We start from the raw sequence: 272,073 nt of genomic DNA on the forward strand, positions 1-272,073 counted from the left end.
AGCCAAACCACTCGCGGTGATGAGCCACGGCACGGCTCCCCACTACAGTAATGAGCCAAGTTACCCCACTCCAAGTCTACACGTGGTGCCGCCATTTACATATGGAACGGCACTTGGAGGCGGTATTTCACCCGGGCTGATCGTACAGCAGGAGACCGCTACTACATTAGCTAGGTGGTATTGTGGCTGGGGGGAGGGGAGGGGGGTTAATTTCAACCTAACAGATCACCTTACAGTAATAATATGGAATAGAAACAATAATCAATAATAAACTCCGAAGAAAACTCTTCTACGACTTCAAATTCTTGATACTATTTGGATTTGATTAATTTGTGTTCACATCCAAAGCCAGCTTTTAGAAAATACCTTGACAGGCAAAAAGGGATAAATAAAATCCCCCCCCTCCAAATCATATTACCTAATAACTATTTTACAAACTTATTTTTTTTAATTGAAGTAAACATAGTATATTGTCCACTTAGTGGATAAAGAAATATTATTTTATGAAGTTGCGTGTCTTCTTGAAATACTATCAATAACTTATGCAGTTCTTTGTTGATTATTGCTAAACGATTATTAAAAAAAATAACAGGACGGTCTTTAGACACTTGTTCTTGTTTTGGTTACAAAAATAGAACACAACGTTTCGAGCATTGAAATCTATCCTCTTCTTCAAGTGATAAAGAAACCTTAAGGCATAAGATAAAGCGTACACAAAAACTGCAGTTACAGTATTTGAACTAAAACCATATAAATGCTATCATTAACTAATTATATAATTCCTAAATTATATAAAGCTACAATTTTTAACAAGCAGTATACATTATAAGATTTAAAATTATCGTGTACGGTTAATTTTATGCCTTGTTTTTTTATATCCGGAAGTAGACTCCAATCTTCAAAATTTAGTGTTATATTTCTGTAACATTACGATACAGTTAGAAAACGTGTTATTAAAATTTAAAAAACTAAAAAAGTTTTTGATGTTGTGTACCTCAGCGTGTTTTTGACACCAGAAGAGGAACGATTTTACTTCTCGAAACGATGTCTTCTATTTTAATAAAGAAAGCGATGGAAAATGTTCAAATAGCTATTCAGTTGATATGCTTCTTATTTTAACCAATACAAGTAGACTCTCCTGGCCAATTCTAACCCAGTTGTAACACAATCAACCATACTTTTATCGCTTTCAAACTATTATACATTGTATTATACATTGCATTTGCAAACGTCAATAAATAAAACTAAAAATCCTGCAGTTTGCTATTCTAAGATGCTTTCACTGCTCGCATACATACATTAAATTGGTACTAAGTTACGAAAAATTAGTGGTCTCAGCGGCGTAACATGAACTCATCTACAGAGTAAAACACTTCAGACACTAAAAGGTCTTTTAATCGAGTTTTAAACAGGGTTGGGGTGTTAACATTTTTTTATGCTCCCGGGGAGATGATTAGTTAATCTGACACCAGCTTGTGAAGGAAGTTGTTCAGATGGCAGTGTTCTATGTTGTTGCATCCTTTAGCTGTCCCTACCTCTAGTATCATACATATGGACGTCTCTGCCCCGCACTAACTCACATCGGAATCGGTAATAGAGAGCTACATCCAAGGGATAGAGGCAGGGTAAAGTCAGAAAAACATTCTCCCTGAAGGCATCGTGGCACGACTCTCTTGGATTCAATTTGCACATGATTCTAATAACATTTTTCTGAAGCCTGAAAACTCTGTTGAATCTGATCCTGGCACATCCACCCCAGAGGCGTATGCCGTAGGTCAAATGGGGATATAAAAGGCCAAAATAGGCCATCCTTAGAACGCCAAAAGAGCAAACCTGTGTCAAATTCCTCAGGGAAAAACGCTTGAAGCAACCCTTGCACATACATGCTCAACATGATCGGTCGAAGTTAATCCTCTATCGAGATATATTCCAAAAAGTCGAGTGGATTCCACTTCCTCTAAAAGGGTGTCCTCTACCATGGCAATGGGTCGAATTTCGTTAATTTGTTGACAGAAACAAAAACTTATAATTTGTTTTTGTATTATTTGTTTTAAGATTTAAGTCGGAGAAATACTGAATACAAGAATTCAGTTCAACAAAAATTTCTATTTCCAGAGCGGTATTTGATTTTGCTCTGACGCAGAGAGTCGTGTCATCCGCATATTGGACTATCTTTCCATTCTTAATTGATAGTTCAAGATCGGTCACATAAACTAAGAACAGTACAGATCCAAGGATAGATCCCTGGGGGACAACCTGATTTAAAGGAACTCTCTGTGACTGAACATTGGAAATTTCTACAAACTGATATCTGTCACTGAGACACGATTTCAACCACTTCAGTGGTAGACCACAATAATCTTGATTGATTCATTACCTTTGGCACTGTGTGTTTTATGGTACACGCATTCTTCCCGTACCAGGTTGACTGTTCGATATAGTTCTGTGTTGCATGGTAGCAACTTATCAGCAAATTCGATCGATTATCGTTTAAATATTTAATTTCATGTTGGCCAATGTCTGAGCGGTCTAAGACGTCAGACTTGGGATCTGAATTAGAGATTGCGCAGCTTTAAATTATCTCAATGATTGTAGCGCTTTTTATCAGTAGAGTACTGGATAAGGCTGAAAGTAAATCGACCTCTCCTTTTTTCTAAAAAAAGTGTCCTTTTTTGTGAGAAAATACGTAAATACTGTATACACCGTACCAGTGTGGATCTTAGTTGTCTTAAAGCCCAAATCCAATAATTATTGCAAATAGGTTTTCATGAAATCCTTACAGAAATATCGTCTAAGAAAGAAATTAATTGTCAGCCGTACTAGGTTCTGATAAAAATGAAAGGATATTAAAAAATTCAAAGAATTAACTTTAACTTATACCATTTTATAATATAAATTTTTATTGTTTTCTCAGTGAAAAACATTACTAAAACGTACATTTGACATGTTTACGTATTTTTTTCTGCAAAAATTAAACTTGTTATTAATAATAGGTCGAAATAATCTTGTACTTGGAAAGAAAAAGGTCATGGTGACAGGTAACCCATCAGTTTTAAACAATACACTTTATAAAGGTGTAGTATCTTGTAGCCGAACACGCAGAGTGGCCATAACAACACGCATCAGGTTACATAAGCCCTTACTCTAGAGGGGTGAAACATATTAAACCTGTACATGTAGTCCTTGTGTTAGACTGAAACATTTAAACTTCCAGATTTTTACTAGGTTTTAGACAGTATTATAATTAAATTATTATGATTTTTAGAATGGTATCTACCCACTAACTAAGTCTGTTTAATCAATTATTAAGGACCTGACAGTACAATTGCGTCTTTTTCTGTCCGTCTGTCTTCATAGAAATCTTGATACAAAAGTTATAGAGACTTGAAATTTGGCACATATGTTTCTATTGTATTAAGAAAGAACCATAGTAAGGTATATCGCAAGAAAGATTTTATCTTTAGACTTGAAGTTTTGCATAAAACTTCATTTCTATGTAGACAAGGATGGGTTATATGATGTTGCATGTCCAACGGTATAATTTCGCTCTGACACAATTTCTATTTGTTTCACTCAAACAGAAATAACTGTATCAGCCTACACAGTGATAGGCTTCAACTTAGACTTCATCACCCATTTATTCACACACTTTTTTTAAGGAAATAAACTATACCCTTAAAATTTGCGTTACACCTGAACAAAGCGTGTTACGCAACACGGTGGTGTGGCGTACTCTTACCTTATTAAAATTAATATAACAATAAATGTAAGTTTTAAATTAAGGAAACGTTAATTATTGGGCAAGGAAGGTAAAAATTTAGTAACTTTTGGATAAAACGATGCAAATACACAATTTCTTATATACAAGGCAGTTGTTATGATGATTGCTCAGCTCAAAATGTATTCAAAGATTTCTAGTTTTGTTACATAGTGTATTAGATTTAGACACACAAAATCTGAGACTACCAGTAACACATAATTACGATTAATAACAATTACAAAACTAAAAGCAAAGATTCCAATTAAGAATTTAAAACGAGTTTCGGGTTGAGAAGAGGTAGCGAGTTTAAGGATTGACTTTGTGAATATCCGCCCTGTAAGGGTTTCGTTAATAGCAATCCTTACTATTGCGCGCGAAAAGATTTCTTTTGATCTGATTACACAAAGTCCTGCTCCTTGACGCTCTGACTGTCCCTAGAATCCTTTGTCCTGACTCCCCACTACGACGGGTCACGTCCCGGTAAACCTCCCCCCTCTTGAGTCTAGAGCCCCCCGACAATCTCTATCATCTCGGCACTCCATCGGACAGCCCAGCCACCACAACTCTTGTCCCTGTCCACTTGCCACATGTTACTTTTGTGGCTCTAGAGATTAATGGGGGTTTAGGGGATGAAACTAGAGTAATGTGATATGAGTAATTTGCAGTAAACAGTTTTATAACAAGGTGTAGATCCACTCTTCCCATAAAAGTATAATCACGACTGCTTGTTTGCTGCGCATCAAAACTCAGAATCAAAGTCGTTTCAACAAGATTGAAAATAATTTGAAACGTGACCTGTCTTCCCGAATTGATCAATTCAACAAATTGTTGGAAATCTTCCTGTGGTAATGAAATAATGCATTCATACTACGCTTAAATCCTTTCGTTTCCCAGCATTGTAAGTAAATTTCTGCAAAACGTACGCATTTCATTTATACATTTGTATTCATACAATTATTGTTAAGGAAGTTCGGTATCTATTTTTCTGCAAATGCTGAAATTGACAATTTCAATGTTCCTTTTCTCGACAAATACAGCAAGATGAAGGTTTCATAAATTTTAATAAAAACAAGTGAATCGTATAAATATTGCAATAAAGCATTGGTGGCCATCAATCCTAAGTTATTAATGAAATTTAGTTACATTGCCAAGTGACTAAAAATGTAAGTCAATCCTAAAAATCCTAGTTAGTTACAAAACTTGATTCAGATTGTTTACTCTCCATGGCTTACACATGTAACTGAATTATTTTGTGTCTATTTTTAGTAGTTTTATGTATACTTTAATACAGATCAAAACAAGTTTTTTTCGTATTTTATTAAATTTTTTATTGAAGCTACAGTTATATATGAGGAAATTTGAGTTCAAAGATGGGATATGTCACTCCATGAGTTTTGTCTGAGAGTTATAGAAATATTGTTATATTGGTCTTATAGGTAACCATGATTGCACCATTGAGACGTCAGAATAAACGATTATAAGCAAACCCATTACACCTATAAGAAATTTAGATATATGACCTAAAACACATATAGCCTAACGATCCCAGCACATACATAGTTTTATAGTTGCTTTGTGCGTAGACTTTTATTATTTACACACTGATATGAAACCCAATTTAATAATAAAATCTGAATGTATCATGAGGCAAGATACGTTGAGAAGGATTTTATTTGTAGACTTTAAATTTTGCATGAAACTTCGTTTCTACAAGAATGAGTTCTATGATGCGAAATTTTCGTGTTACCTTCTTTTTTACGGTTATCTGTCTGTCTCTCCATCCATAGTCCCGACAGCCAGCTTCGGCATTAACATGAGAGCACACAGCAGAGTTCTCTGACCGTTATAAAGTGTTCATAATTTCTGCATCCATTAAGTTTCTGATTTATAGCATCTACTTACATATGTGTATGATACATGCTTCTTCCTTGCTTCTTCTTAGAAAGCTCGGTACCTTCAGTATATATGTATCCTGATTCTGATCAAACCTAAAGTGTCTTGGGTTATGCAGTGTTTCCAGATTTGTACAAGTGTACTATGAAAAAGTGTGTCTTAATTTTGTAATCAAATAGTTTTTCATCATTCATTTTTCACCCCTTTCTCTAACTCTCAGTCAATTACAAAATCAGTGACTTGAATATATTATATTAAATAATCGTGTACATTAATACCGGAATTTTAATTATTATAACTTATTTTTTTAATACTTAATTTACTGTTCAATCCTAAAACGTGTGATACTACCAGAATCAAACAGTTATGTTTTTTTGTAAATACGTACTAAGTAATACTGTCAAATAGAATATGATTAATATTAAAACACGCGTTTTCCTTCTAGCAAATACATCGAACAGAAATAAACAATTTCCGGCGAAAGATTACAGAAACGCCTTCTGAGAACGAGTAGACAATATGAGATCAGGATTTAAATTGCAGTTGATTATTGAAGGAGCAGTACTTCTTCCACAGAGGTGCATGGGTGTGGTGCAGAATATACCTAAACAAATGCTTATTATTAATTAAACATTTACATTACGATAATATTAGATAATTGCGCGCAATTTTATCTGCTAGTGTTATTCCGGGATTCTAGAGACAATTTAAGTTTTGTAAGAACTGTGCATATCCTTAGTAAAATAGATTAAGGAATGATTAATGATAAAAGTCGATTGTCAGATTAGTCTGGTTCTGAGATTTCTGATATTGATTTAACACCCAAGGATGTTATGTATTAAAAAATACATAAATATTTTATTCATAGAAAGTCAAACAAGTAGTGTATAATGCGAAAATTTATATTTTTGAGCGTTTTCATTTTTAATACTGACTAAACCTTACTACTTGTAACAAAGTAATGTACTACAGAATTGTGCCTTTCAAAAAGGCCTACAAAACAGTCCACCATAGCGTATATTAATCTGCAAAGAATAACCTACAATTACCATTTGCATCCCATTTGCATCCTTTAATGATTACATTTTTATTAACATTTAGTAAAATCTCTTATTAAATCAATATTTTCTGTAATCGCTGTTTATCATAGAGTAAGAAAGTGTGTCTGTAAGAATTTGTAATAAAAATACACTTTTAACTGTACATTTTCGAATTTTCTTTAGTTTCTGGTTAGTACTGTAATGTAAATATAAAAGATAAAGTTACTATCTAATTTTTTCTATAAACTTAAAGTTTGTTATAAAACACATCTTCGTTGTATTTTTAATGATAGAAGAAGGTTTTCCCGTCCTTTATATGTACATACAGTATATACATTTTCTTGATCTGAAAACAAAGCAAAATTAACCATGGAACAAAAATGCAAAGACCAGAGTGAATTACAATGCCCATAAATAAACACTTTTGACAGATTGTCTTGATCGTAGCAACAAGGTAAGCTCAAAATTGGCGTTGGAAATATAATTAACTCGAATCAGAAGTTCTCATTCAAGTGCCTACGAAATTGCGAGCGAAGACGCGGGTAACTGCTGGTTATTTGTATACGTGTGCGCTTAAAAATGGGCGTAATTTTGCGAAACGCAACACGTGGACCTTCTTCAACCCATAATCACAAAATATACGATTGTCATCTTTATTTGATTTTGACTGGGTTGAAACGGAAGTGTATAAAAGGGTTAAAAATTCCAAGTGGTAATTTTTCATATTTACACACTTTCCACCAACCGTTATAAACGTAAGTATTAATTCAATCAGCATCACATAAATAGTATTAAAATACTAATACTTTGATTTGTAAGCATTTCATTAAAATGTTAGAATAAACTCGTTTGAATATGTACAGTATTAATCATGTCCTTTAAATGAGATATATTTGGTAAGCCTGCGACTAGACATTAGAGCGCAAAAGGATTTGAGGTTAACATTTTTCTTACGAGGCTCAAATTAGGATAGAACTGCCTGTACACCCTGCTCTTAACGAAACCACTTACAGAAATCGATCCAGAACCGAAGTAAATTGAAGTCAAGAGTGCGTTCTCTTTAAACCCCCCTGTGTGTTTTACAATAAATTACTGACCTCTAATTATGATTAATTGGATAAAAAGATGTGTTTATAATTTGAGAAGATCCTTAATTTTTATTTAAGAAAAGCGACCAATATGTTTTGAAATTAAATTTACCTAACATTTTTCTTACGCCTACGCAATCAATATTATTTCCAGTTTACGTTCATTTATATAGGTACTCTGAGGTTTGAAAATCTTCAGTTTGTCTTTAGATGATTTTTAAGAAGAAAACATATATTCCAAGGCAATCCTGGAAGCAACCGAAGCAGTTATCTAGCATTAATCTAGCACCAAAAAGTTAAAACTTAATATATTATTTTTGCTGCTATTCCTACTTTTTATGTCCTTCCTTCAATAGGGCCGCCAGTTGAGTAGGCCTAAAAATAATAAATAAAAAATAGAGAATAAAAACGTACGATAATAAAATAAAAAGGCATATAAAGTGATTTATTTAATCAATTAATCACTAAATGAGTGGAACACAACAGCAAATGTCTAGAACAGTAATGGGACTACCAAAGGTAAGGTGAAATTACTAGACGATACCTGTATACTTTCAGAGATTTTGGATATTAGTGATTGCTGTCAAAATAATTGTTTAAAGGAGTGATATTTTAATCGATGTACAGCCTTGGAGTTCTTCACACGTGGAGGGTAATTTAATGTTTTTCTATCGCACTTCAAATTCGGCTATAGCACGTCTAATTGCACTGAGCAAGCTTTTATACATCGCGTTGTTTCGGCTGCAGTGTGTCTTTGTTTCCCTCTAGATCCACATGTTTATCCCCCCCACCCCCCGTATCATGCAATATTTAGCGGACAACTTCAATCCGACTGTGTCCCCCCTCACCCCTCATCCTCGCCCCCCTCGCCCTTCATCGGTTGTCACTGATCCTTTTAGCGAGGATGTAACAAATCCTTCTTGCCTCCTTTGTCTTCTCATATTTCTGGAATTATTATGCCTCCGTGGATGTTGCTGCTTGATAATAAGTATCTCGAGCCTTTTTTTATTATGCACGGGAAAAGAAATCGTAGTTTGGTTTCCGTTCCTTAGTATCTGTATTTATTGAAAACCGAAAATTACTACTTAAAACTGTGTTGTTGTCTAACTGTCTTGATATAAAGGTCCAAGAACTTGAAACTTTGGTATGTATGTTCCCCTTGGTCCAACGAAGAATTCTACTGATTTGGGGTAAAAAGGTCAAAGAGTACCAAATTTACAGGAAAAACGTTACAATCAGTTTGGTACAAAATATTAAACCACCTGAGGTGAAATTTTGACCAAACTGACATTTAAAGTGGGTATTAAGCATCACATCAAATCAAATCATCGAATTCAACACTACCGATTACGATATCGAATTTGATCATCGATTATTGTAGGTATAGATTTTTATAATTAGCAATTATCGTCTTGTGCCCTGCAAATACTTAAAGCTTTGATAAAATCAGCGTTGTTCAATAAGACTTTGTCGCAGTTCTAAATATACTTATGTAATGAAACAATAACAAATATATATATATATATATATATATATAATTTCAATAAACATTGAATCGCAAAAAGTACTTGCTCCGCCGGGGAGTCGAACCCGAATCTCTCACTTGCCGGGTGAATGTGCTACCATTACACCACAGAGCGCTCACTTTTTCCGATTCAATTATTTTGTATTTGGCCGTATCTGTCACATATGCGTTTAAATAAGCAAACTTAACATATGATCGGAAGACCAAATACCTGTCAAATGACTTTTATTTTCATTAAATTGTATAAATGGCAATAGCCTTATTTAATTTCAATAAACTTTGAATCGCAAAAAGTACTTGCTCCGCGGGAGTCGAACCCGAATCTCTCACTTGCCGGGTGAATGTGCTACCATTACACCACAGAGCGCTCACTTTTTCCGATTCAATTATTTCGTATTTGGCCGTATCTGTCACATAAGCGTTTAAATAAGCAAACTTAACATATGATCGGAAGACCAAATACCTGTCAAATGACTTTTATTTTCATTAAATTGTATAAATGGCAATAGCCTTACTTAATTTCAATAAACATTGAATCGCAAAAAGTACTTGCTCCGCCGGGAGTCGAACCCGAATCTCTCACTTGCCGGGTGAATGTGCTACCATTACACCACAGAGCGCTCACTTTTTCCGATTCAATTATTTTGTATTTGGCCGTATCTGTCACATATGCGTTTAAATAAGCAAACTTAACATATGATCGGAAGACCAAATACCTGTCAAATGACTTTTATTTTCATTAAATTGTATAAATGGCAATAGCCTTATTTAATTTCAATAAACATTGAATCGCAAAAAAGTACTTGCTCCGCCGGGAGTCGAACCCGAATCTCTCACTTGCCGGGTGAATGTGCTACCATTACACCACAGAGCGCTCACTTTTTCCGATTCAATTATTTTGTATTTGGCCGTATCTGTCACATATGCGTTTAAATAATTTAAAAATTTAAATTATATATATATATATATATAATAAACTTTATTGTTTGGTTTCTTTCTCTTTCCTTTTTCATGGCGTTGAAATTTCGTTTCAGTTTGAAACATTACTCTGATTTGATTGTGTCTGTGAGATTATCAAAATTATATGTTGGTAATATTGAAATTTTAGTTTGTGATTTTTTCATGGTTCCAAACTTATTCTTGTTGACGTAGAAATTAAGTTTTATACACCATTTAAAGCCTTTAAAAGTAATTTTTCTCAAAATGTCTACCAACCTGATAAATTCACACTTTTTTTCATTGACTTCGATTGTTATCAGTGTTTAAATAATGAAGGTTCCAATAAGATATAAAGGTTAATACACATCACAATGTGCTGAAATCAAATCTGGTTCCACTCTATTATTTTAATTTTTAATTTTAAATAACAGTCTACACCTAATGTCCAAAAAATAATGTTGTATATTTTGAGGTAGTTAGGCCACCCGTGTTATCATCATATAATTGTATTCAGCTTAAAAAAATGTTCTTTCTATTTCTTATTGCCATTATGGTTGCCCATAAGACCAATGTAAAAATATTTACTAACGCTCAGCCAAATCCCAAGGAGTAATATGTGCCATCGTCAAACTCACCATTACCTATAAAGAAACGAAAATTAATATAAAATTTGAAATTTAATTTTTATATTAGTTTATTCTCGGGGTATCATGCATATACGAAATTAAATTTTGCCAGCCCCACGAGTGATAAGCTTCGCTAACGTTCAGTCAATAAGAATATAAATAGATTTTTATCTGTTGGTAATAATATCACTATTAAAAATGGCTATTTGTTTCTTAAAATAAATTAGTTTTGAAAACTTGGCGAGTGCAGGCGCTACAACACTTCATACAGGTTATTAGTGATAGAATAGAATAATACTAATAAATACATGGGATATTTTTTCAAAAATTGGTTGTACTCATAAACGTGGAAACGTGCAGAGAAAGTTCGCACTACATTTATTAGCATTTAGTAGGATTCCCTTTTGAAAAATTACATTTGGCAGTATATACACACAGTAAGGTGATTAATTTTTTCGCTATGAAAAATACTTTATATATCCACAATACTTTTATTTTCGAGTGATACTTTTCAGTCTTGAGTATTTTAACAAATATTATGACTTGGATATGAGCAAAGTAAGATTTTAAGCATCTGAACAAACCAAACTATAAACATGTAATTTAATCAGCAGTTTTATCAATATACATCGCAGGTTTTCCGGAAATTCAAAATTAGTGGTTACATATTAACCTTATACTGGTTGGTACCTGTGCACACTACAAGCGATGTCCAGTGAGACAATAGACAGGACGGGTGCGGAACACCTGGCTGCGCAGCGGCGGTGGCGGCGTCGCGACGCTCTCGGCCTCAGTCCGCTACCGGCGCCGGTGTCTCGAGGTGGCAGCTCGCTCCGTGGCGTCGTATCGTGACGTCACGCCATCGCGACGCTCGCGTCTATCGCCCTCATTAATCCGTGAGCAGTGTCGAACACATTTTAATTGCTGTATGGAAAAAATTTATATTTACACCTTAAAATGTTCTTTAAAAATTATTAAACCAGTAATAATTCGAGTTTAGAATACATTTTTGAACTATTAAAATACCCATACAAAATACCAATTATTTATTATTTATACAATTTTAATCTAAAAAATATTACTGACATTTCTCAATAATTTCAAACGTGCTAAATTAGTAGATTTAATCAGTAGAAAGTACGTTTGCTAAAGCCGTTTCTTATTTGTAATAAAACAAAAATAAATTCCTAAATTTAGTTAATCAGATTAATTATTTACGTATAATAATTTGAATATTTGATAATAATAATAATTAGTATTATTAATTAATAGTATTTATTATTATCGTTAATAATTAATAATAATAAATCGGTCGTAGAATACAAAACATTCTTAACTCGCTAAAGAAATTTTCAAGTAACATGTCTTTAATTTAACGTAACGGTACGAAACTGTGAAATTCACGATAAGCTTTTTGCAACATTCATTCCGAAAGGAAATAAAGATCGAAGCATTACCAATTTTTAATCATACAACTACGCAACTGTAGCTTATGTTCAATGCAAATTGAATTTGTGAATAATTAATCGGAAATCGAATAAAAAAATAAAAGTAATTCTCAATTTACACAGGTTCGAAACAGCAAGCACATCGACCGTACTTAAAGTTTCAGCTTGGTGGTGAGTGAATGGGCTGTACTTGTACTTGATGGCGGGGGAGTGGACAGTGTGATCAGTGTTATCAGTGCGACAGACGGACAGACAGACGCGATGCCGGGGGGGTGAGGATGACCCACCCCCACCATAGTGCTATGGTCTTGGTGCCCCTCTTGGCTCTTCTAATCAGCGTGTCAGGTAGGTCTTGGTTTCACTCAATTTGATACCGTAAGATCACAGGCGAGCGTTGGCAAATTCAGAAGTTACGATTGTTGACATTTCAAATAACTTTTTTTGTAATAGTACAAACAAAAAAATCGTGGAACCAATTCTGAAATTTTTATGTATTTGTGATTTTTTCATACTAATTAAGGTTTCAACGCCAAACGATAAAGCAACTATACTTAAAAACATATCATAGAAAGAATGCAAAAAATCATGCATAAAAAATAAATGCAAATAACAATAATCAGTTCAAATTAGTAACTATAATAAATTAGTCGAATTCAGACTAATTAAGCAAAATAATTCAACTCCAACGATTTAATCCGATTTGGCCTGGAGGGAGTCCAACAGTATTCCTTTGATGTTAAGGCCGCCCTCATTGAATAAGTCAATTTCCCGCTTTTCACATAAAATAGCTATGGTGGGAAGGGTTGATTCAATTCGAATGTTGAGTTTTGCTTCATTTCAGTAATAAAATCATAGCTACGTTATGTGTAGAAACTTATTTGCACCACCGTGCTTAGAGATCGTGTCAGTCAACATCGTAGTGCGCTCAATTGTGTACCTGATGAGACAACGAGAATATCTCTTCAAATAGATTACACTATATTTTGTAGTCTAGGGTCTCTAATGTCAAAACGATGTAAAGAGTTTATATTGACCTTATTCGTCACCTACTTATAAGATAAACATAACTCCAGATTCCAGGACAGCGTCACATTCCAGACGCTGCACTAAGAGGAAGGTGAACTCAACATTCGCATTTCCACTTATGTTTATATAGTGAATTTCATTTGTCTGAAAATAGATTGTGTTTTCATTCATTAATTTAAGTTTTCTAAAACCTCACAAGAAAGATTTAACAGCTGGCTGTTGTGAAATGGCATTGATATTACTCAATAGGGACATCGCTCTCAACACATTTCCGCTCTTATTTTTTTCTTAATCATGGGGGATGTCTCATTTTAAAGATGAGATTAATTTGCAATAAAAGTCGGTTGTTAGCTTTATTTAAAAGTTTATACGTTATTTATATTGTAACAGGTGCAAAAGGTGATTTTTATCCTGAGTAGCCATACTTTACTTTACAATACCAAGATTAAAAAACTAGGATTCGTATTAAACATATATTTAAAATATATCGGCCATAATTATAGTACTAAAAGTAAAGTCGTAAATGTGATAGAGGTTTAATATTATTTTTATAGAGTTTAAACCAAGGCTACCAGTACATATATCTTACAGTAAATTAAAAAATAATCTGTTTTTTACAATAAGTTGTTAACTTCTTTATGGTGGGTGAATAAGTGACAACCATGTGTTTTGATTTTTAAAAATTTCATATTTTACTTAATAAAAAACTTTTCATTGGGAAAAAAGATTTTTGATAAAACGATATTGATCAAAATGCATATTTGTGTAGGCTAAGTACTTTAACATCTCAAAAGGAATGAAATTCGACATGTATTAACGTATTTATCACATTCCGTTAATTGATTGAGAAAGTTTCAATGTTACAACAGAAACGCACTCTGAGAGACTACTAAAATTCTTGAATCCTAAGTAAAAAAATTATAAAATTATCAGAAAAGGATATCCTTAATTTTACACTGAAGTGCAGACGTAAGACAATTCGCACAACCTTAGTTACTGGACATCTGACCTAAAATATTCCGACATCGACGACATGTTAGGTTCATGAATCATACCTATTGAATCAGACAAAATTTGTATGGTTTTGAATCATACAAATAATATTTATAATTTTCCTTTTTTCCACGGAATAAGATGGATTAAATATGAGTTTGACCATTTTTGTGATGAAATCTTTGTAATTTGTAACATAATCTTTGTAACTTATAACTTGTAACGTATAACTTCAGCCTTCTCTAGCTTCATTGCAAAAAGTAAGTGTTTTCACCTAAACTGCTTCCAGTCGAACTGAAAACGCAATGTAGATTGTTATAAAAAAAATATAAATAATCTGGAATTTGCAGCCTAATCATGTTGGAAAAATAAATCTTGAAGTTATCTATAATTAATTAATTGAAATTATCTTTTTCAATTAATTTATTAATTTACACAAAACGTAACTTTCACGGGAAGAATTAATTCAATGCGAATGGTGAGTTCAGCTCCAGTTCACCTTCCGCCTAGTGCAGCATCTGAAATCTGAGGCTGTCTCGGACTTCAGCTGTCACAGATTAGATCACAAAGAGATTGGTTGTCACAGTAGATTAAATGTCACTGACTGCTAACCTATTTAGCTTGGCTAAACATATTTTTCTCAGAATTTACATTTGCAACCAAAAAGGGCCCATGTAACAAAGAGAAAGGATAGTAAAAAATAAGACATTCTAAAACCTATAAATATTATTATAACACAAATATTTTTAAGATTACTTAAAAACTTGGAGACCATTTCCATCGGTCACCATCTCAATATTTATGGGATCCGCCATTAAGTTCGGTTACCCTGTCTCGTGAAAAACTCATTTATTAACTATACAAAATACCGTAAAAAATTCTAAACTATTTAACCCTAAATATGGCGTGTATCCATTCAGATACTTCAAACTGACTGTGCCTACGTTCATTTGACGGACTTACTGCAAAGTAAAGAATTAAATACACAAGATTGTGAGCCCTTTTTAGTGTGTTTAATGTATTTTACGTCTTTATTTTTGTTAATTATCTTGGACGTGTTCTGTTTTAAAATCTTCAATCGGCGTTTGAAAATCAAATTTGACATATATATGATAAATAAATATTAGTGTCTATTTTAATATAATACAGGTGAAGTTAGTAGGAATAGGTTTTGTAAATACATACAACATAGGCCACACAGTATAACAAAGCCTATTAGTGTTTATAGGAATAGTTACAAAATAAAATATAATTCTTAACTCATCCTTCGACGACGTTTTCATTTCTCTCTGTCCCGGGATTAAATACCTTTTTTGTTCAGTTTTGTCCCCACCCGGAATAAGAGATGAGGTTTTTGATATCGTAAAGCAATCTCTCTTAAATAAATTGCTTGCCTGAAATTCGTCGCAATAATATAGTATTTATATTTTTAGTCCGATAGTCTATATAAAAATGTTATGAGAATTCGTGTCAAACAATAATAATAATAAAAAACACAACTGTTGTGTATTTCCATGAAAATAATAGCGACAAAGTTTAAACATTTACATTACCATCAACAACAGTTATCACGAATATCCAGCAGAAACAGATCTGAACCTGTAATATAAACCTTTAATACGAAAATGGAACCTATTCCAGGATCAATATCGCAATGTAACGCCTGGAAATTATTTCCTGGGAACACATTCAATGGAGGGAAGGGTTCAGGCGAGAACGAAGGAAGACTTGATTCATTGCCTCGGTTCTACAAAGGGTAGCCAGCACAAAACGCTGCGTCCTGTGAACACCGGACTCTGACAACCCTTTAGATTTATATATCGTTGATCTGATTGATAAGTTCGAGTTGGAACCATTTTAATCGTTGAATGGTCCGTGGAATTCTGTTATTGTATTGATTAACGAACACTAATCGATATTTACACTGTTTTATAGTTATAAGGTAAAATCTCTTCATAAGATAACAATCATCGTGAAGCACTAAACATGGTATACCTCAGGGATTATTCTTGGTTCCGTTTTATTGATCTTTCTTGTATAGTAAATAATCTCTTGTTTTGAATTTCTTCTAAAAAATACGTAAAAGGCTACGTTAAATTTGCACTCAAAATTTCAAGTCTGTACCTACATGTTTTAATGTGTCACTTGTTAAAATCTCATGATTGCTTTCAGTTTGTGTACAAATTTGTGTATTCTGCAATTTCTCGTTGTTGTCATGGAACTTGCTAATTATATAGAAATGAAGGTTTATACAACATTTCAAGTATATAGGTTGACTTACAAAAATTTAATTTTACAGTCCCTCGAGTTATATGCTTCGCTGACGCTCAGCCAAATGAAAATATATTCTCTTTCGATTACCGATCCAAAGACCATTTAATTAAGTTCGCAGAGGACATATACGTATGAAAAATAAACTTCTTAATTTGGTCTTTTATTGACGTTTTACTCTTTGATAGACGTATATTAAGTATTATTGGTCTCAAAATGTATAAGAATACTAAAATCACAAAAGATTGCCGTAGAATATAAATGATGAAACTATGCATCTAGAATGTAAAAAAATGGGAATAGCTTGGTGAACATACAAGTTAGGCTTTAGTTGACAAAGTTATGGAAAATGTACATGTTTCTCCATACCTATTATATGATGTAATACTAAAAAATGTGAACTTATATCAAAATGTGATGTAAATTTTAAGAAACAAAAATTCTACAAATTGGTGGTCGTTTCAGTCAAGCAATGATTAAATTCCTTGTTCGGAGTTAGTTTTCGACGACGGTAGGATCGTGAAGGAAACAGGATTTTTCAGGACATTTGTCATTGTTCAGTGATAAAAAAAATCATCACTGATCCAAGTAACACTGATCCCTGGCCGTAGTGTCCGCTATCGTTTGTCGGCGAATGCAGACCTATTGTAACTTGTATTATGTAGTTTAGTTTTGATAATTAGTGTTGTGTTTTGTTTTATTAAGTGCATGTTTTAGAGTTAGTGATGTTGACACACAATATGGATGTTGTCATTCCTGGCTTATGCTTGTCACAATGTTCTGGTTTGATTTGTTTATTTTAACCTAGATTGTAGTTGTGTGTGTTAGGAGGAAGAGATAAGATTGCAGATCTCGAAACGTATTATTACTGTTGTTTACCAATGGACGATGGCAAATGTCCGGAAATATAGTCTCCTTCTCGATGGTTATAACCTATAATTTATATCAACATAACCTATAGCTGATCATGAAGTTTCCAGGCAGTCTGATTAGTTCAATCAGCATCTACAGTAAGCAGATTATATTGTATTAATAGATTCAGATAGGAGTTTGTTTTATTTTTCATAAATTTACGAAAATTACCAAACTGCAAATGTTAGGAAGTTTCTATAGGTACTTAATGAATTTTTACACCAGTATTCAAAATCTTGGAACTAATTGGAAATCGTTAGCAGATTTTTGCCTAATTTTAGATGCCACGTTGTAAAACTTGTGTTCGACCGTAGATGTTTTTGTTTATCTAACGTTATAACACTGTTATTTAAATCATATTTAAAGGAAGAAAGGTCAAAATCAGTAAGTAATTTACATTTTATTAAAACGCGATATGCAGATTAAATTAATAAGAGTAAGAATTCCCTGATTACACCACGAAAAGGTAATGAAGACGTATAAGTCAGTCCAGAACTACGATAGTCAAGCTGAAGTATACATAAACGGTCACAGGAACTGATGACATTATTTACTGACGTAATATGCAGGTAATTCCCGTTTCAGCCGTTCATAGAATATGCTATAAACAGTCTGGTATCTGAATGCATGCTGAAGCTGTCATGCATGTCGTGCCTGTCCGGCAACATGCCAGGTGTCATGCCGTTTCGGACGAAATTATTACGTGTCAAGTTAGACACCCCAGGGGCGTCAAACGTGCGTGTAATTTTTATACGGTAATGTTGTGAAAATATTTTGGAGTCTTTTAATCTGTGGATAATTTTGTGCATGTTTATCACCTCCAAAAGTTTTGTTTAGATCAAACTGTAGTGTAATGTTCTTAATCTGTTACAATGTGTGTTTACGACATATCTTTAGACCTTATGCTCTAGAAGAGCATGTACGATTTTTTAATGTAGTTGGGAGAGGATTTGTGAAAATTAATATGCTAATAGAGCTTACATTATCTATCACATCAGAGTAGATAAGGTAGCAGAAATACGCATCATTACATTATAAGGATGGCTGTAGTGGTGAATGTCACTTTTTTAAATGATCAATGATTTTAACAACTTTTTCAAAAATTTGATTCGCGTTTTCTAACTATCCTGAATTTTTAATATTAAAGTGGAAGTGAAATACACAATGCAAAATGCAGCAAGATTCGCTAAGGTTGGATGCTAAATTATAAGTCCATAGCTACATGTTTTGTTAATATGTAAAAATGCCATATGATTGCACTCAATTTGGTAACAAATTTATATATTCTCGTTGCTGTAATGTTTATTCACAAAGCCAATGTAAACATTTCCCTAACGCTCATCAAAATCCCATAAAGTGACATGCATCACCACCGAACTCGATGTTGTTTCCTATAGAAATGAAGCTTTATGCAATATTTCAAGTCTAAAGGTACAGTACGTCCTTCAGATAGCGTGAGGATTGGCAGGCGGATAGAAATTAGATTTTGTAGCCTCTGGAGTGATAGATAAAAAAATCTTATAGATTTGGACCTATCACTCCCACAAAACTTCCAATTGATCACGTGACTTGTGGAGTACGTATAGAAGCAAGTGATGATAAACAGTGAGGTGGATGCGATGCGCACGTGTTGAACAGTGAGTGAATCACGATCATCGCGTGTAACGTTTCTCTCACTTCCTCGAGCCCACGCCCGCTTTCACCACACGCTTCCGGGTCCGGTCCGTGGGACACGGGGATATCCGGTGAGGAGGGTCAACAGCTGGCCAGGTGACTCATCTATTGTCGATTTTGGACATTTGTAGGAAACCTCCATCCCGTGAGAGTCTGATTTCCTTTTCACCCCACAATAGACCCAAACACTCTCGCACGCACCACAGCCCTAATAGTGCGGGAGTCGAGAGTCAATGTGCACGGTATAAGCACTCAATCTGGTTTTCTTGAAATCAATAGAGGCATGTTTTTACTAAGAAAAAAAAATACATCGTCAAAAGCACAAATTTTGATGGAGGTTGAACTGGAAGGATATTAAAAAGATAAAGAATATGAAACGATAATTTTTCAGAGATCGCAATTTTTATAATTTTTAATTGTTTTTTTCCGTGTCGCATACAGAGTCACTATGTTTTATCCGTGTTGCATACAGAGTCACTATGTTTTATCCGTGTTGTACACAGGGTCACTATGTTTTATCCCTATCATATACAAAGTGACTATGTATTATCCGTATAGAGTGACGATGTATTATCCGTATAGAGTCACGATGTTTTATCCGCGTCACATACAGAGTCACTATGTTTTATCCCTATCATATACAAAGTGACGATGTATTATCCGTATAGAGTCATGATGTATTATCCGTATAGTCACGATGTTTTATCCGCGTCACATACAGAGTCACTATGTTTTATCCGTGTTGCATACAGAGTCACGATGTTTTATCCGTGTTGCATACAGAGTCACTATGTTTTATCCCTATCATATACAAAGTGACGATGTATTATCCGTATAGAGTCACGATGTTTTATCCGTGTTGCATACAGAGTCACTATGTTTTATCCCTATCATATACAAAGTGACGATGTATTATCCGTATAGAGTCACGATGTTTTATCCGTGTCACATACAGAGTTACTATGTTTTATGCGCGCAACTCTGTAGGCTCGTCTACATATGATCAATTCGATATTTGTCAGTCAAATGTTTAATCTTACACTTTCGGTAAAATGTAGAACCGCACTCGAAAAGGTTTTGCACTGGATGAATATTCTGGACAGAAAACTGTTGTAACTTTTTATGGCATGAATGAAGTTTAAAATTAGTGTGTTTTTCTATTCACGCTCATTAAATGATGGACCATTGACTAAAGAAATCAAAGACAGTTTACAATGATGAATAATTAAGAGTTATTAACCCAGTATTTACATATGACCTTTGTTCAACATATACCTACGATTGTCCAAAAGGTGGGTGCCAATAAATTTGTACTTCATAAGAATAAAACATGTTTTTTTTACGACCTGGATATTTCCCGTTCTAGTCTCTTTGTCTCGTTAATTCATGGCAGTGGGTGTAAGTGTGTCACGCTTCAAAAATATGACCTTTAAAGTAAATATCTTTAGACATTTTTAACCATTAGACTACTATTCACTATTCCAATCCCTACCAAAATCAACGTGGGTGACAATACATTTATCTTTGGAGGTCCAATTACTACTCCTATTCCAAAAAGGTTCTTTGAAAAAAGATGCCTGTGGGCATGTACAAAAATGAGACACACTTCTAGTAAGCCAGAGAGAGTACAGTCTGGTCAAAGTTCATAGTCCGGTTGCACACTTCGTGTACTATGGCACTAAACCTTCAGCGTTGCTTTCATAAAATTATGTAGTCTTTGCAAGAAGAAGAGAATAACGTTCATCTTAACCTTCACCCTAGTACAGAGGTAAGGATGCGGCTCCCTAAACGAGAGGTCATGGGTTCGATTCCCGGCAAGGTCAATAAGTATTTGCAAGTGGGTTTGGACCGTTTTCCCGTAAAAACATTTAGTATACTCAACTGAAATGTGATTGACGTAGAAAGACCTCCCTTAAAAATGTCATCCTTCTGTATATTGTTCATTTAATTAAATATTAGGGAATTTCCATCGGCTGTAATACATAAAACTGGCGATGGCAGCGGTCATTGAAATTCCGGCTATTAAAGAAATTTACGGTTGAATTTTTATTAAAAGCGACCCTTGAATTGTGAGGCGCCATTTCGCCGCTCGTTTTGAATGGCGCAATTCTGACCGCAGTTCATTGTTTAACTGGCTTTGATATTTATTGAAGGTCATTAATAGAATTCAGTCGCTCAGTAAGTTATTTTTGAACGGCTGTCGTTTCCGGTTCGGTTGTCCGTTTGAGGCCAGATTTCCGGTATTGTAATCTACTGATAAAGGCCTTTAATTTGATGTGCTTACCAACTAGTGATGGGAAAATCGAATACTTAAAAGAATCGAATACAGTGTATTCAAAAGCACCCTTGTATTCGAATACTTTTTCTAACAGACTAGTTTGGAATTGTCTTACTTCCCTCCCGCCGTAGTCCATTGTTTCTTTGTTATTTAGAATTGCACTGCCTAAAAGGCGAGATAATCCTTTGCCTTTTTGTGCCTCCTGCAAGCAAACATGCCATACCCATGATTTATGAACTTGCAACTTCAGCTCATCTGAAATATTCTTTTCTACTGCAGGGTTTGTTGTCAATGAGCTTAGAAATAGATTGAAACCAAAAACCTCAGCCATATATTGTTTTTACATAACAACATTAAATAAAAATTCATTTTAGTCTTTATTATGTAAAAATGTATTTATTAATTGAATATTTGTAAAATTATACATTTTGTCAAGTTTGAAAATGTTCCAAATTATAAATCTTTCTTTAATCCTCCAAAGAATACATGTATAATTATGAATAAGAATACAGCTCTTGAATATTTTATTTGAACACTATTGGTCCTAACGAATGAATACTGTAGTTTTGAATTCGATTCTTCCAGAGAAATCGTATTCATTCCAACAGTATTCTAATTCATTTTAAGGTATTCGAATATGTGAATACCTGTATTCGAATACTATTCGATTCTGAATTCGATTCTTCTATCACTAATACCAACCTATGCTTAAATTTAAAATTTAAAGTCTGTGGGCCATACCTTTAGGAAGTAGGAGGTCTCTGGATATGTGTTAAAGTATATTTTTGTCCAGTAAGTCTGTACCAAGTTTTGTAGCTCTATAAAAAAAAATATTAAACCGTCCCGGGACTTTTTAGACACCTTGTATATTAACAATGCTGTAATAACCTTTGATGTCCTGTTTATCAAATAAGGGGCAGTGGTAATAGTATTAAATTCAACACAAGCTGTGTGTAGGGCCTACACGTGCAGGCGATGTGTGACTGGAGGGCAGAAGGGCAGCTGAAGCCCTACTGTAGGTACACAGTCAATCAACTAACTCGATCATCTTCCCTCTCTAGAGTTGATAACCTCGAGCGGTCTATCCCTGTATATGTACTCCCAGGATCAGTCATCCATTTATGACGACAAGCTGTTAGGTCATCCTAATGTCAGTTTGTTTGATTGATAGAGTTGTGGATGAAATAAAGTATTTAGAATTTGATCCTTGGGTATCCATTCTAATAGCAAATTCAAGTAATGACGTGCCATATGACAGCACAATCTTTTTCTAATCCAATGAACAAAATATCCCTGGTCAATTTTGGCCATCTATATCGCAGCAATATAGTAATACATGGGTTTTCGGCCTCAAGACATAATCAGGCATAAAGTATAACCAGCTTTGCCGACAATCTCGCTTTAGCATCTTCGTCCTTGCCGTGCTCCTATTACTTTCAATGGCTGAGCGTTAGCGAAGCCTTATTTCTTATTGTTCTGGAAAAAATGTATGTTTTGTCTGACTATCGGTCTGTATCTCTACATGTTATCTTGAGAACGAACCGGCATATAAACTTAAAGACTTGTGCATAAAGATTTATTTTAATATGAGGAACACTGAATTCGATGATGGTGCGTGTCACTGCAGGATTTGGCTGAGCGTTAACGAATATTTTTATGTTGGTGACCATGATGTATCCGTGAAAATAGCAGAATAAATTTGTAAACTAACGAAGTAGACTCATAGCAGATTAAAATGTGTGACATATTAACAAATTTAGGCTAACTATCTTAACCCAAACATCTGGCTAAATCATCAAAAATTAAAAATTAAAAGTGCGTTGAGATACTTAATTAACTTACCGTCTAATTTGACAACAGAATCGTACGTCTAATACCAAGTAATTCCTGACTGGTGCAATAACAGCATAAAGAGTACTGCACAACACATGCCACACGCAACTAGCAAGGTGGAAGACTGACAATAGAAAAAGTTATAAATATGAAAGATCCTTTGGAATGTTCATTTCCTGTTGACACTGGACTAGCAGAGTTCTTTAAAATCATATTTGTTACAAAATGTCTAGCAGAAAACCTCTAAGATATAAAGCTTCTTCCACAAGTGTTCTCCAATAAACAACGGAAACTTCCAGACCATCCTCACTAATATTTCCCCTTGAATTGATTCCATCGGTATCTCTCCCTATTTCTGTTCCCAAGAAAGGAGCATAGTGCTGATTCTCCATTCAGTCTATTCCGCATCCATTCACACATCCTTTTGGGCTACTGGCCTGTGTGAAGACCTTGTCAAGCAGATTAAGGAGGAGATTCAGTACAGCACAAGATCGACGTTGCTGATAAAAAGAGCAGTAGTCATAGGATTTGAACCCTACTCACACCCAAAGTCCAACTCCTTAGATCGCTCTTCCCAAAGATTGATTCGCATATAGAATTAAACATTTAGCAGATACGATTTTGTACTAGATACTGTAACAAACTGTTGATCCATTAAATAAGACGCTAGTTCCTCCTTGCTTTCTAATCAAGGGATTTTCAAACATAGTTAGTTACAACAGTACAGTATAATTTTGTAAGTGTTATTCATTTAATTACCTCCTGAATAACCGAAATACAAATCTGTTACAAATACAAGCCTAATCTTCAAAGTTGTGCATATTTTAATCCAGCTACAAGCACAGAGGATTAGTACGAGATGCAAGTTGTAGGCAAACAATAAGTTGGCAACAACAGCCAAGTCAGGGTGTTGCTAAGCTGATTTGTGCAAATGTATTAATCCTTAAGGATTACATCGGGCCGAGGAATAATCCTATCTGGAGACTTTCTCTAATACCTCCGAGGTAGGCGGAGTGACCGCGATAAGGCCGAGTTTACCGGCTCACAGTGCCCACCCCCGCAATAACGGCTGTCGGCGAGGGGTGGCCGAGTTATAAATGGAATTCTTACCGGCGATGCCAGAAATGATGGCTAGTGTTATTAAACTGGTCAAGACAAGAACGGGGAGGAGGGTGGCGTGATTCATGTGGCTGTGGCCAGGGAGGTAATGATTCCAAGGTTGGAGGGAATGCCGGGGATGCAACTAAGTACTTGTTTCTTTATTGGTATTGGTCTTCTGCTTTAACCCAAAGTTAACTCGCCTACAAAGATCCTTTAAATTTTGTAAAGCTAAATGATTTAACACACCAAGGGTCGATAATTTTTAGAGATCTTAATTCCACAAAAGTACAAAAGAGTTTACATACATACATCAATAGGAATGTCTTCTCAAAAAAATTATTCGTCTGTGCGCTAAGAATGGCTCCATCACTCAGTCCATATCTCGTAAGAACAAACACTGGCGCTATAATGTTTAAATCTGTATTTATAGTGTATTCTTTGTTTAAATTTTGTTATTGACGATGGAAAGTTTGAAAGGATAGCAGGATTTCGGACATTTGCCATCGTTATAGGTTATAAAAGATACCTTTGAGAACGTTATACATTCACAACGTTTCGAGAACTGGAATCTATCCTCTTCGTCAGGTGGGGGAAGTATTAATACGTACAAAATTAACGAACAGAAAGAATAGCGTATTAGTATAAAATTATTCAAATCACAAAAATGAAATAAAAATCCTTCTTAATTGGTAAAAAGAATAAAAACTGAAAAGTAAAACAAATACAGAAAAGACTGACCTAAATTAGATAAAATTAGATTTTTAAACGTCGTGCAACAGAATGTCCGGAGCCACATACGTGTTGGGATATACCAAGAGTTCTCAAAAATATTCGAAACATATTTCTTTTTAAATTATAATCATAAGATATTTTACATAATATCTACTGTTTAGACTGCTGAGAGTAATAGTTAAAAGAGAGTATGCTTTAGTGGGGAAGTTATCGTTTATATTCGTTTATTTTTAAGTTATAACACCACGTTTATATTTTGTAAAAAACTATTAAATAAACAATTTTAATTTTTGATAGAGTAACTATAGGTTGCCACCACTGAGATCTCAGAAAGTATTAATGTTACAGCAACTTTTTATTGCTGATTTTACTTACTTTTTATGATTATTACAATTTAGTAATTTAGTACTAACAATATTATAAAATTTGGCTATCGTCATTTTTTACAAAAAATCACCGAAAATTGTAATCTAATATCTTCTTCAGTGTCAAAACCTTAAGACAAGGTCAAGTCTGGTCAGTCGATCTCCTACTTTTCAGTGTGTAGGATGTGTTTTTTAGTGCAGTGTAATGGTTAGTTAGGGGAACTACTCTGAACGCTCAGATACATGCTTGGATTATTATTAGATATATTTTTTCATATTTTTTATTTTAGCTACTCCACTACCATATCTTGATTATAAAAAAAGTATTTTAAATGAATGCTTTACCTTAAGTCTTAAAATTATTTTGCCACCTGTAACAGACGTGGTTTTATAAAATTCTGAACATCCACGAAGCGCCAGCAGGAAATAAATGTTCGAAAGAATTCTCCGCAATTGTACCGTGTTCGTTCGTCAGTCTCTCACCTTCCTTGGTGCGTGTGACACGTGTTGCGTAGTGCTTCTGCGCATTGACCTCGTATTGACCTCGCTGCGCTTGACCTGACTAAGTTGTTGCACCAGTCAGATGCTTGATTTCTGACATACTCTGTTTTAAAATTTACTTTGGTGTATAAATTGGTGAGTGACACACAAGTTCCTCGCCACTTATATTAGCTTTAAGGTTTCTATGCATGTTAACCTTTCGTGTTAGTGTAATTCACAACTAGGTGTTATACCTTTATAAAATTACGATAAAAATTGCCCGAATATGTGTTATCCCATAAAATTAACAATCTTCATAAACTTTAAATGTAGGCTAAAGTATTTAGCTGAATGTTCTATTAGTTAAGTTGTAAGAAAATTGAAAGTTTCCTTCTAATTGAAGATTCTTTTGGAAAGATAAAGATGTTTTTAACAAAATTAAATTTGAAATTATAAATTACAGTGAATATTCCATTGAAGTAGGAGCTTTTCTTGTTGGAATTCACTATTTTCTATTAATTGAAGAAAAGTAACAATTATCCAATAATGTTATTTTTGTACACGAATCTTTTCAACATCAAGGTTGCCATTCACACCTGCCGATGGACGAAAAGAATCTTCATATTTAAGGATAATAGCCTCTAAAATCATGACCATCCCTAATTGTCGAGACTTGTAATACTCCATGTATAATTTCTCACAGAGAGATATTTTACCAGTTGGTGTTTACCCAGTTTATCTTGTAGCTCCGAGGACTACGAGCGCAATACAAATTACAGCGATTAACTACAAGCCTAAGTTGCCTCATAACTCAATCATATTTTGGACCCCTTCCACACAACCGGCCTTCTTACTAATTTGCCGCCATTAATAACGTAGCGAAAGGGCGACAGTGTTGCCAAATTTCCCGCTCTGCCGATCCACATCGGTCTGATTAATCACTAGGACAAGGCATGTGTAGATTAGTGCTGTGCACCATGTTGCCAACATAGATCACTGCAATAAATATCTGCAGGGTTTCGAATATTGCGAGTGTCGACTAAACCCTACTAGTGCATTTGGGGTAATAATTAAACAGCTGGTTATTGATTCGGTTAATAATTGGCATTAGAGAATCGAGTGGTGGTGCAATCGATTTTTATGTGCCAATATTTTTTGGCTTCCAATAAATAGTCTTTTTACACGTTCAAGACGACGAGTATCCCATGAGGTACACGCGATCTTTCACATAATGCCGTCGAGTGCCTGATCTGGTACACACCGGGCTTTTGTAGTGCGTCGTGCGCCAGATGGGGTACACGTTGCTATGCATTTAATTATTGCATTTTTATCGTTTGCCTGTCTTGGCGGTTTGTTATATTTGATCCCGCGCTTAAATAAATATTTTGGAATATCATTTTTCCGTAGGGTGCACGATTGCTTAATTTTTGAGGTAAATCAATTTTTTGATTAGCCTACCCCTTGGAATACGCGAAAAAAATGAAAAAACATAATAAAATTATTGTTTTTGTGCAAAATTGCAAAAACTACATAAATATATACATACATACCTCTCTCGTTATACTTAAACTATTGATGTAAAAAACTCTATTACGGGTTTTTGCCATTGTTATTGAAAAATTCGAAGGCAATTAAAACGTCCTATGACGTCGTGAACGTAATAAAATAAAACACCCAAAGACAGCAAAGTAGAAACATTTTTTTATAACTCCAAGAGAAATGACACACATTTTAAGGAGGATATTTAGTCGATTTTGTAATTAGATCGAAATAAAAACGGCTCAAGATAAGAATGTGATACGTGTGAATGTGGTATTGCTTTCGGAAGTAATGTGCTTAACAATGTATGTTGTACCTTTAATCCGCCTTCGGTTGTTCTTGTTTTATCAACCCCGGACAGGCCCAGGCCCGTACCGGATTTTTAGGACCATTTACCAGGGTCAGAACCTCACCCCAGTGAGTACGGCCCTGACAACGGCGTAGGTTCAAACCCCATCAGATAACGTAGAATGTTGAGTTTAGCTCCAGTTCACCTTCCTCTTAGAGCAGCGTCTGGAATTCTAAATAAAAGTCTAAATAGGATTTCAGATGCTGCACTGAGAGGAAGGTGAACTGGAGCTAAACTCATTTACACCCATCGCAAGTCTTGTAGAACTAAGAAACCAAGATTTTCTTTAAGATTATAAAACTACTGGTCAACACACTCGTAGGCTATAACGAGAAAATTATTAAATATAATCAAATTTAAAATCAACAGTGGCTAAGAGTTAGGACACGAAGCTAGTGTAGCAGGTCAGCTGATACGTACCAGGCTGCCCAATATGCACATGAACAATCATGTGTTTTATTAATGTTTTATTTAAGGGTTTATCATTTCAAAATTAAATATAACTAAACAATGATTGAATGTTTTAATAATTTGTCTTGACGAAATTTTTCAATTAATGTAAAACACTCGATCCTCCAGTTAGTATAAATATTTCATATTCATGTATTCAACGGGTTTTCTTTGACCGGTTATAAAATGTCCCTAAAATCTAATTCAAATGCCCACCCATACCATTTCTGGTAGAATGGTCAAAAATGTTAAAATATTATTTGTATTCAGGATTTATATTTTTTTTTAATGTGACCACAATTCCTCTCAAAATTAAACAACTTATTTTTTCACCATATTGCAATAACTAACCATTAAAATAATGAAAAAACTTGTAGCCTTGTTAGAAATCTATACCAGGCTCTACAATCCAGAAACGACTCCTTCTAAAAGTACCCCAACTTTTCTACATCACAAAAATGTCTAAATCGTTTAAAAAATAATTAATTGTAATTTCAATCATGAAGTAAATATAATTTCTTTACACGAATTGCTTCTGAAATAAAAAATATTGTTGAAATATTTCCAGTTTTTAATTTAAACATTTTAATCTAGTAAAGATCATTGTTAATTTATTTACAGTAAATTGATACAAGGAACTGTCAAAAGACTTGAAAGAAAGTACCGAAAGAAAGCACAAACGGGCAGAAGTACTGCCATTTTTCCTTTTGAATCCAAATCAAGAAATCTTCCTTCGATCTAGAACCAAGAGGATTTACCAGGTTTCAAATGTCTAGGACCATGCTATCAAGATTAACGCACCGACGAACAGACGGATCCCAAAATAAATTCTTTTCTTGGGCTAAGAAGACCATACCGAGTTTCAAGTTGTAGGTACTTCCTGTCCTTACAGACAGTCGGACAGCAATAATTTTAGGACCTATAAGGACAGTCCCTTAATACGTACAATAACTACACCTGATATGAGAATGTTGAGTTTAGCTCGATTCCACTTTCAGCTTAGTGCAGTGTCTGAAATCCGATCCTGTCCCGAAAACTCAACACTCGCATTAAACCAACCCTTCCCACCTCAGCTACATTACGTGCACTCCAGATAAGCTTCATTAACATTAAATAATAAAGCGGGTTTTCTTTTGTAACACCAAAAGTGTTCTAGAATAACGACTACTGCTTACACGCCGAACTGCTGTAATAATTAATTACTCTTCCTATTATTCGTGTTTAACATTTCCCATTGTTCATTATATCATTAATAACGTCCCACTGCGCCCCACATCGACCACAGTTCCACGAACTACCCCGTCGATTCCGGCAAAAACTCCCCCCTCGTTTGTCGACCTGTGTTTGCTCGGTAACATTGTCGCGTAATGTCAACGTCTCCTTATTCGCTTTACCGGTGCAATATTTTTACGTTGTAATACATTTGGTCGTAATGTTGTGTCTTCTCTGTTGTGTTGTTCTGGATTTGAATTCAACATTCGCATGCCTAATACGTCGTAAATAATTAGATTCAACATGAAATACTCGCAACGAGAAATTGCATTTATTAGCAGCAACGACGCTACTGCAGATGTTATAATTGGATGTACAGTAATTGTGGTAGGGGTGGGGGGGGGGGGTAACTGCTCTACCCTTACAACTGCGGAATGGCTATTAAATTCAAACTGTTCCATGAAATTCGCCTTAATTCATTTTTGTATAATAAAGAAACCAAGGGTTGTGCCTTTGTCAATTACAAAGCACACAGCCTTCAATGTGTCTGGCAAAGCTAAATTAAATTTTAATTTATAAAACTGCAGTAGGACAGAGAATGATTATTTTTTAAATTGGTAATTCATTTGGTAGTTTGGTATAGAATACGTTACGTTTAGTATTTGGTTTAGTTACCAAATATTACATAAATTAACCATTTTTATCGTAATAATATGTAACATTGTAAATAATATCTGTAAGTACCACAGGTGGTGTAAAGATAAAGGTGTAATGATCATATGAAGAATACTTTTACTATAATTACTAATCATTCGCCAGATATAGTGCAGGCACTTTGCTAACGCTCAGCCGTAATCATACTTGCAGTGTTTATTGACTACGTGGACATGAAATTATATGCCAAATATCATGTTTATAATTGTAATGAGGGTGAGGGAGGGAGTGATTCGGTAGAGGCGGGGGAGGGAGAGAGAGAGATTTCAAGTGCTTTACTATTTTCAAAGTGCTCACATTTATAATATGTAAACATAGAGTAAGCTTGATAGTAACAACACTTCTATTTCGGCCTTTTCTGCTACCGTTGTGAGCACAGAGTAAGAAAATATCTAGATAAAAACATTGCAAGTCTTAGTACAAATATAATTCACGTTACTATCAAACTGTTATTAGATGTTAAAAAACTGGTCTAAAATCAATCTAGTTGTTTTTCGACAGAAGTAGGCTTCTCAGATCTGTTTATGTATATATGTTTTCTTGATCAGGTAAAGCAACTATGGAACAAAAAAATACTAAAACTAGACTAAATTACAAAGACAATAAATATACACTTTTACAGATTTTCTTGGTCGTAGCAACAAGAAAAACTCAACATTAGCGTCGGAAATAGCCAACGAAAGTATGTGCGATGCCGCGGGTAACTGCTAGTATTCTATACTTTGTAAACATTGAATAGTTTTCTATGCCAATATAAGGTTTCAGCAATAATCTAGGAAACTTACCCGCCCAACATCGCACCCTGACCACCAATTTTCCCGGGAACTCATCCAATCCAGATAATTTGATAACTGAGCCTCCCTACAACCCCACCTTGTAGAGAGCAGGAGGGTCTCTGAGCCCTTCACCCACCCCCCGCCTGTAGTGCACACTCACCGCCCTAGCAGGGCCAATATGCACCCTTAAACACATCTTTGATCAACTCAATCGCTCAGATTACGGGTGTAATTAAATAAATACCTTCTTGTACAACATGTTCCCCTGATAATAGAAGGTAGGAGTACGTCACAGCATGCCTGTAGCTCATTTCAGTAGGCTATTTAACACGTTTAAAACAGTCTTTAGGTCAGTACGCTCAAGATACCATGCGGACAGTCTGACAGACAGAAATTTTTCCATCCCCCGGAGTTAGGCTTCGCTAATGCTCAACCAAAAAAGTCACAATAAGCATGTTACACTAAACTTTCATTAAAAAATGCTGTCAGGTTTGATGAAATATCCAAAGGAAATGTACCTATCAATAAAATCCGCCACATTTTCAGTTTATTAATTTCAAAATTTTAAAACTACATATTATTAATTTCATAAAATCTGTTTTCATATGTAGTATGGAGTGTTTCAAAATATTTAAAGAGCTCTAACTGATATTATTTCATTTTTCATCATTTAATTTGGGGAATTAAAAGTGTACAGCAAAATTACACAACCATTAGTGATTTCTTATATCTTTTTAGCCACTTTAACCAGTATTTCTAAACTCCGTGTATCGTATAGGGTATGAAAACGTAGTGGTAAAAGAATAGGATACTAGTGAAATTTAGAGATCTTGCTATGGACTTGAAGAAGGCATATGCAGGTTTACTTCTTAAATAACATCCAAAATAGTTAATTGAATTTCTTCATTAAATTTGATTTTACCTCGTTTAGTATGACGATAAACTTCACAAAGTAAAATTGTAGTACAAGTTTTTCTTTTTTATTGCGGTAGGAATTTTCACCAGTTATTATACTATAATTTCTCAGCGTAAAGGAATAACACTTCCTCTTTCTTCAAAACATTATTAAAAGTTGTGTTATAGATAATACAAAACAAATGGGACATTATCAGGCGTTTCTGTAATCGACTCTGCTTAACTTTATTTTGCATTTACGACGATCATGGTCATCCGTCATTGGCTTAAAATATTTAACCGATATTTTAGGTAAAACGGACATGACACCACGAACGAATTAATGATTAAAATTAAATTATACATGCAAGTTTATTTTTTAAATAAAATAAAAAACCTATAGTTCATTAAATTTTTTAATGTAACCCCTATTTCCGTCTACATTGGCGATCTCAAGTTATGCCAATATCGGTGTTCCATACCTAGACGGCTGAAATAACAATTTACATTAAGATACTTACTTATTTTAAACTTGGAGATTAGCTGTAATTCGTTGGGCTGTCCAATGCCAGAAATTCATAACATGAATTTCCCAATTTTGGAAAATGGTAGGTTTATGATTGAGTTTGGATAAATGATTATGTTTATTTTTAAAATTTAGATGGTTTTTACCGTCTGTATAATCGGTAGACAATGATTAAAAATTCAATTTCAAACTTTAAATACAGAATATTAAGGAACTTTCTTAATGGCTAATTATGTGATTCTGCAAATCTGTTTTTGAATCTCCTACTATGATCGCAAGAACTGTTCAAATTTTCTAGTGAATGCAATTTGATGTAGTCTGAAACCTCAAAGGTATGAAGACTAAGACTTCCAAACTTAAAGAAAAGTTCTGTATAATAAGTCTGAATAGGAAGTCCAAAAATAGTTCTGACAATTTTTTCGACAGATGAATTTTTAGTTAAGATTTGTTTCTGTTGACTGTCTTCCTCAGCATGACGAAGTAAGAATAAAATAAGCAGTGGCACATCGACTTCTTCAGTGCCACATTTTTAAGTTTACTTAGGTTGCGCAGCAAAAAAAAATAGTATTAATAGATCAATGTTATTAAATCCGATAAAAAGTTCTCATGGCTAAACACGAGTTTTTTAACAAACAAATGTGCTATGTATACTGAAATAAAATATACGGTTAATTCGTTAACCTCCTTTTCTTATGGAAGCAGCTGTGGTGCACGCTTCCACAATCTTCACCAAAGGCATGCAAACCCTTGTCCACTTACGTGATAATTTACACAGGCTGCGTGTTACACAAGCTTATCAGCAGCGCTCATGTTTATGCTACCTGTGTTTTCTTCAGTTGCGGAAACATTAGTTGCCGTACAGCGGGTGCCCTACTTATTTGATTTGGTTCATATCAATTCTGATCGTTTGTGTTGGTCTAGGTTTTTGTTTGTAGATTTATGGATATAGAAACTATCGTGTACACAGTAATTATTACCACGGATGTTGTTGTTTAAAATTAAAAACCTATAAAAAAGCAACTTGTCGTTGTATAAGTCCAAAAACATTGACAGCTCAGATTTCTTAATGTTCGATTCCATATATTCTGAGTAAGCGGGGATTTTACGTCTAAATGAACAATTAAGGACAAACCCCAATTTTATTCTGGCAGCCTGGAAGTCTTCATCATGATGAGTATAAATAAAACACGTATCGCGTAACGAAAAATGGAAAATTTAAAATACATAGTTAATTTTAATCTCATAACTCGTATTATCGCATATACAGGTAAGCGGTCCCCTACTCTTTGCGCTGTATCTCAAAAAGGGTTGAACGTACATAAAATTACTTCAGACAAAAGTTGAAGAAAATTTTCCGTTCTACAATTTCTCTAACAACCTTCAAAGCCATTTAGCGTAAGGGAAACGAGATATTTGCAAAAAAACTGATTTTCGTGACCTTTGACCTTAAATATATTAAGTCGCGTACACGTGATTATATGAGACTTTTGAGGTAAGTTTTATACCATCAAAATAAAGACGTATGCCAATTTTTAGCTTATTATCTTTTATTCCGAGGTTGCATCCTTATTTTACCGGACTATCAAGATGTTTTGCGGACAGATGGGCATACGTAAATCATACAGAAAAAATGTGAACCTGTTCTTGACAGACAATGAGAAGTTTTTCTAGCTTCTTGAGTCATAAGCATCAATGACGCTCAACCAAATTCCATGGTTGGTCATAAACAACTATATAACTTATTTTGTCTATGTAGAAATGAAGTTTCATGCAAAATTTAAAGTTTTTAGGTAATATTTTTCTTGAGATAAGATTTCTAAATGATAAATTCATAATTTTGTTCATTACGTTACGTTTCGTAGCAGCGTTCAAATATAAAAGTTTCTGTGAGCTAGGGGAGATAAAATCACACGAGTGCGCTAAAATCAAAGTTTTTCTTTTAACTCTTTGAATAAAAATTTCACATGTAAAGGTATTATTTAGTTGTACTGACTTTGTTTACAAATTCTGCGATTTTCTCGTTGTCATCATAAAGACCTATGGAAAAATAGAGTGGCATGCTCTATTATCGAACTCAGTGTTGCCCATAGAGAAATGAAGCTTTATGCAAACTTTCAAGTCTGTAGGCTAATAGGTCAGTTCGTTTTCGAGATATGCTGACAGACAGCCAGACAGACATAAATAAAACGTTTCCAGCCGCCCGAATGATTAAATTTGGCAGCGTTGATCTTAACATGTATTCAAATATTTCTGTATTGTAAAGAGAAATGGAAGAATTTGATCTAACTGGTCTACCGTCAAGCATTGATTATCCTCTATAGTTCGGCTAAATAATTTCATTTGCATTCTAAATAACATGAAACACGTAGAGATACTTCAAGGAAAAGAACACATCTCATTTCTCATATTAAAAAATGTTATCGAAAAATTTAAAACATTGTAATGACACATTTTCGTGGTTTCCTCAAAATGTTATGTTCTTGATGAGAATACAATGAGAATAAATACATTTCCAAGCGCTATAGTATTTCATGTTCAATCTGTCCAAATATTCAAAATCATAGTTGATGACGTCACCAAGGAGTATGGCGATACGGAGAGCAGATCCCGGTCCACCCTTGCAATAAAGATCCAGACAGAACGCATAAAGTTTTATGAGTAAGAATTTGCATAAATCTGGTTTAATAATATTTCGAAATGATATTAGTGTTACATCTTTGTCTATTTGAGTAAATGAACACATTCAGATCAGGGTTTCGGATATTTGACATCGTAATATGTTTAAAAATAGAACCAACGTTTCGACAAGTGGAATCTATCCTCTTCCTCAGTTTTCTCACATTCTCTGGTGCGTGCGCACGTGTTGTTCAGTGCACCTGTAGGTTGCAGTGACATGAATGGTAATTGTTCTAATCATCAAGTATGGCCTTTGGTTGTTTACGTACAACATTCTGTTGTGACGTAGAAGTGTTCGTCACTACATATTGATTTGTTCTTACTTTTTGTCCGCTTCACCTTGACGTTAAAACTTTTTGACACCTAAAGAAGAAGATAGATTACAATGATCGAAACTTAGTGTACTATTTTGAACAATGTCCGAAAAGCTATTTTACTTTTGAATTATTTATTATTAATAATAAACTTGCAACATATTGACCTTTATTAAAGGTTGTAATAAACAAACTGCAACGTCTGTATTTGAAATAGAGTAACCTACAGGGTGTCCCAGAAGCCAGGTTACCAATTGTAACGAATACAAAGTAACACTTTGTACTTAATTTTTTAGATTTACATAGTTAATTCTAACTGTGCGAAATTTGCCAACTTATAAAACCTGTTCAAAATGCCTCCTTAATCCTTCAACACATTTTAATGTGTGTTTGGTGTAAGTAAATACAGGGTGTCATTTAAGTCTGTAACCTCTTTTTTAATTTTTAAACCACAATATAAAAAAAACACCAAAGTTCACACGTGCTTACTGGTGATAGTAACGCATCTATCTGCCCAATTACCGACCGGATAATCCCTTTGGGGGACGTAAAGTAGAATTAGTAAAAGAGAATTGAACGTTGGATAAAAGACTATTGTGTATTCTAGGGAGCCTTCACTTCACTATTTGAATATGTTCTTAAAAATTCTTCATCATCGAACTGCAATGTTTGGATTACCTAGAATTCCAAAAAAATCCGTATTTTAATACAAAGTAGCTCAGGTAAAAGAAATTCTGAGTACATTTAATCCCTCAGTAATAACCTAAAATGTAGAGTATTCAGCGACGCTGTAAACACTCAGTTTATATCGAGAATATTATGATTCTGGAGAACATGATGCAGCATTTTTAATGGACTCTTCTACAAAGCAATTTCAAAAAGAACCCTACTAATAAAATAAATTTAAATGACATTTTCATTGTGCACTTTTTAGAGTGGGTTTTTATTATTAATAATTTACATTTGCATTGCCTAGTGAATTATAATTCTTCCTTCCGGTGCGTTCAAACGCCGACAGCCAATTCCGGTCGCCAGACCATAAAAGAATGACTGACCCGACTCCCCTCTTGTTATTTACTCGAATTTGCGTAATCACTGCAGGACAATGCAGATACCCAATTTGTTCCGCACCCGTGAATATATTGCAGATTGTCATAAACAGAGCTGTGACTGGTTTGATTGTAAAAAGCGCTTTTTGCGTTTGTACGATTTTTTGCTACCCTCAGTAGGGTTTACTTTTGGCTGGTTATCTTTTCCTGTAGTACCTTCAATGGGTACAGGAAAATCCAATATTGTCTTCTGGACAACCCAAGGGATGTCCAGTAGAGGCACATCACTAACGGCAAATGTCTAGGTATTGGGATAAAAGGATAACCTGATCGCTAAGTATTGATTATTGTTGAGGATGATTGTTAAAGGTTAAAGGTTTTAACAAGCACAAAGGCGAGGGGTAACATTCCTTACACTCTTTGACTGATGTTGAGCGAATATTGAGTATAGTTCCAGTTCACCTTCCTCTTAGTGCAGCGTCTGGAATCTGATGCTGCCACAGACTTGACTCCTGGAGTCTGGAGTTATGTTCGTCTGAAGAGAGCAAAAAAGGTCGGTGACGATGAAACTCAAATGAATTCGTTACATCGTTTATTGAGACCTATAATCCAAAATATAGTGTAAAATATAGGCTTCAGATTCTTGGAGTAAAGTTTCTGACATCAGATTCTAGACGCTACGCTAAGAGGAAGGTGAAATAAGGATAAATTCAACATTCACATTGAATCAACCCTTCCCACCATAGCTACGTTAAGTGATTCCCTATCTTCCAAAGTAGGATGGAGTAGCAATTTTCCTCCTTATGGTGGCTTATGAGATGCGGCCTCCTGAATCTCCTATCCTGAATATACTACTAAATTGGAAGCCGCACATATGATCTTACATGTTTAAGTTCTGTAGTAGTTCCTTACCTTCTTTACTCCATCTCAAGTGCCCCTGACACTTGAAGAGAAAATTTCAATTTCAGGTAATGATTCTTAAAGGCCGACGAATAAACAAGTCTTATTCCCCTTTGAAGCCTAATTCTGCCCGTCCTCGTGAGGAACTTATCGAACAGGATAAGGAGGACAGTTAATACAGTAAAAAGTGTATGGTACTGGATAAAAGTGCTACGCTCAATGTCCTTATCTGACATCAAGGAAGTTTAGATCTTTCTTCACCCTCATGAGAGTATACTGTATAATGGCCTTTTTCACGTCTTAAGTTACAGGTCCTAAGAAAAGGCCGGATATTGAGGTTTTCAAAACTAATTCATTAAATACCTCAGGAATGCCAAAGAATGGCTCACCTACTAAGTTAAAGTGTCTGACTCTACATTCTTAATAGAGTTAACAAGATTCTGCCTTGGCGCCACAAATCAAATGGGCGTAAATAGGCCGTAATGGGCTTATTGCCCTTAACCAATACCATGAACGTCTTATATAGTGCAAAAAAGTTGTTTTGCAGAGATAATGACCATTAATAACTTCAAGAATTGCTAAAGATAGCACCCCATCCAGCTAAATGTGTACGAAAGAAACCACATCGTTCACACAAGTGACCTGAGTGTTGCCATGTTGGGGTTAGTAGAGTGAAAAGTGGAAATCAGAATTATTCACGGATGGGATTCCGAGGCATTACAGACTGGTAGATAAACTCAAGGTTTGTTGTTTAATGATAAGAGATCGATGATTTCCTTTACGTATAAGTAATATTTAGACTACCTAAGTCTTAAATAATTTGCTTTCCATCAAATTTCAAACGAAATTTGCGGTAAAAACATAGTAAGTTTGCTTGATAGCTACAAAATAATGTATTATTCGAATATGAAACGTTATCTTCAACAATAATATTCAGAAACACTCAGACCATACGCTTAAACAATGCAAAAGTAATACATTGTGTTTTAGAATTGGAGTGCCAATGGCCGAGTGGTCTAAGACGTTGGACTTTGAATCTGAGTTAGAGATAGCGCAGGTTCGTATCCTGTCTGTGACCGTTGCACTTTTTATCAGTACCATCGACCTTGTACTGTATCGACTCTCCCCCTTATTCTGTTTGATAAGATCCTCGCACAGGCCAGTGGCCCATGAGGACGGGCAGAATAAGGCATATAAGGAGATCGACTTCTCCTTAAACAAAAAAATCAAAGAACACAATAATCCAATTGGAATTAAATATACTATAACCGGAAACCATACTGAATATTGTTATAGTGCTGAAAAGTCATATCAACCTACTATTGATATTATGTCAAACAATTATCATATTAAAAAAAAAACTCTTATAAACCGCCAATTATTTCGAAAAATACCGCCAATAAGAAAGTATCTTGGCAATCAAAAAAGGAATTACCAATATTTTGCAGGTAATTGCACAGTTTTACTTTAATTACTGTATTTGAAATGTTTCAAAGTAGCACTGATTATAAATTGTATTCATTTATTTGTTGATTCCACAAATATGTAACTATATGATGTTTTTTAAACGAAAATATAATCACTGCAAACCCCTTAAGGGGTTTTTTTTATTACATAAAAGTATTGCTTCAAGTTTTAGCTTCCTTGCAAATTAAATTTATGAAGAAAGGATGTTTTATTATAAATTTGAATGTCTCATTGCTAGTTTTATTGAAATAAAAAAATTATCATTAAATATTAAATAATCTTATTTAAGACTGAAGAATGAAAAATTAAGTACTGTATTGTCTAACTTGTATAATTCAATAAAGTATGTATTTTCAAATCACTATTAGTTTATATACTTGTAATCCTTAACTCTAAAACAATCTCAACAGATTGACTTACCTTGATTACATATAATGGAATTATAATTTTTTTGAATAATACTGAAAAAATTTAAGAACCAATTATGGTTTCATTCACTTTATTTATTTCAAACAGAACTGCGTCATTATAGAAATTACTTATGGAGGTGTAAAGTACTTTAAATTTTTCGTGTTCTGAAATTGTGATTGAGGAAACTTATTTTACTAATTGTACACTAGCTACGTTCTGAAGTTAAAACAAACTAGGAGCCGGAATGTTGCTAAAAACGAGGCAATTAGTAGGCCAGGCGTTATGCTTGGCGGTCACGATATGCTGGCGCACTAGTGATGAGACTAATTAGTCATAATTGAGAGATAATTGGTTGATTTCATTATAAGTCTGACATGATGGACGTGTCACGCACGTATTGTGATGAATATACATTCTCTGGGGAATTTTTCTAAATTGGTAACGACAGTTTTTGTTTTAAAACGTTACGTTTTAACCTATCTTTCCATAACACTAAACTCAATGAAGTTATTTTTGAAAAATAAATGTTATTATCTTTCAGAGAAACAAACTATTGATGCTTCCAACAAAGTGCTAAAAGCGTTGCTAAAATTACCTCACACAGACTTCAACTCGTTGAGAAACTTGTAAGCTTGAGAAATTACTTGAAGTATGTTGATATTTTTGCTGGTGCCTCTGCTTGGCGATGGCTAAAAAGTGTATGGAGTTTAACTTACGGAGTTTAACTTTGACTGAATTGAGTTGCGAATTATTTAAATTCAAAATAATTACCATTACTCATGACGACAGTGTAAAGATGCGCGAGGATATGTGAGCTATATCAGAGCACAGTAATATGAACGTAATTAACAGAGTTCCCTGTGTCAGAGTTGGTAGCTTCCAATATTTTTATATACCAGTTCGGAACGTTGACCATTTACTACGTGTCAACCGGATTGACGTGTCGACAGTTTGATGTGTGTCGACCGATTGACGTGCCTACAGTTTGATGTGTATCGACCGGTTGACGTGCCGACCGTTTGATATTTGTCAACCGTTTGATATGTGTCAACCGTTTGCTATGTGTCAACCGTTTGATATGTGTCGACCGTTTGCTGTGTGTCTGCCGGTTGACGTGTCTACCGTTTGCTGTGTGTCGACCGGTTGACATGTCTACCGTTTGCTGTGTGTCGACCGGTTGACGTGTCTACCGTTTGCTGTGTGTCGACCGGTTGACGTGTCTACCGTTTGCTGTGTGTCGACCGGTTGACGTGTCTACCGTTTGCTGTGTGTCGACCGGTTGACGTGTCTACCGTTTGCTGTGTGTCGACCGGTTGACGTGTCTACCGTTTGCTGTGTGTCGACCGGTTGACGTTTCTACCGTTTGCTGTGTGTCGACCGGTTGACGTGTCTACCGTTTGCTGTGTGTCGACCGGTTGACGTGTGTACCGTTTGCTGTGTGTCGACCGGTTGACGTTTCTACCGTTTGCTGTGTGTCGACCGGTTGACGTGTCTACCGTTTGCTGTGTGTCGACCGGTTGACGTGTCTACCGTTTGCTGTGTGTCGACCGGTTGACGTTTCTACCGTTTGCTGTGTGTCGACCGGTTGACGTTTCTACCGTTTGCTGTGTGTCGACCGGTTGACGTGTGTACCGTTTGCTGTGTGTCGACCGGTTGACGTGTCTACCGTTTGCTGTGTGTCGACCGGTTGATATGTGTCAACAGTTTGTTATGTGTCAACGGTTTGATATCAAGTAACAGTTAAAATGTTGTAATGAACAAGTAAGTAAACAGTAAACTATAAGCGCTCAGTTCTTGGTTATGAGGACTGAAGTATGCGTGCAAGCCGTCAGAAAATATTGCTGCTAACTTACCATAAGAAAACATATACAGGTTATATATCGTCTATAAATAAATATCGTATATAAATGTCTATAGGACATTTCAGATCACCCAAAAATTGAGTTTTAAGTGGTCTGTTCCCTGTAAGTTGTTTGACTTTGGTAAAAAGTGTGGTGGCCCAATATGGTGTGCAAAAGAAGCGACAACATGCGTCTTAACTCTTGCTCTTGCTTTGCTTTGACTTGCTCTTGTTAATTGTTTTGCACGAATATAACGAAGCTTATGGTATAATAAATGGCCAAGCGTAGTACACCGGAATGTTCTACACATTAATGGCGGAAAAGACTTGTTTTTTCAATTACTGAAATGCAAATTACCTGTTCAAAGTACTGACGTAGCAACTACCGTATGAAAATAAACGTAATCTTAAAAACTGAACAGAAAAAATAGTAAAATAGGTCTGCAGTCTGCCCTCACTTCAATTTATTCCGAAGTCATGCAACCCTATAAATGCATTTACCCGGTAATTTACGCCTTGGCGTGCAAGGTTTCTTATCGGTAGTACTTTTCTGCATTTTCACTCGACCTTATGTAGTTTGTTTATTACACCCGTGCACTATTTCTTTTCGCAAGTAATTGAATACGATTGTCGCTATGATCAAATTGAAATGTCGTATATTCCAGAGCCGAGAGTTGACAATTTAATGAAACGTGATTACCATAAGGTGAAATTGTTTTGTTAAATGGCATAAAAAAACATTACAACAGTTTTTTTTTAACTGAGACCTCTATAATTTATAAATAATTACTCTCTACAACCGAATAGTGTTTCTGTACACGTTAAATTACAGACAACCGAAAAGTGTATCTACATGCGTTAAACTAGATACAATCGAATGGAGTATCTACATACGTTAAAATAGAAACAATCGAATAGGGTATCTACATGCGTTAAACTAGATACAATCGAATGGAGTATCTACATACGTTAAAGTACAGACAATCGAATAGGGTATCTACATACGTTAAAGTAGAGACAACCGAATAGGGTATCTACATACGTTAAAGTAGAGACAACCGAATAGGGTATCTAAGTACGATAAAGTAGAGACAACCGAATAGGGTATCTACATACGTTAACGTACAAACAATCGAATAGGGTATCTACATACGTGAAATTACGGACAATCGAACAGTGTTTCTACATACGTTAAAGTACAAACAACCGAATAGGGTATCTGTACACATCTATTTGTAAACTGCGTTACGTTTAGACCTAGTATGTTTGGTACATGATACAACACATCTGCTGAAGATTTGAGAGAATAAATTAGTATAATTATTATTATAAAGCAAAAGTATTTATTTTATGAGATAATTCTATGTTTTCAGTATCACCGGATCAATCAGGATTATGATAACTTCTCGATACTTTATCCCTATTGCCTTTATGAAATCCTTCGTCTTGTTTTACTTCATCTTGTAAAGAGCAAGAGATAAAAGTGCAGAACAAATAATATAGATTAAACCCTGTTTTTGATTAACTCTGAACTAAAAACTCCGTTACAATTCTGGTGCCAAAAACGTTTTTCAAGGAATGAAACCTTTCAAATTCTTGGTGGTCTGCAGGCGAGGAGCTGGTCGCCCCATGGATCTCGGAGCACCCCACAGACTGCCTGGTGCCTCGCCACGAGCCGGCGACCCTCAACTGTAAAGCGGAAGGGACTCCGCCCCCCACAATCTCCTGGTACAAGGATGGCGAACCGTTGAGCGCCTCTGGGGCCAGCCACAGAGTGTTGCTGCCCGCCGGGTCGCTGTTCTTCCTGCGGGTCATCCATGGACGCAAGGAGTCGGACCAGGGAGTCTACTGGTGCGAGGCTCACAACCTAGCAGGGTCGGCTCGCAGCAGGAACGCCACCCTGGATGTCGCAGGTACGTCCTTACACTTATCTTGGAACAACAATAGTTAGTCATGTTAAACGAGAGGTTTATGTTATTCTGGAGAAACAAACAGAGGATAAGAAATCTTACTTACTTTACTAGCAAAATTTGGACTAAGAAGTCCTCTCTAAAGTTAACCCGTGGACCCATGGACATCCGAACCAATGGCTGGGCAGAAGAGCTGCTTGCAAGAACAGGATCGCTCAGCGATCACCCATCCAAGCAGCAGCCACGCTCGACGTTGCTTGATTCGCTTATCACACAACAACTTCCAAACCCACTAGACTGCGTCGTTGACTCTTATTTGACTTATTTCTCAACTACTTCAAGAGAGTAGGTGGATGGATTATCTGAACTTTCAAGTACAGCTTTTCATTGTTGTTCAATACACTAGAACTAAAATTGACGATTCGGAGAATACCAGTTACGATTTTCCGGAAAACCAGGAATTTGTGGTTACATTTTAACAAGACTTCCACTCGGAGACGATCAGACTCCGGATGATAAATACGAGAAGACAATATTTTGGGCCCTAAAGTTAATGTTTTAGGCCATTATCGTTTCCACAACCCGTGTTAACAAGCCAGATATACATGCCATATAAGTTTACAAATAACGCAGAACAGTTGAAAATGGTACAAAAACTGACCATATCTTGCCTAAGATCATTGGCCAGTTTGATATATATATATATATATATATATATATATATATATATATATATATATATATATATATATATATAACGATATATATATATATATATATATCGTTTCACTAAGGTGGTCTTTCAGATTCGAAAAAATCAAAACTCATGTATTTATAAGACTAGAGAAAAGTGGTGTTTTGTAATACATATATAATTTTATTAAAAAATTTTAATGTGTTGCATTGAACGGTTTTCAAGATGTTAATTACATCTAAATTCCATGAGTAATACATTATTACTATCTCAGCTGTCACATAATCGACGTACTTCTTCCCACTGACCCGGAAGGACTATTGAAAACCAATCGCGGCGTTGCCGTTCTATTGAAATCCGATGCACAAGTTTTACGTGGGAGGCGGTTCAACGTTTCATCAATCTTCCCCTGTTGCGGCGGTGCGTTGGTTTAACGATCTCAACGATTATTTATTCAACGACGCTAATTGTCGGAAACCATAAACCAGGCCGGGGCTGCTCTTCACGATAATCAATCCACGATGGTGGCAGACTGTATCCGCTGTCTCCCCACACTTCAGCCTCTCATCTCCCTATTGATACATATCGGGCATTGAGCAGCACGGGTGTTTGAATTGGCTTTTATGACAAAAATCTGGATAGCGCAGAGAGAGAGAGTACATAAACAGCACGATCAATCTATTGGCGGGGAGTGGGAGGATGAAATATGTAACATTAAGCAAATATAACAGGATTCAGGACATTTGCCATCGTTATGGTTACAAAAGGTATAACACAACGTTTCGAGGATTGGAATCTATCCTCTTCGTCATTTGTGGGGAGTAAAGAAAAGGGTTCAAACATACCTAAAAAGCTGCTTGGAATCTAGTCCAGGCGTTGTCACTGCAGAGAATGCAAGTCCCGAGCACAAGTCATGAGTACGAGAAACACAACCACACATCACACCGGCACGGATAAAAGTCCTTCTTTTCTTGTTTCTGTTCTCTATTTTTGTGTGTACTAATATCCTCCACCTGACGAAGAGGATAGATTCCAATCCTCGAAACGTTGTGTTATACCTATAACGATGGCAAATGTCCGAAATCCTGTTATCCTGTCAAACCTTCCATCGTCAATAACAATCTTTAAACAAAAAAATAAGCAAAGGTTGATCACAAGTAAACCCTTGATATTGTTTTAAATAGCTTGTGACGATCTGGCACGAGTTATACACATTCATAGTTCATAAACAAATAATTTCACTATAATTAAAAAGAGACTAATAAAATAATTTAAAATAAGTTTAAAATAAAAAATTTAAATGACTATTTAAGGAATTTTTAACAGCCATGTTTAAATTTATTCCAATTGATTCCAAACCAGTCATAAACATTTATATAAGTTTAAAATTAACCAAACCTAAGTGGTATATGGATTTATGTTTTGAGGCCGAAGTCACTAATTTTTGGAGACCTAAAACACATTACTTTGGTAACGAATTTGTTATGAATACAACGCAAAACAAAATTTTACGTTTTTGATCCATTTCAATCTTCAACTCTAAACCTCATTTAGAATAAAATAATTCAATAAACCACTTTTAGTATCCACCGTATTCCATTGAAAGTAAACAAGTTTTGGATTTGCAAATTTCTGTTTTTAGAACTTCATTCAACACCACTATAAAGCGTTCATGAGGTAAAACTACGTACCTGAAATCTTTGTTTGAAGTTTGTTTTTGACTTGGATAGAAGGAATGTGAAGGAAACAGGACTACGTTTCGAGATCTGCAGTTTGATCTCTTCTTCAGGTAAATGCCTAAGCTAATTGTGGTCATGTATTAGTTTAGTCATTTGCCTAACAGATTGCAGATCTCCAAAAATAGTCTTATTGATTATACATTGTATCCCAGAACGATGGAAAATATCGGGAAAATCCTGTTTCCTCCAATAACCAAAGTTATTTGAATATTTTTATTGGTAGAAAATCACTCGAGAAATATAACCCGTGATCTCGCGGTTAAGGAGCGTAGCTTTATCCTTACGCTACGGCTAAGGTTTAAGTACTTAATCTAGAAAATGTCAAGAAGAAACGTTCGACTAACAGAAGTCCATGATGGTGACCGTGTCCTCATGAATGCTCTACGGTGGACACTAACTCTCTACCGCACTCTGCCTCATACATATCTGATGAGACCGAAGCTTGCTAGGGTAATGGAGGGCGATGGTGATCGTGTCCTCATGAATGCTCTACCGCGGACACTAACTCTCTACCGAACTCTGCCTCATACATATCTGATGAGACCGAAGCTTGCTAGGGTAATGGAGGGCGATGGTGATCGTGTCCTCATGAATGCTCTACGGTGGACACTAACTCTCTACCGAACTCTGCCTCATACATATCTGATGAGATCGAAGCTTGCTAGTGTAATGGAGGGCGATGGTGATCGTGTCCTCATGAATGCTCTACCGCGGACACTAACTCTCTACCGAACTCTGCCTCATACATATCTGATGAGACCGAAGCTTGCTAGGGTAATGGAGGGCGATGGTGATCGTGTCCTCATGAATGCTCTACGGTGGACACTAACTCTCTACCGAACTCTGCCTCATACATATCTGATGAGACCGAAGCTTGCTAGGGTAATGGAGGGCGATGGTGATCGTGTCCTCATGAATGCTCTACCGCGGACACTAACTCTCTACCGCACTCTGCCTCATACATATCTGATGAGACCGAAGCTTGCTAGGGTAATGGAGGGCGATGGTGATCGTGTCCTCATGAATGCTCTACCGCGGACACTAACTCTCTACCGCACTCTGCCTCATACATATCTGATGAGACCGAAGCTTGCTAGGGTAATGGAGGGCGATGGTGATCGTGTCCTCATGAATGCTCTACCGCGGACACTAACTCTCTACCGCACTCTGCCTCATACATATCTGATGAGACCGAAGCTTGCTAGGGTAATGGAGGGCGATGGTGATCGTGTCCTCATGAATGCTCTACCGCGGACACTAACTCTCTACCGAACTCTGCCTCATACATATCTGATGAGACCGAAGCTTGCTAGGGTAATGGAGGGCGATGGTGATCGTGTCCTCATGAATGCTCTACCGCGGACACTAACTCTCTACCGAACTCTGCCTCATACATATCTGATGAGACCGAAGCTTGCTAGGGTAATGGAGGGCGATGGTGATCGTGTCCTCATGAATGCTCTACCGCGGACACTAACTCTCTACCGAACTCTGCCTCATACATATCTGATGAGACCGAAGCTTGCTAGGGTAATGGAGGGCGATGGTGCGAGAGTGAGAACTCCCCTTGTAGCTAATTGCGAAATTTACCAATTCAACGTCAAGTGACGATTAAATTAGAATATAAACTGAAGTTTACTGCCCTGCGAACCACGAGTAATTTTGTAGAAAAAAATAAAAAGTTCCAGTATGAAATTATTAAGAGATTTGTGCAGCTTATCGCTTTTAACACAAAAACTAAATAATATTTTCTGACCTCATGTACATCTATTTTTTTGGTAAACTTTCTAGGTAAACTTAGTAGGTACACTATAGTGTACAACAATTCATAAGAATTTAAATGTATTTTACCCGCATTATTAAAAAAAACTATATTTTTAAATTATTTTTATTATCCGAGACTAGTCTTTGTCTTTGATTAAAGTTTACTTAATAACTTCAAAACTATTAACTGTAGAGCCATCAGATTTTGTCAGCTGCTCAAAACATCCATGTTACAATATAAACCAATGTGGTAAGGTAAAAAAAAAAAATTGACGTTTTTAGTTTTGCGTAAAAGTAATTTTCGGCCTTTTGGGTGTACTTATGTAAAGTATTGTTTCAGTGTTCTATTATTCATTACAAACCAGTACTGTAACTGTTTTTTATTTTTCAATTTTTTTTATAAGAATATTAGGATTTGCTGCAATAATGTTTTATTTCTTTTAGCTTTATTGATTTATTACTTTAAAAATTCTGGTAAAATTGTTTTTAACTAATTAGAGTATTTAAGTTTTTGTAGTAAAACCGTTGCACTTCGAATCAAGCAGAGAATAATCACCGTAATTAAAGGAAAAGGCATTGATGAAATATTTTACACTTGGCTGGAAATATAGCAAATTACTTCTAAGAGCAGATGCAACGGTTTTGTTGGGCAGTTTTAGCCCTTGAGTGCCGACATCAGATTCTACTACTAACTGTCAGAGTAGCCTACTACGACAGTAGTAAACCGGAAGAGCTTAATTCTGGCAATAACTTTTGTAATATTAAATGAAGTAATCTTTTAATTAATGCCATTACTAATTTCAAACATATTTGTTGTTGTAACCGATATGAAGGAATATTATTGATTCTGTTATGGGCTCTTAACCAAATCAATCGAATCTTAAAGATGACAAGAGTCCATATGTCAGGTAAGAAACTAATAAGATGCAGTGCACCCAGAAAGCAACTCACAGGTGCCTCTGAATATTGAGAAATATGAACTAGTGCCCCAGTTTTTTTTTTATAATTGATGACTTTGAATGGATGGATTACCAGTGACTCTGTCTATTGTTTCTGAAAATGCAAATGTTTCTGATTCAGTAGAAACGGAAAATTTGACTCCGAAATGTCAAACTACAAGGAAACACATTTACGATATCTGCTATTACGTCAGTGAGGTGTCTCAACGGCTGGAAACGACGTGAACGAACCTTATTTATTATTATTTTTTTTTTAAGGAGAATCCAATCCCCTTTTACTCCTTATTCTGTCCGTCCTCATGGGCCACTGGCGTGTGCGAGGATCTTATCAAACAGAATAAGGCGGAGAGAGTCGATATAGTACTGATAAGGGCGATGCTACTGATAAAAAGTGCAACGGTCACAGACAGGATTTGAGCCTGTCTTAGACCGCTCGTCCATCGGCACCCCCTTATGTTTTTAGGGGCTCTTGTATCCAGGTCCATTTTTAAACAATTGGAGATCGAGATGCATTTGGTAGTCATAGTTCGATCTTGGGTAGATAAGGCACCCTTTGGTTTCTCATTAAAAGAGATGCCACCAAATGCTTGGCAATTTTAGTCAACTTTGCTTTGCAACTATTTTAGTCTAAGTAATGCTTTTCCTTGTTGGAACTTACTTTTCAATAGTTTACCCAATGCAAAACCTTCTTCAAGTTCCACTTCGAAGAAACAGTTGGGACCGTGCAGCCTCTGCAGCTCTGGCGGCAATTCTGTCTGATTTTCTAAAACAAACATGGCTGCCTCTGACCAACACAAGGGACCTTGGGTTTGTTTACCCCAAAAAAAAACTGCTTCGAAATGAGAACATTCTGAACCATTGTCGAGAGCCTTGACAAGGCATTGTTCCAGGCTGCTACATCAGCGCACAAACTCTTGCGCGTGTGAGAGTGTGCGCCTGTCAGCATTGAGTAACAAACTATTATTCCAGCTGCTCACTCATTAGTGGACTATTTTAACAGCCATTGTCTCCGACAGGCGACACAGGCAAGTATGATTAAAAACTTCAGGCAAAAACTTTTAATTTCCGAGCCTTTGTTCTAATGTCAATACGTGATTAGTAATAAAACACATCAACGCCCATTTATTTGCAGAGTTATTGGTTTAGATATTTAAAACTGTCCTGTTTTCAATGCTTTTAAATAATAGAATTATGCTATGATTATTAATGTTATAATTTTTATGAAATAGCCAATGTTTGTGTACCTGTAAGTTTGGATGTTAATATTTAATGTACCTAAATAAAATAAAACTAAGGCTTCAATAAAATCCTTTTTTTAACACTCGGTAGGGGTATTATAATGTTTTAATTCAAATTTTTAATATTTAATTATTAATATTGAAAGGAGTCGTTTTCTACATCAAGCATTAAGATTGTGTAATCGGTTTCCAATTACAGACATTTTTGACCAAAGTATTAAAAATGTCTTTTTATAAAACTAAAAAAAAACAGAAAAAACATGTTTTACAACCACGTGAGCAGTTTCTTTACATAATCTTATAACCCTCAAGAAAGATAGTTGATGAGTGTAACGTGATTTTTATAAATAAAAAAGTAATTTTCTTTTAAAAAGTTAATTTGAACAGCTTTTTAAGGGGGTCCGGGTGTCCCTATCTCCGCTATGTTAATTTTATTAATTTTAAGATACCTTTTCAAAATAACTATAAGAGATATCAAAATGATTTTTGTTTTGCCTTATTTATGAAGGTTTTAGCTATATTTTAAGCTAAGGAAATTTTGAAATCATAAAAAAACAAATTTATAATGATTTTATTAAAATAATAGATATTTTTTTCAGTTTTTTATCTGAATATTTTATTTATTTTCTCAAAAACTAAAATTGATATTAAAAATTCCTTAGCTTAAATCATAGAGCTGTTTAAGTTGTACAAAATAAAAAAGAAATCATTAAGATATTTCAAGCGGATCCCGAGAAAAGGTATTTTTTGTCTAAAAAAATACAATTTTCGGAAAACGACAGATGAAAATAGGTACGTAAAGTATACAATCAAAATGCTTACTTTAATGCATTCCTGCTCCATATGAGGGGTTGTCTGGATCTTCTTCCATCTCATACTGGTCTTCTAGTCTCTTTTTCAGTATTGACCATCTTTTGGCGGCACTTTTTTTCAATTTCTTGAATCGCTTTGTCTGCTTTTTGAACCCGTAACTCATCAATGCGTTTCATTCGTTTTGCACAGTTTGCCCCCGGACGAATACCCAACCTATCAAGCACTTGGCATCTAACAATATTTCCCTCATTATAGGTACCTATAGCATCAAACATTCCTAACTCCAATGTATTTCTCAAGGCAAATGTTGACTTAGGCAGACGAGACCATATAACACTGTTCAATGATTCACTCGCATTTTGGGTACCGCCATGCAAACATTTCCGAAGGAATTCAGGGTTGGCCAAATCTTGAAATATAGGCTTAATTTTAGTCATAATCAAAATTTAAAGATTAAACAAGGTATAAGTGGAGTGCAATATGTACTATAACAAAAGTGAAATACTCTGGCACGTTCAACAACCACGACACGAGAAAATAACGAGTACAAGGGTTATTTCAAAAATTCATGTCAAAAACTATTGCTCGGATTGAAATAATTTTTTTACCATGTTAAACAGAATAAAACACATAATTATAAAAAAAATAAAACTGAAAATCCATAATTTTGTCAATTTTGGTCACCTGACTCCCCGTTTTTAAAGTTTTGAAACAATATAGATGATTTTGAAAATATAATTTTTAAGCCATAAATTGTTAAAAACACGTTAGTTCTTGAAGTTATAACTATTGCCACACTATAAACATTCTTTTAGCTATTTTTATGTGGGCCTATTTACAAAATTTTCATATAGTATCAATTTCTGTTTATACTTTTTCTGTCATTACGGAATATATTTTAAAATATTATGCAATTCATAAAAAGTATACAGAAGATTATCCCAAGCAAACATAAATTGCACTATCTTAAAGCTCTCACAGGTCCATATTGACAGTCAACAAAAAGTTTAGTTCACGAGTATTAAAAATGAAAATCGTTTGCTGTTTTGGAATATCACGAAGAATTCCTCAAACGTTTGGAGATAATTCAGCGTCATCCAAATAACATACATTGTATCTCTATGGTGGGAGGAGTTGATATGATGTGAATGTTGAGTTTAGCTCCAGTTCACCTTCCTCTTAGTGCAGCATTTGTAATGTGACGCTGTCTCAGACTCCTGGAATTCGGAGTCATGTCCGTCTGAAGAAGCTCAAAACGAATTCTGTACATCATTTTGACATCAGACAACCTACTATACATATAGTGTAATTTAGGTGAACTGGAGTTTTGGAGCTATTCAGACAAACATGAATCCAAATTCCAGGAGTCAAACTGTGACAGCGTCAGATTTACAATGTTAAGGTGAACTGGAACCTAACTCAACATCCACAACATATTCTTCTTCAATACAATTGAATTATAATTTTAAGAACGTTGGATTGCAACTGGTGTTGTGATTTAAGCTTAAAGAGGAAATACAAATAATTAGGCTTGTAAATGTGTAGAGCCAGCATCTTGTATTGTCTTAGGGCAGCCTTCATAAATAATGGATCAATTTGGGGAACATCTGTTTGTTTAGAGGGGATGTTTGAACTAGTCAGCGCGGTGGAGTGGACCTCCCCCTCCCTCAACCCCCCACTCTCAACACCCCCTCACGACTATTTATACAATATCAATGATCCTCCATTATTCTGCAGACTTTACCCACGACCTCATCTCAATTTCATGAGGCGGCAAATAAATAAACATGGAGGTTAACCGTTTGATGATTTTCGTGGATTGATTACAGTTCTCTGGCGAGGCTGAGGGGGTGAGGATCGGGGCTTAGTTTTTGTTCGTGATCAGTGCATAAATTTTGCTGTCAATTTGACACCAAACACTGGTATTAGAAACTTTCCCACATAGATGTTATTCACATCCATATATTATCAGAAATACCCACAGTTATTGGGGAGGATATGATGTAAAAATTTGTAAACCGTACACATTGACGCACTAAATATTAAAGTTACAGAACTATTTAATAAATATCTAAACTGGAACTCACAATAGTAATATTTTATATACATATACAAAAAAATAATAATCAACACCAATAATGTTATGTTTTGTTTCCTTAGGACACAAATGTCATCATGATGAATAAATAAAATGTAAATTGAGTGAAATTCCTTTGTTTAGTCCTTTTAATGTCTATTGTCAACTTAGCCAAAAAAATTGAGTACTCAATTATTAAACCAATGAACAAAAAGCTAGGAAACGTACACTTTGAGGTAGGTTACGAACCAGTTATATATTTAACCAGTTGATAAGGCTTCCCAACTTTTAGTAGAGTTAGTATTGACCGAAAACGACAAGAGGGCGAATAGAAAACAGTTATATACTATAAGGATATTTCATTGCCTCTAATCTTCTAAAAAGCCTTGATTTATACACGCTCGGTATTCATAGCAAATAATACAACTCACTAGAGGATTTGTTTCGTCAAACGTGCAATTCTTGCAAGGTCAATACTCCTTAAAAACATGAGCTATGAGCGATTGATTAACCAGTTACAAAATACATTATGACGGATTAAAAATCCCATTGCATTGCCAATCGGGCCTTAAATGCCGATCATACATATACTGTCTATGAAGTACGCTACGATCAACGCCTGGTGGGATTGTCACAGTGACTTGCCAATCAGCTTTACAATGTGTACACATCTCGACTATAAAGTGCAGCACTATCCAAACCTGGTGGGCTTGTCACAGTGACTTGCCAATCAGCTCTACAATGTGTACACATCTCGACTATAAAGTGCAGCACTATCCACGCCTGGTGGGCTTGTCACAGTGACTTGCCAATCAGCTCTACAATGTGTACACATCTCGACTATAAAGTGCAGCACTATCCACGCCTGGTGGGCTTGTCACAGTGACTTGCCAATCAGCTCTACAATGTGTACACATCTCGACTATAAAGTGCAGCACTATCCACGCCTGGTGGGCTTGTCACAGTGACTTGCCAATCAGCTCTACAATGTGTACACATCTCGACTATAAAGTGCAGCACTATCCACGCCTGGTGGGCTTGTCACAGTGACTTGCCAATCAGCTCTACAATGTGTACACATCTCGACTATAAAGTGCAGCACTATCCACGCCTGGTGGGCTTGTCACAGTGACTTGCCAATCAGCTCTACAATGTGTACACATCTCGACTATAAAGTGCAGCACTATCCACGCCTGGTGGGCTTGTCACAGTGACTTGCCAATCAGCTCTACAATGTGTACACATCTCGACTATAAAGTGCAGCACTATCCACGCCTGGTGGGCTTGTCACAGTGACTTGCCAATCAGGTTCTACAATGTGTACACATCTCGACTATAAAGTGCAGCACTATCCACGCCTGGTGGGCTTGTCACAGTGACTTGCCAATCAGCTCTACAATGTGTACACATCTCGACTATAAAGTGCAGCACTATCCAAACCTGGTGGGCTTGTCACAGTGACTTGCCAATCAGCTCTACAATGTGTACACATCTCGACTATAAAGTGCAGCACTATCCACGCCTGGTGGGCTTGTCACAGTGACTTGCCAATCAGCTCTACAATGTGTACACATCTCGACTATAAAGTGCAGCACTATCCACGCCTGGTGGGCTTGTCACAGTGACTTGCCAATCAGCTCTACAATGTGTACACATCTCGACTATAAAGTGCAGCACTATCCACGCCTGGTGGGCTTGTCACAGTGACTTGCCAATCAGCTCTACAATGTGTACACATCTCGACTATAAAGTGCAGCACTATCCACGCCTGGTGGGCTTGTCACAGTGACTTGCCAATCAGCTCTACAATGTGTCCACATCTCGACTATAAAGTGCAGCACTATCCACGCCTGGTGGGCTTGTCACAGTGACTTGCCAATCAGCTCTACAATGTGTACACATCTCGACTATAAAGTGCAGCACTATCCAAACCTGGTGGGCTTGTCACAGTGACTTGTCAATCAGCTCTACAATGTGTACACATCTCGACTATAAAGTGCAGCACTATCCACGCCTGGTGGGCTTGTCACAGTGACTTGCCAATCAGCTCTACTATGTGTACACATCTCGACTATAAAGTGCAGCACTATCCACGCCTGGTGGGCTTGTCACAGTGACTTGCCAATCAGCTCTACAATGTGTCCACATCTCGACTATAAAGTGCAGCACTATCCACGCCTGGTGGGCTTGTCACAGTGACTTGCCAATCAGCTCTACAATGTGTACACATCTCGACTATAAAGTGCAGCACTATCCACGCCTGGTGGGCTTGTCACAGTGACTTGCCAATCAGCTCTACAATGTGTCCACATCTCGACTATAAAGTGCAGCACTATCCACGCCTGGTGGGCTTGTCACAGTGACTTGCCAATCAGCTCTACAATGTGTACACATCTCGACTATAAAGTGCAGCACTATCCACGCCTGGTGGGCTTGTCACAGTGACTTGCCAATCAGCTCTACAATGTGTACACATCTCGACTATAAAGTGCAGCACTATCCACGCCTGGTGGGCTTGTCACAGTGACTTGCCAATCAGCTCTACAATGTGTACACATCTCGACTATAAAGTGCAGCACTATCCACGCCTGGTGGGCTTGTCACAGTGACTTGTCAATCAGCTCTACAATGTGTACACATCTCGACTATAAAGTGCAGCACTATCCACGCCTGGTGGGCTTGTCACAGTGACTTGCCAATCAGCTCTACAATGTGTACACATCTCGACTATAAAGTGCAGCACTATCCACGCCTGGTGGGCTTGTCACAGTGACTTGCCAATCAGCTCTACAATGTGTACACATCTCGACTATAAAGTGCAGCACTATCCACGCCTGGTGGGCTTGTCACAGTGACTTGCCAATCAGCTCTACAATGTGTACACATCTCGACTATAAAGTGCAGCACTATCCACGCCTGGTGGGCTTGTCACAGTGACTTGCCAATCAGCTCTACAATGTGTACATATCTCGACTATAAAGTGCAGCACTATCCACGCCTGGTGGGCTTGTCACAGTGACTTGCCAAATCAGCTCTACAATGTGTACACATCTCGACTATAAAGTGCAGCACTATCCACGCCTGGTGGGCTTGTCACAGTGACTTGTCAATCAGCTCTACAATGTGTACACATCTCGACTATAAAGTGCAGCACTATCCACGCCTGGTGGGCTTGTCACAGTGACTTGCCAATCAGCTCTACAATGTGTACACATCTCGACTATAAAGTGCAGCACTATCCACGCCTGGTGGGCTTGTCACAGTGACTTGCCAATCAGCTCTACAATGTGTCCACATCTCGACTATAAAGTGCAGCACTATCCAAACCTGGTGGGCTTGTCACAGTGACTTGCCAATCAGCTCTACAATGTGTACACATCTCGACTATAAAGTGCAGCACTATCCAACCCTGGTGGGCTTGTCACAGTGACTTGCCAATCAGCTTTACAATGTGTACACATCTCGACTATAAAGTGCAGCACTATCCACGCCTGGTGGGCTTGTCACAGTGACTTGCCAATCAGCTCTACAATGTGTACACATCTCGACTATAAAGTGCAGCACTATCCACGCCTGGTGGGCTTGTCACAGTGACTTGCCAATCAGCTTTACAATGTGTACACATCTCGACTATAAAGTGCAGCACTATCCACGCCTGGTGGGCTTGTCACAGTGACTTGCCAATCAGCTTTACAATGTGTACACATCTCGACTATAAAGTGCAGCACTATCCACGCCTGGTGGGCTTGTCACAGTGACTTGCCAATCAGCTCTACAATGTGTACACATCTCGACTATAAAGTGCAGCACTATCCACGCCTGGTGGGCTTGTCACAGTGACTTGCCAATCAGCTCTATATCCGATATATATCTGGTAACGTTCCAAGTGCCGGCCGCTTTTAGCTGCTGACAGTGACAATAGAATAGCAGACGCGTGGAGTGTCGTTGTCGTTGTCTTCTGCTTTCTACAAACTGACATCCTTTCTCATCCGTTACTTTTAATAGATCTCGAGCTGTGATCTAAATCCTGGGATGTAAGCCACAAGTTACATACTATTCTTTCTACAGTTTACAACTCTATGTTTAGGTTACTGTCTACATCTATTTTACCGTCACCTGTACTTTTCTTATCCATATTTAATATTAATGTAATTTTTTTAGTTTGTTAACAAGTTTTTCGCAAAATGTTTTATTACACTTTGTATTTGACAAGTAAGGAAATTTTAAATGGATCAGTAATGTAATATTATCACAACTAGTTTTTCTTCAATCTTAATGTTACAAGTGGAGTTTACTTTTCTACTTATCGAGAATAGTAATGGGTCTTCCTTGGGCAGTGGCGTATGTACAATTATTTTGGGGGCTGATTTACTGGATGGTTCATGAAGTATAAAGTACCCTCCACAAGTAGAGGTTCTTAGGCCTCATAAATAGGGGACAATTTTAACGTCTTTCGAAGTTTTGGTTGGGAGGTTGTACCTTCTTTCATGTATGTTCTTATCCTCAGTAAGGTTTTATAACAGTAATGTTTTCTCCATTACATAACGACGAATAATTGTAATGTGATTTAGATCTAAAAAGAGTTAAAAGATAGAATGTTTTTATCAAACTAAATTATATTCTTCGCATCTGAGTGAACATTCAATAAAAATTTTGATGCAAAGTTTCCAATATCAATAAACTGCACCATGATACTCCTATTACGTTACTTTTGATGTGATACTTGCACTTGTAACACACTGTGATTACGATACAGTACATCCATTCTTCCCATAGTTGCAAAATTGCCACAATTTTCGAAAGGGAACATAATTATTACAGTGGCCTAGGATCGGTCACTGTTTTTTGTTCTTTTTTCGGAAAACAGGATAGGTAACTTTTGTCAATAATTCAGCCCTAGTAAATATTTTGCTTAAGAAAATAACTAATTGAGTAGATGGACTATTTTGTAACCAAATTTGGCGAATTGTAGCAGAGCACCAAGTAAGTTGGTGGGAGTGCTGATGGCCGAGCGGTCTAAGACGTTGGACTTTGAGTCTGAGTTAGAGATAGCGCAAGTTCGAATCCAGTCTGTGACTCTTGCACTTTTTATCGGTACATCGACCTTGTACTGTATTGACTCTCCCCCTTATTCTGTTTGATAAGATCCTCGCACAGGCCAGTGGCCCATGAGGACGGACAGAATAAGGTATAAAAGGGGATCGGCTTCTCCTTAAAAAAATCAATTGTCTGTGCTAAACAGTTACTTCACTGAATAGGTGAACTATAACTGAATTGGTGGAAAATAACAAGAACTGAGAGAAACAACTTGGGGATTTTCATGCGGACCTTTTGAGAAATATTTTTAACTATTCGTTTTTTAACTCATACAGATTTAATCCAATCTGTAACTTTTCGGTTCTCTGTACAACCACACATCAGTTAAAGTGGTATAATTGATTTTGGGGTTGGAAAAATATTTGTTGTGATTAGTTGATGGTCCGGGTCTTTTTCGTTTAAGGGCCAGCACAAAAGACCCTAGCTTGCCTATTCAAAACTCAGATCACACGATGCTTGCCCGCTGCGCAGCCCTTTGCGCTGCTTGCTCTTTTAGAAAAAAAATTAACTCGAGTTTGCAAAGTCCAAGCCCAGATCAACTCACCACGCTTTACAAAACTGAGACAGAACTAACGCAGGTTTCATTACAGTCAAAAGATAAGCGGCGCGCATTTATCACTGATAAGATAAGACGAGTTTATACTAGAAGTAGTACCTGGACTACTGCCCTACGAACTAATAACACCAAAAAAAACGATTAAATGCACTATCAGTCAGTTATAGTATGTTGTAAGGTGCTGGCCCTTAAACGAAAAAAGACCCGATGGTCCTTTAAGGTAAACTCCCTTAATACAGAAAAAATTGCTTTTTTATTATTCCACGTGAATTTCACTCATTTAAAGTACACATATTAGGCAATGTTGAAACTGGGCTCAAAAAACAACTAATTTTTAAATTGTTACACTATGAATATGATTTTTTAACTTCAGGGAACGAGATGTTTTATATTGTTGTGTTTCTTTCTTTTAATATAACGTATGCAACATTTTTCATATTTTGTACCAAAATTTTTCTGAAGGACATACATTTTTCCATAAATAAAAAATATGTCTCTCTCTGAAGCTTACTTATATGCATTTTGTAAAAATTGTATATGTTTATAATAAGCTGTTTTTAATTTTATTAGAAAACGGCCTACATTGCCTACCTTAAACGCTTGTAACTTCACGTGGGAATTATCAAAAGTTTTGTCTCCGTTGTCTGTAATTTGAGATTTTATTTTTAAATGGATATGAATTTGACATAAAACAAGTACTCCATCTTATGCGGTACATATGATGTATCTGACAAGACAAAATATTGACGTTAATCACGTACTGACAATATCATGACGTTACTGACAATTCCGCAGGTATTTAGATACTAACAAAGCAACATTTGTAGTACAACCTCATATTTGGCGCCTGTGATATATCAGGATAAATTGAGTGATAGCGTTAATAGAGTTTTACTGGGAGTTACTTTTCATTGATATTTCCATACGTTTAATGTGCAGACAGAAGCACATCGTAAAACTTGATGAAACGCAACTTGAGATTATATTTCTCACTGCGCTGTCCATAAAACCTGCTGCATCCTGCATCAAACTTCTCTGCTGAAATGAATCTTCAATTTCAAGAACTGATAAAACGTTTTATGCGTATAAATAATAAAACGACCATTAAACGTAAAATAATCAATGTTTAATTACTCAATCAAACCCTAAAGACTTCACCTATTATGTAAAACTACGTTAGGTTAGGTTAGGTTAGGTTGGGTTGGGTTGGGTTGGGTTGGGTTGGGTTGGGTTAGGTTAGGTTAGGTTAGGTTAGGTTAGGTTAGGTTAGGTTTCATCTCCTTTCACAATATTTCAGTCTTTTCATCGACATGGTTTGGAGAAATAAAGAAAATCTTTGCATTCTACAAAAAATGTAAAGCTACACAAAATACAATACAGTAAACTCCCAATTGTTCTTGGGGGTCACCGGCGAAACTAATTCCATGAATAATGTGCAAAATTGTCGCTATTACGTACAAGATTCTGCAATAGCAAAAAATCATCACTAATTTGATTTAATTTTGTAATATGACTTAAAATAGAAGAGCATAGAGTATTTACAATTACCAAAATTTAAATTACTTACTGTAAACATTTACCTTCTCAGAAACACTCATCTAGAATTGTACCATTCAGTATTCCAGTATATTCTTTTATTATTTTTTATACCCTTTTAGAAAAATTATTCATTTAAAACTTCCTAGTCATTTTAAGGGTTTAAAATTTATCTTAGTATTAAAAAGGTATATTATTTTGCTTCGGATAATCTGTAAAGAGGATACACAGCCTACGAATAATTGAGAGTTTATTGCATAGATTACATAATACAACATTGCAATTTCAAAGATACTTATTGTAATTTTTAAGAATCTATACATTAATACATGCCACAATGCGTGTAAACTAAAATGTTACTTGGCATATATAACGGGACGTAGTTAGCTTTGCTATCTACAATGATCTAGATGAATGATATTTTCACAATTAATATTAGTAGTCGGTCACTCTCCTAAGACAATATTGACTGCATCTCTATAACTCTATAAATCAATACTTAGAATTAAAATAGTTATCACGCCTTATTTTAGGAAGATTTTGTATGCCATTTACTCAAAATTTCTGCATAGCTTCACCGAACATTCCCGGAGCCCAAAACCACCCCACGTTGAAACAATTATATAAATGCCATATAACGCGGCTTGTAGAAACAATAAATGTCCCAAAAAGCCTCCAAAACTTTACTATGGTTTCAAATTGTATGCTTTAAATATCTCGGATAAATTAACTGATCAGCTTGACAGGTAATTTCGTTTCAATATGGCGGCCAAACTCCGTCATTTATGAACTTAGAGAAAAAAACTGAATGTGTTCTGGAAATCTCATGACACTTTGTAGTTAAAGATTGTTCGGTATCGCAAACCATTTTCGAGACATCGATTACTTGTCAAATGTTGGAAGAATATTAATAACAGCTGTGTTGTCACTGAATTTAGCTACTACTTTCGGCTGAGCCGGAAAGAATATTTTACTACTTGTAGATTTTAATTACGAAACAGTTTTCCTTTTATAGCCAGTACTAATTAAGTTTCTACCAACAATTGGCGGAAACACCAAAGGAAAGCCCCAGATGAAGGATACACAGTCATCGATATTTCATGAGGTCCAGGGTGGAAGGGGACAACCCCACAGGTGCTGCAGACCCTGAGCCCGCCGCCCCCAAATGTATGCGACAACACCCGGCTTAAATGTGCATTATCCGACTCCACCCTCTTCAAAATTTAATGCACGCTTGCCCTTGGCTTTACACTTGTGGCCCGTAAAATCCCTCCTCGTGTAGTATAATTCTGGGATTGCAAAGCAAGTTGCGACGTGCTCGTTACTTTAACACCAACAAGATGGATTTTTCATGTTAAGCTTTTCTTGTAGTTCGATTTTTTGTTAGAAAAAAGAAAATAATATAAAAACAGAGTATTAACTTTTTCTTCTACCATATCCAACATTGTATTTTCAGTTAGAATTCTATGACATAGTTCTGAAAATTCTTTATGAATATTTAAATTTGTTGTTAAAAAAACAAGTCACACTTGAATCTACAGGTAGCTTAGTCAAGTTTTACATGCTGACATGTTTTATGCCATTTTAGGCCATCCATTATAAATTATAAGTGGTGAATACAAATTACTGGACTCGTTAAAATAGCTTCTCAGAAAACAACATTAAAAACTGAATTCATTCGTTTTGTTAAACATACAGTTTTCATATTTTTGGTATATTTAAAATAGCGTTAGGGGTTTTACCAAAATTATGTGTACGAATCCAGCAAAAAAAATATAAAATAAATATTGCAAATTGCAAATAAAAATCTGGTTGTTTTACAACAAGATACAACACCAATAACAAGATGTAACATTATACAACAGCGGTGAAACAAAATACAACAGCTTTATGTGTATATATATATATATATATATATATATTATATATATATATATATATATATGTTAGACCTATGTTATAAACATAGTCTTCTTATATTTGAATACTAATATAAATTGAATAATATAAAATACTCCAAAAACATATTGCCAATTATTATATATTAATCCGCTAGAAGAAGTTTGTGTGTTTTTTTAAAGTAAAGTATAGATTACTTATTTATACCAGGCGAAGTTAGGGCTAAGAAGCCCTCTTTAACACTTAACCTGGGGACCAACGGCTTTAAAAGTTGACTTCCGAACCACCACCAACGGCCGGGCAGCGGTCACCCATCCAAGCAGCAACCATGCTCTACGTTGCTTGATCTGGTCGATTTTTAGTTATTTTTATTCCTAATCAGTCGTCTCCAAAAATTGTAATCCATTGTAACATTCGCACCATAAAAGTTGTCAATAATACCTAATCCATACTTTGCCTTAAAATTAACTATTACTAATAACTGTAATAGGTAGCGAGATCGAGACTATAGTCATAAACTTTATTCTAATTTTGTAATTAGGGAGCACATATATTTCTTTCTAAAAAAGTAATTACATTTGTATTGTTACGATGAATCGATACCTATTGTTAACAGCAATCTAATACATTTCTTTTATATGATTTTGTATATTAATTGCCTTACAGTACTATGGTTTCTTTTTTAAACTAATATTAGTATTCATCGATTTTTTTATAGTGCAATTTAGGAGAAAGTCGTGTAATTTTAATTAGAAGTTAATAAGTAACAGTGATTGCTCTTCCTTTATCAGTCCATCAGGTAATTTCTACTTTATAGACAGTAAATTACTATTTAGAAAAAGACGTAACTATTTATAACTTAGTAAACTGAGAGCATCATTAAGTATATTAATGTCACGTCATGAACATAGCTGCCACAATGAGATAAGTCTAATAAGATATCGTCGGTCCAAGTCCCCAGCATATTTTCCGGCCAAGTTGAGAAGCCATCTACTTCGGGACGTTATTTCACGTTTCGTTAACTCGCGGATATTCTCAAAAATATCCCGCTCCCCTGTAACCATTGTCCGTCCACTTCCCGTGTCCCATTTTAGGGATACAACTTTCTTATCTTATTACCTCCGGGAGTTGAGAGATAAGATAAGATTATCTGATGCGACAAGCGAGCTCAGGACTTCCTCTAGCGTAATAATAACCTTTGTAATATATAACGTGTACATGACGTTAAATTACGTTCAGGCCTTGTTAAATTTATTACAATAACAGTTCCGTTTTTAGATACCTTCATGGATAACGATACTGTTTTACTACAGTCTTTGATTTGGTTCCATTACGTGCTCTAAGATTTGTCCTGGCTTGCTTTCTGGTCCAAACCATTTGCATATTTTTATTGAGCTATCTAAGTATCGAACCCGCTAAGTCTCGTTAAGAGAACTCCAGCCATACCCTAACGGCTGCGGGGAAGGTCTTATTACACAATAAATATGGGTGGTATCAAATATCATGATAAGGAAGTAGTAACGTAATTCTTGACAACGATTCATTGATAAAATTTCATTATTAGCTATAGGTGTTTTTAAATGAAACCAGTACCACAAAGATGTGCTATCACTTTGTGCCAAATTAGACAAAAAGGAACGTTTCGAAATATTGTATCTGTTACCTTCTTCAGGTGACAACCTACTTCTATTAAAGGTAATAAAATAAAATTATACATTAAACACACAAAAAGGTAATCGTCACATCAAAAAGGTAATAGTTCATTTTAAATTCATCACTTTGTAAAACACAAAGAAAGTATTGAATAAAAACAAAACTAATAGTGTTAGTACACTAAATATTTTTATTTGTTCCAAAATGAAATTCAGCCCATAATAAAGATCATATGAACAGTTTTGTTTTCATAAAATTCAGCATTTGTTACAACTACTAAAAATATCTTCTATTTCACGTGGATTTCAGAAATCTGGCTGTCATATAATATGCTTTGTTATTATTTTTTTTAAAGGAACTAAATGATAGTTTAAGATTTATGAAAGGAACTGGATTATTCCGTACATTTGCCGTCGTTCAGTAACAAACAAGTTAAACTACGTTTAAATATCTGAAATCTGATCTCTTCCTCGCGTGTATAACTAACTCAACGCACAACTTCAATTTAGGTTAAAATAAACAAATCATCCCATAGCTTTATAACTCGCATAATTGAGTAATAAAAATAAAAATGTGAGCCAATTACATTCATATTATCACAAAAAACATGCGTTTCACAAAACTAACTTCAATAAATTATCATAAAATGATAGAAGTAATACAGTTCTCGATACGTCTACTCGCTGTAACCAACCACTGACAACTGACAAGGCGATTGTTACAAAACAAACAAGATGGCGGCAAATTAGATAACAGTCTGTGGTGAATATTTTCAACATTGGTAAATTTTTAGAAACGTTTTAACAACTTACTATGACTCCGCCTTGATTGAATTAAACTATCTACTTTGATTGATTCTTTAGATGTTTTTTTTATTTAGTCTTTCAGTAAAAACTGCTTGGCAACCAAAGCAATTTGATTTACAACAGACGATTACTAAATATTAGGTAAGCTAATTTAATATATGACTCCTCATTGCCTACCTCATTTCATTTCATTGGGAAGACATAAAAATCTATGTATGTATTCATCACATACATACATGTATGTGTTCTATGGACCTAAATATCTCCAAGTCCCAAGTTATCTCGTTCACTCGCGCTACGTTAACTTTCAACTTTAACTACCATACTGGTGGTGTGCCCCTTAACAGAGTTGATCGTCTGAGGGACCTTGGAGTTATTTTGACCAGTTCACTAAGTCCTTCTGATCATATCGCGTCCATCACTTCTAAGGCATATGCTCTCCTTGGCTTTATTGGAAGATCGACAAGGGGCTTCAAGTCACACGACTCAATGCTGGTTTTGTATAAATCCATAGTGCGACCAGTGCTTGAATATGGAACTGTGATCGGGTCCCCTTACCAACTGGGCCACGTAGAAGACTTGAAGAGGGTGCAGACACGCATTTATTTGAGGATGCTGGGAGCTCGTCTGGGCTACGCCTATTATGGAAATGCCTTTTCTCCAACTGGAACAGCGTTTTCATCTGCAGTCACTGTACCATCGGCGCATCATCTTCGATCTTCTCTTCCTGTTCAGGCTGATCAACGGACTGGTAGACTGCTCTGCTCTCCTGGAAATGGTTGATTTGAGCGTCCCTAGGGGACCGAGATCACGGACTGTCTTCTGCCGCAAATTCCTGCCCACGAACTACGCATGCAACGGTGGCGTTGCACGAATTATGAGGCACGGTGGTGTGTGGTCCGGGCAGGTGGATTTCTTCCTGGGGTCTCTTTTGCCTTTCAAAGAAAAAATAAAACAAATTGTTAACTAATCATAGGTCCTAATACTCAGTAACTTTGTTGTGATGTAACTTGTTATTGTTATTCTCTTGTCTTGTTAAAATTATTTATTTTGTTACTAGTCTTTGTTATGTTGTTACTGTATTGTTATCTCATTGATTTTTTGATATTATGCATTTTGATATTCGATTGTTTCTGTTAATACCATTTCATTGTTACAATTGCAATGTAGTCTTGTTAAGATCGTCTTGGTAAACTGGAAGTTCTGATTGTATGTTGTATGTAAACATAGTTTTAAGTTGTTCTTATACCTAGATAAATAAGTCATAGGTTAAATGGTTATGTACCGTTGGAAGAAATAAATAAATAAATCATAATATCTGGATTCAATGCACACCTAGTGGGTTTTAATTGCAAGTCATATTTACTGAATCAAGGGATATGTTTCAATTTACGCGAGTTTTTTAAATATTTTTTTACTATTCCTTTATTTAAAATAATTCTTCATATTGAGTCGCGTAAAGATTTAGATTTGAACTTCTCAACATGAAACCTGATTAAAACAATAGTAAATGTTCATTCCTGAATTGTAAACCATTATTTCAGTATATTTTCAAAAATGTTACCGCAAAACACGCCCTTGAACGCCTACGAATGTTGGGAAAGTTGGTTGACACATCGTGTGAGCAATGTTCCATCAATTAACACCCCGAACTTACCGCGATAAAGCCGGTTCAGTGTTTAGTAAATCTCCATGCACGTCCCAGACTGCGCGGCAATCTCTCCTCGGGGAAACATCAGTCAGTAGAGCCCGGGAACGGCTGCGATGTTTCAAACGTGACGTGAATGTGGCAGCGAGAGCCGATACATCATCTGTCAGCTCTGACGGAAAGGTGCTGACACGGGACTTGGTAGAGTTCGCGCCAACTAGGGTGGCGGCGCACGAGAAAAACACGGGAAGCCTTCAGACAAATCTGAGTTTTTGAAAAGAAAAACTGTTATTTACAGAGTTTACTACTAAATGGCAGTTGAATGCTTAAATCTCTACTGGATTATGTAATATATAATTTAAATATACAACCTTTTATATTACCAGTGAATCTTTTATATTTATTTATTTATTCACGATAAACCCATCACATACAAAAATTGCACAAAGTGGTAGAAAAAGCTTAATAGAATAATCAATAGTAAGAAGTTCAAAATGATTACGATTATAGTACAAGAATAATTTGAATTAATACCATAGTAAGAATAGTTTAAATGCAGACGACGTAATAATGATAACATATCAACAACGTATTAAAAGTAAATAATATATAACAACAATATAATAATAAATAATATATATAAAAACAATATAATAATAAGTAATGTAATAACAAAGATATAAAATAAATAATATAAATAGCAATAACAGCAGTAAATAATTAGAACATTTTTAACTTAATAATAAATAATTTGATAACAATAACATAACAACAGTTCACCTCTTCAAAACACTCTTTAAGACACGCAACTTATTTGCATAGTAAATGGAAAATTGTAAAATTTGAGCACATATAACGTTTTTTATATTTTTATTATCCACGGAGGGATAAAAAAATGATCGTTCTTTTATTAAAACAGCTTTTTTCTCTTTCTACATACATTTTGAGAATCCAGATTTCAGTTGGGATGTTTTTAGTAGAAATTACGCCAAGTAGGGTGCTTACGACTAAGTCGTTCTCATTTTTAATGACGCAGTCGTATATAAATTCCAAAATATATACCTGGTACAGTGTACGTATGTGTATCTGTTACTAATCCACCCCAGAAGTGGTTTTTTCAATATTTTATGTTATAAAATAAATTTTTAACACAGTAACAGTTTGGTTTACATTAAATGCGTTGTGCCTCATTACGCAGTTGAAAAATTGAATATTGTCTATTTGTTAAATTTATTTTGTCTTTTATGAATAAGCAATTATTGTCATAATAGAGAGAATAACTGACCTAAGCTAAGCCAAGATATTACTTTATCGTAGTGATAAAATTGTGACTGCAATTAACCGTATGTTGTTTGTTTTATATTAAATCAAGATAATTTTATGTGTAAATTTGGGTTTGTTTTAAAATGGATTTTGGGTATCATTGTGGTTTCCCTTTAAAAAAATTAAATTTTTTAAAAATGTTATAGCTTCGGTACCACAATTGGATTCTACAATGGAAACGAAAAAGCGGAATTGCAAAGTTCACCGAATCGTGCGGTGATATATCCTGTGCAACGTCAAAATATGATATATCGCAGCAGCCCAGTTTACGTTTACAGATCCCGGTCTCCACCAAAGTGTTGGGGTGGGATGACGGATATTTTGCGTCGTTTTTCACGAACAGATCCTCTGTACTTGCGAAGAAAATCTAACTACTTTGTATTGTCAAGTCTTCTTTTTAAAACTGGACTATTACACTATGAATCGAATCTGCTGCAAAATACTGTTTAATAAACATCAAACTGAATTAATCATCCTTAGAAATTCAAATCTGGCAACACAAAATAGCTGTGTTTTATTCAATGATATACAGATTCAAGAGTGTTCCCATGAACTAATCCCAAGGAATAAAATAATGCGCCATGATTTAAAATAACTTGAGAGTGCCGATGGCCGAGTGGTCTAAGACGTTGGACTTTGAGTCTGAGTTAGAGATAGCGCAGGTTCAAATCCTGTCTGTGACAGTTGCACTTTTTATCAGTACCATCGACCTTGTACTGTATCGACTCTTCCCCATATTCTGTTTGATAAGATCCTCGCACAGGCCAGTGGCCCATGAGGACGGACAGAATAAGGTATAAAAGGAGATCGGCTTCTCCTTTTTATAAAAAAAAACTTGTTCTGAATGTAATCATTATATTATGTAATTAACGTTAATAAATATATATATATATATATATATATATATATATATATATATATATATATAACTCTGTCGTATTTAAGTCTGCATTAGACCTTCCTCAAAGGTTCTTAAAATAAACGAAGAGTTTATAACTGTCTCAGCTAAATTAGAACTTGAAGATTAGTAAACTCAAAACTTCAGAATACAAGATGTTTCCCACAACATATGATGGTCAATTACTAATGATAGATGTAATCATCCACATGTAATATATATATGACGTATTTTAGAGTGAATATGAAAAAAGTGTAAATATGAAAAATCTCAGTCCCTAACTACTAACACAAACAAACAAACTGTGAACATTTTGCATCCATATAAAAAATTAGAAAATAGCTCTACACATTGTTGATGTTGAAAGAGGAGTTAATACGCCAGTAACCAAAGTCAAAGTCAAGCCTTTTATTGCCGTTGACAATAATACAATTATATGGCAAATGTCACATGGAATAAATCTATAATTTTTACATTCGTTCACAATACCACATTCAGACATACAATCGTTAAATTCATCCATACCACTTACTAGCCAATTCTCTCCACCGCCAACGCCAGTGTCAGTCTTCAAGATTGGAGGTCTCCCAACTATAATTCAAAAACTCGTCGACGCTATAGAATGCTTTAGATGCTAAAAGCGCTTCAGACGAGTTTTTAACGCCTTGGGCGTTTGTACGTTTCATGGAATCAGGCAAACTGTTGATGAAACGGACACCTGCCTGCGAGGGCAGGTGTTCATAAACCACAGTTCTGTGTCGCCCAGTACGGTAGTTGTGTCTGCCTCTCGTTTTATATTCATGCACGTCACGGTCCCTAGTCAGGGCACATTTTGACTTACAGAATAAAACTGCCTCCAAGATATAGAGACATGGCAGAGTCAACAGCTGCAATTTTTTGAAAGCTGCTTCATGTTGGCGATTGTTTCGATCGCTTTCTTTTGAAGCCTGAAAACTCTAAAAAATTGATTGTTTGAACAAGCTCCCCACAAAATCACTCCGTAGGAAAGATCAGGCTGTAATACGCCGCCAGCAGCACCTGACTTGGGCAGTAAACCGAAGCGACTCCTGTTGTTTCATGTGGAATCCGACCCGTGGAGATTCCGGATCTGGCCATTTGAGTAGGATTTGGTAAAACCGATGGGGTCTGAACAGAGCGCCGTGATCGTAAAAGCCCCATCTATTTCAAGCAATGTATGGATCTCCGGGGAAACATTCTTACAGAAAGTGTGATTGGATCACTCCAACTCGAATCCAAGCAATAAAATATTGCTTTCAATAAAAGATGTAAAATTTTCATCGGTCAACTGCAGAACAAAATGTACACTTCAAAATATTGAAATGTTTAATTTCAATTACCATACCATATATTTATTTATTTGGGTGAAATTCAATCCTGTTTATTACGAATTCATGTAGTTTGTAGACCAGTGCTATGACCAAAGAATATAATTGTTTTAGTCTATTATATTACAATGAGGATATACTTCTTAGAAATGTACTATTCATCAGACTCGCTCTGCAGTTGTAGTGTATAATAAGTAAGGTAAGTTTTAACGATCGTATGAAATACGACTTGAAAAGCGTTTCTGTGTAATAACTCACACTAACATTATTTGTTAATTTACTGTTAAATTAGTTATGAACAATGTATGAGTTTAGTTATTAACATTCCAAACCTTAATAAATGTAGTTACCTGTGTGTTATTTGAGTTTGCACAATACATTAAGTTGCGTTAGCTGTTAAGTTATTAGTTTGCTGTGTTTATAAGTTTGCTTCTATAACAATGTTCATAGATTTATAACTGTTATTTGTAAATATAACAGTTACTCTTTGTATTTTTGATAGGTAGTAGTTTAACACTGCTTCAGTAAAATCCCTTTGATTAAAGGGTTAGTAATGTTTTTTCTAACCATTGGTATTTTGATTTCGATTTAATTTTAAAAACTTGAAAATATTTTGTATTTGCAGAAATATTTGCTAGTGAACACGTATCGAATTCAAACGATTATTCGTACACATTCATTTAAAAGTGTATCGAGCGAAATGCACCAAGTAAGATGAAAATTGTGTCCAATAAAATATTGTCCAATTAATATGCACTGCGAGTTATAATTTTACACTGCACCTGAAACAAAAACAGCAAATATAATAACTACAATGTAAGTGATCTTCATGAGTTTCTGTTCCATAGTATAACGAACTCATTAAGTCTAGAATTATGCCAATAAATAAGTCTTGAATAATAAATAAAATCAATAATTATTATCACTTTAAAACTAACGTCAGACCCAAGATAGTCTTGGATCCGAGAGCCAATTTTCGTTGTACAATCACAAAACATCGGCTTTCGTGAAAACGTTAAAGGGATTTTCACTAAGAAAGAAATGAATTGTTAGCCGCGCTAGTTTTGAAGGGGTTGAAATGAGAAGGTATTGAAAGAGTTAACAATATCGAACTACTATGTTCTACAAACCACATTTTTTAATTTTGTCACATTTAAAACCAACCTTCAGTGAAGTAAATAATAGCTTTTCACCTCTTCATCCAACAAAATATATATTATAGATTGAACGTTGTTATTTTCAGCTAAATAGTCGATCATCATAAGATTATCAGACGTCCATGGGTAACTGTTGCGTACGCGTCTGGGGTTTTAATAACCTGTCAGGCTAATTAATAAATGTTGACTTGACAAATTAATATTTATTGTTTTATTAGTTTCGATACCCTCCCAATTTGACCACACCAAACCTAGCGCGATCGACTTTATGAAAATCTAATTTACGTGTTTAAAAAAAATGGCTTCTGGACTTTGAAGGATGCCAAGTTTTAAAGATCGAAAAGGCAGTAAACCTATTTTAAAATACTATTTTTGGTAGAATAATTTATATTTTGTTATAAACGTTTTTGTGACTAAAAACATATCCGAGTGTTCTTATTTAATTTTAAAATCACACAAAAATAAATGTTAAGCAGGTATTACAATTATGTTACAGCCAACAGTTGTACAAATATATTGTTCAGCAAGAAACTCTTCGGAAATTGGTCACATAGTACAATGGGTATTTTAGTTTTTGTGCAGCACAATATGATACCACGCTAACGGTTTAATAAAATCCGTCTCACCGTGGTTCACTTTTAATATTGCTAACATGTTGTTAGTTCATTATTTTCAAGTTATAACTATTAAACTATATTCAATTTGACATATACTTAAATTTAAAATTTCCCCGTTCGAAAATATTTTACCTTCTCGCCCACACATTAAAGTGACTTGTCGCTTTTGAGAGAAAAACTTTTTATATACATATAAAAAGTGTGTGTGTGTGTGTGTGTGTGTGTGTGTGTGTGTGTGTGTGTGTGTGTGTGTGTGTGCGCGCGCGCGTGTGTGTGTCTTTTGATATGTGTTTGCCAAAACATATTCAGCCTAAATAGTTGTAAAGTTGATTTGTTCTGTCATTTCGTCACTAATGTTTTTCATACGTACTCCGTATATTTCAAATTCAGATAATTCATCGACATGTACATGAGTACGAATGATAAACGGTTATATTATGTGGTGTATGTATCTTTATTGTAATAAACTCTTATGGAGGCTACACTTCTAATACTTAAGGTATATTTCGCAAAAGACGTATTTTATATTTATTTAGAACATAATGTATTTACTATATCTTATAGTTAGTACAAGCTTTCACTTTCGACTGTTCTTGTCAAAACAAATGTTTTATCCTTTCCTAGCCAACAACAATCCCGGAGTCATTTTAACAATCTTCCCTGTAATTTCCAGTGTGTATCAAACAACATGCGAGAAGCTCTTATTACTGGCCAATCAACATACCCCATGTTAGCCTGTCAGCCCCCTGACACTGTGTACTCGTGTAGTGTGAGATAGACAGGTCTACGCCCTGTAAACACGCAACCCTTTGCTTCAGCGTAACTTCTTGGGATAGGGTTTACCAAAATTACAACAATATCGAAAATACTTACATACAGACAAATACTTACATCATAGAAATACTTACATACATACAAATATTTACATACATACTGATACGTACATACATACAAATACTTACATACTTACAAATACTTACATACGTACAAATATTTACATACTTACAAAAACTTACTTACTTACATCATTCAAATACTTACATACATACAAATATTTACATACATACAGATACTTACAAATACTTACATACGTACAAATACTTACACACTTACATCATAGAAATACTTACTTACATACAGATACTTACATACATAGACATACTTATATACATAGACATACTTACATACATAGACATACTTACATACATACAGATACTTACATACTCACAAACACTCACATCATACAAATACTTACATACATAGACATACTTACATACATACAGATACTTACATACTCACAAACACTCACATCATACAAATACTTACATACATAGACATACTTACATACATACAGATACTTACATACTCACAAACACTCACATCATACAAATACTTACATATATAGACATACTTACATACATACAGATACTTACATACTCACAAACACTCACATCATACAAATACTTACATACATAGACATACTTACATACATACAGATACTTACATACTCACAAACACTCACATCATACAAATACTTACATACATAGACATACTTACATACATACATACATAGACATACTTACATACATACAGATACTTACATACTCACAAACACTCACATCATACAAATACTTACATACATAGACATACTTACATACATAAAAATACTTACATACATAGACATACTTACTACAGATACTTACATACTCACAAACACTCACATCATACAAATACTTACATACATAGACATACTTACATACATACAGATACTTACATACTCACAAACACTCACATCATACAAATACTTACATACATAGACATACTTACATACATACAAATACTTACATAGACATACTTACATACATACAGATACTTACATACTCACAAACACTCACATCATACAAATACTTACATGCATAGACATACTTACATGCATACAAATACTTACATACATACATAGACATACTTACATACATATATACAGATACTTACATACTCACAAACACTCACATCATACAAATACTTACACACACATAGACATACTTACATACATACAGATACTTACATACTCACAAAACCCTCACATCATACAAATACTTACATACATAGACATACATACATACAGACTTACATACATACAGATACTTACATACTCACTACTCACATCGTACAAATACTTACATACATAAAATATTTTACATACATACAGATACTTACATACATCATGCAAATACTTACATAAATACAAATATTTACATACTTACAAATACCCTCATACTCACATCATACAAATACTTACTTACATACACATAATTACATACAAATATTTACATACATACAGATACTTACATACTTATAATATTATCACAAATCAACAGCAGTGTTGAAAAGCAACTTCACGTGGTTGATAACAGGTCAAAACCAGCCCATAGGCGCAGTAGGCTACGTAATAAAGGTCTATCTACAGTTTAAAAAAAGTTATTACATTTTAATGCTTTTTTTATTTTCCGAAACCAGTGTTTTCACTTCCGTTTTGTTAATATTTAAAAACAAATATCAACCCTACAGCCATCGAATTTTCGTCAGAGGGTCAAGGGTGCACCTATCTGTACTATCTAAACCAGGATCAACGTGGCGAGCGTTTTGTCAAATAATATATTGTTTTAGTTTATTAAACAAACTTCTTATTTTTTAGTGTATTTACATAAATTTGTTTTAAAATATTCTAAATATCATTTGCAAACCAGTAAAACGAAATTTTCCAGTTTATATCAAATGACGAAAAAGGTTATAGGAGAAATATAGATCTATTGTCTTTTAATCTACGGGTGCAACCGTTTTTTAAATTATATAATGCACTTAGTTTACCCGGAAAGAAATTACCAACAACTTTTGTATACAATGTTACACAATAATAATAGACAAAGCTTTGAAACATATTTTTAGAAAGAGGACTTTTAGCATAGCTACAAAATAATTAGTGGTTAGAAATTGATTCGTTTTCCTAAAAATCTATAGCTTTGTACGGAATTTAAAACTAAATATCACAAAGCTTTAGTCTCATTTGAAGGTTTTGCTGGCATATGAGGTAACGATGAGGCATTGAAATGGCTTGCATCAAATGAAATGTATGCCAATGATAATCACACTTAATTTTAAAAGTATTTGATTAATAATAAGTTTTGATGCGGAATTGGCTTAACTTTTCGGAAATTAACATTGTAACTTGCTGAATTTGCATGCCTAATCGTCGAAAAAAACATATGTCAATTTGAAACTCATGTGATCAGAAAATGTAGACATATTTCAAACAAACATACTTAAAATCCGTTATCAAAAGCGAAAACCGTTTGAAGTGATAAAATTAATTTTTTAAGTAGGTCTGTACTGGCACGCATTGTGATTTTAGCCCCATTTAAAACTTGTATTGCCTTTATTTATGCCTTTCCAATTTATTATTTAATAATATTATGAACTTCTTTATATTTTTTTAAATGCTCAAAAAGTACATAAGTACTGCAGCAGAAATGGTATGACGTATTTTGATCCCTAATAATTATATTTTTAAAACACCACTCATAAATAAAGGCGTAAAAGGTGTTTATGATCAACATAGTTCTTATATGGTGTGTCTCAAGGTCGTTTCACTACAGCTGACTCAAAAATATTAATCATTTGCGACTTAAAAAGTACAATAATCTGTAAACTGTATTTGTTAGGTACAAAACCAGTGGAAGCAGAGATAGAGAGAGCCTCATATCATTGATTTAAGTCATTCCCTCCTCGCTTGAGAACGTTTATTGGTAGACTAACGCTTTTGACTAACGAGGTAGAAGGTCACGTGACAGACACAGAGATACAAACAGCTGGACCTGTTGTTAGCGGACTGACGGAGTCAAATTGAGTGTTGAGTCTGTATAACAGCGGCAGCTACACTCTGTGCTGACACGGGGTGTAGACGCTGCATTGGCATCGGGCCACCAGAACTAACAAACATTTGGTTTTGATTTATTAGCGACAATATTATGCTTTTGTTTAGAGTTCTCGTCAACTTCTCATTAAGCTTCCATTCTTCACGCCTAATTTACCTTAATTTCATGGTTATTTTTTATCGTCTCTGTTCGCACGTTCCTTTATGTTCCCAAGTCAAAACATACGGTAACCATATTAATATTAAACCTATAAATATTATTTAAACATTAGTTGTGTTGACTTCAAAAGTGTGTAATGCAATTAAGAAATATAAAACACCTGCGAGTGCCAATGGCCGAGCGGTCTAAGACGTCGGACTTTGGATCCGAGTTAGAGATAGCTTAGCGCTGTTATCAGTACAATCAACCTTGTACTGTATCGACTCTCCCCTTAGTCTGTTTGATAAGATCCTCGCACAGGCCAGTGGCCCATGAGGACGCAGTAAGATTGTCTTATGAGGGAGCCTCTCCTTAAAATAATCTATAACAATAAAAGTTACATTTCTTAACCGTGTTAATATTTAGTGGAGAAGATCGCGTGAGTTCCGTTATATTAATGAACCAATACTAATAACACTTGCTAACTTTGTTTATTGCATGAATTTTATGAATTGGAAAAGATTAAAAATAAACTAGATATAGTTAAGTAAAAATCACAAGTTTCTATTTTTAATATCTAAACTGACAGCATTCACACTGTAGCATGAGGTTCTTTTCAAATATCTGCCAGATATACCGTCGTTGTAATTTGATACAATAATAATTGGTTTTCAATAATAGATTCGCTACCAGAGGTTACACTAATAGTGAATGGTTAATAGTTTGGTAGTCCCAATATATACATGACTTTGTGTCGCTAGACAGCCACAATTTTAATTAATAAATAGTAGTACAAACATTGTTAAGAAATATAAACCAACCATAACACTTTGATTATTTTTTTATTTTTACTGTGTACATTTCCAATTCAGAGAATTCATCATCAGGTATTATTGACTGAATTCTGAATTAAAAACGTTCATAGTAGGAATAAAAAAACAATCACTGCACAGGATGCAAGTCACAATCTTAAGTCACGAGCACACGCATTCAAAAGAACATTTGGATATAACTTACTTGTATAAAAAATATTAGGATCACATTAATTTACTATGCACTCAATGGAGGTATTTGATGACTAAATAGTCTAACTGTTTTCATGCAACTTTTATAGACACAATTTCCTCAAATGAACCTTTTAATGCCTACTACTAGTACAATCTACATGTGGAAGCATTATTGTGCAAATTAACATACAATAATTACTCATTGACTTAAATTCATGGACTGGGCATAAGAGGATCTGCCATCTTAGATGACTTAATTTCAGTCATCCTTTACAGTTAAGTGACCCAGGCTAACGTTATAGATGAACCTTTCATAATTAGTGACTGCAGCAACGCTACACAAAACAAAACAGCACGATCAGCGTATCTCCATTAATTCTAGCACTAATAGAACAAAACTTGTAAAATACGCTAAATGAGCGTAATTAGAACGTTCAATCTATTTCGTCTACAACAATAAAGCACGGTATAGTAGTAAAGTGTAGAAGATTAAACCAGATTCATTAAGATAAGGTAGTTCATTAAGTACACGTCATTACTCGTAGCTACACCTGCAGGGTTGACGTTAACTACACCTTATCTCACACCCCCTCCCACCAACCCCCTCCCCCAACAACAACTAGCATACGCTTAACTCGTATGACTCAACACGGTCGTGGAATTTGGAAGTATTAAAAATGAGTTTTTTTACAAAATAAACTCATTTGTGCATTTTAAAATCAAAACTCGTAGATGAATTCAAAATGTTTCCCCATTTTTGTTAAAGGAGAGGCCAAACGCCTTTTAAGCCTTATTCTGTCCGTCCCCATGGGCCCACTGGCCTGTGCGAGGATCTTATCAAACAGAATAAGAGGGAGAGTCGATACAGTACAAGGTCAAAGTTACTGATAACAGTCCTACAGCACAGCCAGGATTTGGACCTGCGCTGTCTCTAAGATACAAATTCCGACGTTTTAGACCACGCGGACATCGGAACTCTTCACAGATACGGATACAAACGCATAAATTGTTTTGTTTTAACATCTATTAAATTAAGATGGTTTAAAAAAAACTACTAGTTATAATGAAAGCAACATTTTTAAAGATTAAAATCCTTATATATTTGTTTTCAAATTTGAAACATTGATTTAACGAGCTATTTTTCTAGGAATATTTATAAATTAGATTCACACGCTCAGTATGATCAAAATTAGAGCAAATGCACTACTTTCTGCTAAGGTTCCAATCGCATTTTATCTCAAATTAAATCGAATCAATAGCATAATTTTTTTGATCAAACATTTATAGGATTGGAACATCGACACTGGCCTCTGCGAGGTTATCAAGCAGAATAAGGAGGGTCGATACAGTACAAGGTTGACGTTACTGATAAAAGGTGCAAAGTCACAGACAGGTTTGAACCTGCGTTATCTCTAACAAAGATCCAAAGCCTGTTTTAGGGTATGAAATACACCGACAGTGATGCGATGCTAAGCGGAGCGAACGAAACTATCAAATACATGTTTACGTATGGAATATTAAGTACACAGATTGCGACGTGACATATGTGTATTTTATTCCATGTGTTTACTGTATTGTATACGAGTATTTCGCGTCATGTCGCTGTCTGTGAATTTGTACCCTACACCACTCAACCATCGCGTCGCCAAGTACAAAATAAAATTAAACAGAGACATCGACCATATTAACATCTTGATTATAAATCTAAACAATTACACTATGCATTGATTTAATAAAAAATTATATTATGAAACTTACTCTAATCTCTCCAATACTTCATTTTTTGTTACTTTATTTCATTTTTTTCAGTATAATTCAGTATAATAGTGTGTTAGAGGTCGCTACAGTTTTTAAATTTATTTTGAATAAACTAATCTAAATTACTAAATAAGCAAACAATATTTGTTGGATATTTTAATTGCCGGCTAATGAGTTTAATAAAACATATTTAATGAGAAAAATCAATTACAGGAGTGCCCACGTGTGTTTAATTAAGTAGTCAAAAGTCTTTATTAGTAGCAATAATATAATCGAAAAATTATTTTTCCAAAAATATTATATTTCCTTTAACGGCGTATTACATAACATACGTTTGATATATATTATAAGGATGTATTAAGTCTTCCTCTGCTATTTTAATAAGTTCTACTAATCACTGAAACCTTTTTTCTTTACTCGTACGTTTGATTTTTATTTTAAATATTCTTGCTATGTATGGTAACTTATATGCCACGATACAAGTATAGGAATTTTCACATTTAAAAACTTAAAATACTATTTGTTCTAGTAACACATAAATTGGTCGAATGTTATTGTTTGCGGATGAAAACTAACATATTTTTCGTAACAAAACTAGATTTTTACAGCCTAGAAATAAGTTTTATATTTATTTACAAATTTATATATATATATATATATATATATATATATACACACACACACACACACACACGTTCATGCGCACGTAAGTATGCGTTTATCGTCAATATTACCGCTGTCAGAAATATACAATAGCGAGCCAATCTGTGTGAGACACTTACGCCAAACACAACCCTTAAATCACTTCAGTTGACCCCAACTAACCCCGACTCTTAGAGGGTAGCTTGCTCTGATAACTAATATGAGGCGATTTATTGATTCGATAATTCCTCACATCACACCCTAGCCGACTGCAGACTGATGCAGTCAAGGGGTGGCAACGAGGGGGAGTAACCTGCAGGGGAGGGGGTAACTTGCAGGGGAGGTGGTGAGGCCAATAAACTGCCATCTGATCCTCCAGGGGTGTAAAACTTGCGATCTTGAAATTGAGCCGTCGAGTGCTTTTGACAGGCCCCAATTATTTCAGTGGGGAACAAGACGTGGAACGTGTGCTTACAATGTGGATTTTTCTACAGAAGGGTAGATTTTTCTTGAATTATAAAACCTAAGACTTTGTAGACACACACACACATTTCTTATTTAGAAAGGAACGAGTACAAAATTCCTGGATATGGGTCATTCCATGTTTATCATAAACTGGATCTCAAACTGAATTTAGGTAATTGAAGGTAGGAATTGAACGTAGGTCCCAACTGAATTGATTATTCATCGTATGTTCCATTGGTTACTGTTTGAGTTAAAAATCTACCATTCAATTTGTATTGATGGAAATACTTAAGAGTTAACAGTGCAACGTGTAACGGTATATTTAATATCTGATCAGTTATTCATACGAGTGAAAAAACCGGATTAAGAGAACAGTCACAGAATAGAGCGATCGCTCGATAATGGAATTCATTCGGATGGTCTGTAATAATATAAGTACAACAGCTGAGCGTGGTGGAACGTCATTACCTGTCTGCGCATGCGCATTCTGCGGCACAAGTTTGCGCTTGCCTATGCCAGTTTCTTTATTCACCTCTGCCTTTGACCATAGATGACCTACACTAAAAAGCATTAGCGACCTACACTCATATCAGTTAGTCTTACAGTTATGGTATGCCTTGACATGGCGTTCATTTAACTGAGCGTAATTAAATAACTCTATTGATAATAAATAAGTAGCTGGTCGAGATCTCTAAGATGTTCGACTTTGGGTCTAAGTCAGGGATAGCGCAGGTTAAAATCATATCCGTGACTGTAGCACTGTTTACCAGTACTATCAACCTTGCACTGTATCGACTCTCCCCCTTATCGTGTGTGATAAGATCCTCGCACAGGCCAGTGGCCCATGAGGACGGGCAGAATAGAGCTTAAAAGGGGTATCAGTATATCCATTAAAAAATACATTAAAAATAAGATAATTGTGAATAACTAAAATTAACTTGTACCTCGAGCGTCAATAAATTGTAGATTTTTGTCACATAATAATATTTTGGCAACCTTAAAATCTTATATATTTTATCTACTAATAAATGTATTGGTCACACATATTTTTTACTTGAACTAGCTATATACTAATTTTATTTACTTTCGAGTTTTGTACTCTCACCTAGTTACCCAGCCAGTATATTAACTGTTTAAACTAGCCAGTATATCAATTGTTCAATGTTACAAACACATTTCAAATTGTTTGTGAGTACAAAGAAATAGGGCTAAAAGTTGGTATTATCAATTTTGTAAACACTATTTACAAGAAATTCTCAAATACTTTACTTATTCTTATGTAGAACTTCTAAAATGAGTAGAAAGATGAAAATGTAACTTTCCCTTTCATTCTATGAGTGCTTAACTATTCTTTGAACAAATCATAACTCCTTTTAATTTCCATTCTGTTCTACATACTCTATTAGAGTAACCTGAACTTTACTGAATAACGTAATATTAATTTACATTTTTTTTAATGTTCGCTTTTGAATAAGGAAGGATTGTGGAATGTGGAGCCAATAGGATTTTAAGTTATCATTCAGTGACACAAGAAAGCTACGTTTCAAGATGTGCAATCCGACCTCTTCGTCAGTTGGATAACTAACTAAGCTAACTCATTATAATCTACAAAATCTGAGCAAATGAGAGCTTGAGGGACCTTAATAAGAGGTGAAAACACATAAAATAAAAGAAGCCTCAGTTTTGCATGCCTGTAGTGAAGGCTGCCATAAATCTACGTAAACTAAACGAGGAAATAGTAAAGTAAAGCACCGGCTCTAAACAATTTTACGAGCAACAAAGGGTATCTTTTAACAGCTCAACGATCTTAAAGAATCTCCAGGACAAGATGGACGAGGCTACTGGCACGCGACCTGCCGTGACACGTTTATCAAGCAGTCTGCTGTAACCTTTGTTGTGGTTACTATGGCTCATAAAACATATTCAAGTGCATCATTCACGTTAAATTAGTTGTAATATATTTGATTTAGTAAACCTCACGTTTATAGACCAAGAATATGCAATTAACAGGATTCCGGACATTTGCTATCGTTATAGGTTATAAAAGGTACAACACAACGTTTCAAAAATTAGTGTCTATCCTCTTCGTCAGGTGGGGGAGGTATTAATACATACGAAAATATAGAACAGAAAGAAATAAAGTAGGCTTCTTATGTCTGTGTATGTATATGTATTTTCTTGATCGGGAAAACAAGGCAAATTCAACTATGGTCATAAATTCCTTGACCTTGACCTTCAAAATATGGTTGACATATTTTCTTAATTATGGCAACAAAACAAACTCAATATTGGTGGCGTAAATAATACACTGAAACCAGCAGTGAACATACAAGTGTAATACTTACTACATTGCGTGTGAAGCCGTGGGTAACTGCTAGTATGGGTTATAAACACAAAGTAAAATCTAATATTTTAGACTATACAAACAAAATTTGTAGTTTAAAAATGTAATATACAGTATAACTAATTGAAAATGATTTAATACCTTATCATAAATGTAAATAACCTCAAAAATATATATTTCAAAATTATTTAAACCCACAATGGACTCTGCAACAAAATTCAGCAATGACACTTTTTAAGGAAAATTTATCTTTTATGGATTGAAAATTTACATTACAAGGTTGTCGCAGCCACATTATTTCTAAAATATTCCTAAAAATTAGAGTTCCCACACTAAAAATCTTTCTAGTTTCTTAACTATGATGGCATAGTAAAGTTTTAAAACTCATCAACTTTAATTAAAACTTATCTTTTTAATTTTTGAGATTTTTAAAATGAAATTTATGCTGGAATTATACTGTAAATTACGCTAAACCATGGATTTATCTTCACTTGAGTTGTTTTATGAGCATTTTCCCGATACCCTACAAAATAGACTTGGTGGGTTATGGAATTCGTCTTTTTGCAAATGTCCTAATAATCAGTAATAAAATAACTGTTGTAGAAAACCTTTTTAGGAAAATGATCGGTCTTGAAAGGGTTAATATCAATTAATTTTGTACCTTTAACAGCCATTACCGTATAAAATCCGTCATCGATTCATCCCTTTATACGTCATGCTAGAATAGCTAGTCATTAATCATAATCAAAGAACGCTGCACTTTTTTAATGCACTAAAAGTCAGTGTAATCAATCATATTTTGTTGTTAATTGTGCTTGTTTACACTAAAATTCATCTCCATAACTCACGCCTCCTTGCAGCACAAGAATAAGCTTGAACTCATTAAGATAAGAGTTCATTAAGTGTGTCTCATTACTCCCAAGCTACATCTGCAGTTCTGATATCATCCCTTCTATTCCCGCCCTTCTATTCTTTTCCCTTTGCGCTGCCATATTCATCCCTGTGACTATTCCAGGGAATAGAAACAATATCGCCAGCACCGCCTTTAGCTCTGGGTTTCACAATAAAAAAGTGAAAACAATAGGTTATGTACACGATACGACTCTTGTTGTGGGGGTTCTCATGCACCCTAAACTGTAATAATGAGGGAACACGAATGTGACGAGCTGGTAGTTATGATTATCTCCTAAATCCAAAAATAGTTCCTCCGGAACTGTCGAAAAAAAGTCGGCAGATTTTTTGTAAACAGAATTAATACACTATCTCTTACGGAATTAAAAAAAAAAACAATATCTCCGTGGGAGTGCCGATGGCTGAGTGGTCTAAGAAGATGGACTTTGGGATTGAGTTAGAGATAGCGCAAGTTAGAATCTTGTCTGTGGCCGAAGCACTTTTTATCAGTACCATCGACCTTGTACTGTATCGACTCTCCCCATTATTCTGTTTGATAAGATTCTCGCACAGGCCAGTGGCCCATGAGGACGGGCAGAATAAGGCTTAAAAGGGGTTTTGCTTCCCTTTAAAAATGATCTCGAAAACCGTTCAAAATACGTAAACCTTGTTCATTAAAAAAGGTTTAAAAAACTCATTACCACTACGGAGCATTTTTTAAATTTTTCCATCCTTTTAAGTTCTTATAGATCTGATTTGTGATTTTTTTAGTTCGAACGGCTGCTCTATTCGAATAAAATTACGTTCCAAGCTGGCCGTTGAACGTAACCGATTTATTTCGAAGATAAATTATTGTACCAAGTATGAACTTTTTTGAAATTCCTGTCACCGGTTCTTGGTCATAGACAAATTCTTACGAGATTTACATCTAATACGATTGAACTTCCTAGGGCACCACCAACTCTAGGGACGACCCTGAACCATCGAGGAATAGAGACTGATATTGTCAGATAGTCGTGGAGGGGGGAGGGGGTCAGAGAGCCCTGCTGAAGAAGTAACGAGTCCAATAAGATATCATCTGATAATCTAAGGGGTGGAAATCGTCTTGAAAACTAATTCCCAGTTGCTTTTGACAGATTCCAATTTAATTCGTAGAATTCGTAGAGTAGAATTGAATTCGGGGCTAGATTTTCTTTTCAGTCTGCCTTATTCCCTTTCGTAAGATAATTAATTAAGAACTGAACGGTAATCTTGTGTTTACGTTATACAAATATAAAACAGCATGTGTGGCATACGTATAAGATATATTATTTCAGTGTCAGCGTGTGTGTATTATAATTTAACCTCTTTGCATTGTTAAAACTACTGTACTGGCTCACTTTCCATTAAGATACTACGATGAAAGATGTATGGGATGATGGCTGGTGATACTGATGTATGGGATGATGGCTGGTGATACTGATGTATGGGATGATGGCTGGTGATACTGATGTATGGGATGATGGCTGGTGATACTGATGTATGGGATGATGGCTGGTGATACTGATGTATGGGATGATGGCTGGTGATACTGATGTATGGGATGATGGCTGGTGATACTGATGTATGGGATGATGGCTGGTGATACTGATGCTGACGTTGAATTTGACAACCTCGCAGAGGAAGTGAGTGATGATGATCTGGGCTTTGAAAGTGAGCTATATAAGAGAGATTTTAATCAAGATTTTATGCTTAAAAATGCTTAGATTGTGAATAATTACAGGTAAAAAAAACATAAAACCACGTTATTTTGTACAAATTGTAGAAATTCAAGAAATTAAATTTGCAGTAAAATACTGCAAGCAAGTTGGTAACACTGGTGGTAAATTTCTTTTAGCTAATGAGGGTGTTTACGAATTAAGTAAATAATATATGACTTTCGGGAAACCATCTCCTTTGTTTTAAGAACAATTCTAATCCGATAATACAATAAGTGTATATTAACTGAAATATACGTTAGCGTGTGCAATTGTCAAAAATGAAAGAAGTTACACAACTTCAAACAAAAAAATAAAAAACTAAAAAATGACAACACTAGTAATTTATTTCCAACATTCTATATTTATATTGGCATCTCCATTAGCTAAGTGATTAGCGTCCCAGCTCTTCACCTCAGGTACAGTTTTCGTATCCCTGTTTTGGCATGGAAGTTTCGCGCGCCACCAAATGTTTCCAGAAGGGCGAAAACACAAAGATACACTTTGTCTAGATCGATACAGAACGAGATTGCATAGTTGCTCTGTGTCTGGCTCTCCCTTGGTTAAAATATAAGGAGGTGTACAGTAAAATTAATCAACATAAATTTAATCCATCTGTTTTTCTGTTTCAGTTCTCCGAGATGAATTTCGGATCCAGCCGAGCAGTCAGAGGGTGGCGCAGGGGGAGGTGGTGGTGCTGCAGTGTTCACCACCCAGAGGTCATCCGGAACCTTCGGTTATCTGGAAGAAGAATGGTCAAGTCCTTGACCTGGAGGGGAATCAGAGGTATGTTGGATTTAAAGTTCCCCATTTTTGTAGCAGTTTTCTGTATACTCAGGATTCTAATCTGGTTTCCTTGGTAAAATCATTCATTTAGTCGTTTATTTTGGTTAGTTTTATCATTTTTTGAATTATGGCACCATTTTCTAGAGCACCCCCGTGTACTTTTGAATGGGTATTCAAAATACAAAAAAGATCAATTCGTATAGTGTATGGCCTGGGAGTACGGAAGAGGGATAGAGATGTCATTATTCTGCGGAAGAGCTCTTGACTCTGCCTGTTGATGTGCAAACATCCAAAACTAGCCCACACGTCCACATATTTGCAAAGAGACTCTAGTCAACCTTATAATCCTGTGTTCCGATTGAATGTCGTAAATAATCGATTCAGACAGTTCATTCGGTTTGCGGATTATCCGTGGAATCCAAGGTAAGAAATTTTTAAATTCCAAAAACGCGCGCTGAAATAACTTTATTTTAAAACTAAGAAACGAAATGAGAAACATTATACAAATAAACTAATACATTCTGCAAAATAAACCTAGCGATCGTGTAATTTTTAGGATGCATTGATAGATTTGTTCAAGAAACAAGACGGGGCATCGCTTTTTGAAAACATCTTACTGATGAAACCTAAATAACTGATAAAGAAGACGTGCTTCGAGAGCTGGCTGCATTCGTCTATCTTTATTGTAAACACATAAGAACAATGTTAACTCTCATGGACTTTTACAATCCGTTAAATTTTACATCTTTCATATTGTTTGCTCGTAGAATTATGGAAAATCATTTTACAAGATATAATTTTTTATTTCTTTATATTTTTATTGGGTTTTCAGCAAAAATCTCAACCTTTGCTGTACTTTATCGTTTAAAGTTCAAAATATATACTCCAAAAAAGCATTTGGATGTGTATTAATTTAAATCTCTAAAATGAGATGCGTCTCATAACACTACAGAAATTAAGAGCTCAGGACTGCATAACAATTTTCTTATGGGAAAAACTATTGGGTTGTTTCAATAAAGCCGGCTCTTAGCAAAGAAAAAACAAAAACCTTGACTATTTTTGTGTGAAAAACTACAAAATGTCATATGAAGTGTATAATGTAGTACTAGTGTATTCAAGTACAATTGTCTATTATTGCATGTGTATATTATTTCATAGTTCCTCTATTGTACCACTAAATCGTATATTAATGCAAGCGCACCTTATTTTTTAATTTCAACCTTTAAACTTTCTTTTATGGCAATATAGGGTATGAGGAAACCATACCGCGTTTAACGTAATTAACATGCTTCACTGAGGCTGCATGTAAACTTATTTTGTGTTACTTAAATGTAATGTGTTACATGTGTTACTTTGGCACATGTTAAAATGTCACATGGCTGTGCTCAGTTTAGTTACAAATTTATTTATTCTTCGAGTTTCTCGTTGCCATCATGTTTACTCATAGCACCAATGTTCACTATCGCTCAGCCAGATTCAATGGAGTGACATGCACCATCATCAAACTCGTTGCCACCCATGTAGAAATGAAGCACGTTGCAAAGTTTCAAGTCTTTCTGTACATTTTTTCCAGATATCGTACAATTTTTAGCTACTTTCGGCCATTTTGTACGTCAGATTGATAATTTTACAGGTTCAATTTGTGATCCACCGTTTGATAATCGACAGTTTATTGTGTACTTTATGGTTGGCTGACGAGAAGCTAAAATTATTTTGACTATCACAAAAATCACATTGAACCAAAGGATGTAATTAACACAGTAGTTGTGCCGCAAGTTCAATTCCATAAAAATATCAAAATTAATGCTACAAAGGCGCAAGGTATAACGTACATGTAGTCAAATATCAACCAAATGCTACTCAAGTACTTATACAAGTGGCTTCAAAAATGTATGTTGTGTAAGATTGGATACGTAAATATGCAAGAAACGCAGTTTCAGAATTAACGTTCCAGTAATGATACTTGACTGGAGCCACCCCTCTGAGATAAGTCACAGTAGCCATCCATTCATCACTGAGGGGCCTGCATTCAGACCCCTGCAGCATCTGACAGTGCTGTGTCCATTATCCCTCCTCAATCATACCTCACGTAACAGCAGGGAGGAAACATCAATACTTCCTTATCCGAGCTTAGAGCAATGAAAACTTGCATTTCTTAGAAACCAATTAGCAAGAATGTAGCCATGAAAAAATTGGAAGGGGGGGGTGACACATGATATTTTCCCGTAGTGGACAGAGAGTAAGGCCCCGTTTTGTTCCTTAAAAAGTTCTTGACCCGTCTATTTTGTCGATAATGACCTTTCAGCAGTAGGCCTACATGTCAGTAATACTGGATCATTAACAAAAATAATAAGTCGTTTACTAAAAAAGTAGTTAAAAAGTTTGAAAATTTTGGGGGGTCCGGACCCTATGGACCTCCTCGCTGGCTACGTCCATGCCAATTAGAATTGAAATTTAAGATATTAAAATGGTGTCCAGTTAATATAAACATCAAAAGTTCCCCCAACAAACGAAATAGAAAATGCCAGCCGAATCTCTCTCAACATATCTTGTGAATAGTTAGGCTATATGTGTTACTATGTAACATGGTAAAGTGTCATATTATGAATCTGTTAACCACTTTTTGAATCTTGAGTTTAGCTGAAGTTCATTTTCCTCCTAGTGCAGCGTCTGGGATCTGACGCTGATGCAGACTTGACTCCTGAAACCCTTGGCTGTGTTATGCGTAGAAAACTCGGTTGCTTCACCGTTCTTAGAGATCGTGTCTATCACATCGTAGTGCACTCAATTGTGCACCAGATGAGACAATGAGAATACTACTTCTCCTGGATTACACTATACATTGTGGTCTAGGTGTCCCTGATGTAGAAACGATGTAATTAATTAATTTGAGCTTCTTCGTCGCAGAATGTTTTTGGATCTCTTCAGACGAAAATGACTCCACATTTCTAGAGTTAAGTCTGCAAAAACCTTAGATCCCAGACTGGAGGCAGGAAGATGAACTGGAACTTAACTCAACATTCACAATTAGCCAACCCTTCCCGTCATTGCTGCGTTTTGTGTAATCAGTTTGTTTACTGAAATTATTTATCCTTCGATTTTCACGTTGCCACCATGGCTACCCATAAGACCGTACAAAGATATTCTCTGCTGCTCAGACAAATCCGATGGAGTGACAGGCACCATCATTAAACTATTTGCATCATTTGATGCATTTATGCTTCAAGCAAGGTTTCAAGTCTACAGGTAAGTTCATTTTCGAGATATGGTGCGAAAGACAGAAAGAAATTAAACATTTTCAGCACCTCTAATAATAGGTTCCGCTAAAGCTCAGCCATTTATATTTAGGATATCCTTTTTATTTCACTTGGTGGGCATTAAAATTTGAAAAAATAACAAAAATGTATGAAAAATGTAAATTTAATTATTAAAAAAATGTCATTAACAATCCAGTATTGCCATCAACAACGATGACATGTCTCATACAAATAGTCAACTACTGCAGAATTATGACAATGATGCTTTTATTTGCCTGGCAAACAACATGTCAGTCAGTAAAAAATCATCAGAGTAACAAAGTTGAATTTATCATTAACACAACGAACCTTATTTTAATCATAGTTAGGAATATTTGTTAGGTAAATATTGATTTGTCTTATAGTATTAAAATTCTATTGTAAATTTGCAAAATAAATATTGCACGTCTTTGAATTTAGTTGACTCCATTTGAGAAGCAATTTATTCTTATAGCTTTTAGTGGAACCCTTGTAAACTTTTTGCATTAAATAATAACAGACAATTGAGAATTTCCCCATTGAAGTTAAAGATTGCGTATAAAATGAATGTTTGTCTGTATGTCCTTTATAGAACTCTAAACTATTTGACCGATCATTATTAAAATTTGTATGTGTTGAAGACTCTTGGAGCAATTGGAAAATTTTTTTAAATATTAATAAATGTTAATAAAACACTACTTTTCCAAATTGTTTATTTTTTGGACGAGGCCTTTCGAAACCAAAGGTTTTGTCTTCTTTATGAAACCTTTGGTTTTGAAAGGCCTCGTCCAAAAAATAAACAATTTGGAAAAGTAGTGTTTTTATTAACATTTAGTAATATTTGTATGTATATTTATTTTTCTACGGAGAAGTTCTATATGCTATACCCATTGATGTAACTCGTCACCAAGCGTACAAAATATAACATTTTTCAAAGCGCCTGCACATTATAAACTGCAATTTCGATACAGTTACATATATTAAATAGCCAAACCCCATTGAAGGCTCTAAGTTATGATGTATATTTGTCTTTAAGATAAGATTCTGGTTGAACTTAAAGCTTGAGTGTTAGACCACTTTATAATAAAGTACATGTACATGTACAATGGTTATAAACATAAACAGATGTCCTTGATCGTGACAAAAAGGCAAACTCTATATCGGCGTTAAGTAGATTTGTAGATAAGTAGATCATAACAGTTAACCATATGCCGCCAACTACAGACTTGTTATAGTTGGCAATCGACGCGACGGTTAAATGTCGTTTCGTAGTGACGTCACTATTTGTAACAGTAAGAAACTGTCGTATTGCTGTGAATCATGCGCTATTTTAAACATCAGTTTCTGACTCGGTATTGACATTATATCTGAGTTCACAACGTCCCATCAAAGACTACATTAGGTCTATAGTTGTAATTATTTCAAATTCCGCTAATATTGTTTCTTTTTTCCGTTATTTTTAATTTAAATATTAGAACTTATTGATATAGATAAGTAGTGTTATAGTCTATTTTTACATTGATTGACGTATTTTGAGTTCTGTTCGTAAAACGTACAAATATACAAAAAAATAATTTTCCAAAATTGTCTATCTTAACGTTATATGCAAGTTTTCGAATAGCCATGTATACCTATCATATGTTTCTATTATCCTATACAATACAACTATTGCATAATATTAAGGAGCTTCTTAATATCTACGATTTCCAAAATTTCAGGATGAACAAAGTTATCCATTGTCTCACGCAGTTTATTTGATACAATCAAAAACAGTTTGGACATAATACAAACAGTACATCCAAGTAGCCTAATTTATTATAATCACTTTCAAATCTTATCATAACTAAAGTAACATATGTTTATTTTTAATTTAACATTCTCTTAATGTTTATGTAATAACCCCCAATGCTTATCAGTAGGTACTCCCAGGGTAATCTTTTTCAGCCTTATGTTCCTTGCTTGGCTATTGTTTTGGATAGCATTATTTACAGTTAAACTAAAGTTTGCTCTATATATTTTAAGATCCAATTAACCTTAATAGGTTTGGATTCATCGCTATCCAATTTGGACAAATACTCGTTAGCTCATGAAATATTTAAATCAATTTATGCTGATTAACAATTAATTATTATTTGAAATAGAATGTTTAAAATGGGAGAAAGTTCTTCAAGAATGGTGCTTCCAAAATACAATTTGAATTATTACTGTAGCCAAATTTATTCTAATATACTGATATGACTTGCTTTTACTTGTCCAACAGAGAAACATTTTTTTTCTAAAACTAGGCATAGTATTTCATCCCGAAGTGATTGCACGTAATTAGGTTTGAGCTTTGAATTCCCAACTTTTTGGAGCATAATAAACAATCATTATTTTTATAGTTTTTTTTCTCTGTGGTGTTTATATATTTTTTACTCTTGTTATTCATTTAAAGTGTTTTTTCTATTGTTATTTATTTTTATATAGTTTATTTGCACTGTTATTATTTATAATTTTATTGATTCATATGTCACATCTTAGACAGTAATGTACATGCATTTAAGTTAAAATATTTTTCTCAGTTTTTATTCACCACTATCTCTAATTAGTATTTTTTTACTCTTGTTATTCATTTATAGTTTAGTTTTCGTTGTTATTAACTTTTATATAGTTTACTTGCACTGCTATTGTTTATCTTTTTTATTTATTCATATAATGTCACATCATATACAGTACTGTATTTAAGTTAAATAGTTCCCCCATTTATTATGTACTACAATCACTAATATTTATTATAATTTATACATTTCTTATTTATTGTTAGTTATGCCTAAGACTTAAATTAGAGTCCAGTTACGTGTTTGGTTTGGCCCTTTTCTTTTAAGTATTATTTAGTCATTTTATCATAAGTGTATAAATGTCAATTGGTTTTTGATCATTGAAAAGAATTAAATAAGTAACATTTGAAACACATACATTATAACAATAATAACTCAAAACTGCCTCTTCCGCACTTGGGTCTAAGGTAATTGCTTGAGGAGGAAACGGACAAGGAGGGTGGTCAGTGACAGTGGCGGGAATTAACGTGGTCTCCCTGACGGGGAGGGGGGGTCTGCTGCTATCAGGGTGACGCGGGGAGGAGATGGTACAGGAGATAGTGTATTGTAGCGACATGCAGGGAGACTGATGTTGTAGCCATTAGGCCCCCCATCCACTTACAGTTCGAACTGCAGTTCTTGACTGCAGTCAGAACTGTGAACGTGGACTGTGGACTGTTGAAAAATGTTCACGTCAGTACGGACTGCAGTTCGCGGACCGCAGTCCGTTCGGTGGCGTGGTTGTCGTGGTCAGTCCTTTCCGGTGTTTTGCCCGTAGGTGTGTACTTTGTAGTTATTATTCGTTATATTATTTTATTATATTTTTAGTTATATTATTCGTTTTGTGGCTGTAGGAAAAGTGCATTCTAAGTTCTTATCGTATGTGAAGTTAAAGTGCAATGTCTACGTTTGAAGATTTGCAGCATACGCTGTAATAGCGGTAGCTATTAAAAAACGCAAGAAACGAAGGCATCAAATGTGGAAAAAAAGAATGGCTTCAGAGGAAGAGATTTAACCACGTTCACCTTCTTAGGGAGCTTGAAGCATATCCTAGAGACTGGAAAAAAACTACTTAAGAATGGACGAGAAAACGTACTTTGATTTATTACGTATAGTAACACCATTGATTACCAAACAAGATACAAAAATGAGGGAAGCCATACACACCACATGAAAAACTGACTGCGACATTGCGGTATCTAAGCACTGGCAGAACAATGGAAGATTTAAAGTTTTTTCAACGAGAATTTCCCCCCAAACATTAGGAAGAATAATTCCAGAGACCTGCTCAGCTATTGTCAAGGCCTTGACATGACTATTGCAAGGTTTAGTAGCCCTAATGTGTGTTTCAAGTAGTTTTGAAAAATCCAAAATATGAAACCCAGATAAAAGTTAGAAAAAGAAATAAAGTAGGTCTTTGTTGTTTTTCGAATGCCAACATACTGTTAAGAAATTACAATATTTTTAATCTGCTTATGGATTTGTTAAGGTACATAGCCTACACATTGTATTATGTCACTACTTTTTGCTAATTTTAAATTACAACTCCAGTATCTCTAACGATTACGAGTTCATTTCTGTGTGCACACAACATTTAACCATTTTTATAAAGTAGTAAAAGGTAATGAAACTCATACAAAATTATTGTAAACATTATATTAATCCATACTTGTATTTGTTGCGTTGTACAAACAACACATTTACTTTTTATAACTAAGGAAGAAAAAAGTAAAAAATCAATTTAATTAATGTAAGTATAAAGATAAAAAGTAATACGTACCTATGGTGTATGTTTAACCACACATGAGTAAAGTAATAATTATAAAAACTATGACACTGTCAAACATAACATTGCAATCTAGTATTACAAAACACATGGCAGCTCACAACAGTACCGCATATGAATAAAGATTAAAGTGTAATTTTAATTGAGTGCAAAATATTTTCACCACAAACAAAAAAAAAATAATAAATGTAATTTGTTCAACATATAACTCTCAATGTACTCAACTACTGGAGTAGGCCTACTAAAAAAACGCACAGCTTGGGTTGTGAAAAGTTTACAGGTTTAAGCCTACTTGTTAATAATAGAACACTTAATTTAGATTTTGTATTAGTTGACACTGAAGCCAGACATTGCTGTATCATCATACATTGGTTCATAGGTTGATCTACCTCCTGAACTTGTGGGGTAACACTAGCTGCCGATGGTGTTGTGGAACTTGAGTAAAGAATACCTGGGTTAACTGTAGCAAATCGTGTTAGTCCACCCTAGTTTCTGCTTCAAACAGGGCATCATTAATGATTTTCTGCGCATAAATCCTTTGCTCATTGTTTCAGCAATCTCAGCTTTTGAGCAACGTTCTTCCCAAAGGCGTCCGTAGTGATCTTCTTCTTTTGTTGTTGCCAGTCGTTGTCCAATATTAACCAAGACTATGATCACACGGGGACAATTTTTTTTGCCGTTTAAAAGAATCTTTAGGTTCAGGTGTTGCAGAGGTAATATTGGAAGCGGTTCGAGCAACTTGAGGAGGATTCTGTAGAGATTTGGGGCGCTGGTACACATTCCTCTCAGCATCTAATGGTTCTTTTTGTGAATCGTCCAGCAATCTCCTGTAAAAAAAAAATGTTTGAAAAAAATGTCAAAATCCGTGACTTTTCGCGGATTTCTTTATTTCCGTGCCCGGTAGACACCCTGTCATTACTTAATAATGAACCACAATATCAATAATGATTCAGTTATCACCACAGTACATTCTTAACTACTTATTTATTACTTTCTCAAAATATTATATTGAAAAAATTACAGAGGGGTGTGGCGAACGGAAAACGGAGGGGTGATACGGTTCTCGATGGGTTTGATTTCATTAAAATTTGTTCCGTACAAAACGCTGGTCTGAAATATGAACAGCTGACAGTTTATGAATTGTTTTTCAGGTACCGAATACAGCCGAGGAGTGGAAACAAATTGCACAGGAGTACGGGGAAAAAAATGGAATTTCCCCAACTGCCTAGGCAGCATGGGATGGAAAGCTTTATAGCCATAACACCACCACCTGGAAGTGGTTCTTACTTCTATAACTATAAGGGTTTTCCATAGTCAGGTACTTTTCTGCATTGCTAGTGCAAACTATGAAAATAATTTATTTTCATTTTGGTGTTAATGGCCGGGTATCTGATGGAGGAGTTCTGAAAGAGACAGACTTCAACAAGAAACTAACAGATAAAAGCCTCAATTTACCTGAAGAGGGCATTGTAGACGGCGAAGCTCTTCCATACGTATTCATTGCAGATGACGCCTTCCCCCCCTAACTGAGGTCATAATGAAACCCTTTTCCTATAGGGTTGCAAACAAACCTTGAAAGGTTATATAACTACCGACTCTCAAGGAGCACGCCGGAATGGTCGAAAGTGTTTTTGGGATTCTCGCTGAGAGATTTCAGGTTCTACAAAAACCTCAATCACCTTCATTGACTTGAAGAAAGTGAATAGTGTTGTTGTTGCGTGCTGCTACCCATGCACCAACTATTTGCGTAGGACAATCCCTCAAAGGTACTCACCTAAAGACTGGTTGGATTTAGATGACGACGAAGTTGGTGTGTCTAAGCCTGGACCAAGAACCAGCGATCACATGGCATTACAAGTAAGACAAACCGATCGCCCAATGGCTAGTGCAAAAGAAGTAAGAAATAAATTTGTTCATTATTTTAGCAACAAAGGAAAAGTGGAATGGCAAGACAGATACATCTCTTAGTTTTTAATAATGATTATTTGAAAACAAAATACCTCCGATGACAAACTGTAAGTTAGTTGTAGCATTGTGAATACATTATTTAACCGCAAAACTAGTAATTTAATTATCTCTTACCTCGTCTTCACTGACTCTTCCTTCTCCTAAGTTGGAAGTCCTCCTAGACATTCTTCCTGGTCAATAAGAAAACAAAAGTTCTCTGTAAGTACCAACAGCTTTGGTACATATAATATCGTCTGTACCACTGCCAGAACGTTGAGAGGCTTGTTACCTTTTCTTTGTTCCTTACGAAATGCACTTCTGATATTGTTTATCTTCTTCAACACATCGCTTTTTGTTGCAGTACTGTCAACCCTTTCACTACTAATAGTTAAACTACGGTGGGCTGCTTCCTTCTTTTCCCTATTGTGATAGTCTTTTGACTTAAACCTTCCATACACATTCAATGTTTCCTAAACTCCTCTATAAACTGTAAAAGATTATCCTTCGACCAACTGGCCATGATTGCCGCGTCACAAACAAAACAATGCGCAACCACCAAACGCTCACCACTCAATGACGCATGAGGCCGACACGGAGCAGCTGAGCTAGCGCATGCGCATATCTCGCAGCTTGGACTGTCGACTGTGGCCTGTCACGGGAGCCTCCACTAACTAGCAGTTCCGCCTGCAGTCCGATCGTTGATAACTGTCGCACCGTGCGACAGTTGACAGTCCAACGATTCGCCTGCCGGATTCCCCATCCACTTACAGTTCTAACTGCAGTCCCGGACTGTCCTCAGTCCAGGACTGCAGTTAGAACTGTAAGTGGATGGGGGGCCTTACTCTGCTGACTGCCCCCCTCCTTCCCTCACCACCCGCGCCCTGGACAGGGAGGTTTGATGGTTACAGCCAATTAGCTTTGTTGAATAAGTAATAATCCAGATCGATATCATAACACCACTTCAATTAGCGATGGTGCGGACGTTCTGTTTGTGATCCGAAGTTCCATAAATGTGGAAAACCCAATTTCCCCTTTTCAACTAGCGTATAAAGTATGCAATACACCCTCACCTTTTTAAAGGAAATGTAATTAAATGTGATATACTAAACAATAGTGCAATCATATCGATTATTTCTTACTGAATTTTAATGAAATGAATTTATTTCCCGTGTTACACGAAATACACTGATACGTGTAAGAATGTGTACTGAACACTTTATCCTGTGCGTGGGTAATTACACGTTGGAAATTACAGTAATTGTGAGCAGGAAAATATGTGTAACTAGCAGTAATAGAAACACAATTTTATAATCTTACTGATACAGAAATACAAAGAAAAATCTCTTGTACACAAGAACTGTAACTTCAAAAGTATTCAAGAATATTAAAAGAAATTAGATCGTTTTTCTTTCATAGTAAAATATTTTTCAAGTATTTTAAATTTTGTTAAAATCAAAACAATGGGTTCTGGTAAATTATCTATATTCTTATTTAAAGTGAGATTCGAAGTATTTAAGGCCGAAATATTGAGATAAACTATTGAGAAACTGAATCTACTTATTCCAAATCCAATTTTAAACTTATTATATGTGTATTTAAGGCCGAAATATTAAGATAAACTATTGAGAAACTGAATCTACTTATTCCAAATCCAGTTTTAAACTTATTATATATGTATTTAAGGTATTTAAGGCCGAAATATTGAGATAAACTATTGAGAAACTGAATCTACTTATTCCAAATCCAGTTTTAAACTTATTATATATGTATTTAAGGTATTTAAGGCCGAAATATTGAGATAAACTATTGAGAAACTGAATCTACTTATTCTAAATCCAGTTTTAAACTTATTATATATGTATTTAAGGTATTTAAGGCCGAAATATTGAGATAAACTATTGAGAAACTGAATCTACTTATTCCAAATCCAATTTTAAACTTATTATATATGTATTTAAGGTATTTAAGGCCGAAATATTGAGATAAACTATTGAGAAACTGAATCTACTTATTCCAAATCCAATTTTAAATTTATTATATGTGTATCTTCAGGGTTAGATATGGTGTAGATCCCAAACACAAATCAGATTGTCAAAATATTGTTACTCCCATTTTGAAATTAAATGTAGAGTCTTTACAACAATAAAGCACTTAAAATAAGTAATTTGTTTAGTTATACATTTTTAATTAGTAGGTTGCTTTTTGTGTTCTTTTTTCTTAAACAATGCCACCATGCTTAGGCGGCAAGACAATTCGAACCTTATTTTTAAAAAAACCTCATTTTTAAATGGAAATAGAGGTTTTACATTTACCAAAGTAGTTTTATGGAAATAGAATTTTTCATAATAATAATCATTTCAGACACATTTTTGTTGAGAAATTTAATTACAAGTCACAAATGTCACGTTTGTTCAAGTTATAAATTTAATTTGTTTACCGTTCAATATCTCATTCAAATTTACGATTTAAGTCAGAATCCCTCAACAGAGAAATTTATTAAAGCAATTAATCTCCAACCTACCTAGTTTGGAAAAACAGCTGTTAACATATTTTAATTCATTTAAGTCTGTATCATCAAAGCATTTGTCACATTACTAAGGTTAGGTTTACTTAAATCGCGATAAAACCGTTACAGCATAAGACATGATCGAATGTTCTCATTTTGAAAGAGACTAACAATAAAAAAAATTGAAATTAAAAAAAGAATTCTAGGAAGTTAGATAATACACCATAAATGTCAACAACACAGAGTAAATTATAGGACAGAATAATTTTAACAGTGAGAGAATTGAACTAAACTTAAACGTTGTTACCCTCTCAAGGATTTCAGTGGCCTAAATTAAATATGAGTTATTTCCATGAAATTTAATTCCCAGAAAATTAAATTGCTGACAAAGAATTTGGCCATTTGGAAAAGTTTACGATTAATTACGTGAATTTATTGATAGAATCTTTGCGTCTGTGCTGGTTTCGCCGCAAGAGAGAGGTCCCGAACTGTAAATGGACGGTTAGAAATTTCACTGGAGTTATTTTCCACTCTAGGTTTATGCAACAAAGTACTTCCACATTGGAAGTGTCCATGTTTCATCAGCTAAGTGCCAGGATAATGTGTTATACAGCGCCCCTGGCGGCAATTTCGCCAAGCTTACCCGGCTCGACCTGTCCGTTGAGTGAGTGACTCGCTATAGTCTTATCTGATCAGGGTTTTACAAGTAGACAATTATCAGAATGATCACGTGACCAACTGCACGATTAGGCAATTTACAGGTAGCCTAATTTATTATTTTTTTTAACTCGAGTTGTACAAATTTCTCAGTAAATTCTCAACTAAAATAAGCACATTAGTCAAAAAACACAACAGAACTCATCGGATAGTTGAAATGACCTGCCATCCTCTATGTATCCAGAAAATTTTTAAGTAATAATGAAAATAAAATATATTTTCTATTATCAAAATTATAATTAGACGTGTGTGTATTTTTGTACGTGGGTACTTTAAAGATTGTATGGAAGGGGTGCACCGACCCACTTATTTTTATCATTGCTTGATAACATTCTAGGAAGCTAAAAGGTACACATAACAAAAAATTAAACGTAGACTGACTGAACCGGTTATTACTGGGCAGTAAGATAAGGAATCAGATAACGCGATAAGGCGACTACTATTGTAAAGCAGGTATAACTATTAGAACTATTATGAACTGAAGTGAAAAATGCACAGAGATCTTGCTTCTGCGTATACTGTATATAATTATGTGTCGGAAATATCACAAGATCAGTTAAAAAAATCACATAATTATTCATAAAATTTTACAAATGACCAAATTATTTGCTAGCAGATAAATTTTATTTCCGGGAAATAACTCGAATTTAATTTAGTCCACTGAAATCCTTGATTGTATAACAACGTTCAAATTCAATTCAATTCTCTAACTGTGATATTTATTCTGTCATATAATTTACTCAGTGCCATTACTGGTAATGAGGGGTAGTGTCCGTAATGAGTTTAAAATTATTTTCAAGACATTTATGGTGTATCATCTAACTTCGTTGTATTCTTTATCAATTTTAATTTTTTTAACGTCTATCTCTTTCAAAATAACTTACGATACTGTATTATGCTGTAAAGATTTAATTGCGATTTAAATAGGCTTCGAGGGTGGAGACTCAAATTAATTAAAAAGTGTAAGCAGTTTTTGCAAACTGGGTAAGCTGAGATTAATTACTTTTACAAACTTCCCTGTTGAGGGATTCTGACTGAAATAGTAAAGTTCGTTATTTATTTTAGTTTCAATAATTGTACAAGTATGCCTTTATTATATAAATCTTATTTCACATTTTGTAACCATACTGTACAATATGAGTTACAGTTACAATACTAACTTTCAAATTATGTAATTAAAAACGAAGTTCTTTCTTAGAGACCTATTAACACGTTTTTTTTAAGTGACCCACATTGAGGTTCTCAGCGAATAGCCGACAATACAACAACTGAATAAACGGCAGCTCTCAATGTGGGCCATGTCTTGTCACAGTAAATCTGCTCTAAATCGGTTATTTATTATTCAACTTAAATGGTTTTTGTGTCATTAGGTTTGTGATCAAATACTCTAAAATTGTAATTCTTAAGAAACACTGCTGGTTTTCAAGATATTCAAAATTTTTAATGGCCGCCATCTTGAAAGTACTAAAGATAATTTCATGATATTTTCTTCAGTAGCCTAACTAGCCTTCTTGTCATAAATATTTGAACCTAATTTGGTAGCCTATAATGTAATGTATTAGTTTTTGAGTAATAAATTTTTTAATATAACACCCATACAGACAGATGGGAAACTAAGGATCGAAGACCCAAGTTCATATAGTAAAATATGTTTGGCTTGACCTGAGCAATAACACTGTATAGCTTTTTCCAGAATTACGGGATGCCCTGTATAATACTATCGGAGTTGTTGAGGCGTCTCTATCATACAATTACCTCAACAAATGATACATTATTTTTTTATTAAATACGGTTCATTCCTTACTCCATTTAAACCGCTGTCTAGTTTAATGGTGCTCGGAAAAGATTGCAACCAATTTTAAACTGGTAAGAACTATTTACTTTGATATTTAATGAAGAAAGCGCTTGTAAAAATATAAGACGTCACTCCTTGTTACCTCCCCAAACAGATGATGCTTACTTTAAGAAATTGAAAACAGTGTTAGAATTTTTGATACCTATGCCCTTTTAATGGGATTGCATCTCATCGCTGGAGCGCTTTTCAACTTCAAGACGGTTAACTGGTTTTCATATTAGGACAAAACATGTATTTGACATCTTGGCTACTTTCTCTGTAAGTGTGTTAAAAAATGTGTTTCATTAGTTACATTAGTTTTAACATTTAATTAAGTTTTGGAAATACAGGTGAATTTAATTTGGAGGTAAAACCAAATAATCTTTCATGTAATATGACTTTAAGGGATATGTAGAGAGTTTGACCATATGCTTTGATGAATTTTACATATTGTAATGTACCCAATAATACGTCCTTACCTTAATGTGCAAACTAATGATAATTTTTTACTCTATGTATACATTTAATCTTGTTTATCCAAGGTAGTTCAAACACGGAAAAATTCACGGGATGGATGTGGAGTACACTCTATGTCTGAGAGTACATTGGAAAAGGCTAACGGAACTATACGAGAACCAACAAGATTTACAGTCTTAGAGTTTGAAAATTGTGGGCGGAGCCGTGGGTTACAGCTAGTCAACAATATATCACAAATACCTCACATTGCTAATTACCTGCCTCCACAAGAAAAACTGAGACACGGTGTCCTTCATGGATCAGTCCTCGGTCCTTTCTTGTTTTTAATACACGTGACTGATGTACCGGTACTGTACTCGTACATTAAACACTGTACCCTGAGTCACATGTGCAGTGGCCTTACGCACGTGCAGTATGCAGATAACATTAATCTTCTTTCGAATTATCTGCAAAAATAGATACAAAAATATTTACTGCAAGATTAGCTTAATTTCTATGTATGGAATATTTCCATCCGAAAGCAGCAAAGAAGACCGTTCGGTCCGACCAATAATGGCGCAGTGCGTCGTCGCTGTTGCCATATCGCCTCATTCCTGGCAAAAGCTCTCTCATTGCGGTGGCTTATATTTTTTTTAGAAAACCTACTTATGTTCCATCTCATTCACGAGGGGATGTTCAGCACGAATAAACGCTACTGAAGTCTATTATAATTTATGCGATTCAGGGTAGGGTAGTTTTTACTTTGGTTCATATTAAACCATTTTTTATTTTATTTATCACCATCGACAGAAATCTAATATAACATTTTATTTAGTAGGCTATATTCTTAACCCGCATTAGTACGATCACATTTTAAGAATTAATTATTGGTAAATTTATTGAAATCTAGCTTGTTTTCACATTCCTACGTGACATATATGTTTTCTCTGCATTCGATTTTATATATATATATATATATATATATATATATATATATATGTTTTCCAAAAGGATGACATTTTTTCGTAATACTAAGTAAATAGTTATTACCGTATAAAATATGACCTTTATAATTATTAATTAAAAATATGGACAATTTATACAATGTTTACTAAAATTAACACCGGTTCAGTTACTGGCATAATTTTAAATACTAGTATATTTGTGAGTCCTTGCCTTAAAGCTGATGTTATATAATTGACGTGTATAATGATGTAATTTACAGAAAAGCATAAATTAATGTTGTAAAGCTGTGTGTAATTATGTGTTCTTACAAGTAATTTACTATTAATGTACAATACGTGTATAAATAAAAATAAATCTTCGTAAGAAGCTTCTCAGTCTCACCTATATTCTTTTCACCGGGTCAACAAGCTAAAATTAACTATGGAATCGGAAATATTGTAAACCTAAAGTAGATTAAAGGACAGGACATATATGCTCTTGTGTCCCGTTTTAAATATAATTTACTCAAACCAGAAATGCTTCTGCACTTGCAAAACTAATATAAAAGGCAGTCACAAATTCGATTAGTCTCTAATCTTTTTGACCAAGGGCACTAACACACTTCTGATATATAACTAATTCCGATTGAAAATATCATATTCCATCGTAAGTGTTCTCACTATGATGGCTAAGGGCTTCAAATTTGAATATTGGTTGCAAAAACGATTGACTGTTGTATTTAAATATTTGTGGATTATAATCTTATTATGAAATGAGCAAAAGGCAGTAACAAAAATGGAGCTCATGTTTAAACAACAATTGATTTACTTTTACGGCATTTAATTAAAATATAATTGATTTAACATTTATGTTTCCTGAAAATTTTCCCCTTCGTTTTGTACTTCTTAATGCGTATTTCTATTAAAAAATATAAATTTAAAATGACTGTAACAAAGTTACTTTTGATATTACTTATTAAAACAAATAAGAACTACATTGATAAATAACAGCCTTAGTGATTATTTATCTTAATGAGCAGTTTGTTTAAAATTATTTTAAATACACAATAGTATTGGTGGGCCACAAATAATTGGTGAACAGTTAATGCGTTTATATGGGAATTTATAGAATAAACAAATTTGAATATTTCATTTTAGTTTTATTTTTAATTAGTTTCGAAATACGAGATGGAAATGTTTAAAAATAAGTATCCTTTTTGTAGAAAAATATAAATTGGTCAATTCATTTCCTTTCTTTTTGGGTGTACAGAAACTGGGGTTTTACTAAAACACAGAGCTTTTTGTGTTACTTGTTAATACAGCATCGGATTATAAGTAAATCTCATATTTTTTGGGAGCGCCAAGGTTAAAAATTGAGAACGTCACTGAGCAACAAGCTCTGTGTCTTTCCGGCGCAGTTGTAAGACAATTTGGCAACGCCGCATATCTCTGGTAGGTAGAGGCTAAGAGGGCGGCCGTACAGGCCACGCCCTCAACGGTCTTCTTTGCTGCACACTACAGTAATTAAACATGTTACAATATTGTGATTCTCGAACTTCTCAACAACATTAAATGTTTATTTTATTCTAATATTTTTGTTTAATTTCTTTAATAAAAAATTGTATTGATCAATATTTGTATACATAAATGTAAATTTTGTATGGCATTTTGAGTACCTTTTGTAATAAAAAATATTCATTACTTGTTGATATTTATGATTAGTGAAAAAGTATTTAATTTTATAATCAACATACCAGTTTGGATTATTTGTAAGTACTAAATAAAACAAGCCTTATGTAAGGAAATTATAAACGTTTTTTAGAACCGTAAAAAATTACGTTTTTTTAATAATAAAATTAACTAATTCTAAAAGTGAGGAAGAGGTGCAAAAAAAAACCAGCCCTCGCCCGGAATCCTTCCTCCAGCACTTGCAGGGGCCCCAGAGTCCCCTGAGCTTGCCCCAGACCCCTCCGTCACACCCACGTGTACTTTCCAGTACTCCTTCCTACACCCTGTAGTAGTTACAGGTCTATGCTATCTTCATAGGCCTGTTACAACTACTCTCTATAGTATGTATAGGTCTATGTAATCTTCATAGTCCTATATCAACTATTCCCTATAGGTCCACGTCGACCTCCACAGCCTAGCGGTCGTGGGTGTGACGTCAGAGACCTGAGGACTAACCCAGGGGACAGTGGGGACCTGTCAAAGTGACCTCCAAGTAGCTGGATTACAGGACTACGCCACGAGTCCCGGCCGACAATGGTGTGAATTTAGGGGTACTTAGGTCTGTTGCTATAGAAATAAAAGAATCCAAATTTAATTTCAACTTTTACTGCTAGATAGTGATAGCATCTCGCGTGGGCAGCCCACCTAGTGACAGTACCTTGCAGCATTACTGTAAAGAATGATACAATTTTATTAATTATATTATTACAACTATACTATTCCAAATTATCAATTTGATCAATAATACTGAACAATGCCTCATCAACTAAGACTAAGCAAAGATTATACGGGGATATTGTGACGAGGACGTAGACCCAGTCAGTGTGTACAATACATATAGTATTTAGGTAGGGAACATCTTCAGCAGAAGCCTTCACTGCCTACCAGGTGAATGGTGATATCTGATTGGACTATCTGCCTACTCAACAGACTCAATCTTAAAAATGCTTCATAAGGCCCTTAAGACTCAAAACGTTTAGCAAAGTCTCGATTTCTGAATTTCTAATTACCTCTAAGTAGATTAAACGTATCATCTTGATTGTAGGTGAGAGCCATCTTTCCCTTGACAAAATATGATGGGATATTGTGTTTGACTACTCCGGCAATATAGAACATTATTACGGGCTTCCATATTTTCAACTTCATTAATAATATGCGTTGAAACGTCTTGCATGCTGGCCCAAAGGATTTTTACCACCTCTGATTACAATCCTGATTTTCGGATGGCGTGAGATCTATTGTACTTATGAGCAACTAATTTTGTTGATGGAAAAAAGTCTGCAATGTTCCATCATAGACTTCCCTGATCTACTATTTCCACAAAGAAGACCAATTCTTGTGTTGAACTGGCCATGAAATAAACTTGCAGGAACTTTTAGTCGCCACCCGACACCAGCAACAGTGAACCTGCTCGGTTATATACTTGACTTGTGTATATAAATTAACATACAGATTTATTACTTTGGTTACAAAGGTTATGAAACAAATTAAGCAAATCGGGTGAGACTTCTGTTTGTTATAGTTACCTTGAAATAGTCCCAAACTATATATATATATATATATATATATGCCACAAATGAAGCCAATTTGGAAGCAGTTGTTTATTTCTTTGGACATTTGCAAGGAAATGTATGGAATCCGTTCCTACTCAAAATCAATGGGTACGTTGGCTCTGGTGGTCGAACCAATGGTACTAATTTCACTTTGACTTGTGCACAACACAATCCAGCGGCTTCACTTTCGTTTTCCAATGACCTGCAATTTGGGCAAAATGACTTCATAGATCCAATAGCAACGCACTGGTAGGCACTATAGTCAGTTGAAATATTGAAGTTGGAAGCACCTCAAATGATGTACTGCAATGTTAACGATTCCAGAGTCCTTCCTATTTCATTACTATCCTCACGGTGTTGGGTAGTCCTGAAAATTAAGTTGCCTTATACCATTTCGAAGTATTCAACACAAATTGATCCGCCTGCGTTTTTGGTGGCATCAGTCACCAATGAGTAAATGAAAACACATAAAATAAACCAACCCGTCAAAGATAAATCGAGGAACTTGTCTGTCAGTTGAAAAACAAAAATTTGTAAACAACCAATAAAATAATACACACACCTGACTTTTTAAATTTGTTGAATACTTTTGGCAGGTAAACTTCTTTACCCATGTATCCTAACCAACTAGCGGCGCTCAATAAAGTTGTTTATACACAATAAGTTGTAAGTCAAACCAAAGCTGTGAAAATCCGGGGTATTGTTTTGCTCACCCTTATATGGCTGAAATAGTTTTCTAAAATCTTATTTGAGTGAACTTCGTGTCAGCGTTATTTTGGCAACGTTCAATTTATAACCATTCACCCAAATAAATGAATTATAACAATTATTGAATATTATTTATTTAAACTTAAACAAATGACTTATCTAATAATACACATAAACTGTACTAAATACTAATAAAATAAACTGTATTATTAATGTATTATTTAGATTCTCTAGCACATAATTTGTTTTTCATTTGGTCTGTTTGAAGTCAATATAAAATTTCAAGGTTTAAACTGGCTGCTTGGACAATTAAGGATGGGGAAAAGGTTATTGCGTGTTTTATGTTTGTTTCCGGGATCTTTTCTTCGTGGACTTCATCCGGCTGTTCTTGAGTTTTACGCTTAGCAAAGCACTTAACGATTTATTTTACCCAATTTCCTGCCCAATAACGGGGGATATCGTTTTTAAATGCATACTAAACACTAGTGCATTGGTCACTAACATTCTAGTGACCAATGCATGTAATAATCACTAGAAAATATTGCAATCTCCATTTTCTCTTATCTTTTAAATTTTTAACCTCCACCCGCCTAAGTCAAAACGTTTCAACTATAGAGCGAAAGGATGATTAGTTCAATCAATACCTTTATGGGGCAGAATAATTTGCACCAATGTATTCTTCCTATTATACGAATTCTACAGTATGCTACTTAGCAATAATTGTTTAGCCCTCTAGTCATGCAGCCATTATATTCGGCGAAATCGTACCGATCTCCTACCTCTTCACTAAGAACTATAGTGTTATTAAAGACAATAGGAGGCGAGGAACAGATTAAAGCGGCCTGAGAAGGGGTGAAGTGCTGTCAGTCGAGTCGTAATCCTTTGAGCGAATCCTCGCGAATACGCCTCAGTTTGACATTCTATTCCAAGCATCACATCGAGCGGGTAAACAAAAGAACAAGGGTCTCTTAAGAGTGCATTAGTCGCGTTCTTCTGTTCTATTCTCATCGCTGAGTTGTTTTTTGTTGGACACTCTCTACATGTGTGCAGCGCTCACACACACACACATACGCGCGCGCGCGCGCGCCTGTTCTAGCAATACTGTCTAATTGAGGACTTTTAGTGCCATTGCGCGTCTGGCAACATAGAGGCCCAGTTTGCCAGGACAAACACTTTCAATTGTTTGGCCTGAGGCCAGCTGGCCTCGTTTAGCAGCTGACAATAGGGTTTTACCCGGATGGGCGACTTTGATTTGTCTTCTGACCGATTCACGGCAGATGTAAATTTAACTCCTGATTAAACCGCCGTTGACCATCAGTTTTTTAAACTCCTTTTTGACCGTGGACAACCTGGCAGACAATATGATTTTTGGCAGGGAATTTGTGTCGATAAAATGATATAGTGTAATGAAACAATATTTGAAATTATAAAATTTTTACTTCATAATGTAGAGTGAAGAAAATTACTTGCGAAGCCTATCAATCCAGGACTTTAAAAAATTCTCTTTTTTCTTACGCAGAATATCCCGAGATCGAAATCGGCTATAGAGTTGAAATTTTGCATGACTTTTCATTTCTACATTGGTAAAATCGAGTTCTATTTATGCCAAATCGTGTGATTTGGCTGAGCGGTAGAGAAAACTATCTTTCAAGAGGTATAGCGGACACTAATGTAAGTACAGATTTTAATTAGGCATGAATATCCATTTCACTCTACGTAGGCTGGTTCGAGTTGGATGATGGTAAATATCTGGTGGATGAAGCTTCAGTGAAAACTATCCATCAAGGAGCTGTCACAATGTTCCCTTTACCTTATCTGTTTGTCCACATGATATTTTGAAATTATAATTTACATTTGTTATTTCAACGAACCATATTACGTTATGCGTGGTGTGGCGTACATTGTTGTATTATTGATTATAAAGACATAGTTGTAGGTCGGTCGGTCGATTATATTAGGCCTTCATTTCTTACTTTCCCCGGAATACAAATGGTGAACATCAAATAAAGGAGCAAAGTGAAATAACTGGAAGTTATTCATAATTTAATCTGAATTTCCATGAATTCCAAATAAAATTCTTTTTTAATAATATGATATTTATTATTATATCTACATATTAAATTCAAGATATTTTAGTATAAAATAGGCATCTAAAACCCGTTTTAAAAGCTTTTATTTGTCATACATTGTATCTCAGCATTAAAGCCATATTCAGTACACATTAACCTTTGAAGAAAACAATAAACAATAAAATATACACACATGGACCATTTAAACAGATGTAAAATTTTTAATGACATAGCTGTAGTTTTCAAAATTCATATGTGTGTATTGAATTGTTTATTATTTGCTTTAGAGGTTAATGTTTAACAAATAAATGTTTCAAAGGGTTTTAGTTGCCTATTTGTTATAATGCTGTAAAGATTACCCTGCAATGTGGATTTAATAATATATCAGAATATTTTATACACATTAAGTTGTGTAATTTTGGTACGTATATTTACTTTTATATATATTTTTTGGGTATGGTTACTTTTACAGTTGTCAAATTCGTGTATTTTATCATCTTAAATGATACGTTACTAAACCTATCAAATGATGTCACTAACAACCAAGTACGCATTTAAAAAGAAAATAAATCTCGTCAAACTCCTCTTCCTCAAGCCAATCCCACTTCACTTGCTTACGTGCTTTGTCCTTTTCCCACAAACTACGTTGACGTATGTTAGATACAAACAAAGTCCTATACTCCATAGATGGAATTACAAGTAGTAATGCTTCTTTGTTTAAAGTTTGTTCTTGGCGATGGAAGGTTTGATAGGATAACAGGATTTCGGGCATTTGCCAACGTTACGGTTACAAAAGGTATAACACAATGTTTTGAGGATTGGAATCTATCCTCTTCGTCAGGTGGGAGGTATTAGTACATACAAAAATAAAGAACAAAAAGAAGGGAGAAGAAAAGGGTTCAAAAATACCCAAAAGCTGCTTGGAGTCCAGTCCAGGCTAGTGATGGGAGAATCGAATACTTTAAAGAATCGAATACAGTGAATTCGAATTCACCCCTGTATTCGAATATGTATTCGAATACAAGTATTCGAATACTTTTGCTCAGCTGAGCGTTTCTAACAGACAGGTCTAGACCTGTCTTACTTCTTTCCCGAAATCTATTGTTCCTGGGTTATTTCACTTGTTTGTCACGAATTCACCACTGTATTCGAATATGTATTCGAATACTTTGGCTTTTGGTGCCTCGTATAAACAAGTCATACCCATGATATACGAACTTCAGAAGAAATATCTTTGTTTACCTGATACTTCAGTTCCGTCTGAAAGACTATTTTCCACAGCAGGTCTTGTCACTAATTACCGTAGAAATAGACTGAAGCCAGAAAACCTCAATAATATTTTGTTTTTTACACAACAATATAAAATAAATATTCATATTTGTCTTTATTGCTTAGAACTTTAACTCTTAAATAATATGTATTTTTAATTTAATAATTATACAATTAATTATACATTTTTTTCAAGTATTAAAATTTGTAATTATTTTTTCAAATTATGAATCTCTCCTAAATTATTCTTTTCAAAGTCTCCATATATGTATTCATTTTAAACCTCATATGAATACGAATACAGCTCTTGGATATTTTATTTGAATACTATTTGTCAGAATAAACGAATACTCCAGGTTTGAATTCAATTCTTCCAGAGAAATTGTATTCATTTCAAAAGTATTCGAATTCATTTTGATGTATTCGAATATGTGAATACTCTGGCTGTATTCGAATACTATTCGATTCTCCCATCACTAGTCCAGGCGTTGTCACTGTAGAGAATGCAAGTCCCGAGCACAAGTCACGAGTACGAGAAAAAAAGCAAATACAAAGGAAAAAAGAAACAATAAATAAAAAGAAATTGTTTAAAAGTGTGTTGAAATTGTACTGTTTGAAAGTCATATATATTGTTTATACTACTTGTTGCCACTTGGATCATAATATTCAATAGGTTGTGGGTTGGATCCCTATTGCATAACTGTGCCCATTTATACTTTTGGTTTGATAATGTCAGACTATATTGTTTACAGCTACAATATTTATTACTTATTAGTGATCACTACATTATTTATTTTTTATCTATTTATTTATTGTTTTTACTCACTTGGAATGTTAGTGTATTAATGATTAAATTACAAATTATATCGCTTGTTACCACCTAGAATAAATATTTATGTATTATTGCCTATAAATTAGTACTGCCTGACATTACATTGTTTATGTACATACTGTTGTTAATGCTGTTTTATTCTAAGTTATATTATATTAATCTCCTGGTATATTATTTATTGGATTTAAACTGTTTGTTGCTGGTTTGTGAATTTGGATTACTTGAAGAAAATCTTATAAGAATGTAAATTGGACAATGCACACTATAAATAATTGTGTAATATGATTCAACTGAACGTGCCGCACGTGCCGCTTGAGGTCCAGTGGAATGTAAATAAAATTGTATGTATTTTTAGAAAATAAAAGAAGATTGAGCTTGAACAATAACACATCACACCGGCACGGGCGTGAGTGGGACACTGATAGTAATGCTTATCAGTTGATTCTAAGAAAACGTAATCGATTTATCTGAGAAATAAAGATAAGTCAGTGTTGTGTGGATTGTTGTGCCTCTGTCCGATAACGTTTTGTTATCCTGTTCCAGACTGCAGATAGTGGACGGGGGAAGCCTGGGTATCCAGGATGCGCGCCAAGGAGACGAAGGACGATACCAGTGCGTGGCCAAGAACACGGTCGGCGTCAGAGAGTCCCAGGTCGCTCAGCTCAAAGTGCATGGTAAGAGAACAACTCTAAGCCATTCTGTGTTACCATTAGACTTTCCTATCCGAGAGTACATGATTGATCAACTGAAAATACAGGACTACCGTACCATAGTTGTTGCTAAGAACTGGTGGACCTCATTTTGTATTTCATAAATGTATATTGTGACGTAACATATAGCTGCCAAACACAAATATTTTTGAGTTAGTTGGATATTGCATTGGTAGGTATTAAACGCTTGTTAACAACAAGCAACATGTTAAAATTGCCACCTCTCGAAAGAAAAGTGTTAACTTCGTTATAAAGGCGGCTTGTTAAAATTCTAGTTTTAAATTTTAGTTTTAAAAGTCAAACGCAGTAATTTAACACCAGGCAGGTTACCCAGTAGTATTCGGTATTGATTTAAAATTGAATAAGTTACGCCTTTAAAGATTATTGGAGTAAGGTGGTGTAGGGTGGTTTTTGTTAGAATATTGTTTAAGGAAAAATCATTTACTAGCGTAGAAAAAGTATAAAAAAGTACTTATAATCGTATAACCAGGCTAATGAAAACATCTGAAAAAAGAAATTTTACAGAATATTACATGAACGATGATTGTAGGGAGTGAAATTTGTTTATTCATACAAATTATATTTTCTGGAGAAAAATTATAAAAACTATGTAATTGTTACAATGTCCATTTTATTTTAAAATATGAATTTCCTAATTTTCGTAACTATAACGTAAGTTTCGTGACATAAGTGCCACCCAGATAATTCTAGTTACGGAAATTAGGGGACTATATTTTAAAATTAAATGGAATTTATAACAATTACGTCATTTTTTATAATTTCCCCTAAGAAAATGTAGTGTCTATGAAATAAACAATTTCAGTCCCTCCAAACATCATCGTTCACGTAGTATCCTGTAAAATGTTCGTATTTCTATTTCCGGCTTTTCTCTTTGTCCTGACTATAAAACAAGTCACTCATGCTGGCTAATGTTTAGCCTTTTTTATTCAAACCTGGTTAAAATTGTTTAAAATTCAAAATGGAATGATAAAAAATTCCAATTTTTTGTCTTCAGGGAAGTTGTCTTGTAAGACTATATATTTAAAAGGAGCAATATCTTACAATCCAAAAATCGGTAGCATCACCTTGAAATCACACATTTGAAATACTATTTTAAGAAAAAATACACACATTATTGGGTGTTTTTGACAACTATAACTTTTATAGTCTTGAGTTATCTCGTCTATTGAGTGAAAGATTCGCTTGGAACATTGTTCTTGCAGTAAAGCCGCATCTGATCCGAGGCCCCAAGGACGCCACGGCGCTCGCGGGCAGTAACGTGGTGTTCGCGTGCGAGGCGGGAGGCGACCCGCCCCCGGACGTGATGTGGAGGCGGACCGCCGGGGGTGGCAGCATGCCCCTGGGCCGCGTCCATGTCCTGGATGACCGCAGTCTGAGGCTGGAGAGTGTGGTACCCGAGGACGAGGGAGAGTACAGCTGTGAGGTTGACAATGCCGTGGGCAGCCTCACAGCGTCCGCCACCCTCACCGTGCATTGTGAGTACACTGTTTACACTCATTTGAGGTTTATTTTGTTTACAAAATCAGGTTGTTGGTATTAATTTGGCATAAATGGGTAAACAATGAAGTCTCCTACTATTTACTAATTGTTTATATCATCTAGGTGCCAAAATATTTTTAATCAGTTGTAGAAAGTGTTATTATTATTTTTAAAGTTTCATAATTCAGAATTAGTTTTTACGGTATTACGCTTTCAAAAGTTCAACCGTAGGTCATATTTAAACATACATTTTTCTCTTGGTGTGAAAGTGCAAGAAACATAATTGTACCACATTTCAGTTGTTTATCTCTAATGATTTCTGAAATAAAAACCATAAAACACACATACATAGATAGACGGTAAACGAATTACCTAAACACACGGGTAATAGAGCAACATACACGTATATGTAGCTACAATGTATATATTAAATAAATCGAGTTCCAAGTAAGCCATACTTTTTACTGATAATTACTTAAAAATATACAAAAAGTGCATACTTAAGCATGCAAGTGAAGCATTAAAAATGTCCGTAAAAAAGACTTTTAAGATTTATTCGGGATGAAATTATTATTTGTACCGCCTTCCCACCACAGCTCCTCCAAACATAGCGGCCAGGCCGGAGGAGGTGACGGTGACTGCGGGGGAAACAGCGATATTCCAGTGCGGAGCCCAGGGGAAGCCCAGTCCGACCGTTTTCTGGACTGTTGAGGGCTCCAGGGTTCTGCTGTTCCCGGGGGAATCAGCGGGGAAATTCTCTTCCGAACTGACTCCTGAGGGACTCAATCAATTGACGATTCAAGTAAGTCAAACTGACATCAATAAATTAATGTTTTATCGTTTTGTTAAGCAACAGAATTACTGAATCTAAAACTCAGATCATCTTGGAATTCCAACCAATTACAATAGATACAGTATCTTCATACACTAAATTCTGGAAAGCTTTAAAGAAAAAAAAAATGATTATAGTTCTATTTTACTTAGTTATCATCTGTACCTAAAGGAGTTATTACATAGTTGGCTGTTGTATTTTTATTTATTCACCAAAGTCATACGCCATTTTACATTATTACAAAAACAAACAAAGATGGCCAACAGAGTGTATAAAGAATTATAAATATTGTTAATTAATATATACTTAATACATTAATGAGTGGCTAACAATCATACAATAAAGTCCATGAAGAGAAAGCAAGAAATTACTACAATACTTGACATGCGAGTAAATAACAAGAAACTAAATACACACAATTTACCAAAGTAAGAAATTACAATATAAAAATATCAAGTAAAGAAAACAAGCTATTACAAAAATAAAATGTGTAAGTATTAAAAAAACAAAGAAATAGTGATAAAAACTTAACGGTATAAACAATGAAATAAATATAACGAAGAATAAATATGTATGAATAATGGCTACGTAAACAAATCAAAAAAATGAACAGTCAAGCTAACAACAGAAATAGAATAAATTATAACAGTCACGCGTTGAAAGATGAGACATCACAGAACAGCCTTCCATCAGCAGCAGCTCGCCGAACCGCTCCCAATGCTGTAATGAAGAGGTCAACTGAAGAGCCGACCTCGTTCTCGAAACGCATGAGTCGAAGAATGGGACTAAAACGAAGGTAGTTGGTCCCAGCGTGGTCGGGCTCGAAGAGGCGCTGACTCTTCTTTTGAACTAAACAGTTATTTTTAGTTTGTTTTTTTTTATTTCAAGAAAAAAACATACCTTTCAATGTTTTAATTTTTTTATAACATTCAATCTAAAACGAGTGAATCATTCCCCTTGGTCTTGCGTTTTTGTTCAGTGTTAACTAAAATCCATTAAACCCTTTAACCTTTTAAGCGGCAGGTTGGAAATTTTGGTGTCTACAGAATCATAAGATACCTATCAAAAACTCAAATTTTTATGAAACGTTTTCTAAATAGCTAAATTGGCTATGTTATCCTTTTGCTTGCCCAGTGAGAAAATGTGGAGTTTAAGATCAATATCGTATACTTAAAGGGTTATAAAACATTGCCTCACTAGCTATAGTTGTCGCTGTTATAATTTTAAATGCCAGGTGGGAACGTATAAAGTCTAGATATTTATTATCTTCAAGAACTGTTAAGATAGCTATGTGATACCAAAGTAGTTCAGAGTTATTGTCTAAACAATTTGATTGTATGATAATTTACCTGTCAAACCACCACTAGAGTGACATTAAAACGTGAGAAGTTCCCTATATTTACACACAAAAGAAAGAGATTTTGGTAACTATGTCCCTTTCACAGATCAAAATCAAGAGTTTAGAGTATTTTTTCAAATTTTGATCTAACACCTTTTACAAAATCAATTGCTGCCTATCTTTCCATTTTTGGAGCAGCGAAGGACTCGAGAAAGTAACCTGCGTCCTCTAGATCTTGGGTCTATTTGGGTTAAAAGTAGACTGCTTCTACAGTTCACCAACTGTAAGTGCATCAGAATATTTGCACACCTTTGCAGGAATATTCACCCCTTCAATGCCTTTCCCCTGGAGGTAACTCCAAGGACAGTGGCCTCGGGACGGTCTGCAATGCTGTCAACTCCGCCGGCTCCGACAGCTGGAATGCCTGGGTGACTGACCTCAGGCTTCCACCCTCCTCTAGTCATACAGTTTAAGTGCATCTTAGAATATTTGCATGGGTACCATCTTGTCAGGAATGTTCACTCCTTCAGTGGCTTTTCCCCAGGAGGTAACTCGCAACGATAGTGGCCTCGGGACGGTCTGCAATGCCGTCAACTCTGCCGGCTCCGACAGCTGGCATGCCAGGCTGACTGTGACTTCAGGTTTCCATCCTCCTCCAGTCATAGAGTTAGGACCCGCCAACCAGACCTTGCCGCTGGAGACCGAGGCCCTCTTCCGCTGCCAGGTGAGAGGTCAGCCGCCTCCCGCCGTCACCTGGTACAAGGACCACGCCCCCATCCTTCAGCTTCATCCCAGGATCAGTGTCTTCGACAACGGGACTCTCTTCATCGAAGGTAGGAAGGCAGCCTCTGATTGACTTTTGACCTGCAAGGATTTGAATTATAAATTGAAGATCTACTTGTTATAATTACTCAGACATACCACCTTGACAACATATCTTCATATTTTTGGAATCCTCATATCCTACTACCAAATATATTTAATACTAAATGCATAAGTGTTCACCCATTTTATTCAGTGACCATAATTTTTAAGGAGAGGCCCATCTTTTTAGGCTCATTTCGCCCGTCATCATGAGCCACTGGCCTGTGCGATGATCTTATCAAAAAAGGGAGAGTCATTACAGTACAAGATCGATTTTAGTGATAAAAATTGTTACGGTGTCAGACAGGATTTCCACTTGCAATACCTCTAACTTAGATCCAAAATTCTCTTACTTTGCTTGGCATTGGCTCTCCCAATGGTATTACTCCTCGCTATGTACCGAATGGACCAAGAGGGGAAGAATGCTAAGTGGGCGTTTGAAAAAGGCAGACATATCAAACCATCTAACTTTACCAACTCTAAAATGTAAGATGCTTTGAAATATTTACAAGAATAGTAAGACAAGGAACATGGGAATAACTTAGTTTGTTTCTTATTTGTTAGTTGATCAACTGAAAACTGGGTTTCGTTTTTCCTGCAGACTTGCAAAAGGCTGACGAAGGCCTCTACACCTGCGTCGCCACCTCTGAGCACGGGAAGGCGACCTGGAGTGCGAAGTTGCGCCTGGAGTCCCTCAGGAACTCCGACATCGCTTTCTTTAAGAGTCCGACACTCGGCGCTCTGCCCGGACCTCCAAGTCGTCCCCTCATCGTCAACATCCAGAGGAGCTCCGTCACCCTCTCCTGGTCCAGGCACAGTCAGATCGGCTCCTCCTCTCTCCTGGGCTATCAGGTAAACAGGATACTGTAATAGGATGCTTCACTCGTCAGATGTAACATGTTTCACTTGAAACAATAAGAGTAGATGTTGACGCGTCAAATTACTGCATTATTTCCGTAACACGGATTAAAGACGCGGTAATGCAATAGTATTGTCTACTGAGTAAAGTAAAATCATCATGTCAAGGTCAGCCATAAAGAATTTTTAAAATTTGTATTTAAATGGGCTTAGCAGTAACATTGAATTCCGTACGTTATTTTAAATAAAAATATTGTTTATATCAGTAAAAAGTAGAAGGTTTGTGAAGTATAGAATATTTCCCGACAATTCGATATAGTACAGTGATACAAGAAGTATTTTAGATCTGCAATCTGATATCTTACTCAGGTAACACGTAACTGAAATCTAGGTTAAAATAAACAAATAATGCCAGAGAGTTGTGACACGCATAAGTCGGGAACCACGACTAATAGGTCGTATGTCAGCTCCATGCACACTATCTCTAAAACATGTACCTAATAAAAACAAAGCCCTAATTACTGACACCGAACTGTTCTGACCGAACAACCACAAAAAACTGACCAGAGGCCAATAGAAAATGGCGATCGTCACGCAGAAACAACATTATCAGAGACAGGATTTGGGCTTTATTTTTATTATTATTTTACTCTAGATGGACGTTTCAAGACCTTCACATACTGTTATTCTGCATTGATTTATTAGAAATCTTTAATGTGTTTGTACTTTAGGTTTTCTCTTTAGTTCATTTTTCTGAATTGGCAACCAAAGCGATTTAATTTCGGCTGGTAGTTGATTGATCCTCTAATTTAATGTATGGAGTCTTGATTAATTTCCTTTGAAATAAATTGTGTTCCCGATGTGTTATTTTGGTTTCATCCCAATTCATACGACAATCTTCGGACCAACAATAAAGTGCAATTTTGTATTTTTCTGTTAGTTTTTTTTGTCGTGTTCCTTTATTCTAGCATTTAGTAGTTTTTGTCGTGGTATTTACGTCGCGTATTCCCTATTTCAACTATATTTTATCATGTAAACACTGTTTTCGGAATCCTGTGTGCCATGTTTAGGTTTTGTTTTACGAAATTCTGTCTAAGAGTGTTGTATGTTTTAAACGCGGTTATTATGTACTTTATACATACTCTTCTAATTTTCACCCATAATCTCGGCCCATAAGGAATTGATATAAATACAAATTGATCTTGCGTTTACACTTAGTTTATTACTAATACGAGGGGTCGTCCACAAAGTAACCTCCGTTTTGGAATAAAAAATAAACCAACTGAGATACAAAAAGTTTATTATATAAATGTTAAAAACTACAGCTTTTCTCTACTTTTCTACATATTCACAATACAAATTCAAGTACTTATCATATCTTTTAACAGTTCTTTAAATTCCGTCTTTAAAAAAATCTGCCGCCTGAGAACGTAGCCAACCTATCACAGCGTTTTGAAGCTCTTCATCACTCGCAAACCTCCGAGATGCAAGCCACCGCTTCATGTACGGGAAAAGATGGAAGCCAAGTCCGGGCTGTAGGGGGGGTGGTCAAAAACGTCCCATTTGAACTTTTCCAAAACTTGAACTTCTCATCCACTTTGTTCACCAAGTCATCACTGACGAGAGATGGCCTACCACTTCCGGTCTTCATCGTGAACGTTCGTTCTTCCATTTAAAAAAAACTAACGCATTGACGGATTGCACCTTCGCTCGTAATGTTTGGGCCATACACCGCACTCAATTCAAGATGAATTTCAGCTGCTGTGTAACTTTTCGACCACAGAAATCTTATTACACCACGCACTTCACACTTGGCGGGATTTTCTATCACGGCGCTCATGTTTTTTACGTTGTAACAAAAGAACGCGCGATCGCACGACCTTGCACAGCTAGAAGCGTACTAAACGGCTGCGCACGCCTATGTGAGAATGGCGGCGCTACCCCCACTACTTATCGCGCAACGCCCAAGCGGCGGTTACTTTATGGACGACCCTCGTACTAAAGGTTCCCATTATATCTAAGATATGACTCAACTTTATTAATGTCCTTAATAATCCATCTTTATCTGAGCATATTCTGTGAGATATTTTTAATGGTTTTATTAATAGTTTAAACAGTTTCCTGTGTATGTTACTTATAAAAAAATTAGAATCTTAAGGACATCTCTATCCTTTCATAAACACATATCCTAAACATTAACGTTGTTTTGGACTTACACTTCCATTGTGAAGTAGATGGAAGGAGAAATACTATTAATATGAGCAATCATAAATTCAATTTAGTGTCTCCTTGAGGAAAAATAAATAAAGGTATCAACCACATACCCCAACAAATCTTCTGTCTGAACTGAGCTAATGCTTTTTGCTCTAATTCCTTCACAGTTATATTGGCAAATAAAAGAGACATTAGAGAACCCATTGCCATTCTCATCTTAAAGTAAATCAGACCCTCTAACTCAAAAATAATCGCATTGAGTGCATAGATTTAAGAGTTCTATAATTGAGGAATGAGCTCCAGGTGAGGAATGATTAGTCCTTTCATTTAATGTTTGGTCTTCTCTGAAGCGTGATTTAACGATTCTGAGAGTTTCTGAGACTGTTTGATTTGTAAGAGTACTTTCAATGTCAAAACTTTTCAGTTTCATTTAACTTCAGGAATTTTGACTTCCCAAAAAGTCCCGAAAATATTGGGTTGAGTCAGTGTTTATCCTACCAACGGCTTTTGAACATTCCAAAGCACCTTAGACAATTCTTTGCAAGGTGAATCACGAGAGGGGATGCTGTGTTTTTGGACTTTGGGAAGGCCAAACATATAGGTTATTTTGGATTGGGGAGGAGTTAACTTAGATCTTAATTTATCTGAGTAATGTTGTTTATGTTTTCTTAATCTTGAAAAATTCAATTGTAAAATAATATGTCTTTGAAATTTTATCCTTCCTACTCAAACTTGTAAATTATCTAAACTGTCTTTCTCTCCAGGTGGAATTGTCGGGGAGACCTGTAGAGATGCGCCACGGAGGGTTCCACAGGGTGGGTGACTGTGGCTCACCGTGTCCCAGGACCGACCCACGCCCTACACCACCTCCTGCCCAACATGACCTACATGTTCCTGGTCCGAGCCGAGAACGCTCACGGCTTCTCCCCCGCCAGTCCTCTCTCCAGCCCAGTCACTTTGCCAGAGCTGGACCACGACACTCCCGAGGAGCTCAGGGAAGCGATGTCCACCCTCTCCGCCGGGCACATCCTGGAGCTCACCAGTATCTTCCCTATCAGCTCCACGTCCATCAAGTTGGGCTGGGAGGTATGAATGAATCTAGCACAGGTTCAAGACCTGTCTAAGACATTGCACCTTGTACTGTACTTACTCTCCTCCTAGATCCTCACACAGCCCATCGATTCATGAGGGGCTTTTTGTACAAACATACATGACTTGAATAAGATGTAACCGCGTTTAGGATCATCAATACTTGAAGGACTATGAGTGTGTTTAATGCCCATCACAGCTTCATCCAGTTTTCTTTCAAGCATTGCCCAATTGTTTAGCTTAAGAAAAGTGTTCATTAAAAGTTTTGTAGATTTTCAAGTCTACAGTCTAAAATGGTCTACCATTGTTATTATAACAATTTCATGTCTTTCATTTAAGAATTTCGGGTCACACTGCATTAAACAATTTATAACACCATTACAATTTCAAAATATTTTGGCCTTAAATATAAGATTTATCCCCTCCACCATGGATCTTCACAGTAGTGGGAATCAACCTTCAGTCAACAGACGTCAACAAGTCCGTCCGTCAGCTGTGGGTGGCTCTTCAATACTAGGCAAAAATATTTTAAGAATTTAATTGGGTTAGCAATTATATGACAAAGTGTAAACCTGAACACTTGGACAGTAATCATATGAAAAATTATAGACAGAAAAGTAATAGATTAGCAAATATTATAATCATTGATATGCCACATTAAACTTGTGATAATTTCATGGTCAGAAATGTGCTCTATTATCGTTTTTGGTGAAAATGGCTCGCCACCATAAACAGTTACAATTATATAGGGTGTCCCGTAACTCTCTGAACTAAGTTATACCACATTATTGCTCAGGTCAAGACAGACACATTTCACCATATGAACCAGGTCTCCAACGCTTAGTTTCCCATCTGTCTGTCTGAATGTGTTCTATATACAAAATTAATATCTTAAAGAGTAACAAATTAAAATAAACCAAATTTGGCTCAAATTTTTATATATGATAACAAGGCCAGTTACTAAAAAATTGTTATTATTTTTATTTTTGAGAAAAACTGCTGGTTTTTAAGATATTCAAACTTTAAAAGTTTTAATGGCCGCCATTTTAAAAATACTGAAGATAATTACATGATATAGTTTTCAGTACCTTGTCTTGTTATCATTAACATTTGAGCCAAATTTGGTACAATTTAATTTATTAGTTTTTGAGATATTAACTTTTTTCTGAAAAACACATCCAGGCAGACAGATAAGAAACTAAGCGTCGGAGACCCATGTTCATATGATGAAATATGTCTGTCTTGACCTGAGCAATAACGTGGTACCTTTGTCCAGAGAGTTACGAGACACTCTGTATATATAAATCATAAGAACAAAAGGAATTAATCGTTTCTTAGACTTTTACCGATGACACATGATTTCGCAGATCCTGATATCGGACTTCGTCGAGGGAGTTTACATCTACTCCCGGGGACTGGACGTGAAGGCGAAGACTACCAATATCCTGACAGTCCTCCACGCGGGAGACGCTTCCGGTTTCATAGTGACGGGTCTTCTGCCGTACACACGCTACCAGTTCTTCCTCATCCCCTTCTACAAGCACATCGACGGTCGCCCCTCAAACTCAAGAACTGTACGGACTCTGGAGGATGGTAAGGATATTGGCTTTAATATTCAGTGCAATGTGGATCATTTAAAGTTCAAGAGATGTATAAAAACTCTAGTTATTCAAGATTTTAAATTATGCTGACTCTGTTGGCTGAGCGTCAGCGAAGCCTGGTCAATCGAAGGTCTGGATAATTTTAATTTCTGTCTGTATATATTAGCATTAATAGATATGAATGTGGGGTTTCTAGACCACTTTTGGGACAGACAGTAAATCAATAGAAATTCCTGTTTAAAGGACAATAAACGAATCTGTAAAATCAAACAGTAACTCACGAATGAAAGATTACCGAATCTATAGCTGTTTGCTTCTACTTTCTGAAGCTGTTTTATAAAAAAATCAAGAAATCTAAAATTTTACTGGATTTCTCTAATATCGTTCTTAATCACGTCATATGATAAAAAGTTTCTCAGAGACAACAACAACATAAGAAATAGAATTTGCAACAGCAGTTTGAAAATCCATATTGATAATTATATCGTTCTTTGAACTAGAAATATTTGTCAAACTCTTTGTTGTATCAAATAGGTAAGAAAGGAGGGTTGCTATGCTACTTTTCAGCTACCTGTAAAAAATCTACTTTTTTGCAAAATTTTGCTAGAATTCTACTAAATTTAGCAAAGTTTTACTAAAATTACTGCATTTTTGTTCAAAATGTTGAGTTAAAAAATTTCAGCTACAAAAATAGTGAAAAAAGTTAGAAAATTGTACTAATTTCGGCAAATATTAACAAATTTTAATTAAAACAAATCCAAACAAACATGCAGAAAGGTTTGTATTTGTTGGGTAAAATTAGTCCAAAATGTTAAAAAGAATAGAAAGACGTGTTTAGAATTTTAAATGTTGTCTTAATCCACTACCATACTTAGAACTTCTAAATCTGTATTTATAGAGTCTTCCTCCAGAAATATTTTGTAAATCGTTAGAATCTACATCAATTGTGCTGTTAACAACTTGTTTAATAATCTCTAATATTTTATCTTCGTCTTCTGTATCTAATGTAAAAGAATCTGATTCTGTATTGTTTAAAATATTTACAGAGCTTTTACTATTTTTAAACTGTATTTCTACGAGTTCTGGCTTATATGTTTCATCTAGAAGATTGTATAAACTTGCTCTTAAATTCTTAAAATCTGTCTCGACATTTTGTATTAATTCTAAAATTTTATTATTTCTTTCTTCTTCGATTTTATATTTTTCGCTTTGTAATAATGTTAGTGCTCTATCCATTTATTAAGAAAAAAATTTGGAACGCGGAACGTGAACGTGAACGTGAACGTGGAACGTGAACGTGAACGTGGAACGTGGAACGTGAACGTGGAACGTAACAAGAACGTAACATGAACGTAAATTTTTGTGTTTTACGTGTAATTTAACGTGATTTTACATATGTATCTACATATCTACTAGCATTTTATTTAGAATATTTGCATGTATAAGTATTTTTCACGTAGAAGGTTTATAAGCTATGCCCATTGATGTAACTCACCACCAGGCGGCGCTACAAAATATAAAAGTTTCCAAAGCGCCTGCATATTATAAACTGTAATTACGAGACAGTTACGTATATTCAATAGCCAAACTCGATTTGAAGGCGCTAAGTTTTGATGTATATTTGTCTTTAAAATACATTTCAGGTTGAACTTAAAGCTGTAAACGTGCATAAACATGCACTTTTGACAGATTTTCTTGGCAACATGGTAAACCCTACATCAGCTTTGGAAATATAATTCACTTGAACTAGAAGTGCTCATACACGAGCAAAGCTTACGAACAGCATGCGAAGTGGCGGGAAACAGGAAGTGATCTAAAAATTTGAGATGTTGCATCAAGAATCTTTTCTATTAAAACCAACTTCGAGTTTGTGTTGGTGCATGTCACTGATATGCAATTTGGCTGAGCGTAAGCGAACATTTTTAATTGGTCTTAACTGCAACCACGATGGCTACAAAAACATCGGAGGAGAAATAAATTTGTAAACAGCCTGATTAAAATAGTGAGATTTTTATATGTAACATAGTAATACATGTAGCCTAATTAAATAAGCTACAGTCTTGTCATTGTTATACACTTTCAGCGAAGCCTGTTACGCTTCACGTGGTGTGGCAAACTCTGCCACCTTGTTATACAATGGAAACAAGGTAGAAGTATGTCGCGCCACGTGTCGCATTGGCTGCACCAAGATTGCATGCAAAATTAAAAATCTATAGCTCATTTAGTTTTCGAGATATTCTGTTGACAGTTACAGACGACATACTGTTGACTTCACTGTTGTATAACACCAAAGACCAAGTTCCTCAGATATCGTTGTCAAGTGCAACGAGATAAGCTTATCTGTATTTCCTCACTGTACAAAACAATCATTCCGTGCCATATATTTATGTTGGGATTGACTAACACACGTACATAATTCTAATTGAATACATTCTTTACAATTACATGATGAAAAGCATGCTTTTTCATAAATATATTTACAATTTACTAGTCCCAATGAAGTACTGAGTGAAATTTTGGAACTTACTTCCCTTATCCTGGGATCAATTTCGGACCCCAGAGTTTAAATTGTTAAATACAGATATATAATCATTTAAAACATAAGTTGGGACAAAAATGGCGCATCATAACACATATTATTTTTAAGTTTTTTTCAAAATTTAAAGTCTACATATGACATCATGCCTTGCCACGTACGTACGCATTCAGATTTTTAACAATATAAAAGTAACTATATAATAAGTATAATGTCTTATTTTATTGTATATTTCCTTTATATACTACATAATTATTTATATTTACTTAAGAAGAGTCCAAGGTCAAACAAATAAAGATAAACAATTTTAAATTGCAATATATAATACATATGATGGTACATACATATATACACAAATTGCAATACACACACAACTGAATACAGTGTACAGAGCAATCCAGTAAGTCAAAGGGAAAAATTGCCAAAAAAACTTTTGCTCTATTACTCCACTGCACAACATGAAATTGAGGCTTTTTTTGGAGATTTTAACGAAAATTTTGCGTAAAATTATTGATTGTCAGACAAAAGGGGCTGTTGTTACCAAAATACCCACAAAACATAATTTAAAACCCAAAGTTAGGATCGCAATTCAAGAATTAAATCAGCCCTCTGCAAGACCCTTTTAAACGCCGTAAAGAAATTGATTTCAAAAAATGATCTTAAATGACTCGGTCCCAAACAGACGGAAGGAATTGGGAGAATAAATGGCTGGTAATTAAATGGAAAGAATAAGAAGCAGTATTAATAACCCTTTGTAAGCCAAGAAGCCGCTTCGATGTAAAAGAGGCGGACTGTGAAGAAAGGAACGCGGCAGATGCTGGTCCGGGCTGCTTCACAGACCGCGGGGACAAAGCCGGCAATTTGACACACGTCCAAGCTCCAAATTAAGCAGCGCACTTCAACCTTTGTACACCGGACCATTATTCGCCTCTCCGCTTTCAAAGGTGGCCAAAATTAATCATCTTTGTTTCATCTGATGGGTGCGCAAATTGATCGGCGAAAATTTCAGCCCTGGTAAAGAGTGATTAACCTTAAAGTATAACAGCCCCTTGAGAGTTCCGAGTTTCGGTTCCGTATAAACACAAAAACAAACCAAAAACTTTTGGTCACCAAACGTAATTTGTTATAAAGGACTAAGAACTTTTATTTTAATAATAAAAATATACGTTTTGTAAAATATACTTCTTACACTTCATATACTTCAGCCTCAAAGTTATTTAGAAACCACGACATTAAGTGGTTTAAAAATCCCACTTATATTTTTACGAAATCTCCCCATAGGGGATGTTTCCCTCAACTATCACTTTTCATTTTGACTAACATTAGTGAAATCTGACCCAAATTTTAAACAGTTACTAAAAACAATTTTAATGCCAATAATAGTTTCTTAGTGTTCTATTTTTGTAAACAGAAACATTTTATGGTATTACGTATTATATAGATAAAAATGTTTCTTAAATTTTCTTTAATGATACAAATTTTTTTCTAGAAAAACATTTTTAAAAGAAATATAAATTTTCACACCTAGAAACAAACTTCATAAGATACAAACTACATGTTTTCTTTTACGTATCAACCTATATTAAAAGAAATTATAGTGTTTTTGTCTGGTAAAGATGGCATTTTTACTTGACCAGTTTGTGTCACTGGCACTCTTGTCAAATTACGGTGGCGTTGCTGTGTGTTTTTAAAGAATTTTTAGAATTCTTTATGTTAACGACACTCAAGAGTTGAATGCTTTCTGTCATTTTCTACAGGGCATATTCCACATCTTCTTTTGGGTCCATTTTCTTCACAATATGAACTTCATCTTGTGACTATCTCAAAATTCATGATATCACCTTCAATAAATAAATATTAAATGGAAATCGCGACCCCAGAAGTGACTTTTGAAGTGACTAAACAAAAATCGACCACATGCACCATATAGAGTCTGTAGAGTAAAAAGAATTATACACAAAGAGCCAGCGTACTCCTGCACGTACAGAGGATAGAATATAAAACAATTTAACCTATGGAGTCAAATTAAGCGAAGTAATTTTCAAAACTCCACTATCACTTAGTACTTCATTGAAACTAGTACAATGTAAACATTTTGAGGAAAATTACGTTTTACGTGTAATTTTAAAGATTTTATTAAATCGGGATTCCTTCGTATGTTAGTCGATATATTATGACAACGGGATTGATTGTATTTTACAATTCCAGCTGCTTTTGTACAGTGAGAAAATACTAGGAAATACAGATAAGCTTATCTCATTGCAATTGATAACGCTATCTGAGGAACTTGGTCTTTGGTGTTATACAACAGTGAAGTCTGTTACTCGTGATAAACAAAGTAAGATAAATCTACTATACTTATCTATAAAGAAAGGGCCTCCCTTCTGCTCTTTAAAAATATTATCACGTCTGTTGGAATTTAAACTGCTGCAACTTTATCTGTGTTAACTATTCATAAAGCACTGGTTTTTTTAAATTTTGATTTAGTACTTTTATGCCAGTCAGCGAATGCAAAACTCATTAGTTTATTTCCTTTTTTAATTGCAATGGATACCAAGAAGAATATTTCATACTTTCATGGGGATCTTTTATGTTACTGATGATTTACTCTTGTTACATTACAAAAAACAGCCATCAATTTCTCAAAACCGCTGCTTGTCAACTAATTCAATAATCATGCTGTGTGGACTTCTGTAATGCTGTAACGTTGTTATGCTACCATTACAAGCATTCAAGCATTACGCTTCATGATCAATAGGTTTGAAATGCTTCTTGTTGACTGAAGTTGTAAACAAGAAGTATATGTTCATACTTCTTGTTTACAACTTCAGAATTATTTACTGAAATATTTTATTAAATGTCAAAAATTTCGTTACTCTCTTCTGGCGTTATTTGATTAGTAAACACACTTACAAGATGAATTTCAGTACGGAAATTAGCTTGTAAATGTAATTATTCGACAAAGGTAAAATATTCCATGACGTAAGTAAGTACAAAAGGTGAGTGGGTTGGTTGGGGTGGGTGTGCAGAGGAGGGGTGGGGGAGGTGCTAAACAAAGGTGGTGTGGAGTGTCTGGCCTGGTTGATTAGGTACTCTACTGTGGGTTACTAGCTTCTGTTGGACTGTCGAGTTTTATTCCAGACTGTTTCATTCTTGCTTCAAATTATGAGCCTTTTTTATTTTGTCGGCTTTTGTTACAGAATGACTGATTAGACGAGTTTGGAGGGGTCAACAAGATTTTCAGTAAACATAACGATTAACTTTTTAACAACCACCATTACAAAATTGTAACCTGGACCCTCAATTTTTACCTGTTTCTATGTTCTTTCTAATGCTTTTTCCCGCAAACACTTCGAATTTATTGGACCGATGTTGGAGAATATTTGTCAACGAAAAAGGGTTAATTATTGGTGGTTCAATCTCCACGTTTGGAAGGGTTGGAGTTTGAGTGTTTTTCTTTTATTTTTTTCAAATCACCATTATTCTTTTTTTTATTAAGTGATTTGAAAACTGATAAAACAGCCAGCAGCGGAAGGGGGTATGGTAAAAATGAGTATTCGATTGCATGATATATATTACTTGGCTACTAGCAAGACAATACTAGCTCAGTATTGGCTTTGTTGGAGTAGTAAAAGTTAATTAAACGAGAGTGTTTGTGTCTGCCGATTAATGATACGTTATGCGTTTAACAAGGTAGTAGTAGTATGACATGCAAAATTTTGTCAATAGTTCACGTCATTCTCAAAATGTCCTGTGGACAGAGAGACCATTAAACAGAAAAGAATTATTACAGCCCCCAGGTAGACAAAATATAAATTCTGTTATCTTACTTATAAATAGACTTTATGACGCTGTTTCAAATCCTATTGATGGACATGCACCTTTCTAAGTCATTCTTGTCTAAGTCTACAAATGAAATCGCTTGAGATAATAATACTAATATTCTCTATTGCGTCAAACAATATTGCAATATGGCATGGTATGCTTCAACATAACTGATAAAATAAAAAACTACTTCAGATAAATTATGTGTGTCAAGGTAAAATGCAATGCAATATAATTCTAGTGTGTATTAGAAACGGGGGTTTCGTACCTACTGATAATTTCAAATATTTTCATCCCAGCGGCCTAACATGAACTCATCAGTCGAGTAAAACGCCTTTGACACGAACAAGTGCTTTAGTCGAGTTATGAATTTGTTGTTTCACTGAGTTTTTGATGCCCTCAGGGAGTCTATAGATTAGTCCGACTCCAACTTGTGACGGCTAGAGTTCGAAAGCTGCCGTTCTGTGCTGTTCGACTCGAAAGTTGTCCCCGCCTCTAGTTCCGTATTAGTGCACATCCCTGCCCCGTACCAACTCGCATTTAAGTCGGTAGTACAGGGTGACCTCGATAAATAGAGGCAGGGGAAGGTCAGCAATCCAAGCTCCCTAAAGGCATGTTTGAACCACTATTTGGGGTTCAATTTTGAAAGAAGTCTGACGGCCTTTTTGAGATCTGAAAACTCTTTTAAATCTGTATTTGGAACAGCTTCCCCACAATCTTAAGTTGCATGTCAACTGTGGATGTACTAGACCAAAATAGGCTGTTTTTAATACATCTAACTAACCAAATTGTGCAAGATTGCGTAGAACATCAATTCCCAAGGCAACCTTAGAGCAAACATATTCAATGTGATCGTCTCATAGCAGCTCCTGAACAAGGTACATTCTAAGGAACTTAATGGATTCTGCTTCTTTTAGAAGGGCGTCATCCACCATCACCGCGGGTCGAACTTTTTGCTCTGGTTGTTACTGAAGGCAAAAGTTCGTGACGTTTGATTTTGAACTGTTAGTGTTCAAATTGAGTAGACAAATGTTCGATGCATGAATTCAATTCAACGAATGACTTCACTTCAAGTTCACGTTTTGATTTTAATCTGTTGCAGAGAATCGTATCGTCAGCATATTGAATAATTTTTCCATTATTTATAGCTTAATTCAATCTTTTGACGTAAATTTAGAAAAGATTGGCCCTAATGTTGATCCTTGTGGGACACCGTAAGTTATTTTGAGTTTACCTGACAAGGCATTCGCAATCTCCACGCTCTGCTCTCTCTATCTTTCAAATAAGACGAAATCTAATCGTGTGGCAGACCCAGAGTACCACTTGTCCACAAATGGTGTAATAGTGTCGCAATATACACAATAAAAGATTTAGAGAGGCTGAGGAATAAGCTTAGCACCTCCTCTCGACAACATTGTGAATGAGATTCGTTACGGTATCGATTGTCGATTTGTTTTTTTTTCTGAACCCGAACTATTCGGGACAGAGAACTTTGTAACGATAAGACATTGTTAAAACTGTTTGAAAAAAACGTTTTCAAAAATTTCACTAAAAACAGAGAGGATGGAAATTGGGCGATAGTTGCTTGGAGTGCAAGGTTCGTCTTGCGGATAGTTAGGCTACGGCAAGGTTCAGCCAAATTCCGATATGCACATCAATCAAACACGAAGTTGTCTAAATAGGAATATTTTACGTCATTCAATTCATTCTTGAGACGTCTAGGGGAAAACACAGGCAGACAGAAGAGGAATTTCGCCAGAACACTTAGTGACAGCCAAGCAAAATATAACAAAACTTCAAGTGTTAGTACAATTTATTTTCGTGATATCACTCTTAGTTATAGGCTTTGCTAACAGTCAATAACCGTACTCATATTTGAACTTTACTAAGTAAATAATAGGCTGTTTGTCATAGAACAAATGTTTTCCCAAGTGTTGTCATCCATGTTTTTGGATCAACAAAGTCATCGCTCGGTTCTTCGAATATTTGATTTCATTTTTAATAACTCAGAACTCACCTTATGAAAGTGGCTGCGATGTGAGTTCCACTTGAATCCTGTCTAACCACGGAAACAATATTGGTACAAAATAAAGGTTAATTAACAATAATATAATATACAATAATAATTCAGCATTAAATGGAAAAGATTTGAATTTACTCATGAGAACAGAGTGTGCTTGTTACTTCTGAATTTCTTGCGTCTTGAGTATTTTCCGATAATTTGTTACAGTCTGGATCAGATAGCGCTATACCAACTAGATTTCCCGTAATGACGGCTACGTAAACTTCGTTTTTGATAAAAGGTTTTTTCGCTAATGCCCACAGTCGCCTAATTAAGTGTTTGCAATTTAAGAACTGGTAAAGTGCAACTTAGATAACGGAAACTGTCTGGTTTATTAAACCAAAAACAGTTATTTTATTTTAGAAAAATATTTTTAAATTTTTACCTAAACTCAAAGATTAAGAGGTTTGAAATGAAAGGAAATATATTTTTCAGTATAAAAAAGTCAATTAACGTAGTGTTATTAATTAATTACTTTTTTGCACGTAAGGAACTTATTTGTTGTTGTGAAAATCATGTTCTAAAAGGCGCGCACACAGGAATAGGATATATTTTTTAGAGGACAGATATAGGAATATAGGACAAATTTTTTAGAGATTTCATAATACTGCACATTGTACAGAGCTTCATTGGGAATCTTTCCGGGAACTTGTTAAACATCTTGATCTTCACCAATCACTATCCCTAGTTTACATAATAAAAATGTATGATTTTGCATCATCGTATGAAGCTCTTCTTTTTAGTATTTTTTGTAGAATACCACATGGAAAATGTTTAAAATATTACTACGTCATATTTTTCGTGACAATTGTTCCAAAAAACTAATATGCTGACTTTAATAATTAATTACATTAATCAATTTTTATTTAATTGGTCATCAAATTTTTAAGAATACAAAACACATACCCAAAACAGATTACTACAAATTCTAGTTTCAAATGAAACCAAAATGTACTACTACGTAGTTCATTGGCATATATTTCTTTAGCTATCAACTCATAATAATTGTTCACACCTCGCATTGACTTGGCCCGTGCAAGTACCATCCTGAGTTCGAATCTTCGATTGGGCGCACCATTTTAAAACGATAACAGACAAAAGCTGCGTCTGAAGTAATGTTATAAATCTGTCCAGTAGGATTCTTTTCTGGCTGGTTTATCCTTTCCAGTTGCACCCACACTGGCAATCATATCAATGCCCTGGAACGGCTCATCACCAATATCAAATTTAGAGAAATTGGGGTTCAATGGTAGATCGATAGGTCCGGTCTACTGCGGGAGACGACGGTTTGGACTCATGGACATCCATAGAGTTGCCCAAATCTAAGAGGCACACACGACCCTCCAATACTTCCAATCTCATCAGGAAGAGCATTCTAAAGGCGACAAGCCTGAACAGTAAAATAGATACTAAAAGTTGTTGATCTATGAATTGGGATTGATATTAACAAGATCCCCTTCTTGTAGATCGTTCACTAATTTTTGAGATTTAATTGAAATGGTATAATAGATAAATAGGAGTTTCATAATTATAATTATACTCAGTTTCATTACAAGTTCATTCTTGAAGTTTTCTTTGTGAAAATGGTAACCATTGAGGAACTTAAAACTAACGCTCAGCCAAATCCAACGGAGTGACATGCACTGTCATCGAAATCTGGGTTGCCTCTATAGAAATATCGTGTGCACAGAGAAATAGCCAGATGGACAGACAGACGGAGTTACAAAATCAAGTGATAGGCTTCGCTGACGCTCAGCCAGTAGGTTTTGGTAGTCTTTTTACCAAGCGTACATTTTTCTTCAGTCTATATTAGTAGACCAACTAGTTCAAAGGGGAACATAAACCTATATGTCTATTATGTTTTTATATTATTTAAGTAAAAAAGTAATAAATACCATGTACATCTTAAATACCTCGAAGAAAGGCAATTTTAGAGCATATAAAACCCGAAACAATAGAGGATATTTGGGTCATGACCTTTCGGCGTCTCTGGTAGCAAAATCCAAGGTGGCAATTACGTCCAGCCCGAGCACACAGCAGGCGCTAATAACGCTCTCCAGGGTAGCAATTTTACTTATTTACTCTGATTAAATCCAGAGTTCTCGGACAAGAGGATAAAAACAAAAAACCAAACAAAAGGAAAGTGGGAAAAAGGTGTCGAGTGGGAGAAACAAAAGGGTTTAAAGCGACGCTGTGCTTAATTTGTGAGTGACAAACAACAAGGCTTTGTCTGCGGTCTGGAGGCATTCTGCGGCCCAATTACTTTCTCCGGGAACCTTGCTGTTAAATATTCAAACATCTAGATTCTCCAACACTGTAAGTAATGTGTGTTTTTGGCCATAGTGTGGTACATGTCCATGCCGAATTGCTACAACACAACCTCGAGCGTTTCAGAGTTATGACGTTTTCAAGGTAAAACTCATACGTACGGAAAAGATAGGAGAGATCCAGGTTCGTATTGCAGGGGATACTTTTTAAAGCGGATCAAATGATGGCATTTTAAATTAATTGTGCTTCTTTTTCACCTCCCAGGGTATCGAATCCGGGACCTCTCGGTTAGAAAACCACACCCTTACCCTTACGCAACGGTGAATTTATTTTCCTTAGCCCAAGAATTTGTATCAATCTTCCTGGGGCAAGACAAAAACATATTACGCTACACCACACTCGGTATATAATCCCTTCAGCTTCAGAAGGCTATTAAAGACTTCATAGATAAAATGTATCGTAGTTTCTGCAAATTTGTTAGGAACGCAATGTGAACTGTTTTGTTTTATGCCTTTTACATCTATGTATTTACAATGTTTTTATAACCAAATACTTAACGACATTTAGGTAAGCAATAGAAAATACTTTAAATGCAAGAACACTGCCATATGTCGCAAGATAGAATAACTCCTATAATACCTCTCCAGTGCCATCTGTTTAGTGGTGAGGACCATCAAGACAGGCTCTTCTGAAAACTGTGCAGTTGTCCAGATGTCTGTGCGGTAACTCTTGACAGAAAACTTCTAGAGACTTGGAACTTGTTACAGAGGAAGTCCAAAGGACAACAAAGTTGCGAGTAACTCTGTAAAGAAATGCTGTGAAGACGTTACGTTCTGTCGAGTCCTTCGATAACCCCGTGGTATCGGTCGGTTACATACTATAGCATGTTATGTCCTATAGTTATAAGTACTAGAATAATATTCTTTATGGTAGTAAAACGCTAGACATAACCAAAATCTTGCAAAATATGTGAGGTGGTTTCTTCTCTTATGTAAATATCATCATATACCCGCGTCTTTGTCCGCAATATTCTATGCAACATTCCGTGTAGCTGATTGACAATCTCCCACGATTTCAGGAACACTTGAACTATTTTAGATCAGTCTAGAGGAACTCCAAAGTTGAAGCTCATAGTGAAAGTTTTTTTTAGTGAAAGCACTTGTGATATAATACGATTGGGCCCTATAATATTTTAAAAATGGAATAGTCATATGTCATGCCTCAGGTACCCATTTAACAGTGTTTATGACTTAAATGATCAGAGGTCAAACAAAATTGTGAGTAATTCTTATTTCAGGATTGCACTTTTAATTCAAATTTATTATATTTCCTACACATAATTGGAATTTGCAATTTTGCCGCGAGGAACCCAAAAAATATATATATTTATAGGCCCTATAGGGTATACATAATTTTGTAATGAAGGTGGATTGAAAACAACAGTTTTCTAAATTGTATAGAAATATATAGTTACTTAAAATTAAAAACAAAAGTCAACATCAATAATAATACTTTACTTTATAACAGTTGTCACCAATGTGTAAAGACGATACATGATGTAGTAAAGTACATGTTCTTGCTTCTCAATCTATGTATGCAGCAATATCATACCATTTCCTCGGTCCAGTGTAGGTATTATTTCAGTATTTACATACTTAATCAATATCGTTTACTTCATCAGTGAGAAACGGATGCGATGACCCCTCATCGATTTTCTGTTATAAAAATTGGGTTTCGTGCATTGGAGCGAACAGTTTGTTGAACCATGCTAATGCCCAGTCTCTCCGTTTTTTGTTCCTTCAGCTACTCTAAATATGCCGTCCCACAATGTCCAAGAAAACCAAATTTAATGCCTGACATGTACTCATTTACAATTTTGCCTTGTTGCCACGATATTAAAAAAAAGTGATGTTACTTTCGTCACTATAAATGTAAAAAAAAATTTAAAAAGTGGTTAAATTAATAAAACATGCTCTTGCTGTCCTGATACAATGTTAATATAGAAAAGCTTATTACATTTAACAGGCTCTTTCAATTAATACTTCGCAACTTTATTTCCAGACCATGATGGGATTTTGTATCTGCTTTAGAGACCAGTGGGGCATAGGCCGGAAGGATTTTCTAAATAATAATAGGCCTATATTAATCCCATGATCCCTAAGAATGTCCGTGTAAAATTTCAGTACAATCGGTTGAACAGTTTATGCGTGAAAGCAGTACAAAGATGCAAAGGCACTTTCGCATTTATAATATTATTAGGATATTGACTCCATAACTTCTTACTCTGCTGTTTGTCCAGTACCCACTGCACCGCCCACCCAGATGGAAGCCCAGTTGCTGAACGGCAGTGCGGTTCTTCTGACGTGGAAGCCACCGCCCCAACACACACATCGCGGCGTCATCCGCTATTACCAGGTAACCAAGATCTTCCTCTGTTTGACATGCAGTTAAAAATGAAGAAGCTAGTGCAGCCTGCACCAAAATAGTATGATGGTGGCTGGTACGTCTCAATCCCCCCTCTATACCCCACGCTCAACACCATTGCCAGTTTTACGTGTATGAAAAATGACCGATCATTACATTAATTCTTTACTCATTACTTCTACATTTCATTTATTTCTTAAGACCTTTAAAGAAGACCGCTAACACACTAAAAGGTTTTACATTAACTATTTTTATTGACGAACCCTTATTAAAGATCGGAACTATTACGCTGGTCTTTACATTATCAGGAACATCCCATAAAGGAAACTTAAATTGATGGTACGTAACAAAAAGGTGATATTATTTCTGCAATGCACCGTAATGATAACATTGATACTATACGATTTCTGTATTAAGATATTTTTAATAATATTGAGTACTTCTGAGTTTGTATTAGAAAATACGAAAAATAATGTTATTCGGATATTTAAATTGGGCGTAACCGAAGTTAGTGATACTATTATTCTAATCTGTGTGTACCGAGATAAGACATTTATTTATCTTCTCTGGGAGATTGCGTTATCACTTAGCCATTATTTAGGTCACTCTGATTTCAGATAACATTCCAGTTTTTCCGTTTATAGTTTACCACTGGAACACGTTATAATGGTGATATTTTAAAACTGCATTTGCATTGTAAGAAATGTTTAATTCTTTAATTTTATAAACAGTAATCATCTACACATCTGAATTTAGGATAGTGAAAGCTACAAATTAGGTTAGTACTAGGAAGATTTCGTAACGCCATGAATGACATCCAGGACTCTTCTGTCTCAGTTAGTTAATCTTCTTCAAAATTTTATTGAACATTAATTAAAATTAACGTGGGCTATTTATTAACAAAACGTTTAAAGCAGCCTTTTTTTTGTGAACCTCCATATTTAATTTCTGCCATATCCTAGTTCTTGTCCGATGAATATAACTAAAATTATTGAAACTTATTCTTACCACAATATTCTCTTCCCCACAATTTCAAGAAACACCTTCTCCTCCCCACAAATCAGTCACTAATGGAATGAGCTGATTGTCTAAAAAAGACTGGTTTTTTATTCATTCTATCGTAGCTTAAGTTTAATTTTCAGAAGTCCGTTATACTACTACTCCTTTATCTTCCAAGTTATCTACAATGTATCCTTTTTATCGATTACATCTTAATCAAGCCAACCTCTTCATGTCTTTAGATGTGACTTTTATTCATTACTCTCATGTTCCTTTAAATCTCCTTCCGCCTCCTCCCTTCAGGACACTATCTTTTATAATCAGCATGCCATGCAAACCATTGCTACTTCCTTGCTGATCAAACAGTGGTTCTTTTTCCAGTTCCATTATTATTTTAATGACAACTCTTTTTCGGATTTGTATTTTCATAGCCAGTTCCAAGTGATGCACTGTTATCAGCAGTGTTTGTAAAGACCCAACTGTGACAGGTGGTGGTACGCGGTGGCCCTGCGCTGAACGGCTCTCTGCTGACGAACGTGACTGTGAATGCTGCATCCCCCTCGCTGCTGCTGACCAATCTGACGGCCGGGCTGATGTACCTGGTACAGGCTGCAGCAGTGACTAGGGTCGGACCAGGGCCGTACAGCAGTCCCGCATCACTACGCTTGGACCCGTACAGTCGACTCCTCAACAACTATCGGTTAGTCAGATTCACCCACCGTATGGAACCCAGTGCCGTACATAGAAAATTATTGAGGGGGGTGCTAATACACTGGGTGGCTCAAGAAGTATAAAATGCACTAAAAAATAATGAAATGTGTTCTAGCTTAACCCTTAACTGCCTTGATGAAGTTCACTTACGTAACTGCCTTGCAGCTGGGGTCAATAGTGACCCCAAATTGTTTTGGTTATAAATAATCACACACATGTCATAAAGTTAAAGAAACGATTTATTACCATTGCAACCAACTAGTTTAATAGCCAATTGTACATTATTAAGGCATTATAAAATTAAAAATTTTGTTTTACCTATTTTATTTATGACATTGAAATTTTCAGATTTTTCTGTTCATATAATATTTAAACATTTTGTGTAAGTAGTAAAGTTTTTAATTTTACTGAAAGTCTCTTGTTTTTATCTTCCTCTAGAATGGTCTCAATCACCTGTAAAAACAAAACTTTGCTATAAAAAACTATTTGGTGAAAATTTTTACCTCCAAAATTACCTAATATTGATTTAGTGAAAAAATTAACTAAAGAATCTAACCTACCCTTTTAAGTCCTTGCAGCCATCGCATACAATTATCTGGCTACTGTGCTGCTTACATACCCCTTTTAGACAGTTGCTGATTGTGTGGGATGCTTTTGATCCTTAGATCTTGGGCACAGGTAGCAGCGATGACGTTTTAGATGCACGCCGTTCTGCAACTTCAGTTTCTCTTGACAGTGTTGTTACACCTCCTGGCATCACCTTTCTCATGGTGGCTCTTAGTTCTCTGGGAAGATGAATTTCCTGAGAAACGTGCTCACTAAATGCGGGTTTATTAGGTCTCTTCCTAGCGAGAGTAAAAACAGCCGACGCTGTGAAATCGAGTCATATCCAGAAGATTGAAGGAGAAATCTAGCATTGACACCCAGCAATATCCATAACTGCGTACCATACGGCAACAGGCCATCTCTGAGTGCGGCGACTTACTGAGAACTGGGCACACTTTTGATCCAGCGAATCAACTCCTACATTGGTTGTATTATAGAAGTCGATTACCTCAGGGAGTTTGTCATCACGATTTGTCAAGATAGATTTCTCATGGTGCATTGTGGAAATCATGACTACGGATCTGTTGTACTTTGGTGTATAAGAAACTAAAGTTTTGTTAGAGTTGAAAGCAAACTGAGAAGAAAAAAAACTGCCTTGTTCTTATTGGGTGGAAATGATTCCGGATTTTTAGTGTTTCCAACATAGGTGATATCACCTGTGTGCATCACGATTTGATTGAACTATCGGCTCTACTAAAGATAGAACAGTCTGTGTAGGTTTCAAAAGCTTTTTTGGATTGGGCACTGTCATTGCACAATAAACATGACCGTTGACAAAATAAGATGTTCTAGCATCGGCTAAAATGAATATTTTTATACCGTACTTTGCCGGTTTGCTCTTCATATAAACTTTGTGACGGAAGCTGCCTCTGAATGCAACTAGCATTTCATCCACCGTAGCATATTGTCCACAGCAATAGTTTGATTTTGAGTTCGAAAACGAACATGTTAAAGACATCTGATACAGCCGCTAGTGGATCACTTGCCTTCCTGGCATCTCTGGTTGATGCATCATCAAACCTCAAAGCATATAAGCAAAAAATAAAAAATCTATTTTTGGACATGGTTGATCTTAAAAATATCTCTACCTGTACCATCAGTGGCAAAGAGCGCCGATACATCTTCATGATTGGATTTAAATACTCCAGCCAAGTACACAAAAGTCCCAAAAAAGCATCTAATTCAACCTTGTCTAAATGAGTCATGTATCCACTTTTAAACTTTTACTAGAATTATTAGCTGCAAGCTCAGTTATTTTTTTCATTAGTATGCTCAAGAATTCTTTCCAAAATGTTATCATCAAATAATTAGACGCCATGATTGCAAGAGCTGTTCAGGCTTATTGGCCCTAGCATTTACCTCTTATTTCTGGTAATCTACTAATGATATTATGGGCCCGTACGCGACTGGATGGGGATCGAGACTCCATTTATAAGGACAAATACTCTTTTTCACCATCATTTGATTTTTGCGTCCCAGAATACAACGAACTGCAATACGATTACCTGGATTATTGTCTTGTGCTGTCTGCGGCTCATATTCTATTCCATTATCTTGTGGATCGTTGAAAGATGTTTGAGGAGAACGCTGATCACGTTGTGAAGATCCACTTTGAATAGGCGCTTGGCTACACAGAACACTGATTGGGGGAGAATCCTGGAGACGTCTAGGACAAACATGCAAAAACGCTTTGAAAGGAGGATGGTCTTCAGGTGAATAATCTGGATCGATATCGGAATCATCATTGAAAAGTTCAAAGCTTTCTTGATACAGGTAGTTAACTTTGCTTTTGCAGGACCTGTTAGTTTTTTCTCGAAGATTAGGCTTAGGTGACTAATTTCAGCACTCGTTGATGGGAGGTTGTTAACAAAAATATCTTCAAATTCAGTATAAGACGATTCAGGTTGATCTAATTCACACTCATTATCAATGCAAAAAATCATTGTTATCGATTTCTGAACGAGTGTCATGGTCACTTTCCACAACAGGTCCATCAGAAGTTTCGGAACAGACTTCTATGTCCGAAAATATCATCCAGAACACGATCATTTTCACTGTCTCTTAGTTCGGTCATGATAATATGTATAAAAACAATCCACACACTTCAAAAAAACTGTCAAAAACACGTAAATAAACAAAATTACAATTTAGACTTACACAAATTGTACACGCAAAAAAGGCTACACAACTGCCTTGGTGGGGTCAAAACTTGACCCAGGCGACAATCTACCGTATACAGAAATAGCGCAGGAAGTAACAAGGAGCAGAACTCAGCGCGTCTCGAAGATCACTGACATTACACAGACTAACGTCAAGCCATGACTGCTCCCTAGTTTAAAAGATAACTAAAAACATGTGGGGTCAGTATATACCCCAACAAAGCAGTTAAGGGTTAAAATACACTACTAGTTATTATGTTTGTCCCTAAAAGTTCCGGGGGGGGGGTCTTAGACCCCCTGAGATCCTACCACTTATATACGCCCATGAACCAAATTTTATAGTATTGTACAGATTGTGTAAACAATATCAGCAAATTTCAACCAGCTAAGATTTGCTAAGGCATTCTTAAATATTCATTGGTTTTGAACCAATAATTAAACTTTATTTTCATATTTAATAATGTATTAACATCTTAAGGGTTCTTTTTAAAATTGAAAAGTAGAATACGAATTTATAATAGTTATTATCATAAGTAGCTTTTATAAATTACTGACACCTTGATAGAATTAGTCGTGAATTCTCAAACAACTTAAATTTAAATGAAGCATTACAAGAGTACATAACAATTACATTAGTACAACATTAACTTTATCTAAATTCCAAGTCTGACCAGTACAATGCAGCCCAATATACTAATATAACAATGATATAAAAACATATAAAAAATCTTGAAGAGAAAAGAAAGGTGAACCTCCAAGGCCAAGCCTGTGTGGAGGGGAAATTTAAATTTATAAAAGTTGAAATAGGCTTAACAGTAACACAGTTATAAAACAATTTCATTAGTATGAAAACAAAAGGAAAAACTCCCAAATATTAAACAAGTATATTGAAATTTGTATTACATTACTCATTATTTCGATTGTCATTAACAAAGAGCCACTAGGTCTACAAACAAAGTGTCATAAAACAATAAATACAATCAGAATTTAAAACAAAAATCAAAATACAAGTAAGAATACATGGCAAGCAAGGCTTAAAGATTTCAAGCCATGTTTGTTTACTAATTAATCATTCAAGAAACTCTACACTGCCCTCACAAAATAAGAAAACTTCTAATTAGTTTACAAGAAATAAAAACATTTTTACAGCATCTGATTTTCAAAGGAATTTTATTGAAGGTGCTAAAATTGTGTGTATAATAATTATTGCAATGTTTTTATTTATTTTATACCTATGTGCGGTTGATGATCATGACATCCCCGACAGATACCCTGGACTGGAGCAGCCGTCTTTCACTGAGGCGACCCCCGACTTCATGACTGAGACCTGGTTCGTGGTCCTGCTTATGTCCATGGTGGGTGTGATGTGCCTTCTGTTCGCTGCACTGCTCTTCGTCAGGAGGCGCCAGCTGGACTCGAAGAAGTCTGGACTTCCAGGTAGGTTCATGGTCCAATGTATGGGCAACTTGGGGATTTTGAAAATCATCTTGAACTATGAGGAATCTTGAAAGGTTGAACAGTGAGTATCAGAGAAAAGAAGCGGCAGTCTTAATCTCATTAAAAAAACAGTACCGATGCTATATATGAGCCACTTTGAAAAAGACCTGCGCAAAGATTTCTTGCGCATAGGGGGAGGGAGCTCGACCTCGCCTACCGCCACCCCCTCTTTCACTGCTCGATCTATTTCCTTAACAAGACGCTCCCCCCCCCCTCAATCTCACTCCCCCCGCACTGTTCAATTAACAGGTCGCTTTCAAAGCGGATTATCTATAAAAGTGTCTGTCTTGTCTAGTGTAGGCCTATACAACAATACACTATTACACGGTGAGTTACACTCAATTGTGTCCAAACTTGGCATACAATTCTCAGGGCTGAAAATATCTTTCTAGAAATCCAAATGAGACTTGCTCAAACCAAAAATCAGAATATTTTACAAAGTTTGTTGGTACTTTCCTCTTCAATTCATCCGGTTGTAACTTGAAAATTAAAACCATTCACAATGGTCGTTTTGTACCAGATTCGAAAAAGGTATTTATTTCCACTATACAGTGTTCATCCATACAAACAGTCAAGTTGTTCTAGGTACAATGATCGGTTCGAATTTTATCTTTTCTGGTATAGATGTTACAAATTCCCTTATACATGGGAAGGATGACGTAATTTGCAGTAAACTTATCTTAGAGTCTCACTAAGTATCAATAATCATCCTTACAATAAAATTTTAATTTCCTGGGCTAGATTTTGTTTTAGTTGGAGTAATTGTGTGTTATATTGACCATATATAGATACACATAACCTAGCTATGGTGGGAAGGGTTGTGTTAATGTGAATGTTGAGTTTTGCTCCAGTTTACCTTCCTCTTAGTACTGCATCTGGAATGTGACATTGATACATACTTGACTTCTTGAATCTGGAGTAATGTTCGTCTGAAAAGTCGGTGACGAAAACGAACTATTTACATTTCTTCGACGTTATAGCCACTCAAGCTACACAATATAAACGTATAGTGTTATGCAGTTGAAGAGATATTCTGATTGTCTCATTAGGAGCTCATTTTTTAATATGATGACGAAACGATGTAAAGAGTTCAATCTGAGCTTTTTCTCCGCCGACTTCTTTGGATCTCTTCAGACGAACAAGACTTCAGATTCCAGGAGTCAGATTCCAGACGCTGCAATAAGAGGAAGGTTAATTGTAGTTAAACTAAACATTCGCAGAGATTTAGATAGTTGCCTCTCTCTGATAATATATAGCTTAGAATTTACCGATCCAAGTCAGGAATGGAATTTTACATTTTAATCTATTCCCATTCCCACAGAACACACTGTAACCGTGCTCCAGGAGCAGGTGGACCCCAAGCCTCTGCTAGCTGACCCTCATCTCTGCCCCACTGTGAAGGTGACTCCAGCCTCTGAACCACCCTCGGTCAGGGAACTCCCCGTCACCACCCCTGACTACGCAGAGGTGTCCATGCTGCCCCGTCAGCCACCCCCTCAGTACCGCGAGCGCTCCTGCTCCCCAGAGCCCTACGCCAGTACCACCCTCGTGTCTCCTGTGGAGTCCACACCCTCCTCCAACAACCACATGCCGGTTAGTTTATATCAGTTGATCAATTCAGAGAAAGTTGTAAACTTTACGCATTTTTTTCATTTACTACCTCAAAATCACCTTTGACCAACATTGATTTAAATTTAGAGACTGATAAAAATTTTCAAAGATGTTCTCATCAAGTAGCTATGCACTACCATATCTCGATATCTGAGTTGCATTCATTATAATTTATTTATGTCAATATACCACTAGAATTCGATAAGTGGATGAAAAAATAAATAAATTTAATTCAGCAGAAGCAGGTATGGTTCGCTTTTTCGTTATTTATCATCACGCCTAAATGCGTTTGTCTTGTTAAGGTTTTGTAATCATCATCACTGAAATCCCATAAATAAAGGCTTTACCCAAGCTAAATTTTTAAAATTACCTAAATTAACATTAATATAGGTAGAATATCCAATACGTATATCTCTTGTAAGCCATTTTGTTAGAATTTGAACTATAGTATTTTATGAAACACTACAGCGTACATAAACATAAGTTTATGGCCCTTAAAGACCAAAAACCCCAGTGAATTAACAAATAATACCAATAAATTTTTGAAGCAGATTTAAAAAGGCTGTTTACTCAAGATATGATGGCTAAATAAAGGTACTACTACCATAAAGGTACTACTACCATTAAGGTACTACTACCATAAAGGTACTACTACCATAAAGGTACAGATTTCGAAAACCTGTGAACTTCGTCATTTTGTATACAATAATAGAGATGTATCGTAGGAAAAGAAAATGTTTGACCACAGAAAATTTAAAACACAGACGTCTCACTGGAACACGATCCACAGCGCCATCCTACGGCCAAACTTGGAAACTACCACTGCATGTAGTGCGACACTCGCGAACTCTGTTGGTTGATTCCAACACTAACTTCTGTGAGCCGTGCAGTTCTGGGTTGTCTCTGCCTTTGTTGTCCAGCATTGCAATTGTTATCGGTGACTACTCAACTGCTGTGACTAATGATAGCCATATTGTCTCCGACAGGGTTGGCCAGGGATGTATAGAGGTCATGGATACTCCGAGTTCTACACCCCTAGCCGCCTCTACGACCCTCATGTCTACCCCGAGAGTTACTGTGGAGACTCCAGGGATCATCAGCCCTTCTCTTACCAGTCAGGTAATTCTATGATTCTGGAGAGTACTGTTTAATAGTATAACGTACGTCGACTTTGAAATCAAACATAACCTATAAAAAATACACTGTTTCATCTTGAAAGGGGTTATATCAGTGCACTATTTTTTACACACTGATGTTTATGTTATGACGTGCTGCAGGAGGTTAAATCTTGATTAAGTAGACTTATTATATTTTTTGAAACAAACTATTCTCTGTGTCGTAATAGTGTATTAAATAATAAACCTGTTAGGTATTTCAAAATACACACATGATCTGTAGTTTAGTAAAAATTAAAACTGTTAGTACTAAATTAAGATAGCCCGTTCTAGGCTTCTCTTCGAAATTTTAGAATCTCTTCAAAGTACCATGACATCAGATTCCAGACACTATAATAAGAGGAACGGAGCTAGACTCAACATTCACGCTAAATACGTTAGACTTCTTAATCAAACCTCATTAATACGTTTGCTTCCAAAGGTTACGTAGCCGTTTTCTGGTTTCCTCAGACACTGCATCGTTCAGCAGCTAAAGTATTTATAATTTATCGTCGCAATTTCTTTAAAACACAACTTTGTGCAGTGTTTCTTTTTAAAATACGTGACGTAATTTAGAATGCGTTTTAAGGAGCATTTAGTTGTTTCACTGATCATATGCGCCATACAGTTAAATAATATAGTTTCAGTAATCATACTTCGTTCAGTGTAAAAACCTATTCGTTAGTTACTATACTTGATGACATAAAGTAAATAATTTTCTTTGAGGTAAACGAATAGGTCTGTTCAGGTCGTTATACTTATCCTTCTACCGTTCCGTGGTCGGACCAAATTACCAAGGTTACACGATTATGTTAAAATGGTGAAAATGGTTACGTTATTGTGATAATTTCAATTAATAATTCTGTTGTAAGACATGGATTGGAACAAAAACGATAGCTGTACACTTTTCTGACAATTTTTGAATTGTAAACAGAACCGAGAAGACAGTTGAATAAAATGTAATTTTCGCAAAGACTTTTTTATCCTCTAATGAAAGTAAAAAGTTTATTTAGTGCCATTTTTGTGCAGGAAACATGTTTTATATGAACTTATTTGTCACTCCATGGAGGAACCCTGGCGCTGTGATTGGTCAGGAATATTCACGTGACCCGATGACGAAATATTGGCAACATAACCTCACTTTCTTGTCGCCTTGGCGGGAATCTCCAATATTGTGTCCACACTGTAAAACGCCTTGGCGGGAGTTGACGTATACAACCTGACTCTCTGCTGGCGGGAAAGACAGTAATGGTGGTGTCACACCGAAAGGGTGGGTTGTAGCTGCTAATACTAGCTTTTATTGTCAAAAAGTGAGGTTATGTTCACTAGTTCTCACAAGGCAATAGTAGTCGTTGCCATACTGGAGACTTCCGTTATGTAAAAAATTACATTCGCCAACTGCAACCAAGCATACTCCACGTTGTGTGCACTGAACTTTATTGTATAAGATTTGAGAGTAACTACAAACACAGTTTGTTCAACAGGTAACTGCTCCGGGAACCCTTCATTCCCGAGGGACTGCCAAAGAGAGACGGAGTCCAGGGAAAGGTCTCACAGGAGCGACACAAACACTCTCAGGAGATCGTCACACTCGGGGAGACACCGCCAACACGTCGCAGTGCAGAGGGCTTTGAACGTTAGTAAAGTTCAAGAGAGATATTTATTTTTCATCTTAAAATATAAGTTATTACAATAAAACAAGCATTGCTCACACCTACTGAGTTTGTGCGTACTAAAACAAATTTTATATTATAAACAGAAAAAGAGCTTCGTGTTGAAAATAAGTCACAGTTCTATACATGAACTTTTTTTGCAACTCAGTTACTACCCTTATCAAGTGCATAACGTTTCAGTTAGTTAGTGTCCAAGAAATGTCTAGAGGGCAAAGGAAGTAAGCACGTAAATAAGTGAGTTGATATAGCCTACCACGTGGAGTAAGCTTAGAAATTGCACCTAGACCTAAAAGGACCTTTGCGAAACTTCCGGAGTGACAAGGTATTCTGGATGGGTAAGTAAGGCCTTCTGTCGAAACCCATGAGGAAGAATTCAGGGCATTAATCTCAAGTCGTGTCCCCTCAGAAAAAGGGGAAGCCAGCTCTGGACCAGCCTCTCCAGTCAAAGCAGGCAGGGGGTGGCACGCCCTTATGTCTAGTAGGCTGGCAAGAACCGTTGACACTTGGTGAACCCCACCTGGACATCCATAGTGTTGCCCAGAATTAAGTAACACATCAGTATTTCCTGTACTGTAGGTTCAACTGGAAGGTATACATCAGCCAGAAGTGAACCCTCCGGGGTGTCACATCGACCATAGTTGTTACAGAAATAAAATGGTCTCATTATTCTACTGATATAATCTTGTCTGGACTATGGCATGGTTCTTTGGTGATAATTGCAGAAATTAAATACAGTTATGTGTAATAAAAGAGGTGATTATCCTGCATGTGTGGCTTTGTTTATTTCAATAGTGTTTACATTAATCGTTTTGAAATTCATACTTTGATAAGTAAAGTTCATGTAGAGAGAAAACCATATTGTTATAGTTAAGATTGAGAAAGCATCTTGTGGCCAATTTTGAGGTCATCAACTCAGTCTTTCAATCTTGTACGGTTTAAAATTTCAAAAGCAGTTTTAAGATTGTTTGAGCAAGAACATGTTTAAGATGAGAGCAGATACAGTTGGGATGATGTATCTTCATGGCTACATGCCTTGTAAGGGTTAAATATTACTAGGTCTTGCGTAACTTTCTCTCTTGCAGGAACGGCTGTTCTCCAACCGGTCGCTGGGGGAATACGTGGCGGTGCCCCAGTCTCCAGCTCATCCTCCTCCAGACGTCATCACGCCAACCACTGCCCGCTGGAGGTTACCTAGTCCTTACACGCACACCCTGACCACCTTCAGCCGCCAAGGACCCCCAGGGTACTCCCCTGTCTACCACGACTCCGCCCGCAGTGAGCCTGGTCGACACCACTACCAGGCTCGCTTATAGCGACTCCTGAACTTTCAAGGGTTGAGTGACGAAAGGTTCGGCTAATGGGTTATAAGGATTTCAAAATATCCGACATTTCAGTTTTTCCATGTTACCTAATATCTTTTGACTCTAAACGGTTTGAGCTCACCAAATTAAAATTCATTCTCCTTACGGACTTTCCTCCAGAATGTATAGATTACTTTACTTACCATCGAAACATCGGAACTATTTAGAATCATCTTGTAGACTACATATCATATTTTTAAGCGGCAATGCAACAGTTTCGAAGGAGGTTTCAAACATGTCCATACAATTTCTGTACTGGTTATTCATAAGAGTGCTGATTGAAAAATGTTGATTGGATGATAATTTCGTCTGCATACATTGAATTACCAATTTTTTCAACAACGCCTACTCATTTTTAACACACCTTCTTGGGAATTTTATACCCATTGAATGCTATTAATTGATAAGCATAAAATGTAAACACGCTTTGTGTCTTATATGGGTCTAATGAGCCTACAATTTCTTACAAATTAATGTTTATACTTTTTTAATATTTAAATGATAAATTACAGAGCAGTTTGAGATTTTTTACGACTAACCTACAGTATATAAATCTTTAAAAATGAAAAAGCGGTTCAATGCGTCCAAAGTTGGAGCGTAAAGGGTTCGAAGCTAACCGTTGTTCTTCAGGGGCTAAACTCATGGTCATTGCAACGCCTTTACAGTCGATTTGTTAGCCATTAGTCCTTGACTGTGTTTAGAGGACTTCCTAGTTCCCCTATAAAACCTGCTATAAATAAAACCTTGGTCACCTTTTAAATACTCACAAAATACCGCCAATAGCCCATATAAATACTTTTGTGATCTAATTTGTACTCGTATGCGAACTTGTATGCAGAATTTAAATAGAGCAGCTGAAAATCTAAAATTGTGTAAAAAATTAACTTTCAACCTACTTATAAAAGAATATTATTGTTTTATTTAACATAATATAGGGATAAATGTTATTTTCGTATTGAAATCGATTGTTAAAAAGGGAGCTCAAATACTTTAATGAAAAATGATTCTTAAGAATCCCACTGTGCTTATACATTTTATATACAACCACAGTGAATGTTTTTTACTCCTCATACAATAGGAATCTATGAGTTTTATACCATACTTGAGTTTATTTACCCGTTTTGCATACCGCTATTAAAAGTGTGAACGTATTTCGGAACATCCCCATATTTTGCTACTATCTACTTGTCATTGCTTACTCTAGGGCTTCTCTATTTCTAAGCAAATTCTATCCGTCCATAAAGATATTATGGCCATAAAACGTTTACTTGCTTTTAACGCTAAAGACTGAACTTTTAGTACTCTTACCACAGTAATATATTTTAAACCCCCTGTTTCCATATACAACATTGCTAACGCAGTGACATATCTGAGATTTAATTGCTCTATTGAACATATCATAAGCTGAGTTGTGGTGTCTGTAAACGGTGGTTGTGTCAATCAATTATTCTGTAAATATATCTGGATGTATAATAGTCTTTTGCAAGTTGATAAGTTTTGGGTTAATCAATATTAATTTTTTTCCATTAATCCAAAAACAAATTACATTTTTATTTTAAAGCATTTAAACAATGTTTTATGTGTAAATAAGTTTTAAACTGTCAGAAATGCTTAGTTTAGAAAGTGTATACTGTGCTTCCTTTAAATATTTTTATGAACTATTATATCATCTTGATGTAAAGCCCCTATTGAGTTGAGTGAAACTAATATAATCAAAGGTTGAATTGAACATGTATTTGCCAACTTTTATTTTTTAAACGAATAACAGTACTTTTTATATCTCATCGGTCATTTAGTTAACTTTGATTCTAGATTAATTTGATTTTAGATTCTACTAGCTTATGCTTTCTATGTGCCAAACGCAACATTGCCCTGTCAATTACGTAGAGTGTATCTGAAAGAATTTTACGATTTAATTCATGATTTTAATTTAATCTCAAGTGGAAATCAGAAATGTATATTTTAGAAATAGAAGAACCGTTGAATCTGTCTTCTGATTTTAAACTGAATGGTAGTTAAAGTGTTCTAAATAACAAGTAAAATACTAATAAATCTTCTTTTTAAAGTCCATTAAGGCATTGAAACTCAAAATCTCTTAGATGCACTCTAGTTACCGTATCTGTTAGTGTTTTAGATTAATGTAAAGTAATTTTGAGTAAATTTTCACCCCCAATGGTGGTTAAATATTTAGTTGTTGTTAGTACCCAAGCTGCCAAAGTGGACTAGAGAAATGTATCCTCCAAACATTGAAAGAGGTGTGAAGAATAATTGAATGAAGAAGCAAGTAGTAAGTTCCTTCCACAAATCTTCTATTATTACAAAAAATTACGTTTCGGTAGTGATTGAATAGTAAGTTATAAATTAATTTCATATTTGGATTAACGAAATTTGGATCGAACCAATGTCTTAAACACCAACTGCGATATTGTTATCTGATCATACTTCTATAATTATTAACAAAAAATACAACGGAGGCAATATTTATTCAAATTTTGTTTTGCGTCAAAGATGCAGTAAATTTATTATAAATTCTTGATTAATAAGTTTTAAACATTTTACATATACATGTTATCTGCTGCAACTAAGACACAAAGTTTACGGTAATATTTTTTCAAGAATACGTTTTAGCCAGAAAGTGAAATTTTGCTCACAATCGTATATGCTCTTTCATTTTATTAAATTTTTTCCATAACCAACCACACGCCCTTATAAGTCCTGATCTACAATATTATAGAAAAATGAAATTTTATTGTTGTATCACAAAATTCCAATGAAAGGCATGACAAAAAAATACTAAGATTTAGCCTTAGTAAACCAGTTTTTTATAACAATATAAGTAATTGGTAGTGTGTTAAAGGGTGGCTTTTTACAGTTAAAACTAACTAAAGTTTACAATTTCTATGCTATTGCGACAATTTTGTGTCAGACATTTAAAGGACTTTTGCAGTTTGCAAAATTTGTTTGTATCAGTGTATATAAAGAGAGAAAGTACAGTACAGTGTAGACTGTTCCATGTTTTTGCACTGTTTATGATAAATTATTTACCCAAGAAAGTTACAGCTCGGTCGTGGACAGCACAAGAAGCAAGGAAGTGTTTAAATACAGGTTCAAACGTGAATATTCCAAATTTATGTTATTGGCAACAAGAGAGCGCAGCGCGCATGCGCGAACAGTCGTTGTCATCCGTTCCAAAAACATTGCCTTGCGATTGATAATGAACTGTATCGAACTGACATTAAACATTATTTGTGTTTTGTTCTTTCATACTTAAATTAACATATGCCTCAGTATTTTAATGTTCATTAAACTCACTGCGTGCCCTATACCGTGTGTTATAAATGTTATGCGCACTGAAAGGATCTTGGAAACTATAAGAGAAACAGAAAGATTACATGGACAAACTTGTGCACAATAGCAAGACCAACCAATCAATGAGGTTAAGTTAATTATTTTGTTATTGGTTGCATCGTTTGCTCGTTGCGTCAAAAAATTGGTTAACTCTCTTATTAGTACGGATAAAGAAACGTTTTTAAATGAAATTATAATTAAGTTTCTTGTAGTTTTTAAATATCATAATAAAAAATGTTCAAGACCAGGTAGCAGGAGGTATGAATTCGAGTAAATGTTTTAGGCAAAAATGTTGTAAAGAAATTATTCATAACATTTTAAGATTAAGAAAAAAGTCATTAAATAATTACTAAAAGTCTTCAACTCATGCTTGCTTTTACTATCATTATGTAAAAAGTAGAAAAATTTGAAGTAGTTTTCGTGTAAAAACGTTTCATCATAGTACTAATAAGAAGAGAACTGTGTCAGTTTGAAAATGAAAAATTTGCCAATAACAGTTTTGTGTGCGTAGCAAGTGGACTAGGCTACCAATAATTAACTACATTGATTTGTTGGTCTTGTTATTACGCACAACTTTGTCTATTTAATGTTTACTTTATCTCTTGAAGTTTCCAAGATCCCTTGAGTGTGCATAAAAATTTGGAACCGGTACATATAATAAATTTTCTTATAAACAGTAGCTAAGTTTTAGTGTCATTTTTCTATTGAGAAACAGCATAACAGAACTTAAGTTTGGAGATGAATAAATAATCTTGAAGAATTTGAAATTTTTAGAGTGCAAAATTAGTAGCGGGCCGCCTGACTTTACCCCCTCCTCTCATTTTTCTCCCACCATCGCCCTAGCCGTCCCCCCTCCACTTACTTCGCATTGACATTCTTCACGTTCAAAAACATCTGTACTTGTGTGTCAGATAGGTACCACTAACAGAATGTCAGAATGGTCTTTCCCAACCTGTCCTCAAGTATCTATTCCACTTTGTGCAGAACCAAAAGCACTATTAGTCAATCACGAGACATATCAGTCTGCAAGACTACTGTAGGTAGGTAGGCTACTAGATTAGTTGGCACTGCAACTCGTCAACCGAACTGTAGTTTATAACAATGGGATTGTGTCGGTTAGTTTCCAGGGAAAAGAAAAGTTCAAAGTTTATTTCAGTTTAATAATCAAATTAATGTTAGTTTTTTTTTTTTGTTTAGCAAACAGGATTTTTTCGGACATTTGTTATCGTTCAGTGGTGCAAAAAATCAGTAACACTACGTTTCGAAATATTCAATCTGATCTCTTTCTCAGGTCAATAACTTAACACATCTAGGTTAAAATTAACAAATCATACCAGAGCGTTGTGGCACGCAAAGTCAGGAATCACGACAATCATGTTGTATGTTGTGTGCCACAACGCTCTGGTATGATTTGTTTATTTTAACTTATATTATAATTATTTGTTAGGTTAGTTATTCACCTGAGAAAGAGATCAGATTGCAGATCTCGAAACGTAGTGTTACTGACTTTTTTGTACCACTGAACGACAGCAAATGTCCTAAAAATCCCGTTTCTTTCACAATTCTTCCATCGTTAAAAACAAACTTTAAACAAAGTTTGTTTGTTAAAAAAAGGGACATATTGGTATAGTTAAAAAATCCAAAAACTTTTGAAAACTCCTAATTTACTGTATAGGCTATCACGTACAAATACTCCAATGTATATTCTGTAATATTGATATTGAGATACAAATGAGGTAAATTGCAATTAGTCTGTCTATTGTATTTTCATAGCATTTTAAGAGACTATAAACGCCCAGTTAAAAAAATCACTTTTTATTTATTAACAAAGTCAAAAAGTTTGACTTACAATATTTTGTTATAATTATTGTCTCGTAATGCCAACTACCTTATGTACTATTGTTTAAATATATTTCAATGGGCTTCGAGTACTATGGAATTGTATGTTCCAAGTCTTTTCATATATGAGTGTATTTTTATGTGCTATTCATCTCTAATCAATTCAGATGTGTATAGCATTCTTTCCGAATTTCGTAAAAACTGTGAGTTAATTAACATTTGAAATTTAAATTCTAATGCAGTTTAAATGGCTGTAAATAGGCTTTCTGTAATACAAAAATATTTTGTACTTTTGTAATAAACAGTTTTGTAGCGAAATATGAACAATTAAATTTGCCTGAGTGAAGAGCTCTGATTTTGAGAAAAGTGACTTTGCTGGTTTACTGTTATTTGTTGTTTTATTTCAAATCCCAATTCCTGTTCTTAATAAATTGTAATTGTAATGGTTTTTGGTGTTTTTGTGCTGATTCATTATCTAAATAAAGTTCAATTAAATTTGCCTGAGTGAAGAGCTCTGATTTTGAGAAAAGTGACTTTGCTGGTTTACTGTTATTTGTTGTTTTATTTCAAATCCCAATTCCTGTTCTTAATAAATTGTAATTGTAATTTTTTGTGCTGATTCATTATCTAAATAAAGTTATTGAAACCTGAAGTTACAAAACTTGGGCTACGTATTTCTTAAACTTTTACACAAATCTTCCGCGATGATTAAATACAAGAAAAACGACATCATTTCTATTTTGACAAGCAGATTTGTTTTAATCTGCATACAAAGATTATTTTTTGTACAAAATAGTACGTATAAAAGGATGATATGATTTCAGATATTTGCCATCGTTATATGCTGTTAAGTTTTTAACACCAGGTTTCGAGGATTGAAATCTGTCCTCTTTGTCATGTGAGATGGCAATGAGTACGTAACAGTTAGAACTCGTGGCAATGGACTGTCACTAAAAGAGAAAGAAAAAGATAAATGGGGTTAAAATAACTCCAAAACAACAACAAGTTTTGTTTTGTTTACTCCAGGCAGGAGAAAATGAATCCAGGCGTGGTCAATGCACATGATTCGTCACGAACACTCTAATCAAGAGTACAAACACACGTTACACCAGCACAGGCGAAATTGGGATACTAACAAGAAAATCAATGTCGGCACTTCCTGCGGTAGTGCGGTATGTAGTTATCTTTAGTTTTGAAACTAGTAGTAATCTAAAATTTGTAGGTAGAATCCTCAGATTAGCCTTAATTGCAATCCCTACAAAAAGGATTTACAACTGGACGTACAGGCCGAGAGATTCCATGTGGTCCTCGGCCCGATGATGCGCAGTAGCCTACTACGCAGGTCACGTGGAGTGGAAGGGGAAGTCGCGAGCTCAGTATGTGAACCGGCGCCGTGCTTTTCGTATACGTTTTTCAGCCGTGGTTGGTGATGGGAGAATCGAATACAGAATCGAATAGTGTTCGAATACAGTCCAGTTATTCATACATTCGAATACGTCACAATGAATTCGAATACTTTTGAAATGAATACAATTCGTCTGGAAGAATTGCATTCAAACCTGCAGTATTCGTTCGTTCAACTAATAGTATTCCAATAAAATATTTACAAGCTATATTCGTATTCATAAATAAGTATTGAAGGATTTTAAATGCATATATATTTAAGGAAGGGCTCTGTAAAGAATAATTAAGCAAAGGTTCATATTTTGAAATAAATATTTACAATTTTTCAAACTTTATAAAATGTATAATTGTACAACTATTCAGCTAATGAATGCATTTATAAATAATAGATAAACATGCATTTTTACATCATGTTGCAGTGTAAAAAATCGAGGGTTTTGGCTTAAATCTAGTTCTACGATTATTCTACGATCATTGGCGAGAAGTTCTGCAGTAGAAAAGAGTTTTTCAAATGGAACTGATGTAGCAGGTAAACAAATATTTTTGTTCTGAAGTTAATAAATCTTGGGTATGGCATGTTTGTATCAGGCACAAAAAGGCAATGGCATACTGTTTTGGCAGGGCAATTCCAAATTACCAAGACACAATAGATTGCGGGAAGAGTAAAGGGCCCCATACACCTGCGAGTCTGGCTCGCGAGCCTGGCTCGACTCGCCTAGAAATGGACCAAATCCGTCAGTGTATGGACAATAAAGAGCCGAGCCGAGTCAAATTCAGGCGAGCCGAGCCGGATCCGCAACTGCTTGCCGTGCGGCTCGGCTCGGCTCGGCTCGAGTATCAGTTTGCCAGTGTATGGCGCATTACGGATCGGACTCGTGCTCCTACCACCGAAAAATCTGTTCATTCCGTTTTCACTACTGTAGGCCAAACGTTACGCACCACTCGTTCCGCCAAGGTGTTTTGTTTGTTTTGAGTTAACATGGCTGACTCCAAGTTATTTATGAGCCCTGATTTTTTAACAACATTTATTGAAGAGTATCGAAATTTGCCGATAGCATTTATTATGTAGACCGTCCGGTAGCCAGAAAACGGAGAGTAGCAGTGAGGCGTTCCTCTGGTGATATAGCGTTTCGCAGTATAGTGTCTTTTTTTTATAAGCGGTTTAACCTTGTCCAATAACATGTTAAAACTTTCAGCTGACATCCTTAAATAGTTCTGATAGTCTTGGCGACTATCATTCCTAAGAAAATTCAATAAATTCATGTGACTAATTCTCTTTCTATTTAGTAACCAATTCTTTGACCACATTACCCTTTTCTTCAGTTTCTTCTTAAATCCACCTAGCTCATCTAACACTATGACCGCAGCTGCAACCTTCTTCGAAAAACTCATGTTTGCCCTTTAAGGCACGTCTAGACTGTATTACAGTGTTCGAATTATGTAATCGAATAGAAGAATTATGTAATCCCTCCCTCCACACCCGCCGATGCCCCTCCTTTAACAGCCGCGTTTCCCCTCTCGCGCGTCTAGGAGACCACATGGATTCTCTCTGCCTGTAAAAGATTTATCTGGGTAATTAATGGTGTAGCATCACCGCAGAGAATACCTCCAGACAGCAATCACAAATATACAGGGTGATTCATGAAGTTCTCCCCCCACTTCTACAGCACATTGTACTAGTAAAAATAATGAAAAAAATGTCATATAAACATATGTCCGAAAAACGCTTCGTTAGCGAGTTACAGCTAGCGAAAGATTTCGCCTGAATTCCTGGGTAAAGAGTAAAATAAAGCCATACTGAACTTTTGGAAAGGTTAGTTAAGTAAGAAAATATCGTGGATTCTTATGTATTTTTACCTGATAAAGCTAATAAAATAGGTTTCAGAACTGTACCTGTAGTAGTTTTTGAGGGATTCAGGGTTAAATGCAAAAAATTGGGGTTACGAAACAATGTTTTTTTAAGTTTGATGTACAATAACTTTGTTAAATTGGTAATAAATACATAAAATCAACAAACATTAATTGTAAAGAATTTAATTCTGAGAAAATTGATATAATCAAAGGTCTAAAATAAAACAGAAATAAGTACCAAAAAATCGATTTTATTCAGTATAATACATTACTAGTTTTAAGCAAAATTAATCAGGTTGGGCCAACCGTACGCACCTTTTTATAATAGATGTTCAAAAATGAGGCCATCATTATCAATACATTTTGCAGCACGTTTGTGTATTGCTTTTGTTGCGTTTCTTAATTTTTCAGGACTTCCCTGTATCTGCACAGCCGAATCCATAATACGGGCAATTAATTCATCACGGGAATTCACTTTTGTCTTGTTATACAATGTCTTTCATCCATCCCCAGATGCAATAATCCAATGGAGATAGATCTGGTGATCTTGGTGGCCAAGGTTGAGGCCCTCCACGACCAATCCAGTGTCCAGGAAATTGATGATTTAAGTAAGCAGAAAACGGCACGTGAAAAGTGGGGAGGTGCTCCGTCATGCTGGAAGTACAAATTTTGTCTGAGATGTAAAGGAACATTCTCTAACAGCTGCGGCAACTCTTCTTGAAGGAAAATGCAAATAGAAACTCAGCATTTAGGCGTCCAGGTAATATGAAAGGTCCCAATCAGCCGATTGTGCAAAAGGCCACACCAGACATTGACGCTAAATCGGTGTTGAAAGTTCTGTTCCACTACCTCATGTGGGTTTTCTTCTGCCCATAAGTGTTCATTGTGCAAGTTATTGACACCCATCCCGAAGTGAATTGTGCCTCATCCGTAAACAAAATACGCTTGTAGAGTTGATTATTAATATTCAAAAAAGTTGCAAAACTCCAAGCGAAGTGGACCATCCCCTAGCTGTAGATGTTGAACCTTTTGTTTATGAAACGGATAAAATTTGTTTCGATTAAGTGACCTCCACACCGTTGACTGCGAAACTCCTATCCGCCTAGAAATACGTCGTGTACTTACACCTGGACTGCGATGAAACAGCATTAATAACAATATCATCGTCAAGTTGGACAGCTCGTTCATAATTGGTTCTAGTACTTGGTAGTGATCCTGTTTCCGAAGAGTATGAAAAGTTCCTGAAATTGTTTTGGTATCTGGAATTCCTCCTATTAGGGTAACGTAGTTCATATTCTTCTACAGCAGCTCTAGCATTACCATTACAGTAACCCAAAATAAAAACCATATCAGCGTATTCCTCAGATGTAAATAAGTAAGGCATTTTTTCGCTGAATAAACAATCGAATTATAACTCACAGAAAATTGCATTTAATAACACGATTCTCAGAACCCGATCTCCTGCTGTAGCTTGCAAAACACCACTTAATACACAGTTCTAACGTAACAGTACAGAATACCATTGTTGATCAGCTGTTATTCGTGCGTTACCAACTTAGAAATTAATAAAACAAAAAACTGCATTTCGATGATTAGTAAACAATAATGGGAAAATGTTTGCTTCATTTATTTTCGAACATTTGATGTAAATTTTTATTTAAAAAAAAAAATACAACGTAATAAAACATGATATTTTTATTTACAAACAAATTTATTTAACAGTTAATCTTGTTTTCTCAATTTATCTCATCATTAAGGAACAAACATTTTTGTTTTTGTTTTATTTTAACTAAATACCGTACGGTATTTCTTTACAGCTAGTAATGTATTACTGTATACTGGATAAAAATCGATTTTTTGGTACTTATTTCTGTTTTATTTTAGACTTTGATTATATCAATTTTCTCAGAATTAAATTCTCTACAATTAATGTTTGTTGATTTTATGTATTTATTACCAATTTAACAAAGTTATTGTACATCAAACTTAAAAAAACATTGTTTCGTGCCCCAATTTTTTGCATTTAACCCTGAATCCCTCAAAAACTACTACAGGTACAGTTCTGAAACCTATTTTATTAGCTTTATCAGGTAAAAATAAATAAGAATCCACGATAATTTCTTACTTAATTAACCTTTCCAAAAGTTCAGTATGGCTTTATTTTACTCTTTACCCAGGAATTCAGGCGAAATCTTTCGCTAGCTGTAACTCGCTAACGAAGCATTTTCGGACCTATGTTTATATAACATTTTTTCATTATTTTTACTAGTACAATGTGCTGTAGAAGTGGGGGGAGAACTTCATGAATCACCCTGTATACACATTTATTATTTGTAAAATGACTGGCCACTTTTGCGAGGAAACTTACTATAGCCACATACTCTGGTATTTGTGACGTATTAAAAACAATAGTATTAATTTCAATGCATATAAAATAGAAAGAAAGCTTTGTTACTACAATAATGCTAATTAACGTAATGCCATCACAGTATTAATAAGTTTGCGCATTTCTTGAAAAACTATCTAAATTATGAACATGTTATAAATATTCAATATGCATGTAATGAAATTTAAAGGATAAATACAACTCGATGCATTTTTTATATTTTAAAATATAGGATAGTTGTATTTATTATATTGAAAGACGTACAAGTTATCACAACCTTGTAGTTTTTGAAAAGTGAAACGGTAAGGTTTTTACAGAGTAAATTTACATTATAGTTATATATCTTAAAAATAAAGATGTTGAAACTACTATTATTATTTTATACATTCGGTCTTTTATTATTTTTAATATAGAAAGATATTATTTGAGTTATATTTCATATCGTTAATATTTTATATACGTATATCTAGACGTTATTACGTAAGTTTTAAGGTGACATAAATTAATGTTTACAACTCTTAGTGGAATGATAAAAACATTTTTATTTTTTTGTCTTCACGAGACATATAGAGCTAAGATCGTGACATTAAAAACAATAGCCTGTCCAAAAATGCGATTTAAACCGTTAAAGAAATATAAGCAATTGTAATAGTTCGTTATACTGATTGAAAAGTACTGCTCCTCAAATTAGGCGTAAGTGATGTGTAGTGATTTCATATGGAGAATTGTGCTGACTGTTTCAGGTGGTTTACCCTCTAGAAGTGACTGTGGGTTTGGTTTGTACTAACTGTTATAATCGTTACTTTTGCCTTACTAACGAGCGGATATCGAGAGTTAAGACGACGATGGTTTCTATTCAACATTGAGCACCGTAACTGTTCTGCAAATGTAACAGTGACATGACTGGTTCAAGGAAAGCACCAACGTTTGCATGTGTGGAACTTGGGACGGTCGTTCAAACAACATGCCATAGGATTTCCAACAGTACAAGTAGGGTAAAGCAGAGTGTACGGGTCGAAAGATTCCTGTGGTCCTTTATCCGATGATGCGCAGTAACCTACTGGCGATGATGCGCAGTGGCCTACTCTGGTAATGTGGAGTGGAGGGGGAAGTCGCGAGCTCAGTCTGTGAGCAACTTCCGCCCATGACAGTCGCGATTCCCTGTCACGCATCTAGGAGACACCATAGAATGTCTCGGCATGTACATAATCTGAAATATAAATGTATGACCTTTAATATACTTACTGGAACTACGGACCGTCTAATCATTGAATATAATCACTTAATCGATTATACAAGCCCTACAAGACGTCAATCTTAGCTGCTGCCGTGACATAATGTATTTTTTGCAAACAACACATCACTCTTCTTTAATTACTGGGACACCCTTGTAATGTAATCTCCAATCTATAATAATCAAATTTCATATTAAGTGTCATTGCTGCATTTTGCTGCAGTTCTATAGAACCCATTGTGAATTTTAATAACTTACAATCTATATTTGTAGGGCGTTATGACGAGGTATTATGGGAAAACGAGGTATAATCATTTTCCAATAAATATAGCCTACAAATTTTGTTTGTATCGTCTAAGATATTAGATGTTACTATATGTGTACACCATACGGTACTGTCTCAATGTTATCATCTAACTAGCTGTTTCCGCGGCTTCGCACGCTTTTCCTAACCTGTGCCCGTATATGAGCACTTCTGGTTGTAGTGAATACATCCAACACCGATATAGAGTTCTCCTTGTTGCCACGATCAAGAAAATCTGTGCATGTTTATAGCCATTGTACACGTACGTGTACACTATTATAAAGTGGTCCAACACCCAAGCTTTAAGTTCAACGAGGAATTTATCTTAAAGCCAAATATACATAAAAACTTAGCGCCTTCAAATAGTCTTTAGCTGTTTAATATATGTTTCTGTCACGCAACTGCAGTTCATGATGTGCAGGCGCTTTGAAAAAATATTTTTGCCACGCAATACTTATACGTACAAATTTTAATAACCAATCAAATAATTTACGATTTTATAAAGGACATATAGATAACCACTCATTTATATATATATATATATATATATATATATGTATATATTTATTTATTGCTTTATCCACAATACTTATCTAAATTATCACTGTATTTGAAGTTGTATACACAAAATGTATGCACAAATACATTTTCGATTTCAATCCACTAACTCTCTACTCAAATCTTTGACATATTATGACAGATAACGAGAATATTTTTAGGACATTTAAGAGGTAAATTACAAATTTTGTGAGCATCACTTTTAAATTTCCCGTTTAAATGACAATAATCTCTTTGTTTCAGAAATTAGAATTAGATTATTTAATATAAATTTAGATTTTCTTCCGTTAATTTCATAGGTTTTTTGTTTTAGAATTTTGTTTTTCATATATATTTTGACAATTTTTTGACTTTGCCAAATTATTTTGTTGGAAAATTTAGTAAATCTTCTTCAGATTGTTTTCTATAACATACAGGTTTGTACATATTACTTGTTACATTTGATACTAGATATAACGTTAATGATCTGATACGCCCCCCCCCCCCCCCCGACTTGTAAAACAACAACATCCTACGAACTATTTATAATGATTTATGGATCATTATGAATTTACTTAAGACGTTATGAAAACATTACGAGATTTAACTTGTTGTTTGTTGTCTATACAATAAACCAATATTTAATTTTGCGCTATACATTTCTTATATTCGCATTGGAACAATATTCAAGGATTTATCAAGACTATAACAATTATACTGTTTAACAACTATTTCTGCATGAGATTTTGGTCATTCAGCAGCACTTCCAATTGCGTAATAAAAACAGTAATCTTTATTTTGAACACTAACACAAGTTTTTTTATCTTGAATCTTTTTTGGTAATACAATAGATGATTCATCATTTAAAGAATTATGTCCGAAATCATATTTTTAAAGTCCATTCTAATCCTGCATTCGGTTGGTTATTTTGTTCGCGAATAATCATTTTTTGAAATTGGCTCAAAATAAAATACAAATTTCAATTCAAAATACGTATTTACAGTTATAAGTTCATTAATTAGTAATTGCCTTTCATATTCACATTCTGAACATAGTCGTCCTTTAATATTTGGATTATACTAAAATATTTTCGATTATTTTTAATTTATTAATTTTTAGATTGTAATATGAAGAAATGTCAACAATTGCTTCGTCTGAATTTGATAGGACAAGTTCTTTAAAATAATCTTTTATGATACTGTATGAAAATCTATGGCATTTTCTTTTGAATTTGGAACATATTTTTGTAAATTAAAGCGATTGTATAATTTATTAATCAGTTCTGTTTAACTTTATGTGGAAATCAGTAAACCATTCTCAAGTACTAAATATTGAATAAATCTAGTATTTCTTAGTCAACGCTTTAGATGTTTTTGAACTTTTTAAATGTGTCAACATTCTCTTGATAAACCATAAATCTTTCTAAGAGATAATTTGTTAGTGACAGCTTTTCATTTTTCAATATACTTAGATCACTCTTATGTTCTTTAAAATATTACTTTCATTCTTCTTAGTATACATTTACTTTTTCATAAATTGTAAAATTTTGGTTTCTTTTGCCCAATTTTAACGATATTTAAGTTATCTTTTAGTTTTATTTCTTTTATTGCCACCTTGTTTTTTTGTGATCTTTCCTCGAATAGTAATGTAAATTATAGTTGTAGTGAGGAAAATATATTTTTTCACGCTCAGTTTATTAGGGACTAATTTTACTGTTTAGCACAATGATTAAGTACTCAAGACTTTTTTCATAAAATTTTGATATGTCTTTCAGGGTGTGCGAGCTGTTTAAAACAATTTCGTTAAATTTGAACGATTTTCATAAATGTTTAGAAAATATTTTATAATTCTAGAGCCTACATTTTATTTATTGTATTTTAATAATAATAAATTTTGTATATTTTCGAATCGTTCTGAAACTTTTTGTGTTTGATTTGTAAGATTCATTTTAGTGCATTTTATACAGATTTTTCATAATGTTATGTTGGCTCTTAAAAATTTGCAGGAACATACGATTTTATAGATCTGTGTTTTGGACAGTACAGTTTAAATTTTAATTTATAATGGCTCCGAAAGTAGTCTAGGAATGACAATACACTATCTAATTTTATCAAAAATACTTATAAACGATGATGATTTATAGTTCAATATAGAATATCATCACCATTTATGTGTTAATATTGTTTATTCGTTTACAATTTTTTATGAATTTACAATGCATCTGTGATCATGGAATAATTTCCGAAACACGTATCAATTGAAAAAAAAAGAATTAAGCAGCGTTACTTTGATGCTTTTATTATGTATGCTGTGTATTATAATGAACTTTTTATAAAAAGTTTACTAAAAGTATTCCAAAATTTAGTTATATAATTTTGTATATTTTCATCAGAAAATATAATTTTATAAATAAATAATTCTGTAGTGTAATCAAACTTTTTACAATGCAATCTGTTCTAGAGTAGAGTCAGCAAAATATTAGTGGCAGCGGTGGGATTCGAACCCACGCCTCCGAAGAGACTGGTGCCTTAAACCAGCGCCTTAGACCGCTCGGGCCACGCTACCGTGTATTTTTGAATCATTACTAGTTTTAGAAGTAATTTCGTGTTCTAGTGCAAGTGTCTAGGGTCTTTAAATAACCGACTATCGAGGAACCTTATCGGAAGCCAATTATAGCTTCGTCAGAGTGGCCCTATTGATTTCTACTGTTATTTAATAACAGCTCGCATGTTTTCATCACGTTCGCATTACAGCTCGTTGTGTTGGTACTAAATGCGGAAACAACAATGACATTTTCACTACCACGTTATAAATAATATACTTAATCACGGGACCAAAAATACTTAATTCCAAGTGGGTTAGTTTATTCTGATGGAGGCTGTGGCAGGAAATAAAATCAGACTAATTAAAACGAATAAATTTTAGATCGAGTTTTGAACGTTACTGTATATTATTACTCTGAAAAATATTAAGATAGAAATATTTGTTACTTACTGTATGAATAAACAGCAAGTGTGGAAAACCATTGAAAGCATAAGAGATTTTAGACGTTTGCCATCATTGTATGGAACCAAAATTAATTACTACGTTTCGAGTAATTGATATCTATCCTCTTCATCAGGTGTAATATACCGAATACTCTGGACGTTATGTTATAATTTAATGTATAATTTTTACTACATCAAGAAAGCAGAAATCTAGCACAATAATGATTTGTCATTGCCCATTATTATTTTTACACTTGAAGAAGAAGGTAGATTTCAATCCTCGAAACGTAGTGGCAAATGATCGAAATCTTGTTATCCTTTCATAACGTACATCGTCAGTCATATATTTTAAACGAATACTGAGAATTATTTTACATGGTGATATATATAGCTCATTGAACTAAAAACAAAAATGGCGTCTTTATTGCTTGTATGTGATTAGTGAAACGCATTTTACGCTGTTACTATCAGAAGTAACTCCTTGTACCCACACTATTTATATCACTGCCAGGGACGAAAATAGACACATGTAAGATTAATGATTTCAGCTCAACAAACTAATTTGAAATCACATTCTAAATGCTAACATAATCTCCATGTTTAACTCTAGACTTATTGGCCTTTAAAGCGTCTAAGCATTCAGAAACACTCAGTAGAAAATTCGGTAAAAAAACAGAAGTACTGCAACTTTGTAATAGCCATGTTTTTTGTAAGTAGAAGCAAGAAATGGATATTTGAACGTTACAGCATGATGCATAAATTTCAAAAAAATGTTCGACAAAATTACGTTTTTAACAATTTCTCGAGAGTGTGCGAATGCTCTAGAAACTGCCTCTTATTCCGTATAATACAGTAATGTCCAGCCTTTTTTCAAAATAATAGAAAATCTGATTTTTTAATAACCTTGATGGACTAGAATTATTTTCTAACAAGGACACTTAATCCTAAGTATTTCTTGAATTTCATTGAAATAGAAGAATAAACGCTGATGAAAAGTTTAAAATATCATAAAACACAAATAAATAGGTCGTCTAGTTTCAAAGAGAAATTATTCATAAAAGTTTACTGTTATCTGAAAAGAAACAATGGAAGACGAAAATAAACAATTTCCTCATTTATTGCACTATTTATTCGTGCAAGAAGTGGAAGTTCACCTTCACAATTTAAGTGCCAAGATTCCCCCCCCCCCCAGTGTGCGCCGTCTGTCTCTACCACTCCCCAAAAGCATGTGTCTCCCCTGATCGTAAAAAATGGCCAAGGAAATGAGTTTTCCAAAGAGTGGATTGTTTTCAGAGACAGTAAAACCGAGTTTGTGGAAACAACTCCAGCTTCCTTGAATGTAAATGTTTAAAAATAAACGTGACTTTTTAATGGCTAACAGATTACAATTTTTATATGGTGAAATGTTTTGTAATACGTATATATATTCACTTTGAGATAACTGTTGGACATAGCGGTGAAAACACTGTTAACACTGCGACACTGTTGTTTTGCGAGCTTCATTGTTGGGTGCGTGATGTGAAAAATGTGTATTACAAAAAGAAACATCCTTGTTTTGTCAACTTTTTATTTATTCTGGAAATTGCTCACACATTTCAAAGTTCTATTCTTCCATGGATTACGTCAATGTAAAGAACTGATTGATATGACGTAGCTGTGACGGGAAGGGTTGATCAATTCACCTTCCACTTAGTGCAGCGTCTAGATCTTGATCTAGATTTCAGACACTGCACTAAGAGCCTGGATGATGTATCTAAAGGGATACATGTATGAAAGGCTAACCAGTAGTTATGGTAGCTAGTTTAATCAATTAGTCACGGTCAAAATCAATTACAATCCAAATTTGTCCAATCATCTCTTTAATAAACTCTTTATATTGAAGAATGAAGTTCAAGCGACTTGGATCTTCCTAGCGCTTTCTTAGACGGAATATGATTTATACCAATAACTTCAATGCTGTTAATAAAATATAAATAAGACGTGAGTACACTACACCACATGTAGTGTATGTAACAGGTTTCACTGTCAAGTTGCATGCCGAATACAAAGTCTATAGCTCATTTCATTCCCGAAGTATCCTGCGGACAGACTGATTATCAGACAGGAAAGAAATTTGTCAGTCCCTAAACAGCAAAAGAAAAAATCTGGTAGTCTACTGAGTGAAAGTCTTCAGTGGTTCTCAGTCAAAATCCATGAACAGAGACACACCTTCATCGAACTCCTTCTTTTCTATGTAGAAATCTAGTTCATGCAAAAGTTAAAGCCTAAAGTTGAAATCATTCTGAGATATTCTTAGGATAGATAGATAGATGTCAGATCTTGGCTAAATCTATAGAAGGGTATGCCCATTATCAAAAGCGACGTTGGCCAAGTTGAAATTGGGTTAAATGCAAAATGAAGGACCATAGCTCAATTTTTCTTGAGATATACAGTACAACCTCGTTGTTCGAACCTCAATAAAACGAATTATTTCAAAACACCTTAAAACTTGCGTAACACTCAATGCTAAAAACACCTCTATACAACGTATAAATTAGACAAAAACCTCCATAAGACTAATTTTTTGGTGATTAGGGCTAAGACTGATTAACCTCTATACAACGAATAATCTTAACACAGAACCTCTACAAGACGAACACCACCTCTATATGACGAATGTTTACGCTCTCGACCTCTATAGTACATAGTTTTCAAAACAAACAGTGACCCGACATGAAATCACAGCTGATGCACCCCACCCATCCCTCTTCTGGACTGGAGCAAAGATAGCGACGTACTAGGGGCCAAGAAATGGAGTTTGAAGAATTTTTTGAATTCAATGATGATGTAGCAGTATGTGAAGATCTAACGGATGAAGATATCCTGGCTTCTGTTCAACTCTCGAATCCTCAAGAAGATGAAGCAGCTGAAATTGATAATGAGGATGCACGGGCGGAGAGTGATTGACATGAACTGTCAACAAATAACGCAAGAGAAACTTAATACATCAATATGTACTGATGTGTTTTTTCGGGGAGAAATATTGTTTGAATGAAAGTATAATGATTTAATACATACATGGATACTGTATTTTTTAAATTGTTGCAGTTATATTTACGTAGGCTTACACTGAAAGATATTTTCAGCTACGTTAACAGTACTTCCTTCGTATTATAGCCGTTATCTCAGATCGAGGAAAAACCTCTATAACACGAATAACTGCAGTATTAAACCTCAATAAAACGAAGCTCTTTATTAAGAATACCTCGATAAGACGATTTTTCGTCTTAGCCCTTGAAATTCATTTTATCCAGGCTCGACTGTACAGAGGAAACCCTAAACAAAGACATATAGAAAGACAGACAAGAAATTTTCCCAGAACCTTTGGTAATAGCTAAGCAAAATAAAAAAAATCAAATTTATATTTCCGTTTAGTCTTGAAATATGATCCTGAGTTATAAGCTAACGCTCAGCCAGATTCCATGGAGGGAAATGTTAAAATAAATCGTTTAAATAAATACATTGTTACAAAGTATCCAATAGAGTGTAACGAAAATGTTACGAACCAATCAATCCACCATATTTGTCCAGGTGTTCAATAGCCACATGATCGAAATTCTACACTTTTCCTGTTACCATCATGGTTACCCATAAGACCAATGCAATAATGTCAGCTAATGCTCAGCCAAATCCGAGCGAACTCGAAGTTCTTTGTTAGAAAAGAAGCTTCATGCAAAATTGGAAGTCTGTAGGTCAGTTAGACCTCGAAATATCGACAGACAGACAGAATTGAAAGTTGGAAACCCTTCTAGTGATGTACCTCGCTACCACTCAGCCAGCTATTTTTAAACCCGAGGGTGCGACAAATTGCATATCTAATACATCTTCACATAAATTTATCTCACGTACACATGAGTGAAAAGTTTCCCTGAAATGAGCAACACCCACCCCCCTTGTTAGCCGGGTGTTTTTGACAGCATATTTATTCAGCTGATCTCCCCCCCCCCCACTTCTTCTTCGCGCGCGTTATCTTCTTTCGTGTCAGTATTGTTGACACGGTGTCTGACTCGGCACACTCGAAAACTTAGGGTTTGAGGCAAATTTTAAGTAGGAATGCAAAACGAAGTGTCCACATCAGTATGTAAATAGATTAAGGAACATGATTTTGGGGCTAGTTCTTACTTTCGAACAAGACTTGAGAAAAATAAATTATTAATACTAACATTTTCATCTCCATCTAGAATTCGGAATAGTTATAATATTGTTGTAATATATATATATATATATATATATATATATATATATATATATATATATATATATAAAGTATAAAACCTTTAAACGAATGAAACAATCGGCATCAGTGTTGTAATAAGATTATGATTGAGTGGTGTGGAAATGATTTCTGATAATTTCTTGCTCTATGTGGTACTTTTATTTTTAAACATTTTGTTTGTTGCTTTTGACTCAAGGTAACAATTTATTTTACCTTCACGCCATCCCAAATTTTGTTGTAAACCAAAAACCGTGTCGTAGAATAGATCACTGAAATCTGTGATACTTATCTGAGAGATCCAGTAAGATGACGAAAAACACGTGATAAAGTCTTATATCTTCGCACTGTTGTTTCATTCCGAGCGGAGTCAACGACCATGGAATGGAAGAAATGGTTCCTAACCTTTACCAAAAAGTTAGTCAGCGCTCAACGATCAACGTACTCCCGCAACACAACGATCACACTTCGGCGACTGCCTTTGTGTTGGCCACAGCACTGCACTACATGTGTTGAACCTTAATCGTCAGAAGGAATCTTTTGTGGATCGTTCTTCTTCAGAAAATATTTTGTGAACAATTCCTTGCTACTTGATCTTAGCGGTATGGCTACTACCAATAGCAGAGCCTTCAGTCAATTGAATTGACTTTGCTAGAGGTTCCAAGAGGGAATTGACTGGACGGACGTTTTACATCGTTTTGACACCTGAGACACCTCCCTTACAATAGACCTCTTCTGGTATCTAGTTGATACTCAGAAGCCATATAGTGTAAAACTAACAATTAGATTTGAAATCCATTCCATAAGCCATTGCTTCAGCTCGGAATGGAAAAACAGTGCACAGAGACTGCACTGTATTCCACTTACCCCGTATTTCTCTTTGACTGTTAACAATGTGTGACTTTACCTTTTTATCGTCTTTTGTGACTTGGTTATCATGTCTTTGAATAGTATTAAGGTTAAAATAAATCTTAACAGATTTTACAATCACTATAAACCCAGTACCTACCGAAGGCACAGAACAGTGATGACTAATGTATGAATTGAGATCATTTATGTAATTATTATTATTATTATTATTTCCCATTACTCCCTGCCTATTGGGGAGCGTGATAACACAAACGTCCCCTTAGCTCACTATGTTCTTCCTCTCTTTTGCCTATTTCGTCTTCTATCACGAATCTGAATTTCTTTTTCTATATCTACTTTTATTACATTTAGATCTTTTCCACTCAAGCCAAAGCAAAGCTTTGGTTCAGCCCATTGAATAATCTACTGCAGTTTTCCCCTCAGTTTTCTCAAACACCCCTTGTATCGATGATCGCTCTTCGATTGTATGCTATACAATCGATTGTTTACCATTCAATGATGCCTTTGAAGTGCAAATTCTACCCGATATTGGCGTTGACCCCCGGATAGACTTATATGACCCGATCGATCCAAGGTGAAACATTTAGTTTGAGCTTGACAAAACACGGGGTGCATATTGATGACTTGCAGATAGCTGTGTTCTGTGCTCCACGGCTTGGCGCAACAATAGTACGGTCGCCCAGTAACTGGCTGAGCGTCAGCGAAGCCTATCACTCGAGAGAGGGAAAACCTTAATTTATATCTGTCTGTCAGTACGTTATTTTGAGAATGAAGTGACGTATAGACTTAAAATTGACAAATTTAAAAAGATTTGTTTTAAAAATTATTTTTTAGTGATTGGAAATGGAGCTTACTGAGTAACACGCTTGTACACAGTTTGGGAAACCCTTTAAAAACTGCTCAATTTTACTTTTTTATCTGAAAAATTTGTCATGACTAACTATAAGTTTTTGTGGGCTTTTAACGTTCCAGAATCCTCTCTTTAGGGCTTGGTAGCCATTTCAAAAAAGAAATGAGGGGCTCTATTGAAATCTGGTGTCATTTGTTGGTTATGCGTTCTACGTGGTCTGCTTTCTAAGTAGGAAAACACGTGTTTACATCAAAGCTGTACTCGGTATTACTTGTTGAAATCGATAAATTGTTGTTGCCACCCTCGTAGCTCAGTGGTTAGCGTCTCGGCCTAACACCTCAGGGGCCAGGGTTCGAATCCAGACGTGAGCTTGATATTTTTGCACGCTAAAAAATTATCATATCTGCCTGTGATTTGATACTGTTCCAAGCTAAACCTTCAAACTATCCATGCTATAGTTGGCGTGTGTCTGTTTACCTACTAAAAACAATTCGATAGACATGAAGAGATAAGAGACATAATAGAGACAAGTTCTATCAGATCATCTTAACCAGGAAGGTTTTAGTATTAGAGATTAGTCTCTTATCTTGCTGGGATGGTACTTGAAGAGAGAGAGAGGGGGGGGGGAGAGGGAGAGAGAGAGAGACGTGCTGGGGCCTCGTACACACCTCCAGCCCTGACACAAGTCTGTGACTTATTTGCCAGGCCTCTTGCCTTCTCTTCTTTCTTCTCTTCGGGTTTCGGCTTCTTAATCCTCTTCTCGACACTCTTGCTTGTGTCTAGCCTAACAGTACGTCTCCCCTCATCACCCTAATCTGTGCGATGAGAATCATAGGGATCCTAATTTCTCTCTTCCTTGCGTCTTTGCCCTTCTTCTTCCTTTTCTTCTTCTTCTTCTTCATTCTTCTACTTTCAAGCTTTTAAACTCTGTTCCCTCTCTTTTTATTCCAATCTTTCTTGCAGTTCTATGCTCTTTGATAGTCTCTTCATCGAAGTCAAAGTTGCCTCTTCTCCATTGTAGATGCATCGATGTCATCACCTGCCTGAGGTCTCTTCTTTCTCCTCAAACAGTTCACACTCCATGAACACATGGTTTGCGGTCTCCAGGTCTCCGCACTCACACCTCTCCTCCTCCACCAGGTTAAATCTCTTGAGGTTCGCCTTGAAATTCCCGTGACCAATGACGAACTGTGTCAGATAGTGATCCATTTCCCACTTCTGCTGCAGTCTCCTTCTGATGTCCGGCATGTATTCGAAGGTCTCCCTGCCTTTTTCGGTTTCCTGCCAGCGCCTCTGCCATTCTTCCAGCGGCGTCCCTTCCTTCTTCCTTATCCTCCCACCTTCTTTTCTATTTGCAGGACAATCGGTGTCACCCCTGCCAGCACTCTGATTGCGTCATGCGAAACCGTGTCGTATGCCTTTGCTACCTTCAGAAGAACTCTTCTTTGAATGCTCAGCAATTTCCTTTTCAGTGCAATCTTTCGGACATTTTCCCCCCAGAAATTACATCCGTACAACATCGCCGGCTCCACGTAACCTTTGTATAGCATCATAAGGTGCCTCCCTGTCATACCCTATTGGCTCTTGCCTGTCCTGCCTGTTTGGCGTAGACTCCTTTCATTTTCTCGCACACCTCCTTCACATGTTTCTCAAAACTCATCCTCTATCCTACTACCACTCCTAAGTACTTCATTTCCTTTTTGCAACGTATATATTCTCCTTCCACTAACAGGCTAGGTGGTCTTACCAGCTTTCCTTTCAACATCACTGTCACTGTCTTTCCTTTTAAAAACTTCAGCTTCCTTTGTTGTCCCCATTCTATTACCTTTTCTACGGCCCTACTACCTCTATCAGCCAACTGTTGTGTACTCTGTACTCTGACTATCAGCAGTGCGTCGTCAGCATATGCAGTGATTGTTACTTCTTCCCCTAGATCCAATCTCAGTAGGCTGTCGAACATCACATTCCACAGGAGTGGTCCTACAACTGATCTGCCTCTCCATTTCTTACCCTGAGTAACACATTTCTACCTTGGAAGTAATCTATAATTAAACAATACAAGCTCCTCGAGCAATTCCACATCCTTAGTACTCTTAAGATTTCTGGGCACCATGCCGGGTCGAATGCACCCGCTATGTCCAGGGAAACGGCCAGCACATATTTTTCTACGGTCTCCTCCACATCCCTCTTCACTTTCGTCAACGCATCCACTGTTCATCTTCCCTCCCTAAATCCGAACTGCCTATCACTTAATAAGCCATCTTCTCATTCTTATTACAATAAACTTTTCGCCTAACTTTCCCAAGACTGAAAGCAGTGTCACTGGTCTGTACGATTTCACCTCACTGGGATCCTTGTCCTTATTTTTCAAGAATATCTTTACCACTCCTTTTTTCCACACTGATGGGAATCTTCCTTCTGCCAACATCCTATTGTATAGGATGAGCAGATGTCATTTTATCCTTCCGTACATCCTCTTCACTACCTCTATCTTCACGCCATCGTGGCCAGAAGCCTTTCCGTTCTTCATTTGCTTTACTGCCAAATCCAACTCCTCTTCTGGAAATTCTGGTTCCTCCAACCCCCTGCTAACTAGTTCCATTTGTGTTCTTACATTTCTTTGATCATTAGAATCCTCGTCCTGATTGGCATCTGGCAACATACCTTGCAGTATTACTCTCAGCGTCTCCTCTATCGTCTTCGTGAAACTTCCATCCTCCTTCTTCATACTGACCAATGTTGTTTCCTTCTTTGATCTTTCCATAATGACCCTGTAGGCCTTCCCCCAAGGGTCCCTTTCACCGTCTTCATCCAGAAGCTTCTGCCACGCATTCCTCTTTCCCTTCCTGATTTCCTATACATAAGCTGTTCTCGTTGTGACATAAGCTCTTCTGTCTTTCTGAGTCCGTGTCCTTCTCCATCTTTTACCATATCTTCTCATCCTTAGCCTCATCTCACTTATTGTTTCTGTTCACCAATGTACCTTCTTTTGGCCCTTCCTCGACTTGGGCACCGTCATATGAAATCTGCTGTCTGAAGAGGCGAAACACGTCGAAATAACTATTATCTGTCTGACGGTAATATAACCATTATCTGTGTGACGGTCATATAACTATTATCTGTGTCTGAATGTAAAAAAACTATTATATGTCTGACGGTTATATAACTATTATCTGTCTGACGGTGATTTAACTATTATATGTATGACGGTGATATAACTATTATCTTTGTCTGACTGTGATATGACTATTATCTGTGCCTGACGGTGATATAACTATTATCTTTGTCTGACTGTGATATAACTATTATCTGTGCCTGACGGCGATATAACTATTATCTTTGTCTGACTGTGATATAACTATTATCTGTGCCTGACGGCGATATACTATTATCTTTGTCTGACTGTGATATAACTATTATCTGTGCCTGACTGTGAAATATCTATTATCTTTGTCTGACTGTGATATAACTATTATCTGTGCCTGACGGCGATATAACTATTATCTTTGTCTGACTGTGATATAACTATTATCTGTGCCTGACGGTGAAATAACTATTATCTTTGTCTGACGGTAGGTTTTAAGTGTATCAAGCTAGAAAAAATATAGTCTGATTAAATTAAAGTTCTGATTAAAGTTTTTTTTATACTCTTCCGTTTGGATTTCCACCAAAACGTAACTGACGATCAATTTCTTTCTCAGGAAATAGTCCTTTATCGATTTCAAGAAAATTCAGGTTTTCAGTGAAAATTACTCTGGGCTCATTGTGACATCCTGTAGTAGGCAGGATAAACCGTCGTATAGGGATTGGTAAGATTTACCTCACAAATATTGTCTTCCCTCGGTGTAAGGAGTTTTAAACCGCCACAAGAAGCGGTGTCGCGCCACTCTTGAGCGCTAAGACCAGCGGAAGCGGTATGAAGGACGTATTCCCCGCTGTTATTTCCTGGTAATGAACAGCCCCAGGCGTCACGTGATCTGGCGCACTCATTAGCCAACTCAGGAGCCAGGCTGAGCTGTTGTTCTGCACTGGGCCTTTCTCTTTTTAACAAGCTCAGACATGTAGGCTTTAAATATTATACTCCCTTACAGAACAAATTTTTCATGTAATTAGAAAATGGAATTAATACAAGACATTTTTTATTCTTCCTGGTAACTTCCATCGAGAATACAAAGCAGAAAATAGACAATGGAAGTTTAAAATTGTCATTTTTTTAATCTATTGTACGGTATACGCTATTTAATGATCCGTTTCTGCGGTTTGTTTTTCGTTACTGTAAAAATTATATTGTTATAAATTAACGATTTCATCCTTTCCTGTTAGTATATCAAAACTCAAACCTGGATTAATGATAATATTGTTGCACATACCAAAACTCATCAAACTCGATATTCCATATTCAGACATGAAACTGAATGTAATATTTCAATATTCTTCAGGTCTGTCCGTTTTCGATTTATCGTGCGGACAGAGGGACAGTAAGAGAGAAATTACATTTTTCTAGCTCTTCGAGTGATAGGCTTCGCTGACGCTCAGCCAAAAACAACAACAATATTATAAACAACAACCACAAACAACATGTTGCAGGAGTTAAATAAAGCAATTGTATGGAAAACTATGAAAATTGGGTTAAAATGGGTTGGTGGGTTAAATACTTAATAGTCCTTTCAGAATTCTTTCATAACCTTCAAAATTATTAAACATTATATTTTATGATACAAAAGTCAATGTACACTGTATAATCACCCAATTCTATTTTTCTTAAAATCGATACAGGCGTTTCTACTATGAAATAAATCGATTGTCGGCCACGCTAGTTTCGGTGGAGGTCAAAATGGCGGTATTGAAAGGGTTAAGAATATGAAACTTAGTTTCTCCTAATATTTTTTTCTCTAGCTTTGTTCACTTATGAACAACCGGCAGATACGTAAAGAATATTAATTCAGTATCAGCTGACCAAACATACACAGATCCTGAAAGTGGCGTCTTTCAATCTGTAGTTGTCTGGCGGTGATGTGACTTCAATTTATGTGCCCGGTTGGTTCTAAGTGCATAAAACTAAAAAAATATATCATTTCAGGAAAAACATATCTTTTGTTTTTAATGTTGTTGATACCCTCTCATTTTGACCTCTACCAATACTATCATAGCTGAAGATCGATTTATTTCATACGATAAGTTCCTGTATCGATTTGAAGAAAACAAATTGTGCTCTTATACAGTTCAAATTTGCTGTCGGTTTCTAGAATATTGATAGTAGTAGTTAACAGCTAGTAATAGCTTGGAGTTAACAATTCATCGCTAAATTGCTCGTGTTATTATAAATTACCGTCCGACAGCTGAATAAGAGATTGAAAGCTTTGTTTTTTTAGTTTGTTTTTTATAATGGAAGGGTTATGAAAGAAACAGGATTTTTCCGGACATTTGCCATCATTCAGTGATCCAATGCAATCAGAAACACTACGTTTGGAGAACTGCAATCTGATCTCTTCTTCAGGTAAATGGCTAAACTAATGCACGACTACAACCTAGGTTAAAGTAAACAAAACATACCAGAGCGTTGTGACACGCACAAGTCAGGAACCACAACATCCATGTTGTACGTCTATTCCATGCACACTAACTCTAAAACATGCACTTAATAAAAACTAAACACTAATTATTAAAACTAAACTTTACAATACATGTCACCATAGGTCTGCACTTACCGGCCAACCACATACAACTAAAAGCTTTGGTTATACTAGATACACAACACTGGTATAATCAAACCTCGTGTTTAAGGACTTATATACGGTTAGCTGAAGCTGATTTAACATTTATTTACGTGTCTAACGTTATCTTCAAGTGTGTGAACACAAAAAATACGATCTGAGACAAATCATTCTTTAATATTTTAACCCTTTTCATCCCCTCCCATTTCGACATCCACCAACACTAGTGCGATTGACGACCATTTTTTTCTAAAGGGTAAATTGGGATAAATTTATCCATCGATTTCAGGAAAAAACCAAGATGCGTGCTTATACAATACAAATTGGCTCTGGCCTCCTGGACTATACAATATTTCAGTGCGGTAACAGAACGGTCGGTAATCTACCAAATCCGGTGGCCACCTGCGTGGATAATGTTGCCAACATTGTAGAGCGGGACAAAATTTCCCTCGCGAATGAAAATTACCTATCGCACTAATGGAGCACTTTGTATTGCTGGATTACTACAAGTTATCGGTGTTAATGCATTCACTTTTGTAGTCTAAATAATATTGCTTTCCTTATTTGAATATATTTCTAGCCGATGTAAATATGATAAATTGTTGAATAGTGGTAAATTGATATGATCCTACCTTGCGGTGGCCATTGTATATTTTGGTTACATAATGACAAAGTGAAACTATAGAGTAAGATGTTTATGTGTGTGTGTGTGTGTGTGTGTGTGTGTGTGTGTGTGTGTGTGTGTGTGTGTGTGTGTGTGTGTGTGTGTGTGTGTGTGTGTGGGTGGGTGGGTGTGTGTGTAAAACACACATACAGGGAAATTAAGTCCTGTTACACCTGGATATATTCCAAACGTATTGAGATATCCATGTACAACCTTCACCATGATTACTAAAATAGTTTTTTGGATTTTTTAATTATAAAGAAAAATTTTTCCCACTTTTCTAAGTGGGGTACGGGGGATAACTTTAAATTTTCAAATTGTAACCCCTATCTTGTGACATATCATTTTAATAGAGACACAATGACACTAAAACACCTGTAGAGGTAAAGGCGTAGGCCATTTATAGTAAAATTTATTGGCAAATAACGCAAAGAAATAATAATCTGTAGACATAGTGCCAATGTCTTGCGCATTTTAACACAATGTATGCGTGATATATTTTAGTACGGCTTTGAGGTGCCCAGCTTATCCCTTTACGTAGTACTAATGTTAATGGTGTGCGTAGTTTTGGTTCATTGGTTCTTGCGAGGTTTGGTTTTGGTGTCTTTTTCTAGGTGGCATTACAATGTAATGGGTTATTTACCCATAACTTTTGCTAGGATCACCGTAGTGATGTTTTGTTCATGTCATTTTGTTTCGATAAAAGACCTTTAAAATGACATGTCACACGATAGGGGTTGCAATTTGAAAATTTAAAGTTACCCCACCTACCCCCCCCCTTTTAAAAGGGGGAGAAATTTGTTTCGTCATTCAAAAAATCCAAAAATTATTTTAATACGTATGGTGAAGATTGTACATCGATGTCTCAATAAGTTTGGAATGTATCCAGGCGTATCAGGATACACCCTGTAAATGCCAATTTCTTACAATGATATTGATGATATTACAATGATATTATAATTTACTTGCAAGAGACCTCTCTTGATAAATTATTTTGGCTTAACAGATCCATAAGTTGTAGAACTAATTAATAAAACACTAACATGTAATAAATTGACTGCAAGTCAAAATTACCATTCACTTCCATTCATACCAAAAGAGGTCTCGCCAACTATAAACCCAAAAAATGACATATTTTTCGTTGTACCATCCCTCCAGTGACAAAGTTACTCGAAACGATCGATACAGGCTTAGTAATCTGGTTTGGGCCCGAGTTTACCTTCTCTGATTAAGCTCACTGTATTTAGTTCGTTGCAGTTAATTTAATTTGTCGGTTCGAACCCTTTGTGGAAGCTGGAGTACTGGAAGCTTTGTTCAGTGATTGGTAAATTTATAATTCTTTGTTCCAACATACCCGTCTAATTTATTGAGTTTAGGATACCTTGCTCAACTTTGAATTCACTGCAAAATGTGAATTCAAGCCATCCTGCACATTCAAAATTTCAACTGAAAAACTAAGTTCGGATTTACTTCAGTTCCGGACCTCCCCCCAATTTTCAATTTTGACAGTTACTTTTTTAGTAAACTATTATTATTATTTAAATAATTCAGTATTCCTGACATGTACTGCTGAAAGATCGTCCTCAACAAAGAAATGGGTCTAGACCATTTTTAAGGAACAAAATGTGGCCGTGATCTCTGGGTCAGATTCCGTTATACGCCCCCAACGATTAAACTTTTTTCAATGAACTTAGAACGGTATAAAACGATGTAGCTGAGTAACAGAACTAACATTATGCCCCCAACGCTAATTTTTCATTTACGGATGATTATAATGAATTACAATTGGTTACTAGCTAAGAAAAAAGGGTACTTACGTATTATATCGACCACACCCTTACATTTCTCCAAACACAAAAATTCAATAAAAACAAACGTTACCAAACAAAAACTAAACTCTTTATTGAAAAAAACACACAAAACTTGTTTTTATTCTTGATCACCTCCGCCACCCAAAATGCGAGTGCCTCCGGCTTCGGTGCTGCCCCGCGCTGATGTCAACGAAAGAAAAACATCCCTTCGAGATAGTACCTATCAGTAAAATATCAAATTCTAGAGGGGCTGATCAGAAATATAAATTGAATTGTAATGGAAATGCAATTATGTATCGTGCAAAATTAAATAATCATGTGATGCCGCCGCGCGGCCTGCCGTAATCGGGATTCTCAAGAAAGATAAGAATACCGATTCAGCGAAAACAATACCGATCACAATACATGGAAATGCTTGTTGATTGATGGAATGTTAGTTCTGTTACTCAACTACATCGTTTTATAACGTTCTAAGTTCATTGAAAAAAGTTTAAGCGTTGGGGGCATATAACGGAATCTGACCCCCTCTGTCAACTACGGGAAAATATCAGTTCTCTGGACCCGTTTGGGATTAATTTTAATATTTCTCGTTGGGTGAGTGAGAAGATAGTGGGATTTACTACAGATGGAACTTTTTGGAAGGAACAAAACTGCCTGACAGTTGGAACATATGAATGATAAATTACGCAAAACAAAACAAAGTACATTAAAATTACAACAATGAGCAGGTAATCTCATCTGTTAAATGCAAAAATCAGCTGATTATTAATCAGCAGTTAAACAGCACTAATAACCCTACTGGAGTTCTTTGTTTTTTTTTAACAATGGAAGTATTGTGAAGGAAATAGTATTTTTCCGGACACGTTTTGAGATCTGCAATCTGGTCTCTTCTTCAGATCAGTAAGAGTGCAACCTGAAGAAGAGATCAGATTGCAGATCCCGAAACGCAGTGTTACTCATTTTGAGTCACTGAACGATGGAAAATGTCCGGAAAATCATGTTTTCTTCCATTGGCGTATTTTAAGTTAGAGATGGCGCTCTGTAAAACCTTTTACTATTCAGTTACTACCTGTAGTAGAGAAATAAAATTGGCATCAGAAAGGAAGACCTGCCCATAAAACATTTCAGGTATATGTTAAAAATATTTCTCATCATCAAATTATTTTACAGTGTCCATGATAAAGTCATGAACTAATTAATTAACAGATAAATATTATAGGTTTTTTATAATATAATTTAGTGTTTGCATCTTGTAAAATTGACATTTATTGCAGTTTTACCAGAGCCTTATCAGAGTATTGTAAATTGGCCATTAGTTGCCAATGCGAGAAGTTTTTTACGGAAATAAAGGTATTTGGTTTAAAGCTCAATCCAGTGGATCATCACAAGGAGTGCTGTAGAAGTTGCAGTTGAGGCGAGGGGCTCCAAGGAGAGTGTAAGTTGTCAGTTTAAACTGAGACAGCTCCGTGTGATGGTATCACCCTCTAGGGGCTAAAATGTTGCTGAACAAGGAACAATCTCAGAACCCTGCAGGAACACGCGCGGGTATTCATGAAGAGAGATAATTCTTGAAGGCGCAATAACATTGCGTGAAAAACATTAACTTCAGTTCAGTTCAGTTTGTTTGGCTCGCATATTACAAAGATATTAAAAAGTTTAGTTTTTAATTTAATTAGCTGGTTTTGGGTTAAAAATGAAGGGGCATAGGAATTCTTGAATCAATGAAATGCCAATTTGAGTCGTCTAGTTTCAAAACCAGAACATCAATTAATCTTTTCTCTAGACGAAAAACAAATAAATATAAATAAAATAAATATTTGTCTTTGCATAAAATTATGATTTTTAAAACTACATGAAATAGTATACATACTTAATAAATAAAAAAATAAGGCAAGTTTCAACTCTTCAATGTTAAAGAAAGTGTGTATTTAATTCTCGATCTATTTGATTTTTCAAAAAAGATTAATGATTTATGTCCTTTTGAAACTGATTTCTATACATATCTGGGTTTGCAATCAATGCATGCTTGCCATTTTGTTTATGCTGTGAAAATTGCCATTTACTACTGGCCACTGGTCAGTTCTATGTGGTTGGTCGGTGAGTGCACACCTATCTTTACCTGTATTCTTTAGTTCAGTTTTAATAATTATTACGGTTTTATTTCTATTAAGTGCATGTTTTAGAGTTATTGTGCATGCAATAGACACACAACATGGCAGTTGTGTTTCCTGCCGCTTGCGTGCCACAACGCTCTGTAAGATTTGTTAATTTGACCTCGTTTGTAGTTATATGTTAGGTTAGTTATTCACCAGTGGAAGAGATCAGATTGCAGATCTCGAAACGTAGTGTTACTGATTTGCTGTATCACTGAACGATGGCAAATGTCCGGTAAATCCTGTTTCCTTCACTATCCTTCCATCGTCAAAAACAAACTTCAACCAAAGAACATACTACTGAATGTGCATACTACATACTAACTAAATTTTTACCATTTTTCTGGTTTTTAGTTGATTACAAGGATTTTATACGTATTTTTGCCCTTAGATTCTGTACAATTAACCCAGTTTACGATTCGTGTTAATAGAATAAGACGAACGGAAGGTCTCGCAGACGAATCAACGACCCAGTACCCAGATTCCACACGAGCCATAACAAAAATCAAGAGAGACTCTCGAAGTTTTATAAAAGTCAAGTTAAATAACCGACAGCAAGTTAGAAAAGGGAAGAGGGGAAACTTGTCCCTTACAAAGTTCACTAAAGGTCCACGTGACCGGTACGTAAATTGCACCCCGAGTTGCAGCGAAAACAACTTGCTGAAGTTCTAGAAAAAGAAAACCAAGGGTTTCTTTACTTATTGTTAACATTGTACTGGCTAAGTTAGAGTCCCTTACTCTTGTCAACTGGGTATTGTTTCGTATATTGTTTTCAATATAAGTTTAAACATTGTACAGTTATTTAATTGAATTATAAACAAATTAGCCCTTTCATGTGAGACATCTCTTTTGAATGTTTTAAAAAGTAAATTTGTAAATAGTAAAGTAACTTACCGATGAGAAAACGAAATGAAGAATGCCTTTATTAAAGAGGCGGAGTTAGAACTATCAAGTCCTCTCTACCACTCAGCCTCATATTGTATAGAGTAAATTTACAATAATTGAATATTGTGTTTTATTTGCCAGATTAATACAGATGTAAGTCGTGGTGATGACCTTCTGACGAGGTTTTAAGTTGTCTCGATAAAATGGCCAATACCGTCGCGATTTTGTTTTAAGCGAGACAAAGTACCAAGTACTTTGAGTAGAAGTTCTTGTCCCACTTCTTGAGTCCTAGAACAAGTACGTAGCCAGGAGTAAGTCTAGGGGATGGTCCAGATAACTGATATTTTCCCGTAGTGGACAGAGAGTTAGGCTACATTTTGTTCCTTAAAACGTTCTTGAGCCGTTTCTTTATTGAGAACGATCTTTCAGGCGTACATGTCAGTAATACTGAATTATTTAAATAATAATAATCGTTTACTAAATAAGTAATTTTAAAAATTGAAAATTTTAGGGGTCCGAACTCCTTGGGCCCCTCGCTCGCTTCGTCCTTGCCCAAGAATGATTATTCTTTAAGGATTACTTCGATATTTCTTCCTTTTTGTGGCTAGAGTCGCTATATCGAGCCTTGAAGATGCTGACGCCGCGCTGTATGAGTCGACATCGACGCGAAGGGAAGTTTACAACCATTATGGTCATCCCCAAGATATAATTTAGATAATTATTACTCTATTTTTGCAGCAACTTGGCAAGTCATAATTGTATTTACAATCCAAAAGTGGTGCTGGTAGATTTTATTTGCCATAGCTAAACTTATAAGTAGACTTTCACTAACTAAAGTTTAATCTGCAAAGTCTAATTAACATAGTTTCCTGTTGGGACACAACTCTTGACGTTTTCTCTGTGGCAGCATCATTCAGTCATTGTTATAAAAAAAACTGTTAGTAAGAGCAGAGAACTAATTTGTTGTATAATCACAGAACCTGGGTTTTCTTGGAATCGATAAAGGAATTCCGCTATTTTTGGTGCAGGTCTGAATGTGATAGTACCGAAATAGTTGAAAATAACAAACTATATTAATTCTCGAAACATTACATCCCCCAGCTTGATACAGTTAAAACCGACCGAAAGACACATAAATAATAGCTATATCACTGTTAGCCAACTAGATAAAGATACTATATATGACATTTTGCGTGTCTGTATGCGGTTAGCTGACATTGATTTTACATTTATTTACGTGTTTGAAGGTTCCTTTTAAATGAATCAAGCTAAAATTGATTATATGATCAGGGTAAAAATCAGTTTTTAATTATTTAACCCTTTTGATACCCTTCCATTTCGACCTCCACTAAAACTTGCGTGGTTGACGATCGGTTTCTTGGCTTTGGGAAAATTTCTCTTGCGATTTCAAGAAACCACCAGGTTGTGTGCTTATACAAAGCAAATTGGGAGTGCCGATGGCCGAGCGGTCTAAGACGCGCTGGACTTTGAGTCTGAGTTAGAGATAGCGCAGGTTCAAATCCTGTCGGTGACCGTTGCACTTTTTATCAGTACCATCGACCTTGTACTGTATCGACTCTCCCCCTTATTCTGTTTGATAAGATCCTCGCACAGGCCAGTGGCCCATGTGGACGGGCAGAATAAGGCAAAAAGGAGATCGGCCTCTCCTTTTTTCAAAAAAAATTGACTTTCAATTCCTATTTTCTTATTTTAGATATGTAAGTCATTATATACAGTCATTTTTCATCGTTTCACAGTTGTCATAAGGGCTAAATTTAAAAAATGATGTGATGACTAATGTATGAACCTAATTTCCCAGTGCATCCACCTAAGTTTATTGAGCATCCCAGATTCTGCTAGTATGCCCTTTTTATCCTTCTACGTAGGGTTCCAATTAGAGTCCTACTCCGAACTCCAAAATTCGTGAGCATTCTTCTCAGATCGATTTCAAAGCCTACACCTAGGATCTTCAGTGCTGGGTCTAACAGTTGGCCGTGTCCTATAAAACATTATTTATCACTGGTTATCAGAAAGTATCACTATCTGTTGATCGACAGAATTCCTAATCAATCCTAAAATTAAATGTGGGTAAATCAGCATAGATTTCGACCTGAAAGGCCTTTTATAATTATAATAGAGATGACCTGTTCCATAAGGACTTTACTTGCTCCCAACAGCCAGTTCTTGAACTGCATTCCGTTGCTGCTAATTAGCTTCTTTCCCAAGAAAGTGCCTTTTCTAGCCATTTCATAACTATTTGTCTGAGACGCACTGAATTCGCGACTACCTACAACAGATGAAGTCTTAAAGCATTCCCAAAGCTGCCTTCAAATTAGTTCTGTTTAATTAAGAGCCATAATAATAGCCTAGCTATGAGATATTATCACTATCCGTGATAGACATCACTATGAACTGAGCATTGATTTCAACGTGAGAGACTGTGCAGTGACTTTCAATAAGAGCTGTTCTAGAAGATGAATTGCGCACATCATAACCAGAATTGCCGCCTAAGGAGCCACCTTTGTAGCAAACAAATACCTTTGTTCAGTTTTATTGCTTCCTTTCTTATCCAATCCTATGAGCTGGAATACTGTCTCCTCCAATACTCTGGAACAGTCTCTTTGGACATCATGACCATGCTGGTGTGTAGAATTCACACCCACTAAAACCACATCCGACCCAGGCATCACCCCTCTCTGGACTGCTTTCCGTATTATTCAAGAGGGTGCCTACTTAAGCCAACAGAGAGCCTAGGGTATCAGACCTTCGCTAGGGCAACACCGTGGCTTTATAACCTTTCTTTTAATGTCTTGATTTTCAGGACCCCTTCTACATAGGCAGAGACACTATTCCAAGTCTGTCTGTCAGAGACCATTTCCGAACAATATAGTCCGGTATGAGTTGGACTATGGCAATCTCTAGTATTCTTCTTTCGTTTTCCCACCATCATCGTGTTCCTCATCCCCATAGGGACATCCCTAAATTTCAAAATCACCCTTCTACGTACGTTCAAAAGCTGTTGTCCATTTAAGAAATGGGTCAGGTAGAGATTTACCTCCTCTGGTTGTCACCACTCTCTCAGGTCTTCAGTTTCAGATTGACCGCCCAAAATCCTCTGCTCTCTAGTAGCCATCGTACTATAGTGCACCGCTATAGCCTGTACAGATTGATCTTACCCTCTATCGGTTCTCATATGCTGCAGCTGTGTCGTACGCGTCCGATGTTCCTACAGGAACTTCAGATGCAGCTGTCCCTAAAAGCTCCTTTTAGTATTAAGTAGGAATAAAATAATAATATGTTCTCAGATAACAAAGTTAGCTGTACTCAATTTCACTCGTGTGAAATATAAACAGTTCGTATCGTTTGTTTCACCATTGGGGGGGGGGGTTGACCACGTGTCACTGCTATGGACAGACAGACAGAATCTGTACAGGATTATGCAAACGAAGCCGTTGGGATTTAGAGGGGGGGGGGGGTGCACGTACGGCAACCCAGGGGCGAGTAGCTGCGTCATCACCTGAATAAGCACTGTAATCTTTCGTTAACGTTTCAGATGTTTTTTTCATTCGAATGATTCCATCGATTGTTCAGTTTTTGATTCCTGATGCTGCAATAAAACATTCAGTACTAGACTCATTTGAAAACTTTAATGCCTCATAAAGGAATCCCAACTTTCCTTAATACTTTGGTGAGACCGTAATAAGCGGTTCGTTATTCCATTATTGTTATCGAACTATTCGATGTATTACTTAAATTCGATATTATATATATTAATCGTACGAAACAAAAATCATAATACATTACAATTTTTAATGACATAAATGTAACAATAACATTACAAAACAACAAATCCAACTATGGCCTAGACCTACACATCAGAAATACGTTACAATATACAGTATATGAATTACACGTATAGCGGTGAGCTACCGCTTTTGTGAAGGCAGTAGCCAAACCCACATGTATATCTAGAAATTTATCACATAATTCCTCATATTCATCGTCTTTTTGGAATTATCAACAAATAAGTTACTTCTCAAAGTTTATTTTTTACATGACAAATGATTGTAACTAATAAGAGGAATCATATTTTCTGTTAAATAAATTGTAATGTCGAATTATTCATTCGGATAAAAACAATCAAACCATTCGATAAAACAATCGAATAAAGAGTGTAAAGTCTACCCTAGAACCTCGGACTACATTTGGAATATATTATAATGTATATTAGCAGTTACCCGCGGCTTCGCACGAAATTTCGTAGGTTTTGCACCTGTAAGAGCACTTCTGGTTCGAGTGAATGAATTATATGTCCGACGCCAGAATATTTACACACTATATATGTAAAAAATTGAAATAGTGATTTCATTAATGAAAGCATAATTATGGTTGTGTTGTGATAAAGCAATGTTTACACAGAACAGTTGATTACATTTGATAGGCTTTTCCATTAATATTTCACAACTTTAGAGACCAAAATAAGATGTTTTGCTTATTCATCCCAGGGACCGTAAGAATGTCCATGTAAAATTTAAGTACTCTCGGTTGAATAGCTAACGCGTGAAAGCAAAACAAAGACATTTTCGCATTTGTAATATTATTAGGATAGGATGTATATTTATCTTCACTGTTATAAACCCAATATTAGTTGTCTTTTGACAGAAGTACGCATCACTGATTTGTGAGATGTATTTCTTGGATCGGAAAACAAGGAAAATTAACTGTAAAAAAATAATACTAAGAACGATCTAAATTACAATGCACATAAATATACACAACAAACATCATGATGGTCGCTTTAAAGGGATTACCGATTGCTTCAAGGGGAGTTTGGGAGTCAAATTCTTACAATTGTATGTTTTAAGAAATTGTCTAAGGTAGATGAGTATTTACCTATTCGTTGAAATCTAAAAACAGCGTAAAAACTAATCGTTACTCCTTAGAGTGTAGAAAGGCAAATTAACTGTATGGTACAAAAAATAATAATAACGAAGTAAATTACAATGGCCATCAATATACACATATACATAATGATGGTAGTTTTGAAATTTATTGTGATAAATCGGTTTAGGTAACAGTAAAATCCTTAGTTTTAATTTCTAATTTTAAACGAATTTCTTGCGTGATTCTCAAAAACGGATTTCCCGGGAATGCAATGCAAAAGTCTTAACGTCTCCCTGCGGCATATGGCCGAACACCCCAGATCATTTGTCTCCCCCCCCCCCCGACACTTACCGTGGTAAGGGGAACCCGCTCCCCTCCCCCCGCACACCCTCCCACTCGTACAACTACTTGATGAAACAAGTTACAACGAGTTTGTCGGTCTACGGACGGAAACAAGCTTCTTAATGTTGTTTTGTTTTTGCTTGCTCTCGGATTACATGACTTGATTTTACATGCAATTTATATTGCATATACATGTGTTCGTTTACTTTGCAGTAAAGTAATAAAAGGTTAAGTTTAATCACGAGTGAATTAAAGAACTCAATTTGTATGTTTGTTATTTAAATTATATTTTATAAGTAGACATGTACAGCTCATGGTGTAAATAGTAAAAAAGTACTATCATAAAGACAAAACGTCCTTAAGGGTTGAAATAGAGTTTATAACCCCTAGAAGAACTATATTTTGATTTTCAACTTCTGGATGTCGTAGAAAGATGAAATGTCACACATACGTGTCTTATGCTCTCCCCAGACAATGTAAAGATTTTTAAAGAGGATCAGTTATACAGTACCCATAAAGGCTGAAACATATACATTCAATATATATGTTTTCATAGAGTATATCAACACGTTTGACGCACTGGATCACAAAGTATTGTTACGACAACTAAGTTCAGGATAACCAATGAATTGAAAATTCCCCAAAACAATATAGTTTAAAATTATATTCGTCACACAACTCACCAACCACAGTTCTGGCCATTTGTTACCATGAGTGTATGCGTTTATCAATCTGTAAAAAGTACAATTGTTCTTTACCAATATTGAATTTAGTTTTGGAGGTTTAATACGGAAAATAATCATTGACTGTAATTTAAAATGGGATAGCCATATTATTAGTTTGGTTGGGAATTGAAGGCTGTTTCTGCTAAATTACACAAATTACAAAATTCTTTGCCCAAGTTGGCTCTAAACACCTCCTCGTCTGAATTTATTAATACACCAAACATAATTAAAACAATATATACACTTTTATATGGTATACATATATCTTCAACGTTTAACAAACGAAACTTACAATGCTAAAAAAAGAGAAACAAGTGGATCAGTTTTACTCCGCATTTGAGCACGCTTGATTACGTGACGACTGCTTTTTTGCAGCACGAACGTCACACAGACTTTCAATGTTTCAGCTGCTATAATTTTCGAGCATTTATTCCATTTTGGAAGTAAAAATGAATGTTACCTTTGTTATTTGTTTCCAGTATTAACGTTTTAATCTACTGTATATTTGTAAATGTTTCCTACAAATCAGAGAGATGTTAAGTTTGTAAACGAAAAGCTTGGAAAATTACTTTTATTTGGATACTCGACAAACTCGTTCCAACTTTGTCTTCAAGAAGCTATGCACACCTTGGCAATGGCTGGCTGGAGAGACTTGAAGAGGAACTTCGGGGAATGGCTCTGAGTGGTTCTATCTTCAAGTAAAAGTGGAAAGTTTAAAACTGAATTTGACTAAGAGGATTCAGGAATGAGTCATTCGAGTATGCATTACAAATTATTGTTATTCCTGAATGTTTCTAATGATTCAAAAGAGTTCATTCAATTCTGTGAACATGTTTACTTGCATTCCCACATGTGGTGGTTACTACTTTGTTTTAGTTGCTCCCGAACAACCACTAAGTTAAAATATTATAAAAATTATAGTATAATCAGAAAATACCTACTTATATTTTAATTTTTAATAGATACTAGCAGCTCAATTCACAGTGTATTAAATCTATATATGTTGTTGTTAAAACATTTTCAAAACAGTCTGAAAACGTATTTTTATCATACTACACAAATACCTGCTCTTTTAATACTTATGTTGGTATAAAGTGATTGTTTTTCGTTACCTTATCACAGAGGTTAACATTGTTATTGTTTCAGTAGAAGTAAATGCAAAAATCAAAGTTTTTTTTATATTATATATTATATTATATTATATATTATATATAATATTTTATATTATATTTTATATTGTAAACCTGACCTGAGTATTACTATTTTGAGTCATTAACTACAAGTGTAAGTATAATTTTTGTTTCCCGTATGATAAAAGCCTTTGTTCAGCACACGGAGCCAAAGTTTTTTAGGCGCTTAGTCAGTATTATATTTGTTTCCCGTACGATAAAAGCCTTTGTTCAGCACACGGAGCCATACTGTTTTAGGCGCTTAGACAGTATTATTTTTGTTTCCCGTATAATAAAAGCCTTTGTTCAGCATACGGAGCCAAAGTGTTTTAGGCGCTTAGACAGTATTTTTTGTTTCCCGCATGATAAAAGCCTTTGTTCAGCACACGGAGCCAAAGTGTTTTAGGCGTGTAATAATTATGTACTAATAATTACATAAGTCTTACAGGCGCTTAGACTGTATTTTTTTGTTTCCCGCATGATAAAAGCCTTTGTTCAGCACACGGAGCCAAATTGTTTTAGGCGCTTAGACAGTATTTTTTGTTTCCCGCATGATAAAAGCCTTTGTTCATCACACGGAACCAAAGTGTTTTAGGCGCTTAGACAGTATTATTTTGATTCCCGTATGATAAAAGCCTTTGTTCAGCACACGGAGCCAAAGTGTTTTAGGCGCTTAGACAGTATTATTTTGTTTCCCGTATGATAAAAGCCTTTGTTTAGCATACGGAGCCAAAGTGTCTTTGGGCGCTTAGTCAGTATTATTTTTGTTTCCAGTATGATATAAGCTGTTGTTCACCAAACGAAGCTAAAGTGTTTTAGGCGATTAGTCATATTTCCAACATTGCTTCATTCGTAAAAAAAACTATTACGCTGCGAAAACAACAACTTTTGCTCCTAATGGTTAATATTATACCATATACATAAATCAAGAAGATTGATTGGTATAGGGCTATCTATCTGTTATAAAGTTAATGGTTGTAAATCCCCAATGGTACATTTCAAATAAGATTTGGAATCAGATTAACAGTGCAAATAGCAGAATTTAAACCAATCAGACCGTGGTAAATATAAAAAGCTAATCAGCACAGGTGGTCTTATTTGTATATCCAGTTACTGGACAAGCCCAGGAGATTGTGACTGTATAAGTGTACGGCAATTCCGTGTTCTTTTGCCAACTTCAACATCAATAGAATTGACTGGTAACGTGTTGATTTTTCATGATATTACGATAAATGGAATCAAGTGTGATAGAATGCATTTTTGCAGTTTGTGTATTTTTATTTTAAAATACTTTTCTTATGGATGCTAGATATATTTTATAATTTTTCAAGGATCTACTCAAAGCCATTGGTAATACGTTAATGAAACTTAATAAAACTGTTCCTTGAAAGAGGGAAATTGACTTTACAGCAAATTGAGTATGTTTAATCCAGTGCTTGGCAATATTCCTGTCTGGAGATGTTTCTGAAAACTTGACTTGAAGTTTCATTAATGGGAGTGATACGTTATATAAGACATATTTTTCTCAGAAATTCAAATAAATATGATACATAAGAAGCATGACTAATAATACATTTGTTCACTAATGCTGGTTGATTCAATTAGTAGTGCGCGGTGGTAAACTCTAATGTCTCTAAAAAACACAAAAAGCAAGAAAATAATGATGTAGCAGAAACCGATGCACACATAGTACGAACTAGGTGTGAATCATGCACGAACAGAGTGTTAAAAGAGAAAGCCAACCTTCTAAGTGGTATGAGCCATATATCCGCAGGAAACTTCATTCTCACAAGGTGCGAGTCATACTACACGTTACGAACTAGATTACAACAGGAAATGAACTAGATATCTACCATGTATACACAAGGCTCAAGCTGCATGTGTACAATGCATGAGCCATATATTCCAGGAAACTTCATACTCACAAGGCGCGAGTCATACTACACGGTACGAACTAGATTACAACAGGAAACGAACTAGATATCAACCATGTACCCACAGGACTCTAGCTCCATATCTACAATGCATGAGCCATATATCCCAGGAACCTTTATACTCACAAGGCGCGAGTCATACTACACGGTATGAATTAGATTACAACAGAAAATGAACTAGATATCAACCATGTACCCACAGGACTCTAGCTCCATATCTACAATGCATGAGCCATATATCCCAGGAACCTTTATACTCACAAGGCGCGAGTCATACTACACGTTACGAACTAGATTACAACAGGAAACGAACTATATATCTACCATGTATCCACAGGGTTCATGCTCCATATGTACAATGCATGAGCCATATATCCCAGGAAACTTCATACTCACCAGGCGCGAGTCATACTACACGTTACGAACTAGATTACAACAGGCAACGAACTAGATATCTACCATGTATCCACAGGGTTCAAGCTTCATATGTACAATGCATGAGCCATATATTCCAGGAAACTTCATACTCACAAGGCGCGAGTCATACTACACGGTACGAACTAGATTACAACAGGAAACGAACTAGATATCAACCATGTACCCACAGGACTCTAGCTCCATATCTACAATGCATGAGCCATATATCCCAGGAAACTTCATACTCACAAGGCGCGAGTCATACTACACGTTACGAACTAGATTACAACAGGAAATGAACTAGATATCTACCATGTATACACAAGGCTCAAGCTGCATGTGTACAATGCATGAGCCATATATTCCAGGAAACTTCATACTCACAAGGCGCGAGTCATACTACACGGTACGAACTAGATTACAACAGGAAACGAACTAGATATCAACCATGTACCCACAGGACTCTAGCTCCATATCTACAATGCATGAGCCATATATCCCAGGAAACTTCATACTCACCAGGCGCGAGTCATACTACACGTTACGAACTAAATTACAACAGGAAACGAACTAGATATCAACCATGTACCCACAGGACTCTAGCTCCATATCTACAATGCATGAGCCATATATCCCAGGAACCTTTATACTCACAAGGCGCGAGTCATACTACACGTTACGAACTAGATTACAACAGAAAATGAACTAGATATCAACCATGTACCCACAGGACTCTAGCTCCATATCTACAATGCATGAGCCATATATTCCAGGAAACTTCATACTCACAAGGCGCGAGTCATACTACACGGTACGAACTAGATTACAACAGGAAACGAACTAGATATCAACCATGTACCCACAGGACTCTAGCTCCATATCTACAATGCATGAGCCATATATCCCAGGAACCTTTATACTCACAAGGCGCGAGTCATACTACACGGTATGAATTAGATTACAACAGAAAATGAACTAGATATCAACCATGTACCCACAGGACTCTAGCTCCATATCTACAATGCATGAGCCATATATCCCAGGAACCTTTATACTCACAAGGCGCGAGTCATACTACACGGTATGAATTAGATTACAACAGGAAACGAACTAGATATCAACCATGTACCCACAGGACTCTAGCTCCATATCTACAATGCATGAGCCATATATCCCAGGAACCTTTATACTCACAAGGCGCGAGTCATACTACACGGTATGAATTAGATTACAACAGGAAATGAACTAGATATCAACCATGTACCCACAGGACTCTAGCTCCATATCTACAATGCATGAGCCATATATCCCAGGAACCTTTATACTCACAAGGCGCGAGTCATACTACACGGTATGAATTAGATTACAACAGGAAATGAACTAGATATCAACCATGTACCCACAGGACTCTAGCTCCATATCTACAATGCATGAGCCATATATCCCAGGAACCTTTATACTCACAAGGCGCGAATCATACTACACGGTACGGACTAGATTACAACAGAAAACGAACTAGATATCTACCATGTAAATACAGGTATTGTCATAAGTACCCATTTTATCAAACTAAATAGTTCACGTACAGGTACATAAAGATTAATAAAAACTCAATTCAATAAATTTGTTTTTTTTTTTTTAATCTCTTTTAAGCCTCAGCTTTCAAGCTATGCTGGCTTCGATGTACACTGATTTATTACACTGGTATTTATTTTTGCAAAGTACTCCAATTTATTATTACACTGGTATTTTGCAAAGTACTCTATCATTCATGTCTTTGCCTGATTGGCCTCCCCGGGATTCGAACCCGTGATCTCTCAGTTAGAGAGCTGAGACTATAACCATTAGTCTACGGAGGAGGACCAATCAATTTGTTTCCCACAACAAAATAATTTAATTTGTGTAGCTCTATGAACATCAGTTTTTCACTTTCATTATTTTTAATGACTGCGACAAAAACGTATGCAAATTACATGGAGGGGTTGCGTAAACAAGGTAAATAACAAAATGAATCACTTGCCAGCAACATTAAAGGGGAGCGCAACATTTGTATGCAAGACACAGACTGTCGTGTACAAGTCTGTGTAATGAATACAGGGCTTGATGAACACGATCAAATCACTGCGTTCTTATATTAAAGTCTGCGCATTATGAGTTTGACACGATTAGAGTAACCCGAATTCGAAACTTATAAACAGGTGCAGAATTCTAAAGATAAATTGTTATAAAGATCCGAAAAATGTTTAAACTGTAGGATTTTAAAATGAAATTCAGCTAGGCACTGAAGACCTCTTGATGCAAGGTCTCAGATGTATTTCATTGTATTGCATTGTATTCTCATTGTAGTTTTGCATACATTTTAGGGATATTATAACAATCGTGTTTTATCTATATATTAATAAAAATGAATGTTTGTCTGTATGTCCTTTAAAATATCGTAAACTATTTGACCGATCATTATGAACATTGGTATGTATATGTATTTTTTTCACGGAGAAGGTTTATAGGCTATGCCCATTGATGTACTCGTAACTCGCCACCAGGCGGCGCTGCAAAAGATAAAAGTTCTAAAAGCGCCTGCACATCATGAAATGCAATTACGAGACAGGTACGTATATTAAATAGAAAAACGCTATTCGAAGGTGCTAAGTTTTGATGTACATTTGTCTTTAAACTACATTTCTGGTTGAAATTAAAGCTTGAGTGTTTATAATACCCCTTTATAATAAAGTACATGTACGTGTACAATGGCTATAAACATACACTTTTGACAGATTTTCTTGTTCGTGGCAACAAGGTACACTCTACATCGGCGTTGGAAATATGATTCACTTGGACAAAAAGTGCTCATACATGGGAAAAGTTTACGAAAAACGTGCGAAGCCGCCGTAAGCAGCTAGTTTTTAATATATTTTAGTGGATTCCCTCTTAGATGAATGTCCCGTCACACACAACAGTTAAATTATATCATTGTAAATTAAACCATTTGTAGATGTAGCATGTTTTTGTCATTTTCATTGAATACATCGTTAAGGTTAGCAAAAGCTATATTTTCACGTATTAAAAAAAATAAATATTTTAAATGGTAATATAATTAAGAATTTTAAGAAAAGTACTCTAATTAAATACTATAAAGATAGTAGTCGGCTTTTAAAATGTAAAATACTATTTGCTAAGCGCTTCCAGTTTTCCCAAAGAATTGTAATGTAGAAGTACGTTCACGTGCAGAGATAAACACGTAATATAGAGGGTTCATTACGGGGTGCGACAGGTACCTGTCCTGAATAGACATGAGGCTCGAGGCTGCTGGAGGGCAAGGAAATTCATTAGATTGAGAGAGGCCTCCCATCATAATGGGCTTTGCCATTTTTGTGATCAATACTGCTTCTTTCATATACATTACATTAAGTTCGGGTTAAAAATAACATGTATTCAGATAAAATACAGTGTATAAAAAATGTATGATTTTACTATTGAAGAACATAGGATTTTTTTGGGACATTTGCCATCGATCAGTGACACGTCATAATAGTCAGTAACACTAAGTTTCAAGATCTGCAATCTGATCTCTTCATCAAGTACATAACTAACACGTAATTACAAACTAGGTTAAAATAAACAAATCATACCAGGGCGTTGTGACACGCGTAAGTCAGAAATCAAAACCACCACGTTGTGTGTCAACTTCACTAAATCTAAAACATGCACTCAACACAACACAACCTAAAACCTAAACACAACACTAATTATTAGAACTAAACAACAGAATACAGATCACAAAAGGTCTGCATTCGCCAACCAACCACCTACGACTGTTAGGTTAGTTATTAACCTGAACAAGAGATCAGATTCCAGATCTCGAAACGTAGTGTTACTGATTTTTTAGCCAACCAACCACATACGACTGTTAGGTTAGTTATATTTACCTGAAGAGATCAGATTGCAGATCTCGAAACGTAGTGTTACTGATTTTTTTTGTATCACTAAACGATGGCAAATGTCCGAAAACCCCCATTTCCTTGACAATCGTCAAAAACAAACTTCAAACAAAGAATTTTACTATTTGTGTACTTATGTATTCTATAGAGTTGAAAGTCAAATTGGCGTTTTGAGGCATTTGATGACTAATACCTGCAACGAAATAGTCGGGTAGGGGCAAATTTGCATTGTGCGAGAGCACAACTTGGTTATTTTGTGAATCCACCAGAGGAATTTCACTTTAGAAAGAAATCCATCAGTGCAATAATTTTTATATTGATGGAAAGATGGAAAGTGTTGATAATACCAAACTATAGCATTTGTCTAACAATATATTTGCCTTGGCAAAATTAAATCCAAGCCATTGAATATTAAAATAATAGTAATATTATTATCAGCCAACAAGGTAAACGTGCTGGAGGATTCATTGAAGGGGGAGCTCTTCTTATTGGAAAAACTATTTCCTATTATTTTATATAAAAATAATAGAGGATGTCATAATTTTCAATTACCAACACTGATATGTTGTTCTACACTGTAACTAGAGCAGCTCGCACCAAAACAGTCCGATGACGTAAGTGCGGTGTTGTCATATCTCTGCTGATTACCAGCTGTTCCCGCTGACGTGGCTATGGTCACTACTGTCTGTTTGATTGACATCCTGTCTGCAAAACATACGAATGAAAACATTCGTATATATAGTTATTTGGTAACAACTGATGATGATTTCTTTGCAACAGATGATCAAACTAATGAGTAATTTATAATACACGTAAAAATGGCAACAGTGTTAGGTGTGGAGTGTATAGGGGGATTCAGACGCGCCTTCCATTGTTGGACTGTTTTAGTGCCTCCTCCTCTAGTAGTTCGTTAAATGAAGGTTTTTAGTTGGAAAAAATTAGATCAGCAACAATACCTTCATCCCCCCACCACTCTTTGAACATACATTTAGAAAGCTTTCGAGACAACGCACCATAACTCCTTCACCATAACCCCTCTTTGTGTGGAATTCTCCATACTATATGTCGTACAAAAATGGTCCAGTAATATTTGCTGTTATACGTTATAGTAATTTGATGAGACATGAAATATATAGCTATATTTTTGATACGTTTTTAGTAACTAGCTCTCGTTTGTATCAGGCAAATGTAGATGGGTTTTCAATCTTTTCATAAATATCTAATATATACTTTTAGCAAGAAAACTACTCAGTAAACTACTCATAAAAACCGGCAACGCGCCTGGCATAACCTTCCATAGCTATTTTTGTAGCATGTGCTAGCGTGATGTGGGGGACGGCTCGATTACTCCACTGATCGTTGGCCCAACGACCCTCGATTGTGATTTGTGCTAGGGACTTGAATCCTGGACTGTACTCCAAGCAGCTTTTTTGGTATGTTTGAACCCTTTCTTTCCCTTCTTTACCCATTTCTGTTCTTTATTTGTATATGTATTAATACCTCCCCCACCCGACGAGGAGGATAGATTCCAATCCTTGAAACGTTGTGTTATACCTTGTATAACCTATAACGATGGCAAATGTCCGAAATTCTGCTATCCTTTATCTCTTCATAGTGTAAAGCTAAAATATATGACGTAAAAATATTTATCATTTTTTCACTAAGAAGCAGTATTAGTATCACACGCCAGTCAAGAGAAGTGGTTTGAGCAATTCCCTAACGGTCGTCGATGAAGGCGTTGTAGCTAACGTAATCGAACTACGGTACTTGTTACATCTGCAACTCTGCATCGGTATATGATGTTTTAACACCTTAAATTAAGGATATGAAGGATATACACATATTTACGACATGTTTCGGATATAATATCCAGATCAATAAGCAATCATTATACGACTTGTTTATTGGCGAGAGCTATGAAATTAAATAATGTAAGTAATAACAAATAATATGTAGTTATTGTAGTTGGTAAAAATGTTATCAATCAATAAAACCATACCTATTAATTACGATACAATATTATAATTAATAAATATATTCTAAATCTATTAATACATTAGATTAATTAAGTCGTCATTGCGAAAAATTGTAAGTTTTAATTTGTTTGTGAATCTTACCCTACGCCATTGTCTCAACTGCCAACGCTTATGGTCTCTTGCGAACTAAGCGTCTACTCACATTCTGTTATGAAACAACACCTTCTTCTATCAAAGTGCCCGCTCTACAGACTTCTGTATCGGGCAAAACCCGTCTAAACCGCTATTACAATGATCAACAACCGTCTAAACCGCTATTACAATGATCAACAACCGTTTAAACCGCTATTACAATGATCAACAACCGTTTTAAACCGCTATTACAATGATCAACAACCGTCTAAATCGCTATTACAATGATCAACAACCGTATAAACCGTAATGATCAACATCTAAACCGATACAAGTTCAGCCAGTTACAGAACTACCTGACATTCTTCTTATCTCATTCTTGTTTGGACCTGATAAGCAAATAATCAGTATTTATTTTTAACAGTACTTCTACGAAATAAAATAAAATTACTTACCTTCCTTATCAAGATGCTGCCTTTACCTGTGGGCAAAGCATAACTCTCTTCTTTTATTTATATTTATCCTCCACCAAGCAATAGAAATGATTCCTTAATTATTTTGAGGTGTGCAACTGACGAACCACGGGCAATGCGCCTTCTATTTGTTAGATACCGAAATAATGCTTTGGTGCATTCGAACATCTCGTGACTCGCTGACAGTATGTATATGATAAAATAATTTATAAATAATCAGCGATTATCCGAGTATCGAACTGTATAGGTTGGCTGTACTTTACTACGCTGCAAATGGGTAAAGAAAATCTGTCACAGCTGCGTTCCATGACATTTCCTCATCTTTATCAACGGCTTCTTTCAAAATATAATTTTATCCTGGTTTTTATTCATTTCATTATGTCACCAACCAAGAATAATTTTATTCACAATGGTGATTCCTTACTGCGACATACTCTGTCCAGTCTTCTAGACCAATTTATGGCCTATGGTGTTTAAAAAATATATTTCACAGTTGGGGCAAGACAAGGAGTGTTTATTGCACTGAAGAAATTCAAGTGGTACATACTTCCGTAGTACATTTAGAGGGTATAAGCCAAAGCCGCTTTGCCGAACAATTTTCTGCCGATTGCGCCTTCAACAAGGCGCACAGAATGGCCCTGACAGTCGGGGGAAGAGTAATGTGGCGCGATAGTCATCGCTGACTGGAGGGGAACTTTAATGAAAAATACTAAATCCCGTCTTAATCCGAGAGGTCTTCTTGGGGCAAAGTAAAAAATCAGAGCGTAAAATTAAAGCACATATTAATTGTGTTAGTGTTTTTACTTTATACCGGCAGTTTTCCGCGGCAGTTTTGCCTCTTTTTTGATCAAGAAAATATATATACATACACAGTTCTGAGAACTCTACTATTGTCAAAAGACCTCTAATTTCAACGCATATTAATTGTGTTAGCGTTATATTTTTTAACATTTAAGTTTCCAAGGGCATTAATGGAATTAAATTTTTAGTTGTGTTTCGTGCAACGGTCTGATCTCTCAGACGGTTGCTCCCTTTGCGGTCTAAAATGGAATGACTCTTCAGACGTTCTAGTCTGCTAGCCGAAAACTAATATGCACTATACAGGATGTCCCGTAATTAGGCAGCCAAACCTAGTGAGGTTATTCTACAGGTCAAAACAAACAGAGTCAACAGTCCACAGTCATGTGGACTTATTGTCTATCTCGCTTCGTTTTACGATCTGTCTGTATGTGGCCTAATATATTTCTTTTTACATCAAGCTTGGGCCTAATATATAAAAAATTACGATAAAATCAAGAAACTTGGAATGAATATTTGTCTTGATCGTTTACACATTGATTAAAAGTTTCGTTACTGTGCATTCCTTTTAAAATGACGGCAATTTTAAATTTTAAAGCTAAATATCTCAAAAACCTCCAATTTTACTAAAAAACCTGAGAGACAAAATTGTAAAAGAATTACATCCTACAGATTGCTGTATAAAGATCTTTAAAATCGGACAACTATTAAGGGATGAATTGAAATTAATTAGAAATTTGTTCAATTTTATTTTTGAAACTAATTTAGTATATTCTATGTGAATGAAAACCTTTTCTTAAGAAAACTTTTACAGCAAAAGTGGTTTTGTAAGCTTTTGGAAATTATATTTAAATATCTAACAAGTACACAAGGATTGTTATTTTAAGTCTAAATTAATGAAGTGCTAGTTAATAAACAGATTTTAAAGTGATTTGAGAAATTATTCTCCTGTCTATCTACACTAACGAAAATAATAAATTAATTTGTAAACGAGATAATTAAGTGCAGTTAAACTAATTAAAAGCTTATGTAAAGGGATTTGTAAAACTTGTTGGTCTCTCTACAGTAACCAGATCATTCCTTTGTAATATACTTTATCTCATTATTAACCTACGACTCTTTTACTGACATGCTTGCGATATCAATGCGATTTCTCATTGTAATATTCTTTGTGTGAGTACGAAATCCAAATAGTTGAAGGGATTTACACTTTGGCCCTCCAAGCGTCCACCATTAATACTTTTGACAACTCAGACTTTCACTAAACGTCATTATCAAAAATTTTGACAAAAGCATTCATCTCTTTAAATTTATTTTACCGGTGCCAATGCCATTCATATCGTATTATAACCTATACCGTTCGAAAGCCCATGAATTGTTATTTATGTTTAGTGATCTTTGGATTTCTCGTACTCTGTACCAAACATTAGTCTCCATCATTTCCATCAGCTGTTGTTTCCAGCGAATTGTGCTTGCATTGTTTGTTGTTACTCAGATACGAACGTGTGAATTTCACTGTTTACAGTCTATTTTGTCCTTGTTTTCTTTACAATTCATTTACGTAGTTTTTCCAACAAATTCAACAGTTAGTGACGTAGTTAGTAATTGTTGGAAATTATATTATTGCATGTAAATATTTTTAAATGCATGTAAATACAAGATAATCACTACTTTGATTTTCATATATAAGTATACGTAAATATTATGAATTACTAAAAAAACTTACAGCAATGTATATTTCCGTGTTTATGGCAAAATTCGCTACAAGTAGGCTATTATAAATGTTGTACTGCTGCTATATTTAGCATAATAAATAAGTAGAAACATTTTCATATCAATGTGTGTTATATAAATACCGCAAGTAGGAAAAACATCAAATGTACGTTTTTCTTAAAAATATAGCCTCTAATAAAAATTTATTAAATTAAACTGTTCAACATTGTAAATTTCTGTATTCAGGACAAAATTTCCCACAATTTGGCTATTTTTAATATGCGTAATGTTTCAAATACAAATGCATAATTCATTGCACAATAATTTTTATTTTTTTTAACTTTTGTGTATTTCTAAACTAGGAGATTTGTTTTTCTAAGTTCATACTTACACAGTTCTTTGCAAAAAAATTGTATTTAACAATTTATATTTAAGTTAATATTTACTTTCATTATAAATTTCACAAGGAGAGCCTGCAAAACCTCACAAAACAGGAGTGTTTCACAAAATATGATGGACGCTCTGAGGATTAATTGACGAAAAAGTCCAGCAACAACTAGTAATTCTACGTAGAGAACTAATAACACGACTTTAGTTTGGAAATATCGGTGATTCCGATGCAAACAGCTCTGGTGGAGTTGTGGATGTAAATACACAGGGATTTTGTGGTCAATCCGTGGAAGGGGGCGGTCACCCCAGAGCAGGTAGTCGTTAGTAATTCAATCACGTAAAGTGTTTTATTGCGCACAGGCTACAAACCGATGATGTGCTAACGTGTATAATATAATAACGGTATGTCACATTGAACGTGCAACCTACACCTAACTTATCTGTTAACCGGAAGATAAGTAATAAAAAGTAACAGGATTTCTTTTACCGGGTGAGTTTTTTAAAGTGATCCAATAGCTAACTTTTTAATTACACGACTTAGCACCACACTTTAAAAGTTCAAAACTCAATAGCGACATAGAACGATGAATGTTGGTAACAATAGCCTACAGTGCTCTATATTAGGCCGTACATTACTAAAGCTGGCTCGTTCAGCCTTTCTTTTATTGAAACCGGGAGACTAAATCATAACTCCGTACAATCGTCTTGTTTATATTGTTGATTGTACTAGTTACACAAGAAATACGGCGCTATCGACTGGTAGGCTAAGATAGATAATATTTTAATGGTAATTATCTACATAGATATATAGCGCACCCCTAGCGCCAGGCCTCAGAACTAACTGAAATAATCCCCCGGGACTCAGCACATCACGTTTATGTATCACTATAACAACCAAAGCCATCTTCGTGGTTTTAGTCGTGTCCCGCTAGAATGCGCAGAAGTAGGGCATAGAAATACAATTTTAATGGATAGAATTTTAAAGAGGAGACTCGTCCGCCTTGACAAACAAATGATACTTTATTGTTTTACTACTAAATATAAAGGATCACAGGATTTCGGATATTTGCCATCGTTATAGGTTATAAAAGGTCATAAAGTTTCGAGAATCTGAATCTATCCTCTTCGTCAGGTGGAGGAGGATTTTTAATACATACAAATATAACGAACAGAAAGGAAAAAAAGAAGGGAAGGAAAAGGGTTCAGACATACCCAAAGGCTGCTTGGAGTCCAGTCCAGGCGTTCTCACTGCAAGTACCGAGCACAATTCACAAGTACGAGGATCACAATCGCACATCACACATAACCCACGAAACGTTGCGATTGTGTTATACCTTTTATAACCTATAACGATGGCAAATGTCCGAAATCCTGTTATCCTTGATTAATTGTAGTGATCAGTTTAAGCCAGGTTAAGTAGTAGAGAGGGTTTCTCAGCTCTAACTCCGCCTGGTTATACCGGGTGAGTTTTTTAAAGTGATCCAATAGCTAACTTTTTAATTACACAACTTAGCACCACACTTTAAATTTGGAACTTGCTCAATTTTAAGTTTCACTCAGGAATACACTTTCAAATTTTCTTAAGATAGCCGCCATTTTCCAATATGGTGGCCAACTTTAAAATCTTTTACGTAACACCCTATATTTTATGTTTTTTTAGATTTTAATCTAAAAAATAAGACATTTTTGCTACTGAGAGCTTTTTCAATATCTCTAATGCTTCAGGAGCTACGTGGACTGGAAGTTTGAAGCTGAACTCGAAAGCAGAAAGGTCAGGTGATCGAGGAGGCCACACTACCTAATGGTATGGATTTTTTCTGTGGGGAGCCATAAAGGATAAGGTGTACTGCACGCCCCCTACAACTCCCGAAGACTTGCGTGAAAGGATACGCAACGAGTGCAGCTCAATTGGCGATGACGTTTTCATCAGGGTACAAAGAGTGCATGTGCAAAGACTCATAAAGTGAAGTGAGACAGAAGCCGCCCTTCGTTCCAACATTCATCGTTCTATGTCGCTATTGGGTTTTGAACTTTTAAATTTCAGACGATCTTGAATTTGATTCAATCTGAGATATTATTCGGATTTCGCATTCCGACACTCGCTATGTGGCCATCGCGTTTGGCACAGTCATCTAAATTTAGTTCTCTTACATTGTGTTTCATTGTACGTGTCGCGTAACAGGCTTCGATAAATTTGTATGTACCATTTCAAATCTATATGCAGTAGTTCATTTCAGTCTCTAGTTATCCAGCGGATAGATAGACAGGCATTAAATCGTGCAGAAAAAATGTTTACACTCTCCCGGCAGACAAGAGTAATTGTGTTGGCCTAATATAGATAAACCGCTCACAAAGAAACCTGCGCAGAAGCAAATATCTCAGCAGCCACGCGCAGGAGGGGCCCCTCCAGTGGTGAGAAGTGGGACAAGCATCTCCACGTCTCTGTTTTATCATCTGTGTGGATCGTGTCTCGTTCGCGCCATTTTGTTTACACTGCAGCTACTTACCTATTCTATAAGTATATTGTATTCTTGTGTGTAGGACTACACAAGCGTAAAATATCAATTGAACAGACTAATATAGCCATAGACGTATCCAGGAAGCTTACGTTTTGGTGTGAGGTTAGCCGCTAAGTGGCAGTGGCCAGGTCAGGGGATAGAGCGAGCGGGCGAGTGCCAAGCAGTGGTGGGGATACTTAGAGGGGGCTGCATCACAGCGGCGGAGGGGTATTTAGCCCACCCTGCGTAAACTAAATTGCCTAGTTTCTTTTTGTAAGCGGTTTACTTATAGTCGTAGGCAACAATGATGCCCAGCAAAATTCCATACTTGGACATGCACCATCATAGAACTCATTCTCGTCCACGTTGGAATAGTTTCATGCAAAATCCAAAGTATACAGATTAAATCTTATCTTGCCACATGATTCATTCACATTTTTGTTCAGTAAGTGGTCCAATGTGTTCAATAAATTCCGGTAAGTTTTGGTTCTGAAGGCATTTATTGACTGTCACTCTATGAATCACTTGATAAATCTCATATGATTATACACAGTTTATCATTTATTTCCTCATTGTTAGTTATAACATGAGATACTGATTGCTTGCAACAACTAGATATGTGCCAAAAGAACCGGAACAGTTCCATCCTAACGTTCCGGAACCAGGACGGACCCGGAACAGTTGACTTCTTCGGAACTCCATGTTCCGTCGGAAAACGTTACGTGCCTAGAAGTTCCGGCTCTGTTAGGCTCGGAACTCCATGTTCCGTCGGTTGAGGTTACGTGCCTAGAAGTTCCGGGCGTTCCGGCTCTGTTAGGCTCGGAACTCCATGTTCCGTCGGTAGAGGTTACGTGCCTAGAAGTTCCGGGCGTTCCGGCTCTGTTAGGCTCGGAACTCCATGTTCCGGCGGAACGATTAGACTGGTAAATGTTCTAGTTCCGCTCTGGATTATAGGCAACCACAATATTTTCACGTGGCAACCTGTACTTAAATATTTTTTGTTATATATTTAAATCATTATTAATTTATACGTTAACCACTAATAATTCATATACAACTTTTAGTTTCCGTAGACTGAACGAATAAACTTAACCAAGATTTTACATTTTCACACAGCTATAATTTAACATCTCTCTCTAGCAATTTAAATATTTCTTTAATTTTAAACTATTTCTATTTGGGATCGACAGAAGTAGCTAATTAAGTAGTAAAGTTGTAGTATTTAAATAATGGAATTTCTTTTAACATATATATTTAATTTTACTTTCTGAAGGTTACCTTATAAATATATATTTATGTTTTAATTTTATCCATTGTATTTCATATCATTATTTTAAAATATGTGAATTTTAATTCAATTTAAAAATATTTCTTATTGTATACGGTGTTTTTCGAATAAAATTTTCTTTAATTAAATGTTTAATTTATTTTGATCACCTCTGCTCACAGTATAGTGGATGAGTGGATTTAGAAATTAAATTGATATTTGGGAATATAAGCATTCACAATTTTATTTTTATGGAACTATGTATCTGTGATGCACGAAAACCACCTGAGCAGATAGGCTTTGTGTTTAAAATTAAAAAATCGGAACGTAGTATTATATTGCACCGGAACGAAATCGGCCAGAAACTTAAATAAGTAGACAAGCACTGTCGGAACGGAACGCATGGAACTGGAACTATCTCGCGGCACTAGTTTCGACACTTAGAACGTTCCGGTCGGAACGGCATGATACACATCTAGCAAGAACAGCGTTGACTGTCCTCCTCCGTAGACTAATGGTTATAGTCTCGGCTCTCTAACCGAGAGATCACGGGTTCAAATCCCGGGGAGGTCTAATCATGCAATAATAATAATAAAACATCAGTTCACTTTATTCGAAGCCGGCATAGCTGACGTTGGGGCTAAAATGAGGCTTAAAAAAAAACATCGCTTACTAGTCTCACATAATATGCAAGATTCTTGCACACCCCCCCCCCACAACAACAACAGTCTGTTAAGGATGTTTCAGTTTACTACATATTTCACGCCAGCCTACCCTCTATTCTATCCCGTTTAACGTTTTGCTCTAGATACTTTATATTTGATAAGATTAAAAGTAATAATGTTTCATCAGTGCTCCTTTCGCTGTTAATTTATCGCTTAATCGCCTTATACAATTTACATTTTGAAACAATCCATACTCTGTTAAAAATACATTTCTGTCATCTATCTAAATATTTGAGATGTCCGTGTTCTCGTGTTGCAACAAAACGCCCGCTCATCAATGTCAGATGCAGGGGAGGGGGCACGTCCCCAGATACAAGTCCGACCCATGTAATTAGGGGTTCCTGCAACATCTACTGCTGTATTTCCTGTATAAACACTCCCCATCCGTCATTGTCCACGGAGTCGATACAAGTATGTATCACTGAAGTAATCAGATATTATCACATTAGTCGACGTGTGAGGCTCTTACTCGAACTTATTACAAGATAGGATTTAGCCGTACCACAAGTCGTGTAACAGACTTCACTTAAGTTTCTTGCGACTTTTAAGTCATTAGCTCATTTTATTTAGGAGATCCTGCGGACAAATAGACAGACAGATATCATACTGTAAAATTATATTTTTATTTTATATCATTAATTCAAAAGCTATTGATAGTACAATACTCTGATTTGCTAGGCCTTTATAAACATTTCCAATAGCTATTACTGTAGCTTGAGAGTCCTTAAAAATAAAAGTCTAGTTACTAGAATTAAATTGATTCAATGAGTTCTTGGTTACAAAATGATGTGTTGAGGAATATAGAAGGCAGCGCCAACCCCGTTTTTTATTTAGGGCCGTCTCTGTAAAACATGCGTAGGTAATATTTTTATACATTCTCTTACACTTTGTTTTAATACCTGAAAATGTTGACATTTCTTAGAGATTTCAATATAATTTATACTTGATTTACAAATAGGTTCATGTTAGTCACTACTAAGGAAATGGGGTTCCATAACATTCCATTGATTTTTGTGTTCAGAATGGTTAGCAAAGGAGAAGATTATCATCTGAATCAGGGAGAATATCTTTTAAATACATCAAATACATTTGTGAAGTTAGGCAATTTGGCCAAATGTAGACCCTACCAATAAATCTCAAATTATATAGTCCAGACATTTGCTGTAATATTCTCTTCATACCCTCTCACAACTGCGTGAGAGTTTTCTGCAGCACAAACATGTTTCGTCACACGATTGAGGATTCCCTCTCTGCTGAATCTTGCCTCATCAGTAAATAAAAATTTTCGAGGACATCAGGATTCTCAGTAGCATTGTTTAAAAAAACACCGAGAACAAATCAGAAGGTTAGGGTGGGATTTCAAAGCCTGAACTTCATGAGGCTGATAGCGATACAGCCTCTCTTTATGTAGAACTTCCCACTCGGTGCTTTTTCCATAACCGGATTCCCGGGCAACGACATTACAGATTTTTAGATGTTCTTCGATCCTACGTATTATTGTCAACCTGTTAACTCCTAACTAGATCTTTAATGTCCAATATCAGTCATAATATATTCAAACTTTCCTGTTTCTTTTCCGTTTTGGACAGCAGTAAATGTTTAAAAGTTTGGGTGACATCTATTCAGAAAATGTTCAACGAACAGCCTTCCGCTTCTCTAACTACCATTAGCCTTACCATAAAATTAATGGATAACAAGATATTCCTCTACAGTAAAATCTTTGTTCACTGTTGTAGTAACAGTCAGCAAATTAAAATGCAACTCACTCATCTGGTACGCTCTATAGTGTTTGATGTTGATATCTTATACAACAGCGCTCAGCTGATTTCGTTTGTTGGATTAATCGGCTTGTGAATATAAATCTCTCCTTCTCCCTAGACTAATGGTTATAGTCTCGGCTCTCTAACCAAGAGATCACGGGTTCAAATCCCGGGGAAGTACAATCATGTACTTTGGAAATAAAAACCAGTGCACTACGAAGCCAGCATAGCTGACGCTTGAATGAGATTTAAAAAAACTATAAATCTTTTTACTTAGGCTTAATCAGTCTGCCTACGCACCTGTAAAAATGTAAACATCTAGTGTAAAATCCTATTAAAAAGTTATTTTATGATAAACATTAAGCCTTCTATACAAAAATTGTATTTAATTAAATTTAAATTCATTTGTTATTAATCAGGTTTCATTGGAATGTAAATAAATGGTGCAACTTTATGTCTCTTAACATTTATATGTTTTAACTAACTATGCTAATAGTTTCTATTGATTTTGAAATAGCTTTACTTTAAAACTTGAAAATTTGTATGCTGTTGTTTTAGATATCAATGCTAAATTTCACATTTTTATCTTATGGTATGTTAAGATATATGATTAAAAATCAACAAATAGATAGACTTGCGGAAAAGTGCACCATAAACCCATATTGATATTGAGAAATAAGTTTGCTCCAAGCCAAAAAATAAATGTTTCAAAAACGTTCCAGTCAGTTCTGGGATACCATATATATTACTTTGTTTAACTAAGTGGAATGAGATTTAAAAACTTGATGGTATTTTATAAATAGATCATATATTATTATTTTACTTACTTTCATATGATAATGGTCTTTTTAAAGCCAACATGTAAGCAAATTTATTAGTATTTTTAACACACTTGCTAAATTTAGAAAATAATAAAATAATAAATATGAGCTACTTGTCATTAAACTTGAAATGGAAGTCCTTGAAGATCGTAAAAACCAAGGAAGTAAAATAAAAACTTGCATCAATAAAAACAAACATTGTTTATTTGGAAATTGTTTGTACTTAATTATATAGTATAGTTATATAATAGTAATATACATTTTACTCTTAATAGTATTTTTAGTTAACCCTACAAGGCAGCAAACAAAAAAAATAGAGGTACCAATATTGAATCTTGGGGAACTCCATAAATTATTGTTTGCTAGCCTGAGACGACCTTACTTAAATATAAGTGATGCCTTTAATATTATCTGTTAACTGTGACTCCACATACTGTTGCCTATTGTTAAAATAGAATATAAACTAATTTTGTACTTTTTTACTATTCCTGAATATTTTAGTTTAACAACAGAATTTGGGACACACTGCAAAAGGCACGTAGATAGAAGTTTTTGATTTGGTAGGTAGGAACATTCTTTGGAATAAATTTAATGGGATAACAGATTCATGGAACCTTGTTGTTTTGGTTAGGCAATTGCCTCTTCAACACACTCCAAATTGATATGATAAACAGAATGAATAGTCTACCCGTTCTCATTCATATTAAAAATCACTCACACATAGTGAATCTTAGTGTTTTATTTTGCTTACTTTTTACTTTTAATAACTCATACCCACAAACTATGCTGACCAAGTAGACATTCCTTCTAATAAAATTTTTAATTATTTTTACTTATATTATATAGTATGAAGTTCTTATACCCTTTTCTTAAATATCTCTTCTTATATTTTATGGCATTGTGTTCATTGATTTTAGTTACAGCTACTCAAGACAAGACTTAAATCGTTTCTTACCTCTGTGCGTTGATCTGTGTGTTTAGACTCACCCTCTTCGTGAAGGATTATATCAGTTAGGTAGACTCAAATGGTTTATCAATTGTTTGAGAATATATTTTAAATTCTAATTAAGAGTGCTTGTAAAGTTGCACACAAAACATTGAAATGTTTTCTAACCTGTGTGAGTTAACATATAGATCCTTAAACATAAACTTAAGGTTCACTTAAAACTGCACAGCTACCACTTAAATGGTTACTAACCTGTGGGTTAACATGTGTCTTAACTGACATTATTTGGACTTAAAGTTGCACTGGTAATACTTGAATAGTTTCTTACCTATGAGTTAATGTATGCACTTTTAAATTCTGATTCAGTACACTTAAAGGTGCACTGAAACCATTCAAATAGTTTTTCAACTGTGTGAGTTAATAAAAAATGTCTTCTTAAGCCCGAACTTGGAAAAATACTTATAGTTGCACAGGCAAAGTCCTTAACATGAGTATTTAGATGCGCCTTATGAGCACATTAACAGATGGATGTTAACTCACACGATGAGCTAACATATGACTTTTTAGACACACCCTCTGAGTGCATGTATAGATGCATAGGGAACACTTAAATGGTTTCTCACCTGTGTCGAGATAATATATGTCTTTTTAGATGTCCCCTTGTAGTGCTAGAATATATGCACAAGGAACACTTAAACGGTTTCTCACCTGTGTGAGTTAACATATGTCTTTTTATAAGGTCCCTTCGAGTGCATGAATAGACGCACAGTGAACACTTAAATGGTTTCTCACCTGTGTGATTTAGCATATGTGTTTTAAGGCGTGCCATTGCAGTGCTAGAAAATATGCACAAGGGACACTTAAACGGTTTCTCGCCTATATGAGTTAACATATGCGTCTGTAAATTACTTTTCTCAATACTTCCATAGTCGCAAAGGGAACACTTAAACGGTTTCTCTCCTGTGTGAGTCAGCATATGTCTTTTTATAAGGTCCCTTCGAGTGCATGAATAGACGCACAGTGAACACTTAAATGGTTTCTCACCTGTGTGATTTAGCATATGTGTTTTTAGGCGTGCCCTTGCAGTGCTAGAAAATATGCACAAGGGACACTTAAACGGTTTCTCTCCTGTGTGAGTTAACATATGTCTTCTTAAATCCTCCTTCCGAGTATATGAATAGATGCACAGGGAACACTTAAATGGTTTCTCTACTTTATGAGTCATCATGTGTGTTATAAGATTTTCCTTTCTAGTGCTTGAAAAGATACACTGGGAACACTTAAATGGTTTCTCACTTGTGTGAGTTAACATATGTGTTTGTAAATTCCGCTTTCTTATACTTGCATAGTTGCACAGGGAACACTTAAATTTTTTCTCTCCTGTGTGCGTTAACATATGCTTTTTTAATTGCACACTTTTCACGCTTGTATAGCTGCACAGGGAACATTTAAAAGGTTTGACATCCGTGTTGTAAATTCAGCAATCTTTTTCACATTTTTGGGTGGCTATCAATTATGGTGCATCTATCCTGAAAACAAAACCATATTACATAATGAGAATTAGTAATTTCAATAAAATACTTTTATACATTAATATTGGTAGGCTTATACATGAATATTGGTAGTCTGTTAACTATTAAAACAGATTTGTGGCAATGCATTCACTTCATACCACTATCAGTTATCAACAGCCAAGCACTATTACTATTTAAAGTGTGTGTGTATACACATTGTGGATATATTTGTGTAGACGAAGTACGTAGTGCGTACTATACTTTGCAGACTTGTAAGTTGTTTAAAATTTAATAAACAGATCTTTAGTATTATTGGTTAATGAATAAAGTACTATTAAACAAGACTTTTAAAAATTAACTTATGAAAGTACTGCATGAGGTACAGAGGTGACTAGTTTATGTAAAGTGATCGTTCATAGTTTACAAACCTTTGTGCTCAATGAGAAATTTATCACATGAATTTAAGTAGCAATCAAATAAAATATAAGAGGTTATTTTTTAAATTGTACATACAAGATCCATAAGTAAAATAGTAGCAACGATAACGGCATAAATTACATATTGGTTTATCAAAACTTTGAAAAGTTAGGATTGATTATACGTATTAAAAATGATAATTAACTAATATCACTAACGAGATTAGATATTTGTGAAAACATGTCCACATGGCCACAAGTCCTTTTTGTAGTGTATTTTTATTTCCTGTTCTATCTACAATACACAAAAAGGTACAGAAAAGAAGAATTTTATAAGGATAAAAGCACTATGGTTAATCAATGAGTATTGAGTTCTGCCCTTAGCAGGCCACCCCCAAACAATAAACAATGCCATGCAAAAACAAGAATTGAGTGAAGACAAAATAAGTGTCGTCTATATAAATGTAAAATACTATTGTTTTCTTTGAAAAGAAAACAAGAATCAAGAATTTGTACTGTCTTAAACACAAACCGTGTAATTACCAAAGTCATAGGCTTATGAGTATTTTTTTATTTTACTTACAATACCAATTATATATAGTTTAATAAACAATATAATCATAAATTACAAATTAAATTAAATAAACAAACAACATTGGCCTATTAAAATACATGAACTTTGTCCTATAAACAACACATTTATAAAATACAACAGTGCAATATTATATTGAAATACTAATACTGAAATATAAATTACAATGACAAAAACTTTATAATAGTTATTGAAAATTAGGCAAACACCTAATTCAAACCTGAAAAATTTAATGTGCTAATATCACAGGCCGAAAATTCGTCAATAGAGTAAACATTATTTTTCTTCAGCCATCTATTACTTTTTCCTGTTTTAAGTGCACATCCCATGCATTCTTAGGCAGTTTATTAAATAATTCAATCTTCATACATACTCGTTCTGGCTTTTCGAATCTTACTAATACTAAGTCTAGAAGATGGTTTTACCTATTAAAATAATCATGGGTTTGTTTTCTTCTACGTAGGTTATTTAAAGATCCCTTACCATCGATCAAGCAGCTATATATATATATATACAGATTTAGAAGAATCAATATTTTAACATCTTTGAACATTGGTAAACATTACTCCCTTAATTAATTTATTTACTTAGACTAACCATGTAATTCTGTCACTGAACGTTATACTTAAATAGGTACGGTATATACTCGTATTCGATCCACTTTTCTGCACGTCCAAGAATTTCAAGTTCCACAAGTATATATCTTAAAGGCATCGGGAAAGTAATCAGATCAGAATAGACATTTAGATTCAGGGATAAACAAAACAAATTCACAATATTTTTTCAAAAGGAACTACGGAACACCAACGAAACCAGGTTCAAATGATCCCAAAAATGTCCTGACATTGGTATGTTGTTGCGTGTGCTACTATGTTTTAATTTGCCACTTCCGTGAGAGAACACGATAGTGAGGCTATCTTCTTCAAACACATCACAAAAAAATAAAAGTACTATTAAATATTGGTTTTATGTTTTAATGTATTTAAGTTAACAGTAACCAATATAAGCTCCATCTACAGCATTTCAACTGGGCTGAATGTTTTGTTCTCATAATAACAGCCGCAGCCATTTCGTAAAAACAATGAGACTAGGAATGGAAATATTAAATATTAATGTTATGCAATATAAGTAGGTTTAGAGTAGGTTATCATAAATATGTTACTAGTAGTACCAAAGTTAAAAGATAACCTTTACAAGCCATCACGTAATCTGAGCTTGAATTTGGTTACTATCTCGAGGGTTGTTTTCTTTATTTTTCACAAGTGCTGGGAGTGCAAAAGGCGCCACCAAAGCCCGAATTGATGGCCAAGGGCATTTCTGGCTTGTGCTTTCCCGACCTCAGATCTTGTTACAGATGATCCAACTTCTACGACGTCAGATTACGTTGGTATAGATCAGTTACAACGGTAAGAGGTTACTGGAACATAATATCTCAACACGTTAATTTCTAATAGGTTTTTGACAAACAAAGAGTATTTTCCGTCTCTAGCAGCCATTACTCAAATGATTTAATTTTGTTTGAATTAATTTGGAACAATAATGTTAAATTGAATTACGTTAAGACTTTAAAGATTGAATTATATTTCCATATGTAAAAGAAATATATGCACTTTAGGTTATAGAATATACCACAACTTTATCTATACTAAGTTTGAGGGGAGTAGTACTTATAATTATCCCTTTACATGGTACACATGTCTGACAGCATTAAATCTTTATAATCAAAAGTTTGGTCATTCGAGTGTTGATTCGATTGTGTTGGTAGCCGATTATTATACTGCAGCCCAATAATGTTGAACCAAATTGAGTGTTAGGCTTTTAACATTGTATTATAGTGAACTATATTTTTAACATAAAAGAAATATAGGTATTTAAGTGGGTAGGGTACGATAAGCGGACCCGGTATTTTATATCGGAGAATGTAATCATCGATACCTAATATTCACATCTCAAATCCTAGACTATCAATCGATATAAAAGTATCTATAGTCCCCAATAACAAACTTATGTTTTAAATTAAAATGTGAATTTGATATTAACAATGATAAAACAAATTATTGTGACCAAAATTAGGAAAACATAAGAAGACCATATTTGCTCCTCACACAGTCACATTCGTTTCTTTCCCACAAATTTCACATAATGGGTTTTTCGGTACGAGTCCAACGTGTTGAAGCCACGTAAAACATGTCCTATCATCTTTCAAAGCAATGTTGTGTAGTTTTCTAAAATTGACTGCCATCCTTAATAATGAAATGTACTTATGTAAAATTGAAATATTACCTTACGTGTATTATTTGAAAGTGTTTGCAGCTGTTGATATATATCATTTAAGTTAATTGTTCAAAATAATTAATTAGTATCAATTGATTATATCGATGGTTATGATAAGTAATATCGGTTGCCAATTTCGATTTAAAAAATCGGGTCAATATATCGTACCCTACCCATTTAAGTTAATATTATAGAAAATAATACCTTACTTATTTTTTATAACTATACAAAACAAACATTTATACAATTACAGACAATATGTTATGGTATTTTTGCACATACTTATGACATCAGAGCTACATACATTTATTAAAAAGTCGTAGTTCATTCATTTTAACCCTTTCAGTGCCAGACATTATTTTGGAATGTTAGTGAATAATGCCGAAGGTATTTTTGCATGTGTATCCAAAAGTGCCATACAAAAATTTTAGCAATTTGCATATGTTATTAGAAAAGGTCATAACTTTGTTATTTACTTGCAAATATTTGAAACATTTATGTTTTACAAAAATATGTATATTATTATTGAATAGATTCAAAAACCTCTTATAAAACAAGAAAAATAATAAATAACAACAATAAAATGTAAAAAATGTATTTTTCTCTTTCAATTTATGACACTGAAATAAGTACACACAAAAATTCTCACCCTTAATAAAATCAAGCTCACTTAACCCTTTAAAGCATAGTGGTCCCACCACGGGATCACCTTTTTGTTTATTTTCTGTTTCTAGCAGCACTGTGGTTCCGCCGTGGGACCACTTTTACTGTCTGCTTTGTGCTTCTATCTATCGGAAAAAAATGTGAACTACGTCCTCAAACTCATACCAGCTGTTGCTAGCAGCCATTCAATCGTGGTTGTTCACTCCATACTGACAGATAGACGCTAACCTATGTTTTGGTGTTGTAAAACTACATTTAACATTTCATCTAAACAAGGTAAGTTCTCTTACATGGTTTTTATTGTTTATTACTATTTCATATAGCTTCTAAGTCATTAGCTTTAGTCATAGTGCTAAAAATCTTGATCTTGCACTAAAATAAATGTGTGGTCCCGCCTTGGGACCACTATGCATGGTAAAGCTAATTTGATAGAACGTATTTTTGTAAAGGTTTTAAAACTACAAATTGCACTTTTCACTATTTCTATTTTAATTTTTTAAGTTTCACTAACTAATATGTTCTTAGAACTTATGAATTTACTGAATAATTGAAAATTTTGACAGACGTAGACTATTATAAGCATTTTCATATCAAGAAGACCATAATTATATAGGCCAGTTATCTTCGCATCGAACTACCACGATCCGAATGAAAAGTCTTCAGTCAAAAGAAAATTAAAAAATGGCACAAAAGTAGATGTACCGTCCACTACATTAGTAAGTGATTACAACAAGCATATGGGGTATGTTGACAAGGCCGATCAACTCAAAAAATGCTACCAAATAGACAGAAGAAGTAGAAAGTGGTGGCATAGGATTTTCTTTCACTTCTTGGATGTGTGTATTGTAAATTCATACATAATGTTTTCGCAGCAAAGTGAAGGAGCCACTTTATCTCTGAAACAGTTCAGGATCAACTTATCACAAAGCTTGATGTCCAGTGACAAGACTAGAAATGGAAGCGGGAGAAAGAAGAAAAATACCATGTCCAGTTTCAAGAAAAATATTTCCACAGAAATCAGAAGCAGTGGAAATGTGCACCTACCTATACATATGAGTAAGAGAAGATGCGCCAACTGCAGCACAAAGGAGAATCCTCATCGTTCTTTTTGGGGTTGTAAAGCGTGTGATGTTGCGTTGTGTTTGACTCAAGAAAGAAACTGCTTTCTGAAATACCATTCTGCCTAGTACAAGAAAAAAGTTTGAATCATGCAACAATGCATCCAAATGTACATATTTTTCAATAAATTGATGTTTTTATTCTATTCAGTGCATTTTTTATGAAAAAAATTCCTGCTTATATAAGAACATGGTCTAGTGTGCTAGTGTGCATAGTGGTCCCATAGTGGAACCACCTATATAAAATATATATAACAAAAATTAAAAAATAAATTTATATATAATAATGTTTATTTATATTCTAAATAACATAAAAACCAAATGTTGAGTCAAAATTTCAAGTAAAATGATTTACGTGCTTTAAAGGGTTAAAGGATACTTTATTTTAAACATATCCACTAATCTTTATTAAATTATCACCAAAAATACAAATATAGTATTTTTTGTCACTCACTTTTTTGAGGAACTCAAATATTGCCTATACCTTGATTATATAAATTATCCATTTCTTTTACTGACTTTACTACATATATTATGAGTGATAGCCATTATAATAACTACAGTATATAACTCTTTAGGATAGAACAAAAGGAGTAGGCCTAACATGATTTTGGCTATTTATAAAAACTTGCAGAATAAAATAAATGATACAACTTGTAATTTAGGTACTCTTCCTACACTATGTATTTACTTACGAGTATTTTCATTCAGTGGGGACCTTCAACGATTCATACTAACTTACTTCAGAAAGTACTTTTATTTTTAATGCAAACTGATATAAAATATGCATAAAAATATTACATTATACTTATGATAAATGTTCATAAAAGCGTCCGGTAACCTAGATGTTGGCACTGATAGGGTTAAACAATATTGAGGGAGAATTTAATAAGCAACTTAAACTTCTTAGTCGATTATTATCGAAAGAATGTATATATTATCCAATATCGATTTTACATTATAATTTAAGGCAATAAGAATTATGTTACATTAACGACAAAAATAATACATTACGATTCTAAAGAAAATAAACATGACAACGATATTAACTAATAACAAAACCAACAAACTATTGCCTCTAGACATAAGTGCTCTTCTCACAGTTTTTCCCCCTTATTTTAGGCTAAGGTTTTTTATCCATGCAGCCTCGTAGTTCACTTTTGTGGTTGCTTCACCCTTAGATTGAATTGTTGATTATGATGATCTACAATTAGATACAAACAAACATAAGTTAGTGTTACATAATGATTTTTGACTTAGCAATTTTTGTTAATCAGCGGTTAATAGGTTGACTTTTAACATACATATATCACTCAACATAATTCCTAGTGTTATTTTGTCTTTTTAGTGTTGAAAAAGATCAAGATATCTAAGATAAGAAGGGTTATCAGAATGGAAAAGGTGGGTCACTTTTCTTTGCTAGGGGCCCATCAAGCTTTCCTATCCCAGAAATGGGGAGGTATGCCGCAGATGAAGAATCCCGAATGGATACCACATTTATGTGTTAGTGTTGGAGTGAGTTTGTGTGTAACTTTAAAATTACATTTTTCTTTTGATTTGTCTAAGGAAATTAGTTATATCATTATATATTTCAATTTGGTTTGATTTAAGGAGCTTGGGTTAGATTGTGTTGGTATTTTTTTTTATGTTTTTTTCAGATGCTGGTTTCTGAAAGTATAATAATTTGGGCATTCAGATATCAAATGTTCTAGCGTTTCGTCTTGATTTAGTGTGCAATGTAAACACAAAGGTGTAAAGTATTGATTTTTAGAATGTAATATTTTGTTAACTCTAGCATGGCCTAGTCTTATTCTACAAATTGTAATTGTGTCCTGTCTGTTCAGAGTTATTTGTGAAAACCAGGGTTTTTGGGAAATGTCAGGCTGTATTTTTTTGTGCCATCTGCCTTTTGGGGACTCTTTTATTTCCATATTATACTTTCTAGTTATGTCTTTCTTTCTCCCTCGCATGTAGTCTTCTATGGGGATTGTTATGTCCTTTACAATATCTCCACTAGTTGAGGCATCTTTGGCAAATCTGTCTACTGCTTCATTGTGTGTTATTCCAACGTGTGACGGTATCCAATGAAAAATTAAATGTTTTTTACTATTAATTGTCTCAATGAGAATTCTATTGAGCAAATCATTGTCTTGTTTTTTATTTCCATAGTATTTTAGAGCATTTATCGCTGATTGTGATTCTGTGAATATTACAATATCTTTGTTCTGTAATTCCCTACAATACTTTTGTAAATGGCGTATAATTCAGCTGAATAATTTGATATAATGCTGGGTAATTTATATTTGGCTATGAAATGTAGCTGTGGTATATAGAAGGCAGCCTCTGTCCCTTCCTCTGACTTTGATCCATCAGTGTAAGCAAACAAGTTATTTTTATAGGTTATGTTTACTGTCAGATTATGAATCTGTCTAAATCCTATAGTGTTAATTTGGTTTTTCTTTTCTTGTAAATTTTCACAGTTTGTTAGACATTCAAATTGATTTTTTTGCCATTATGATAGGGATATTTGTTTTCCATTCGTTGGTTCTTTCAGGGATATGGTTCTGTTTTAGGTCAGGTATAAATTTGATATGTTAATCACTGATTCCAAATATAAAGAAGTCTTTTTCTTTTGCCAGTATTGAAGATTGCTTTTAATAAAGTGGAGAAACAATAAGACATTGTTTGCTGAGTGTTCTAAGTCTGTCATAACCATATAAATTAATTTCTCAGTAAGTAGCAACCTCCTTTGTGTAAAGGAAGAATCGCTGTTTCAGAATTTAGGGCTATGATTGGTGTAGTTTTATATGCTTCTATGGCAGTTCTTAGTGATAGGTTTTGTACAATGTCTAGTTTAATTAAACTTCTTTTAGAAACGTGTCCAAATAAAAAACTCACGTAGTCAAGTTTGGGTCTAATTAATCCTTTATAGATTCTATGGATAAATTCTGGATGAGCCCCATTTTGCGCACTGGACATTATTTTTAAAGATATTTATGTCCTTGAAACATTGTTTTTGAACAGAAATAATATGTTCATTGAAGTTGAGCTTGTTGTCTATTATTACTCCTAGTAGTTTAATTTTATCAACATTTGGGATGAGCAGTCCACCAAAGGGAGAGGGTTCTATTATTTAGATCAAATCTCTTTTTTCTGGTAAAGCAAATAGTCTTACTCTTTTTAGGGTTAAACTCCAGGCTATTTTTGTGTGAGTATGTTTCTAGGTTACTAAGAGTTTCTTGTATTTTTGTATGAACTATTTCGTAGTTTTTATGTGAACGATAAATTATTATGTCATCTGCCTGTAGTGATTGTAGTGAAATTGTGGTGAGTTAACCTGAATAGGGAGTTCCAGAACTATGTCAGAGATATATATAGAGAAGAGTAGGGGACTTAAGACACTGCCTTGAGGTAAGCCTCTGTTGGTTATTCTACTACAGTGAACGCTAGGGTGTTTCAGTGTTACTTGTCATCCAGTTAGCCATTTATGGCAATGTTGAATTTTTACCGGTATATCATATTTTAACATTTCTACCTTATCATATGCTTTGGTAAGGTCAAGTGATACGGGAAGTGAATATTCGTTGTATGTCATTGCAGTGTTGATTTCCGTAATGAGGTGAAGAAGATAATCACCGCGTCCTTTTTTCTTCCTAAATCCATATTGAGTGTTCGGTATTATGTTATTTTTTTCCACAAACCATTCAAGTCGTTTTTTAATTAAGGAATTGAAAATCTTCATTAGACATGAGATAAGTAATATCGGTCGGTAAGATTCTTCATTGTTTTTATGAGTGTTAGGTTTGAGGATAAATTTAAAATTTAAGATACGTGTTTCCATTCCTTCGGTATAGGGATTCTATTGTTCCAAACTTCATTTATTATATTTAAAATGATCAATTTTCCATTGTAGGGAAGATTATTTATCATGCTATAAGTTATGTTGTCAAAGCCTGGGGCAGTATCCTTCTTTTTAGATGAAATTACTTCCTCTAATTCGGTTATTGTAAAGTTGTTTTCCAGTACGTGAGTAGGCCTATATTCTGGTATTGATTTAGGAAAGTTGATCTCTGTAAGTGTTGCAACATAGTTTGGTGCAATTTGTTTCATGACCTTGTCACACAAATCTGTATTATATATAAGAGGGTCTGAGTAGTTAGGGTTCTTGTTTTTAATTTTTTAATGACTTTCCATGAATATTGTGAACATTTTTTGTCACTTATTTCAGCACAAAAGTTTTCCCAATGCTATTTTTTTTTTGCATGTTTTATGATTTCTTTCGCTTTTAGTTGTGCTCTTTGATAATTATTGTAATTATAGGCTGTCATGTTAGTTTTAAGTATTTTAAATAATAATCTGCGGTGAGCAACTGTTTAGAGCAGTTTGGAGCCCACCATTTTTTTGTCGTAATGTCGTTAGTGTTTAATTGTTCTTTTAAATGGTATATATTTTTCTGCTGCTTCATTAAGAATGTTGTATAAGTTTTCTGCATTACAATTTTTAGTTTCTGAGAAAGGCCTATTATTGTCAAGACTTATTTCGTTGGATATTTTTTGTTCTATGAAATTTTTATAGTCTGTCCATTTAGCTTTAGTGTAATTTCTATGCTTTTTGTTGTCTCCGTTCCGTATTTGGTCATCTACATTTTTATACATGGTAAAGTTTAATAAAAGATTTGTGGCAATGCATTTACTTTATACCACTATCAGTTATCAACAGCCAAGCACTATTACTATTTAAAGTGTGTTGGAGTACTACACTTTGTGTAGAAGTACATAGTGCGTACTATACTTCGCAGTCCTGTAAGTTGTTTAAACCCTAATAAACAGATCTTTAGTATTATTGGTTAATGAATAAAGTACCTACTATTAAACGAGACTTGTAAGAATTAACTTATAAAAGTACTGCATGAGGTACAGAGGTGACTAGTTTATGTAAAGTGATCGTTCATAGTCTACAATTTGGGTAGCAATCAAATCAAATATAAGAGGTTATTTTTTAAATTGTACATACAAGATCCATAAGTAAAATAGTAGCAACGATTACGGCATAAATTACATGTTGGTTTATCTAAACTTTAAAAAGTTAGGATTGATTATACGTATTAAAAACTATAATCAACTAATATCACTAACGAGATTAGATATTTGTGAAAACATGTCCACATGGCCACAAGTCCTTTTTGTAGTGTATTTTTATTTCCTGTTCTATCTACAATACACAAAAAGAAGAATTTTATAAGGATAAAAGCACTATGGTTAATCAATGAGTATTGAGTTCTGCCCTCAGCAGGCCACCCCCAAACAATAAACAATGCCACGCAAAAACAAGAATTGAGTGAAGACAAAATAAGTGTCGTCTATATAAATGTGAAATACTATTGTTTTCTTTGAAAAGAAAACAAGAATCAAGAATCTGTACTGTCTTAAACAAAAACCGTGTAATTACCAAAGTCATAGATGAGTATTTTTTTATTTTACTTACAATACCAATTATATGTAGTTTAATAAACAATATAATCATAAATTAAAAATTAAATTAAATAAACAAACAACATTGGCCTATTAAATACATGAACTTTGTCCTATAAACAACACATTATAAAATAAAACAGTGCAATATTATATTGAAATACTAATACTGAAATATAAATTACAATGACAAAAACTATATAATAGTTTTTAAAAATTAGGCAAACACCTAATTCAGACCTTAAAAATTTAATGTGCTAATATCACAGGCCAAAAATTCGTCAATAGAGTAAACATTATTTTTCTTCAACCATCTATTACTTTTGTTAACTGTTTTAAGTGCACATCCCATGCATTCTTAGGCAGTTTATTAAATAATTCAATCTTCATACATACTCGTTCTGGCTTTTCTAATCTTACTAATACTAAGTCTAGAAGATGGTTTTACCTATTAAAATAATCATGGGTTTGTTTTCTTCTACGTTATTCTATGGTTATTTAAAGATCCCTTACCATCGATCAAGCAGCTATATATATATACAGATTTAGAAGAATCATTATTTTAACATCTTTGAACATTGGTAAACATTACTCCCTTAATTAATTTATTTACTTAGACTAACCATGTAATTCTGTCACTGAACATTATACTTAAATAGGTACGGTATATACTCGTATTCGATCCACTTTTCTGCACGTCCAAGAATTATAAAGTTCCACAAGTATATATCTTAAAGGCATCGGGAAAGTAATCAGATCAGAATAGACATTTAGATTCAGGGATAAACAAAACAAATTCATAATATTTTTTCAAAAGGAACTCCAAAACACCAACGAAACCAGGTTCAAATGATCCCAAAAATTTCCTGACAGAGGTATGTTGTTGCGAGTGCTACTATAAGTTTTAACTTGCCGCTTCCGCGAGAGAACACGATAGTCAGCTGGGTCAATCAACTGGTCATGAATGGGAACCTACTGCTGTCTTGAATACTCCAGTACAGATTCTGAACTGGTAGGCAAGCTAGAAGAGCAGATTTTTTTAGCATGAAGTCATGTACAACTATAGTTAGGAGTAGGGTAGGTAAAAGGGATAGACTTTTTTAATTATATTTTAGTTCAGGGTCTCAGAGAGTATAAATAAAACAAGTTTTAACAAAATTTGAAATTTTCAAGGTAAAAACTCTTTTTATTTGTTGATTTGATATAGAAAGAACCAAATGTAACAAATAAAACAATGTAACATTTAGCTACTTTTTGTTATTTTGGAGGATAAACGTGTCCGACACCTTGTGGCTCAAATAATACATGTACATTACCATTGTAGTTGTGGCCATTAGTCAAATACCATTACTAAAAGTTTACTTAATTTGAATTAATTGTGAACAATAATGATTGCAGTATAATAAGCATCCACCACCCCAATAGAATTATTCCTTGATATTCATGTCTATCTAAAAATACTGAAAACAAAATGTCGAACCAAATTACACAATAGGTATTTCAAATAACAATATTGTCCCATTACAGATAGGCAGTATTAGTGCCAGTAACAGGTTATTCGGTGGAAAACTTACGGAGATATTGTTATTTCAGTAACAACTAGGCTGAATAACTTAAATACATTAAAACATAAAACCAATATTTAATACTTACATTTTTTGTGAGGCCTTTCGATAGCGAGGTTATCTTCTTCAAACACATCACACAAAAATAAAAGTATTAAATATTGGTTTTATGTTTTAATGTATTTAAGTTAACAGTAACCAATATAAGCTCCATCTACAGCATTTCAACTGGGCTGAATGTTTTGTTCTCATAATAACAGCCGCAGCCATTTCGTACAAACAATGAGACTAGGAATGGAAATATTAAATATTATAGTTATGTGATATAAGTAGGTTTAGAATAGGTTATCATAAATATGTTACTAGTAGTACCAAAGTTAAAAGATAACCTAGTTACTAGATTACCCTAGATTAGTTTTGGTTACTATCTTGAGGGTTGTTTTCATTATTTTTCACAAGTGCTGGGAGTGCAAAAGGCGCCACCAAAGCCCGAATTGATGGCCAAGGGCATTTCTGGCTGGTGCTTTCCCGACCTCAGATCATGTTACAGATAATCCAACTTCTACGACGTCAGATTACGTTGGTTTAGATCAGTTACAACGGTAAGAGGTTATTGGAACATAATATCTCAACACGTTATTTTCTAATAATTTTTTGACAAACACGAGTATTTTCCGTCTCTAGCAGCCATTACTCAAATGATTTAATTTTGTTTGAATTAATTTGGAACAATAATGTCAAATTGAATTACGTTAAGACTTTAAAGATTGTATTATATTTCCATATGTAAAAGAAATATATGCACTTTAGGTTATAGGATGCACATGTCTGACAGCATTAAATCGTTCTAATCAAAAGTTTGGTCATTCGAGTGTTGATTCGATTGTGTTGGTAGCCGGATATTATACTTCAGCCTAATAATGTTGAACCAAATTGAGTGTTAGGCTTTTAACATTGTATTATAGTGAACTATATTTTTAACGTAAAAGAAATATAGGTATTTAAGTGGGTAGGGTACGATAAGCGGACCCGGTATTTTATATCGAAGAATGTAATCATCGATACCTAATATCCGCATCTCAAATCCTAGACGCATCGATATAAAAGTATCTATAGTCCCCAACAACAAACTTATGTTTTAAATTAATATGTAAATTTAATAATAACAATGATAAAACAAACTATTATAACCAAAATTAGGAAAACATAAGACGACCATATTTGCTTCTCTCACAGTCACATTTGTTTCTTTCCCACAAATTTCACATAATGGGTTTTTCGGTATGAGTCCAACGTGTTGAAGCCACGTAAAACATGTCCTATCGTCTCTCAATGCAATGTTGTGTAGTTTTCTAAAATTGACTGCCATTCTTAATAATGAAATGTTACTTATGTAAAATTGAAATATTACCTTACGTGTATTATGTGAAAGTGTTTGCAGCTGTTGATATATCATTTAAGTTCATTAGTTAATTGTTCAAAATAATTAATTAGTATCGATTGATTATATCGATGGTTATGATAAGTAATATCGGTTGCCAATTTCGATATAAAAAACTGGGTCCACTTATCGTACTCTATCCACTTAAATACCTATATTTCTTTTACGTTAAAAATACTATAATACAATGTTAAAAGCCTAACACTCAATTTGGTAGTCGCTGATCTTAAGATTTACCGAAAATAATACTATACTTATTTTTTATAACTATACAAAACAAACATTTATACAATTATAGATAATATGTTATAGTTGTAATATTAAGTCAAATATTGCCTATACCTTAATTATCAATAAATTATCCATTTTTCTTTGGGTAGGGTACTATAAGCGGACCCGGTTTTTTATATCGAAATTGGCAAACGATATTACTTAATCATAACCATCGATATAATCAATCTATTCTGATTAATTATTTTGAACTATTAACTGAAATAATCTATATCAACAGCTGTAAACACTCTAAAATAATACACGTAGGATAATATTTAAATTTTACATAAGTAATTCTGGTTATTAAAAATGGCAGTCAATTTAAGAAAACTACATGACGTTGCTTTTTCGTGGCTTCAACATGTTGGACTCGTATAAAATAACTCATTATGTGAAATTTGTGGGAAAGAAACAACTGTGAGAGGAGTAAATATGGTCGTCTTCAGTTTTCCTAATTTTGGTTATAATAATTTGTTTGATCACTGTAAATATTATATTCATATTTAAATTTTAAACATATGATTGTTATGAGGACTATAGGTACTTTTATATCGATTGATAGTCTAGGATTTGAGATGCGAATATTAGGTATTGATGACTATATTCTTCGATATAAAAACCGGGTCCGCTTATAGTACCCTACCCTTTTCTTTTACTGACTTTACTACATTTCTTAAGAGTGATAGCCATAATAATAACTATATAACTCTTTAGGATAGAACAAAAGGAGTAGGCCTAACATGATTTTGGCTATTTATAAAAACTTACAGAATAAAAAAAATTGTTACAAGTCGTAATTTAGGTACTCTTCCTCCACTATGTATTTATGAGTATTTTCATTCAGTGCGGACCTTGAACGATTCTCACTAACTTACTTCAGAAAGTACGTTTATTTTTAATGCAAACTGATAAAATAATAACATAAAAATATTACATTATACTTGTGATAAATGTTCTTAAAAGCGTCCGATAACCTAGATGTTGGCACTGATAGGGTAAAACAATATTGAGCATTTAGGGAGAGTTAAATAAGCAGCTTACATGTGTTAGTCGATTATTATGGAAAGAATTTATATATTATTATCCAATATCGATTTTATATAGTAATTTTACGCAATAAGAATTATGTTACATTAACAACAAAAATAATACATTAGGATTCTAAAGAAAATAAACATGACAATGTCATTAACAAAAATAACAAACTATTGTCTCTAGATCTACGTGCTCTTCTCACAGTTATTTTTTTCTTCCTTTGCCTAAAAGGCGGTCTGGTTTAAATAACCATGAGACCTCGATGTACACTATTGTCCATTTGTTCATCATAGTTTTGATTGTTATAATACATACACCTAATCATCATCCATTCACATATATACACAAATCACAGATATTATTTACAAAAAAAAATATAACAGCACAAAGGTAAAAAATGGATTTTGTCTTCTCTGCCAGGGGCCAATCAAGCAGTATCCTTCTAACCCGAAAGGGTGGGCCACTGATAGAAGAACCCTGGGATTGGTTTCACATATATGTTTTAAAAAGTGTTAGTATTGTTTATATTTTTTATAGTCTTTTATTGATGGAAAATAAAAATTTATTTATTTCTATATAAATTTGGTGATCCTCCATGTTCATAATGTCTCTTAAGCCTGTAGAAAAATTTTGACTGAGTGGTTTGGTCTTTTTTAACCATTTCTCTCTTTCACAATAATATTTCGGACATTTCATTAAAATGTGTTCTAGCGTTTCATCTGAACCTAATGTACAATTTAGGCATAGTGGAGTGAAATAACATTTAATTCTATGTAAGCAGGTGTTTACATTCGCATGGCCTAACCAAATTCTAACTATATTTACAATTTCATTTCTAGTATAGTTTGTTGCCTTAAACCATGGTTCCCTTGAAAAGGCTTTTTTGACACTTATGTACCATTGTGCTTTGTTACTCATATTAAGACTATTTGTCATTGTCCTAATATTCCTTTTATTCTGATACGATTTGAAATCTGCCATGGTTGTGTAAAATTCTGTAACATTATTTACATTATGGGATGAGGACTTGGCTAATTTATCAACAATTTCATTACCTCTTATTCCCATATGTCCTGGGACCCATTGTATAATGTAAGTATTCGTGTTATTGTCTAGTATTTCTTTAATTATGTTTAATATTATGTCATTATCTTTTACCATGCCAAACTTTGTATTTTTAATAGCTTTGATAACGGATTGGCAGTCAGAGCATATAACTACCTCAGTGTTCTTCAGTGATTGGGTGTGCTGTACAGCTTTATAGATAACGTATACTTTAGCTGTGTAGCTTGAAGTAATATTGTTAAGTTTAAAATTTAGTCTGGTGTCAGTACATGGAATATAAATCACAGCTCCTGTGCCATTATCTGTTTTAGACCCATCTGTATAAATAATAAATTTTTCCTTGTAGGTTATGTTTACCATTTCTTGCCATTCATTTTGTAATAAGACATTATTAACGTTTTTATCTACTTTTCTATTATTTACTAGAATATTTCAGTTTACATTAAAGTTAATTAGCTCTAAGGGTAGTATTAATTCATGTCCATCTGTAAATTTGACATAATGGTTTTCAATTGGGTTGATGTGCTGTGCTGTGTTAATTGTTGAAATGTACAATGTTTTTTTCTTTTTTCTCCAGTAAGGGTGATTATCTATTATCATATGGAGATAACTTAAGTTTTCATATCCTGGATGGTTGGAGTGAGTCATAATTTTATAAACAATTCTCTCTGCAAGTGTTACCCTTCTTATGTTTAAGGGAATTACCGCACATTCCGCTTGGAGTCCTATAACTGGAGAGGTCCTAAAAGCTCCTGTGGCTATTCTTAGAGCTTGGTTTTGTACTACTTCTAGTTTATTGAGTATGTTCCTTGGGGCATGGCCATATAAAAAAGAAGAATAGTCAAGCTTAGCTCTAATTAGGCCTTTGTATATCGCAAGTATGAAGTGAGGATTTTCTCCATTTCTGTTACATGCTAACATCTTTAAAATATTAATATCTTTCAGACATTGTGTATTCAATTGTTCAATGTGCGGTTTAAATGATAGTTTATTATCTAAAGTAACACCTAGAATTTTTACCTTGAATTTTTACCTTATCGGCTACTGTGATCATTTGTCTGTTTACGTAAAAATTTATTCCGAAGTTTAAAGATCTTTTCCGTGTAAATATTGTAACTATACTTTTACTGGGATTAACTTTCAGATTTAACTTTTGGAGTTCCTTACTTAAATTATCCAGTGAATCTTGCATGGTAGGTTGTATTTCGACACAGTCCTTGCTGGATATATAAAGTGCAACATCGTCCGCATATTGCAATGATTGTACTTGTCTGGGCAGACATTGATTAATATCAGCTATATATATGGCAAAAAGTAAAGGACTCATTACACTGTCTTGCGGTATTCCTTTACATGAGCTTCTAATTATTTGGTGGTGAGGAAATACTATAGTAAGTTGCCTATCAATGAGCCATTTGTGACAATGCATAATAAACTTATCTGGTATGCCTTTGATATACATTTTAGTCCATAATGTAGGTAGATAAACATTATCATATGCACTAGTAATGTCTAAAGATGTTAAAATAGTAGTTTCATTGTATGTCAGAGCAGTTTGTAAATTAGATATTAGTTTAATCATGCAATCGGCACAACCCAATTTATTCCTAAATGCATATTGGGTTTCAGGGATGATTTTAAGACTGTCAATAAGCCATGTCAGTCTATTTTTAACCATTATGTTCATTATCTTAATAAAACATGATATCAAAGATACAGGTCTGTATGAGTCCTCTTTTTCCTTATCCTTCCCCGGTTTTAAAATTGCTACTACTCTAATTTGTTTCCAGCTTTCCGGCATTCTAATCTCATTGTTCCAAATGCCATTGTAAATATTTAGTAAAATATTTAGGGCTTTAGGTGGCAGTTTTTTAATCATTGAATATGTTATGCCATCTAGGCCTGGGGATGTATATGATTTTCTTGATTTTATGGCTTTATAAAGTTCTGTCATGTTAAAATTAGTTTCTAAAGCATGCTTATCATAATTCAATATTGTTGGTGCTTTCAATTCCGTGTAATGGGGTACATAATCAGGAATTATATGCTGCATGAATTTATTTGTAAGGTCATAGTTATCGGACATATTAGATTTATTTTCAGTGTTATAAGGGTTTTTTAGCTTTTTAATAATGTTCCATGCATAAGATGTTGAGGCCTTGCCCCCTATTTTTTGACATAAGTTCTCCCAACCTTCTTTTTTGCAGAATTTATAACTTTTTTGGCTCTATATGCCGCTTGTTGATATATGTGATAGTTAGTAGGGGTCATATTTAATTTAAAAGCTAAACGTCTATGAGCTATTGCTTTAGAACATTGTTCTGTCCACTAGGGTTTTGGCTGGAACCCAGCCCTGCCTGACTGAAGTTTGGTTTTTGGGATGGCTGTTTCTGTTGATCGACGTATTATTTTTACCAAGAAATCATATTGCATTTCTATAGGTATGTTATCTAATTTTTCTAAATTATGTTCAACAGTTTTGGTATAAATCTCCCAATTTGCTTTTTTCATATTAAGACCTGGATTAATATTTATCATGTGAGTTGTATCAAGGATTTCGAACTGCATAAGAATTGGGTAGTGGTCACTGCCCATTGGATCATTTGAAATATTCCAGTTTAAAAGGTGTGCATAAAGGTTTGGTGTGGAAAATGTTAAATCAATCACAGATTGTCTGCGATATACATTTGGAGTAATTGTATATGAATTATTATTCAACAAAATATATTTGGAGTGTGAATACGCTTTAAAAATATCATTTCCGCGAGAGTTTGCCTCTTGGCAAACCCAGTATGGGTGGTGTGCATTCATATCACCACATATTAATGCATATCCCTCATCATTACAAAATAGTTTGCTGTTCCAGAAATTGTAGTTAACTTTACCATCTGTGCAGTAAATGTTATGTATATAAATTGATTTATTGCAACTTTTAATTTTAATGGACATGTATTGCATATAATTATTGTTAAAATCTGCTATATATTCAAAGGATAATGTTTTGTGTATTATGATGGCCACTCCACCATAGCCATCATATCTATCCACCTTAATAATAGACTAGCATAGTTATTATCTGTTAGTTTGATATTATCATGAAGCCATGTTTCTTGGATTATACCTATACTTATATTATTTTTACAAAAATAATGTGTTATCTCTGACCATTTTGGCCTTAAAGATCTACAATTCCACTGGAAAATATTTAGCTCAGGTGACATTTTGTTTTTTATTAGTTATTATATTATTACTGTTTGTATCGGAAGTCATATTACCCTTATTTTGGATGTTAATGTTTTTACTGTTAGAATCAGCGCATATGAATTTTGCAAGAAAGTCATCCATTTGTTCTTTGGATGTGACATTGGTATTTTTAAGTTTGTTTCTTATTTCATTTACTTTAGCATTTAAGAGTGTTTTATAATGTTCCCTGTCAGCTTGTGTTATTATTGGTGGGTTATTTTTAGGCTCTGGTTTAATTGTCCTAGTTTCTGACTGGTGTATAGTCGCTCGATTAGGCCTTGTACCAGTTTGGGTAGGTTGAACTGTTTTAATATGTTTGGTGTAACTATGTGAACTGGGTTTTCTGTAAGTTGAGGAAGTTTGTGGGCTAGTTATGGTACACGGTTCAGTGACTGGCTAAGTGGAGAAAATCTATTAGATATGGAAGTCAGGTTACTACGTAGTGTGGTTTCAGGTAAATCTGGGTACTCTGTGAGATTGGTCGAGTCGAAAGATCTAGCTGCTTCAGCAAATGTTTGGGGTCTTCTTAGTGTGCCCTTAATTCTCTTATATGTTATAGGGTAAAAGAGGCTAGCTGTAAAGTAGTCCTCTTTCATTAGGCTCATTCTTTCCTTGATATGTTTTTGTCTTGTGTATTCAGGGCATACCTTTGAATTACTACTGTGTGTGCCAAAACAATGGACACACTTGCGCGGAAGTTCACAGCTTGTGGAGTGGTATTGTTCACCACAGTCTCTGTAGAGTCTGTTATTGTGACAAGGGGAATTAGCTACATGACCGTAGGCAAAACACCGGTAGCATTGCTTGACAGGAATTATGTAAGGTTCTACTTTTACTCTAACGTAGTTAAGTGTAATATACTCTGGCAGGATATCAGAATCAAAAGTGATCTTGACAAAGTGAGTAGTCTGAAGCTCTTGATTGACGCGTCGTTTTATGCGTATAGCTTCAAGAATTGTAGTAATACATTCAGATTCAGTAAGGATCTCAGTTTCACTGATATCCGGTTCAATGTTAACTACACCATAGGTATATACCCTGATGGAAGGGACAAATACATTAAATTGAGTGAGCTGTTGTGATTGTATCAATTTATTAGCGGATTGAAATGTTTTTCAAAAAACTGAAATGTTACGCCCAGATTTTTTTATGTAGTCAATGTCTTTGTGGTGGGTTTTTATTATCTTCCCTACTTGGAAAGGATTTAATTTACTTTTGTTCTTGTCCTGGACAATAACTTCAAAAGGCCCTTTATTTTCCTGTTTATATAGTCTTAGTTGATTCGGTTTTTTAGGATTAGGTGGGAGGGATTCTGTGTTTTGTGAAGTTAGGTCACTACTGCTTGATATTTCTATTTCAGAACGTAATTGTTCAAATTTACGTTTAGCATTTGTTTGGGTTTCCATTTCCATGTCATTAGTTAGGGGCAAGATTTAATTCCACTGCATTTTGTATTTCATCATTCGTGATCATTGCGAGCACGTTTTTGGCCAGACCCGACGAAATGTCAGACCAGCCAAAGCAAGTTAGTGTTAGTAGTTAAATTATCAGAGTACAAAAGGTTATTTAACAGTTTAGGACACAAACAAAATTAACTACGATATCAAATATAGTAACCAAGGATTAGCAATAACAATTACATATTATAGCCACCCAAACCAGTTAGTCAGGACGAAATGTTATCTATGATGATCTTAAGACACTATAGAACACTTCAACTGCTTATCACTGCCGAAGTAAGAATGTCAAATAGTTTTACACTACGCAAATGAAAGTTATAGTTCTGAAAAACTCATTGTTGCAAAATTTCCTGCTGTATATCAGTTCGTAAGTTTTGTTGACATCTTGTAAATTTGTTGGTCCAAAAATATGGGGGATCCTAACTTAACAACTTTATTCTTGGTACAGGCAACCACAAGGTTCATGTTTAAAATGTAAATACGGCAAATAACATTAAATGAATAGAATGAAGTTATAACAAGTGTACTACGTGGCCACGTTCTAAGTTTATAAAGGCCAGCCAACAGGCAAAAAGAAGAAAAAAACAACTGTAACTGTGAGAAGAGCACGTAGGTGAAGAGACTAAAGTTTGTTGGTTTTGTTATTTTTGTTAATGACATTGTCATGTTTATTTTCTTTAGAGACGTAATGTATTATTTTTTTCGTTAACGTAACATAATTCTTATTGCGTAAAATTACTTTATAAAATCGATATTGGATAATATATAAATTCTTTCGATAATAATCGACTAACAAATGTAAGCTGCTCATTTAACTCTCCCTCAATATTGTTTAACCCTATTAGTGCCAACATCTAGGTTACCGGACGCTTTTAAGAACATTATTTTATCATAAGTATAATGTAATATTTTTATGCACATTTTATATCAGTTTGCATTAAAAATAAACGTACTTTCTGAAGTAAGTTAGTGTGAATCGTTCAAGGTCCCCACTGAATGAAAATACTGTAAATACATAGTGGAGGAAGAGTACCTAAATTACAACTTGTAACATTTATTTTATTCTGTAAGTTTTTATAAATAGCCAAAATCATGTTAGGCCTACTCCTTTTGTACTATCCTAAAGAGTTATATAGTTATTATTATGACTATCACTCATTAGAAATGCAGTAAAGTCACTAAAAGAAATGGATAATTTATATAATCAAGGTATAGGCAATATTTGAGTTCCTCAAAAAAGTGAGTGACAAAAAATGCTATATTTTTATTTTTGGTGATAATTTAATAAAGATTAATGGATATGTTTAAAATAAAGTATCCTTTAAGTGAGCTTGATTTTATTAAGCGCAAGAATTTTTGTGTGTACTTATTTTAGTGTCATAAATTGAAAGAGAAAAATACATTTTTTTTTTACATTTTATTGTTGTTATTTATTTTTTTCTTGTTGTATAAGAGGTTTTTGAGTCTATTCAATAATAATATACATATTTTTGTAAAACAAATGTTTTAAAATTTGCCAATAAATAACAAAGTTATGACCTTTTCTAATAACATGTGCAAATTGCTAAAATTTTTGCATGGCACTTTTGGATACATATGCAAAAATACCTTTAGCATTATTCACTAACATTCCAAAATAATGTCTGGCACTGAAAGGGTTAAAATGAATGAACTACGACTTTTTAATAAATGTATGTAGTTCTGATGTCATAAGTATGTGCAAAAATACCATAACATATTGTTTATAATTGTATAAATGTTTGTTTTGTATAGTTATAAAAATAAGTATAGTATTGTTTTCTATAATATTAACTTAAATGGGTAGGGTACGAAAAGCGGACCCGGTTTTTTATATCGAAATTGGCAACCGACATTACTTATCATAACCATTGATATAATCAATCGATACTAATTAATTATTTTGAACAATTAACTTAAGTGATATATATCAACAGCTGCAAACACTTTCAAATAATAAACGTAAGGTAATATTTCAATTTTACATAAGTAACATTTCATTATTAAGAATGGCAGTCAATTTAAGAAAACTACACAACATTGCTTTGAAAGATGATAGGACATGTTTTACATGGCTTCAACACGTTGGACTCATACAGAAAAACCTATTATGTGAAATTTGTGGGAAAGAAACATATGTGACTGTGAGAGGAGCAAATATGGTCGTCTTATGTTTTCCTAATTTTGGTCACAATAATTTGTTTTATCATTTTTAATATCAAATTCACATTTTAATTTAAAACATAAGTTTGTTATTGGGGGCTATAGATACTTTTATATCGATTGATAGTCTAGGATTTGAGATGCGAATATTAGGTATCGATGATTACATTCTTCGATATAAAATACCGGGTCCGCTTATCGTACCCTACCCACTTAAATACCTATATTTCTTTTACGTTAAAAATATAGTTCACTATAATACAATGTTAAAAGCCTAACACTCAATTTGGTTCAACATTATTGGGCTGCAGTATAATAATCGGCTACCAACACAATCGAATCAACACTCGAATGACCAAACTTTTGATTATAAAGATTTAATGCTGTCAGACATGTGTACCATGTAAAGGGATAATTATAAGTACTACTCCCCTCAAACTTAGTATAGATAAAGTTGTGGTATATTCTATAACCTAAAGTGCATATATTTCTTTTACATATGGAAATATAATACAATCTTTAAAGTCTTAACGTAATTCAATTTGACATTATTGTTCCAAATTAATTCAAACAAAATTAAATCATTTGAGTAATGGCCACTAGAGACGGAAAATACTCTTGTTTGTCAAAAACCTATTAGAAAATAACTTGTTGAGATATTACATTCCAGTAACCCCTTACCGTTGTAACTGATATTATCCAACGTAATCTGACGTCATAGAAGTTGGATGATCTGTAACATGATCTGAGGTCGGTAAAGCACCAAATTCAAGCTCAGATTACGTGATCGCTTGTAAAGGTTATCTTTTAACTTTGGTACTACTAGTAACATATTTATGATAACCTATTCTAAACCTACTTATATCGCATAACATTAATATTTAATATTTCCATTCCTAGTCTCATTGTTTGTATGAAATGGCTGCGGCTGTTATTATGAGAACAAAACATTCAGCGCAGTTGAAATGCTATAAATGAAGCTTATATCGGTTACTGTTAACTTAAATACATTAAAACATATAACCAATATTTAATACTTTTATTTTTTTGTGATGTGTCTGAAGAAGATAGCCTCGCTATCAAAAGACCTCACAAAGAGTATAAGTATTAAATATTGGTTTTATGTTTTAATATATTTAAGTTATTTAGCCTAGTTGTTACTGAAATAACAATATCCCCGTAAGTTTTCTACCGAATAACCTGTTACTGGCACTAATACTGCCTATCTGTAATGGAACTATATTGTTATTTGAAATACCTATTGTGTACTTTGGTTCGACATTTTGTTTTAAGTATTTTTAGATAGACATGAATATCAAGGAATAATTCTATTGAGGTGGTGGCTGTTTATTATACTGCAATCATTATTGTTCACAATCACAATAATTCAAACTAAGTAAAATTTTAGTAATGGTATTGACTAATGGCGACATGTACAATGGTAACTAATGTACATGTATTATTTGAGTCACAAGGCGTCGGACAAGTTTATCCTCCAGAATAACAAAAAGTAGCTAAATGTTACATTGTTTTATTCGTTACATTTGGTTCTTTCTATATCAAATCAACAAATAAAAAGAGTTTTTTCTTTGAACAATTCAAATTTTGTTGAAACTTGTAGACACTAGTTTTGTTAAAATAACCTTTGAAACAGACAAGCTGCCAGGAGTAGTCTGTTTAAATTATGTCAGGATACAAATTGAGCCATATGTAATTCCGGTGAAACAATGTTTTCGTTGTTTCTCCTATGGCCATGTAATGAACTCGCCATGTAATAAAACACGTGTTTGTCGGGATTGTGGTGATAACTCATTCAGAAGAGTGCTCCAAGCCAAAAAAATGTGTGCATTGCTATGCCCCTCATAGCAGTAACTCCAGGCAGTGTCCTGAATATATAAGGCAAAAACAAATAAAGGAGCGCATGAGCACTATGCGGGAGGATTACTTTACAGCTAGTAAGTACTTTCCGATTACTTATAAAAAACCTAAGTACGCTAGAATACAAACTTATGTCGATGTTACAAAATCTCACTTAGATTTTACAAACAAAGTAAGCTACCCAAACTTAAAAAACAACATACTAAGAAATTTAACCCCGACAGAGACAGGTAGTAAGTACAATATATCCACTACTAATAGCTTTAATAGCCTAAGAGAGATAGAGGAAATAGAAGAACATGAGGAAGGCCAGGATAACAGCTCATACATCAAAATAGGCAGCTCCAGATCTAGAAAAATAAGTAACACAGGCGCTATTAAAAAAAATCCTATATCAGGTAAGCAGGATGGTGTAGGTATAAATAAAAATCAAACAAATATGGCAACTAGTAAGGAACTCAGTTCCAAACTAACATTACAAGAAAAAATTAAATTGAAAGCAGCAATCAGTGAAAAAATTGCTGAAATTAGGAAGAAAATCCAAAGTTCAAATATTAAAACTAAAATACAGATAGATGAGGTATTACAATCATATTTAAATGAAGATGAGCCTAAAAAAATCCAGAGTATAGTTCCACCAGACAGACAGGGAAAACTCAACAGTACAACAGGTAATTAAAAAAAAAACTCACACATAGTACTTGAAGGAATATGGAAATAAATGAGTTAAACATTATTCAATTTAATGTGAGATCTCTAAAACCTAAATGGCCAGAGATCATACAACTTTTTAATACCAATAGAATACACATAGGTGTATTAAAAGAAACATGGCTACAGAGTACAGACATTTTATTAGATAATAATTATAATATCGTTAGAACAGATAGGTCTGATGGCTATGGAGGAGTAGCTTTTATTATTCATAGAAATATCACCTTTAGCAAGAAAATAAGTTTTAATACTGATAACATGCAACTATTAGCAATAACAATAAATAATTTTAGTGCCCCTATAACCATATACAATATTTATTGTACAAATAGGAAAGTACACAAAAATGTTTGGCAAGAAAACTTATTTTCTAAAAAATATAGGCTTTTGCTTATTATGGGGAGATTGGAATGCACATCACCCCTACTGGGGTGCTGCCAAAGCAGACACTAGGGTTAATGATATTTTTAATGCTTACTCAAATTCTGAATTTATATTATTAAATAATAACCAGGTCACTACAGTTCCAACACTATACCATCAGTCATCTACTTTGGATTTAACTTTTGCCACACCCAAATTACACTCTATACTTAATTCTTGGGAGCTAAGTAATGATTGTTTAGGCAGTAATCATCTTCCAATACACATATCTTTTGATACTGTTAATTTAATTAAGAAGGAATCCACTACTTTTAATTTTAATAAAAGTAGTAGTAATGAAAGAAATTTAAAAAAAGCCAACTGGGGACAATATGCTACTTATATAGATAACTATCTCAAAAACTTTAGAACAAACAGAAATCTGTGAGTTCCTAACAACAGAAAGTAAAATTGAGGAACTTTATAATACAATAAGCCTAGCAATAGATAAATCTGTTCCCAGACATAAGGGGCCGAGTGTAAATGCAAAAAGGATTTAAACCCAAAATGTGGTGGAATGAAAACTGTTCAAGGGCGGTAGCCTACCGTAGATTGGCTTTCACAAAATTTAAACAAAATATGGCAGTGGAAAATTATCACACCTTTCAAATGGCTCAACTTAAAGTGAGAAATGAAATACAATTAGCAAAAAAATATGGATGGGAGGATATTTGTAGTAAAATAGATGATAAGAAAAACACATCTTTTGCTTGGAGAATAATTAAAAAATTACACAATAATAATAGCCTAACTGAACAAAATGAAATACAAAACAACTATGAACTTTGTGAAAAATGTATAAAACACATTGTAGCTGATTATGTACCCCACTACAATGAATTGCATAGTCCAAATCTCCCTTTGACAAATAGCCCATTGGAAAAAAACTTTACAATAAATGAAATTAAGTTAGCCATTAAGTCTAAAACCAGAAATACATCTCCTGGAATGGATGGGGTAAGTTATACAATGATAAAGTATTTACCTGATAGTGCACTAGAACTTATGTTAAGTATTTTTAATGACATCTGGAATGGAATATCAAATATTCCACAAGAATGGAAAAGAGTCAAAGTAACAGCCCTTCTTAAACCAACTAAAGATAAGCTACAAGAAACTTCATATAGGCCTATATCTTTAATTAGTTGTCTTGTTAAAATAATGAATACAATGATAAAAAATAGGCTAGAATGGATCTCTGAAAAATTAAGAGTGATCCCTCCAACCCAATATGGATTTAGGAGAAAACGAGGCTGTAATGATTACCTTGTAAATTTTATGTCTGATATTTTAACAGCTTTAACATATAATGAGACAACCATGGTAGCCTCACTTGATATCACTGGAGCATATGACAATGTATACATTCCTGAGCTATGCAATAAAATGATTAGACTTAATTTTCCCAGTACATTTATAAGGTACCTACATAGCTGGCTAACTGACAGACAGGTAAATGTATCAAGTAATTATATATCTTTATCCAGGACTATAACAAGGGGCCTTCCGCAAGGTAGTGTGCTATCACCATTGTTATTCGCTATATATATTTCTCAAATTAATGTAAGTCTACCCAATGAAATAAAGTCCTTGCAGTATGCTGATGACATAGTCATATAGGCTACTTTTCACACAAAAAAGGGGAATTGGTAAGTAAAAACTTACAGTGTGCACTAAACAAACTGATTACTGCATTTGATAGCCTACAATTATATTTTAATGAATCAAAATGCAACACTATATGTTTTTCAAGGAAAAGACAAGACAATATTGAACAAGTTACAATTAATGGTCACCTGGTTCCAATTAGAGATAACGTTAGGATCTTAGGGGTTATACTGGATCATAAATTAACCTTTAAACAACATATTATGGACCTAGTAAATAGAGGCTCTAAACATCTTAATATTATTAAGTCTACTATTTGTGGAACACAGAGCTGCAACCCTAATTTCGCCATACAAGTATATAAAAGCCTAATAAGATCAAAATTAGATTATTGTTGTGCATTGTTTGGTCATGTATCAAAAAGTAATTTGGGTAAACTAGATTTAATTCAAAATCAGGCACTCAGACTTGCCTTAGGCTCCTTTTGCTCCACACCAGTTATAGCCCTACAAGCTGAAGCCGCTGTGATGCCACTGGGAATCAGAAGAAGTATTCTTACAGATAACTTAGTATATAAGATACTCTTAGAAAACAGTCATCCAGCATTTAGAAATATGTGTTACTTAAATATGTTAAGTCAAAATAATGATTATTGGCAAAAGAAAAAGTTACCCTTATTTATAAAGTCATTTAATAATGTAACTGAAATGATGCCTAACATCATGGAAACTGAAGGATTTAAAAATGACTGGGATTTTGAATTACCTTTATTTATGGAAGAAAATAGTATAAAAGGCGATACTAGATTAACAAATTTAGAAGTAAGTAAAAAGAATACGAGTAAAGAAACTCTAAAACAATTGTGGTTAGAAAAAATGTCACTATCATATTTACATATCATATCATATTTACATATATATCATATTTATTTGTAGGTTATGTTTATGTTTATACTGATGGATCCAAAACTGACGATGGTTGTGGCGCTGCCTTCCTGATTCCTCGGACCAATACCACTGCGTTGTATTCTCTTAGCAAATATATGTCTAGTTATAGTTCCGAATTAATAGCTATATATAAAGCAGTGCAATATTTATCAATAAAACCCAATATGATAACGTAGTTATATGTACAGATTCTCAAGCTGCTGTTACAGCAATATCTAATTATAGCAAAGATAAGAGTAAAAACCAATTAATTATAAGCATAGTATATGAGTTGAAAGCCTTGAATAAAAATGTAGTATTCGTATGGATTCCAGGATATGTCCACTGGACTTTAATGAAAGAGTAGATAATTTAGCCAGGGATGCAATAACGACAGGTGTAAAAATTCCAGAAATTAATGTCCCTTTGGAGGACTTTAAAGTAGCAAGAAAAAGAAAGGGGATGGAACACTATCAGGTAATCTTTGAATTGACTCCAAAAGCTCACTGGTATAAAAATATTGTAAAAAAGGTAAGTTATGTTCCTTGGTTTAAAAATAGTAAAGAAGAAACAATAAACCATGTAGTACTACAATGTCCACATTATGAATATGCTAGAAAAGAATGTTTTAAACTAATATCAGGTAAGTTCAAACACGTAAACTATGACATAAAGGATGTTCTTAAAACCAATGATTTGAATATATATAAGGAACTAGGAACATTTTTTGTTAAAATTAAAAAAGACATTTAAACATAAAAACAATCATCTCTTCCATTCTGTCACATAATTGTTACCCTACCTGGGAGTCTTAACAAAATAAAAAAAACCGAGGTCCAAATCTTTTCGGGTGAGGAAGCTGGCCTGATGGGCCCCTGGCCATGAAGATTCCAAAAGAGCCCTGTCCTTTAAATTCACTCCCTTAATTATCGCATTCCTCTTTTAAAACTAACAAATACACAACGTTAATGTAAATCCCACTCCATTAACATTGAATAATTAACATATATTATGGAACTACGAGGCTGCATGTTTTTTACGAAGCCTGCTCTTTTGAGCAAACCAGAAGAAAAAAAAGATTTAGAGGCAATAGTTTGTTGGTTTTGTTATTTCTTAATGTCATTGTCATGTTTATTTTCTTTAGAATCGTAATGTATTGTTTTTGTCGTTAATGTAAAATAATTCTTATTGCCTAAAATTATAATATAAAATCGATATTGGATAATATATAAATTCTTTCGATAATAATCGACTAAGAAGTGTAAGTTGCTTATAAAATTCGCCCTCAATATTGTTTAACCCTATCAGTGCCAACATCTAGGTTACCGGACGCTTTTAAGAACAGTTATCATAAGTATAATGTAATATTTTTATCCATATTTTGTATCAGTTTGCATTAAAAATAAACGTACTTTCTGAAGTAAGTTAGTATGAATCGTTCAAGGTCCCCACTGAATGAAAATACTCGTAAGTAAATACATAGTGGGAGAGAGTACCTAAATTACAAGTTGTAACATTTATTTTATTCTGTAAGTTTTTATAAATAGTCAAAATCATGTTAGGCCTACTCCTTTTGTTCTATTTAAAGAGTTATATAAGCCTAGTTATTATTATGGCTCATAAGAAATGTACTAGAGTCAGTAAAAGAAATGGATAATTTATTGATAATCAAGGTATAGGCAATATTTGAGTTCCTCAAAAAAGTGAGTGACAAAAAATGCTATATTTGTATTTTTGGTGATAATTTAATAAAGATTAGTGGATATGTTTAAAATAAAGTATCCTTTAAGTGAGCTTGATTTTATTAAGCGTGAGAATTTCAGTGTCAAATTAAAAGAGAAAAATACTCTTTTTACATTTTATTGTTGTTATTTATTATTTTTCTTGTTGTAAAACATAAATGTTTTAAAAATTTGCCAATAAATAACAAAGTTAGGCCTATGACCTTTTCTAATAACATATGCAAATATGCTAAAATTTTTGCATGGCACTTTTGGATACATGTGCAAAAATACCTTTGACATTATTCACCAACATTCCAAAATAATGTCTGGCACTGAAAGGGTTAAAATGAATGAACTACGACTTTTTAATAAATGTATGTAGTTCTGATGTCATAAGTATGTGCAAAAATACCAAAACATATTGTCTATAATTGTAAAAATGTTTGTTTTGTATAGTTATAAAAATAAGTATAGTATTACTTTCTATAATATTAACTTAAATGGGTAGGGTACGATAAGCGGACCCGGTTTTTTATATCGGAATTGGCAACCGATATTACTTATCATAACTATCAATATAATCAATCGATACTAATTAATTATTTTGAACAATTAACTAATTAACTTAAATTATATATATCAACAGCTGCAAACACTTTCAAATAATAAACGTAAGGTAATATTTCAATTTTACATAAGTAACATTTCATTATTAAGAATGGCAGTCAATTTAAGAAAACTACACAACATTGCTTTGAAAGATGATAGGACATGTTTTACGTGGCTTCAACACGTTAGACTCGTACCGAAACACCTATTATGTGAAATTTGTGGGAAAGAAACAAATGTGACTGTGAGAGGAGCAAATATGGTCGTCTTATGTTTTCCTAATTTTGGTCACAATAATTTGTTTTATCATTTTTAATGTCAAATTCAAATTTTAATTTAAAACATAAGTTTGTTACTGGGGACTATGGATACTTATATATCGATTGATAGTCTAGGATTTGAGATGCGAATATAAGGTATCGATGATTACATTCTTCGATATAAAATACCGGGTCCGCTTATCGTACCCTACCCACTTAAATACCTATATTTCTTTTACGTAAAAAATATAGTTCACTATAATACAATGTTAGAAGCCTAACACTCAATTTGGTTCAACATTATTGGGCTGAAGTATAATAACCGGCTCCCAACACTTGAATGACCAAACTTTTGATTAGAACGATTTAATGCTGTCAGACATGTGTACCATGTAAAGGGATAAGTAAAAGTACTACGCCCCTCAAACTTAGTATAGATAAAGTTGTGGTATATTCTATAACCTAAAGTGCATATATTTCTTTTACATATGGAAATATAATACAATCTTTAAAGTCTTAACGTAATTCAATTTGACATCATTGTTCCAAATTAATGTAAACAAAATTAAATTATTTGAGTAATGGCCGCTAGAGACGGAAAATATTCTTGTTTGTCAAAAGCCTATTAGAAATTAACGTGTTGAGATATTATATTCCAGTAACCTCTTACCATTGTAACTGATCTAAACCAACGTAATCTGACGTCGTAGAAGTTGGATGATCTGTAACATGATCTGAGGTCAGGAAAGTACCAGCCAGAAATGTCCTTGGCCATCAATTCGGGCTGTGGTGGCGCCTTTTGCACTCCCAGCACTTGTGAAAAATAAAGAAAACAACCCTCGAGATAGTAACCAAATTCAAACTCAGATTACATGATCCCTTGTAAAGGTTATCTTTTAACTTTGGTACTACTAGTAACATATTTATGATAACCTATTCTAAACCTACTTATATCGCATAACATTAATATTTAATATTTCCATTCCTAGTCTCATTGTTTTTACGAAATGACTGCGGCTGTTATTATTAGAACAAAACATTCAGCCCAGTTGAAATGCTGTAGATGGAGCTTATATTGGTTACTGTTAACTTAAATACATTAAAACATAAAACAAATATTTATTAGTACTTTTATTTTTTTGTGATGTGTTTGAAGAAGATAGCCTCGCTATCAAAAGACCTCACAAAAAGTATAAGTATTAAATATTGGTTTTATGTTTTAATATATTTAAGTTATTTAGCCTAGTTGTTACTGAAATAACAATATCCCCGTAAGTTTTCTACCGAATAACCTGTTACTGGCACTAATACTGCCTATCTGTAATGGAACTATATTGTTATTTGAAATACCTATTGTGTACTTTGGTTCGACATTTTGTTTTAAGTATTTTTAGATAGACATAGACAATAGACAATAGACAAACTTCTTTATTTACATATTCATTAAGAACAGTTATAGAGTCACATAATATTATTACATAAATATGGATGATGAATGTTTATAAATTTTTGTTTCAGTTAAAAAAAAAAAAAAAAAAAGTCAAGGTACATTTTGAAATCTCCATGTTTCATTGCAGGCGTTGAGGAACTCGTCCAGTGAATAAAATGGTTGATTTACTAGGATGTCATGTAGTTTTCCTTGTAGGGCACTCCTCTTCAATCTTCTCATTGTTTCTGGGAGAGCGTTCCACAACTTCCGGCCGATATAAGATGGTTTTTCTCCATAAATTGCTGTGCGATGTGGAGGCAGAACGTAGTTGGCTGCATGGCGAGTGTTGTATGAATGGATATCTTTCCCTGTTTGAAGACCCAGGCTGTGCACATGTAGAATTACTTCTTGGATGTATAGAGCAGTGACGGTCATTATGCCGAGGGTTTGGAAGGCTTGTCTGCAGCTTTGTTGATGTTCAAGGTCAGCGAGGATTCTAATGGCTTTTTTCTGCAGGACAAGCACCTTGTTGAGGTTTCCGACAGAGGATCCGCCCCATACAGCAATCCCATACCTCATATGGGTTTCTACTAATGAATAGTAGGCTGTTTTGGCATTTTCTAGGTTTCCAATCCATTTTATGCGCCGAACAGCATAAATACCTATGCTGATTTTTTTGCAAAGGCCATCCACATGCTCTGTCCAGCCGAGATTTCCATCCAGAATGATTCCAAGGAATTTAACATGGTTTTCAATTTCTACGTCAGGTATTTTTGGAATGTAGTCTTTTCTTTTACTAAAGTTAATCTGTATGGTTTTTGATGGATTTACAGCCAGGTCATTTTTCCTGCAGTATGTCAGTGCTTTGCAGAGGGAGTTGCAGGCGGTTGTATGTACTCCTTCTGCAGTGTCATCCTTTATTAAGAGTGTTGTGTCATCAGCATACATTACACAGTTGGTATTGTGATCTTGGATGTATGCTGGGAAGTCATTGACAAATAAGACAAAGATGACTGGGCCCAGGACTGATCCTTGTGGCACTCCACGTGTGACTGGTTGTGGGTTTGACTGGTAGGTGTTTTTATGGCCAAGTGTAATGTTCTGTATTTCAACTACCTGTGTTCGCCCTGACAGATAGCTCATAAACCAGTTGTTTGCTATGCCAGTAATGCCAAGAGATTTAAGTTTTTCTGATATGAGGTCATGTCCTAAACAGTCAAAAGCTTTGCTATAGTCAAGGAGGAGAGCAGAGATGTACTTTCCTTTGTCTATTTGGTCAATTATGTATTCTACTAAGCTGATGATAGCTGATGCTGTTGATTTACCTTTAAGAAATCCATGTTGGCAGTTAGTAACTATGTTATGCTGCTCTAGGTAGGTCATAAGTCTATTGAGTACTACTTTTTCTATTATTTTTGAAAATGTTGAAAGAAGTGAAATAGGACGGTAATTTTGAACTTCAGTGGTTGGTCCTTTTTTATGTTTTGGATACACTTTAGATTGTTTTAATGCAGTAGGAAATTGGCCAAGTCTAAAAGATTTGTTTATTATGCTGACTAGAGGTGGTATAAGCTCATCAGCACAATACTTTACAATTTTAGCTGAATATTCATCCATTCCACTGGATGGTTTTGATTTAAGGGAATAGATGGCAGCTCTTACTTCTCTGAAATTTGTGGGGCCTAAGTTAAAAACAGTTTGGCAGTTGTCTACTATAGACTGGTCATTTTCATTTTTATCCTGATTTCCAACTGTTTTCTGGTTGCTAAGTTTCAGTGTCGTTTCAGCAACTTGAGAGAAGAAAATGTTAAAATGTTCTGCAACTTCAGATGGGTTATTCACGACTTTGTCATTTATTATAATACTGGATTGAGATGGGATTTTGTGTTGTCCTTTTCTTTCATGGTTAATGACTGTCCATATGGCCTTGGTTTTGTTTGCAGCTGACTCAATGAAGTGTGAGTTTGCATTTTGTCGTAGGGTTCTAAGTTTGTTGTCATAATTTTTTTTCCTTTCCACCATAACTGCTTTATCTTGGATATTTCCTGTCATTTCATATTTGTAAAGTGCCTTTAAGAAAATATCCTTGAGGTATTTTGTCTCATTGTCATAGCACAAAGTTTTTTGGTTTGTTTTCCTGTTGCTTTTCTTCTTGGGGCAAGCAATGTCAAGGGATAATTTCAAGACTTCCAGAAAAATATCGTAAGCTGAGTCAGCATCAGGGGCAAGATTGATAGTATCCCATTTTTTGTTCATCAGAAGAGATTTCAAGTTATCTAGGTTGGTTGGACTGAATTGTCTTTTGAAGGAAGTTTGCGGCAGAGTGTTTATTTCATAGCCTTTTATCTGACATATCTGAGCAGTATGATCAGAAAGTCCTGTTTGTAGAATGACTGTGTCAATGTTATACTCAGGTATGTTGGTGCATATACAGTCAATTGAGGTGGCTGTGTCATGAGTAATGCGGGTGGCAAGTAAGGGCAATCTTTTGATGTTGTGTGTGTGCAGTTCAGTTTCTAAGATTGTGTTGTCTATGGTTTTTTTCATCCTGTCTATGTTAATATCTCCGATCAGCACTAGGTGTTTATTGTGTGCTTGTGTGTAGTCTAGGATGTTTGACAGAACATTTATACTAGCCCTTGTATTTTCTCTGGGTGACCGGTATACTCCCAGGATGTGTATGTTTCTGTCAATTGATTCTACCGACACCATAGCCGCTTCACAGCAGAACTCTTGACATAGGTGGGATATAGCGGTTTCTTTGGTGCTGTCTGCTAGAGTGTCCTCTGCATAAATAGCTACACCTCCCAGCTTATGGCCTTCTCTGCTAAAGTTTGCTATTAAAGAGTATCCTTCGAGTTTAGTACTCTCTAATTCTTTGCTTTTGAGGCCATGTTCGGTAAGCACCAAGATATTGGGATTTTTATTGCTTAGAAGGTGGTTCAGCCTATCAATCTATTTATCAAGTCCACGAATGTTTTGATGCATTATAATTAGATTTTTTCTGGGGCTTTTTTGAGGTTTGAGTTTATGAAGTATCTGGTTTTGAATTTGGTCTGCTTCTGGTAGGTGTGGACTAAAAAATGTTCATGTGGTTCTGGCTGAGATTCCGGTACAGTTATGGGAGTTGAAGTTTGAGTGGCTTCACTTTGTGAAATTCTATTAGTGTTTGTAGGTAGTTGGGATTGCTGGATGTTGGATTTTTCAGCAGCTTTTGCCACTTGAAGGGAGACACTAAACTGATTAGTCTTTATAGTCCGTTTTTTGCTCATTCCTGTTGTTACTGAAAGGTTTTGTTTTGTCCGTGGTGTACTCAATGTATGCTTCAGTTTTTTACTACAGGTTTGACTGACTCCTGGCATTGTAGTTAGGCTTGCATCTGTCATGGTTAAGGCAATAGTGGGCTCTGCCTTTGTTGTCCTTGCAGGTATAAACAGTTTTTGGTTCAGGTTTGACTGACTCCTGAGGTTGGGGATGGATTTTTTTCTGTTGGTGATGTAGTCAGGGTATTGTTCAGTTTTTTTCTGCAGGTTTGGCTGACTCCTGGCATTGTAGTTAGGCTTGCATCTGTCATGGGTAAGGCAATAGTGGGCTTTGCCTTTGTTGTCCTTGCAGGTATAAACAGTTTTTGGTTGCAGGTTTGACTGACTCCTGAGGTTGGGGATGGATTTTTTTCTGTTGGTGATGTAGTCAGGGTATTGTTCAGTTTTTTTTCTGCAGGTTTGGCTGACTCCTGGCGTTGTAGTTGGGCTGACATGTGTTATAGGTAAGTCAATAGAGGAAGCTGCATTTGTTGTCTTTGTAGATAAAGTAAGTAATTTGCTACAGGTTTGACTGACTCCTGCGAGAGTGTCATTTATGTTTTGGCAAAATGCACTTGAAGCCATGGTCTTAATAGATAGCTCCATTTGGTCAAGCTTTGAGTTCATTTTTGATATTTCCAATAGTACAGCGGTTTGATTAGTCTCATATATTTGGGCATCCCCCATAGGAGAAGTCTGTGAATATGAGCTCTTGCATACTACAGCTGTTATTTCTGTGTTTTGAATTTTTTCTTGCAGTATGGAGTTGCTTTTTTCTAGTTCTACTATTTGTTTTGCATAGTTATCAGTCATTTGACCCAGTTTAAGGTCGTTATCCTCAGATGAATTCTGGATTTCTAAGCGCAGTTTCTTCTCGTTTTCAAGTTGGGCTTGAATATCTGAATTTAACTGTAGAAGATTTTCATGAATATCAAGGAATAATTCTATTGGGGTGGTGGCTGCTTATTATACTGCAATTATTATTGTTCACAATTAATTCAAACTAAGTAAAATTTTAGTAATGGTATTGACTAATGGCCACAAGTACAATGGTAATGTACATGTATTATTTGAGTCACAATGTGTCGGACAAGTTTATCCTCCAAAATAACAAAAAGTAGCTAAATGTTACATTGTTTTATTTGTTACATTTGGTTCTTTCTATATCAAATAAACAAATAAACCTTGGGCTACTGACGGATTACTGATAAGGTTACAAAAGAGGAAAAAAATATACAGATTGCTAATGAACCATCCGAATAATGATAAATTAAGAAGGTATTATATTAATTTTAGAAACCGACTAAACTTAGACATAAGAGCTGCCAAAGAATTTTACTATAGATCTCAGTTTAACAATGCCTCAAATGATATGAAATCTCAATGGAAAGTAGTGAATAGTTTGATTGGAGAGCGACAAAATAGAAGGGATATAAATGAAATTTTTGGAGTGAATGGTATGGTCACTGATAGTTTTCAAATAGCTAATGAATTTAATCATCATTTTTTAAGTGTTACACATAAATTACAAACACAGGTAAATAATGATTATCTTGATCTAGTCACTGATTATAACAACACATTCATTCAAAGGACTACCTTAGAATCATTTTTTATGTGTCCAACATCTACTGTAGAGATCCTACAAATAATTGCGAGCTTGAAGAACAATAAAGCACCAGGTTTTGATATGATAGGCTCTACAGTTCTTAAATGTATAGCACCTAATATTGTAAATGTTCTAGAATACCTGTATAATTTTAGTTTGTCAACTGGGGAGTTTCCACTTTGCTTAAAAAAGGCAATTGTGACACCAATTTTTAAAAAGGGGGATTTTACACAGCCCAATTGTTTCCGCCCAATATCCCTGCTGTCAGTATTTGCTAAAGTACTTGAGAAGATAGTCAAAAGGCGTTTAGTTGACTTTTTAAATAAACATAACTTTTTCAGTAACAACCAGTTTGGTTTCCGAGAAGGCATGTCTACTGAGGATGCCTTACTTCATTTTATGGCTGTTTATAGCTCAATTAACAATAATAAAAAAGTTTCTGCATTATTCGTTGACATAACAAAAGCTTTCGATACCATTAATCATAAAATATTGTTGGAGAAGCTGTGGATAGCGGGTATTAGGGGATTATCACATGACTGGTTTTCCAGCTATCTTTCTGAGAGGGAGCAAAGGGTTCGAATTGGCAATACCCTAAGTGATGCAGGTTCTGTTGATTTTGGAGTGCCTCAGGGCTCAGTCCTGGGGCCTATCCTTTTTTTAATGTACATTAATGAGTTGTGCGATGGACGCTTTAAGGGCAGACTCGTTGCTTTTGCGGATGATGCTGCTTTTATTTATGATAACTTTGACCTTGAGGCTTTGCATAGTGATATGTCAAGAGATTTATATTATTTAAGGGTGTGGTTTGATAAACATTTCATGATTCTTAGTGAAAAAACCAAATTTATAATATTTAGTCTGAAAAATGTTTTAACTTTTAACATACCATTGAAATTTCATGATTTCAGATGTTTTCATTTACGTTGTAATGATTGTAATTGCTTACAATTAGAACAAGTTAAAAGTATAAAATACTTGGGTTTGGTTATTGATAGCAGTTTAACCTGGAAAGAACATATAAAAAAATTGAAAAAAGAGTTGTATCTTAGTCTAAGGAGCATGTATTTACTTCAGCAGATGTGTAGGAGTGTTGAAGTGTTGGTTGGGGTTTACCATGCTCTCGTTGGCTCTAGGCTTTCTTATGGCATTACATGCTGGGGAGGGACCTACTGCTCAACTTTGTATCCCATTATAATTTTTCAAAAAAGGTTCATGAGACTAATCGTGCGTAGAGAAAAATTTGAACATACATGGCCAATTTTCTCAAACCTAAAGATTCTTCCACTGCGTCATTTATACATTTTTAAAGTACTAAAAATCTTTTACATTAGAAGCACCTCATTTTCCGTGGCTCGCCAAACGACCTATAATTTAAGAAAATATCAAGTAGTGTTTGTGCCAAAGTCTCATTTAACAGTACATCAAAAGTTTTATACTAGTGTGGCACCGCGTTTGTTTAATTTAATAACTCCGAAAATAAACCAATTTACAAAACTAAATGAGTTCTTGAAAAATCTAAAAATTTGGTTGTTTGAGCAACAAAATATAGACAACTGGTTAAATGTCACAATTTAAATTAGTGTAGACTTGTTGTGTAGATTTTATTATTATTATCTTTTTTTATTCCCTCTGTAATAATAGTTTATTTTGTTATTGTTGTACAGTTACTTTTTTGAAGGGATAAATTTAGTTGTGTAATTTAAAGCACAGAGTTATTAAACAGAGATTATTTTTTGAGTAAAATAAATGATTTTTCCTAATACGAGTTGCGTGTCGCTGCTAGCCGATTTTTTTGCTTTAGTTAAGTGATGGAGATCCCAATACTGGTTTTACCTATGGGGTTCCTATTTTGTCTTGTCTTAAATACAGTTTTTTTTAAAGTTATATTATCTTTTATTGAGACTGTTTTTGCATCTTAAAATGAACATATTGTAGTTACTTGTAAGAACATTTATTTTGATTTATACTATGTAAATGTATGTATGTATTTTATTATGCATGAATATGTATATGCAAAATGTATATTCTGTGTTTTTGACAAAATAAAGAATTATTATTAGAATTATTATTATTATTATTATTATTAATTAAATAAGAAGAGTTTTTACTTTGAACATTTCAAATTTTGTTGAAACTTGTTTTATTTATACTCTCTGAGACCCTGAACTAAAATATAATTAAAAAAGTCTATCCCTTTTACCCACCCTACTCCTTACTATAGTTGTACATGACTTCATGCTACAAATCTGCTCTTCTAGCTTGCCTACCAGTGCAGAATCTGTACTGGAGTATTCAAGACAGCAGTAGGTTCCCATTCATGACCAGTTGATTGACCCAGCTGCGTGTTCTCTCGAGGAAGCGCCAAATTGAAACTTATAGTAGCACTCGCAACAACATACCACTGTCAGGAAATTTTTGGGGTCATTTGAACCTGGTTTCGTTGGTGTTTCTGAGTTCCTTTTGAAAAAATATTGTGAATTTGTTTTGTTTATCCCTGAATCTAAATGTCTATTCTGATCTGATTACTTTCCCGATGCCTTTAAGATATATACTTGTGGAACTTGATAATTCGTAGACGTGCAGAAAAGTGGATCGAATACAAGTATATACCGTACCTATTTAAGTATAACGTTCAGTGACAGAATTACATGGTTAGTCTAAGTAAATAAATTAATTAAAGAAGTAATGTTTACCAATGTTCAAAGATGTTAAAATAATGATTCTTCTAAATCTGTATATATATATATATATATATATATATATATATATATATATATATATATATCTGCTTGATCGATGGTAAGGGATCTTTAAATAACCTATGTAGAAGAAAACAAACCCATGATTGTTTTAATAGGTAAAACCATCTTCTATACTTAGTATTAATTAGTAAGATTAGAAAAGCCAGAACGAGTATGTATATGAAGATTGAATTATTTAATAAATTGCCTAAGAATGCATGGGATGTGCACTTAAAACAGTTAAGAAAAGTTATAGATAATTGAAGAAAAATTATGTTTACTCTATTGACGAATTTTCGGCCTGTGATATTAGCACATTAATTTTTAAGGTTTGAATGAGGTGTTTGCCTAATTTTCAATAACTATTATATAGTTTTTTGTCATTGTAATTTACATTTTAGTATTAGTATTTTAATATAATATTGCACTGTTATATTTTATAATTGTGTTGTTTATAGGACAAAGTTCATGTATTTTAATAGGCCAATGTTGTTTGTTTATTTAATTTAATTTTTAATTTATGATTATATTGTTTATTAAACTATATATAATTGGTATTGTAAGTAAAATAAAAAATACACATAAGCCCATGACTTTGGTAATTACACGGTTTGTGTTTAAGACAGTACAAATTCATGTTTCTTGTTTTCTTTTCAAAGAACAAAATAGTATTTTACATTTATATAGACGACACTTATTTTGTCTTCACTCAATTCTTGTTTTTGCGTGGCATTGTTTATTGTTTGGGGGTGGCCTGCTGAGGGCAGAACTCAATACTCATTGATTAACCATAGTGCTTTTATCCTTATAAAATTCTTCTTTCCTGTACCTTTTTGTGTATTGTAAAGAGAACAGGAAATAAAAATACACTACAAAAAAGACTTGTGGCCATGTGGACATGTTTTCACAAATATCTAATCTCGTTAGTGATATTAGTTGATTATAGTTTTTAATACGTATAATCAATCCTAACTTTTCTCAGTTTAGATAAACCAACATGTAATTTATGCCGTTATCGTTGCTACTATTTTACTTATGGATCTTGTATGTACAATTTAAAAAATAACCTCTTATATTTGATTTGATTGCTACCCAAATTCACGTGATAAATTTCTCATTGAGCAAAAAGGTTTGTAGACTGTGAACGATCACTTTACATAAACTAGTCACCTCTATACCTCATGCAGTACTTTTATAAGTTAATTCTTACAAGTCTCGTTTAATAGTACTTTATTACTTAACCAATAATACTGAAGATCTGTTTATTAGATTTTAAACAACTTACAGGTCTGTGAAGTATAGTACGCACCACGTACTCCTACACAAAGTGTATACACACACACTTTAAATAGTAATAGTGCTTGGCTGTTGATAACTGATAGTGATATAAAGTGAATACATTGCGACAAATCTTTTTTTACCGGTTAACAGACTACCAATATTCATGTATAAGCCTACCAATAATATTAATGTATAAAAGGATTTTATTGAAATTACTAATTCTCATGTGTTATTGTTTTGTTTACAGGATAGATGCACCATAATTGATAGCCACCCAAAAATGTGCTGAATTTACAACATGGATGACAACCCTTTTAAATGTTTCCTGTGCACCTATTCATGTACTCAGAAGGAGCACTGCAAGGGCACACCTAAAAAAACATATGCTAAATCACACAGGTGAGAAACCATTTAAGTGTTTCTTTTGCACGTATTCATACACTCAGAAGAGGCATCTAAGAAGCCATATGTTAACTCATACAAAAGAGAAACCGTATAAGTGTTCCTTGTGCACCTATTCATTTACTCAAAAGGGGAATTTATATAGACATATATTAACTCATACAGGTGAGAAACCATTTAAGTGTTTCCTTTGCACGTATTCATGCACTCAGAAGGGGAATCTAAGAAGACATATGTTAACTCATACAGAAGAGAAACCGTTTAAGTGTTCCCTGTGCACCTATTCTTGTACTCAAAAGGAGCATCTAAGAAATCATATGTTAACGCATACAGGTGAGAAACTATTTAAGTGTTCCTTGTGTGATTATGGAAGTATTACGAAAAGTAGTGTACAGAGGCATATGTTAACTCACACAGGGGAGAAACCATTTAAGTGTTCCCTGTGCATCTATTCATGCACTCGGAGGATGTGTCTAAAAAGTCATATGTTAACTCACCATGTGAGTTAACATTCAGTGCATCTGTTAATGTGCTCATAAGGTGCATCTAAATGATCTTGTTAAGGACTGTGCCTGTGCAGCTATAGGTATACTTCAAGTTCGGGCTTAAGAAGACATTTGTTAACTCACACAGTTGAAAAGCTATTTGGATCGTTTCTGTGTAGCTTTAAGTGTACTGAATCAGAATTAAAAGTGCATACGTTAACTCATAGGTGAGAAACCATTTAAGTATTCCCGGTGCAACTTCAAATCCAAACAATGTCAGTTAAGACACATGTCAACTCACAGGTTAGTAACCATTTAAATGGTAGCTGTGCAGTTTTAACTGTATATTAAGTTCGTGTTTAAGGAGCCATATGTTAACTCACATAGGTTAGAAAACATTGCAATGTTTTGTGTGCAACGGAATTTACTAGCACTCTTAATTAGAATTTAAAATATATTCTCAAACAATTGAGAAACCATTTGAGTCTAATTGATATAATCCTTCACTAAGAGGGTGAGTCTAAACACACACATTAATTCACAAAGGTAAGAAATGATTTAAGATCTGTCTTGAGTAGCTGTAACTAAAATCAATGAACACAATGCCATTATATAAGAATAAGAATATATTTATTTATAAAAGTGTTACATACATATTTTTAAACAAATTACAAGATTTGTAAACTAATAACTTAAGTATCAATTTAACAATATTTAGTACTTAACACATATTTAAATATACCACTTGCATGATGACTCTTACATAAATAAACTAAAAGTAAAACAGGAAACACTTCAGTTATATGATTATACTACCAAATATTTTAATGAAACATACTTTTATGAATATATAGGGCCTCTAATGGCAAAGCCTGTGCAAAGGTTCCTTCATACTAAATTAAATTCATGACAGCTCAGATAGAATGTTGACAATTAATTTTGATTAGAAAAAGTCCTGTTTATCAAATATCTATGTTACTTCTAAATGTATACTTATGTGCAACTCTGATCCGAATAAAACGTTTTAATTAATGGTATGCAGAAAACAATTTATATTCTGTTTACTTAATAGCCATAATTTCAATAGTTTTGAAAAATATGTATATTTTTAATTACTTATATCTTTTGATATTGTATTAAATACTTTAGGTCCTAAAAACAATAGTTTTTCTAAAAATAGTTAAATTAGGTTTTGGAACTGCTATTTTGTCTTTGTGCCTTAATTTATTTTTGTAGATATTAATTAATACAGGCAAATTACCACTAGTGACATAAAATATTTTTAAAACCTTATACACAAACAAATATGTAATTGGAAACTTTTTTAACTTATAAATAATTGATGAGATGGCTCGTATCTACATTTTATTTTAACTAATCGAATGAATTTCTTTTGTTGCATTAGAAGCGGCTTCAAATTCGTTTCATAGGTTCCACCCCAGCAAAATATTCCGTATTCTAATCTACTGTTTACTAATGAAAAATACATCCCCCCTACACAACACAACAACAACAACAACTTCCTCTGTATAAATATTTTGTAGAAAATAAAAAGGTTCTTAAAACACCATTAAGTTTTTTATTTACCATGTCTATGTGTTTTTTTCCAGTTTATTTCCCTATCCAGCAAGATTCCCAGGTATTTCAAATTGTCAGCCTGAGACTCAATTGCAAACTCAGGACACTCTGTTTGTACACAAACAACTCACACAATTGTATAAAATTTGATTGGTAAAATTTTGTGGATCTTTTTCAGGCTAAAGTTTAAGTACATTGTTTTTCCGAACATAGTAACATATTGTTCTTTGAGAACCACCATTGAATGGCTTTTAAATCTATACTCAGTGCTTCTTCTATATCATTCCAGTCATCTTTTATGTAAGTTAATGCTGTGTCGTCGGCAAATGATGTTATTTTACCATATAAATTTGAATTACAGAGATCATTGATATATAGTATAAACAATATTGCACCTGCAATATTGCAATAATGACCCTTGGGGTACTCCACTTTTTAGTATACCAAAGTCACTGAAGGTATTTCTAATTCTTACACATTGTCTCCTATTATTTAAGTAATTTGAATACCAGGAAAGAAAGTTTCCTCTGATACCGCAACAGTATAATTTATTTAAAAGAATGTCATGATCTACAATGTCGAAAGCTTTCTTTATGTCCAAAAATAATCTACTAAATTTGCGTCCTGAATTTATCGCTTCAAGTATGTCATTCATAAAGTTTTTTAACGCAGTTTCAGTACTCAAGCCCTCTCTGAAACCGAACTGATTTTTACCAAATAAATGGGTTTGCTCAAGAAATTTAACTAATCTTTTTTTCATATTTTTTTTTCAAAAATCTTTGCAAAAGGTGAGAGTAAAGATATTGGTCTGAAATTGTTGCAGTCATTATTCGGTCCACTCTTATGCAAAGGAATTACCACAGCGGTTTTTAAAATATCCGGAAATATGCCCTTTTCAAAACTTAAGTTAATTAAGTACAGTAAGACATTCATTATTTTTGGAAATATCAATTTAATTAGAGATGAGCTAATGTTATCAATTCCAGGCGAGGTGTTATTTTTCAAATCTCTTATAATAGATACTAAATCATCTACCACTACTGGACCTAAAAACATGGAATTGCTTGAATTATATAATTTAAAAAACCTCTTCTAACAACATAAGTCAAAGTTATCCGTTTTAATTTTTTTATGTCTAGCTTATCTACAATAGAAAAAAATGAATTAAACTCATTCCAAATTTGTTTAATATCGCAGATTTCGTTACCATTAATATTCAAAGACTGTATGGGAGGTCGTTTTGACGTTTGTCCTGTTATTTCGTTTATAACCTTCCACATAGTCCTCGAATCTCCGTTACATTTATGAAAAGCATTTTTGTAATAAGAATTTTTTAAATTTCTGATTTAAAATTGTAGTTTATTCCTGTAATTTTTATAACGCAATTTTAATTTTGTCATTGTTTGGGTGATGCTTAACGAGTTTATAGAGTTTATTTTTATTTTTTACAAATACAATCACTCATCCAAGGTTTAATTTTAAAAACGCCGTGCGTTTGCTTGATTGTGCAAATTTACTCTCAGAAATTATTGTTTGGATGGTATTATGAAAAGTATCAAACGCAGTTGACGGGTTTTTATCGTCGTAGACTTCTACCCATTTAACCTGTTCAAGTCGTGCAAGAAGCCCGTCGTAATCTACGCGATAGGAGTGAGGGAGGGGCCGGCGGAATCAGCCGATATCTGTCCGTCCACCCCTCCCACGCCCACGACCACCCGCACACACACAACAGCCATCCTGTTATCTGTAATATTTGCGTCTATTACCTTTACATCGACTTGAGTCTTGACTTTGTTTGCTAATCTAGCAAACACGTGATCGATGCATGAAACCGATTCCGATGTTACTCTAGTTGGTTCTTTCAATAAACAATCGAATTCGTTTGAGGAAAGTAATGCATTGTAATTGTCAATTATCATACTATTTTCAAACAAGTTAAGTAGGCGTCCCCGATGAAAAGAGCGTTCTTTTTTGTTTTAAAATTATTATTACGAAGAAAATGCTTATTAATCTCAACTAGGAAAATCGTCCTTGCTGAAGCTATGCAGCTTGTAAATTGCAAACAAACAAAACCTCTGTTAGTTAAACTTAATTTCTAATATCATTAGATCTGCTGTTTTAAAGTTTACCGATTCACACATAAAAATTTCAACATCCAACTTTACAAAAATTGCTAAACCTCCTGCCCTCTGATTTTCCTTTGCATTTGAAAAACTTCTATAATTTGGAATTTTAAAAAACTGTAACTCTTCATTATCTATCCATATTTCTCTCAGTACAATTATTTCAGGAAATAAATTTCTGCTACTTAATTCAGCAATGAATAAATCAAAGTTACTTCTCATACTACGAATGTTTTGATGCAATATTGTAAAATCCAACCATTGTTCAAAGTTACACTGATTAGTCGTATCCATTATTTTACATTTTGAAATTTATTAACGGTTATTGTAAAAAATTTTAATTGCAACAATTTTACAACTAAGTTGACTAGTATGAATATATATAAATCTAGCAGAATGTTATTTGCTTATTAAAAGAAATAAATAAATAAATAACGTATCGTAAAAACCAAATATTTCTATTGCTTAAAACTATTTTTAACTTTAAAGAGAAATTATAATTAATATAACTTATGTTTCCAGTAACAACAGTATTAAACAAAAAGAAACCAAAAATACGTAGCATATATTATACGATGAAAATATTACTGAAAGTGAAGTATATATATTTACAATTTAGTTTAGTCCAAGTCCTCCTCTCGTGTGATAACTCTGACTGGCGCCTTTTCTTCTTTCCTGAGGAAGATCTTGCCGTTTCTCACCCAGAGGAACTTGAAGTTTTTCTCGCACTGATACTTCCTCGCCAGAGCGTACGGCGCTCGTCTCGCCGGTGACAGAGACTGACGTAGATGGGACGGTCATCAGTTGCACCGATGTGACGAGTTGAGAGGGTCCTCTTCACACGTCGCCTCCGTAGAAACTCCTCCTTGTCCAGTCGACGAACGAACTTCACAATAATATAAAAAGAGTACAGTATAATATAAGATATATAATTAATATATATATATATATATATATATAATATAATAATACTAGTGGTAACCTCATTTTGGATGACGTATAAACGTATACATTTGTTAACAGATCAGTATGACAGTTAATTGAGCGGTAAGTATAATAATAAACATGAATATTTAAATTATATTCATACCTTATCCTTGATTCTTACTATTTGTTCATGTCCTACCTAAACCAATGTCATCGAAGTTGTCCTTACCTCAGCTCTTTAAATGTTACCAACATAGTTTCATAAGCAACCATATCAAAGAACTCTTTGAAATCGACTTAAAAATGTGTTGATTTTACCTTTTCATTCATATTTAATAAGACTGTCCTTTAGTAAAACCTGGTTCGGGTTTACAAACTTATTGCATATAAGTAAACTATACTAGACCAGTCGTCATCAATATTTCTAAAACTTTTGAGTGTAGCGGCTAATAATAAGTCTCAGATTATTAACCCTATGGGAAACAGGCTTTTTCATGAATTATAAGTGCTCTCTCTCTCGACGAAGGTAATAATTTACCGACGTCATCAACTATGTTGAAAGCATCCTCATTCTTCGTCAAGGGTATGCAAGTATCTCAATATTACATTCCTTGGAATATTGCGCCATATGTCTAATCTGCATCTTTCTCATTTTCTGTTTTTTTTTTTTTTAATTTCTGTTCATGATTCTTTCGAAGTTCTCCTGTTTATGAACCTCGAATTACTTATTAACCTTTTAACTTGTAGTCGCTTCGTCAGTACCATTTTTTTATCAACTAACCTTTCAGAGGAGAAGTTCATCGATTTCTTAAACATACTCAACTATCCGCTGTAAGCTTTAAGCTCATTAAACACATGTTTAAAGCTTTTATGATCGTATAAGAAATTCCTTTGACATTGTGTTACGTGATGGTGTTGACTTACTGTTCATATGGTCAATGCAGCTTTGCTGTTGTCCTTATTACAGTTTTCCACATGAAGTATCTCTTAGAACCTCGTGTTTTCACTTCCACGGCGGCCACACGTTAAATGGAACTAGATTCCACAATTTTCCGAACACTTATCCGTTTCTGAGCTATCAGAAGCCGGTTCGCCACAAATGGCCTACCACAGTCACCAGCCATAATTGCCCAAAATTGTACACGTTTGTAACTCAAGACTTGTGTTAAACACGTACAGAAATGGAATTAGCAACACGCGCAATAGTGTAACTTGCTGAGCTCACGCGACTTCTAACAACTGTGGCACTCCGTTTAGGAAGAAGAAACATTTATGGACTGTGCTGTGCTGAGTGTGTTAAATTAAGACAACCTCAGTGAGTTTGGCATAACATTTAAACTCTTTTTCTATACGAATATTACCCATAAAATGCTATAGTTCGATTACGTAATAAATAATTTAAATACATTTTGGGTCCACTTCGAGCCGTTTCAGTTTATATCATGAGTTATTAAAACACTCATTGCTAATTACGACCACACCGCTAGGTCAAATAAATTAAACCTTTATATCTACACACCATTCATTAGTCCTTTCATTGTCTTAAGAGACTGTTTTATATTTCTACGCCGTTCACATAAGTGTTATTTGGAATAAAGCCCGTGAAGCGACTGATTCTTTTAGACATTGAAACTGCCACACTTTTTATATATCAAAAAAACAATGGAAATGTAATTTTTTAGAGCCACTAGATATAATGCTCCAATATGGTAAAAAAGGCTGGCAATTCTAGAGTGCAAAGGTTTGAAAAAGCTGTGACATTGCAATAAAGATTGACATACTCGTACAGGTGCTAAACCGAGAGAAGAGAGCAGTGATTGGAAAATCCAGACAACGGACTGTGGGTGGGGTGGATTTACTGTTTGAAAAGTAATGAGTGTTAATAAAAGAATAATATTAATGTTATTTCTTAAATTTTCCGGAAGTTGTTTTTTATACGTATTATTTTTTAAGTTATATTAGGTAATATTTCATCTACGTGGCAACATACAGTAAAAAGTTAGGCTTGTAGCTTGTGCAACTATTAAGAAAGAAGATTAGGTTATGCCTGACGGACACCTGGCAGAGAAGAATATCAAAACCCCTATCGTAAAATCCCATCAAAAAGATATCCCTAGTCTTTCCTTCTCTTACTAACCATAAAATTACAGAGAACAGGTTAGAAATCATGGTTCTAGGGTATGATTTTATTCTACATAACCTTCATCAAAAACAAACAAAACAAAATAAACATCTGAGAGTCTAATAGCAATACAGTTAATTAAAACAAAAACACACATGGCTTGGAAAGTGCAAAGACTAACTAAATGTTCTTAGTTTAACCGTAATACGTTAATGTAGTTGTGATTCACTTTGTAAATTTGTTGGTCCAAAAATGGGGGATCCTAACTTAACAACTTTATTCTTGGTACAGGCAACCACAAGGTTCATGTTTAAAATGTAAATACGGCAAATAACATTAAATAAATAGAATGAAGTTATAACAAGTGTACTAAGTGGCCGCGTTAAAAGTTTATAAAGGCAAGCCAACAAGCAAAAATAAAGAAAAAAACAACTGTGACACCTCGGTGTTAACGCCCCAAAATTTCAACAAATAAATTTGGTTTAACCTTATACTACGAAAATGTCTTATTGTTACTTTAGTGATTATTTTAACCACCTGTATACTGGTAAGACCTCCACAATATGTAACAATGCTGCCGTACACATCAAGTGCCACCCGGATTAATATAGGAAAATATAGGCGTTAAGGCTACTTCAGAAGAAAGGGACAGGAGTTCTGCCACACCCTGTATATGCATTAAATTGAAGCCCGCGGTGATGCGACAACGCCGGTGTTGTCGCAGCCACGTGTACGGAATGCGCTGAAATCAGCAATAGTTGTGTTGTACGCAGGCCTTGAACAGTCTAAAAGCACCATGTACTTCGTTAATTACTAAATGAATCGCCTAGGCGGCAGCACCTCTCAGAGTACCATCCTAAGACGAAACACGCTCTGATTGGTCTGGAGGCTTGGCGGCGGAAGGATCGGGCGATGTTGAGGTGATGCTCGGAGAGTCTGCTAACTTGTGCGGAACGCGACAGACGTTAACTTAGGCCCTCTCTCTCTCTCTCTCTCTCTCTCTCTCTCTCTATCCATATTTTTAACTTTTCGGAAGCCAAATTCTAAATTTTTTATTATGTATTAATCAAACCTAGTTCTTTTATTAATCTAATTCAAAGAGTGTGTCAATTTTAATAAATCGTACATTAGTTAGACTCCGTTGTTTTATTTTGAGAAGTTTATACAACCTTCCTCGCCACGAACCCAAGAGAAGATCTTTCGCCTCCCACTAGGCAAACGAAGGCAACCTACCACAACTGGTGTCAGGTGCGGGTTGGTACTGACTGCAAGAACGTCACCAAGATGCGAGGTAAGTGATTGAATAAATTCAGCATTAATCTCCTTAATTAAACTTTTCCGAAATTCAAATCTAACAGTTTTGAAGAAAATATTTCACTTTAATTAACTGCAATTTCATCTTACAAACATTTTTGTGTCCCGCAGAGAAAAGAGGTAGTTTTTCAATTTATTGGAGAGTTTTGAAGTAATTGAAATAATTGTAATAGAAATTGCTGGCGGTCATTAACCACGCTAAGAGTTCCGACCCCCCCCCTCTACACTGTTAGTGTAAGGTACCCGCCATAATGGCGTGACGGACTGTTCCCCCACCCCCCCCCCCCCCCACCCCCCCCCCCCCCCACCCCCCCCCCCCCCCACCCCCCCCCCCCCCCACCCCCCCCCCCCCCCACCCCCCCCCCCCCACGCTGGTTTAAAGTTTGAAACATTTATAGTATAGCTTCTGTTCTACACGGTTTAATATTCTTGTCTTGGCCAAGCTGTTAAAGTTAAACTTAATAAATGAATACTGGACTTATGAAATAGTTTCTAAGGTAAATAGTGACTCTAAAAAGCAAGCATTTTTGATTCCGCAGATCTCCCCAGCTTTCAGACTCACCTTCCATTACAGTATTGATACATACCTTCTATTATTATTTTTAATTTTTACTGTAAATAAGGAAATTATAGATTTGAACAAGAGGAACCAACATTCTTCCGCAGGTAATCATGAGCAAATATATGTATACATGTATCACACAAGAGGTAAGATATACAGAACATAATTTTTTATTGCAATAAAATATTTAACTGTTTTGCCCTGATTTTCTTTCATATGTATGTAGTAGTACACCATAATATGGAAAAGTATTAAGAGGTTACAGAAAACCCATTTTTGTATTTTTATGAAAGTATCAATTAAAGGTTTAAAAATGATAAAAGTTGGATGAAATCTTCTCCGTGAGTCAGTGGTTGAATTTAGGATGCAAAAATTATCAAGTTTTGATATATTTTGACAAGTTGTTCCTTAGGAATATCCACAACTAGTTTTCCTATTTCCAATATTGTTCATTGTTCACTAGAAAACCATATTTCAGTTTTCAAACAAAATTTTGGCTGCAACAGTTTTTATTAAATTTTTAACAGTTGCTACAAACTGCATTTCCACGTATATGATGGCAATATAACTGCACCTAGTTCTCAGTACTACATTATATTAAATGTTTTATAATAATCAATGAATTGTAGTATTAAAATACGTGTTGGTATTTAAACGTGTAACGGTAATGTCTAAAAACCTATTAGCCCAGGAATTGGCAATGCTTGATATCGTGCGTTTCAATCTAGATGTTAGCATCCACTGTCAGGATTTTTAACCTCTTACAGTTTTCTTGAAATATGATTTAAATGTATATGTGTGTTTTATATTACTAAATGTTAATAAAAACAATACTTTTCCAAATTGTTTATTTTTAGACGAGGCCTTTCGAAACCAAAATTACATTATTTTTTGTTCTAATTCTATATTCAAATACCATATGGTGTACGGTACATTTGCAAATACAACAATTTTGGAAATATTTGAGCCAGTATAAAAAATTAGCTAAGACTACAGTTTAATTTTTGAATAAATTGAGAAGAAAGAAGACTGGAATTTTCAATAGAACCCTCTTCATTGTTTATGAGTTTTTCTTTGAGGGCCCTATTGAAAATTCCAGTTCCTTCTCAATTTATTCAAAAATTAACTGTAGTCATATAGATAACTTTTCATACTGGCTCAAATATTTCAAAAATTTTTGTATTTGCATATTTACACCATATAGTATTTTAATATTAATTGTAACAAAAATAATGTAAATATTTATTTGTGGAGTCGCTGCATGATGAAACCTTTAGTTTTGAAAGGCCTCGTCTAAAAGTAAACAATTTGTAAAAGTATTGTTTTTATTAACGTTTAGTAATAAGTTAAATAATTTTCCAATTGCTCCAAGAGTCTTCAACATATGTTTTATAATCATCATATTTTGTTTACAATCTCCCATGTGCGGCTGCACCATCAGTAAGGGACCATGGCCGCCGAGATTTTGAAAAAAAGACGTTTATGCAGAAAAACATAATCATTCTCGTATTGTAGCCCTAAAAAATCAAATTAAGGCCAAGGCTTCATAGAACTGGAAATTATCTAAATAAATCACACGATTTCTTTCTCAACAGTGAATGTCCCTGAAGCATGTATTTTAAAAGTAAAAATTTGTTGATGGTAATTTATTTGTTAAGTTCTTATAATTGCTTCATTTATGATTCTTATATTTATAGTTTTCTTTTTATGGCTTTGTTGTTTTTTATTATTTTTACTCATGGTTGATGTACGATTATAATTGTTACTTAGGCTACTGGTTTCAATTGAATTTTTTCCTTAAATTGTATAAGATTTCATTAGGTATCGCCATCTGTACATTATTTATCTGTTGTATGATGGTGTTTACTGTGAATAAATAAATTAATCTGGGGGACCGAGGGAACCGGGGTTTCTGAGTGGGGGGATAACAAGCGAAGGAGGAGTAGGCATTGATAGAGGGGATACTCGAGATACGAATATTAACACAAGAACAGTAGAAAGAATTTGAGTTCAGACTACAGCTACCAATTGAATGTAAGACAATTTAAAAAATTTTCAGTACTTTTTCCTTTTTAAAAAAAGTTTTTCAACAGTTTCTATGGTGAAGTTTGATTATCGTTTATTCCTCTGTGCTCTCGGTCTTGTTTGCCAGAGTGGATCTTATTTGCACATCTCGTTATTAAATTATTTTTTTCCTGTATTTAATTGGTCACATTTAGTTGTGTTGTACATAAAGTCATTGTTATTTTGTTGTCGCCATTAGCCATTTTGTATCCAAATTGTGATGTGTCTGTGTGACAGTATGCAATGGGGAAGGAAATGTTTTACCTATGGACATAGTGAATGTTCTATAAACTTTTTATTGTGTTAGAACGACGTTGTAATATTGTGTTGTTTTTATTTCGACATTGAATTTTAGGTTCCTTTTATTTGTGTAGCAAATGTGGCGGCCATTGTCCTCTAGCTGAGGATACAATGTTGTTTCGTTATGGTTAGGTGAGTTTGTTATATTTAGTAAACATCAGTGATCAGTCTTTTTGAATTTTATATTTTTCTGATCGGTACTATATTGAAGGATGTTTTTCGTTCATCGCCATCACCGGCTCCGCACTGATGACCATAGGCATTATTCTTAGTCCGTTCAACCGCTATAATATAGGTAAACCGCTTACAAAAAGACACTGGGCAATTTTAGTTCACGAAGAGTGGGGTAAATACCTCTCCGCCACTGTGATACCGCCCTCTCCCAGTATCTCCACCACTGCTTGGCACTCGCCTGCTTGCTCTACCCCCTGACCAGGCCACTGCTACTTAGCGGCTAACCTCACACCAAAACGCAAGCTCCCTGGATACATCTATAGGTACATTAGTCTGTACAATTAATATTTTATGATTGTATAGGCCTACACACAAAAATAAAATATACTTATAGTATAGGTAAATAGCTGCAGTGTAAACAAAATGGTACGAGCGAGACACGATCCATACAGCTGATAAAACAGACGAGGAGATGCTTGTCCCACTCCCCACCACTGGAGGGGGGTCCACTACGCGTGGCTGCTCAGATATTTGCTTCTGCACAGGTTTCTTTGTGAGCGGTTTATCTATCATGCCTTTTACAAAATTAAAAAGTTTCGGACTTTCCAATATGTAATTTTTATTTGTTGATTTCTAATTTAATTTTTTAATTGAAAAACAACAAATACTAAGCTGAAGTAAACAATTACCCAAAATTCAAAATGTTAAGATATAAAATTACTCTTTAATTAGATATTTTCAAAATGAAACTAACGTTTTTATTTATAAGGAATAATTTTATTACAGCTAAACAAAATATAAAAATTGTATATTTTTGGGTTGGCACTTAGTGTTACAATGACACTTTCATGTTGTTAATCACAATTACTCCAACTTGAATTCAATTAAACATGATCAATAGAATTGACACAATTGTCGTACTTAATCATCACGTACTTTCATCACCTTCTGAGTTCTGGACATATAAAACAGCGTTGTGAACACTTGGAAATAGTTGCCTCTCAGGAAAAGTTTGAAAAAACTCACTTTTCTTCAGTTGATCTATAATATAAATTGAACACTTGGCTAGGCACAATGATATATGGCGTTGTTCAAGATCACTGGCTAAATCAAGTAAAACTTGAGAAGAAGCAGGATCAACAAACGTAACAGCTGACATGTCAATAATAAATTTGTTAATATCCGGTTTTGTTTCATCTCTCAACTCCTTTTTTAAAAGCTTTTTAATTTTAACTCTTACAAAATTGTTGTTTGCGAAGTGCAATCCTCCACAAATCTGGATAATTATCGTGTTTGGAACAGGATATGCCATGTCATATCTATCAATATCCAAATAAAGATCCGTGTTAGGTAGATTACCTAGCAAGTTAATCTGTGGAGTTTGGCTCATGAGAATTATGGAAACCAAGGACGCAATAATCCCCACACCTAGACCAATTTCTATGTCTATAAGTATCACAGAGAAGAAAGTGATCAGCCAAATTATACCATCTTGTCGATTGTGTTTCCACATCATAGGGAAGTCTTTCACTTGCAAAAGCATATTCCTTAGAGCTACAACTATTATGCCAGCTAGTACACAAAGAGGAAGAGGTTCAAAGAATGGTCCGATAAAGAGCAACACTAGGATCAACAGACAACAAGACACGACACTCGCGAGTTGAGTCTTGCCACCGACATTATATTGGATGAGACTGCGAGTGAGCGAAGCAGAAATCGGCAAACAGGAAAACAGGGATCCGACCATGTTGCCTAATCCACAAGCTAGCAGTTCTTGGTTACCATCTATTTTATAATGATCTTTACGAGCAAACATGGATGCCATGGATATATTGATTGAAAATGCCACTAGTGCAATAACCAAACTATCAACTAGAACGTTGGGTATTAGAGGTAAAGGGGGTAGAGATGGTCCAGGCAACCCAGTGGGAATACCCCCCACAACAGTGATGTTGAACATCTCAGACAACTGAAAGTGTTTGGAGATGAGAGTGCCTATTATAACCATTATCAACTCTATGGGTAATGGAAATCTTGTTTTCTTAGCCAGCCTTGGCTTTATGTACCGAACATTCACAATAAGTATCATGATCACACAAACAGTCAAAATAAGTGCTATGAAGTTTGTTTGTTTTATCATTCTGGCCAAATCTACGTATGTGTAAATTAATTTAAAAGGACCATCACGAAAAGGCAGATTAATTTCAAAAACATGTTTCATTTGAGAAGTAATTACCAGAACAGCAGCTCCGGTGGTAAAACCACTAATAAGAGTTTCTGACATTAGGACAGATAACGAGCCTAGCCTAACAACACCAAAAATCACTTGCCAAATACCAACAACAAGGCATAAAATTGTGGAAACTTGAGTGGGTGTGTACAATTGTTGTAAGGTCGCAGTGGTTAATTGACTTGAGTTAAAGTATGAAGGAGTGGAGAAAGAATGCACAGGCTTGCTGACCATCACTGACACTATCGCAAATGTGCCCATGTTAACATGACGAGAAGATGCATATAAAAAATATATGAATACAGGAAATATTGCTGTGTAAATTCCTACTGCTGGTGGAACACCTGCCAGATTTGAATATGCTAAACCTTGAGGGATATTCATAATTGCAACAGTGTACCCTGATATGAAATCACTAATGAAGTTTTGTTTCCAATTATAAGTTGGTAGCCATTGCAGCACTGGTAGTAAACAAAACAAGCACGATTTTATATTAAACTGAGCAACACGCATCTTTAATGTTTGGCTTAAATCAGTTTCTGGAATGTCAACGTATCGGTAAGTAGTGTTAAACTCTTCTTGAGTGACAGGATGAGTACTGACAAGGCTTGGATCTATAGTGTGTAACTCTTCCTGAGTGACAGAATGACTACTGACAGGGCTTGGATTTATATTTAATTCTTGGATGCTGCCATTTGATGATGGGTGGATGCTCATTTTGACAACTTCTACTTCTGTTGCATTCTTTATTTGTTGAAGCTTCAAATAACATAATTTAATCAGTCGACACAGTTCATACATTATTCTTCATGTACAAACATTTTGAAGCTAATCAGCTCTTCATAATGACATTCCACAAGTGGAGATTATTCTCAACCCTAATTTTGATTATGATAAAAACCCACAGTCATAGATTTTTTTATCACCAATAACAACACAGTGCACATTTCAATACTAATTTTAATATATTAGCACAACACACACCTTTTAGAACCTACCTTATAATATAAACAATAACAATCCAGACCGGCCAAAAACTAGGTTAGAATTAAATAACGAATTAGCCTAATACTCGATTTTCTTCTATCATGCCAACATTAAGTCATATGGTATGTAACGACAGTAAAAAAAACGCTCTGTTTCAGCCAATACGTGCACATATTTTTCTACTCTTCGGCTTTTGACCATGAAGCTCCAATATGCATTGGAGTAGTTTCCTAAGCATTTCTCAAAATGGCTTTTAATAAGTATATTTTTATAATATGAATGCCGATCTTATTTTAGAACAAAATGATTTACGAACGTATTGTTTTGTTTTTTTTTTTTTTTCAAGTTGTGTTAATAGTGTAAGTGTGTGCTTTGTTGACCATAGCGTTCTAGTTCATTTGAAAGAAAGATCAAGGAAAAAATAAATTAAAGTTGGATAGTCTATTTTTAATTAATACTCTGAAGACACCAATGTAAATATTACTCACGTGTTAGTAACAAAAGTCTAACAAGCAATGCCCTAATGAGTTATAAAAACAGATTACAACAGAACACTACAAATTAAAATTACTGTATTCTACAAAAAACCGAAAGAATAAAATTGATTTTAGATGATATGGTACTTAATCGACAAACTTCGCTATTACACGCAATCTATCCGAATCATTCTCACCAATAGTTATGAATATTCTCTGATTTCCACACCTGCAAATGTTTTTTGTGCCTTTGATTGAATTAGCTGTGTAACTAATAAAATCAAAGATAAGCTGGTACCGTACTCAACCAAGTAAGAGCAAGTCGTTAATCGCACTCTGATGAGTGCTGTGAATCCAAAGGGGTTAGTCCGTTTCTATTCTGGGAAGTGTCTTTTGGATAGAAAGGTGACCTCCGGTAATATAAAAAACTGGAATACAATATATAAAAAATAAAGTATAGCCTACAGATACATCTCCAATTACTATATAAAAAACAATATAAGAAACAAAACTATATAAGAAACAAGGCAAAATCAACTATAGCACAAATATTCTGAGACTCGAATAATTAATGACAATGGCCATAAATATATACACTTTGAACATACTTTCCTGATCGCGGTAACAATTGGTAAACTGAAAATTGGCGTTTTAAATAATACTAGTACTGCTATAATGTTTGTTTAGTGTTTATATTATAATATGTACGGCAATTCAATACGAGCTGAATATACTGTAATGCTTCTTCTAATTTTAATACACTTCAGCATTTAATTAATGATTACCATTATTATTTAAATATCATTTTTAATGGATTTGGTAGACAATTTTGCTATACAAGCACACGTGTTTTTTTGTTTTTAGTTTACAGGTATTTTCAATGGCTTTCATGTTCTAAATATTGGAAGAACAAATTTCAGGAATTATATTTCAGGAACTGTGTTATCCTTTAAATGATCGCTTTCACATTAAACTTCTCAATGCTTTAATAATTTGTTACAACGTTCTAAAATTAATTTCAATTATTTGATACTATTTTGTGGGACTATCGTTTCACCAGCAGGCTGTGCTGTCGCAGTCTGTTGAATGATGTATTATCTTATATTTTCTCAGAATGTTTTTTCACTTGTCGGTAACACTGTGGACAGATTTGGTGTTGCGAAACATACTCGTAGTAAATCTTAAGACATTGAGGATTGTAATTTAAAAGCCAATCATAACAATAATAATTATTCTTCACGTATTTAGAGCACACAAGCACAGTATTAACACAATGTTTGTTTTAATCTATCAATTCTTCAGTCGTAGGTAGTTGGTATGCTGTACGAATGCAGACGTATTGTGACATGTCTTATATAGTTCAGTTTTAAGATTAGTGTTGTGTATAGTTTTTTTTATCAAGTGCATGTTTTAAAGTTAGTGAAGTTGATTCTTTCTTTACATAGTGGTTGTGATTCCTGACTTAGGCGTGCCACAACGCTTTGGTATGATTTGTCCATTTTAACCTAGTCTGTAATTATGTATTAGGTTAGTTATTTACCTGAAGAAGATATCAGATTGCAGATCTCGAAACGTAGTGTTATTGATTTTTTTTGTTTCACTGAACGATGGCAAATGTACGGAAAATCCTGTTTTCTTCACATACACAATATGTAGCGCATTGATGTATATGGAGGAATAAAGTTTCACAAAAATTTAATTTGCAGATGAAATATGTCTCGACATATTTGACGAATAGTTAGGTGTTACATGTTATAATGTCATATAATTGTATTCAGTTGCTTAAAAATTGTATTCTACGATTTTCTCGATGTCATCCATAAGGCCAATTTTCTGTAACAGTCAGCCAAACTCCATGGAGTGACGGTCTTTTGCTATCTTCTTATTCTGGTCGCTTAATGTCACTGCAGGGACCATCATCAAACTCGATGTCGTCTACATGCTTAAATGAAGGTTCATGCAAAAGTTCAGATCGCTCTCGAGATATCATGCGGATATATAAATAAGAAGAAGTTATATTTACCAGCCGAGTCTTATCGAGTGATAAGACTTCGCTAAGGTTCAGACAACAGTGTATGGAACATAGTTATTGTGAATACGAATTCTGTTTCTTAAAATACCATTAACGTACAACTATATTAAACTTATGAGAGACTTTATCAGTAGCAGTTAAAACAGTTCTGAAGTTACAAAACCATCATGTGTAAGAAAGAATCCCAGCATGCACTAGGGTCTGAATAGTTTTTCTGGATTCTGGTAAGAAATATTTTGGTCACACATGAAGTTTATCCAAGATACTTCGCACAATCCGTTGATGAGATTCCAGACATCTTACTGAACCTGATAACCCTCCATATGATTTTACTTTCATTGATATAAATTATAAAAAAATAACGGCACCAAAACTGATCCTGGTGGAACACCTGTTTCGATCTCATTACAATCCCTATACCCTAACGAAGGGCTATTCCTTTGAAACCGCAAGCGTTCTATTTTATAAAACAAAATACTTACGATTCACAGTGTTAATTTCTTTCCCAAGGAAACAAAATATTCCGATACAGTGCTCTTTGTTATTCAATTTATAATAAATAATAATAGTAATAAATTATAAATGACACTACAGAATTCATAGTAGGTACCACGGTTTGACGTATCAGTTAAAATTGTACCGACTTTTAAAGATGACATTTTGCGAAATCAGTATATGTAAAAGCCTATTAAGTATAAGATTTTTAAACATTATACTAAATATTGAAACTATTGATAATGGGCGAAAACTGTTCATGGACAGTTTGTTCCTTTCATATATTTGTGCAAGAATTTAGATAATTTTACAATGTAGGGCATACGCCTTGAGAAGTTGAAATATTGAAAGGTTATTGCCAAAGGTATGATCATCAATTGCAATATTTGTTGTAATGGGGCTCGGAGAAATACCATACACATCAGCAGTTAAGCTTATTTACATGTATGTCATATTTACAATTAGAGCGATTCACTAAATATGAAATGCTCCATAGAAATCCGAGTTAATTCGAACTAATAAAATCTCCGTCTTCAAAGCCCCAAAATACTGTCATTTATAAACTTAATCACCCTATTATAATGTAGATCACTAAATATACCATCTTCCAGTGATCATTTCCTATTGTAGGAGTGCTATGCCATTTACATAGAGTGTACAAATGGCATTATTATCAGTCGAAATAGCTAGCAAAACAGCGGTATGACAGATGATAGTTATTTAGTTCATACACTATACAACGATGTATATTCATAGATCCAGTTTTAGTTATTTAAATATTTTCTTAGTTGTTTAGTTAATTTTATGCGTATGTTTTTGTGTTGTAATAAATTCATAAAAGGCATTGCATTGTTTCCAATATACTATTCTAAAATAAATTCTATTTGATGTTCATAGTTGAAATCGATGTGAACAAATTCAATACTTATTGTTATAAATGTTTACATTCATATTTCTAATCTATTTCCCCCTATCCGCTTATTTGAAACCAGGATTTTCCTAACTAAGAGTTAGTCCTGATGAAGATCAACTCGGACCGTGCAATGAATAAGCTCATTATAACCCTGTGTTGGAGCTGAGGCGGTGTCATTGTAGTCGACTGGAAATAAAGGGTTAAAAAATTAGCACAGCCACACTCTGTCTGTGTCCCGATTTAGCCGTCGTCCAGCCGGTCTGGAACAAGGAGGCGTTCAGCGCATAGGCCTAGATATAGCCAGCCCTGTTTCCACTTCTCTCATATCTTACTAAACTAACGACTCCGGGACATGTGGGAATAAAACATAATGAGGCTGTAGACAAGCTAGCCAAAGAAGCCTTATGTAATGATGATCTTACACATTTACCAGCCCCAATTGAGGACTATTAAGCTTATAAAACAAATTATGGAAAACAATTTACAAACCTTATTCAGCAATCGCCTAAGGCTGGATGGTATAAACAGATAGAAAACCACTTTGCTAAATACCCATGGTTTAAAACATGCAATCTTAGCAGAAGGGAAATTAACAATATTTGCAGACTAAGGCTAGGACACGCAAATGTAAATTCGTGTTTGTATAAAATAAAACGATATTTTACTCCACTCTGTTGGCACTGCACAGTGGTAAAGGTTGAAACAACAGACATTTTTTCTTAAAATGCCCTAAGTAAAATTATGAAAGATAATAAAACCACCCAGTCCAATAAATATGCAATCCTCAAGAAATATACTAATCTTCCTGTTGAAACAAACAGGCATGTAAATCCTCAGGGAAATTAATAAATTGCTATCCACGATACACATAGCAATGTAAAACTAAGCACACAGAACGACAAAACACTTAGTACTTATTTATTAATGTTATCTTGTCCTGGTTTCTTCCACCCGTTGTCCACCTTTTCGGGATAGGCTATTCCTGAAGGACACCAAGCAGAGAATATCACATTTATGTATCCGTTCCTCAATATCCTTCTATATTAGGGATCTCTAGCATATCCCATACTATTTACTAACAGACATAATAGGGTTATAACACACAACTTAATTGTTTATTTTGTTTGTATATTATGACTAACCGTTAACATAGGTTGTGTTCGAGTTGGAGATTGAAAATAGAACTATGCGATTCTACCATAGAGGAACCTTCTATCATAGTTGAACTTTCTACTATAGAGGAAGTTGTAATACCTTCGTGTTTGGGGATAATGGGATGGTAATTAGACAAACTTAATCCTAAGTATGAGTCACTGTATGGATAAATGTATTTAATCCCATTAATATGATCACTATTTTATAGGAAACCACAAGGACCGAGTGATTTTTGTTTTAAACCAAAACCTGGAAACCTAAATTACAAAAACAGTGTACATCGAGGCTTCGTGGGGATTTCCCAAAGCCGGCCTTTAGGCAAAAAAAGAAAATGGGTTTACAATGGGAATGCCGTGCGGCAATGGTAACAAGAAATTACTTTTCGTAACTTCATAGCGAAATAACAAAAATAGAAAGTCAGTTATGATTGAGTTCAAGTCAACGAAATTAAAAAGAAAACTATCCGAAATACAACGGGGTATCGAAGGGCACGGAAGACCGCAACGAAAGTTTTACCAACAATTCTACCAAAGTTACTTCACATATATTACTGTGACACGTGATATATTATTGTATTCAATTTGTTTGTTTATTCCGCTATTTTCTCATTGCCATCATGGTTGCCCATAAGGCAAATGTACAAAGTTTTTTTGTTTTAATTTGAACCTTTTGACCCCTTTCAATCAATAGGGTTCTTTCTTGGACCAAGAGGAGCCTAGGTACCAATTTTCAAATATTTAGGATCTTTCTAACAAGGTTTTCGCCCAGACGGACAAACAGACGTCTAAGACTTATTGGACTCTTAATGAAGATGATTCTGTATCTGATTATCTAGACACGAAAATTCACGTGACATTGCTTCATATCAGCCCAGTGCAAAAGTGTCTTTAATTAAACAATTGACTTATATTAGTTAAACTTAATTAATTGGGTACGTTCTGTTTAAATTCATTTTATTGCCTCTACACATGCATTCCCCATTATTTTCTATAAGTACAAGATTAAGTTATCTTTAAGAATAAATTATATTGTAGTGAGCAAAGTGGATTCGGGACAGTTTATGTGATATCTCCGAACCAGACGAGGCTCTGGTCTTTTTCGACATTAAATTGCGACCACTCTTTGACCCTAATTCGGTAGCATCTGGTTCTGGCATGGTTAATCAACTCGTATGATGACAGGAACATGGTTCTTGTCTTATTCTTCGACTATGCGTTAGTGAGGTACTGCGCCAAAAGGAGCGCTAGTGTTTCCCTCATGGACAATACTTATTCACGTTCTTTACATTTTCCTTTACTGGCCGCTGTCCGTGTGATTGATTGACTACCTACCTCAATTATTCGTATTTTTAATTAATTTACTGTAAAACTCGTTTGTTTGTTGAAAAAATTATTTTGCAACGCTTTTATCTAATGAAACTATTTATATTGCATGGCAGTAAATTTGAAGACGCAATAGACAATTTGACTACTCGTACTAAATGGTGAACCTAATAATAATATAATGTCGTTTATTGTGAAAAGACAGTATAAAAATTGTATCACAATCGTCCTAAATCTAACATAACTATTCTCACTGACAATGATCCACTCAAACGTACATGACACTCTTCAAACTTATCTCCGTTTACAGATCCGGCAATACGATTTTGTGAATGTTTGCGCTCTTAATTGTCCCAGCGATTCATCATAAACTCGTCATTGATACAAAAATGGTTTTCAAATGAGCTTTAATTGTTTTATTTTGTTGTTTAATACCTTTAGGAAGACTGTTCATTAATCTGACACCAACTTGATAAGGTAAATTTCTGAAAGCATTTTTTCTGTGTTTTTGGACTTGAAAGTTGACCCTGCCTCTAGTCTCATGATGGTGAACATCCCCAAAAAACCAAGCCTTGAACCAAAGCGCATTTTTATCTGGAGTAAAGGATCATCTCGAGAATATAGAGACAGGGCAAGGTCAGTAACCCCAGCTCTCTAAATCATCTCTGCACGACTCTTTGGCTCTGAATCCCAAAATCACCCTCAAACCCTCTAAGGGACATTCTTCTTTCTATTGCAAAGGCGACGCTCGACTTCGATGATGGTGTATGTTCCTCCAAGGGACATTCTTCTTTCTATTGCAAAGCGACGCTCGACTTCGATGATGGTGTATGCTCCTCCAAGGGACATTCTTCTTTCTATTGCAAAGCGACGCTCGACTTCGATGATGGTGTATGCTCCTCCAAGGGACATTCTTCTTTCTATTGCAAAGCGACGCTCGACTTCGATGATGGTGTATATTCCTCCAAGGGACATTCTTCTTTCTATTGCAAAGCGACGCTCGACTTCGATGATGGTGTATGCTCCTCCAAGGGACATTCTTCTTTCTATTGCAAAGCGACGCTCGACTTCGATGATGGTGTATGTTCCTCCAAGGGACATTCTTCTTTCTATTGCAAAGCGACGCTCGCGTTCGAAAATGATGTATGTCCCTGTAAGGGATGTTCCTCTTTCTATTACGAAGCGATGATCGACTTCAATGATGATGCGTGTCTCTCTAAGGGATGTTCTTCTTTTTATTGCAAAGCGACGCTCGAGTTTGATTCTGATGCATGTCCCTGAAATAATAAATGTGTAGGGGCAAAAAGACTTGGACGAACATCAAGTGCTTACAGAAATATAAAGTATAATTGTAGTTATATTTAATATAATTGTAAGCTATAGAAACATTATAATAAAATTGGGACTGAAATGTTCTGAACTAAATTTAATTTTTACCAATTAGGTTATGTCTATTTTTCACCATCGGTCTTTTGACGTACGCATGTATTCGAGCTGTCCCGGATTGGTGGGTGACGAAAATCCAGAAAAATCGGAACACCCAGCTTCGCAGACACAAGTTCTGACAAGTGCGTGGGGCGGACAGCTCCTCTACTTTGTCACACGTCACATGTCAACACCGAATGATAAATAATGAAAACACACAAGTGGTGCCAACTTTCCGGAGGACGATAATAGAAAAACTTGGCGCTATTGAAACATCGGTGTGTAGCCGCGTGGGGCGGGCGAGGCCACAACCTGTTGTATATTCCGTGGAGAGATTTTGACGCCGAGTGTAAACACCCGAGCCGGGTTAATTGAACGGAATATTTCCGCCGAGAATAACAACCGGCATCAAACAGGTAGCGGGCAGCGCGGTGGAGTGCCAAATGTCGTGAACAATGGCGTCTCAAGTGTCGCGGGTTGGCGGGAAGCCAGCTAGCATTTCGCGGCAACAACTCGTAAATATCGGCTCCGGGTCTTTTACCGTAACGATGATTGTAGAGCAGTTGAGTCTATCGCTTGTAAATCTAAACCTGTCCGTAAAAGACTAAGTGAACACATTACAAACAATAAAGTTTTAATAAATGGTAATACTGCACAATATGGTTAGTTTGTTATACACTTCCGCCTGATTCCTGGAATTTGGAGACCACTTCCGTCTGAAGAGATAAAAAAGTCGGTGACGTGACTAAGACTTAAACGAACTCTTCGTAGCCTATGGTTTCACCATCAGAGACAAATTAGGTCTGTCTGGTTTATCCAGCAGTCTACAGTGTAATCTAGTGCACCTGATGAGACAATGAGACACAATTTGAGTGCATTACTATGTTCTGCACACAAAGCATGGCGGAACAATCGAGTTTTCCACTCGGATCTCTTTAGGAGTAAAGTGTGTGAGAATCAAATTTCAGGCGCTGAACCAAGTAGAGGTGAAATAGAGCTAACTCGTCATTCTCACTGAATCAACGATCCCCACCATTGCCACGTTAGGTGTATTGCAGAGTTGACAAGAAATATTTATGCACTACACAGACGTTATATACTGTGCCTAAAAGACTATTTTTTTTTCTTTTCAATGTAGCCTCCTGACCTTACAGTCATGCATTGATTATTTCCAGATAATAATGCAGTATTACTACTATTCATTTAAAATTCTTTAATTACTGGAACCTTCCATTGTGGCGCCATACTGCAGACTCTGTCTAACTACAAAAAAGAACAAAAAAATTATATTTATTAACAGAAAACAGACTATCTTAAAAATTGTGTAGTGCCTTCATTGAATAACTTTCGTTTTCTCAGAATGAAAGTGATAAATTTTACTTTCTATTTTCTTGCTTTTGTTCATAAGATTTTTAGTTGTTTTAAAAGTAAAATTATGTTCCTTTTAATTTTACTGTTTTTAAATTTGCAACGTCTACTATATTAAAGTATAGTGGTGGACGGTTATTTTTACAGAGCTGTTCATAAAAAACTTAAACCTTTTATGTCT

General features: G+C 34.7%; 3 protein-coding genes, 1 long non-coding RNA gene and 1 other non-coding gene across 10 annotated transcripts; 2 read left to right on the top strand and 3 right to left on the bottom strand.

The window, feature by feature from the left end:
• The first annotated feature begins 11,615 nt into the window (after window positions 1-11,615).
• Window positions 11,616-150,199, top strand: LOC124367336 (roundabout homolog 2-like). The gene is made up of 18 exons (XM_046824076.1): window positions 11,616-11,797; window positions 12,443-12,664; window positions 42,712-43,014; window positions 84,377-84,530; window positions 109,274-109,404; window positions 110,664-110,936; window positions 111,537-111,742; window positions 113,656-113,944; window positions 114,577-114,841; window positions 117,839-118,133; window positions 119,504-119,729; window positions 132,728-132,843; window positions 134,340-134,551; window positions 138,595-138,764; window positions 140,146-140,417; window positions 141,422-141,554; window positions 143,074-143,225; window positions 144,345-150,199. Exons 2-18 carry the CDS (start codon window positions 12,598-12,600, stop codon window positions 144,573-144,575), a joined length of 3,495 nt encoding a protein of 1,164 aa, XP_046680032.1. The 5' UTR covers window positions 11,616-11,797; window positions 12,443-12,597; the 3' UTR covers window positions 144,576-150,199.
• Window positions 150,200-160,008: 9,809 nt separating this feature from the next.
• On the bottom strand, window positions 160,009-160,091 carry Trnal-aag. Its single transcript has one exon. It is a non-coding gene; the product is annotated as a tRNA-Leu (tRNA).
• A 44,609-nt stretch (window positions 160,092-204,700) lies between these two features.
• LOC124367337 (oocyte zinc finger protein XlCOF6-like) lies at window positions 204,701-221,285 on the bottom strand. 6 transcript variants are annotated; one of them, XM_046824079.1, is made up of 3 exons: window positions 211,893-212,294; window positions 208,331-208,559; window positions 204,701-206,149 (listed from the first exon to the last, which is right to left on the bottom strand). In XM_046824079.1, exon 3 carries the CDS (start codon window positions 206,014-206,016, stop codon window positions 205,240-205,242), a length of 777 nt encoding a protein of 258 aa, XP_046680035.1. In that variant the 5' UTR covers window positions 206,017-206,149; window positions 208,331-208,559; window positions 211,893-212,294; the 3' UTR covers window positions 204,701-205,239. The 6 variants fall into 6 exon arrangements, with proteins under 6 accessions (XP_046680035.1, XP_046680036.1, XP_046680038.1 ...); XM_046824080.1 differs by lacking the exons at window positions 208,331-208,559; window positions 211,893-212,294 and adding an exon at window positions 220,989-221,285; XM_046824082.1 differs by lacking the exons at window positions 208,331-208,559; window positions 211,893-212,294 and adding an exon at window positions 220,716-220,962.
• Window positions 210,084-211,343, top strand: LOC124367338. The gene is made up of 2 exons (XR_006922885.1): window positions 210,084-210,355; window positions 210,952-211,343. It is a non-coding gene; the product is annotated as an uncharacterized LOC124367338 (long non-coding RNA).
• Window positions 221,286-260,252: 38,967 nt separating the features above from the next.
• Window positions 260,253-262,889, bottom strand: LOC124367339 (solute carrier family 26 member 6-like). The gene has a single exon (XM_046824084.1). The coding sequence runs from the start codon at window positions 262,518-262,520 to the stop codon at window positions 260,418-260,420; it is 2,103 nt and encodes a 700-aa protein (XP_046680040.1). The 5' UTR covers window positions 262,521-262,889; the 3' UTR covers window positions 260,253-260,417.
• Between the last annotated feature and the right edge of the window lie 9,184 nt (window positions 262,890-272,073).

Source organism: Homalodisca vitripennis, chromosome 8 (assembly GCF_021130785.1).
Source record: "Homalodisca vitripennis isolate AUS2020 chromosome 8, UT_GWSS_2.1, whole genome shotgun sequence".
Classification (NCBI taxonomy): Eukaryota; Metazoa; Arthropoda; class Insecta; order Hemiptera; family Cicadellidae; genus Homalodisca; species Homalodisca vitripennis.

Bases quoted from the DNA above. Each gene is read 5' to 3' on its own strand.
- LOC124367336 (XM_046824076.1), top strand. From the start codon at position 12,598: ATGACCCACCCCCACCATAGTGCTATGGTCTTGGTGCCCCTCTTGGCT. The intron at 118,134-119,503 runs GTATGAATGAAT...ATGATTTCGCAG, and splicing joins CCATCAAGTTGGGCTGGGAG to ATCCTGATATCGGACTTCGT. The intron at 132,844-134,339 runs GTAACCAAGATC...CAACTGTGACAG, and splicing joins GCGTCATCCGCTATTACCAG to GTGGTGGTACGCGGTGGCCC.
- LOC124367337 (XM_046824080.1), bottom strand. From the start codon at position 206,016: ATGTTAACGCACACAGGAGAGAAAAAATTTAAGTGTTCCCTGTGCAAC.
- LOC124367339 (XM_046824084.1), bottom strand. From the start codon at position 262,520: ATGTATGAACTGTGTCGACTGATTAAATTATGTTATTTGAAGCTTCAA.